Here is a 288,358-nt window from a genome sequence, read left to right on the forward strand (position 1 = left end):
CAATTTCTCTAACCTGGCATGTTTCTAATAAGCTTTATTTGTGGTAAATAATAACTATAAAATAGTTGATAAAACATTCAGAGTTTCTTTTTACAGTATTTTGTTAACTCTGATATAATATATTTATATAAATATTTAAGCATAGTCAGAAAACGAACACTTACCAGTAATTTCAAGAACTATAAAAGTATCATGAATATTGAATCTAGATGTCTGTTCTAGTGTAATTTAATTTCACCTTATTTTGTTTCATACTTTTTTGCTCTTTTAATGTTATGCTTTCAGATATAAGTTTGAACATCTTTTTCAGACTCATTTCAAGACTTTGAAATGCTGCTCTTTAAAGATTAATTTTATCAGAAATAAGTTTTTAGCTGTCAACTTTATTGGCATTTTCAGCATTGCATTTCTTAATGTTTTGTTTTTAACTTTTATTGAGAATTCATTTTCAGCAAGGGGGCTCTTTTTTTTTTTCTCTTTCTCTCTCGCTCTTTCTCTTTTCTTCTGTTTAGCATTTTGAAATTATGTACCTATTGAAAAATTACAGCCTTAAGACATGTTTGAGCAAGTGAGTGCAGAGTCACTCAATTGTGTCCCAACACTTTGTGTCTCCATGGACTGTGCCAACCAGGCTGGCTTGTCCATGGAATTTTCCAGGCAAGAGTACTAGGGCTGGCATTTCCTCTTCCAGGGTATCTTCAAAATCCAGGGAGATATGTTTAGTAGTATTTTTTTTTTCCTTATTTTATTCACTGACAGAAGTAAAATATTGACCTGAAGCATTGAGTTAACCTCAGGTCCCCATAATCGTAACAAGTAGATTTGCATACCAACCAAGAAGGAGCAACACTCATGTGATAGAAAAATTGTCTGTTCTCAGAGATTTATCTCATATACGAACCCAGATGTCTTTTTTAGTTTACTTCATATTTATAGTTGCTCTGACTTTAAATCAAAGGGCAACCCACCAGCCTCCTCTGTCTCAAAATCGTCTGCTCTTTGATATGTGCCTTAATCCTTTTCAGGGAATTAACGTAGTTTGCATCATTTCTCAGTCAGGACTCTTGGTGTCTCTTTCACACATCTGGATGGGTGTGAGTCCTAACATTTTATATAGTCTGTATAGGCACAGCAATCTTACAGAAAAAATATACCCTAGCTATCTCTGCAGAGAAGCACAAGTGATCTTCTGTTCTTCTTGGTCACATTTCTGTCTTATATCAGAATGTTTTGGTCCATATTCTGATCAATGGAAGTGATATTTATTGCACCTTATCAGCTATTTCATTTTTCAGCATAAAATGCAACTAATTATACTTACAAAGTTACTTGCTCACATATTTTCTGTATTGAAATCTAATTCTGTATTATTTCTCTTTTATATTTTATTCTGTGTATGGGAATAATAATACATTTATAGCTGTTAGATGTACCGCTATTTTAAACACTCACACATAATTTATTCTTCACAACAACTCTATAAAATAGATGATATCATGTCTCAGATTAGAACGAGAAGGTAGGAAAAGCATAGTTAACCGTTCTTAGGACACAGACCAAGTAAATGGTAAACTAAAGAATCATACTCAAGCAACCTAATTTCAGAGTTCATATTTTAAAATTTATTGTATATCATAGCATCTTTACTACTTTCTTCATTAAAATCAGATACAACATAAAACAAAGTAAATTTTTTCAAACAACTGATGGTGTGCTTGCTTGTTGACAGTATCAAAATTAAGTGATTTTCACAATATAAAGCAAGTTCAGTAAAAGTGATAAATATGGAATTTTTGTTGTTCAGTTGCTCAGTCATGTCTGATTTTTTGTGAACCTATGGACTACAGCATGGGAGAATTCCCTGTCCTTCACCATCTCCTGGAGGATGCTCAGACTCATGTCAATTGAGTCTGTAATGCCATCCAAAAATCTCTTTCTCTGTCGTCCCCTTCTCCTCATGCCTTCAGTCCCTCCAACCATCAGAGTCTTTTCTAATGAACCAGGTCTTTGCATCAGGTGGCCAAATTATTTGAGCTTAAACTTCAACATCAGTCCTTCCAATAAATATTCAGGATTATATGATGTCCTTACAGTCCCAGGGACTCGCAAGAGTCTTCTCCAAATCCACAGTTCAAAAGCATGAATTCTTTGCTGTTCAGCTTTCTTTATGGTCCATCTCTCACATCTGTACATGACTACTGGAAAAACTATAGCTTTGACTAGATGAAACTTTGTTGGCAAGTAATGTCTCTGCTTTTTAAAATGCTGTCTAGGTTTATCATAGCTTTTCTTCCATGGAGGAAGCATCTTTTAATTTCATGATTGTAGTCACCATTTGCAGTGATCTTGGAGCCCAAGAATATAAAGTCTGTCATCATTTCCTATTGTTTCCCCACGTATTTGCCATGCAGTAATGGGACTGAGTGCCATGATCTTCATTTTTGAATGTTGAGTTTTCAGCTGGCTTTTTCACTCTCATCTTTCACCTTCGTCAATAGACTCTTTAGTTCCTCTTCTATTTCTGCCATAAGAGTGTTGTCATCTGCATATCTGAGGTTATTGATACTTTTCCTGGCAATCTTGATTTCACCTTGTGCTTCATCCACCCCAGCATTTTACATGATCTACTCTACATAGAAATTACATAAGAAGGGTGAAAATATAGCCTTGACACACTCCTTTCCCAATTTGGAACCAGTCTGTGGTTCTATGTTCAGCTCTAACTGTTGCTTCTCATCTTGCATAGAGGTTTCTCAGGAGGCAGGTAAGGTCGTCTGGTAATCCCATCTCTTTGAGAAATTTCCATAGTTTGTAGTGATTCACACAATCAAAGGCTTTTTCATAGTCAATGAAGCAAAAGTAGATGTTTTTCTGGAATGCTCTTGCTTTTTCTATGATCCAACAGATGTTGGCAGTTTGAGCTCCGGTTCCTCTGCCTTTTTGAAATCCAGATTAAACTTCTGGAAGTTATCAGTTCATGTAATATTGAAGGCTCACTCGGAGAAATTTGAAAAATACTTTGCTAGCGCGTGAAATGAGTGCAATTGTGTGGTAGTTTGAACATGGCAGTGCCTTTCTTTGGGATTGGAATGAAAACTGACCTTTCCCAGTCTTGTGCCACTGCTTCAGATTTCCAAATTTCCCAAAGTGGAAAAGTAGTGTGAGAAATAAAATTGCCTAGAGACACAGTGGAGCTTCCCTAATAGCTCGATTGGTAAAGAATCCACCTGCAATGTAGGAGACCCCAGTTTGATTCCTGTATTGGAAAGATCCTCTGGAGAAGGGATAGGCTCTCCACTGCAGTATTCTTGGGCTACCCTTGTGGCTCAGCTTGTATAGAATCTGCCTGCAATGTGGGAGACCTGGGTTCGATCCCTAGGTTGAGAAGATCCCCTGGAGAAGGGAAAGGCTACCCGCACTAGTATTCTGGTCTTGAGAATTCCATGGACTATACAGTCCATGGGTCGCAAAGAGTCGGACACCACTGAGCGACTTTCACTTCATGTCGCTTCACTTCAGAGACACATTACAGACCACAGCACATTGACAGAAATCGCAGGCAGAGGTCAGTGATATCCCTGAGCTAAGCATACAGGTGAAGAATCCGCCTGTGATGCAGGAGATGCAGTTGGTGCGTGTTCAGTCCCTGGGACGGTATGACCTCCTGGAAGAGGGCCTCACAATCCACTCCAGTATTCTTAACTGGAGAATCCCATGGACACAGGAACCTGGCAGGCTATGGCCCATAGGGTCACGAAGAGTCAGACATGACTCAAGTGACTGACCACAGGGATGGAACTTACAGAGGTTAAAGTTTAGGTGCACTGAGGTAGTTGTAAATTGAAAGGCAGAGTTCAACAAAAGAGGAATCTACATAGAAAAAGAGCACCAAAACTCTGCATAGCAATTGCTCTGAGTCTTCCCAGAGTAGTAAACTACATATGTGTAAAATGAAAGTTTATGAGATTAGGAGAAAGAATGATAAGGTGATGATATAAGCTAAATAGTACTCAGATGACATGAAGTGCAGAGATATTAAAGATAACAAACAACAGTACAGGAAACTCAACTGTCGCTAACCTATGGCATTCAGTAAGGGTCCCTGGAGGTTAATATTTTAGTAGTAAAACAATGGCAGTAGTAAGCCTAATTTGTCCAGTCTAGAAGCAAGATAATAATATTGATAATAGTAATAAGCCTAAATTTTCTCCAGAAAAACATGTGTTACACTCAAAATAGCAATCCTTAAAAATAAGTTTAGAGAAAAATCAACCTGATGTGGGAATAATTTAATTGACTTCTAGAACAAAAGTCAGGCTTATTTTCAAGAAAAAAAATAAATTCTAGACTTTCAGCAGTGTAGTAGGTATAATGTCCAACACCCAATGAAGCGTTTCCCTGGTGGTTCAGAAGTAAAAACCTGCCTACAATGCAGGAGAGGCAGGTTTGATCCCGTGTCAGGATGATCCCCTAGAGGAGGACATGGTGACCTACTTCACGGGGTCATAGTAATTGGACATGTCTTACTCACTAAACCACCACACCATCCAATTAAGAAAATTTGTACATATGCCAAGAAACAGGAAAATGTGACTCACTGGCAGAAGAGTAATAGTAGAAAAGATGACCAAAACAGCACTTTGTGTATTTCTGTGATACAGGATTCAAGAAATTCAAGGAAAAATAGAAAGATGAAAATGTAGCTGTAAAGAAGTCACTGTCAAAGAGAGGCTATTTGATGATACTAAAAGCAGACTTGATACTGCAGCAAAGATGAACACAGTGGGAAAATATCAATAAGGATTATCCAAAATCCAGTGCAGAGACAGGGCTTCCCCAATGCAATAGTGCTGTGGTAAATAATTTGCTTGCAGTGCAGGAGACACAAGAGATGCAAGTTTGATTCCTGCATTGGAAAATTCCCTTGGAACAGGAAATGTCCACCCACTCCAGAGTTCTTGCTGGGAAATTCCATGGACAGAGGAGCCTGGTGGGCTACAATCCAAAGGGTCTCAAAGAGTCAGACACAACTGAGCATAGACCAGAGTGCAGACATGAAAAATAGACCAGTGGTTCCTAGTGGGTAAGTGAAGGAACAGTGGGAAGAGACTGCTGGTGGGCACTAAGTGTCTAAAGGTAAGATAATGTGTGATGGACAAAACTTAATAAGGCTTGGGATTATAATGTCCATGAGAAGGGCAAGTTACTAAATTACTAATGAGAATTATACCAAACATGCCAGTGGACTACTAACAATTATTTCTATGTTGAAGAGATACGATCACAATATCAAATTAAAATATTTTTCAGATAAATCATGCATGATTATTTACATTATTTACATAAGTTGTTATGGGAATGTATTTTAGGCTAGGTACAGGTTTAGTTGGAGAAGGCAATGGCACCTCACTCCAGAACTCTTGCCTGGAAAAATCCCATGGGCAGACGAGCCTGGTAGGCTGCAGTCCAAGGGATCGCAAAGAGTTGGACACGACTGAACGACTTCACTTTCACTTTTCACTTTCATGCATTGGAGAAGGAAATGGCAACTCACTCCAGTGTTCTTGCCTGGAGAATCCCAGGGATGGCGGAGCCTGGTGGGCTGCTGTCTATGGGGTCGCACAGAGTCAGACACGACTGCAGCGACTTAGTAGCAACAGGACAGGTTTGGTTAGGTTTAAAGTAACATAGGAATTAATAAAAATCTGTATTACTCACCACCTGGTGAATCAGCTCTGATCATCCACTAGCTCTCACATTATAATTAGCCCACTTTAATAGTTTCTAACTACTGCCTGTGTGTATGCATCAGTGGATTTGGACTCTGTGGGGCTGCAAAGAGTCAGATATGACTGAGCGACTAACACAATGTCAAGGAGACTATAATATAGCTACATTTTTAAAAAAAGATTAAATGGAAATACAACTTTGGTAGATTTACTCTGTGGAATAGAAACAATGCCAGAAGTTACACATATATTAATAATAATATATTATTTTTTATTTCATTCAAAGACATGCAAATAACTTTAAAAGCAACCTTTCTTTATCATGGGTCCTACACATTGAATTGGGCTTCCCAGATGGCTCACTCGCAAAGAAACTGCTGCCAGCACAGGAACATAGGAGCTGCAGGAGACTCAGGTTCAATCCCTGGGTCGGGAATATTTCCCTGGAGGGGGAAATTGCAACCCACTCCATTGGGAAATCCCATAGACAGAGGAGCCTGGTGGACTACAGTCCATGGGGTCACGAAGAATTGGACAACTGAGCAGCTGAGCACGCAGCAGAGCATACATGCTGCTGCTGCTGAGTCGCTTCAGTCGTGTCCGACTTGGTGCAACACCATAGACGGCAGCCCACCAGGCTCCCCGGTCCCTGGGTTTCTCCAGGCAAGAGTACTGGAGAGGGTTACCATTTCCTTCTCCAGTGCATGAAAGTGAAAAGTGAAAGTGAAGTCGCTCAGTGGTGTCCAACTCCTAGCGACCCCATGGACTGCAACCCACCAGGCTCCTCCATCCATGGAATTTTCCAGGCAAGAGTACTGGAGTGGGGTGCCATTGCCTTCTCCAAGAGCATACATAGAATTAGGTAAAAATGAAGATTTGGAGGAAGTCAACAGTATTTGTCAAGGACAAAGGCAGTTTGTTTGTAATTCTCTAGGAAATCACCAGATGACAGAGAACTAAAATTATAGTTTAATTGTGTGCATTTTTATATAGCATTTTTGGATTTCCTAAAATTGCTCACTTATATCACTGAGACAGTCTCAAAGAAGACTTCTTATACCTAGCCTGTCTGCAAATAAAAGGGAAATAGTGATCATTGTCATAAGCATTGCTATATATATATACACACACACATGCACACACACACATCCATATATATATTAAAGGAATCAAGTACTCAGGAGTGATATATACCATTAAAACATGTAATTGTTGAAAGTTTATTGGAAAAGTTTTAGCCTTTTGCCCAGTTCCTTTGCCAAAAGCTTGGGTATTAATTGAACCAAATAAAAAAGATGTGTGGAGAACAGCCAGATAATTTATAAACTCTTTTTTTTTCTTTTTTTTTTAGCTTTTTTAAAAAAAAATTTATTTTACTTTACAATACTGTGTTGGTTAAACTGGGCCATCAGTCTGTTCAAAGGCTAATTAGATCAATCTGTGAATGGATCAATCACATAATGACTCAGAGTATTTATATTAGTCATATATAACATTCATGAGGAAATGCTAATATCTAACCTCGTGGTTTTGCAATGATGTTAGTTCAATGAGGAAATGAAATCTATGTACGATTCACTGAATCAGACAAAAGAGGGCTTCTTAAAGCACATGCACATATAGAGACCTTTTAAAGCACATATAAACCCAAACTTGGTGAGATGAAATGAGTTTTAAAATATTTAATTATAAAGGTCTTGACCCAAATAAATAGTACTAGATATATCTTCATTAGGAGGTAATGAATGACGAGGTTATTCTTGGTGATTTTTTTCTTCAGAACTCTGTGTCTATTGATGTGTGTACGTGTGTATAAGTGTGTGTGTGTGTGTACATGTGCATCTTAGAAGTTACATATGTATGTGGGTAATTATTTTTATCAGCAACATATATTAAATTCAGATGAATTCAATACATTGACTTAAAGAACATTGATTTTTATCAGCAACATATATTAAATTCAGATGAATTCAACACATTGATTTAAAGGGCCTGTGATACATCAGGCATTAATATTGTTGTTGCTTAGTAGCCATCGTGTCTAACTCCTTTGCGACTCCAAGGACGGTAGCCTGCCCGGCTCCTCTGTCCATGGGATTCCCCAAGCAATAATACTGGAGGGAGTTGCCATTTTCCTCCTCTAGGGGACCTTTGCGACTCAGGGATCAAACCACATCTCCTCTCCACAGCAAGTGAATTTTCTAACACTGAGCCCTAGGGAAGCCCAGCATTAATATTAGATGGTAGGAAACTATGGGTGAAAAAGAAGCAGTTGCTTAAGGACAGCAATAGAAAACTACGTAATAATAAGATGCAAAATAATTCAAACGTCCTATGTCTACTCACGTATAAAAGCAATATTCCTTAAGAGTCAGAGAATATTCAACACAGAACTGAAGCTTAATGTCTACAGGCAGCAGTCAGAACGGGAAGACTGCAGCAGACTGGGAGCCCAGGGGCACCAGCTGCAACTGCTCTGCCACTGAAGTCACATGGGTCAGCGGATCTAATGGTGCTTGAAGCATTATTGGCAGATAGAGAGCTTGTTCAGCGCCACTGGCCGGTCCCTATGGGTGAATCACATCTCCCACCCTTAGGGTTTTGGAGCAGAGCCCAGACATCATCTATGGAAAAGGAACATAGCTTTTTTTTGAACATAGCTTTTGGCTTGTTTCTGGGTCTTGGTAAAGACTAAAGCTTAACCGTGGGGCACCAAGTTACCATGCGTCTTGAGTCATCATCATGAGGCAAGATATTCTGACCTACCGAGGCACAAAGTCAGGCCCGTGTGACAGTGCTCCATTATCAAATGGACGTGGGGATGGAGGAGACAGGGCTGAGCAGGGCTGAGGGAAAAGTAGCTTATGTGAGGAGGTGGCTCACGTGTTCATGCTCCAACTCATGTATCACAGTCTTGAGCCCAATAAAGACAGTACTGTGGGATATAGAGGGGCCACCCAAAGCTGACAGCTGGGGCCATCTGGTATCTGTCTGTCTAAAGGACGGGGCTGAATGGAGACTCCTCCAGGAGACTTGTAACCGCGCACGGCCAAGAGCAGACCTCAGCACAGCTGTACCTGTGAGCTAGTCCTCTGCACCCTGTTGCCAGGCAACAAGTCCTGCTCAGCCATTTGCAATGGGCTCCTCCCCCCAAGGAAGCAACTGTCAGTGAGTGACCGTTAGTGGGGACATTCAGGAAAGGTCAGTGGAGCAAGGATCGTCAGGTGGACAGTGAGGTAAGAGTCAATCCTGGCCTTCCCCCCAGGGTGCTCCAGTTCATCCAGCCTCAGACCAACGGTGATCTGGGGGCCCAGGGAACATGTGGGGGGCTGTGTCCTGCTGACCTCCAGAGCCCTCACTCTGTCCCCTACTGGTCCGGCCCAGGCCTTGAGGAGGCAGTGACCCTCTCCCTGCCTCTGCCGCCTCCTGGCAGCACCATCTGTAGGACCTGCTCGCACACCCCCCACCACATGGCTGGCCTGAGGAGCCTGAGGGCCAGTTGGGTTTGGCCTCAGCTCCCTCAGCGATGATGGCTGAGCAGGGTCTGAGGACCAGGCCCTGAGGGTGCTGTCAGCTGAGCTCTGACTCAGCCAGGACTGGACCCTGGAGGGTAAGTCGTGCCTCAGGACCTGCCGTTTCTTGTCAGAACAGAGACTAACACTCATGAGATAGTTATAGGAACAGTTACCTGACCATGACCTGACCCCCAGAACAAGGGCTCTGACACCAGGATGTTTAAACAACTCACCACGCCCCTGCCTCAGCTTTCTAGGAAAGGGCTTCGCTGAGAGTTTTCAGGGAGTTTGGGATTTTTAAGGCATGAGCCACTCCTCTCCTTGCAGGGCCCTCAGTACATCTTTTTGGGCTCCACACCCTGACCTTCTGTTCTTGTTTAGCCTCCCTGTAAGTTGGGCATAGGGACTTGTTTTTCAGTAAAAGGCAGAGCTTCCGTCAGGGTAATTGCCTGATTGTTTTTCCTTATAAGGAGAAATGCCAAATGAGCAGCTCGATACCGATTCATGAAATGTGGCCAGTGGTTTAGTGGAATGATCAGGGCACAATTGTAAGATTCATGAAAAAAGAGTCTTGAAGACGGTGTGTAGATAGATGCCTTTGGAAACAGGATAGAAAGATATTTGTGTTCCATGTGGATTAGTTGAAACAAAAGAAAAGAGGACGTTAGCAATCAAGTGACTAAGCCGGCCTCTACTATGAATGTCTGTCAGCATCCTGTGCAGCCACCTCTCTCCTTGCGCAGTGACTGATGAACAAAGCAGCCCTGGTGACAAGGATGGGATCAGCGTGAGCTTAGCAATGCTGAATTGCACCCCCGAAGCTGGCCTGGCTGTAGACACTGTTGAGTATCCATATGCCAACAGTGGAGACTGACCCTGAGTTCTCTGAGGTGATCAGCCAGCTACATTAAATTCCTTTCTTTATGGAATTGGGTGACATCTCGCTTTTACTGGAAAATACACTTACTCAGAAAGTGAATTTGCTCGCCTTGTCCACAGTGTGTCCCCCCAGACTACCATGACTGCTATATCCACCGCCATGGTTTCCCACACAGCTTTGCTTCTGAACTAAAGCCTGCAGAATTCCCTTTCTAGTGTGTTTCTACATCGGGTAGGCTGCAGAGCTACACTCCTGTGAAACTTCAAGGAGGCTTTGAAATAACTTTTATAGTGCACACAAACACACACCTCCTAATGACCTAGTTACACACCCATCTTTGCACTGCTGTGAAGGAATTTTGAAGCTGCAATGAAATTGATTTAATGAATCAGGCCTAAGCAGTCAATTTTATTAAAAGCTATATCATCTTTGGTGGGCCAAATTTAATTAATCAAAAGGCTTTCAAAAGAGGGTGTGCGCGTGTTGGTCGCTAAGACGTGTCTGAGTCTTTTGTGACCCCATGGATGGAAGCCCGCCAGGTTCATCTATTCATGGGGTTTCCCAGCCAAGAATCCTGAAGCAGATTGCTATTTCCTTTTCCAGGGGATCTTCCTGATGCAGGGATCAAACCCAGGTCTCCTGCATTAGCAGGTGGGTTCCTTAGCATTGAGCCACATGGGAAATTCTGTTCAAAAAGGATAGACCCTTTCTATGTCCAGAGATTCCAGGCTTCAGTTCATATAGTTTCCAGTCATGATTTTTAGCTCCTGATTGTATGCCTTGCCAAATTTTCTTCTTTAATCAGCCACCAGAAATGGGTGAACCAATCCCTTGTAATAAGTATTGCTTCTTTTATTGAATTTCTGTGCACAAAAGTAATTGATGTTATTAGAGATTATTTCTAACACCACAAGAAGCACTTTTATTAATTACATTTCTTTATTTTTGATTATAATTTTTACCACTGATGGACCAGTGTTGTCACATGATTATTAAGTAAGCACCATAATTGATGTTAGGCGTCTCTCTTCCTGTTGTACAGTTTTGTGGGTTTTGACAAATACATCATGCCATGTGTCCACCATTGTAATACTGTATAGATTGTTTTAGGACGCTAAAGATGCCTGGGCTCCACTTATTTATCCCTGTTTCTCCTCCCCTTCCACCAAACTCTTCCACCAAACTTCTGGCAATCCCTGATCTTTTCAACACCTGTAGAGCTTTGCCTTTTCCAGAATGTCATATAGGTGAAAGCATCCCTTTTTTTTCAGGATTTTGAGAATGACTTCTTTCACTTAGTAGTAGCTCTTTAAGCCTTCTCCATTTCTTTGAAGGCTCAGCAACCCATTTCCTTTACTTACCAAATAATAATCTATTGTATGAAGGTATCACAGTTGATTCACTTACTGAAGGACAACTTGATTACTTCCAATTTTTGGCAAATATGAATAAAGTTGCTCTGAACATCTGTGTGAAAGGTTTCATGTTTTCAGTGCATTTGGACAATTAACTAGGAGTGTGATTGCTGTTTTACATGATAGGTAGCCTATATTTAGCTTTATAAGAAGCCCATAAAGTGCTTATACCATTTTACATTCCAATAACAGTTACTTGAGTTCCTGTTGCTCTGTATCTTCACCAATATTTGGGATTTTCTGTTTATTGGAGTTTAGCCTCTTTGATAATTGCGTAGTGGTATCTCCTTTTAAGAGAAATGAATTTTTCATTCTTTCTTACTTAACTTTAGACCTTATTTTTGCATTTATTTATTTAGTAGTGTAGCTATGGTGTAGTACCTGAAAACTTTAATCCTAGAACCAGGTTCCTTAGATTCAAATTCTAACTCTACCTTTTACTCCTTGGTGACATAGGTTAGCTACTTAACATGTGCTTCAGTAACCTAATGGGTTTTCACAGTAAAGAGCTCAGATGCCAAAGAATCCACCTGCAGTGCATGAGACCTGGGTTTGTACCCTGCATCCGGAAGACCCCCTGGAGAGGAGAATGGCAACCCACTCCAGTATTCTTTGGTGAATCCAGTGTACAGAGGTTTTAGTCCATGGGGTCACAAAGAGTTGGACAGGAATAAGCGGCTTTCACTTTTTTCAGTAGCCTTAATGATAAGATATACCTCACAGAGTAGTTAGTTATTAGGCTTCAATTATTATGGAACATATAAATAGCAATGAGTATCTGGCCTGTACTGAACTCTTTTATTATTTAATTGTATAAAATAACTTCACTTTTTGTCAAGAGGAAACCATTTAGAATGTAAATAATTCCAAATATAGATAGAATAATGGTAATTATTTTAATTTTAAATCAATTTTAAGGAAAACTTTCACATAATAATATTCCTCCATTGCTGCAGCATTACTATATTTGGCTATCACTACACTATTTAAATTGTAATTCAGTAACTTCACAGTTGTAGATCTTTTCACAAATCTTCAATATTGAGAAGGCCAGCCTAAAGAGTTCTTATTTATTTATTTATTTAATGAAAGGGAGAAGGATATATTTTAACCACCACTATTTTGTAATTTTTTTTGATCAGTGAGTTAAGTATAATAAACGAAATTGCAAGTTCAAGATTTTGATCCTATAGTTATTGTTAACAATTCAATAAATTGAATTCTTAAAATTTCAGTTCTCTCTAGAAGATGCCATAGCTAAGCATCTTAATTTCAATATATAAGCAGATTGTTACTGGTACTCTGATTCATCTACCACAACTGAATAGCCTGTGGCCTGAGCCTAAAATGGCACAAAGTTCAGAGACTTAATTATTACAAACAGTATGTCTTCTGTTTTAATTTCTAATGGAGAGTATCTTTAAGACACTTATGCAAGGAGCTGACTCCTGTTTCATGGCCTTGAAAAATGTTGCCACCTCAGTTAAACTAACGGCCTAACAGCTTTGGCCATTTTGGGAGAACTGTCAGTAGTTATATTTGGCTGATTTCGTATGAGCATTGTTAAGACATTACAGCACTTCCTCAGTGGTCCAATGGTTAGGACTCTGAGCTTTCACTGCCCAGGCCCAGGATTCGATCCTTGGTCAGAAAACTAAGATCCTGCAAGCCAGAAGGTGTGGCAAGAAAAGAAAAGGAAACAACCCCACCTCCCTTCCGAAACATTTTTAAACCTCAGCACTAAAAGTTGTGCTTGTCACGGACATCATATTTAGGAGTTTTTCTTTGACACTACCAAATTTTAGAGCTAATGGATTTTTTTACTATATATATATTTACTACACATATAGTTTTACTGTATATATATATATATATACATACCATAAATGGCTTAACTTTTTCATAAAATTTGTCCTGTGAATTTTCAGTGTTATCGTGACACTGAGTAATGCTGTGTGTCTTCAATAATGTTATTTTTGGTTGTGGAATGTAGGGCATAATTTTTCTCCTGCATTCAAGAGATAATCCCTTATAAACTCTCCATTCCTAAAGTTTCAATGAACAGAGGATATTTTTCAATTCTTATGCAATTAGATTTTATAGAATAATAATTATACTTTTAATATTGATATTTTATAAATCTGGGTAATTTCCAACTATGCTGAGGAATACCACTGGAAAAAAACAAAAGAAAAAAAATCAAATAATAATTCCCTATACTACTCTGGGCTCTTATCTTGGCAGTAAAAAGCACATTTCTAAGAAAAGTTAATTTCAACAACAGTAATATCTTTAAGGTAAATATTTCCCTTAAACTTGCCTATCATACAACCATACAAAAAGTAGATAGATTAAAAAAGAAAAAGTCAGAATTTTTTATCTGAGTGGTCAGAGCCAAAGGGCCAGTGATTCTTTTCTTAATATTAAACTGATACATAAAATAGAGTGAAACATACTTTTGTAGTTATTTAAGTCAAAGCCATCTCTTAAATGATATTATCTTTATCATATTACATTTTATTTTTATGATATACTTTCCAGTTTATTTTTTTAATTTATCTTTATTGGAGGCTAATTTCTTTACAATATTGTAGTGGTTTTGTCATACATTGACATGAATCAGCCATGGGTTACATGTGTTCCCCATCCTGAATCCCCCCTCCCACATCCCTCCCCATCCCATTCCTCTGGGTCATCCCAGAGCACCAGCCTCAGCCTGGACTGGCGGTCTGTTTCACATATGGTAATATACATGTTTCAACGCTATTCTCTCAGATCATCCCACCCTTGCCTTCTCCCACAGAGTCCAAAAGACTGTTCTATACATCTGTGTGTCTTTTGCTGCCTCGCATATAGGGTTATCATTACCATCTTTCTAAATTCCATATATATGCATTAGTATACTGTATTGATGTTTTTCTTTCTGGCTGACTTCACTCTGTGTAATCAGCTCCAGTTTCATCCAGCTCATTAGAACTGATTCAAATGTATTCTTTTTAATGGCTGAGTAATACTCCATTGTGTATATGTACCACAGCTTTCTTATCCAGTCGTCTGCTGATGGACATCTAGGTTGCTTCCATGTCCTGGCTATTATAAACAGTGCTGTGATGAACATTGGGGTACACGTGTCTCTTTCAATTCTCATTTCCTCCCTGTGTATGCCCAGCAGTGGGATTGCTGGGTCATAAGACAGTTCTATTTCAAGTTTTTTAAGGAATCTCCAGATTGTTCTGCATAGTGGCTGTACTAGTTTGCATTCCCACCAACAGTGTAAGAGGGTTCCTTTTTCTTCACACCCTCTCCAGCATTTATTGCTCATAGACTTTTGGATCACAGCCATTCTGACTGGTGTGAAATGGTACTTCATTATGGTTTTGATTTGCATTTCTCTGATAATGAGTGATGTTGAGCATCTTTTCATGTGTTTGTTAGCCATCTGTATGTCTTTGGAGAAATGTCTGTTTAGTTCTTTGGCCCATTTTTGGATTGGGTCATTCATTTTTCTGGAATTGAGCTGCAGGAGTTGCTTGTATATTTTTGAGATTAGTTGTTTGTCAGTTGCTTCAGTTGCTATGATTTTCTCCCATTCTGAAGGCTGTCTTTTCACCTTCTTATAGTTTTCTTTGTTGTGCAGAAGCTTGTAAGTTTAATTAGGTCCCATTTGTCTGTTTTTGCTTTTATTTCCATTACTCTGGGAGGTGGGTTATAGAGGATCCTGCTATGATTTATGTCAGAGAGTGTTTTGCCTATGTTTTCCTCTAGGAGTTTTATAGTTTCTGGTCTTACGTTCAGATCTTTAATCCATTTTGAGTTTATTTTTGTGTATGGTGTCAGAAAGTGTTCTAGTTTCATCCTTTTACAAGTGGTTGACCAGTTTTCCCAGTACCACTTGTTAAAGAGATTGTCTTTTCTCCATTGTATATTCTTGCTCTTTTGTCAAAGATAAGGTTTCCATATGTGTGTGGATTTATCTCTGGACTTTCTGTTTTGTTCCATTGGTCTATATTTCTGTTAAATTTTCAAACCCTCGTTTTTAAACAATATTGAAAACAGAGAGATTTAAGAAAAATTACCAACACCTTTTTGGATATTTTCTTTATTTAAAAGGTAGCAAATGTTAATTTATTTTTTTAAATAAATTGTGTACAATTTAAAAATACTTTCCGTATACACTATTCTTGGACATTTTCTTACAGTTGTAAATATTCAGAGCACTTTACGATATTCCATAATGACATTTTAAAGTTTATTTTCCATTCTGTTCTGATCTATTGTGTACATCTGTTTTTGTGCACATTAAGGAAAATGTCAAAGTGGTTTAGTATTACATTTTCATTACAAAAGGTAAGCTTCCATAAAGGAACAACTGTGAAAACGATCAAACAGTATCAATTTTCTGTTTGATTGCCCTCCAAAGCAACCTGTGGAATTAAATAATTGCAATTTTGACCTCTATTGCAAATGATCAATCAGCTGAGACATATTAAAAACTCTTAATGTGACCAACAAAAGAAGATACAATTGGCCAACAAAATGGCCAGAGATGTATTGATCTTAGTTTTTAAATCTTTATTTGCTCAATGACAGATATAAATATTCAACTCTTTCATTAAATTTATGTAATAAATACTTATGGTCTTCCCAGTGATTGTGTACAGTTGTGAGAGCTGGACTGTAAAGAAGGAAGAATGCCAAGGAATGGATACCTTCTAACTGAGGTGCTGGAGAAGACTCGTGAAAGCCCCTTGGACAGCAAGGAGGTCAAACCAGTGAATCTTAAAGGAGATCAACCCTGAATTTTCACTGAAAGGACTGATACTGAAGCTAAAGCTCAAGCTCCAATATTTTGGTCATCTGATGAGAACAGACAACTCATTGGAAAAGTCCCTGATGCTGGGAAAGATTGAGGGCAGCAGGAGAAGAGGACATGAGAGGATGAGATGGCAAGACAGCATCACCGATGCAATGGACGTGGGCAACTTGGGCAAACTCTGGGAGATAGTGAGGGACAGGGAAGCCTGGGCTGCTGCAGTCCATGGGGGTCACAAAGAGATGGATGACTGGGCGACTGAACAACAACAGCAGCAAATATTTATTTAGCAGCTAAGAGGTGTTAGGCACTAGTCATTTGGGATCTAGAGTGAGACATTTTAATAGCATAATGAAGGGTGGCTTACCTAATAAAGTTACCTTGAGCAGGACTCAGAAGAAAGTAAATGAATAAGCCAAGCCTTGGGGGTGAACTCGGTAGGCAGAGAAGATGCCTAAAGCAAAGGCCCCCCTCTGTGGACTGTGCCTGCCAGGAACAGTGATGAAGTCAAGGAAGTGGACATAAAGTGAGGTGTTAGGTGGTGAATTTGCAGGAGTCAACAAGAGCACGCATGGCCTGACCTAACTTACTGTGTGTGTGTTTAGATGTTTAATCAGAAAGGGGTAGGAAAAGTAGCAAGGTGTACATCTGTGTGTGTTCTTATTCTTGCCTACTAACAGTGCTAAATTCTTCATGTGATTCTTGGACTTCTCTGATAGCTCAGTTGGTAAAGAATCCACCAGCAATGCAGGAGACCCCAGTTGGATTCCTGGGTTGGGAAGATCTGCTAGAGAAGGGATAGGCTACCCACCCCTGTATTCTTGGACTTCTCTTGTGGCTCATGTGGTAAAGAATCCGCCTGCAATGTGGGATACCTGCGTTCAATCCCTGGGTTGGGAACATCCCATGGAGAAGGGCAAGGCTACCCACTCCTTTATTCTGGCCTAAAGAATTCCATGGTCTGTATAGTCCATGGGGTGACAAAGAGTCTGACATGACTGAGCGACTTTCACTTTCACTTTTGATTTAATTAAAGAACTCTCTGTGTTAGACATTTTATTTATATTTTACATGGGAAGATATGGTCTTCAGATTCTGTTTTTTTCTGCTTCCTAAACACATCCTCTTACTTACTAGCTCCTAAAACAGTCTTTCTAGGATCCCAGGGAGGCCAATGAGAAGAGCTAAAGAATGCCTTCAAGGCAGTGTGGTATAGACAGGGTGTGGAAATTGGCCCCAGATTTATCTGGGTTTGAATCCCAGTGTCGCTACTAGTTACCTAAATTGACACTTATTCACAGAGCTCTACAAATATTTCAGATGATCATTGGTTTCATTGTCTATGAAATGAGTGTAGTAATTTCATGCATGGAAAGATGGGCTTCCCAGATGGTACAGAGGTAAAGAGGCGGCCTTTCAATGTAGAAGAGGCAAGAGACTCAAGTTAGTCCCTGGGCTAGGAAGATCCCCTGGAGAAGGAAATAACTGCCCACTCCAGTATTCTTGCTGGAGAAATCCATGGACAGAGGAGCCTTTTGGGCTACACTCCATGGGACTGCAAAGAGGTGGACCCTATGTGCACACACACAATTAAAAAGGGAGCTAGCCTAAAATTGCCAGATATGGATAATATCAATTCCTTTCTTCTCCCTACCTTTAACTAGAGATAATGGGGATCAGGCGATTTGATCAGCCTGTTTTGGGAAATTGATGGAGGAAAAAAGGCATGTGTGGGACTGCTCTGTGAGGTAAAGCCCCCTTGCTGGAGGAGAGTTGAGGTGTATGGTCTGATCCTTTATAGAGTTTGTGATTCAAGGACTGAAAAGAACTAATGTAAGGGGAGATTTGATTCAGAATTGGTGGAGGTGGAGGTGGGGTGGGTGGTCACATTCTGAAGGTTGAACTAGCAGATGTGAAATGGGAAGTGAAAGAAAGTGAGGGGTTAATCATGATTATCAGCTTTTTGTCAAGAAAAACTGTAAGGAGTCTATGGAGCTATGAAGTGAGGCAGATTGCAGCAGAGAAAGGTCTCTTCTCTTGAGTTGATGGCACACTTGACTATGACTCACACGTTCCAGGCAGAAGATTTGGGAGCCTCAACAAATTGGCATCTAAATAGGAAAGCAAAATGCATGAATTGCTTATAGAACAAGATGAAGTCATTTTCATTTTCTATTTACTTACATTGTAATACTGTAAGAATTTCTAAGGGTGTTATTCATTTCAAAATTTTTCATTTCAAGAAAAACAATAATATTCTAACAGGCCTATTCATGAAGAATAGTATTACCAGAATGAGAGGAAAGTAAAACTAAAACAAGATACTATTTGAATAATATTTTGTAAATTTTATTCAAACAAAGTTTCTCTAGATGCCTTGGACTATTAACTTTTTCTCTTCTCATTTTCTTTGCCCATATATTTATAACATGAACCACTGACAGGATTGAGTTTGTTGTTGTTTAGTTGCTAAGTCGTGTCCGACTCTTTGCGAGCCCATGGACTGTAGCCCATCAGGCCTCTCTGTTCATGGGATATCCCAGGCAAGAATACTGGGGTGGGTTGTCTTTTTCTTCTCCAGGGGATCCTCCCAACCCAGGGATCAAACCCTCATCTCCTGAATTGGCAGGTGGTTTCTTTTCCTCTGAGTCACCAGGGAAGCCCTGAGGATGAGTTCAATGAGTAGTTAATTGGAATTGGAAGTCACAGGAAAAAATACCTAGAGAAAATAAGATTTATAGGTATGTACACCATTGTCTCTAGATTATTTCACTTGTTAGTCAATACATTGTAATTACAAACTATACAAATAACTAAAGTAATTTAGATTCAAAGATGTTTTAGAGTCTCGTCTTGGTTTACTAGGACTGCCCTCACAAAATACCACAGACCAGGTTGTTTAAAAGACCGAACACTGTTCTCTCATATTCTGGAGGCTGGGATTTAAGGTTGAGTTGGATTTTCTTGAGCAGTCCATCCTTGGCTTTGAGATGACTACCTTCTCCTTGGGTTCTCTCTTGGCTTTCTCTCTGTGTGGATACAGAATTAAGACTGCAACAGAAAAGTGTAGGATGGTAATATTAAGTTCAGAACACTCACAGGGCTATTAAACAATGAAACTGGGATTTTCCTTTTCCCAGACTCCACAGTGCAAGCTGTGCTTGTGTAGTGTTTGACATCAGACTGAGGCCTGAGACTAGAGATAGAAGTAGGAGCATACAGTGGGAAGGGAGCAGGGGTCACTTGAAGAGTCTTATGTAATGGAGATACATAAATGCTGATATTGAAATTATTGCTTACTTTGCTTTGAGTCAAATTACCTGTAGGCCATGTAAAAGTGTGTTTATTTTTTTAATTAATATGTAACTTTCATTGAAGTATAGTTGATTTGCAGTGCTGTGTTAATTTCAGGTATACAGCAAAGTGATTCAGTTTTACATACACATATATGTATATCTTCATGCGTATCTGTGGGCTTCCCTGGGCTTTCCTTCTGAAGTAAAGAATCTGCCTGCCAATGCAGAAGATGAGGCTTCAAGTCCTGGGTGGGGAAGGTGCCCTGGAGAAAGAAATGGTAATCACTGATAACCACTAGTTTGGTCTCTCTATCTATGAGTCTGCTTCCGTTTTGTTATATTCACTAGTTTGTTGTGTTACTGATATTCCACATATAAGGGATATCATTCAGTATCTGTCTTTCTCTGATTTATTTCACTGAGCATAATACCTTCCAAATCTATCCATGTTGTTACAAATGGCATATTTTAATTTTTATAGATGAGTAGTATTCTATTGTATGTCTGTGTATGCACACACACACACACATAACACCACCTTTATCCATTCATTGGCTGCTGGATACTTAGGTTATTTTCATATCTTGACAACTATAAATAATACTGCTTTGAGCAGTGGGCTTCATGTACTTTTTTGAAATAGTGGTTTTGGTTTTCTTTAAATATATACTCAGGAGTAGAACTGCTAGATTATATGGTAGCTCTATTTTTATTTTGTTGAGGAACCTTTATACTGTTTTCTGTAGTGTTTGTTGCAATTTACATACCCACCAACAGTGTGGGAGGGTTCACTTTTCTCAGTATCCTCACCAACATTTGTTTTTTGTATACCTCATTGTTTGTTTTTTTAATCTGCATTTCCCTGATGATTAATGATGCTGAGCATCTTTTCATGTGTTGCTATTGAGTATTTTTAAACTGATATGTACAGGTATAAATCTTAACACCTATGCAGTTTCTTTTAGATGTGGGTCTAGGCCCTTTCCTTTAACAAGAGTTGATACAGAGTGATGAGGGCTTACGTACCACTGACAGATGTCCTGGAAATAACACTGTGTAATGTCCACAGTTAAGCCTGCAAACGCCATGAGCTATTCAGGCCAATCTCCTGTTGGGGCCCTCCACCACCCACAATGAGCTCTGCGGTTCTGCCTTCTAGGAGGAAGCCCAGGCCTCGTGGGGAGGCTTCCTGAAGCTCCGCCAGCAAACCCAGCTTCAGCTGCAGACATGGCAGTGACGTCACCTCCAGAGGAGTCCAGCTTCTAGTGTTAGTATCAACCCCAACTGGTGAGTCTCCTCTCCTGAGACCCCAACATCCTAGAGCAGAAACAGCCATCCCCACTGCACCCTGTGTGAATTCCTCACCTTGGGACCAAAGTGGGTGTGACATGCCATGACATGGGGGTTAGTTTATAAAAATATTTTATATTAGAAGCAACGAGAAAAACACACTTGTGGAAAATTCACAAGTTACAACAGAACGTATGTTAAAATCTGTTTCCTAACTTCCCTATTCTGTAGCCTTCTAGATGCTGTCACTGGAAGTAATGTTATTTTTTCCAGACTTATTAATGGAACTATCAGATAGTGCTGACACTCTGGCATGCATGTTTCTAACAGCTTTACTTATATTTAGTTATTTGCTCTTCATTCACCATGAGTTCTCAGGTGGTAGCTGGAAGGGAGATCGTCTGCTTCATTCTGATTTCCTTCCAAAACTGGGTGTCTGAACTGCTGTACTTTACTTCTTTTTGAATTATATTCCTCCAATACATTTGAAAATACAGTCCCTAGGGATTTGCCTGGCAGTCAGTTCAGTTCAGTTCAGTTCAGTTCAGTTGCTCAGTGGTGTCCTTCTCTTTCCAACCCCATGAATCGCAGCACACCAGGCCTCCCTATCCATCACCATCTCCCAGAGTTCACTCAAACTCACATCCATCGAGTCGGTGATGCCATCCAGCCATCTCATCTTCTGTCATCCCCTTCTCCTCCTGCCCCCAATCCCTCCCAGCATCAGAGTCTTTTCCAGTGAATCAACACTTCATATGAGGTGGCCAGACTACTGGAGTTTCAGCTTCAACATCAGTCCTTCCAAAGAATACCCAGGGCTGATCTCCTTCAGAATGGACTGGTTGGATCTCCTTGCAGTCCAAGGGACTCTCAAGAGTCTTCTCCAACACGACAGTTCCAGAAAAACATCTATTTCTGCTTTATTGACTGTGCCAAAGCTTTTGACTGTGTGGATGACAATAAACTGTGGAAAATTCTGAAAGAGATGGGAATACCAGACCACCTGACCTGCCTCTTGAGAAACCTGTATGCAGGTCAGGAAGCTGGTGGTGGTGCTTTAGCATCAGTCCTTCCAAATAACACCAAGGACTGATCTCCTTTAGAATGGACTTGTTGGATCTCCTTGTAGTCCAAGGGACTCCTAAGAATTTTCTCCAACACCACAGTTCAAACGCATCAATTGTTCAGCACTCAGGTTTCTTCACAGTCCAACTTTCACATTCATACATGATCACTGGAAAAACCGTAGCCTTGACTAGATGGACCTTTGTTGGCAAAGTAATGTCTCTGCTTTTGAATGTGCTATCTAGGTTGGTCATAACTTTCCTTCCAGGGAATAAGCATCTTTTAACTTTATGGCTGCAATCACCATCTGCAGTGATTTTGGAGCCCCCAAAAATAAAGTCTGACACTTTTCCCACTGTTTCCCCATCTATTTCCCATGAATGATGGGACCAGATGCCATGATCTTCGTTTTCTGTTTGTGGAGCTTTAAGCCGACTTTTTCACTGTTCTCTTTCACTCTCATCAAGAGGCTTTTTAATTCCTCTTCACTTTCTGTCATAAGGGTGGTGTCATCTACATATCTGAGGTTATTAATATTTCTCCTGGCAATCTTGATTCCAGCTCGTGCTTCTTCCAGCCCAGTGTTTCTCATGATGTTGTCTGAATAGAAATTAAATAAGCAGGGTGACAATATACAGCATTGCTGTACTCCTTTTCCTATTTGGAACCAGTCTGTTGTTCCATGCCCAGTTCTGCCTGTTGCTTCCTGACCTGCATACAGATTTCTCAAGAGGCAGGTCAAGTGGTCTGGCATTCCCATCTTTTTCAGAATTTTCCACAGTTTATTGTGACATACAGTCAAAGACTTTGGCATAAAAGTTTTTAAAGACAATAAAGCAGAAATAGATGTTTTTCTGGAACTCTCTTGCTTTTTCCATGATCAAGTGGATGTTGGCATTTTGATCTCTGGTTCCTCTGCGTTTTCTAAAAGCAGCTTGAACATCTGGAAATTCACAGTTCATATATTGCTGAAGCCTGGCTTGGAGAATTTTGAGCATTACTTTACTAGCATGTGAGATGAGGGCAATTGTGCAGTAGTTTGAGCATTCTTTGGTATTACCTTTCTTTGGGATTGGAATGAAAACTGACCTTTTCCAGTCCTGTGGCCACTGCTGAGTTTTCCAAGTTTGGTGGCATATTGAACACAGCACTTTCACAGCATCGTCTTTCAGGATTTGAAATTGCTCCACTGGAATTCCATCACCTCCACTAGCTTTGTTCGTAGTGATGCTTTCGAAGGCCCACTTGACTTCACATTCCAGGATATCTGGCTCTAGATGAGTGATCACACCATCGTGATTATCTGGGTCGTGAAGATCTTTTTTGTACAGTTCTTCTGTGTATTCTTGCCACCTCTTCTTAATATCTTCTGCTTCTGTTAGGTCCATACCATTTCTGTCCTTTATCGAGCCCATCTTTGCATGAAATGTTCTCTTGGTATCTCTAATTTTCTTGAAGAAATCTCTAGTCTTTCCCATTCTCTTCTTTTCCTCTATTGCTTTGCATTGATCGCTGAGGAAGGCTTTCTTATCTCTTCTTGCTATTCTTTGGAACTCTGCATTCAGATGCTTATATCTTTCCGTTTCTCTTTTGCTTTTTGCTTCTCTTCTTTTCACAGCTATTTGTAAGGCTTCCTCAGACAGCCATTTTGCTTTTTTGCATTTTTTTTCCGTGAAGATGGTCTTGATCCCTGTCTCCTGTACAGTGTCACAAACCTCAGTCCATAGTTCATCAGGCACTCTTATCTATCTGATCTAGTCCATTAAATCTATCCCTCACTTCCACTGCATACTCATAAGGGAGTTGATTTAGGTTATACCTGAATGGTCTTGTGGTTTTCCCTACTTTCTTCAATTTAAACCTGAATTTGGCAATAAGGAGTTCATGATCTGAGCCACAGTTAGCTCCCGGTCTTGTTTTTGTTGACTGTATAGAGCTTCTCCATCTTTGGCTGCAAAGAATATAATCAATCTGAGTTCAGTGTTGATCATCTGGTGATGTCCATGTGTAGAGTCTTCTCTTGTGTTGTTGGAAGGGGGTGTTTGCTATGACCAGTGCATTTTCTTGGCAAAACTCTTATTAGCCTCTGCCCTGCTTCATTCTGTATTCCAAGGGCAAATTTTCCTTTTACTCCAGATGTTTCTTGACTTCCTACTTTTGCATTCCAGTCCCCTATAATGAAAAGGACATCTTTTTGGGGTGTTACTTCTAAAAGGTCTTGTAGGTCTTCATAGAACTGTTCAGCTTCTTCAGCGTTACTGGTTGGGTCATAGGCTTGGATTACCGTGATATTGAATGGTTTGCCTTGGAAACAAACAGATCATTCTGTCGTTTTTGAGATTGCATCCAAGTATTGCATTTCAGACTCTTTAGTTGATCATGATGGCTACTCATTTCTTCTGAGGGATTTCTGCCCACAGTAGTAGATATAATGGTCATCTGAGTTAAATTCACCCATTCCGGTCCATTTTAGTTCGCTGATTCCTAGAATGTCGATGTTCACTCTTGCCATCTCTTGTTTGACCACTTCCAATTTGCCTTGATTCATGGACCTGACATTCCAGGTTCCTATGCAATATTTCTCTTTACAGTATCAGACCTTGCTTCTATCACCAGTCACATCCTCCACGAGGTATTGTTTTTGCTTTGGCTCCATCCCTTCATTCTTTCTGGAGTTATATCTCCACTGATCTCCAGTAACATATTGGGCACCTACTGACCTAGGGAGTTCCTCTTTCAGTATCCTATCATTTTGCCTTTTCATACTGTTTATGGGGTTCTCAAGGCAAGAATACTGAAGTGGTTTGCCATATTCCCTTCTCCAGTGGACCACATTCTGTCAGACCTCTCCACCATGACCCGCCTGTCTTGGGTTGCCCGGCTGGCATGGCTTAGTTTCACTGAGTTAGACAAGGCTGTGGTCCTAGTATGATTAGATTGAATAGTTTGAATAGTGTAGTGATAGCTGAATATGGTAATACTGCAGCAATGGAGGAATGTTACCATGTGAAAGTTTTCCTGTGAAAGTTTTCCTAAAAATTAATTTAAAGTTAAAATAATAACCATCATTCCATCAATATTTGGAATTATTTACATTCTAAATGGTTTCCTCTTGATAAAAAACAAAGTTATTTTATACAATTAAATAATAAAAATATTTACTACAGGGCAGATACTCATTGTTATTCATATATCCCATAATAATCTGAGCTTAATTATTGTAACGATTCTGTGAGGTATATCTTATCATTAAGGCTGCTGAGAAAAGTGAAAGTCGGTCATTCCTGTCCGACTCTTTGTGACCCCATGGATTAAAATCTCTGTACATTGGATTCACCAAAGAATACTGGAGTGGATTGTCATTCCCTTCTCCAGGGGATCTTCTGGATGCAGGGTACAAGCCCAGGTCTCCTGCACTGCAGGTGGATTCTTTAGCAACTGATCTCTTTACTGTGGAAACCCATAAGGTTACTGAAGCACATGTTAAGTAGCTAACCTATGTCACCCAAGGAGTAAAAGGTAGTGTTAGAATTTGAATCTAAGGAACCTGGTTCTAGGATTAAAGTTTTCAGGTACTACACTATAGCTACACTACTAAATAAATAAATGCAAAAATAAGGTCTAAAGTAAGAAAGAATGAAAAATTTACTTCTTTTAAAAGGAGATAAACAACTACGCAATTATCAGAGTGGCTAAACTCCAATAAACAGAAAACCCCAAATATTGGTGAAGATACAGAGCAGCAGGAACTCAATTTCTTAACTGCTGTTGGAATGTAAAGTGGTACAAGCACTTTGTGAGTTTCTTATGAAGCTAAATATAGGTTACCTATCATGTAATACAGCAATCATACTTCTAGTTAATTATCCAAAGGCATTGAAAACATGAAAGCCTCCACACAGATGTTCAGAGAAACTTTATTCATTACTGCCAAAAATGGAAACTAATCAAGTTGTCCTTCAATAAGTGAATAAACTGTGATGCATTCATACAATAGATTATTATTTGGCAAGTAAAAGAAATGGTTTACTCAGCCATGAAAGAAATGGAGAGAGTTTAAAGAGAGATTACTAGGTGAAAGAAGTAATTCTCAAAAGCCTATAAAAATGGATGCTTTCACCTATATGACATTCTGGAAAAGGCAAAGCTCTACAGGTGTTGAAAAGATCAGGGACTGCCAGGAGTTTGGTGAAAGAGTTTGGTGGAAGGGGAAGAGAAAGAGAGATGAATAAGCGGAGCCGAGGGGTCTTTAGGATCTTAAAACTATCCATACAATATTACAATGGCGGACACATGGCATGATGCAATTGTCAAAACCCATAGAACTGTACAACAGGAAGAGTGATGCCTAACATAAATTATGGTGCTTACTTAATAATCATGTGACAACATTGGTCCATCAGTTATAAAAATTATAATCAAAAACACAGAAATGTAATTAAAAATATGCTTTTTGTGGTGTTAAAAATAATCTCTAATAACATGGATTACATTTGTGCAGAGAAATTCAATAAAAGAAGCAATACTTATGAGAAAGGATTGGTTCACACATTGGTTTTCTGGACATCAAAAGGCACTATCCTTTTTTAACAGGGTTTCCCAGGTGGCTCAATGGTAAGGAACCAGCCTGCTAATTCAGGAGACGTGGGTTTGATCCCCTGGGTCAGGAAGATCCTCCCTGTAGGAATGATAAACATGGAGCCACAGCAGAACAGTCAGCACCGTGGGTACACACTGCAGTGGGTGAGACAGTGCGGATGGCATGGTATGAGAGCCTGGCCCCAGCCAGTCCCCTGCCCAGCCTGGCAGATACCTCCCCAGGCAAGTGTTGGACAGTATGGCAGATCAGAGGAAATGCAGGGACTACGTTTGAAGCACCAGGTAGCCAGACATAAAAGAATTTGAGGAAACATGCGTGTAACCAGCACGCTGAGCACGGATGACTCTGGAATGTAATAAAAATGAAACTTTCCTGTCATCTACTATTTTTTAACTTCCACTGAGATGCGAAACTTTTTCCCTGCCAGTGCATGGAGACTAGTGCTCGGACGAGCAGAAGGTATAGCCTACCAGATGAGTCCACACTGCCATCTTTGGTCAAGAACAGGACCCCAGCAGCCTGCCTGTCCCCTCAAGGCCTGAGATTCCTGGAGCCTCCCAGTGGAGATGAAGCCAGGCTGGCTCATGTGCTCATCTCCTTACAGCCAGGGGTGGGGCAGGGGACGGTGTGTGGACAGAGAGGAGGTCGCATGGCTAGAGCCTGTGCCGTCATGAGTTGGCTCCATGGCCTGCAAGCCCAACAGATTCCGCACATGGCTACCTTGTGGGCTTGTCTGGGCCTCTTGAGGCCCCCACTGGCTCCTGCTGCTGCCGGGCCCCTTCTTCAGCGGGCTGCCCACCCCCTCAAGTCCTGGTTCTCTGCCAGACCTCTTCACCACCTACCTTGACGAGTGAGACCCTTCTTTCCCAGGCAGTCCCAGATGAGAAGGACTCCACATGGGTCCAGATCAGCCTCTTTCCCGTGTCCTTACCCCACCATCCATAAGAGTGGAGTTACACCCCCACCCACCTCCCTCCTCTGTTCTGACTGCTGCCCCAGGACCCTGGAACTTGCATGCTTTCTGCAGCAAATGTATGTCACCCTATCTGAATTTCTGCATTGCACCCGACTCTGTAAGTTTGAGGTCAAGGAGATAGTTCTCCCATTCTCCAGGGGACTGGGACTCACAGGCTGCAGTTAACTCCACAAAGAAACCCCATCACGTCCCTCCCACCTCCACCTCTACTTTCTCAACTTTTATGCTCTGAAAAGGGGGAGGAGCCTCGATAATCAGGAAACTAGTTCTTGACTAATTACCTTGAAAACTTCAGGGAGCCTCACACTCACTTTTGATGTCTGATATCTACTGACTTAGATCAGTTTCAATTTTGACATCCTGGTACATAAGAAAGAAGGAGTATAGTGCAAAATAGATGACCCCTTCCCGGGACTTCCCTGGTGGACCAGTGGTTAAGACTCCAAGCTCCCAATGCAGGAGGCCTGGGTTCGATCCCTGCTTGGGGAACTAGATCCCACGTGCTGCAACTAAAGATCCTGCCTGTGGCAAAGAAGGTTCCATGTGCTAAGACCCAGTGCAGCCAGATAAAGCTTTTAGAAAATAAAAAAGCCTGAGTCAAAATATTTGCATAGCGAGAATTCAGTTCAACACAAAGTTATCAAACCCCTACTGAGTGGCAGGCAATGAGTGCTGAGCAGTCAGGAGGAGCTCACAGCCTCCAAAGAAGGAAAGTGATCAGCCTGGCTGAAGAAAGAGATCTGAGTAGGGAATGGTGACAGATGCAGCTTGGACAGGTAGGAAGGACACTTCTGGATATGAGGCTCAGGGGTGTGGAGAGCGTTGTCATCAGCATTTTAGAATAAGGAGTGGTAAAGCTTGTGTGTGTGAGCTTGTGGGTTTCTCTGCATGTGTGTAATGGGGTGTTAGTGAGTGTGGATATGGGGGGTGTGGCTAGTGGAGTGAAAGTGTGTGTGTAGAGGTGGGTATATGTAAAGAGAGTTGCGTATGCAGTGTGTGTGTGCATGTGCGTGGAAGGGGTGTATATATGTGCACACTGAAGTTTTGTGTGGTGGTGTGTGTGTGTGAATAGTGGGGAGTGAATACAGTGTTGTGTGGGTGCGTGTGCATGGGTGTGTGAGGAATATGAGTGAGTGGACTGTGTTCATGTGCATATGTGAGTTGTGAGGTGAATATGGAGGGTTGTTTATGTACTTAGTGGGATTGTGTGTAAGCATGTAGTTTTTGTAGGAGTGTGTATGTGTGAATATTATGTGTGTTGGGTACTGCAGTATATGTGTGTGAAATTGTGCATGTAGTGGAGTGCTCATTAGTGGGGCGTGTGTGAGGGGTGGGGTGCATGCAGTGGAATCGTGTGAGTGGTGGGGTGTGTGTTGTGGAGTTTGTGAGGAGAGGGACTGTGCATGTCGATGTGAGCAGTGAGTATGCATGTGCTTGGTGGGATGTCTGTTTAGTGGGATTGTGTGCAGTGGGGTGTTTTGATGGTGTGGGGTATGACTAACGCGGGGGGTGTGTGTGTGTGCGCGCGCGGCACACACAACACTACTGTTAAGTGTGTGTGTGTGGTGACTGAATAAAACCGACGTGAGAAAGAGGTGATCCTTTGACCAGGTTAAAACAGGCTTGGGTGAGAGATGGAGACAGAGGCTGGGAATCTCCTTTAAGATGTGGGCCAGGGTGCAGTTGTCCATCTGTCAGGCATTGTCTCTGAACTCCCACATCTTCTTCAAGGGGCTCCTGCCCTTGACTTCTCTGAACTTCTCTGCCTGGTGGGACCAAGGAAGCCTCAATGTGCAGTTCTTACAGTTTGGGACTGAGTGGGTCTAGTTTGGGGGTTCCACTCATGAATTCCCGGGGGGGGGGCCAGACCCCCTAAGGAGGAGCCAAGGGGGCTGGGTCATGGGGGCACAGAGAGGGTGAGGACTGTAACAAGCCCAGTGTGGGAGGGAGTCACCAACAGGAAGGGTCCTGGTCATTGAGCCAAGCAAAACAGGCCTGAGGTGAAACCATGGGTCCAAGGACTGTGAACTCAGCACATCCCACTCTCCTGAGTGAACACTTAAAAGGGCAAATGAGTTAAAACCACAGAAAAAGAGCAAGTAGATCTGTAGTGAGAGAAGAGAAGGAGGTAGGTATGTAAGGAGGAGGGTGAGGGACCCATAGATGAGGAGAGGTGTCTGCACTGAACTGTGTCCCCCCTCCTTGGCCCAGATTTCATACGGTGAAGTCCTGACCCCTAATGTGACTATTAGGAGACAGGGTCTTTAAAGAGATGATTCAGGTTAAATGAGGCCATAAGGGTGGACCCTTAATCCGCTAGGACTGGTATCTTTATAAGAAGACACACCAAGCATGCATGCCCTCAGAAGGAAGGGCACATGAGGACACCAGTGGGGGGCAGGCGGTGGAAGGGAGCACATCCTTCTGCAAGCCAAGGAGAGAGGCCACAGGTCCCACCAACCCCACCAACACCTTGATCTTGGACTTCCAGCCTCCTAGAATTGTGAGACAATCAGTTCAGTTCAGTTCAGTTCAGTCACTCAGTCATGTCTGACTCTTTAGGACACCATGGACCACAGCACACCAGGCTTCCCTGTCCATCACCAACTTCCACAGCTTGCTCAGACTTCTGTCCATCAAGTCAGTGATGCCATCCAGCCATCTCCTCCTCTGTCATCCCCTTCTCCTCCTGCCCTCAATCTTTCTCAGTATCAGGGTCTTTTCAGATGAGTCAGTTCTTTGAATCAGGTGGCTAAAGTATTGAAGTTTTAGCTTCAGCATGAGTCCTTCCAATGAATATTCAGGACTGATTTCCTTTATGATGGACTGGTTGGATCTCCTTGCAGTCCAAGGGATTCTCAAGAGTCTTCTCCAACACCACAGTTCAAAAGCATCAATTCTTCAGCGCTAAGCTTTTTTTATAGTCCAACCCTCACATCCATACAGGACTACTGGAAAAACCACAGCTTTGACTAGACGGACCTTTGTTGACTAAGTAATGTCTCTGCTTTTGAATATCCTATCTGGGTTGGTCATAACTTTCAAGGAGCAAGCATCTTTTAATTTCATGGCTTTAGTCACCATCTGCAGTGATTTTGGAGCCCCCCAAAATAAAGTCTGCCACTGTTTCCACTGCCTATCTATTTGCCATGAAGTGATGGGACTGGATGCCATGATCTTAGTTTTCTGAATGTTGAGTTTCAACCCAACTTTTTCACTCTCCTCTTTCACTTTCATCAAGAGGCTCTTTAGTTCTTCTTTACTTTCTGCCATAAGGGTGGTGTCATCTGGATATCGAGGTTATTGATTTTTCTCCTGGCAGTCTTGATTCCAGCTTGTGCTTCATCCAGTCTGGCATTTTGCATGATGTACTCTGCATATAAGTTAAATAAGCAGGATGACAATGTACAGCCTTGACATACTCCTTTCTAATTTTGAACCTGTCCATTGTTCCATGTCCAGTTCTAACTGTTGCTGCTTGACCTGCATACAGATTTCTCAGGAGGCAGGTCAGGTGGTCTGGTATTTCTTTCTCTGAGAATTTCCCACAGTTTGTCGTGGTCCACACAGTCAAAGGCTTTAGCATAGTCAATGAAGCAGAAGTAGATGTTTTTCTGGAATTCTCTAGCTTTTTGGATGATCCAGTGGATGTTGGCAATTTGATCTCTGGTTCTCTGCCTTTTCTATGTATAGCTTGAACATCTGAGTTTTCAGTTCAGGTACTGTTGAAACCTAGCTTGGAGAACTTTGAGCATCACTTTGCTAGTATGTGAGATGAGTGCAATTGTGTGGTAGTTCAAGCATTCTTTGGCATTGTCCTTCTTTGGGATTGGAATGAAAACTGACCTTTTCCAGTCCTGTGGCCACTGCTGACTTTTCTAAATTTGCTGGCATATTGAGTTTAGCACTTAAACAGCATCATCTTTTAGGGTTTGAAACAGCTCAGCTGGAATTTCATCACCTCCACTACCTTTGCTCATAGTGATGCCTCCAAAGGCCCACTTGACTTCACATTCCAGGATGTCTGGCTCTAGGTGAATGATCACACCATTGTGGTTATCTGGGTCATGAAGATCTTTTTTGTATAGTTCTGTGTATTCTTGCCACCTCTTCTTAATATCTTCTGCTTCTGTTAGGTCCATACCATTTCTGTCCTGTATGTGCCCATCTTTGCGTGAAATGTTCCCTTGGTATCTCTAATTTTCTTGAAGAGATTTCTAGTCTTTCCCATTGTATTGTTTTCCTCTATTTCTTTGCAATGATTATTTTGGAAGGCTTTCTTATCCCTCCTTGATATTCGTTGCAACTCTGCATTCAGATGAATATATCTTTCCCTTTATCCTGTGCCTTTTGCTACTCTTCGTTTCACAGCTATTTGTAAGGCCTCCTCAGAGAACCATTTTGCCTTTTTTCTTTTCTTTTTTTGGGGGGATGGTTTGTACAATGTCCCGAACCTCCGTCCATAGTTCTTCAGACACTCTGTCCATCAGATCTCATCTCTTGAATCTATTTGTCACTTCCACAGTAAAGTCAAGCTGAGTTAATGAGCTTCTTTAGTTCTCAGGTTTGCGACATTGTTACGTACGTTATTCAGGCTCATTAAAGTGTAATGAAGCAACAATATCCACAAATGAATATGTTTTCCAAACGTGCTAAAGTCAGCACTTAGCCATAACTTCCAGTGAAAAAGAAGCTGAATATGGCAACTATTTCCTTTAAAAGGATAAATCCTTTAAAAGGATTAAAGGATAAAGTACTCTGTTAAGTCATCTGATGGCTGTTGTTTTAAGTTGAAAACTGACTATGAAAAATCTGTGAGTTAACACTATAAAGACAAATGCAGTATTTTGTGGCTGTTTGCCAAAGCACAGCCATTTGAAGGTTTGCTGGCCATTCTCAACTCTCTGAAAGACTGGAATTCATAGATAACAATTTCATGATAGGTTATCAGAGAAAAACTAGGATATCTCTTAACAGAGAAAAACTACGCTTTTCTCCACTAAGTACTGAGACAATCGCCAGAAACATAGCATCAACATGAGAATCCAATAAAATAAGGAATCCCCGTCCCTCACTTACCAGGCTTTCTACTAATGTGTCTTGGGGGTTGTAAAGGCAAAAATTAGTATGTCTGACTGGAGGAGTTTATAATCGAGGTGGGATTCAGAATTCCCTGGAGATCCCTGGTTAGGACTCTCTGCTTCCACTGCAAGGGGCATGGGTTCTATCCTTGATTGTGGAACTAAGATCCTGTTAGCTGCTTGGAGCGGCCAACGTATATATACATAGGGCTGCGTTGATGGCTCAGAGGTTAAAGTGTCTGCCTCTAATACAGGAGACCTGGGTTCGATCCCTGGGTCGGGAAGATCCCCTGGAGAAGGACATGGCAACCCACTCCAGTATTCTTGCCTGGAGAATCCCATGGACGGAGGGCCTGGTGGGCTACAGTCCATGGGGTCACAACGAGTTGGACATGACTGAGCGACTTAATTTACTTAACTTATATATATATATATCTCATATTATATATATAGCTATAGCTATAATCTTGGTGGGACTCAAACAACAAGGACTTACCAGTGGAACTTCAGATGGTGACCTAATTAACAGATCAGGATACCAGAATGATTGGCACAAAGCAAAAGAGGACTATTACTGGATGACTTGGACAGACAGTCCTAAGGGTGTCTTCTCCAAAGTGATCAGGCTGGAGTGCAACCTTGACGAATGGATCGACTCAAGCAGATAGAAGCCCTGCATGTCAGAAACACGAAGGCAGGAGTGCCAAGGGCACTCTCAAGAGACAGCCAGTACATGGCTTTGCTGGAGCCAGGGTTTCATGAGACAAAAGATAGAAGTTGGAAAGGTGCGCTGGGATGTCTGAACAACCCTGGACTAGGGTTTGTGAATTGAGATTCCCCTGCCTAGTAAATGCGGAGCCATCAAAGCTTTGAGTAAAGGAATCCATGGTTATGGGATGTTTGTCATTTGTCACAACGCATAGATTGGAGGAGAAACACTGGGAGGTGCGGGCTTTGAGTGTAACCTGATAAGGTGCATCTTATGTTGTGCGTGGTCTTCAGAACTCTAGAGCCCTAGTTTCTCCCTCTCATACCTTAAGGTTATGCTGATCCCCACCCAACATGTCCTGAATGTTCTTTCTCTTGCATCATTGTGCATGCATGCTCGGTCACTTCAGTGGTGTCCAAATGTGTGATCCTATGGACTGTAGCCCGCCAGGCTCCTCTGTCCATGGGCTTTTCCAGGGGAGAATACTGGAGTGGGTTGCCATGCCCTTCAGGGGATCTTTCCGACCCAAGGATTGAACCCCTCATCTCTTACGTCTCCTGCATTGACAGGTGGGTTCTTTACCACTAGCACCACCTGGGAAGCCCTTTGCATCATTAGTCTCTCCAGACATTAAGCATGCTCTAGAGACAGAGAGCAAAGAAGGCGATGGCACCCCACTCCAGTACTCTTGCCTCGAAAATTCCATGGACAGAGGAGCCTGTTGGGCTGCCGTCCATGGGGTCGCACAGAGTCGAACATGACTGAAGCGACTTAGTAGCAGCAGCAGCAGCAGCAGAGACAGGGAGACTGAAAGTATTTCTCATAGGACAAGATTACAAACTAACCAATAGAATTTGGGGTTAGTTTTTCTTCTAAATCCAGACTGTGGGTAAGATAATATCTTTCTAAAAGAAATCGCTGGAATCTACCACTGAGCCCAGTTCCTGGTTAAGTTTAAACAGTACTCAGTTTGTAAAACATTTACAGTCGATATTCCACTAGTAGTAATGGTGAGAACAGAACACCCCATTTCTCCCTAAAGTGTTGGGTAATGTTTCAACTTCATCTTCCACCTAAGCAAGATAAGCTGGAAATGTTCCTGATTTTTTGAATATGGCCTTTAGTTAATAGTAATGTACTGATGTTAAATTCCTGGTTCTGTTAACCATGATTGTATTAGATGTTAATTTTAGGGGAACCTGGGTGAGAAGCATATGGAAACTGTACTATTTTTGCAAGTTTTCTGTAAATATAATGCTAATTCAAAATAAAAAGAATTAAAATAGGAGAGTCACATGGATGTGGAGAGTCAGCTTTTGGACAGAAATCTGCTCTCCACTCCCCATCATGGGTTGCCAGCATCTGAAATAAAGCCAACTTTCCTTTCCACTAACCTTGCCTCTTTATTGGTTTTCGAGCAGCAAGACTCCCACTTTGAGTTACAGTAAGACATACCCATTGGCATTTATTTACTTGCATATGTAAGACGTCTAGTTCTTTTATTTGTTTAAGCTGTGTTTTGTCTTAGTTGCGGCATCTTCGTTGCAGTGCTCAGGCTGTTCGAGGGCTTCTCTGCAGTTGCAGTGTGTAGGCTCAGTAGTTGCAGGCTCCATGGCCTGTGGGATCTTAATTCCCTAGCCAGGGATGGAGCCAGTGCCCCCCTGCTTTGTAAGATAGATTCTTAACGACTGGACCCCCAGGGAAGGCCTCCGACTAGCATTTAATTTTTAAATATCCAAGGTGGACGATTCCTGGTCTCCCTGCCTCCTTCAGATAAGTAGCCACTGATTAGCTCATTTAAACGTGATACATGCTTGTTGGGCTTCCTAGGTGGTGCAGTGGTAAAGAATCTGCCCACGAATTTGGAGACAAAAGAGATTCAGGTTCAATCCCTGGGTCAGGAAAATCCCCTGTAGGAGGAAATGACAATCCACTCCAGTATTCTTGCCTGGAAAATTCCATGGACACAGGAGTCTGGCGGGATACAGCCCATGGGGTTCCAAAGAGTCAGATATGACTTAGCACACATGCTTGTCCAGTGATTATTTTTAAAATTTCTAATTTACAGATGAGGAAACTGAGGAAACCAAAGGTTAAACGACTGGGTGGTTCACATACAGCCAGTATATGGCACTATGATTCCCATGTTGTTATTGTTGTTATTCAGTCACTAAGTCGTGTCGAACTCTTTGTGACCCCATGGACTGCAGCATGCCAGACTCCTCTGTCCTCCCAGAGTTTGCTCAAATTATATCCATTATATATACAGCTTTGACATACTGCTTTCCCAATTTTGAACCAGTGCACTGTTCCATGTCCAGTTCCTACTGTTGCTGCATACAGGTTTTGCAGGAAGCAGGTAAGATGGTCTGGTATTCCCATCTCTTTAAGAATTTTCCACAGTTTGTTGTGGTCTACACAGTCAAGGGCTTTAGCATAGTCAATGAAGCAGAAGTAGATGTTTTTCCGGAATTCTCTAGGTTTTTCCATGATCCAGCAGATGTTGGCAATTTGATTTCTGGTTCCTTTGCCTTTTCTAAATCCAGCTTGAACAGTTGAAAGTTTTCGGTTCACACACTTTTGAAGCCCAACTTGAAGGATTTTGAACATTACTTTAGCATGTGAAATGAGTGCAATTGTGCAGTAGTTTGAACATTCTTTGGTACTGTCCTTCTTTGGGATTGGGGCAAAGGAAAATACAATCTGTCACTGCTTCCACTTTTTTCCGTTTACCATTCAGTGATGGGACTGGATGCCATGATCTTAGTTTTGAAGCCAGTTTTTTCACTCCGCTTTCACACTCATCAAGGGGCTCTTTAGTTCCTCTTTGCTTTCTGCCATTAGAGTGGTATCATCTGCATATCTGAGGTTGTTGATAATATCCTCCTATAAGCAGGGTGACCTTAAACACCTTGGACCTACTCCTTTCCTGCTTTTGAACAAGTCCATTGTTCCATGTCCAGTTCTGTTGCTTCTTGACCCATATACAAGTTTCCCAGGAGACAAGAAAGGTGGTCTAGTATTCCCATCTCTTGAAGAGTTTTCCACAGTTTGTTGTGATCCACACAGTCAAAGGCTTTAACATAGTAAGGCAGAGGTAGATTTTGGGGGGAATTATCTTGCTTTTCCCACGATCCAGCAAATGTTGGCAATTTGATCTCTGGTTCCTTTGTCTTTTCTAAACCGAGCTTGTAGATTTTGAAAGTTCTCAGTTCATATACTGCTGAAACTTGAAGGATTTTGAGCCTAACCTCACTAGCACATGAAATGAACGCAATTGTACATTAGTTTGAACATTCTTTAGCATTGCCCTTTTTGGAAGTGGACTGAAAACTGGCCTTTTCCAGTCCTGCGGCCAGTGCTGACGTTTTCAAATTTGCTGACATATGGAGTGCAGCACTTTAACAGGATCATCTTTTAAGATTTTAAATACCTCAGCTGGGATTCTGTCACCTCCACTAGCATCATTTGACACCAAATTTATTCTCCAACCCGTGAGTGAGAGAGAACCCAAGCAAGCAGAGAGCAAGGAACAGGAGAGGAAAGACAGTCTTCACTCTGGCAGCACGCACCCTTGGGAATTTAGGGGAATTTCCATCAACTGGAATCGACCAGGGTCTTGGCAGCATGACCGCCTTGGCATGGCCTGACTTTCTGCTGGTCCCTCCCTGACTGGGAAAGGTCACAGGCACAGACAGGGTAAAGGCTCTGGCATCACTCAGAGTAGCAGAGCACGGTGCTCAACTTGGGTTTGTGGTGTGTTGCCTGGCTTGCTTCCAAAAGAGGATGCTACACCGAGACCTGAGAACAGGGATGCATTGCTCACAGAGATCAGCAAGGTCAGCCCCTGGGTTCATCCCTTGAGGCTCTAAAGTTTCCCTAGATGCTCCCGGGGCAGCGCATAGCCCTCTCGTCGGTTAGGATCCCCACCCAGCCAACTCCAGACGGGGCCCCACCCACTGCGGGCCCGCCCACTGACCCTACCGACCCCACCCACTCGGCTCGGGCCACGCCCCCCAGCCCCCTTGAGGGGGCCCCGCCCCTGGCTTTGCCCGGCCGCGGAGGGTCCCGCGGTCTCTGGCCCCGCCTCTCCGCCCCGCCGCGCCCCTCCGGCTCCGCCTCTAAGTTGGGGCCCGCCCCCGGCTCAGGCTCCGCCTCCCCTGGTCCCGCCCAAGGCTCGGCCCTCGGTGCCCCGCGCCTGGAGCAGCCTCAGCGCCTGGAGCAGCCTCAGCGCCTGCCGGCGGGGAGGAGGGCGGCTCGGGGGCCTCCAGACACACACAGCGACGGCGAGACGCGGGTAGGAGCGGAGCGCACGCCCGCGCCCTTGGCCTGTCCCCGCGCGGGCGGGACCCGAGACGCCACAGACCAGGTGAGCCGAGCGCGGGAGGTAATCACGCACCTGGGGGGGTACAGTGGCGGGCGCTGGGACCGCGGGCCGGGGCCCCGCGCCTCGCTCTGCCCCCGGGCCTAGGGGCCCCTGGGTCAGTACGGAGGGAGCTCGCTTCCCTCGAGACCCTGGGGCGGGGCGGCTTCGGTAGAGCCAGGCCCTCTCGCGGGTCGCGTCTGGGTTGGCGCTCCGGGACCTTGGGTCAGGCGGCCGGCGGGCGGTCTGCTGGGGTCCCGAGGCGGCCGGGCCGGTCCTCTAGGCGGCGGCTGGCGTCCAGTTACTGCTCGGGATGAGCTCTAAGATCACCTCACTGTGCAGAAGCTCTGCTTCCTACCTGCTTCCGTTTGCTGTATTACGAGTTTGCACTTGGAAAAATTGTTAGAAATAAGGACTCACGCTCTGGGGCGGAGAAGTCTGTTATGAGTTTTGTATGCTATGAGTAGTTTTTGCAGAAGCGCGGCTTTCCTCCCGCCGGTGCGCTCAGTCGCGGATCCCATAAATCGTACTGATAACTGGAAACTCCCTGTTGAGCTGTGTATTTGCACAAGATGGAAGTGAGGAATATCGCTCCGTCCCTTTCTGCTCCTGGAGACAGGCCGAGCTGTGGAACGGCCGCGGGGGTGGTGGTGCAAGGGAGGGTGGGGGTGGGGGCAAGAACTGGGAGCCGGTGGTCTTGTGATAGTCCAGGCTGGAGGGTCGAGTGATGCTCGCGGTCCCACCGCCAGCACTGTCAATAGGACGGAGCGACGGTAAGCTGCTCTTGAGGGGCTGCTGCTGAGATTATAGTTCAGGTTCAATTAAAAAAAAGATAATCGTTTTTGCAGAATGGAAAAATAACAAGCCATCTTCAAAGCACCTGAATCTCAGATAACATTTACCTCAATCAAACTGGGAGAACAGTTTATCGAAAAGTTAAGGTTTTAACATTTTTTAATTGAGGAATTTATCTTCTTTACCTTTTCTTTTTGGCCACACCGCTTGTGGGATTTAAGGTCCCGTGACCAAGGATCCAACCTATGCCACCTTCCTGGAGTCCTAACCACAGGACCACCAGAGAATTCTGTTCAGTTGAGGAGTTTATATAAACTTTGATGGATAGCTGTTTTTCTCTAGCTCATGTTTACCCCAGACATTGTGGTTTGCAGGGCTTCTCGCAGGTGGATGGGCTGTGTCATTGTGCATAACTTGCTGGGGATTCATCCTTTAGTGTTACAGTAGTACCCTTACATATGAACCTTCAAGTTGTGAACTTTGAAAGATGCAAATATGCATCCCATCCCCATCAGGCAGGAGTGAAATTGCAGGTTGTCCTCCATCTGTTGCTGATGATCCTTCAGCTCTACCATCTCCCTCCTCCTCTAGTCAGTAACTCTTCTTGCCTGTTGTAACTCTTCTTGCCTGTTTAGTCAGTAACTCTTCTTGCCCCGGTGTGCTAGCTGTTGTACTGTAGTTTTTTACTGTAGTTTTTAAAAAAATGTTTTCTTTATTTTTTTGTGTTTGTTTCATTTGTGTGAAAAGTGTTATAAACCGACTATAGTACAGTACTATATAGCCGATTTTGTTAGTTGGGTACCAGTGCTAAGTTTGTTGGACTTATAAACAAATTGGCTTTAGGGACATGTTCTTGGAATGAAGCTCGTTCACATGTAGGGGACTTACTGCAGTTTGATTCTGTGTCTTGAGTTCTTACAAACATCTGGTGGTGGGAAATAAAGTAACAGAAGAGTTGCAGAGTTCTACCTGTGAGTATTCAGGGTGTTCTGTAGGGAACAAGGTATAAAGAAGGTTGAGAAGTGCTTGCAAACGAGACTCTCAACCAGGGCTGAACATTCTTGCAAACTAGATGTTCTGCAGAGCTGAACATTCTTGCAAGCGAGATGTTCAGCTAAGAATCCTGTTTGTTCCCGTGGGAAAAGAACATTTCTTGCACACAGGGATGTTTCTCTGATTCCTCAAAAGGAACAGACCCTGGGACAAAACGGATTCTAAGTTGATAAGGAAGTTCCCCAAAACAAAGTCTTAGCTGCAGTAAATAAGTCAAGGTAAAGGTTATCTCGCCCTGCGCCTGCGCAGTGTATAGTCTCTGAATCATAGTGCTTGGCAGCTTGCCCTGTAGGTTGTTGTGCAAGGGATATAAAATAAAGCACCTGTAAGAAGCAAGTGTTAAAATATAAAGATTCAAACCACTCTGCAGTGTTGGTGTTTCATTCCGTCGCCAGCATGTTCAGATGCTGCTCTTTTATGGTGAGTGGCTTTAGGTGCTGGTTACTGGATGGTTTGTTTCTTTTTTTTTTTTTTGAAGATGACGCATGTGGTGTTTGGGGCATGTGATAGATCCCTCTGTCCATGTTCTTTCTATGTTGGACACTTAGCTTTGGATCTTGCCACAAACATGCAGTTGCTGAACATCTCTCTTCTCTGACTCAAGATAGGTCTAGAAGGAGGAGGCAAAAACAGTGTCTGGCGTGCCTTGAAGTAGAAGTTTCAGAGGTGGAGTCAGGTGCGTGGCATTCCTTCTGACTGAAGGAATAGTGCCCTCCAACTTGGAAGAGTGTTTCCAGTGCCCAGGCCTCTTTCCCGTCTGATTCCGTGGTCAGTCCCTAAAAAGTTGAGTGGCAGTAGCTGTGACTGGACTTTAGGTTTGAACTTAGCTTAGTCCTTGGCTTCAAGTGAAGTGAAGTGAAATGAAGTCGCTCAGTCATGTCCGACTGTTTGTGACCCCATGGACTGCAGCCTACCAGGCTCTTCTGTCCATGGGATTACTGGAGTGGGTTGCCATTTCCTTCTCCAAGTGTGAATTAGGAATTCAGGCTCAAGGCCAGCAATTTGGTTCATCACAAGCAGGAGGCCAGACTCTACTTGGAGCTATTTGGCGGGTGGTGGTAGCAGAAGGTTTTCCTTTACCTATCCCCGAGGTGACCTTGAGCCCCCTGGTGAGACCTCTCCACCAAGGGATTCTGCCTGTCAGCATTGTTTGGTTTGTGAACCATGGGGCCAAGGAGTTCTTTTGGGCATTCTGTATTTTTAGTTTCTTGGTGGAAGTTGGAATTTGCATCTGCTCTGATAGTTGCACTTTTCTTTCTCAACTCTGGATGTCCCTTCCTTAGACTTGGGGGCTGAGGTGCAGGCTTTGGGCGGGCTTGTGTGGCTCACTGCACAGGTGGTGTGTCCCTGGTACCTGGGCCCCATGCCGCGCTGAGCTCCTGTCAGAAATGGAGCCGATTCTCTTGGTGATTTCTGTTTAAACTGTGGCTAAGCACTCACTGTGGGCCAGGCTCTCTTCTCAGTGCTTCGGGTAAATTCCTTTGGCTGGTGTTCACAACAGACTGCTGAGCTGGCTGTACTGTGGTTCCCACCTTGAAGACCTGTACTTCATTGCCTCAGTGACAACGTTGTTTCTTTACGTTAGAAAATGAGGGTTTTTCAGTGTTGGTGACTGAAAACCAAAAAGAACCCCATGAAGCTGTGACTAACGTCATCTGTCTAGTCATCCTAAGTGCGGGACAAGAGAGGAACTGTCAACCAAATTCCATCTGTGAACAGCAGTGTAGATGGCTCAATAAACTGGCCTTGCATTCTGTGGGCCTCCTAGATGTGCCTGTCCTTGGAAGTAACAATAATAACTAAGGATAGTAACAGAAGAGCTGGAGTGTAGGAGTGTGGTTCACACCGGGAGGTGGGGTTGCTCTCAGGGTCACAGACGGCGTGAATTTAAGACCTGGATGGTCACTGAAGAGGAACGGGGAGCTCAAAGGAGTTTCTTGTTTTATGTGAAGAGGGGAGCTTGTAGAGTGTGTATGCAGTTGGGAATGAGCCAGCGGAGGAAGTGTTTATTGAGTCTAATCTTATCTGCATTTCCAAATTAGAAAGCTTATTGATTGTATGACATTATCTTTAAACGATTACAGTAAATTAATTGTACATTATTATTATTGTCCATATGTACTTCTGTTCCTATGCAGTTTTTGGTAAGGGCTTGTTCATTGGCTCTGAAGCATAATATTCTTATGTAAATGAACATGTAGATGATTACTTAAGTTAATTCTGTCATACATAGATTTTTAAAAAGTATATAATCACGAATTTACAAATACTTAGGTTATACTGAATAGGATTGAATCATTCCTTGATGATTCTAGTTGATAGTATCATCATGGGTAGCTATGATTTTTCTGAAACATCACAGCATGTTGACTTCATAGTTGTTTATAGCTTCCAGGGAAAAGGGGAGGATTTTGTTTATTTTCAATAGAAACAGTTAACAATCTTTTACAGTTTATTAGTTTGCATGATAAAGACCTAAATGACAAAAACCATGCTTCCTGTACTAAAAGTGTCGTTAACACATATTATGTGCTCAATAAGTGTATGTCAGATGCATGAAGAAACAGCAGAATGGTTGAATGAATGTGTATTGATGAATTTCTTTACTGAAAACAAATCTTTATTGAAAGTAGATTTCCAATATTGCCTACATCTAAAGTCTTTTTGTTTTGTTAGAAATATGTTTTAAGATTCAGAATTATCATTTGTAGTTATAGCTAGACATGAGATAACAATATAGATTCATTTGGTACCATATGACTTAAAAAAAGACTCTTCAGTATCACTTTCTCAGCATATTTTGGAACAGCAGCGTTCAGGCCAGATTTCCTGGGTTTGAATTCTGGGCTGTTGGTGAACTGCTGTGTGGTCTTGGGCAAGCTCCTCAGCCTTTCTTTGCTCCATTTCTTCCTAACTAAAGGATCTGACATATTACCTATCTCCCAGAATGACTGTGAGGATTAAAATGCCTTTAAGACATGTCAAATGCTTGTAATAATGCATAGCCATTGCATAATAAGCCCTCAAAAAGCTAATGTCATGGTGATTAAAAAAAAAAGGATTTCTTTCTTATAAGGACTTAGGGAATACTTCCGAAATAGGTTTTATTGCCATAAAAGTTAGTTCTTATTAAAAATGACAACTGCAAAAATCCCTGATATACTGCTTCTATCACATAATGCAGGTAATGTTAGGTTTTTCCTTTTCCTTTGATCTAAATTTAATGTTTTATTAATATTACAGATATATTTTCTTTGCCCTTTAATGCTACTCTTTTTTGTTGTTTCATCCCTTTATAGAAATTACTTATGAATGCAAAGATGTTATATAAAAAACAAATGTTTAGGTATTGTTTATATTTTTGAGTTATTAAATTTTAGCCTGAAAAGAATCATTTGTTTTTTTTAGGACTGCAAGGAAAACAGCATATGAAAAGAAGAAGGTATGGTAAAAAAAAAAAACCCATTAACTTTAAAATATATTATCCTCTAAAACATACTTTGTAAAAGGAATAGTGGCAAAATAGAAAATCTTCCTTTGTTGAAGGGACATTTACTTTGAAAACATAATTTAGAAACTCTGTTAATAAAGTTATCCTGTTGATAAAAACCTGTTCTTTTAAGAAGGCTCTGCTTTTGCTTTGATAAAGATATTGATCACCTTTGTACACTTGGTATATTTTATACATATTTTAAGGACATTGTGAACCAATATTATTTATGTGTAGGTCAAAGAAGAAATTAATTACATGAATGACCTTGATGACTTAACTCAGTCATCTGAAACTGCTTCCAAGGATGGTGATATGCTTTACTCTAAAAATTCCCCGTTGCCATCTGGCAGGTGGCTGAGGGTCATGGACCCCCTCCCCCGTGCCTGTCAGCCCTCGTCCACCTGCTCCATGAACAGCTCAGAGCTGGCCCCAGCTTTCCCAGCTGGGTTCTCCCTCACAGTAGAGTCCTCAAGGACAGGTGTGTTTAACTGGCATCCTCAAGAGGTGCAGGAACGCTCCCCGTGGATTTTTTCCAGCAGTTGGTAGAAACCAAACACTCTTGAAGTTGATTCTCTTTCATTCTGCAGAGCTCCCAAGTGGCATCTCAGAGCAGAGGAATTCACTCCTCCACCCAATGTCCCTCTCAAACACGGACTGGGTCCCATGCCCGAGGTCCTAGCAGCAGATCTCCCACAACAAAAAGCTCTCAGGAAGAGCTTGGGAAAGTAGTATTTGTAATTCGAATCCATTTGTCTACAGCAGTCAGGTAGGGACACACCATGGCCTCTTCCAAGGAGAGGCCTTTAATATTTTCCATAGGAATTGATCTCAAAATTTTTGCGACTGTCTCTCAGAGCCGGGACCCTGATTGTGGTTTAGGCCAGGACCGTGTGTGCTCCACTGATGACGGCATGTCCCAAGCAAAAGTCCCTCTGCTCTGGAGTGAGCGTGTCGGTCACACCTGGCATGTCATCATCTTCAGCGTCTAAATCAGAGTCTGTTCTTGGCTCCACTGTCATTTTTTTAACCAGTACCCTATCAATGGCCTTTTCATATCATTTACAGTTTTTCAATTAGTAGAAACTGCGACATCAGTTGTAAAAATACTTTTGTACCCTTTAAAAAGTTGTTTCTTTAGAATAAACTTATAAAAGTCCCCCTCCCACCAAGGAAAAACAAGTTAAAAAACTCTTGCTACTAACAGTAGGTATTCTGGCATTTGGTAGATATTTCCCTTCCTTGATTGATGACTAGGTTAGTTTATCACTTCCACTGAAGGTAAGGAGGAAACTGTAGGCAGTTCAGAGACCACACTTCAGAAGTCATTCTTGTACTTGTAGAAAATGAACCCTCTGCCCTGTGTAGTGTCCTGTGTCAGTACAAGGAACTTCTGAAAACAGTGATACCTATGCCATAGTATACATTTAGTGATAATTATGTTTCTCATTGTATTTCCCTCATCTTACTATTTTAAACAGTATGAAGAGAGAATGAAAGTTATTGCAGCCGAAAATAATCTCATGATTCTCTAAGAAGACCTCTCTAAATTTTGCCTTATTTACCATTAGTGTATACACCATGAATGAAATAGGAGGATTATTTTGTATTGATATGTTTGTACTAGAGAAGTAACCGTGGTTTGATGTAAGAGGACTGATAGAGTCGGAAGACCTGGTGGAAAGCCTGCAGCTTACTTATATAGTTTTAACTTCTTCCTTTCCAGAATCATTATAGCTAATGAGTTAATTGATGTTTGTAGAAGTGCTTAGTACAGTTGTCAATAGGTATAAGCCTTGCAATTGCCTATTAAAATGTGAGAGGTAGCATATTCTCAAGAAAACAATTTTTGTATGAAATTTCATTTATTTAAATATATACAGAGCTAAGGCTCTTACTTGAAGTAGCTGTATAGGAGGTATTAGATGCAGTGTTTTTAAAGGTAGCAAGTGGCGTTGTTATGGAATTATAATTGATTTACGATATTGTGTTAGTTTCAGGTATACAGCAGTGATTCAGACATATATGCGTATGTGTGTGTATATTATATAAACGGGGCTTCCCTGCTGGCTCAGACAGTAAAGAATCCACGTACAATGCAAGAGACCTGGGTTTGATCCTTGGGTCGGAAAGATCCCCTGGAGGAGGAAATGGCAACCCACTCCAGTGTTCTTGCCTGGAGAATCCCATGGACAGAGGAGCCTGGTGGGCTACAGTCCATGGGGTCACAAAGAGCTGGACATGACTGACTAACACACACACACACACACACACACACACACATTCCTCTTCAGATTCTGCTTGTAGAATATTAAATGTAGTTCCTTATGTTGTATAGTAGATCCTTACTGGTTATTTCATATACACTTGTCTGTATAAAAATGGTACATGGTAGACCCAACCTCCCGAGTTATCCCTTCCCCTACCCCCTTTCCTGTATGGTGAGTAAGTTTGTCGCCTATGTCTGTGGGTCTCTTTCTGTTTCGTAATAAGCTCCTTTTAGATTCCACATATACGCAGTATGACTTGGCTTTTGTCTGACTTACTTCGCTTAGTGTGATCATGTCTAGGTCCATCCCTGTTGCTGCAAATAGCATTATTTCATTCTTTTTTTATGGCTTCGTAGTTTTCCATTATATAAATATACCACATCAGATACAATTTTTAAGTGTAGTCAGATCTATAAATCGTTTAAGCTTTCTGTGTTTGTTGTAATTCAGAGAAAAGCCTTTCTAGTTCTGAGCTTCTTGAAAAGTCCCTTGGGCTTTCTTTCTCCTTTCATGGATTCATTGTCTTCCATTAAATTTTTGAACCTTTGGGAATTTCTGCTTGTATAAGGTCTGAGGTTTGTATGGAACCTTATTTTTCCCATTTGGAGATCCACCTGGTGCAGTCTTTTCATTGTACAAACATACAGATTAGTCTTTCATTTCAGAGGAAATGATGAAATGTCATTTTATTGAGTACTAACTAAAAGTCTTTGTCTCACTTAGGTTTCTGACAGTGGTAGAGAAGCAAAACATCAGCTTCGCAAAAACCACATGCAGGATGCAATTGCCAGCCTAAGACTGGAAATAGACACAGTGAAAAATCAGAACCAGGAACAAGAAAAGAAATGTTTTGAGGATATTGAAACTGCAAAAGGAGAGAATGAGTATCCTCAAAAGGCAAACAAATTGAACAAGGAAACGTTGACAAAGGCCATATTCCAGCATGCTGGTCAGCTTAACGTTCCGATAGCTGAAAACACAATGCTAAACCCTGAGCTGGAAAATGCCAAACAAAGCAAACAAAGACTGGAAACAGAAGTGGAATCCTACCGTTCTAGACTGGCTGCTGCCACACACGATCATGATCAAGGTCAGACATCACAAAGAGACCTGGAACTTGCCTCCCAGAAAGCAGAAGAGAAGAGGTTACGCTTGCAGGACCAAATGAAGTTCGATATGGCTAAGCTGAAAAGTAACAATGAGATGCTTTCCCAGCAACTTTCTAAAGAGAAAAATAAAGTCAGTCAGCTAAACATCAAGCTGCATCAGACGAGAGATGATCTCGGAGAAAAGACTTTGATGTTAGACTGTGTCCAGAGAGACTTAACGCCAAGCAGAGTGTCAAAGGCAGGAAATTGAGCGCATGTATCAGAACGAACAAGGCAACGTGAATGAATACCTTGGAAAGCAGGAATCCTTAGAGGAGAGATTATCTCAGCTCCAGAGTGAAAACATGTTGCTCCGAGAGCAACTGGACGATGCACGAAACAGAGCCGGCAGTCAAGAGAAGATGGTCATTAGCATCCAAGACCAGTGTCAGCAGATCGTGAGAAAACTTCATTCTGAACGTGAGAAACTAAGTCTGATGCTGGAGGAAAGAAACAAGGAGTTGGTCAACAGATGGAATCATGCTGAGAGAATGCCTCAGTATAAAAATGAGAAAGCAGAAAGAGAAGTAAGTATTCAGAAAGAGAAATAATTCTCCGCCTTCTTGAAAGAAAATTCAAAGTGATTCTTAATTCTGGCTAAATGTTGAATCTGCTGCTGCTGCTGCTAAGTCGCTTCAGTCGTGTCCGACTCTGTGCGACCCCATAGACGGCAGCCCAAGAGGCTCCTCTGTCCACGGGATTTTCCCGGCAAGAGTACTGGAGTGGGTCGGCAGTGCCTTCTCCAGAAACTCTCTCTAGATTCTATCAAATTTCCACTGTCCTTCATCCTTTTGTATCTTCTGTTTCTTCTGTACCCACCTAAAATTGTCAGTCACTTACGCCCTTATCTGTAATTCTGGTTAAATTCAACTCTTCACCTGCACACAGGTGGCAAGAGAAAAAACAAAGCCATGCTGACTAGTATCATCTCAAGTGAACCTTTATGCCCATTAGCCATCACACTATACGTATTTCCATAGCTAAGTCCCTTTGCAAACTAAAAGATATCCATCCACCAAGGAGAAGGTTACAACAACTTTTTCCTGTCTTTAACATCATTCAGTCTTTCCACCAGCTTATTCCCAGCATTCAAACACTTCATTATCTGACCCCACCCTCCCCCACTGCTTCATTTCTCCACCAAGACTGCCAGGAGAAATATCACTAACCTCAGACGTAAACGAGTTGCCTACACTCAGATGTAAAAGAGTTCACATTTCTCTAGGTATTTTGTGCGGAATCCATTGCAGACATTAGTGTCCATCATTCCATGAAAACAGCCTGTCAGGTCATCACTGTATTTTACATGAGTAAAGCAAATGGTTGCCGATATTTGCTTCAAGGTCTTAGCATTTTCTGCTTCCTTTATGGGTAATGCTACTCCCACTAGTGGCTCACTCCTTCAAGTCTTTAATGTTTATTCTCCGTGAGTCTTCTCTAGCTATGAAACTGCCTTGTTTTATTCTTCTTAGCTCTTTCTACTATATTACGTAGTATATATTTCATATACATGTACGTATATGGTATATATAGGGTTTCCCTCATAGCTCAGTTGGTAAAGAAACTGCCTGCATTGCAGGAGACCTCGGTTTGATTCCTGGATTGGGAAGATTTGCTGGAGAAGGGATAGGCTACCCTCTCCAGTATTCCTGGGTTTCCCTTGTGGCTCGGCTGGTGAAGAATCCCTCCAATGAGGAAGACCTGGGTTAGATCCTTGGGTTGGGAAGATCCCCTGGAAAAGGGAAAGGCTACCCCACCCCCGCCCCCGCCCGCGCCCCACCCCTACCCCCGCCCACGCCCCAACCCCACCCCCACCCCCGCCCACGCCCCACCCCTACCCGCCCCAGCATTCTGGCCTAGAGAATTCCCCTTGTACAGTCCATGGGGTCGCAGTCTGACATGACAGTTTACTGTGCGTTTATATGTATTTATGTCTTCTCTCTCTACACGCAAACAATATTCTTCCCTCGCCAACTACAGAGTACTCCATCACGAGTGCAGGAATTTCTGTTTGTTCATTTCAGTGGCTGGACCAGTGTCTACATAGTAGGAAAGCAAATATTTCTATTGAATGAAATGAGAAAGGTGAATTTAAATATAGTAAATAAATTTCTGACAGGTTGTGAATCTGTGGTCTCTAAACCAGCCTAAAAGCACATCTTGTATCCAGCAAATAAAAATTAGACCCGAGAGATGATTCACTTTGAGTGGAGACATCATGTCGCTTATGAAATGTTAAGAGATTCAGTTCTAAATTTTTAATATAGATGGGTATTAGTAATTCGGAGAAGGCAATGGCGCCCCACTCCAGTACTCTTGCCTGGAAAATCCTATGGATGGAGGAGCCTGGAAGGCTGTGGTCCATGGGGTCGCTGAGGGTTGGACACAACTGAGCGACTTCCCTTTCACTTTTCACTTTCATGCACTGGAGAAGGAAATGGCAACCCACTCCAGTGTTCTTGCCTGGAGAATCCCAGGGACGGGGGAGCCTGGTGGGCTGCCGTCTATGGGGTCGCGCAGAGTCGGACACGACTGAAGTGACTTAGCAGCAGTATTAGTAATTTACTCTTTTACTATTCAGATAATAATTTTAATCTCTATGTAACCACATGTCAGTATCATGATGACGCAGATAAAAGAAACTCTCAAACTGAATATTTTGAAATTAAGCTTCAGTTACATGGATTGCCTTGACAGTCAATTCCAGGTTTCCCAGATGCTATTACTTATATATCATACTTTGGCTTCAGTAGCTTGTCATACTTTTTTGTCATATTTGTTGGTATAATGTTAGTTTTATTCATGTAAATTCGAATTAAATTGGAAAGCATTTCAGGCTTGAGTCATTTATTCTTATGGTCTCTCAACTCTTTAAAGAGTTGTAATTAAGAATTCATTGAGAAGTCATTTAAATATACTTGTCATTAAATCATAATTTGGGACTCAAGTGGTGAGCTTTAACCAAGCTCTTCTTGATTTAATCTTCCCACTGCTATTTATGCTATTTACTTAGAACATTTTTACAAACAGTTTGCTCCTAATTCTCATTTTACGGGTCAATTACTGTCATTTGAATACCAGTTTACCCAATAAAAATGGAGGGTGGCAGGATTCGTGAGCAGCAGGAATGGAGTGAGTCAGGGAGAGGGTTGTAGGGGCTGCGGTCTGGAGGCAGGTGGAGGCCAGGTTATCGAGGCTCCTTGAAGGCATGGGAGCAACCTCATTTTTAAAATTTCATTATTCTTTTATATTGGAATATAGTTGATTTACAATTTTGCGTTAGTTTCAGATGTACAGCAAGTTGATTCAGGTATAGGTATACATATATCCATTCTTTTTCAGATCCTTTCCCATGTAGATGCCTGCAGAATAGTATGGTTAGCCAAGGGTAAAGGAGGGGAGGAGGGATAAATTAGGAGTTGGGGATTAACATAGACACATGACTAGATATAAAATATATAAGCAGCAAGGGAATGGCCTCATTTTTCTGCTGAGGAAGGAATCTATTGGAAAGATCTGAGCACTGGATTGAATATGTGAAGATGTCTGATGTTAATTGAAGCCTCTAATAAAGAGGAAAAATGGTTTCACAGTGTGGAATTTTCCACCGCTTGTCCCACCTACACACCTGTTTCTTTCTGGAGGTGAGGTGGTGAAGCTCTGCAGATTTATCAGGAGGGGCAGGGTGTGAAGAGTGGGGCTGCCTCCTCCGTCTTAGGAACTTAATATCAGGAAAGCCGGTGGGGAGCACTTCTGGGTCTAACCACATTCAGGGAGGAGGAAAAGGTGAGTTGGTATCCATGGGGATAGTTTTCAAAGTACATGTGTTGGAGTCATCTATTACTAACATAATAGTAAGAGTAAAGTGATTTGATAAACTCAGTGACAAGGCATCTTATTAGGCAGTTGTGAAACACCTTCAACAAGAACTGTCTGACACCTTCAAAAAGCAGTCTGCGTTGGAGGCATCCCTGAACGTCGTGTCATGTCACTGTGCCAAGTTAGAAGTTGAGACATGGGATTTAAAGAGCAACTTACATCAACTCACAAGTCAGGTATGTGTGAAATTGAATGTGTTGACAGTTAACGCGTAGGATAAAGTGTTTTAGGATGCTCAATTTCATGGACAGCTTTCTTTTTATTTTCATTATTAGTAATTTACTATAATTTTATTAATCTTTAAGTGCACTCATTTCTTAAACTCTGACTTGCATTCTGCCATTTGCATTATAGTATATGATGTACCCTTAGGAAAGTGGAGAATCATGCGTCATTCTTCACACAGGTTGAGAGACTTCTTTTCCTATTGAACAATATTTTATTTTGTGATCCCTGCATTACCATGATAAGGCAAGCCAGATAAAATCAGCAGATAATGTTTAATGGAATGTTCCAGAAAATTATCATTTCTCATCTTCACTGTTGTGAATGGCTGTGGAGTTCTGTATATATTTATTTCTTACATTTCAGAATAACTTGTGCGGAAATTGTATTATACAAACCAGCTGAAGTTAGGCACTGCCTTCTTTTCTTTTCATTTAGGATACATTGTAAAAGCATGGAGGCACTCAGATGGAGTATAACACGTCCATCGAAAATAGAGAAGAACATTATCTAGATAGTGCCTTTGGATTTTTAGAAAGCTATTAAGATGTAATTCATGTATCATATACTTCACCCATTCCAAGTGTGTAGATCAGTATCTCTTAGTCTAGAGAGGTGTCACCTGTGACCACAGTCAATTTTAGAGCATTTCTATCACCCCCCCAAAGAAACCCTGCATCCCTTAGCTACCTCCTAAGGCCCCCCCATCTCCCTCAGCCCCAGGCAACCCCCAGTCTAATATCCATCTCTGGAGACATGCCTGTTCTGGGTAATTTATATAAATGAAATCATGCAGTATGCTCCTTTGGGATTAGCTTTTCTCATTTGACGTCATGTTTTTGCGGTTCATCCATGTTATAGCACGTATCAGTTCTTCCGTTCCTGTTAACTGTCAAACAATAAACAGTACGTGGCTATATTTATCCATCCGTAAGTTGATGGAGATTTGGGTTGTTTCCACTTTGCTACTATCAATAATGCTGCTGTGAACATTGGTTTATACATTTCTGGATGGACCTGTTTTTATTTCCCTGTGGTGGGATTTTATCCTCAGAGTTAGCTGGCTGATTTCACCTTTTCTTGGCCTTTGCTCAGACTGTCCTTTCTGTCCTCACAGTTTCTTTTCCTCTTGGGTAGTCCTCCGTTTGTTCAGACCTGCTGCCCAGTCTCGTCTCCTCCAGAGCTTTCCTGACTGTCCAGCTCTCATGGAGCCTTTTCTCTTCAGCCCTGTTATGTAGTCTGTGAAGAACAATTAAGCCCTTAATTTTGCACTGGTGTCACTTTTTTCATGAGGGAGAATCTTATCTAGGTATACCTTGTTCTAACGGAATATTTATGGATATGCACAGCACTTGTCTTGCATAAATGGAAAACAGTTTAGTTTAACAATTGTTAGGACACGACTAAGTACTTCATCCCACGAGAGTTATTTCTTCTTGAACATGTTTATATAGTAAAACTTTTATTAAAATGTATTTTAAGCAACTAAATGTAAAATTGAAAGCGCTTAGTCTAATAGAGGAGAATCGTTCAATCAAATGCTCGTTTCTCTCCCTGACTCTGAGAGAAAAGTGTAAATTTGCCTTCATTATGTAGGCAGAAGTGGGATTTACAGATTTCTAGCCTTTCACCAACTGTAAAGTTCTGGGAATAGCTTCTCTGATATCCGTACTTCGTAACCTTAATTTTCTCACTGGAGAACTGGCTAGACATTAACAGTTGTGGGAATGAATTGATTCAGAACTTTCATTTAGCAGTAGAGTTATATGTCCATGGCATGACTTCACCCTTCCTCTGACGGTCGTGTGATGTTCTGTACCACTCTGTCCAGGAGGTGCTATTTGCATATTAACCGGTGGTCACTGTCCACTGAGTAGTACAGAGAGGAAGGAAGTTACAAATTCCTGTAAGTGGAGAAAAGTACTAGAGTACTAGTTGGTTAGTGGAGTCAGTGAACGTTTTTGAAGTCTGAACACGTGTGTTCTGGGCCTCTTGCTCCCCCTTACTGCCCCTTGCAATGGTATGGAGAGTGAGCTCACTATGACTTGTGTAGAAGACCACTTCCGTTGGCATGGCGTCTGCCTGAAGTATCAAATTGTTTTGCAGATAAAATACAGCAACCGTAATAATGCCAATTACAAACAGCTCTTAGTATTTACCACATCCTCTTCTAAATACATTATGTATAGTCCCCAATTTAATCTTCCCAGCATCCCACTGAGGTTGATGCTACCATTATCCCCATTTTATGGATGGAGAAACTGAGATACAGTAAGGTTAAGTAATTTGCCCCAGGACTCACAGCTCAGAACTGATGGAATTGGAACACAGGCCCACAGATTCTGGCTCCCATGTAGCTACTGCCTCTCACACTAGTCTCTGAAGCATCTGGTTGTCACCAACAGCAGTGCTAGCTCTCATAATCACTGGGAGAGCCATGGTCATTCACATATGTGGATATTTAAAGTGATGGCTGATGTGGAGCTTGGAGTGTGTGTGTATATATATATATATACACACATATATATATATATATCTGTCTGTTTATCATCAGGTAATTTCCTGCCTTTCCCCATTTGGCCAGTTTATAAATTTGTGTATTTATTTGAGAAAATCTAATTTAAAGCATGAATGATTTTGTGTTTGAGTGCTAAAGGGGAGGTCAGTAATGTACAAAGGGCAGACAGTAAATATTTTCACTTTTTGGACTGTGAGGTGTCTATTGTAACAACTCAACTCTGCTGGATGGCAGGAAAGCAGCCATAAAGCATATGCAGATTAAAGAGACAGAAACTGACATTGGCAGATTCACTAGGTTAGTAATTAAAACAGTTTGGTTTTTTCCTTCTTTTTTCTTTGTTTTTAGTTGCAAGAAACACAGAATCAACATACAGAGGCCGTGAGATGTGCTGAAAAAACACAGGATCACATCCAAAAGTACGATTTAAAGCAGCACAGAAAACAGCTTAAATATAAAGCAGATAAACAGTATAATAGGAGAATTAGATCAGTAATGATAATAAACACATCATTGTGAAGCTGTGTAATATTTCTGCTTTGAGCTGTTTTCAGATGCATAATATTCCCCCATTATTTCCATATTTTGCACATTATCCAGAAGTGAAAAGTGAAAGTGTTAGTCACTGAGTCATGTCCAACTCTTTACAACTCCATGGACTATAGCCCTCCAGGCTCCTCTGTCCATGGAATTCTCCAGGCAAGAATCCTGGAGTGGGTTGCCATTTCCTTGTCCAGAGGATCTTCCTGACTCAGGGATCGAACTGGGGTCTCCTACACTGCCGGCAGTTTCTTTACATTCGGAGCCACCAGGGAAGCCGATTGTCCACAAAACACAACTAGAAAAACAGTACAGTTGCCAAATCACTTACTTTTCTAAATTCTAAGATCCTCTATAGTTGAACTGCAGATGTTTGTTCAGAAACAGTGTGGTATTTTAAAAATCTACGTGTGAAGGACTGCCGTGATAGTCCAGTGGTTAAAACTCTGCCTTCCAAGGCAGAGCGTGTGGGTTTGATCCCTGGTCGGGGAACTAAGATCCCACGTGCCTCACAGCCAAAAATCCAAAACATAAAACAGAAGCAATGTGGCAGTAAATCAATAAAGACTTTAAAAATGGTCCGCATCCCAAAAAATCTTTAAACAAAAAACTCTATGTGTGAGAATAATTGTTTTAAAATCTGCATTTTAGGCTTGAAATTGAAAATGCCGAGTTACAAACTACAGTCAAAAAGCAAGCGGGCAAAATCGAGCAGCTTCAGAAAAACCTGTTAAGTATAAGATCGGTAGGTCAACCTCTTAATTTCTGTCATACTGAGGAAGAATTTTAACTTTTTTAATAGTAATATATAAGAATATTTTGGACAATGTGAAAAGTCTCATTGATTAGAAAGTTTATGGTATTTTTACTGATACTGCTTACTACTAATAGCATAATTACTTCTTATAGAAGGAATGGACTGAATTCATAAAATTAATGATTTTTGTAGTAAGATTTTAATTTAAAAGATTGTGACAATCTAGTCTAAAAGTAATATTTTATATAGAAAATATTTTGTGTGTTCATTCCTTTGTCAATGAAATCAGGGTTTTTCCACTTTCTGGCTATTGTTAATAATGCTGCCTTGAACGTTGGTACACAAACATCTGTTAGAGTCTAGAAATTTGAGTAATGATTTGATTGAGAATTCTGAATTTCTCTTGTAATCCTAACCCTACTGTGAGATTTTTGAGAATAAGTTATTTTTAATATTGTAGCTTATTCTCTTCACCAGGAATGAATACTATGTCTGTATAGAATAGTGTTTCTGAAAGAATGTATTTTTCCTTTGTTGGATTTTTTTTTTTTTAAAGAGCTGAGGTATGCATGGGGATTTTTCGAAGATTACTTTAGTAAGATGATATTTATCCTGGAATATCTTGAACCACTGATGAAAATTATTTTAGAGCATCTTTAGAAAGTAAAATGTAAATATGGCCACACTTAAAAAAAAATTCATTAGCATTTAGTATTTTATGTGTCAGTTCAGTTGCTCAGTCGTGTTTGACTCTGCGACCCCATGGGCTGCAGCACACCAGGCTTCCCTGTCCATCACCAACTCCCAGAGCTTGCTCAGACCCATGAACATCGAGTTGGTGATGCCATCCAACCATCTCACCCTCTGTCATCCCCTTCTCTTCCTGCCTTCAATCATTCTCAGCATCAGGGTCTTTCCCAGTGAGTCAGTTCTTCGCATTGGAGCTACAGCTTCAGCATCAGTCCTTCCAGTGAATATTCAGCACTGATTTCCTTTATGATTGACTGGTTTGATCTCCTTGCAGTCCAAGGGCCTCTCAAGAGTCTTCTCCAACACCACAATTCAAAAGAATGAATTCTTTGGTGCTCAGCTTTCTTGATGGCCCAAGTTTCACGTGCATCCATGACTACTCGAAAAACCATAGCTTTGATTAGATAGACCTTTGTCGGCAAAGTAATGTCTCTGTTTTTTAGTATGCTGTCTAGGTTGATCATAGTTTTCTTCCAAGGAGTGAGGGTCTTTTAGTTTCATGACTGCAGTCACCATCTGCAGTGATTTTGGAGCCCAAGAAAATAAAATCTGTCACTGTTTCCATTGTTTCCCCATCTATATGCCATGAAGTGATGAGACTGGATGCCATGATCTTCGTTTTTTGAATGCTGAGTTTTAAGCCAGATTTTTCACTTTCCTCTTTGCCTTTCATCAAGAAGCTCTTTAGTTCCTCTTCGCTTTCTGCCACAAGGGTGGTGTCATCTGCATATGTGAGGTTATTTATATTACTCCCAGATATCTTGATTCCAGCTTGTACTTCCTCCAGCCTGGCATTTCACATGATGTATTCTGCATAGAAGTTAAATAAGCAGGTGACAATATATAGCCTCAGTGCACTCTTTCCCCAATTTGGAACCAGTCCATTGTTCCACGTTTGATTCTAACTGTTGCTTCTTGAGCTACATACAGGTTTCTGAGGAAGCAGGTAAGGTGGTCTGGCATTCCCATCTCTTGAAGAATTTCCACAGTTTGTTATGATTCACACAGTCAAAGGCTTTGGCTTAGTCAATAAATCAGAAGTAGATGTTTTTCTGTAATTCTCTTGCTTTTTCTATGATTCAATAGATGGATGTTGGCAATTTGATCTCTAGTTCCTCTGCCTTTTCTAAATCCAACTTGTGCATCTGGAACTTCTCATTTCACATACTGTTGAAGCCTCACTGGGAGAATTTTGAGCATTACTTTGCTAGCATGTGAGATAAGTGCAGTTGTACAGTGGGTTGAACACTCTTTGGCAATGCTTTTCTTTGAGATTGGAATGAAAACTGACCTTTTCCAGTCCTGTGTCCATGGGTGAATTTTCCAGAGTTGCTGGCATATTGAGTGCACCACTTTCAAAGCACCATCTATAGGATTTGAAATAACTCAAATGGGATTCCACTAGCTTTATTTGTAGTGACGCTTCCTAAGGCCCACTTGACTGCAATCTAGGATGTCTGGCTCTAGGTGAGTGATCACACCATTCTGTTTATCTGGGTCGTGAAGATCTTTTCTGTATAGTCCTTCTGTGTATTCTTGCCACCTCTTCTTAATATCTTCTGCTTGCGTTAGGTCCAACCATTTCTGTCCTTTAATGTGCCCATCTTTGCATGAAATGTTCCCTTGGTATCTCTAATTTTCTTGAATAGATCTCTAGAGTTTCCCATTCTATTGTTTCTCTTTATTTCTTTGCATTGATCCCTGAGGAAGGCTTTCATATCTCTCCTTGCTATTCTTTGAAACTCTGCATTCAGATGATTGTATCTTTTCTTTTCTCCTTTGCCTTTAGCTTCTCTTCTTTTCTTAGCTATTTGTAAGGCCTCCTCAGATAGCCATCTTGCCTTTTTGCATTTCTTTTTCTTGGGGATGCTCTTGATCACTGCCTCCTGTACAATGTCATGAACATCTGTCCACAGTTCTTCAGGCACTGTCTATCAGATCTAATCCCTTGAATCTGTTTGTCATTTCCACTATATAATCATAAGGGATTTGATTTAGGTCATACCTGAATGGTCTAGTGATTTTCTGTACTTTGTTCAATTTAAGTCTGAATTTGGCAATAAGGAGTTCATGATCTGAGCTACAGTCAGCTCCCGGTCTTTTTTTTTTTTTTTTTTGGCTGATAGTATAGAGCTTCTCCATCTTTGGCTGCAAAGAATATAATCAGTCAGATTTCGGTATTGACCACTTGGTGTTGTCCATGTGTAGAGTCATCTCTTGTGTTGTTGGAAGAGGGTGTTTTGGTATGACCAGTGCAGACTCTTGGAGGGCACAAACCAGGAGCCAGGAGAAAGGAGCAGTGTCCCCACAAGAGACTGAGCCAGACTTGCCTGTGAGTGTCCAGGTGTCTCCTGCAGAGGGGTGGGTCGACAGTGGCTTGCTGGGGGTCAGGGGCAGTGAATACAGCAGTGCACGAACAAGTCCTTTGAAAGAGGTGGCCATCACCGTCATTACCCCTACCATAGTTTGACCTCAGGCCAAACCACAGGGAGAGAACACAGGCCCACTCATCAACAAAAACTTGGATGAAAGATTTACTGAGCATGGCCCTGCCCATCAGAATAAGACCCCACAGTCAGTCTCTCCCATCAGGAAGCTTCCATAAGCCTCTATCCTTATCCCTCAGAGGGCAGACAGAATGAAAACCACAGTCACAGAAAGCTAACCAAACTGGTCACATGGATCACAGCCTTGTCTAACTACGAGCCATGCTATGTCAGGCCACCCAAGAGGGAAGGGTCGTCCTGGAGCACTCTGACACAACGTGGTCTGCTGGAGAAGGGAATGGCAAACCACTTGTGTAATCTTGCCTTGAGAACCCCAGGAACAGTGTGAAAAGGCCAAAAAATAGGACACTGAAAGATGAACTCCCTGGGTTGATAGGTGCTCAATATGCTACTGGAGATCAGTGGAGAAATAACTCCAGAAAGAATGAAGAGATGGAGCCAAAACAAAAACAACACCCAGTTGTGGATGTGACTGGTGATGGAAGTAGAGTCTGAAACTGTAAACAGTACTGCTTAGGAACCTGGAATGTTACGTCTATGAATCAGGGTAAATTGGAAGTGGTCAAACAGGAAATGGCAAGAGTGAACATTGACATTTTAGGAATTGGTGAACTAAAATGGACTGGAATGGGTGAATTTAACTCAGATGACCATTATATCTACTACTGTGGGCAAGAATCCCTTAGAAGAAAGGGAGTAGCCATCACAGTCAACAGAAAAATCTATGGATCATCTCACTAAAATTTTAGAACAGGATATCTTTAGCCTTGCGAATCATTTCTCTTTGGAATGCAATTCAAATTAGGAAAAACTATTTCTAGTTCAGAAAAAGGCTTATTGGATTAGAATCCGTATTCACAAGAGTTAGTCATTAGAGTCTTATTTTCACAATCTTCTTTTGGGAGGCATTTATTAACTCAAGCAGAGTTGAAAATATATAGGAAACTCTACCTAGAAGAACTAAAAGTTAGATAGTCATTGGAAAATAAGCTAGACACGTAAGTCAAAACACAGAATCACAAAATAAATTTAGTTCATTACTTTGTCTCTAAAGCCTAATTTTTATAGAGCCAGGTTCCTGAAATTAGTAGGGAGTGAAAGCTAACTAGATAGCCACTGCTAGAGGGCACCCTAAGACAAATTAGTAATACTATATCCTTGTAAGTTTTCCTACACTGTAAAATCGTGATTGTAAAGTTGGGGGAAATGAACATAGAGGTGAATGGCAGGATAATTCACAAAGTGCCTAAAAATAACATGGTGACCCGACTGAGGGGGGTGTGGAAGATGCAAAGGGCAGATCGCAGCACCTCCAGTGCCGAGTCCAGGCTTCCCTACTATCTGAAAGCAGAGCACTCCTAGGAAGCCTTTCATAAGCCAAAACAGCATAAACCAAAGCAGCAGGGACCCGAGGACACATTCTGCTAGTAGATGCATAAAATGAACGTGCACGAGTAAAGCACAGGTGCTCCCAGACAGGGTTCAGGGCGGTGGCAACTTGATGCTGAGACGTGGGGTGTGGCTTCCGGGGAAGGAGCTCGGTGGGGCTGGTCTCCCTGTTTGTGGAACACGAAGCCTCTTGCTGTAAAAACACGCCCTGAACACCGTTTCAGCTTTTTGCCTTTTTAAATGAAACTAAAAATCCTCTTCAGATTTTTTTTTTATTATTATGAAAAACAGGTGCCTATGTATGCCCTTCGTAGAAGTGAAGTAACATAAAATGAACTTTGGAAAAGCAGGGGATGCTTGTAATTGTTCCTGGGGCTGTTTTAGCCCTTTTCAGTCTCACCCAATGACTTTCTCATCCTACCCTCGAGATTGTGGCTCTAGGTGATTCCTCAGAGCAAATGCTTAATTTTTCTGAGGTCATGAGTGAAACATTTATACAAGGGTGGCGAAAGCACATACTTGAAAGTGGCTTTGTGGGATGGTGTGTTTCTTCATCCCTGAACTGTTTCCTGGAGGCAGGTGTGTCCCAGAGGCAGCAGGTGTCACTGTAAGGCCACCTCCCTTTCTCTCTAACGCCCTTTCTCTCCTCTCCCAACTGTGACTTGTTGGTTGAGGAGACCCAGACACATGTGTACTACTTTAGAGCAAGGTTACAACTATCATTGTTCACAGGAGGTCTGCTCTGTGTTTTCAGTGTTCAAACAGTTTATTGGGAATTCCATTTACTATATGGCAACTTAAAAAATGGAAATCATTTAGGGAATCATGCTGTAAAGAGCAATATTGCATAGGAACCTGGAATCTTAGGTCCATGAATCAAGGCGAATTGGAAGTGGTCAAACAGGAGATGGCAAGAGTGAACGTCGACATTCTAGGAATCAGCAAACTAAAATGGACTGGAATGGGTGAATTTAACTCAGATGACCACTATATCTGCTACTGTGGGCAGGAGTCCCTGAGAAGAAATGGAGTAGCCATCGTGGTCAACTAGAGAGTCCAAAATGCAGTACTTGGATGCAATCTCAAAAACGACAGAATGATCTCTGTTCGTTTCCAAGGCAAACCATTCAATGTTCACAGTAATCCAAGTCTATGCCCCCCCAACCAGTAATGCTGAAGAAGCTGAATGGTTCTATGAAGACCTACAAGACCTTATAGAACTAACACCCAAAAAAGATGTCCTTTTCATTATAGGGGACTGGAATGCAAAAGTAGGAAGTCAAGAAGCCCCTGGAGTAACAGGCAAATTTGGCCTTGGAATACAGAATGAAGCAGGGCAAATGCTAATAGAGTTTTGCCAAGAGAACGCACTGGTCATAGCAAACACCCTCTTCCAACAACACAAGAGAAGACACTACACATGGACATCACCAGATGGTCAACACCGAAATCAGATTGATTATATTCTTTGTAGCCAAAGATACAGAAGCTGTATACAGTCAACAAAAACAGGACTGGGAGCTGACTGTGGCTCAGATCATCAACTCCTTATTGCCAAATTCAGACTTAAATTGAAGAAAGTAGGGAAAACCACCAGACCATTCAGGTATGATCTAAATGAAATCCCTTATGATTATACAGTGGAAGTGAGAAATAGATTTAAGGGCCTAGATCTGATAGATAGAGCGCCTGATGAACTATGGACTGAGGTTCGTGACACTGTACAGGAGACAGGGATGAAGACCATCCTCATGGAAAAGAAATGCAAAAAAGCAAAATGGCTGTCTGTGGAGGGCTTACAAATAGCTGTGAAAAGAAGAGAAGCGAAAAGCAAAGGAGAAAAGGAAAGATATAAGCATATGAATGCAGCATTCCAAAGAATAGCAAGGAGAGATAAGAAAGCCTTCCTCAGCGATCAATGCAAAGAAATAGAGGAAAACAACACAATGGGAAATACTAGAGATCTCTTCAAGAAAATTAGAGATACCAAGGGAACATTTCACACAAAGATGAGCTTGATAAAGGACAGAAATGGTATGGACATAACAGAAGCAGAAGATATTAAGAAGAGGTGGCAAGAATACACAGAACTGTACAAAAAAGATCTTCACAACCCACATAATCACGATGGTGTGATCACCACCTAGAGCCAGACATCCTGGGATGTGAAGTCAAGTGGGCCTTAGGAAGCATCACTATGAACAAAGCTAGTGGAGGTGATGGAATTCCACTTGAGCTCTTTCAAATCCTGAAAGATGATGCTGTGAAAGTGCTGCACTCAATATGCTAGCAAATTTGGAAAACTCAGCAGTGGCCACAGGACTGGAAAAGGTCAGTTTTCATTCCAATCCCAAAAAAAGGCAATGCCAACAATGCTCAAACTACCACACAATTGCACTCAACTCACATTCTAGCAAAATAATGCTCAAAATTCTCCAAGCCAGGCTTCAGCAATACGTCAATCGTGAACTTCCAGATGTTCAAACTGGTTTTAGAAAAGGCAGAAGAACCAGAGATCAAATTGCCAACATCCGCTGGATCATGGAAAAAGCAAGAGCGTTCCAGAAAAACATCTATTTCTGCTTTATTGACTATGCCAAAGCCTTTGACTGTGTGGGTCACAATAAACTGTGGAAAATTCTTCAAGAGATGGGAATACCAGACCACCTGGACCTGCATCTTGAGAAACCTGTATGCAGGTCAGGAAGCAACAGTTAGAACTGGACATGAAACAACAGACTGGTTCCAAATAGGAAAAGGAGTATGTCAAGGCTGTATATTGTCACCCTGCTTATTTTACTTCTGTGCAGAGTACATCATGAGAAATGCTGGGCTGGAAGAAGCACAAGCTGGAATCAAGATTGCCGAGAGAAATATCAATATCCTCAGATATGCAGATGACACCACCCTTATGGCATAAAGTGAAGAGGAACTAAAAAGCCTCTTGATGAAAGTGAAAGATGAGAGTGAAAAAGTTTGCTTAGAGCTCAACATTCAGAAAATGAAGATCATGGCATCTGGTTCCGTCACTTCATGGGAAACAGACGGGGAAACAGTGAAAACAGTGTCAGACTTTATTTTTTGGGGGCTCCAAAATCACTGCAGATGGTGACTGCAGCCATGAAATTAAAAGACGCTTACTCCTTGGAAGAAAGTTATTACCAACCTAGATAGCATATTCAAAAGCAGAGACATTACTTTGCCGACTAAGGTCCGTCTAGTTAAGGCTATGGTTTTTCCTGTGGTCATGTATGGATGTGAGAGTTAGATTGTGAAGAAAGCTGAGCACAGAAGTATTGATGCTTTTGAACTGTGGTAGGCCCCTGCAGGCTAACAATAAGGACATAAAGAGATTTTCCCAGGGCTTGAATTCCACAGATTGAATTCCACTGATTGGAAAGTCAAGTGATGTAAGATTGAGAAGATCGTTTCCTAGAATATGGCCCTTCCCCTCTATTTTCTGTTGGATTGATAGTATCTTTAGGATAGATTGTTTTAAACTATAGCTACTAAGGAACCTTATGGAACTTGCAGTTTATAACTTTTCTGACACTAACATAGTTTAATTTCTCTCTCTCTGTCTCTCTCGTTGAGTGATCTCAACAGACCAAAACAATTAAATGACTTGCCTAAAGTCTTACCACAGGGTAGAACTTGATGGAATAATTCGTGTTTTCTGACTTACAGACCATTGATGCTCTGCTGCCTCTTCAGCTAGAGCAGCAACACAGAGACTCTCAGAAGCACAGAGAGTTTTGCGTTTGTTTTATATTCTGGTGCCTGATAGAATGCCTAGCTGTGACCCGATACTGATATGCATTTAATATTGGCTTGTGTTCCTTGAGTCCAATGACTAGTTGGAACAAGAGGCGATGCCCCAGTGGCTGAGAGCTGGTTACATTTGAGACGACATGGAGGTGCTCAGCCCCCACAGCACTCATCAGTGAGCAGACAAGGGTCAGCAGAGAGGCAGAGGTGATTGTGTTGGTTGGGTAAGCGGTTGCATTGTGTGTGTGTGTGTGTTCAGTCGTGTCTGACTCCCATGGACTGTAGCGCACCAGGCTCCTCTGTCTGTGGAATTTTTCAGGCAAGAATACTGGAGTGAGTTGCCATTTCCTCCTCCAGAGAATCTTCCCGACCCAGGGATCAAACGCACACCTGCAGGCAGATTCTTCACTGCCAAACCGTCGGGGAAGCCCTAAGAGGTTGTGTTGCCTGAGGTTTATCAGTAAGAAAAACCTGAGCGTTTTGCACTGATAGGATCTTTTCAGTTTGCTCCTTTGCTCATTCCAGTTTTTCTCTCTCTTTTCACTGCCGCTTGCTTCCCGATTCCATCCCCACCCCCAGATTTTTCCAGTCCTCAAAGAGCCGGATAATACCCACTGGAAGGTAGCCTTTTATCTTCTGATTAATTTTCCATGCTATTTCCTGGCTTCCAAGAGCAAGAAACACCTGTGTGAACGTGAACTGAGAAAGCTGAGTGCCGAAGAATTGATGCTTTTGAACTGTAGAGTTGGAGAAGACTTTTGAGAATCCCTTGGACTACAAGGAGATCCAAACAGTCCATTCTAAAGGAGATAGGTCCCGGGTGTTCATTGGAAGGAATGTTGCTAAAGCTGAAACTCCAGTACTTTGGCCACCTCATGCCAAGAGTTGACTCATTGGAAAAGACTCTAATTCTGGGAGGGATTGGGGGCAGGAGGAGAAGGGGATGACAGAGGATGAGATGGCTGGATGGCATCACTGATTCAATGGACATGAGTCTGAGTGAACTCCGGGAGTTGGTGATGGACAGGGAGGCCTGGCGTGCTGCGATTCATGGGGTCACACAGAGTGGGACACGACTGAGCGACTGAACTGAGGGAAAGAAAGAAGTCTTTTCCTTAGTCTGCCTTGGTGTGCAGGAAGAAGAGAAAGTCTGGATGAGAGATTCTTTGGTGCAGATAGAAAGTTGTATGAATTCTCCTTCCCCACAGAACCTTTCCACGTGGGTCCTCAGCTGCATTACCCTTCTTCAGAGAAAGCATGCTGTTTTCTGAGGAGGCGCTATGCCGACAGTTAGGGGGGTTGGGGGACCTGGGCCCAGACCAGAAAGGGCAGAGAAGGGGAGCCTTGACTAAACATTGAATACTTGCCTTCCTTCAGAAAGTTAAAGGCTATTTATATTGAATTTGGATCACAAAGAACATTGGTGGGAATTTCTGTTTCATCTTTCCTCTACATCCTGCTGTTCCTTTTCTCCTCTGCAGAGCTGAGGTCTAGCCGTAGGACACAGGGATTCTAATTTCTTTTCAATGACAGTGAACAAATAGTGTCCAGCAGGTAGTGGGGACACAGTGGTGAACACAACAGGGACAGGTCTTCCTTCCATAGGGCTTGACAGGCACTAAGAGAATACACAAAAATTAAGTCGATTTCAACAATAGTGTCATAGTGCTATGATGGTGTTATGGGGACCTGGAGGGGAGGACAGGTGGGCCTAGGAGTTGGAGATAGGACTCCTCAGTCATGTGACTGTCTAGGGAAGGTCTGGCCTGGCTGTGCTCTAGGGTAATTGCTACCACTTACTAAACGTTCCTGGCATAAGAGGCAAGCATCTCTGCCTTGCATAATTGTTGAGCAGCTACTAGGTTTTGGGAGCTGGGGTTCTTTGGGGAGTAAATGTCAGGAAGGGGAAAGAAACTGCTTTGAGACAGCCCAGATTTTGACTTTGGGTTCATTACCTGTAGGGTTTGGGTTACTATCTCCTGCCTCCCTACGGCTTCCGGGGCTCAGCGGCGTCTCCGCTGTGCTTCTGTTGCCGCGCCTTTTGAGGCCAGCGGTATGTCCCACCACGAACTGTTTCTCCAAAAGCTGGGACGTGCTGGGGTTGGGCTCTTCCTCAGTGCGGCAGATTGAAATTTCTAGTAGCACTGTCAGTCTGGGAGAAAACTGCACACGTAGCCCCAGGAAACGTTCAACTACATGCTACTGTGTTACTCTTAGTACTTCTAACACTAATGTCATTTATATAATAGACTCTGCAAGAAATAGGAATGGATGAAGTAATCCAAAAAGTTCTAGTACCTTTCCCACGCTGCAACAGATGAACGCATGCCTCCTGTTTAGAGACCACTGCCTCGGAGAACGTTAATATTGCCAGGGGGTGTATAAAGAAATTGGCAAGTGGAGATGGGATAGAATGGATGTGAGAGGAAAATGGGTAACTGGCTTCTCTGAGATTTTCCTCCCTATCTCTAGTCTGTTTATTAGTCTGTTATAGAAAATTAGTCTGTTTCAGAAAATCCACTTTTCAGTTAGTTCAGTTCAGTCGCTCAGTCGTGTCCGACTCTGCAACCCCATGGATTGCAGCCCACCAGGCCTCCCTGTCCATCACCAGCTCCCAGAGCTTGCTCAGACTCATGAGCAGTCCGCTTTTAGGAGTCCATCCAGCTCAGCTTAGAAGCACGGCTAAGCTGCCTGTCTCCTTATGCCCTCTGCCCTGTAGCCATCACCTTGAAGATGTCAAGTAAATTACCCTAGAAACCAGTCACATGGGCATGCCTGCCAAGATGAACAGTCTGTGGTCCTCTCTGCCCATCACACTTTGGGTGGATATATTAAGTTTAAGGTATGAGAGAGACTCATAGCAGAAGACTCTCTGTTTTTCTTTTTGTTTCTTTATTTTAATTGGAGGTTAATTACTTTATAATAGTCTTGGTTTTGCCATACATCAACATGAATCCGCCACGGGTGTGCACGTGTTCCCCATCCTGAACCCCCCTCCCTCCTCCCTCCCTGTACCATCCCTCTGGGTCATCCCAGTGCACCAGCCCCAAGCATCCAGTATCATGCATCAAACCTGGACTGGCGATTCGTTTCATATATGATGTTATACATGTTTCAATGCCATTCTCCCAAATCATCCCATCCTCTCCCTCTCCCAGAGTCCAAAAGACTGTTCTATATATCTGTGTCTCTTTTGCTGTCTCACATACAGGGTTATCGTTACCATCTTTCTAAATTCCATATATATGCGTTAGTACACTGTACTGGTGTTTTTCTTTCTGGCTTACTTCACTCTGTATAATAGGCTCCAGTTTCATCCACCTCATTATCTTTGAGGGAGGAGAAGGGAGCAAACCAGCTCAAACAGCCCGAGAGCAGCTACACTGCTATGAGGATAGCTGAGGCGAGTCCAGGAGCTTCAAAAAAGAAATACTTAGTACGTGGTAGAGGGGTGGAGGTTTTCACAAAACCTATAGGAAGCAGCACCAACAGCGGGGTGCTAGATGGTTGAGAAAGACAGGAGAGAAAGAGTGCCCTAGCTGAGCCCCGCCCACCCTGCAGGGGAGTCCATGTTGCTCCTGGGAGTTCCTTGTCTGCTTTGAGTTATGCGCCTAGGGCTGAATTAGGCCAAGGGTGCTAGGCAGCCGCAGGCCTGCGCTTTCCCAGGCCAACTCCAGGCTGTGGGAATTCTTTCCTAGCCAGCTCCTCCTTGCCTGGAGCAGGGATTCTGGCTTAGCTGGCATAATGCTGCCAAGCAGGGTATAGGGAATTCTGGAGGCAGGGAGAGTCGCTGCGTCTTCTGAACCGGAGAACCCTCCCCGCTTCTCCCCTTCCACCAGGCCTAGGACCTTTGGTGCTCCGTTCGTTTGGCAGCTCAGCAGAGTCTCTTGCAAGTTTTGTTTTGCTTTCAATCTTGAGGTTGCCTTGCTCTGAATGTCAGCTGGGGGTGGGAAAAAAGATGGCATTCCTTTTTCAGCCAAGGCAGATGTTGCGTCTGCCCTTGGAAGTGGGGCTTTCACTCTTTTTATTTAGCTCCAAGGTGTGAGCACTGGGGCTGTGATACCAGAGGGGCGGATGAACACACAGCCCGGGAGAGGGTAACCAAGCAGAGGGTAAGGAGGGCACTCTGGGCAGCTCTCTCTTCTCTGTGCCAGAGTCAGAGAGTTCACAAAAGGTGCATAGCGGAGGACCAGACAGAAAGACACACCCCCGGACAAAGCTGTCCACCAAGGGCAGGCTTTGGGATCGAGAGTGAGGAAAGGGCCATTCTCTTCTCAGTCCGTCACCTCTTGCTGTGACTTTAGGGGAGCTGCCTTCCCTCTAGGGGCAGGAAGGCCACAGGCACAGAGCGCGTCTCCAAGCTGCGGGTGTGAGAAGTGGGAGATGCAGAAGCAGGAAATGCTCTGACCCCTGAGAGCAGTGGCAGCGGCTTGGCACAGGAGCTGGCTGAAGCCTTTCAGTCCTCGTGTTGACTTTCAGCTGCGCTTCCCTCTTGGTTTCCCTTGTGGCTCAGACAGTAAAGCATCTGCCTGCCATGGAGGAGACCCGGGTTCAGTCCCTGGGTCGGGAAGATCCCCTGGAGGAGGGCATGGCGACCCACTCCAGTGTCCTTGTCTGGAGAATCCCATGGACAGAGGAGCCTGGTGGGCTACAGTCCATGGGGTCACAAAGGGTCAAACACGACTGGGTGACCAACACTTTCACTTCTCTTTTACCCCCTAATCCAGGGTTTGAAGGTAGGACTTGAAAGATATTCTGATGTCTGTTCTCATGAAGCAAATAGGATTGGCTTCTAAGAAACCCCGAGAAACCTCTCCCTGGTACTGTCTGTGCAGCAGAAGATTCTGTTCTCCCCTTGGCAAGGTGTCATCGGCCACACAGCGGGGAAGTCCCTCCTGATGTCCGACCTGGCCGCACCCTCTCTGCGCTGGCTCTGATAAGGGGTGCCTCTGCCGACAGTCCTCGGCCTCCCTGGGGGAGCCGGCCCGGCCCTTCCCTCCTTCCTGCTGGAGCCAGGCCACGAGGGTCTGGGCTACTGCTCCTCCTCCCAAGCCGCGGCCCGCAGGGCTCAGAGCAGACACAGATTTTCCACCGCCGCCCATTCTGTCTCCTCCAGCCAGGCAGGGACCCTGTGAGTCCCCAGCCTGGGGTGCGGGCGGTGACTTCCCAGGCCGACATTCTTGTCCCCTTTCCCAGCTCATGTGCTAAATCTGGCTGAGGACCAGAGGTACTCCCAATTTGGGCGAGACTTTTTGTCGGACACGGTTTCTGCTCATTTTCTTGATGTATTTTTAGGGGAAACCCCTTCCAGTTTCCCGCATTCTCTTGCTTCCAAATCCTCCTTCCCCACTTTGGGAAGCAGTGTACCTGAGAAGCAGCTGTGAAGATGAGGGAGTAAAACCTTCTTCTGGCCTGGGCAAGAATTTATGTGAAATCACAGCTGCTGAGATCAAGGCCTGAGAGCCTCTCGGGGGCTGGAAGAATTGGAATGGAAAGGCCCACATTGGGGGTTGGTGGAGCTCCCAGTCCCACATGGTTCTCCTGTGCGATCCTGCATGTCAGAGAGGATTCATTCCCAAGGCCACCTGCTAGCAGCCCCACACTGCCCCTCCCTGCCAGAGGATCCTGGGGCCATTTGATTTCTTAGGGGGACTTTTATTTAAGAGCTGACGGTGACTTAAGGTGGAGCAGAGAGGTGAGAGAAAATGCAAAGGGAGTAAATGTGTGACTTTGAGAGCATCTAGGTTAGAGCAAGGCCTGACCTCTTTTGTTTTCCATAATGTGTCTTGTTTTGTTTGCTTGGGTCCAAAATAAGGCCAATAATGAAACTTTTATTAAATATAAAATTCATAGGTTGGACTCTGACAGACCTGGTGTCGCCATCCCTGAGGACAGGAAAAAGACAGGACTAATTTACATCAATTGTAAATAAAGAGTAGGAACAAGGCTGCTTTGTCTAGAGGTGCAGAGAAAAGCAGCGAGAGGGCCCGCCCTGAGGTAACTGAAAAGGCTGACCAACCATTCCTGTTTGCCTGGAGCTGACGGGTTGTCCCATGAGACGGGCGCTTCAGTGATGAAATCTGGAAAGTCCTAGGCCGAGTAGGAAAGGTTAGTCACAGCAAAATGAGCCTCAGCTGAGCACAGCTGCCTCCATGCCGCAGCCCCTCTGTGTGTGAGCTGGAATCCAGCTGCTTCTTGTGGAGCAGCTACAGACTGCCACATACTTACTTGAGTAGGTACCAAACCTGTCTAGGCCTCAGTTGGCTTGTATGTGACACGGGGTTAATAGCCGCTGCCGCACAGGGCCTTGCAGCTTTGGTGAGAAGACTCAAATGTGCCTGGCACAACTGCCATCACTTAAATGTTCACAGTAATACCTATTACTCATGCAGTTCATTCAACGAATTTGTGTACATGTCAGGTACGGCTTTAGACCTAAGGAACAAAGACAAAAACCCTGGCCTTGTAGAGGGAGATAAACAAATGTAGAACAAATGTATCCAATAACCTGTTCCAGGAGAAGACCTGAGGAGGGAAACAGCTGAGCAGGCCAAGGGGATCCCATGTGCTGGGGCAGAGACTCCACGTGAAATACGTTGGTCAGCGTTAGGGCCTTTGTCCACAGACCTGAAGGAAGTGAAAGGACAAGCCCTAACTAGGGAAGGGAAATCTGAGAAAGAGAACAGCATGTGCAGGGACCCTGCAATGGAAACGTGTCTGGTGCACACAGAGAATCGCAGGAAGGCTAGCTTGGCGGGATCTCGGTGAACAGGGCGGAAATGGTAGCACTCCACAGGTGGGGAACTGGGTGCTCACGAAGGGGGCCTACGTAAAAGGGCAGATGAGTGCCATGGGGGGTTGGAACAGACCATTCTGGACCGAGAAGAGACCGAGGGCAGAAAGCTAAGGCTGGAAGCAGCAGGCCTGTGGGACGGTCGCCCTGTCCAGCTGAGAGACGGCCAGGGCTTAAAGCAGCATGCGAGCAGTGGGAGATGAGAAGTGAGGGCGACCTGGATGTATTTTGAAGGTAGAGATGATGAATTTTCTGACTAAATGGGTATTGTAGATGAGAGAGAGAGGAGTCAAGGATGATTGCAAGGCATTAATATGAGAACAGAGTGGGGCAGGGTTACCTCGGTGGAAGTGAAAGTGTTAGTCGCTCAGTCGTGTCCAGCTCTTTGTGACCCCATGGACTGTAGCCCACCAGGCTCCGCTGTCCATGGGATTCTCCAGGCAGGAATACTGGAGTGGGTTGCCATTCTCTTCTCCAGGGGATCTTCCCAACCCAGGGATCGAACCGAGGTCTCCTGCATTGCAGACAGATTCTTTAGCATCTGAGCCACCACGGAAGCTCTTTTCGCTAAACTGCTGTTGAGTCTGTTAGCCTTTTGGCCTCCGTTGAACTATTGGCATGTGATAACCTTCTATATCTGATGTGTTGGTTTGCCCTCATAGTCGTCTGCTCACCCTTCTTATGGAGGGAATAGTATCTCCTCCCTTTATGTCATAAATCCTGCTTTCTTAAGAAACATCGCAGCTAGATTAACAAGCTATCAGAACTCCTGTTTCTCCTGGGCAGGCCTAGCCGTCCAGCAGTTCCAAGTTGGCACACGTGTTATCTCAGGTCCCTGGGAGAAACACCCCGCACGGCCCTGTTCCCTAGCAATTCTGCCTCTGCCTGCCTGCGGATCAAGATGCCCTGCCCAGGAACACTCCTTTCCCAGGCTCTGGCGTTTCTTGCCTGCTGAGAACTGACCACTCAGAGTGGTGGGGGCAGGGAGCCTCTGGCAAGCAACCCATGTTGCTTCTAGTGCTTTGGCCAACCCCCCCGCCCCGCCCACCCAGGCTCTCTGCCTTCCCTCTGTTCCTCTCCATAAATCTGTTACCTGCTCCTGTGGCCCAGGTGCCTCATCCTGAGGACAGTGCAGAGATCTGAGGGTGGTCCCAACTGCCAAACCCAATCTAAGGTGTGACGCAGCACCCTCTGCTGTTAGCTCAAGGGGCCTCCTGTCAAGATTTCTCTCGGGAAGCCTGTGTGGTGATATGCTCTTCCCAGGGTGCTGACCTCCTTGCTTCATTGCCCTTGGCCAGAGTTAAAGAGCAAGGATCCTTAGTCTCTGGGTTGGAAGTGTGCAGGGTCCTTATGGGGGAAGGAGTTGGGATGGGCAGTCCCTGCACCCTCTTCTTCCTCTTTTGGTGCCGTCTTCCCATCTAGATGCCTTCTCAGCTAGTCTTCTCTGGGGTGCAGAGAGCCCTTTCTGTGTAACCTCTGTCCCCACTTCTTTGTTCTCTCCAGTCTGTTTTCTTTTTCCTAATCTGATGTGTGTTTCTTTTTTGGTGGTTGTGTTTACATCCTGTTTCTGTCTTATTTGTGAGTCTGACAGCAGAGACAGTCTCTCAGGAAGGGCACCTAAGCAAAGGAGCAGAGTTCTGCAGGGTGAAGCTGGAGAGGTACTGGGGGCCAGCAGGAACTGCACTCTTGAGACAGCTCCTGGAGCCTTTTTTCCTTTCATAACCCACATCATAGTGGATTTTAGAAATAAAGACATCACGTTGGAAAACCAGGACTCAACAAAAGTAATTCTTAAATTTCAGATCTCTTTAACTCTTCTTTTTAAAGCAAAATGGATTTCTATGTTTGTCTGTATCCCTGCCTTCTCTTGTTCCAGAGAGTCCCTCATACCAACTTCTTCCCTTAGGGAAAGGTACTCTGTACCTCCCTACCTTCATCAGACAGGGGAGAAAGGAGATTTCCTTCCCCTATTGCTCAACTAATATAAGAGGGAACTGGAGAATACCCTGTGTCTGGGGTCTGGGTTTCTTCCATGAAAATCTATATCTATGTAGAGAGAGAGGGGAACCTTTTAAAGAGCCAACTAAGACCCTAATGTGTTTCCCATATGGCTCAGTGGTAAAGAAACTGCCTGCCAATGCGGGAGATGTGGGTTTGATCCCTGGGTCGGGAAGATCTCCTGGAAAGGGAAATGGCAACCCACTCCAGCATTCTTGCCTGGGAAATCCCATGGACAAAGGATCCTGGTGGGCTATAGTCCGTAGGGTCACAAAAGAGTTGGACACGACTTAGCAGCTAAACAACAAGACCGTTATGCTCTAGGAACATTTACCAACCTTCCCCTTCAGCCTCTTTCTGCAGTAAAGATTCACTGTTTTAAGCACTGAATTCCAAGAAGGATGGCTGTTGGTAATAGCACCGAGTGGCAGGACAAATCCTCTTGCGAGAATAAACCTGGCTCAGGGCTCTGAGACAGTGCCAGGAAGCTGCCACTGAAGAGGAGAGTCATCCATTTCACCTCCAGTTGTTAAGATACCCTTCCCAAGGCCCTAAGAGAAGGTCAAGCTCCCTGTCTGGCATGGGGTGAGGGAGGTCAGATCTGATGCCAGAGGTCCAAGGTGTGTTCCAGAAAGAGACAAAGGGGCGTGTTAGTTTCCCCTTGCTACTACTCAGGGCTGCTTCCTTGCCTGCTGACCTGTCCTCTTTGTGTGTGCACCCTAGCAAAGACCCAAGATGGAGTGTCCTTGGAAATGCAGCCACTCGACAGCCAGGAGGGGATCGAAATCCAGCCACTCGACAGCCAGGAGGGGATCGACAGTGAGGAAAAGGAGAAGAAGGCCGCCAAGCTGCCCAAAAAAGAGAAGTCCGTGCTGCAGGGCAAGCTGACCCGCCTGGCCGTCCAGACTGGGAAAGCTGGTGAGTAGGTGGGGCCTTCTCAGTGTGTCCGTCAGTCTTCCTCTGGGTCCTCGCCCCTTTGATTACCTCCTGTCTGTACCAACCAGGTCTGGCAGGAAAGAGCCGAAAATTCCAAGTGGCTGGTGCAGTTCAAGAATCTGTGTCCTTCCCTGTGACTGTTGGACCCTTGGCTTTAGCAGAGAGATATGTCTTCCTATTTAGAGTTAAAGGCCCAAAACAAATGGGAGATTAACATTAGCAAGAAGGAAGACTTTAATAACTACTCACCTGCTCAAGTATTGGCTTGAAAATTCCTGGAGGGTAGAGAAGGCTGCTGTTGGCTGGGAGCAATTCTCTAGCTTAGGAATGGCCAGGCACAGAGCAATGAGTTCAAAATGAGGACTGGAAGGCAAAGGAAGACAATGATTAAAGAGGGGCTTTGCAGAGCAGAGGTCACTAAAGGTACTCCTGTGCATCAGGAGAGGAAACAGCTTCTTCTTGCCTGACTCTGGAGAGGGTGATGGGGGGGAGGGTGCGGGGACGGACGGAGCTGGAAGAGGCAGTGAAAGGAAAATTGCTCCTTCAGCGGGTATCCCTCCAAGCAGTCTGCTCCCGCTGTTTACTTCCCGACAGCCCCCTGTGTTCACTACAGAGTCTAGCCCAATGCATCTCTCCGTGTGCTGTTCACCTGGGACCTTGTTACGCTGCAGATTCTGACTCAAGCAGTCTGGGTGGGACCTGTGTTCCTAACAAGCCCCTGGGTGGGGCCCGCACTGCTCCTCTGCTGAGCACAGTGAGAAGCAGGAACCTGCGGCGATCCACTTGAGCATTCAGCTCCTCGGTCACATCAGCCTGTTTCAAGTGGTTGGTCACCACGTGTGGCCAGTGGCTCCCTATTGGACAGTGCAAACAAACAGAGAACATTGTGAGCATCACAGAGTTGACAGAGCGTCAGCCTGGCCTGGTCATTCAGCTCCAGTACCCAGCTAATTTTGACACCATGACACCCCTTGCAAAGAGACAATAGATGAACAAGAAAAATTGAAGTATGAAATCAAATCATTGAGCCTGGCACACAGGTTTGAAGCATTAAACACTTCCTGCCTAAGGCCTCCTGCTGTGCTCCTAATCCCCACCTTATTCTTTAGGGAGAACAGGCCACTGAGGGCTGTCACTGTGATCAGAATTGAGAATGAAAAGGAAAAGGAACACAGAACTAACATTTTTAGTGCTTACTATGTGAAAGGTGTTTTTCATACACTGAATCATTTAATGAGAGTAACCCTGTGAGATAAGTGGGTATCATCTCTTCAGAATAGGAAATGGAAGCATGGATTGCCCAGGTCTGAACCCTGCCTGGACCACTGTCAGTTGCATCACCTCTAGCAAGTTACTGAACTTCACTACACCTCTGTTTCCTCATCTGTAAAACAGGGATAGTGACAGCATCTGCCTCGAGCTGTGAAGTGTAAGTATAGTATCCAAAGTACATAATTGTACGGCTTGGCCAGAGCCAAGCTCAGAATTTGTCATGATGTTACCACCCAGAAGGAGGGTCCGCTATTATCTGGGTGGCTCAGCATGGGGCCGACACCCAGACCTCCCCGAGGGGGGGACCGTGGGGGAAGAAGCTGGGGGGCTCACTTGCGCAGGATGATCTCGGAGGCGCCCTTGCTGTGCATGCGGTAGCCGCCGCCCCGCTTCGCGATGACTGTGCTCATGGACTTGCGCACCGAGTTGACGGTGTACACCTTGTAGAGCTTCTCCTCGGGCACCTCGCTGCGCACGGCGTGGTAATCCTGCTTCAGGTCCGAGACGAAGCCCATCAGGGCGCACTCGGTCTTGTTGCCCACCTGCCGGGGCAGGCTGCCCACCTTCTCTGGAGGCTGGAAAGAAAGGCACCGGTAGGCTGGCTGGGCAAGGGGCCGGCCAGGGGAGGGCTCCCTCAGGGGCTTTCGCACATGTGCCCGGGCCCAGGGGGCTGCAGGCTGTGGTGATCTGGCCCCGGAGCCACCCAGGGCCTGGGGTCTTTTTAGAAACCGTGGGGCTGGTGCTGGTACCTCTAACACTCTCTCTTAGCTTCCAGAAACTAAGTGATTTACCCGTGATAAGCTCAATTCTGCTATCAGCATGAGGCCTCTTTTTAGAGATACTGCCTTTTCATAGTGATTGCACAGCCACAGATTCCTACCTGCCTCACTCCCCCACCCCATCTCCCAATCTACTTCCACGGATTATTCCCTAGTCTCACCCCAAACACGTTCACTGGGGAGTGGGAAATGGGAACTGGGATGGCAATTCAGGCAGAATAAACGGGAGAAAAATCAATGGTTCCTTCCAACTACCCATTTTAAGTGACCTGGCAAAAGAAGAGCTTACCAGAATCTTAGAGGTGTAGGCACTGTTGATGGAAATGCCACTGACAGTGAGGTCCAGGACCTTGGGCACAAGGTCATCAGGGCTTGGGATCTCTTGGTAATGAGTGTCTCCAATGTAAGCCTGCACCACACTCATGCGGTTCATGGTCAGTGTGCCCGTCTTGACCGAGCAGATGGCTGTGGCGTTGCCCATGGTCTCACAAGCGTCCAAGTGCCACACCAGGTTATTGTCTTTCATCATTTCCTACAAAGGAGAATAGATGAGACTGCAGAGGGCCAGCTGCGCTCTCCAAAACACAGGTCAAAGGCCATTTTCTAGCCAGCAACTCTCCGCATTTCATTTCCTGCTCCCATACAAAAACGCAAGATACCATTTTTGTAAACCCTCTTAAGATGCTACTGGGTTAGGTAAACATTGATGCAGCTGATCCAGGTAGTCCTTCTAAAGTGCCAGCGGCTTGTGCCCCTGGAAGGCATCACCCAGAGTTTATGAAGACAAAGTGGCCGTCCTTTCAGCAGAGCTGCTTGGCGCCCTTCCCTCTGGTCTGTGTTCTCAAAGAGCAGAGCCTCACCCCAGCCTCACCTCTACAGAATAGGCTAGTGAGATAGTGACTGCCAGGGGCAGCCCCTCAGGCATAGCCACCACCAGCACCGTGACGCCGATGATGAGGTAGTTGACAAAGTGTTTGATGTAACTGGAGATAGACTCGGCCAGCCACGGTCTGCGATGGATTGCAAAGTTGTCGATCACAAAGTACAGAATCAGGAGGAAAACTGTGATGATCAGACATGATCGGACCTGTCCAGGAAACAAATCACGTGAACCCAGGCTTGAGGGCATTCCTAGGGCCCTAACTGCAGACGGATATCTATCTGGTCATACCCCAAGGCCCTAGCTAGTCTCTGGTCCTTGTTCATTACGGTGTAGGCGAAAGACATGATTTTGCATTCTAAAGACATGGGTATTAGTTTTGGTGCTATACCAACTTGACTCATGGCTTTGGACTGGTCTTGACCCCTCTCTGAGCCTATTTCCTCATTTATAAATAAGGGGGTTGGTACAGTTTTCCAAAAGCAGCATTTTAAGATTCTATCTCAGAGCTACTATCTTCCGACAAATCATGACGTAGTGACTACTGTTACCTCTTTCCTAGCAGTTTATTGACTTTTCCTCTAGTAGACTGAGAACGCCAGGCAATTCACAATGTGTTCACAGCGACACCCTGTGGTGTTAGCACACACCTACATAACTAACCCTCAGAAGAGCGCCTCCCAGCCTGTCTCCTGACCTGGCACAGAGAGAAGACAACAGCAATGGCAACTGTTCGGGCAGTGCTCACCATGGGCCAGGCAGGCACTTCCAGGGAGTAACTCATGAATCCTCACAACAACCCTGCGAGATAAGTTACTACTATCATCCTCTTTCACGAGGAGACAAAGGCACAGGCAGGTGTTGGTATGGCACACCAGAGGGGGACCAACCACCCTGGCCTGTCTGAGACTGAGCAGTTTCCTGGGCTGTGGGACTTTCAGTGCCAGAACTGAGAAGGTCTGCAGCAAACTGCGACAGCTGCTCACCCTGTACATCCTACAATGGAAGAACAAGCTCTGGGTCAGCAAACAACTGGCCTGGGGGCTCCAGCTGCCGTACCTATTGCCTGGCTACTCTTGAGAGCTGGGGGATCAATACTTGGGCACCTGTGTCTACCTGTGGCACAATATCTGGGAAGAGTTCTGCTTTCTGATTCGTATCTTTGCTTTTCCCGAGGGCCCAGTGAGTCAGGGGAATCAGAGCGAGGCTAGAGGTGATTATTTCAGTGAAGGCATATTCAGGGTCAGGACAAGCAAGGCATCAAGCGAGGGTGCACACTTTAGGTAGGCCTTCACTCTCAGGGTAGTGCATTCCCTTGCTTCCTTCTGGTCCTTGGCCTCGCTTGATGTGGGAAGTACACAGAGACCAGTGACAGCCCTCAGTGGCCTTTTCTCCCTAAAGAATGAGGTGGGGATTAGGAGCACAGCAGGAGGCCTTAGGCAGGAAATGTTTAATGCTTCAAACCTGTGTGCCAGGCTCTGAGGTTACTGATATTTCTCCAAGCAATCTTGATTCCAGCTTGTGCTTGTTCAAGCCCAGTGTTTCACATGATGTACTCTGCTTATAAGCTAAATAAGCAGGGTGACAGTATATAGCCTTGATGTACTCCTTTTCCTATTTGGAACCAGTCTATTGTTCCATGTCCAGTTCTAACTGTTGCTTCCTGGCTTGCATATAGGTTTCTCAACAGGCAGGTCAGATGGTCTGGTATTCCCGTCTCTTTCACAATTTCCCACAGTTTACTGTGATCCACACAGTCAAAGGCTTTGGCATAGTCAATAAAGCAGAAATAAATGTTTTTCTGGAATGCTCTTGCTTTTTCCATGATCCAGCGGATGCTGGCAATTTGATTTCTGGTTCCTCTACCTTTTCTAAAACCAGCTTGAACATCAGGAACTCACAGTTTACGTATTGCTGAAGCCTGGCTTGGAGAATTTTGAGCATTACTTTACTAGCATGTGAGATGAGTGCAACTGTGCGGTAGTTAGAGCATTCTTTGGCATTGTCTGTCTTTGAGATTGGAATGAAAACTGACCTTTTCCAGTCCTGTGGCCACTGCTGAGTTTTCCGAAGTTGCTGGCATATTGAGTGCAGCACTTTCACAGCATCATCTTTCAGGATTTGAAAGAGCTCAAGTGGAATTCCATCACCTCCACTAGCTTTGTTCATAGTGATGCTTCCTAAGGCCCACTTGACTTTACATCCCAGGATGTCTGGCTCTAGGTGAGTGATCATACCATCGTAATTATCTGGGTCGTGAAGATCCTTCTTGTACAGTTCTTCTGTGTATTCTAGCCACCTCTTCTTAATATCTTCTGCTTCTGTTAGGTTCATACCATTTCTGTCCTTTATCGAGCCCATCTTTGCATGAAATGTTCCCTTGGTATGTCTAATTTTCTTGAAGAGATCTCTAGTCTTTCCCATTCTATTGTTTTCCTCTATTTCTTTGCATTGATTGCTGAGGAAGGCTTTCTTATCTCTCCTTGCTATTCTTTGGAACTCTGCATTCAAATGGGCATGTCTTTCCTCTTCTCCTTTGCTTTGCACTTCTCCTTTGTTTTTATTTTCAGGAACAAGTGAATGGCAAAGACAGGGCTAACTTTGAGGCAGACATTCCCTTTCTGTTCCCACCCTTCTGGCTGTATCTTTCTTCCTGCTCACAGTTCCAGCAGGAAACCAGTTTCTTCTCCTGGATAGTTTTCCCTTAGCCTTGATGGTTCGTATAACCCCCCGTGTCTGAGGAAGAAAGTGGCGAGAGCTGGAGTCAGAGCACACTGCCAGCCCATTTGCAAAGGCCTTCCACCTCATTCTCTTACAGTCCACCAGTAAACACAGGAACCAGTGCAACCTGATCGCAGAGCAGAGCCAGATCTGGTTTTCACTAGGGCACTGTGGGCAGTCAGGGATCAAACCGTCAGCTAAAGAAGGGGTTTGGAGATCTGTCCTCGTCATCCTGCAGAGTCTGCCAACCAGGTGTTCCACTGCAGACCCGCTCCCTCTCCTAGTCTGTCTGTGGGGATGGGAGGGAAGAGGCTCTCCTGAAAGCCCCTTACCTTTCTTCTTCTCTTCCTCTTCCCACTCACTGGCTCCCGAGAGGGTATAAATTATTCCAGTCTGAGAGCTGATACCCACAGCAGTCGCCGCCATTTGTCCAGAACCTTCCATTACATGGGTCCCTATATGAGAAAGAAGATGGGAGAAGAGTTTTTCCTTTTTTTTTTTTTTAATACCTGGCCACCCTTTGGTGTGAACACAAACTTGGAAGAGAGCAATCCCTCTTCCTTTCCCTCCTCTGCATGGTGTTATACTTGGCAGATAGTAGGCGAAGATCAAGAGCAAGCGACCCGGGGGGGAAGGAGAACAATGTGTGTAGCGGCTTTGGGGTAAGGCTCCTTTCCCACCACCGGCTCCAGCCAGCAGAGCCCTTCGAAGGCTCCTGTAGCATCTGCTCCATGGACAACCTCTGTTAGGTTGCTCAATATCCTTGTATTCAACCCACTGACACGCTACAGCCCCCGCGGAGCCTTGGGGCAGGAGTCGGGGCACGGTCGGAAGACAGGGCAACGTCTGGACCGGTCTCTGGCTGTGTCTGCGGGGAGGGGGCTGGGAGCTGGTGTCGTCAGGGCTTCACCGGAGAGCAGCATGGGGTCCCTCTCCAAGGACTTCTTGACATGGTCCGATTCCCCCGTCAGAGAGCTCTCGTCAATCTTGAGGTCGTTGCCCTGGATCGGGATCCCGTCTGCAGGCAGCAGGTCACCTAGCACACGGCGGTGAAGGGGCGACAGGGAGAGGGCAGGTGAGGACCGTCTGGCCTCGTCTCAGGGCTGCTCCCGGGCCTCCATCTGTAGGCAACAGCTTGGGAGAGCCTGGAGAACCTCTGAAAGACAGCTTCAGATCTGACAACCTGCGATAAAACTCTGCTCTGGGTATTATAAATTCAAATGGTTCCTGATCCCCAAACACCTTACCATCGCCTGAATATTACCTGCTTGTAGTCTAAGACACACAGGGTACAGTCTGACATCTTTGGCAGTGTCAGTTACTGCTTTCTTTGAATTTTTTTTCCATAACCTCCTTAAACTCTAACCTAGAAGCTAACACAATTTGGGATCTTATCTTTTTGGGTCCTCATCAATCGCCAGCGCCCTTATGCCAAAGGACCTAGCCCTCTGTTAGGGAGGGTGTCAGAGGTGTAAGAAACAGAGCTAAAAGAGAAAAGAACCACAGAGCTCTCACTGTATTTGATTTGGGCAATGTCACCCACCACAATCTCAGCCACAGGGAGCTGAATGATGTGCCCATTCAAGATAACGGAGAATTTCTGCTCCTTCTCGATGCGGTTCTGCAGCCCCCGGAATTGCTTCTCCTTGCTCCAGTCATTGAAGGCAGTCACGAACACGACGATGATCACTGAGAATAAGATGGCTGTGCCCTCAATCCAGCCAGCTTCTGCCTCCCCTTCGTCCTCTGGGCTACTGACGGCTAGACCACACTCTAGCCCAGGGAAAGGAGAGAAAGGGTCACCGAGGGGCCTTTGCTGACATTAAAAATGGGGGTTGTGCTCCCGTAACTCCCCAGAACAGAAAGCCAGGGGAAGAGAAGAACAGAAAACTCGGGTAAAATAGCTATCCTGAGGACAGCAGAGGACGGCAGGATTGGGCATCATCTCGTCACCAATCTAACTACTTATGTTTACCCAAAAAAGGCATATGACTAAACAGCATGGAACATGTCAATGAAAACCACAGGCAAGACGCGTATAGAGGCCTTACGACCCCCAGCATGGCAGCTCCCACTGCTATTTCCCGTGACGCCCAGCGTGGGGACGGGGGAACTTTGGGGTACACGGCCTTGTTGGTTTAGTGAGGCAGAGGATTCATAACATTCTGAATAGGATTTACTGGGAAAGGTGGGGAAGACCCTGGAATCAGGATGCGTTGGAAGAATAGCTTACTCGTTATTTTTCAGTTTCCTTTGGAGAACCCACTCAGATAACGGGGTGGGGGCGGGCACACACACAACACTTAAGCTATGAGGTTGGTGCAAAAGTAATTGCAGCTTTTGCATTGTTGAAATTTGCCATTTGCTACTGGAATATGTTCTTAATAAATGTGGTTATGTTACACATCATTTTAATGTGCATGTCTTGCTGTATTTATTTTTTTGCTAAAGACATTTCTTGCTGTTTATTTTATACTAAGACTACGGGAATGATGTTAGACAAGAAGGAAATGCGAGTGATTTTCTTATTTGAGTTCAAAATGGGTCGTAGAGCAGTGGAGACGACTTGCAGCATCAATAACATCTGGTACAGGAACTGCTAATGAACCTGCAGGGCAGTGGTGGTTCAACAGGGAAACGAGAGCCTTGAGGACGAGGAATGGAGCGGCCGGCCACCGGAAGCTGCCAACGACCGACTGAGAGCCGTCGCTGGAGCCGATCCTCTTAACCTAAACGAGAAGTTGCTGAGGAACTTCCGTTGACCATTATACGGTGGTTTGGCACGTGAAGCAAACTGGAAAGGTGAAAAAGCTCGGTAAGCGGGAGCCTCGTGAGCTGATGGAAAACAAAAGAATCGTCATTCTGAAGTGTCATCTTTTCTCGTCCTACAAAACAACAACGGACCATTTCTCAGTTGGATTGGGATGTGTTGCCTGTACTGCTTGACGGGTTCCCCACAGGCAGGGTGAGGCAACCTTTGTCTTGAGAAAAGATCAGCAGCGAGGAGGGTTAGAATCAGAGGATGGAAAAACAACACAGCTTTACCCAGAGGCACGGGACGAGGAGATGCTTGGAAGCTGCATGGAAAGGATGGGCTACTGATGCCGAGGACCTCACACCTCTTCACACTGAAGGGCTGGTCCGCTGGGGGGAGGGAGACACAGCGGCCGGCAGGCTTCTATCTCCGCTGAATACGACCCAAGGGCCTGACTTTAAACGGCAAAGAAAGAGAGGTGGGTTAGAACTAAGGAAGACATTCAGACAGGGATTTTGAAAATGGGAAAATCTGTACCCAAGGGAATACTGTTTGCAGGGTCCATTCCTCCACCCTGAAGAGAAAAACCATCAGGAGAGGTATCGAAGTCTACCTGGGCACCCTGCCTGGAGATAAAGCAGGGGTGTGAACTGGCACCCACGATCGCAGAGTGGGGATTGGAGACCGCTTCCTTCCACCTGCTAGCACTCAGCAGAGAGAAGCAGGAAGCTGGTTCAGGAAGTAGAGCTTGATGCTCTTAACCAGGGCCTCCTGCCTCCTTGGGGCCAAGAGCAAGAGCTGAGAGGCACAGCAGAGCGCTGCAGGGGAACGGGTGGGCGGGGCGGGGGGTTGGCCAAAGCACTAGAAGCAACACGGGCTGCTTGCCAGAGGCTCCCTGCCCCCACCACTCTGAGTGGTCAGTTCTCAGCAGGCAAGAAACGCCAGAGCCTGGGAAAGGAGTGTTCCTGGGCAGGGCATCTTGATCCCCAGGCGGGCAGAGGCAGAATTGCTAGGGAACAGGGCCGTGCGGGGTGTTTCTCCCAGGGACCTGAGATAACACGTGTGCCAACTTGGAACTGCTGGACGGCTAGGCCTGCCCAGGAGAAACAGGAGTTCTAATAACTTGTTAATCTAGCTGCGATGTTTCTTAAGAAAGCAGGATTTATGACGTAAAGGGAGGAGATGCTATTCCCTCCGTAAGAAGGGTGAGCAGGCAACTATGAGGGCAAATCAACACATCAGAATCAGAAGGTTATCACATGCCAATAGTTCAACGGAGGCCAAAAGGCTAAAAGACTCAACACCAGTCTAGCTAAAATGGCTTCCCTGGTGGCTCAGATGCTAAAGAATCTGTCTGCAATGCAGGAGACCTCGGTTCGATCCCTGGGTTGGGAAGATCCCCTGGAGAAGAGAATGGCAACCCACTCCAGTATTCTTGCCTGGAGAATCCCATGGACAGTGGAGCCTGGCAGGCTACAGTCCGTGGGGTCGCAAAGAGTTGGACATGACTGAGCGACTAAAACTTTCACTTCCACCAAGGTAACCCTGCCCGACTCTGTTCTCATATTAATGCCTTGCAATCATCCTTGACTCTCTCTCTCTCTCTCTCTCTCTCTCTCTCTCTCTCTCTCTCTCTCTCTCTCTCTCTCTCTCTCTCTGTCTCTCTCTCTCTCTCATCTACGATAACCATTTAGTCAGAAAATTCATCATCTCTACCTTCAAAATACATCCAGGTCACTCTCACTTCTCATCTCCCACTGCTCGCGTGCTGCTTTAAGCCCTGGCCGTCTTTCAGCTGGACATGGCGACCGTCCCACAGGCCTGCTGCTTCCAGCTTTACCATTCTGCCCTCGGTCTCTTCTCGGTCCAGAATGGTCTCTTCCAATCCCCCATGGCACTCATCTGCCGTTTTACGTAGGCCCCCTTCGTGAGCACCCAGTTCCCCACCTGTGGAGTGCTACCATTTCCGCCCTGTTCACCGAGATCCCGCCAAGCTAGCCTTCCTGCGATTCTCTGTGTGCACCAGACAGGTTTCCATTGCAGGGTCGCTGCACATGCTGTTTTCTTTCTCAGATTTCCCTTCCCTAGTTAGGGCTTGTCCTTTCACTTCCTTCAGGTCTGTGGACAAAGGCCCTAACCCTGACCAACGTATTTCACGTGGAGTCTCTGCCCCAGCACATGGGATCCCCTTGGCCTGCTCAGCTGTTTCCCTCCTCAGGTCTTCTCCTGGAACAGGTTATTGGATACATTTGTTCTACATTTGTTTATCTCCCTCTACAAGGCCAGGGTTTTTGTCTTTGTTCCTTAGGTCTAACGTGTACACAAATTCGTTGAATGAACTGCATGAGTAATAGGTATTACTGTGAACATTTAAGTGATGGCAGTTGTGCCAGGCACATTTGTGTCTTCTCACCGAAGCTGCAAGGCCCTGTGTGGCAGCAGCTATTAACCCCGTGTCACATATAAGCCAACTGAGGCCTAGACAGGTTTGGTACCTACTCAAGTAAGTATGTGGCAGTCTGTAGCTGCTCCACAAGAAGCAGCTGGATTCCAGCTCACACACAGAGGGGCTGCGGCATGGAGGCAGCTGTGCTCAGCTGAGGCTCATTTTGCTGTGACTAACCTTTCCTACTCGGCCTAGGACTTTCCAGATTTCATCACTGAAGCACCCATCTCCTGGGACAACCCGTCAGCTCCAGGCAAACAGGAATGGTTGGTCAGCCTTTTCAGTTACCTCAGGGCGGGCCCACTCGCCGCTTTTCTCTGCACCTCTAGACAAAGCAGCCTTGTTCCTACTGTTTATTTACAATTGACGTAAATTAGTCCTGTCTTTTTCCTGTCCTCAGGGATGGTGACACCAGGTCTGTCAGAGTCCAACCTATGAATTTTATATTTAATAAAAGTTTCATTATTGGCCTTATTTTGGACCCAAGCAAACAAAACAAGACACATTATGGAAAACAAAAGAGGTCAGGCCTTGCTCTTACTTAGATGCTCTCAAAGTCACACATTTACTCCCTCTTTGCATTTTCTCTCACCTCTCTGCTCCACCTTAAGTCACCATCAGCTCTTAAATAAAAGTCCCCCTAAGAAATCAAATGGCCCCAGGATCCTCTGGCAGGGAGGGGCAGTGTGGGGCTGCTAGCAGGTGGCCTTGGGAATGAATCCTCTCTGACATGCAGGATCGCACAGGAGAACCATGTGGGACTGGGAGCTCCACCAACCCCCAATGTGGGCCTTTCCATTCCAATTCTTCCAGCCCCCCAGAGGCTCTCAGGCCTTGATCTCAGCAGCTGTGATTTCACATAAATTCTTGCCCAGGCCAGAAGGGGGTTTTACTCCCTCATCTTCACAGCTGCTTCTCAAGTACACCGCTTCCCAAAGTGAGGAAGGAGGACTTGGTAGCAAGAGAATGCGGGAAACTGGAAAGGGGTTTCCCCTAGAAATACGTCAAGAAAATGAGCAGAAACCGTGTCCGACAAAAAGTCTCGCCCAAACCGGGAGTACCTCTGGTCCTCAGTCAGATTTAGCACATGAGCTGGGAAAGGGGACAAGAATGTCGGTCTGGGAAGTCACCGCCCGCACCCCAGGCTGGGGACTCACAGGGCCCCTGCCTGGCTGGAGGAGACAGAATGGGCGGCGGTGGAAATTCTGTGTCTGCTCTGAGCCGCACGGGAGGAGGAGGCTTGGGAGGAGGAGCAGTAGCCCAGCCCCTCGTGGCCTGGCTCCAGCAGGAAGGAGGGAAGGGCCGGGCCAGCTTCCCCAGGGAGGCCAAGGACTGTCGGCAGAGGCACCCCTTATCAGAGCCAGCGCAGAGAGGGTGCAGCCAGGTCGGACATCAGGAGGGACTTCCCAGCTGTGTGGGCGATGACACCTTGCCAAGGGGAGAGCAGAATCTTCTGCTGCACAGACAGTACCAGGGAGAGGTTTCTCTGGGTTGCTTAGAAGCCAATCCTATTTGGCTCATGAGAACAGACATCAGAATATCTTTCAAGTCCTACCTTCAAACCCTGGATTAGGGGGTAAAAGAGAAGTGAAAGTGTTGGTCACCCAGTCGTGTTGGACTTGTGACCCAATGGACTGTAGCCCACCAGGCTCCTCTGTCCATGGGATTCTCCAGGCAAGGACACTGGAGTGGGTCGCCATGCCCTCCTCCAGGGGATCTTCCCGACCCAGGGACTGAACCCAGGTCTCCTCCATGGCAGGCAGATGCTCTACTGTCTGAGCCACGAGGGAAACCAAGAGGGAAGAGCAGCTGAAAGTCAACACGAGGACTGAAAGGCTTCAGCCAGCTCCTGTGCCAAGCCGCTGCCACTGCTCTCAGGGGTCAGAGCATTTCCTGCTTCTGCATCTCCCACTTCTCACACCCGCAGCTTGGAGACGCGCTCTGTGCCTGTGGCCTTCCTGCCCCTAGAGGGAAGGCAGCTCCCCTAAAGTCACAGCAAGAGGTGACGGACTGAGAAGAGAATGGCCCTTTCCTCACTCTTGATCCCAAAGCCTGCCCTTGGTGGACAGCTTTGTCCGGGGGTGTGTCTGTCTGTCTGGTCCTCCGCTGTGCACCTTTTGTGAACTCTCTGACTCTGGCACAGAGAAGAGAGAGCTGCCCAGAGTGCCCTCCTTACCCTCTGCTCGGTTGCCCTCTCCCGGGCTGTGTGTTCATCTGCCCCTCTGGTATCACACCCCCAGTGCTCACACCTTGGAGCTAAATAAAAAGAGTGAAAGCCCCACTTCCAAGGGCAGACGCAACATCTGCCTTGGCTGAAGAAGGAATGCCATCTTTTTTCCCACCCCCAGCTGACATTCAGAGCAAGGCAACCGCAAGGTTGAAAGAAAAACAAAACTTGCAAGAGACTCTGCTGAGCTGCCAAACGAACAGAGCACCAAAGGTCCTAGGCCTGGTGGAAGGGGAGAAGCGGGGAGGGTTCTCCGGTTCAGAAGACGCAGCGACTCTCCCTGCCTCCAGGATTCCCTATGCCCTGCTTGGCAGCATTATGCCAGCTAAGCCAGAATCCCTGCTCCAGGCAAGGAGGAGCTGGCTAGGAAAGAATTCCCACAGCCTGGAGTTGGCCTGGGAAAGCGCAGGCCTGCGGCTGCCTAGCACCCTTGGCCTAATTCAGCCCTAGGCGCATAACTCAAAGCAGACAAGGAACTCCCAGGAGCAACATGGACTCCCCTGCAGGGTGGGCGGGGCTCAGCGAGGGCGCTCTTTCTCTCCTGTCTTTCTCAACCATCTAGCACCCCGCTGTTGGTGCTGCTTCCTGTAGGTTTTGGGAAACCTCCACCCCTCTACCACGTACTAAGTGTTTCTTTCTTGAAGCTCCTGGACTCGCCTCGGCTATCCTCATAGCAGTGTAGCTGCTCTCGGGCTGTTTGAGCTGGTTTGCTCCCTTCTCCTCCCTCAAAGATAATGAGGTGGATGAAACTGGAGCCTATTATACAGAGTGAAGTAAGCCAGAAAGAAAAACACCAGTACAGTGTACTAACGCATATATATGGAATTTAGAAAGATGGTAACGATAACCCTGTATGTGAGACAGCAAAAGAGACACAGATATATAGAACAGTCTTTTGGACTCTGGGAGAGGGAGAGGATGGGAGGATTTGGGAGAATGGCATTGAAACATGTATAATATCATATGTGAAACGAATCGCCAGTCCAGGTTTGATGCATGATACTGGATGCTTGGGGCTGGTGCACTGGGATGACCCAGAGGGATGGTACAGGGAGGGAGGAGGGAGGGGGGTTCAGGATGGGGAACACGTGCACACCCGTGGCGGATTCATGTTGATGTATGGCAAAACCAAGACAATATTATAAAGTAATTAACCTCCAATTAAAATAAAGAAACAAAAAGAAAAACAGAGAGTCTTCTGCTATGAGTCTCTCTCATACCTTAAACTTAATATATCCACCCAAAGTGTGATGGGCAGAGAGGACCACAGACTGTTCATCTTGGCAGGCATGCCCATGTGACTGGTTTCTAGGGTAATTTACTTGACATCTTCAAGGTGATGGCTACGGGGCAGAGGGCATAAGGAGACAGGCAGCTTAGCCGTGCTTCTAAGCTGAGCTGGATGGACTCCTAAAAGCGGACTGCTCATGAGTCTGAGCAAGCTCTGGGAGCTGGTGATGGACAGGGAGGCCTGGTGGGCTGCAATCCATGAGGTTGCAGAGTCGGACACGACTGAGCAACTGAACTGAACTAACTGAAAAGTGGATTTTCTGAAACAGACTAATTTTCTGTAACAGACTAATAAACAGACTAGTGATAGGGAGGAAAATCTCAGAGAAGCCAGTTACCCATTTTCCTCTCACATCCATTCTATCCCATCTCCACTTGCCAATTTCTTTATACACCCCGGGGCAACATAAACATTCTCCGAGGCAGTGGTCTCTAAACAGGAGGCATGCGTTCATCTGTTGCAGCGTGGGAAAGGTACTAGAACTTTTTGGATTACTTCATCCATTCCTATTTCTTGCAGAGTCTACTATGTAAATGATATTAGTGTTAGAAGTACTAACAGTAACACAGCAGCATGTAGTTGAACGTTTCCTGGGGCTACGTGTGCAGTTTTCTCCCAGACTGACAGTGCTACTAGAAATTTCAATCTGCCGCACTGAGGAAGAGCCCAACCCCAGCACGTCCCAGCTTTTGGAGAAACAGTTCGTGGTGGGACATACCGCTGGCCTCAAAAGGCGCGGCAACAGAAGCACAGCGGAGACGCCACTGAGCCCCGGAAGCCGTAGGGAGGCAGGAGATAGTAACCCAAACCCTACAGGTAATGAACCCAAAGTCAAAATCTGGGCTGTCTCAAAGCAGTTTCTTTCCCCTTCCTGCCATTTACTCCCCAAAGAACCCCAGCTCCCAAAACCTAGTAGCTGCTCAACAATTATGCAAGGCAGAGATGCTTGACTCTTATGCCAGGAACGTTTAGTAAGTGGTAGCAATTACCCTAGAGCACAGCCAGGCCAGAGCTTCCCTAGACAGACACATGACTGAGGAGTCCTATCTCCAACTCCTAGGCCCACCTGTCCTCCCCTCCAGGTCCCCATAACACCATCATAGCACTATGACACTATTGCTGAAATTGACTTAATTTTTGTGTATTCTCTTAGTGCCTGTCAAGCCCTATGGAAGGAAGAACTGTCCCTGTTGTGTTCACCACTGTGTCCCCACTACCTGCTGGACACTATTTGTTCACGATCATTGAAAAGAAATTAGAATCCCTGTGTCCTACGGCCAGACCTCAGCTCTGCAGAGGAGAAAAGGAACAGCAGGATGTAGAGGAAAGATGAAACAGAAATTCCCACCAATGTTCTTTGTGATCCAAATTCAATATAAATAGCCTTTAACTTTCTGCAGGAAGGCAATTATTCAATGTTTAGTCAAGGCTCCCCTTCTCTGCCCTTTCTGGTCTGGGCCCAGGTCCCCCAAGCCCCCTAACTGTTGGCAAAGCGCATCCTCAGAAAACAGCATGCTTTCTCTGAAGAAGGGTAACGCAGCTGAGGACCCGCGTGGAAAGGTTCTGTGGGGAAGGAGAATTCATACAACTTTCTATCTGCACCAAAGAATCTCTCATCCAGACCTCTTCTTCTTCCTGCACACCAAGGCAGACTAAGGAAAAGACTTCTTTCTTTCCCTCAGTTCAGTTCAGTCGCTCAGTCGTGTCCCACTCTGTGTGACCCCATGAATCGCAGCATGCCAGGCCTCCCTGTCCATCACCAACTCCCGGAGTTCACTCAGACTCATGTCCATCGAGTCAGTGATGCCATCCAGCCCTCTCATCCTCTGTCGTCCCCTTCTCCTCCTGCCCCCAATCCCTCCCAGAATCAGTCTTTTCCAATGAGTCAACTCTTGGCATGAGGTGGCCAAAGTACTGGAGTTTCAGCTTTAGCATCATTCCTTCCAAAGAACCCCCAGGACTGATCTCCTTTAGAATGGACTGTTTGGATCTCCTTGTAGTCCAAGGGACTCTCAAGAGTCTTCTCCTATTCCACAGTTCAAAAGCATCAGTTCTTCAGCTAACCCAGATGTCTAGGTGTCTGCGAACTTGGCTCAGCCCCTGACCCTCCTTCCCCTGCGTAGGGAGCCTGCTGGAGGAGAAGGAATTGCTTTGGTCGAATACACCTGGACACAGCTTTGCTTGTACACACAGCTTAGTGCACAATCCTCACCCAGATCTCACAGACCCACTGCCTGGTTAACCACCTCAGTAGGCGCCTCAAGAACATCCCCAGTGGGTGATACTAGCTGCCTAATTTGAATCTTACTATGTGTGGGCTATGGTGCCAAAAGCTTTGTATACATAATTTATAATGTTCATGACAATCTTTTTTAAAAATTTATTTTTGATTGAAGAATAATTGCTTTACAAGATTGTATTGGTTTCTGCCATAGATCAGCATGAATCAGCCATCAGTGCACATAGGTCCCCTCCCTCTTGAACCTTCCTCCCACCCCCCCAGGTTGTCACAGAGCACCGATGTGAGCTCCCTGAATCACACAACAAGTTTGCACTGGCTCTTTTCCAGTGGTGTGTGTGTCTCCATGCCCTCTCTCCACCGTCCAGCCCTCTCCTTCCCCCGCCCCTCCTGTCCACAGGCCTGTCCCCTGTGCCTGTGTCTCCACCGCTGCCCTGCAAATCAGCTCGTCGGTCCCATCTTTCTGGATTCTATGTGTATGTCAGTAGATGATGCTTGTTTTTTCTCTTTCTGACTTCTTTCACTCTATAATAGACTCTAGGTTCATTCACCTCATTAGAACTGACTCAAATGCATTCCTTTTTATGGCTGAGTAAAATTCCATTGTGTGTGTGCACCACAGACTCTTGATCCATTCATGTGTTGATGGACATCTAGGTTGTTTCCATATCCTAGCTATTGAAATAGCGCTGCGATGAACATTGGGCTACATGTGCCTTTTTGAATTACGGTTTTCTCAGGGTATATGCCCAGTAGTGGGATTGTTGGGTCACATGGTGGTTTTATTCCTAGATTTTTTAAGGAATCTCCACACTGTTCTCCATAATGGCGGTATCAGTTTACATTCTCACCAGTAGTGCAAGCTAGCTAAGTCACTTCAGTTGTGTCCGACTCTTTGTGACCCCATGGACTGTAGCCCACCAGGCTCCTCTGTCTGTGGGATTCCTAGGCAAGCCCCCAGTAGTGCAAGAGGATTCTCTTTTCTCCACACCCTCTCCAGCATTTATTGTTTCTAGATTTTTCGGTGATGGCCATTCTAACTGGTGTGAGGTAATCTCATGGCAAACTTGAGAGGTACTTACTATCTTCATTTAAGTTGAGGAAATTGAGGATCAGTGACTCGTCCAAGGTTGCATATCTGGTTAATAACAGAACGAGGATGTGAGGCTGAGTCAGATTGAGTCCAAAGCCCATGTGCTTCCCTGCACTTGGATCATGTTCCAGCACATATTTCCGTTTTAACTTGCACACAGATATTCATGCACACTTATACACAGACTATAAGCTGTTAACCACACCCAGCAGCCACACACTCACTAGCACTGTGTAACAGTGCCTCCCTCAGATGTTGCCTGAAACCTTCTGGCTTTCAGGTGTAAACATGCACCATCAACGGGTGCACATCTACATGGACTGACATATTCCCATACCTCCCTTAGCAGGCGTGTAAACACAGGCAGACACACACACTCATATACTAATGGGAGGCTCATCAAAACACAGCTCACAGGTTAAAGCCATAAACTATGATGTAGAGAAGGTGACTAGCCACAGCTTCAGGGTTGGGGAGAGGCCTCTTTGATCTTCCCATCTTAACCCAGCTCCTCACACACACACCCCTGTCCTCCTTTGCCATCCACCCTGCAGGCCCAAGCATGAAAAGCCACGTGCACGTGGAGAAGCAGAGTTATGAGTTACAGCCTTGTGGTCTGGTTTTCCTCTGCCTATTTGCACCCTTGCCAGTGCCCTACCATTTGGGCCCTTTCTTTCCTCTATTTTTCTATTCTAATAGTTCTCAATAACTCATTTATGTCTTATTTCTGAGCCAGGGAAAGTTAAACAGACAAAAGTAAAGAAACTGTGTCGAGTGGTTGGCTGGGCGCAGAACTCAGAGTTCCCTAGTGCGGTGCTAGATCGCCTGCCCCCATCTGTCCTGGGAACTGAATCCAAAACAAGGCCCATGCCCACCCTCGTGCCTGTCTTTCCCAGTCCAGTAGGTGGAGGATTCCAGGGGTGTGGAGGGGCGTTTAGGCTCGCACTCTCTGGAAGCCATCGTGGATTGTTTTTCAAGAAGCCCTTTCTTCCTCGGAAGTTAAAGTCTCCCTGCTTGGCATTAGAGGAACCCGAAGGTGAGGTGTGCGCTCGTTCAGCCCCCACCCCTCTTCCAGCTCCTCTGGTCCATCCTACTCCAATCTCCAGAGTGTTTCGGTGGAAGAACTGGTGGCAGGGATAGAGATGTTAGAGTTTCTAAGGTCCCACCAAAATGTCAGCTTCAGGAGCCCAGATCAATTGTTGAAGAAGACAGGGAAATGAAAGGAACGGAGTCAGTGAAACTGAACTTCATATTTAACGGCCGTCAGGCTCCCTGCCTGATTGCAGCAACTTGACATTTTAGTCCCCAGTGAGTGTCAGCTGCATCTTCATCATTCATGAAAAAGCCAGTCTCTGAAATGGTGCTTTATATGGATTAAAGTGTATTTTACGCTTGTCTGCAGTGGCTGTGTGGAGGCCTTGCCTGACTGTTCTTTAAGTTTGCCTTGGAGGAGTAACAATTTAGACGAGACGTGTGGTCCCATTTGAGGAAGGATCTCCTTTGGCAGCCTGGCATGTAGGGGCTGGGAAATGATGCCTGGTTAGTATGTAAAAGGCTAGAGAGTCTCCTCAGACTCCCTGGTTCAAAGGAGGCAGGCTGTGCAGGGGTGGTGCGTTGGGAGGCCCCAGTGGCTGGCTGGGATCCCTAGGCCGTGTCAGGTAGGATCTTCCCCGTGTCCCCGTCACTCGTGGGGCTTGTGGGATGAGGGGAGAGCCCCCGCAGCACAGCGCAGCTCCAGCCCCTTGAAACCAGGAGGGAGTGTGGAGTGGCTGCAGCTTCGTCTCTGTAACTGAACCAGTCCTGAAGCCAGTGTTTGCTGGATGCCCGGAAGCCTCTGTGCCTTCTTTCTTCTAGCAGGGGGCTTGTGGTCTAGAAAGGATAAAAATAAATCTACCATAAGAATAACTGCCCAGCGTGGGAGAGCAGAGGTGTGCCCCTTCTCCCACCATGGAGAGGGGAGGGTGTCGTCTCTCGCACTGGAAGTTCCTGGTCGGGCTGTTGTGGATGGCTGGTTGACTAGCCTCTGACTACACCCTTTTCCTTCTCCCTGCCATGCCCCTGCCTTCACGTGTTCTCCGATCCTTGAGCTGCAGCCTGGCTCTCCTCAGCCACGTGTCACGGCCTCTCCAGAGCCGGCCAGGCCAGTGGGCTTCCGTCACTGTCGAGCCTGTCCCCACGCTGGCTCTTACTTGAAGAAAATGCAGTCAGCCTTGTCTCTCCCTTAGGTGTTTAACAAAGCATATTCCTCTGGCCTCTTGAGCCCCCCGCCTTGAGTTCCCCAAATCACTGTGCCAGTTCTCCGCAGCTTTCCTGAATGCAGACTCTACCCTGCCTCACTGTGCGTGTCTACCGCTCCATCTGTCTAGAACACCAAACCTCCCCGCTGACCCAGGCCCAGTTCTTCTTTAGGACAGTCTTTCTCCTCACTGCTGACATGGGAACTCCTTTTATTAGAGGCCCATCCCTACCTGACCCAAAGTGCGCCAATTATATTCCTTTCTGAGAGTTTTGACTAAAAGGCCAAAGTGAAAATGAGGCTTGATTCCCTCCAGCAAGGACACTCAGAGGAATGAAGCTCTGGAAGTAGGAGGTACTACGTTCCCTGCCACATGAAAGAAGCCTGCCATCGTAAAGAGTAAAGCTTACGCGCAGAGAGAGGCAGAGCAGAAAGCTGAGGAGCGAGTTCTGGCAGCATTAGAATTAACTCGACCTCATATCCTACTATTCCCTTGCTTTTCCCACAAATGAGTTAGTTACATGACTCATTATCAATGCATAATCTAAACTAAATTGGGTTTTTTGATCACTTGTACTAAGTAATATAGTAATATAGAAACCTTTTAAGTCGATACATACCATTTCAGTTCAGTTCGGTTCAGTCGCTCAGTCGTGTCCGACTCTTTGCGACCCCATGAATCGCAGCACACCAGGCCTCCCTGTCCATCACCAGCTCTGGAGTTTACCCAGACTCATGTCCATCGAGTCGGTGATGCCACCCAGCCATCTCCTCCTCTGTCGCCCCCTTCTCCTCCTGCCCCTAATCCCTCCCAGCAGCAGGGTCTTTTCCAGTGAAGATACACTCATTTCAGTGAATTTTATTCATTCATTTTATTCATTACTGAATACCTACTATTCAATTCAGTATACATTTATTGAATGGCTACTGTTTTAACATCCACTGGGCCTAGACGAGGCATACAGAGATAATAAAGCTTATCATTTAGTGGAGGAATAAAGATGTTCACAGCATAAAAACCACAATAGAAGGTGTTACAGTTATTCTTTGTAAGCAGTTATTATTCTTTTAAATGTTTATTCAGGGCTGACTATGCGCTGGATAGTATATGGTGAAATTTGAAGTATGAAAATACTTCTCTGGAAATTCCAGGGAGTGATAACTTTTGACAAAAACATTAGAAAGCTCTAGGAAATAGATGGTATCTGGAGGTTCCTGAAAAATCTTGAAGAGTACGCTTTAGCCTGTTTTAGACTGGGGGAGTGGGGAGGGGCGCGGGACAGGCTGGAGCAGTGAGCAAAAGTCCAGAGGTAGGAAGAGCAGAGAGTGGAGGCTGGGAGGCAGGCTTGGTATGGACTCTCCAGAGCCCTGAGTGGCCTCTTCAAGTTTATGTTTAGCAAGCTGGCTGTGGCAGCAGCGTGTAGATAGCTTGGAAACCTAGGTGGCAGGCAGGGATAACCCACACTCAGTGCAACGCTGGGCAATTTTATGTAGTGTAGTTATATATAATGTAGTCCTGTCTCCTGGAAGCCTCTGATCTAGTTGTAGAGACCCATAAAACAGATCACAAAACAAAGTGTGTGATTAAGTCCAAAGCTTGGATCCAGATGACAAATCCAATGAAGGTCTAGTGAAAGGAAAGCTGCTGATGGGCTGGAGCCTTTGGGGAAGGCTTTTTAGAGTTGGTGGGACTCCTGCTGGACTTCAAAATTCTATCCAAGGTCTCTCTTCTCATTCCCCTGCAGAGCAATTCTGGTGATGGCTGAAGGTAGGATAGACAGAGACACTTACCCAAGCAACATCTGCCCCCATGCCCTTCGTGTGTCCTTATACATAACCCAAGACAAGGCTGCTGATGGAAAGGAAACTGGAAGACAGAGCTTAGGAAAGCAATTTGGTTGCAGGTTGGTCCCCAAAACTGGGGGACAAGAATGCCTGCCAGCAACTGGGAGTCAGTGTGCTAGGCAGAGATATCAAAACAGAAGCCTACAGAATGAGCCTGGGTCAAGATGACAGGTAATAAAAGAAGACCGCAGGTAGATAAGAACACAGATAGCCAAGACAAGCTCATCTGCTCGAACAAGGAACTCTCAACTCTGTGGTGAGCTTTGTTCCAGGAACCAGAAAGGGAGCACTCTATCCAGGAAGGCAATAGTGATTTCAGCTGGGAGGGTGGTAATATGAGAGATACGCAAATCACAGCAGCTGTCTCAGCAGCAATAGCAGCAACAAGCTGGGGCTATTTTTCCACTGCAGGAAACTTGCTGGGCCCTCCATGGGAGGTCAGGCTTCCAGCTCACCCCTTGCTGAGTGTGGGTGGTCATCTACCCTAGACAAGCAACAATTTCATTTTTTCCACTTCCTGGGATTTTTGTGGAGAGGACTGGGTGGGACAACCTTTACTGAGATCATTAGAAAGCATGTCAGCTGTAAAGGGTGTGATGCAGGATTAAATCAAAGGATGCTTTCTCCGCTAACTGGAAGGAGCTGGTCTCAGGATCACCAGTCTCTGGCACCACAGAGGCCTTTGGGACTCAACTTTTATTCGCTGGATTTTGGGTGTTTTGTTGTGTTGCTGGTTTAATGCTCTGATTCTGGCAACAATGAGGCTTAGTAGGGGTGCCGAGAACTCCACCTCCTTCTGTGATCACAGGCAGAAGAGTGTGTATAGTGTGGAAAGAGTTGAGATGGGCAGTGGGAGAGTGTTTGATAGGAAAAACGTGTGTGTTGAGCCCCTCCTGGAGTGAAGGAATTCTCTCTTCCTCATCTCTGCCTCCCTGGTGACTAAGCACACCTGAGGTGTCCGGGGCATCCTGTGAATGGAGTGCAGGGTCTACCGTGGGAAAGCCTGGACCAGCAGAGGCGAGGGCCCGCAGCACTTTCAGGATCCAGCGCTTCTGATGATGTGTAAAATTGGTTTGGTTTACTTGGGAGCATGTTTTACTGTTTCAATTTTACTCTTGTTCAGTTGTTTTGAAAACTTCAGTGGTTTGGTTTTAATTTCACTTTGAACTCATTAACTAGTTTTTGTTTTTTTTTTTAAAACTCAAGTTTGGTTCGTGATTTATTTTTCTAACAAAATATTTGTCTTGCATTTGTCTCAGTCTACATCAAATCAGGGTCATTTAAAAATAATTTTTGGTTAATGTCTGTGTTCAGTAGAGCTGAGAAAGTAAATGTAGAAAGAAGGGAACAAGTGATGACTTTTAAATTTAATTTTTAAACCTAATTAGAGTGTCAGCAGTGCCTTAAGTGCTCATTAAGTTTCAAACGACGGAGAAGAAGGCAATGGCACCCCACTCCAGTACTCATGCCTGGAAAATCCCATGGGCGGAGGAGCCTGGTAGGCTGCAGTCCACGGGGTCGCAAAGAGTCAGACATGACTGAGCAACTTCCCTTTCTTTTCACCTTCATGCATTGGAGAAGGAAATGGCAACCCACTCCAGTGTTCTTGCCTGGAGAATCCCAAGGACGGGGGAGCCTGGTGGGCTGCTGTCTATGGGGTCGCGCAGAGTCGGACACGACTGAAGCGACTTAGCAGCAGCAGCAGCAAGTTTCAAATGAACATCAAAGAAAGGCCAATTGGAAGGATCGTTTCTGGCCTCCATGCCAGACAGGAAGAGTTTATAATCTGTCCCATCTCACAGGCCCTCTGTTCCAGAGTCTTTAGTAGCTCTTCCATGTTTGCCCAGTACTTGCAGTTTACATGCTTTTTCTGCATAGAATAATTGGATCCTTGCAGTAGCTGTATATGGTAGGGAGAAGAGGGTATGAGCTATTATTCCCGTTTTCCAGGTGGGGAACTGTCGCTTGGAACAGGATTGCATGATATCACATAGTTTGTGTGGCAGGTCCTCTGCCTGCTCAGCCAAGGTGCTTGTCCCTTGTCTTGAGTTGACAGGCTTTCTCACCCTGCATACCTTGGGTCAGTTCTTCAGACTTCAGACCCTCTAGGCTCAGGGGGTGCTGTGGAGAGCTGGGGAGAACAGCCCTGGCTGGGAAGGGCTGCAGGAAAGAGGAAACAACAATGGTTCTACCTCCATCCCAGGAACTGAATTCTAGCCCCTCCCATTTGTTCTCAAACTGACACTGGGTCCTAGATTCCAGAAATCCTCCTTCCTTCATGTTTTCGTCTGGAGAAGACCACAGGAGGTGGGCCCTGGCAGAACCCCAGAGTCGAATTTGCTCAGCAGGGAAGGCTTAGGCTGTGTACTCCAGGACCTAGGGCCCTTCAGTCCCTCCTGTTATTTAGGCAGCTCCTTAGCTCCCATCTTCATTTCCTTCCAAACACAGAGTAAGCTGAAGGGTTCCCACAGGGACCTGGGTAAATGCTTAGGCTGAGCACTTACCTTCCAGTCATTTCTCCAACTAATATTTACAATGGGCAAGCCAACTCACTTGCCTTATCTCCTTTCACTCTGGTGGTCCTATGAAGTAAGTGTCATTACACTAATTTCATAGGAAATGAAGCTCAGAGAGGGCTTGTAACCAGTAAGTCATAGAGCTGGTTCCCCCTCTAGACATTCTGACCAAGCCTCTTGTGCTCACGTACTTCTGTTTTACTTGAAACGATGGACATGTGAGTGTGGTGTCCACACTAACTGAAACCACCCACTCTGGACAGGCACCATAGCAACTATTTGTGTGAATTATTTTGTGATAGGAGGTCCTGGTAAGGAACACAGTACTAACAAGCCACCACCAACCGGAAGAGTTCAGGAAAGGTCATAAGGAGATGCAACGTGTCCTGCCACCTCCCAGAATCCTCCTTGCTGGCAGCCATCTTGACTGAGCTATGCGTGCACCACCAGGAAGGACCCTGAGTCAGAATGATTGGCCAGAAACAACCCGGAAACGAATCCCATCGCCATAAAACTGTGAGCCACATGGCTGAGCGGTCCTCCTGGGTTCCCTTACCCTCCTGCTCTCCGCCCAATAAAGTCCTACCAACAAAGTCCCTTGCTTTGTCAGCTGTGTTTCCTTGGGCAATTCATTTCTCAGTGTTAGACAAGAGCCCCCTTTCAGGCCCTGGAAGGGGTCCCCCTTCCTGCAACAAAGCCAGAGTGGCCAGTTCAGGGAGGAAAAAGAGATTTTAAGTGTTTGGCTTGTCTGTGTGTCCATCTCAGTTTAACAGCCTCCAGAAAGCAAGGACTGAGGATGGTGAACATCTCTCTGACCGGTGTACAGGCTTTCGGTCAAGAGAGGAGGAAGAGGGACAAGAACACCCACTCTGTGTATTTAACCTGGGTGTGTGTGTGGGGCTGGGGGGAGTAAGCAGATGCAGGGCAGACCCCAAGGTGAAGGGAGGGTTCTGAGGGTTGGGGTGCTCTCTCTCCCCAGTGACCACCTACTCCAGAGCTCTTGGGGTCTCAGCCTGACCTCTGGATGTGTTGCACCCTGTGCTTCTAAGAAGTCACTCAGTCCACACCCCTGCCTCCAGGCAGTCCTGCTAAGGCTCACCAGGTAGAGAGCCCTCTTTCTGAAAATCGCCCTGAAGAAGGAGATTCTGCTGCCTACTTACATTACACATTCCTTTTTTTATCCATTAGAAATAAGTAAATTCTTCAGAAGGGCTAACTGAATCCTTCTTATTCAGATCCTGGTCAGCACTCACCAGAAAGAGAAAGAGGATGATAAGTGAGATAGAGAACATTTTAAGACTTTTGCTCAGCTGTCTTCCCTGACACCCGACTCCACACTGGTATTTGGAGTCTGGAGCTCTGCCTTAAAGGCACTCTCGTCTGCTGGAGCTGGAAATGAGGGTACCAGAAAGAGTGCATCCACCAGGGTCGAGGACAGACAAAGACGGGCTGCTGCAGCTGGTGGCCCCAGGCTGGCTCCCTTGATCTTAGTTTCTTCTGGGATTCAGTGGTTGTGGAGTGGAGAGAAAGTATGTCGGTAGGAAAAGCTATTTTTCTTTGCATTGTGTGGAGGGGTGTGGCTTATCTGACCAATTCAAGCCGATGCAGACAATGTTCTATTTTTGGTTCGTTGAGTGACCTTTTGCAAAGTGTTCCGCTTCTATAGGCCTCGGTGGGCTCCCCACACCTGTGGCTTGGGAGCCTGGAAGTGGGATGCGTGCATGTCTCTCTTGGTTGTGAAACCTGGTTAACTGGTTTGAAGCAGAGACAATGGCAGCACTCTGAGCCAAGATCCTTGGGATAAGTTAGAAATAAAGAGTCAAATTCTGAAACTCTTCTTATCAGAGGAGCCTCCAGAGGTCATCTGGTTCTTCCCTTCCACATTCCAGGCTGGAAGGTTCTTGTCACCATCCAATCTAGCTGGTTCTATATGAAGAGAAAGTTGTTCCATACCCTTCCCCACCACTCCCAGTCTCTGTGAGGACTGGCCTCTCTTCCTGCACTTTTCGTCGACCATGGTGGATGCAGCAACCTATGGGTGCATTCCAATGGGACTGCCTGCTTCTGGGGCCTTAGGGCTTCACTCACCATAGGAGTCCTTGGTGCCCACGTTGTCATCACCCTAGAATCATAGGCATTGGGGTATAACTTCTGCTTGCTAATTACCCCAGTGCCGTCAGCTTGATATCATCTCCATGAGATAACCAGCCTGGCAATAACCAATTTGTTAGGCTTCTTGTATGATAAAGGCTGAGAAATAGTTCTCAAAATAACTGTTGCTCAGATCTGCTTGCTCAGCCGTCCCTTAAAACTCAGCTCATGTGTCCCCTCCTCTGAGATGCCTTCCCTGAGTCCCCTCTCCCAAACACAAGGTAGGTGCCCCTCAAGGCTTCAAAAGTGTTCAAAGGTGACCCTTATTAAGGCACTTATTGTGTACCCCAATGATGGCCTATTGCTGGGTCTCCTTCGCATTAGACTCCAGGCTCCTTGAGGGCAAAGCATCTTACTCAATTTTGTATTTCCAGTAGTTGATACAGGGCCTGGCACAACAGGTGCCTGACAATTTATTATGGCAAAAATGAATCAACAGCTGACTGAATACATGAATGCGTATAAACTGTGGTTGGTGCTAAAGGTTTGGAGTTAGTCACAAGAGCATCCCATCAGATTCCAGAGGCAGGCAGGCTGAGAAGTCTGCCACCTGGAGGTCTTTAAGAAGGAGCACCATGCTATCTGCCTGTGTGTGTGTGTGTGTGTGTGTGTGTGTGTGTGTGTGTGTAGTCACTCAGTCGTGTCCAACTCTTTGCGATCCTTTGAACTCTAGCCTGCCAGTCTCCTTTGTCCATGGGATTCTCCAGGCAAGAATACTGGAGCGCGTTGCCATGCCCTTCTCCAGGGGATCTTCCCAACCCAGGAATCAAACCCATGTCTCCTGTGTATCCTGCACTGCAGGTGGATTCTTTCCCCCTGAGCCATCAGGGAAGCCCTGCCATCTGCCTGGTCTGGGACAATTTTGGTTTTGCCAGGCCAGGGATGTAAGTCTCTGACCTTGCAAACCACAGATGTGAAACAAGGGAGGTAAAGAGTAGGGTCAAAGTTCTCCCTTTGGGAACTCACCCGCTGCTCCCTCATCTGTTTCTGAGGCTGCTTGTTGCAGGATAAAGTTGAAATGCTGAGAATCCTTTGACATAGGAAGTCCTGGGTGGGGTCTACACCCACCATTGATCATACACTTCTGAGTTCCCGCTGTGATAAAGGTTTTAGTTAGGCTACTGTATTTGAGTCTATGAAACCTTGATGGGCTAGTATCATTATCCTCATTTTATTGAAGAGGAAAGTGAAGGTCAGAGAGGGTTGTTAACTTATCCAGTGGCACATAGCTGGTAAGAAGCAGCACTTGGTTTCAAACCTAGTTTCCTTACTAGAAAGGAAGGCCCATATTTTCTCTTCCAAAGCCTGGGGCCAGTGGCTCTTGGACTTCTGACTGTCCCACCCCCATCCCTCTGCCTCTACGTGCTCTCTCTAAGTATAGAGCTCACAAAACAGTTTATTTCTGGGTCTGGCATCTTGGTGGATAAACTCAACCCCGATGAGGTAACTGATGCAGTCTCTGCCATCCAGGGTGGGCTGGCATGGGCTAGCCATCACACACTCACTGCTACACACTAGCTAGCACAGCCATGTTTCCAGCTCCCTCTCCTGGATTCCCATTCCTTCTATCCCCTGCTCCTGAATAACAACTTTTAACTTTGATAGGGAAATTAGGTAAGACAGCAATGCAGATTTCCCTTAGCAAGCAATAAATAATAGACTGTTTTATTTTGGCTAGGCTATGATATTTCAGAAAACAAGTTTAAAAATATCCCATAAAATGGTTATTTTCTGCATTATATAGATGTTCTGGAATAAAGGTTTTAGTCAGTACTTTTTACACATATCAGAAGATGCAATGTAAAAAAAAAATTCCACTTGACGGTGGAAGATTAACTATATTAATTTAGTTCCACAAAATTTATTTCTTAAGTGTGAATGAGTGTCCTCCAATTTTACATTTCTTTCTATGAAAATGAGATTTCTTGCCTTAAAATCTTCAGCTCTTTGGTAAGTGCCTTACTCCTTTTCAGAGAATTACTGTGGCTTGCATGATTTCTCAGGCAGGATTCTTGGCGTCTCTTTTCTTTCATCTGGACTGGTTGTGAGTCCTGATCTTTTATAATGTCAGTATAGACACAGGAATCTTACAGAAAAAATATAGTCTAGCTAGTTTTGTAAAGAAACACAAGTGTTGTTTTGTTCTTCTTGATCACACTTTTGCCTTATACGAGAACGTTTTGGTTCATATTCTGCTCAACATAAATAATATTTATTATGCCTTATCAGTTATTTTATTTTTTACCATCAAATGCATTAATTATATTTACAAAGTTCGTGTATTTTCTGTATTGAAATCTAATTCTTTATTGCTTCTTTTTTATATTTTCCTTTGTCTACAGGAATAATAATTGCATTTACAGTTGTTAGATGCCAACTGTTTTAAACACACACACATACATAATTTATTCTTCACAAAAATTCTATGAACTAGATGTCATTATATCTCAGATTAGGAAGACAAAGTAGGAAAAGTATAAGTAATCATTTCTAGGATACAGACAAAGTTAATGGTAAATTAGGGATTCATACTCAAGCAGTCTAATTTCAGAGTTCATAGATTTAAATTTATTTTATATATCACATAGCATTTTTACTACTTTCTTCATTAAAATTTTATATAACAAAATAAACAGTAATTTTTCCAAATGATGTTGTACTTAATTTTGATTAAAATAATCAAAATTAAGTGATTTTCACAATATAAGCAAGTTCAATAAAGGACACTAAATATGGAGTTTTTGTTATTCAGCTGCTCAGTCGTGTCTAACTCTTTGTGACCCTATGGACTGCAGCACACCAGGTTTCCCTGTCCATCAACTCCCAGAGTTTGCTCAAACTCATGTCAATTGAATAGATGATGGCATCCAACCATGTCATGCTCTGCCGTCCCTTCTCCTTCTACCGTCAATATCTCTGAGCATCAGAGTCTTTTCTAAAAAGTCAGGTCTTCGCATCAGGTGACAAAATTATTGAACCTTCAGCATCAGCATCAGTCCTTGCAATGAATATATAGGGCTGCTTGATTTCCTTGCAGCCCAAGGGACTCAAGAATCATCTCCAACACCACAGTACAAAAGCATCAATTCTTTGGTACTCAGCTATCTTTATGGTCCAACTATGGTCCATATGGTCCGTATATGACTACTGAGAAAACCATAACTTTGACTAGATGGACTTTGTCAGCAAAGTAATGTCTCTACTTTTTAATATGCTGTCTAGGTTTGTCATAGCTATTCTTCCAAAGAGCAAGTGTCTTCTAATTTCATGGCTTCAGTCACCATCTGCAGTGATTTTGAAGCCCAAGAAAATAAAGTCTGTCCCCGTTTCCCCACCTATTTGCCATGAAGTGATGGGACAGGATACCATGATCTTAGTTTTTAGAATGTTGAGTTTTAAGCCAGCTTTTTCACTCTCCTCTTTCCCATTCATCAAGAGGCTCTTTAGTTCCTCTATCCTTTCTGCTGTAACTGTGGTGTCATCTGCATATCTGAGGTTATTGATATTTCTCCCAGCAACCAGCTTGTGCTTCATCCAGCCTGGCATTTTGCATGGTGTACTCTGCATATAAGTTAAATAAGCAGGGTGACAATATATAGCCTTGATGCACTCTTTTCCCGATTTGGAACCTGTCCATGGTTCCACGTCTGGCTCTAAATGTTGCTTCTTAACCTGCATTCAGGTTTCTCAGGAGGCAGGTAAGGTGGTCTGGAATTCCTATCTCCTGAAGAATTTTCCTCAGTTTGTTGTGATCCACACAGTCAAAGGCTTTAGCGTAGTACACGAAGCTGAAGTAGATATTTTCCTGGAAATTTCTTGCCTTTTCGATGATTCAGCAGATGATGATGATTTGATCTCAAGTTCCTCTGTCTTTTCTCAGTCCAGATTGGACACATGGAAGCTCTCAGTTCATGTACTATTGAAGCCTCGCTTGGAGAATTTTGAGCATTACTTGGCTAACATATGAAATGAGTGCCATTATGTGGTAGTTTGAACATGGCACTGCCTTTCTTTGGGATTAGAATGAAAACTGACGTTTTCCATTCCTGTGGCCACTGCTGAGTTTTCCAAATTTGTTGGTATTTTGAGTGGAGTACTTTAACAGCATCATCTCTTAGGATTTGAAAAAGCTCAGCTGGAATTCCATCACCTCCAGTAGCTTTGTTTATAGTGATGCTTCCTAAAGCCCACTTGACTTTGCACTCCAGGATGTCTAGCTCTAGATGAGTGATCATACCATTGTGGTTATCTGGGTCATTAATATATTTTCTGTATAGTTCTGTGTATTCTTGCCACTCTTCTTAATATCTTCTGCTTGTGTTATTTCCATACCATTTCCGTCCTTTATTGTGCCCATCTTTGCATGAAATGTTCCCTTGATATCTCTGATTTTCTTGAAGAGATCTCCAGTCTTTTCCATTCTATTCTTTTTCTCTATTTCTTTTCATTGTTCAGTTATGAGGGCTTTTAGGAACCCTTTTTCAAAATTTTATTAACTGTATTGTATGTACCTTAGCCTTATGGCAGAAAGTGAAGAAGAACTAAAGAGCCTCTTGATGAAAGTGAAAGAGGAGAATGGAAAAGTTGGCTTAAAACTAAATATTCAGAAAACTATGACCATGGCATTTGGTACTTCACTTCATGGCAAATAGATGGGGAAATAATGGAAAAAGTGACTGCATATTAAGGGGGCTCCAAAATCATTGCAGAAAGTGACTGCCATGAAATTAATAGATATATGCTCCTTGGAAGAAAAGTTATGACCAACTTAGACAGCATAGTAAAAAGCAGGGACATTATTTTTCCAACTAAGGTCCATCTAGTCAAAGCTCTAGTTTTTCCAGTAGTTATGTGTGCATGTGAGAGTTGGACCATAAATAAAGCTGAGCGCTGAAAAATTGATGCTTTTGAACTGTGGTGTTGGAGAAAACTCTTCAGAGTCCCTTGGACTGCAAGGAGTTCCAGCCAGTCAATCTTAAAAGAAATCAATTCTGAATATTCATTGGGAGGACTGATGCTGAAGCTGAAACTCCATTATTTTGGCCACCTGATGCGAAGTACTTACTCATTGGAAAATACCCTGATGCTGGGAAAGATTGAAGGCAGGAGGAGAAGGGGATGACAGAGGATGAGATGGTTGGATGGCATCTCCAATTAGATGGTCATGAGTTTGAGTAAGCTCCAGGAGTTCGTGATGGACAGGGAAGCCTCGCATGCTTCAGTCCATGGTGTTGCAAAGAGTCAGACGCAACTGAGGAACTGAACTGAACTGCATTTTATGTGCATGTAATAACCACTTTTCTACAAATATATTAAACAAATAAAAGACATGCAGTTAAAACCTATCAGCAAATCACATGATTAACAATAAAAAATGTTAATAATAAAGTTCACAGAACTAATTAATTTTAACTACAAGAGAGAAGAATGAGGGAATTGACTTCATTAATATACTAATTAAAATTTATGAACTAGACTTCTGCTTCTGGCAATAATCAAGTAAAATGTTCAGACTTAACCTCAATCATTCTTGGGTTGGGAAGATCCCCCAGAGGAGGAAATGGCAATCCACTCCAGTATTCTTCTCTGGAGAATCCAATGGATAGGGGAACCTGGCAAGCTAAAATCTATGTGGTCGCAAGAGTTGGACATGACTGATCAATTAAGCACACAACCTCAACCATGAACAATTAGAGAACAGGGGAAAACACCCAAACAAAAATAGACTGTAGATTAACTGATAGCATAAGACTGTGATCACCCAAAATGGAAAAATAAGGAATGTGAGAAATAAAATTGCTTAGAGACACATTACAGTGCATAGACAGAGATCCCAGGTAGAGCTCAGCAATATCACTGAGCTAAGCATATAGGTAAAGAATCCGCATGCAATGCAGGAGATGCAAGAAGCGCAGGTTCAGTCCCTGGGTTGGGAAGATCTACTGGAAGAGGGCATCACAACCCACTCTACTATTCTTAACTAGAAAACCACATGTAGAGAGGAGCCTGGCTATCTACGATCCATAGGGTTACAAAGAGTTAGACATGACTGAAGTGACCGAGCACAGGCATGGAGCGAGCATATAGAGATTAAAATTTAGGTGCACTGAGGTAGTTGTAAGTTGTAAGGCATAGTTCAGTATAAGAGGAACCGATGTGGAAAATGAGCATTAAAACTCTGCATGGCAATTTTTCTGAGTCTTTGAAGAATACTTAATTGCATATATGTACAATAAAAATTTATGAGACTAGGAAAAAATGATAGGGTGATGGTATAAGCTAGAAAATTCTCAGATATTACATGAGCTATAGAGATATTCAAGATCCAACAGCATTACTGGAGAGCCAACTGTCAACAACCTTTGACATTCAGTAAGATTCTTAGTTCTTCTTTCAGTATCCTATCATTTTGCCTTTTCATACTCTTCATGGGGTGCTCAAGGCAATAATACTGAAGTGGTTTGCCATTCGCTTCTCCAATGGACCACATTCTGTCAGACCTTTCCACCATGACCTGGGTGGCCCCACATGGCATGGCGTAGTTTCATTGAGTTAGACATGCTGTGGTCCACGTGATCAGATTGGCTAGTTTTCTGAGATTATGGTTTCAGTGTGTCTGCCTTCTGATGCCCTCTCGCAACACCTACCATCTTACTTGGGTTTCTCTTATCTTGGACGTGGGGTATCTCTTCACAGCTGCTCCAACAAAGTGCAGCCACTGCTCCTTACCTTGGACAAGGGGTAACTCTTCATGGCCGCCCCTCCTGACTTTGACCATGGAGTAGCTCCTCTTGGCCCTCTTGCACCCACACAGCCACCGCTCCTTGGACGTGGGGTTGCTCCTCTGCAGGTCAGGAAGGAACAGTTAGAACTGGATATGAAATAACAGACTGGTTTCAAATAGGAAAAGGAGTACGTCAAGTCTGTATATTGTCACCCTGCTTATTTAACTTATACTCAGAGTACATCATGTGAAACGCTGGGCTGGAAGAAGCACAAGCTGGAATCAAGATTGCCGGGAGAAATATCAATAACCTCAGATAGGCAGATGACACCACCCTTATGGCAGAAAGTGAAGAGGAACTAAAAATCCTCTTGATGAAAGTGAAAGAGGAGAGTGAAAAAATTGGCTTAAAGCTCCACATTCAGAAAACGAAGATCATGGCATCTGGTCCCATCACTTCATGGGAAATAGATGGGGAAGCAGTGGAAAGTATCAGACTTTATTTTGGGGGGTTCCAAAATCACTGCAGATGGTGATTGCAGCCATGAAATTTAAAGACGCTTACTCCTTGGAAAGAAAGTTATGACCAGCCTAGATAGCATATTAAAAAGCCAAGAAGTTACTTTGCCAACAAAGGTCCATCTAGTCAAGGGCTATGGTTTTTCCAGTGTATGGATGTGAAAGCTGGACTGAGAAGAAAGCTGAGCACCGAAGAATTGATGCTTTTGAACTGTGGTGTTGGAGAAGATTCTCGAGAGTCACTTGGAATGCAAGGAGATCCAACCAGTCCATCCTAAAAGAGATCAGTCCTGGGTGTTCACTGGAAGGACTGATGAAACTGAAACTCCAATACTTTGGCCACCTGATGTGACGAGATGACTCATTGGAAAGGACCCTGATGCTTGGAGGGATTGGGGGCAGGAGGAGAAGGGGATGACAGAGGATGAGATGGCTGGATGGCATCACTGACTCAATGGACATGAATTTTGGTAGACTCTGGGAATTGGTGATGGACCGGGAGGCCTGGTGTGCTGAGATTCATGGGGTTGCAAAGAGTCGGACATGACTGAACGACCGAACTGAACTGAACTGAACTGACAGAAGATTCTTAGGAGGTTAATATTTTAGTAGTAAGACAATGACAGTAGTAAGCCTAATTTGTCTAGAGTGGAAGTAAGATTATTGGTCATAATAAGCCATAATAAACCATATTAAACTGGTCTACAGCTTTGGTAGATTTACTCTGTGGAATAGAAACAATACCAGAAGTTACACATATATTAATATTATATTATTTTTTTATTTCATTCAAAGACATGCAAATAACTTCAAAAGAAATCTTTATTTATCATGGTCCTTATGCATAGATTTGGGCTTCCCAGGTGGCTCAGTGACAAACAATCTGCCTGCCAATGCAGGAGCTTCAGGAGACACAGGTTCGATTCCCGGGTCAGGAAGATTTCCCTGGAGGAGGAAATGACAATCCACTCTAATGGGAAATCTCACAGTCAGAGAAGCCTGGTGGGCTACAGTCCATGGGGTTGCAAAGAGTTGGACATGACTGAGCGACTGAACATGCAGCAGAGCATACATAAAGTTAGGTAAAAATGAAGATTTGAAGGAAGTCAACATTATTTGTCAAGAGGAAAGGAAGTTTGTAATTCTCTAGGAAATCACCAGGGAAGGCAATGGCAACCCACTCTAGTTCCCTTGCCTGGAAAATCCACTGCAGAGGAGCCTGGTAGTCTGCAGTCCACGGGGTTGCTAATAGTTGGACACAACTGAGTGACTTCACTTTCACTTTTCACTTTTGTGCATTGGTGAAGAAAATGGCAACCCACTCCAGTATTCTTGCCTGGAAAATCCCAGGGATGGGGAAGCCTGGTGGGCAGCCGTCCATGGGGTCTCACAGAGTTGGACACGACTGAAGCGACTTAGCAGCAGCAGCAGCAGCAGGAAATCACCAGATGACACAGAACTAAATTTATAGTTTAATTTCATGTATTTTTATACAGTATTTCTAGATTTCCTAAAATTACTCACTTATATCATTGAGACAGTCTCACAGACGCCTTCTAATACTTAGCCTATATGGAAATAAATTGAAAACAATGGTCATTGTCATAACCATCACAATATATGTGTGTGTGTGTATTATATAAACAAAGGAATCAAGTACTCAGGAGTGATATATACCCATTAAAACAATGAGACTAGTAAAAGTTAATTGTTTAAGTTTTAGCCCTTTGTCCAGTTACTTTGCCGAATGCTTATGTTTTAATCGAACTAAGTATGAAAAGTGTGTGGAGATCAGCCAGACAATTTATTAACTCTTAAGTTGAGCCATCAGTCTGTTGAAAGGCTAATTAGGCCAATCTGAGAAGCTCTCAACCCCATAATCACTCAGACTAACTATATCAGTCATCTAAAACATGTCCATGAGAAACTGATAATGCCTAACCTTGTGGCTCTGCAATGACCTTAGTTCAATGAGAAAGTGAAATCCATGTATGATTCACTGAATCAGACAGAATAGGACTTCTCACAGCACATGTAAAGCTAAAGCACAGGTATAGACTCTTTAAAGCACATGTAGACCCCAAATTGGTGAGATGAAATGAGTTTTAAAATATTTAATCATCAATGTCTTGACCCAAATAAACAGTGGTAGATATATCTACATTACATGGTAATGAATGATGAGGTTATTACTTGGAGATTTTTTCTTCAGAACTCTATGTGTATTGATGTGTGCACGTGTGCATATGTGTGTGTGTGTGTGTACATGTGCATTTTAGAATTGACATATCTATGTGAATAATCATTTTTATCAGCAACATATATTAAATTAAAATGAATTCAATGCATTTATTTAAAGGGCAGACATTAATATTGTTGTTTAATTGCTGTCATGTCCAACTCCTTTGCGACTCCATGGACTGCAGCCTGCCAGGCTCCTCTGTCTGACATTCTGTCTGACTCTTCCGTCTGGGATTCTCCAAGCAATAATACTGGAGTGGGTTGCCATTTTCCTCCTCCAGGGGATCTTTGCGACTCAGGGATCAAGCCACATCTCCTGAATCAGCAAGTGGATTCTTTACCACTGAGCCTCCAGGGAAGCCCAGGATTGATATTAAATGGTGGAAAACTATGGGTGAAAAAGAAGCAGCTGCTTGAGGACAGCAATAGAAAACTACATAATAATGAGATGCAAAATAATTTAAACATACTATTTCTACTCACATATAAAAGCAATATTCATTAAGAGCCAGAGAATATTCACCACCGAGCTGAAGCTTAATGTCTACAGGCAGCAGTCAGGACAGGAAGACTGCAGCAGACTGGGAGCCCAGGGGCACCAGCTGCAACTGCTCTGCCACTTAAGTCACACAGGTCAGCAGATCTAATGGGGCCTGAAGCATTATTGGCAGATAGAGAGGTTGTTCAGCACAACTGGCAGGTCCCTATAGGTGAATCACATCTCCCACCCTTAGGGTTTTGGAGCAAAGCCCAGACATCATCTATGGAAGAGGAGTGTCCTTTTGAACATAGCTTTTGGTTTGTTTCTGGGTCTTAATAAAGACTAAAGCTTACCGTGGGCCACCGAGTTACCATGCGTCTTGAGTCATCATCATGAGGCAAGATATTCTGAGCTACCGAGGCACAAAGTCAGGCCCGTGTGACAGTGCTCCATTAACAAATGGACGTGGGGATGGAGGAGACAGGGCTGAGCAGGGCTGAGGGGAAAGTAGCTTGTGTGAGGGGGTGGCTCACATGCCCATGTGAGCCATGTGTCACAGTCTTGAGCCCAATAAAGACAGTACTGCGGGATATAGAGAGGCCACCAAAAGCTGACAGCTGGGCCACCTAGTTTCTGTCTGGGGGTACCTCTAAAGGACGGGGCTGAATGGAGACTCACCCAGGAGACTAGTAACAGAGCACAGCCAAGTGCAGACCTCAGCACAGCTGTACCTGTGAGCTATTACTCTGCACCCTGTTACCAGGCAACAGGTCCTGTTCAGCCATTTGCAATGGGCTCCTCCCCAAAGGAAGCAACTGTCAGTGAGGGACTGTTAGTGGGGACATTAAGCCAAGGTCAGTGGAGCAGGGATCATAAGGAGGACAGTGAGGTAACAGTTGGATTCCCGGCTTCCCCCCAGGGTGCTCCAGTCCATCCAGCCTTGGGCCAGTGGTGATCTGGGGGTCCAGGGGACATGTGGGAGGCTGTGTCTTGCTGACCTCCAGAGCCCTCACTGTGGCCCCCACTGGCCGGGCCCAGGCCTTGAGGAGGCAGTTACCCTCTCCACGCCTCTGCCACCTCCTGGCATCACCATCTGCCTGGGATGTCATCTGCAGGACCTGCTCCCAGGCTCCCCATCTTATAGTCGGACATGACTAAGCTACTTCACTTTCAGGCATTGGAGAAGAAAATGGCAACCCACTCCAGTGTTCTTGCCTGGAGAATCCTAGGGATGGCAGAGCCTGGTGGACTGCAGTCTATGGGGTCGCACAGAGTGGGACACAACGGAAGCAACTTAGCAGCAGCAGCAGAGGAGCCTGAGGGCGAGCTGGGTTTAGCGCCTGGCTCCATCACTGATGATGGCTGAGCAGGGTCTGAGGACCCAGCACTGAGGGCTCTCCACCTGAGCTCTGACTCAGCCAGGACTGGATCCTGGTGGGTAAGCCGTGCCTCAGGACCTGCCCTTTCTTGTCAGAACAGAGACTGACACTCATGAGATATTAGGGGAACCTGACCATGACCTGACCTCCAGAACAAGGGCTCTGACACTAAGATGTTTAAACAACTCACCACCCCTCTGCCTCACCTTCCTAGCAAAGGGCTTCACTGAGAGCTTTCAAGGAGTTTGGGGGTTTTAAGGCATGAGGCACTCCTTTCCGTGCAGGGCCCTCAGTACAGCTTTCTGGGCTCCACACCCTGACCTTTCGTTCTTTTTTAGCCTCCCTGTGTGTTGGGTACATGGATGTGTTTTTCAGTAAAAGGCAGAGCTTCAGTCAGGGTAATTGCCTGTTTGTTTTTGCCTAGAAGGAGAGGCACCAAATGACCAGCTGTATACCAATTTATGAAATGTGGCCAAAGGTTTGGTGGAATGATCAGCGGCACAATTGTAAGATCCATGAAGAAAACAGTCTTGAAGATAGTATGTAGATAGATGTCTTTGGAAACAGGATAGGAAGATATTTGTGTTCTATATGGATTAGTAAAAAAGAAAAAAAGAGAGAGAGGGACTTAAAGTGACTAAGCCGGCCTCTACTATGAATGTCTGTCAGCATCCTGCGCAGCCACCTCTCTCCTTGCTCAGTGACTCATGAACAAAGCAACCCTGGTGACAAGGATGGGATCAGCATGAGCTTAGCAATGCTGAATTCCACCCTCGAGTCTGGCCTGGCTATAGACACTGTTGAGTGTCCATATCCCAACAATGGAGACTGACCCTGAGTTCTCTGAGGTGATCAGCCAGCTATCTGGTGGCAGGCTGACAACATTAAATCCCTTTCTTTATTGAATTGTGTAACATCTTGCTTTTACTGGAAAATACACTTACTCAGAAAATGAATTTGCTCTCCTTGTCCACAGTGCTTCCCCCCAGACTACCATGACTGCTATATCCACTGTCATGGTTTCTCACACAGCTTTGCTTCTGAATCAAATTCTCCAGAATTCCTTTTCTAGTGTGTTTCTACACTGAATAGGCTACAAGAGCTACACACCTGTGAAATTGCAAGGAGACTTTGAAATAACTAGTTTATAGTGCACCCACACACCTCCCAATGACTCAGTTACACACTCATCTATGCATTGCTGTGTAGAAGTTTCGCAGCTGCAATTAAATTGATTTAATTAATCAGTCTTAAGCAGTCAATTTTATTAAAAGATATATTATCCTGGGTGAGCCTGACTTAATTAATCAAAAGGTCTTTAAAAGAGGGTGTTTGTGTGCTTAGTCACTAAGTTGTGTTTGGCTCTTTTGTGATCTCATGGATTGTAGCTTACCAGGCTCCTCTGTATTTCCCAGGCAAGAATACTGGAGCAGATTACTATTTCCCTCTCTAGGGGATCTTCCCTACCCAGGGATCAAACCCACACCTCCTGCATTGGGAGGCAGGTTCTTTACCATTGAGCCACCATGGGAACCCTGTTAAGAGAGGCTAGAACCTTTCTATGTCCAGAGATTCCAGGCTTCAGTTTATGATTTCATTTCCCATTTCATGAGTTCATTTCCTGTTATGATTTTTAGTTACTGACTGTATGCCTTGCCAGCTTCCTCTTGTTTAATCAGTCACCACAAATGTGTGAACTAATCCTTGTAATAAATATTGCTGCTTTTATTGAATTTCTCTGCACAAAAGTAATACATGATATTAGAGATTATTTCTAACACCATGAAAAGCATTTTTATATTAATTACATTTCTTTATTTTTGATTATAATTTTTACAACTGATGGATCAATGTTGTCACATGATTATTAAGTAAGCACCATAATTTATATTAGGATTCACTTTTTCTGTTGTACAGTCCTATGGGTTTTGACAATTGCATCATGCCATGTGTCCACCATTGTAACATTGTATGGATAGTTTTAGGACCCTAAAGAGCCCTGGGCTCCACTTATTCAGCCCTGTTTCTCCTCACCTTCCACTAAACTCTTCCACCAAACTTCTGGCAAACCCTGATCTTTTTAACACATGTAGAGCTTTGCCTTTTCCAGAATGTCATATGGGTGAAAGCACTTATTTATTCAGGCTTTTGAGAATAACTTCTTTCACTGAATAATATATCTTTAAATCTTCTCCATTTCTTTCAAGGCTCAGTAACTCATTTCTTTTTATTGCCAATAATCTATTGTATGGATGTATCACGATTATTCACTTATTATAGGACAACTTGATTACTCCAAATTTTTGGCAATTATGAATAAAGTTACTCTAAACATTTGTGTGAAGGCTTCCATGTTTTCAATGCATTTGGATAATTAGGAATGCGACTGCTAGATCATATGCTAAGTAACCTATATTTGGCTTCATAAGAAACCCACAAAGTGTTTGTACCATTTTGCATTCCAATAGCAGTTAATTAATTGAGTTCCTGTAGCTCTAAATCTTCACCAATATTTGTTGTTTTCTGTTTTTTGGAGTTTATCCATTCTGATAACTGCATAGTAGTATCTCCTTTTAACAGAAATTAATTTTTCATTCTTTCTTACTTTACTTTAGACCTTATTTTTGTATTTATTTATTTAGTAGTGTAGCTATAGTCTAGTACCTGAAAACGTTAATCCTAGAACCAGGTTTCTTAGATTCAAATTCCAATTTTACCTTTTACTTCTTGGGTGACATAGGCTAAGTACTTAACAGGTGCTTTAGTAACCTTACAGGCTTATCCAGTAAAGAGCTCAGATGCTAAAGAATCCACCCGTAATGCAGGAGACCTTGGTTTGATCCCTGTGTTTGACAGATCCCCTGGAGAAGGGAATAGCAACACACTCCAGTATTTTTCTTTGGAGAATTCCATGAACAGAGGTTTCAGTCCTTGGGGTCACAAAGAGTTGGACAGGACTGAGTGACTTTCACTTTTTTCAGTAGCCTTGCAGATAAGATCTACCTCACATAGTTGTTATGGTAATTAAGCTTAGATTATTATGGAACACATAAATAACAATGAGTATCTGGCCTATACTAAACTCTTTTATTGTTTAATTGTATAAAATAACTTCATTTTTTATCAATAGGAAACAAATTAGAATGTAAATAATTCCAAATACTGATACAATAATGGCAATTATTTTAAGTTTAAATTAACTTTTAGGGAAACTCATTCACATAATAATAGTATTCCTCCCTTTCTGCATCATTACCATACTCAGCTATCAGTACAGTATTTAAATTGTTGATGCAGTGCCTTTACAGTTGTAGGTCTTTCACAAACTTTTAATTTGAGAAAGGCAGTGTAAAGAATTAATTTTATTTATTTATTTTTTTAATGGGAGGGAGAAGGATACATTTTAACTGGTGCTAATTTGTAATTCAGCTTGGTCATGACTTTGACCTGATGAAACTGAGTTTAGTATAATAAATGAAATTGCAAAGTTCAAGATTTTGATCCTACATTTATTGTTAACAATTCAATAAACTGAATTCTTAAAATTTCAATTCTCTGTAGAAGATGCCACAGCTAAGCATCTTAATTTCAATATATAAGCAGATTGTTTTTGGTACTCTGATTAATCTACCACAACTAAATAGCCTGTGGCCTGACTCTAGCAGGGCGCAAAGTTCAGAGGCTTTATTATTACACACAATGTGTCTTCTGCTTTAATTTTCTAATGGACAGTAACTCTAAGTCACTTATGCAAGGAACTGACTTAAGTTTCATGGTCTTGAAAAATGTTGCACCTCAGTGTAAATTAAAGATCTAACAGCTTTAACCATTTTGGGAGCACTGTCAGTAACATATGTCCTAAATTTGGCCATTTTCATATTAACATTGTTAAGACTTATAGGACTTCCTTGGTGGTCCAATGGTAAGGACTCTGAACTTTCACTGCCCAGGCCCAGGGTTCAGTCTCCGGTTAGGATACCAAGATCCCACCAGCCGCAAGGTGTGGGAAAACAAACAAACAAAAAACAAAAAACACCTCCCTCCAAAAATATTATTAAACCTCAAAACAAAGTTGTGCTTGACATGGGCATCATGTTTAAGAGGTTTTCTATCATATCAAAATTTTCATTGACACCACCAAATGATAGAGCTAATTGGATTTTACTATATATAAGAAATGGCTTAATTTTTTCATAGAACTTGTCCTGTGAATTGTCAACCTTATCATGACATTGAGTAATGCTGTTTGTCTTCAAGAATGTTATTTGTGTTTATGGAGTGTGGGGCTTGATTTTTCTCTTGCATTCAAGCATTCAAGAGATAATCCTTATAAACTCTCCATTCCTAAATAGTTTTAATGAAGAGAGTATATTTTTAAATCCTATATAATTAGATTTTATAGCATAACTATTTATATTTTTTAAATTCTGATGTTTTACAAATCTGGGGAATTTCCAACTATCCTAAGAAATACCACTGGAAAAAAAAAATGAAAAAAAAAATAAAGTAAAAATCCCTGTACTACTCTGTGCTCCTATCTTGGCAATGGAAAGAACATTTCTGAAAGAAGAGTCAATTTCAACAACTCAAATATCTTTAAGGTAAATATTGACCTAAAACTTGCCTTATCATACAACCATACAAAAATTAGATAGAGTACAAAAAAGCATTCAGAATTTTTTATCTAATTGATCAGAGCCAAAGGGCCAGTGATTCTTTTTTTTAATATTGAACTAATATAAAAAATAGTGAAACATACTTTTGTGGTTTGTAAGTGAAAGCCATTCCTTAAATGATTATATTTATCAAATTAAATTTTAAAATCCTAGTTTTCAAACAATATTGAAAACAGATTAAGAAAAATTGCTGATAACTTTTTGGATATTTTCTTTTTTAAATGATAACAAATGGTATTTTATTAACTTCTTAATAAGTTATACACAATTTAGAAACACTTGCCATGCACACCATTCTTTTGTTTGTTTGTTTAATTGGAGGCTAATTAATTTACAATATTGTGGTGATTTTTGCCATACATTCACATGAATCAGCCATGGGTGTACATGTGTTCCCCATCCTGAACCTTCCTCCCACCTCTCACCCCCTCCCTTCAGGATTATCTCAGTGCACCAGCCCTGAGCACCCTGTATCATGCATTAAACCTGGACTGGTGATCTGTTTCACATATGGTAATATACATGTTTCAATGCTATTCTCTCAAATCATCCCACCCTCGCCTTCTCCCACAGAGTTCTAAAGTCTCTTCTTTACATCTGTGTCTCTTTTGCTGTCTCACATATAGGGTCAGTGTTGCCATCTTTCTAAATTCCATATATATGCCTTAATATACTGTATTGGTGTTTTTCTTTCTGACTTACTTGTCTCTGTGGAATAGGCTCCAGTTTCATCCACCTCATTAGAACTGATTCAGCTGCATTCTTTTTAATAGCTGAGTAATATTCCATTGTGTACATGTACCAAAGCTTTCATGTCCATTCATCTGCTGATGGACATCTAGGTTGCTTCCATGTCCTAGCTACTGTAAACAGCATGCACACCATTCTTGAACATTTTCTTATAATTGTAAATGTTCAGATAACTTCACTGTATTCCACAATGACATTTTCAAAGTTTATTTTCCATAAAGGAGCAACTGTGAAAAAGATAAAACAGTATCGATATGCTGTTTTATTGCCTTCCAAAGCAATCTGTGGAACTGAATAATTGCAACTTTGACCTCTATGTTAAATGATCAATCAGCTAAACCATATTAAAAGCTCTTGATATGACAGACAAAAGAAGATAAAATTGTTCAACGAAATTGCCAGAGATTTATTGACTTTATTTTTTAAATCTTTATTTGCACAATGACAGATATAAATATTTGAATTTTTCATTAAATTTATCTAGTAAATACTTATGTTCTTTCCCAGTGGCCATGTGCAGTTGTGAGACCTGGACTGTAAAAAAGGCAGAACAGCAAAGAATTGATGCCTTGGAACTGTTGTGCTATAGAAGATTCCTCAAAGTCCCTTGGATAGCAAGGAGATCAAACCAGTCAATCTTAAGCGAGATCAACCCTGAATTTTCACTGGAAGGACTGATGCTGAGGCTGACTCGCCAGCATTTTGGTCATCTGGTGAAAACAGACAAATCACTGGAAAAGTTCCTGATACTGAGAATTACTGAGGGCAGATGGAGAAGAGGGTGTCAGAGGATGATATGGCTGCAGGGCATCACCAATGGAATTAACATGAACTTGGACAAACTCTGGGAGACGGTGAGGGACAAGGAGGCCTGGTATGCTACAGTCAATGGGGTTGCAAAGAGTTGGACATGACTGGATGTTTGAACAACAACAATAAATCTTTATTTAGCAGCTATCATATGTTAAGTACTATTCATTTGGGATCTAGAAAAGTAAAATATAAACACCCTTTAATCTCATGGTACAAAATTATTTTGAGAAGACAGATATTTAAAGGGAAAAAAGTAAACATATCACATTGTATGCTCAGCCCAGGTCAGTCGCTCAGTCATGTACAACTCTTTGTGACCACATGGAATGCAGCACATCAGGCTTCCCTGTACATCACCAAATCCCAGAGCTTGCTCAAACTCATATACATTGAATCAGTGATCCCATCCAATCATCTCATCCTCTGCAATCCCCTTCTCCTTCTGCCTTCAATCTTACCCAGCATCAGGGTATTTTCTAATGAGTCAGTTCTTTGCATCAGGTGGCCAAAGGATTGGTGTTTCAGCTTCAACATCAGTCCTTCCAAAGGACATTCAGAACTGATTTCCTTTAGGATGGACTGGTTGGATCTCCTTGCAGTCCAAGGGACTCTCAAGAGTCTTCTCCAACCCCACAGTTCAAAAGCATCAATTCTTTGACACTCAGCTTTCATTATTATTCAACTCCCACATCCATACATAACTACAGGAAAAATCATAATGTTGACTAGATGGACCTTTGTCAGCAAAGGTCTCTCCTTTTTACCATGCTGTCTAGGTCGGTCATAGCTTTTCTTCCAAGGAGTAAGCCTATTTTAATTTCATGGCTGCAGTCACCATCTGTGGTGATTTTGGAGCCCAGAAAAATAAAGTCAGCCACTGTTTCCCCACATATTTGCCATGAAGTGATAGAACCAGATGCCATGATCTTAGTTTTCCAAATGTTGAGTTTTAAGCGAAAATTTTCATTTTCCTCTTTCATTTTCAGCAAAGGCTCTTTAGTTCTTCTTTGTTTTCTGCCGGAAGGTTGATGTCAGCTACATTCTTGCGGTTATTGATATTTCTCCTGGCAATCTTCATTCCAGCTTGTGTTTCACCCAGCCTAGCATTCGCATGATGTACTCTGTATATAAGTTAAATAAGTAGGGTGACAATATACAGCCTTGACATAATCCTTTTCCTATTCTAACTGTTGCTTTTTGACCTGTATACAGATTTCTCAGGAGGCAGGTCAGGTGGTCTGATATTCCCATCTCTTGAAGAATTTTCCAGTTTGTCATGATCCACACAATCAAAGGCTTTCATATAGGCAATAAAGCAGAAGTAGATATTTTTTCTGGTATTCTCTTGCTTTTTCAATGATCCAGTGGATGTTGGCAATTTGATCTCTGGTTTCTCTGCCTTTTCTAAATCGAGCTTGAACCTCTGGAATTTTAAGTTCATGGTACATATACTGTTGAAGCCTGGCTTGGAGAATTTTGATCATTACTTTGCTAGCGTGTGAAATGAATGCATTTGTGCGGTAGTTTCAGGATTCTTTTGCATTGCCTTTCTTTGTCATTGGAATGAAAACTGACCTTTTCCAGTCCTGTGGCCACTGCTGAGTTTTCCAAATTTGCTGGCATATTGAGTATAACACTTTCACAGTGAGTGGGTAACAGGCAGGAAGGCTAGGGTCTCCAAATGGAGAAAATAGGCTGCAAGTGTCAGATGTTTTTTTTTTAATCTCTCTCTGAAGAAGGAAATGGCAGTCCACTCCAGCACTCTTGCCTGGAAGATCCCAGGGACGGAGGAGCCTGATAAGCTGCAGTCCATGGGGTCACAAAGAGTAGGACATGACTGAGCGACTTCACTTTCACTTTCACTTTAAGTGGCAGGAGGAAACAAACTACAAGCATCAGATTTTTTTTTCCCTTCTCTAAACAAAATTAAAACAGGTTTCTCTTAAAATTCTGTGTTGCCATGATGACACCTATTTCCACTTGAACTTAACTTTTCTCAAACCTTGAGCTAACCAATGTGGTTTTCTTATGGAATTGTTCTTCTTAAGCTATGTTAATAAACTGTATATGTACCCGAGACTCTTTCTTAGAGTCAGTTCTACTTAAGACTCAGAAGCATTAAAGGCTCAACAAACCAGTATGTTTTACTCATACATTGTTCTAATCTACATTAATGAAACTATCTATTTACGTGGAAACCTGCCTTTTGTCAAGATTCCTCTCAATTGTTTTCTGGCCTGGCATGACTCACCTTGTGCCAAAGTTACCTCAAAATACATACTGTGGGTGAGGGGCTTGGTGCCACCCTGAGTATTGAGACATTTCCTTTCTCTAATTAAAAGCTTGCTGATAGCATATAACACACTGCTAAAGTCTAGCACAGGGGCCCTCTTTCTGCTCCCTTCTGATGTTTATATCAGAAGCTTTCTCTATCTCTTTTATATTTTAATAAAACTTTATTAAACAAAAGCTCTGAGTGATCAAGCCTTTTCTCTGGCCCTGATTGAATTCCTCTCCTCTGGAGGCCAAGAATCCAGCATCCTTCACAGCTCAGCAACAGCCATTCAATAGCATTATCTTTTAGGATTTGAAATAGCTCAACTGGAGTTCCATCACTTCCACTAGCTTTGTTCATAGTGATGTTTCATAAGGCCCACTTGACTTCACATTCCAGGATGTCTGGCTCTAGGTGAGTGACCACACCATCATGATTATCTGGGTCATGAAGGTCTTGTTTTGTACAGTTCTTCTGTATATTCTTGCCACCTTTTCTTAATATCCTCTGCTTCTGCTAGGTTAATACCACTTCTGTCCTTTATTGAGCCCATCTTTGCATGAAATGTTCCCTTGGTATCTCTAAATTTTTTGAAGAGATCTCTAATCTTTCCCGTTCTATTGTTTTCCTCTATTCTTTGCATTGATCACTGAGGAAGGCGTTCATATCTCTCCTTGTTATTCTTTGGAACTCTGCATTCAAATGGGTATATCCTTCCTTTTCTCCTTTGCCTTTTGCTTCTCTTCTTTTCACAGCTATTTATAAGGCCTCCTCAGATAGCCATTTTGCTTTTTTGCATTTCTTTTCCTCGGGATGGTCTTGATGACTGCCTCTTGTACAATATCATGAACTTCCGTCCATAATTCTTTGTATCAGATTGAATCCCTTGAATGTATTTGTCATTTACACTGTATAGTCATACGACATTTGATTTAGTTCATACCTGAATGACCTCGTGGTTTTCCCTACTTTCTTCAGTTTAAGTCAATTTTGCAATAATGCGTCCATGATCTGAGCCACCGTCAGGTCCCAGTCTTGTTTTTGCTGCCCGTATAGAGCTTCTCCATCTTTGGCTGAAAATAATATAATCAATTTGACTTCAATATTGACCATCTAGTGATGTCCATGTGTGGAGTCTTCTCTTGTGTTGTTGGAAGATGTATACCCTATGTCCAAGAGCAGAGAAGCTGCAGCAAGAAGGTAGGCATTGGAGTGGGCAGCTGCAGGGTGCTGGAGCAACTTTGAGGAGATATGTCACATCCAAAGGCAAAGGAGAAGTCCCAGCAAGATGGTAGGAGGGGTGAAATCATGTTTAGAATCTAACCCCATACCCGCCATAGATGCTCAGAGGGCTCAAACAAACCTTGTGTGCATCAGGATCCAGAGGCCCCACAGAGACTGATACGTGCCAGGGTCGAGCCCTGGTGGATCCAGGGTAATTCGAAGGTGGGGACGGTATCGGCGTCCTGGAAAATACTTATTTAATTACAGATATATAGAGAGATTAGAAACGGATAGTGTAGTAGGAAAATTAGTGGAGAAAAAGAGGCTGAATAACTGCTTTACATGGAATATCAATCACCACCTACGTAGGCCACAGTCATCTTTCCATTCTCCCGAAGGAGAGGAGGCACTGAGGCCTCCCTGGTCTGATCTCAGAAGCCCAGGCAGAATTAGCAGGCTTGGTGAGTACCCACATTTCAGATGGGAATTCAGCCAGGAAAGCGGGGAGCAAGAAAGAAACGACACGGGGGAATCAGTCTTTCCAGAAACTGATCCGATTTCTTTATTTTTCAGGTTTGTTTATATACCTTTTTGTTATACATAGGGATGAATACAGAGTCACGTGGGGGTCAGCAGACCTGACCCTTGTCACAATCAGGTGCTTCATATAAAATTATACAAAGGTCTTATGGGTTTTTACATCATCTTCTAGCCATGAGGTCTGCTGACATTTTATGGCCCTTTCTGATACCGGTCAGTTAACCAGAAAACTTATTTTCCAGGGGTGATTTTTTCTTAAATCAGGTGCCACCCTCCAAATAAAGTTGCATTCCTATAGGGTGAGGGTGTAGTGAGTTACAATCAAGAAAGGAATTTACTTAACCTAAGGTTTAACATGATTAATCTTAAAGGTTAATACTTATTTCTCCTATATGCTAGTTATATTCATTATAAGGGCAGGAATATGGAGATTTAGCAGCAAATATTGGCTCAACAAATGTAAACCCTTCACCAATGTTCCCCTTAAGATCTATTTTGTCTTAAGATAGTGATAAAGTTACATTTTTACATAGCATAGTGATTTATAACAAAATACAGTGATCTATAACAAAAGAGAAGGTTCATTAACTCAAAAAGTCTAGTATTGCTAACATCAAAAAACTACTGTATTTCCTTTTCTGTATTCCAAATACATTGATTAATATATTCCCAGGTGCCTAAGGATATGGAGGCCTGATGGCAATCATTGACTCATCAATGAAAAAAGCCCTACGCTAATACTCCAAACTCTCTGTGCTGTTTATGGTTGAGAGGTTGTCACACGAGCTAGTCTGTCAGCAGAGAGGTTTGACCTGAGACATCCTTGTCACACCCAGGGCAGGGAATTAGCAGTAATTATTGGCACGACAAATGAAAAAACCCTTCACCAATATAATTCCTAATCAACCCACTAATACTATACTAATGATCTTCTAACTTCTCAAAAGAGTCTGTATTTAGAAAGTGTTAAAACATCCCATGCCTCTCACAGTTGGGAGGCTGTAAACAATCACATGCGGCCAGACGAGCCTGATCAGGCCGGCCAGAGAACCTTCAGAGTTCGTAAGTTGAAACGTTCTTGTCACGCCCAGGAATTTTTATTAACTGGAGCTGCAAGTTAACTCTTTCTCTGAGAGAAATGGTTATGGGGGAAAGCTCCCCGTAAAGTACTCTGGTTTTGTGGGTAGATGCTCGGGAACAGGGGGTTTCCTGAGGCTTGATCACGGCTTTGCATATGCCAAGCTTCCTTCCTCATGACCTTTGCCATGGGCGGAGTTCCTCACGCTGGCTCCCAACAGATACAGAACTGTGTTTGAGTGTCTCCTTGGAGGTATGGGTTAGCAGTAGATTCCTGAAGGGGCAGGGGCTCTGGGTGCAGCAGAACTGGGTATGGCATAAGCCCTCTGGGAGGAGCTCACCAGTAACTGCACCACAGAGCCACTGGAACTTACACAGGGCTGGGAAACAGACTTTGGAGGGCACAAACAAAACCCAGGACCCAGGAGAAAGGGGCAGTGACCTTATAATATGCCCTTTTCATTATGGGGGACTGGAATACAAAAGTAGGAAGTCTAGAGATACCTGGAGTAACAGGAAAATTTGATCTTGGAGTACAGAACGAAGCAGGGCAAAGGCTAATCAAGTTTTGCCAAGAGAATGCACAGGTCATAGCAAACAACCTCTTCCAACAAACGTGTGAAGGTGATGGCAAAATGGCCAAGAAAAGGGACAGGGAGGTACATTTTTAAAAGTTCCTTTCACTGTATTTGAAGAATAAAATTACTTGAAGCTAAACAGTAATAAGTTGAATATATAACTAAAGCAACCACTGAAATAGCAAAACCCAAACTGACACCAAAAAGTGAAAAAAGATAAAGTGGAATTGTAAATAAAAAACAAAACAAAACAAAAACTTTAATTCTAAAGTAGGCAGGGAAGGAGAAATAGTAAAACAAAGAGGAAAACAAATAAATAGAAAAACACAAAAATGCATGCACTGTCTATAATTTCATTCATACAAACTTCTAGAAAATACGAACTAATTGACAGAAGGCAGATCATTGATGTCCTGGGCGGGGCAGGGAGGGTAGGGAAAGGCAAGAAAGAGGATTACCAAGGAGCACAGGAGACTTTGGAGGGTGATGGTATGTTCATATCTTGATTGTGGTATTGGTGTTTTATTTATGTAGATGAACAAACCTGGCAGTTGTTATAATCACCTTTAGACAACATTGTTGTTGTTTAGTTGCTAACTCCTGTCTGGTCTGACTCTTTTGCAACTCCATGGACTGTAGCCCTCCAATCTCCTCTGCCGATGGGATTTCCCAGGCAAGAACACTGGAGTGGATTGCCATTTCCTTCTTGAAGGGATCTTCCTGACACAGGGATCAAACCCACATCTCATATTATGTCTCCTACATTAGCAGGTGGATTCTTTACCCCTAAGCCACTAGTGAAGCCCTTAAGCTTGTATAAAACACTGGAAAAGAAAATATCATGCATCAATCCTGGATGATTATAAATCAGAATTTCCCTCTATAAAATTGTTAATTATGCAGTATATTTTAAATGATATTATTATTATTATTATTACTTATCTTAGTTATTGAACAAATGTCATGGATTAATCAGTTTGTTGTATGATTAATGCATATTTCTTGACCTAATAGCACACTTGCAAATAATGTATTATTTTCCAAATATTAAAAAATGGAATTTGTAACTTATGGAGTGTTTACACTATCTTCATTTCACTATCTTTTTTTAACATAAATTTATTTATTTTAATTGGAGGCTAATTACTTTACAATATTGTATTGGGTTTGCCATATATCAACATGAATTCACCACGGGTGTACACAGGTTCCCCATCCTGAACCCTCCTCCCACCTCCCTCCCCATACCATCCCTCTGGGTCATCCCAGTGCACCAGCCTCAAGCATTCTGTATCATGCATCGAACCTGGACTGGTGATTCATTTCACATATGATATTATACATGTTTCAATGCCATTCTCCCAAATCATCCTACCCTAGCCCTCTCCCACAGAGTCCAAAAGACTGTTCTATACCTCTGTGTCCCTTTTGCTGTCTCACATACAGGATTATCGTTACCATCTTTCTAAATTCCAAATATATGTGTTGCTATACTGTAGTGGTGCTTTTCTTTCTGGTTTACTTCACTCTGTATATTAGGGTCCAGTTTCATCCACCTCATTAGAACTGATTCAAATGTATTCTTTTTAATGGCTGAGTAATACTCCATTGTGTATGTGTGCCACAGCTTTCTTATCCATTCATCTGCTGACTGATGTCTAGGTTGCTTCCATGTCCTGGCTATTATAAACAGTGCTGAGATGAATGTTGGGGTACACATGTCTCTTTCAACTCTGGTTTCCTCGGTGTGTATGCCTAGCAGTGGGATTGTTGGGTCATATGGCAGTTCTATTTCCAGTTTTTTAAGGAATCTCCACACTATTCTCCATAGTGGCTGTACTAGTTTGCATTCCCACCAACAGTGTAAGAGAGTTCCCTTTTCTCCACACCCTCTCCAGCATTTATTGCTTGTAGACTTTTGGATAGCAGCCATTCTGACTGGTGCATTTCACTATCTTGTATTTCATATTTTTTACAGATTTAGTGTTCGAAATGAAATTTTTAATAATTAAATAATCCTTTGATAAAAGAGAAATAAACAGGTTTATTTAGCATTAGATACTTCATGCATATGATTTTAGATTAATTTACCTAACCCATTAAGAAAAAGAATTATAGTCTGAAAGACTTAGAGAACCTTGTTTTGCTTTCAGTGTTAGGTACAGTGTTCCATACACATCAGAGATTCATGACTGCCTATGTTTTTTCTCATTCTCATTATTGTGTGTCTTATATTTCTAGTGATACCAGAATGTCTGCTGGAGCTTTAGCCACCAATTTCACATTCCAAGCAGCAGAAACAAGGAATAGGAAAGATATCTGCTTTTAAGGAGTATAAGCTATCTGTATTTTATTTCTTTGATCAGAATACACCCACAGGGTGAAATGAGAGCCTGGAAAATGTAGTGCTTTATTTGGGCTTTTTATTGCCTCCCATAACATTGAGATCTATTACTAAGAATAGGAAAATTAATGTGTACAACTGCCAGTCTCTATCTCATTACACAGTTAATTATTTTTTTCCAGATAACATCAAAAGCAAGTTGTAATTTTTAAACCTGAGGTTAAGGCTATTAATTTGAGTTTTTAAACTTTTTTATTGTGATAATAACTCAATATGAGATCTGCACTCTTAACACATTTTTAAGCCTATCATGAATTACTGTTGACAATAGGTACAGTGTTGTACAGTAGATCTCTAGAGCTTAAAGATTTTAATAGCAATGATAGAATAGACTTTCAGATAAAAGGTTACCAGATTTTAAATTATAAGACAATAGTCAGAGGCTGAAACATAAGGAAAATGGAAGATAATTTTAACTTTATAATTTTAATGTTATTACTATTAGCCTTAAACATACCTTTAGGTTGCATTATGTTAATTGGTTTACTGGTCAGTAAATATTTATCTTCTTTTTAAAGTAATTTTAAAATCGGTTGATGAAAATTTAATTTTTCTATTGACTTCAAACTTTTCAAAGCCTTAATGTAGGATTAGAAGATAATGGGTTTGTGCAAGGTGGAAATAATTTCTCATTCATCTTGACATATCCAGAATCAATGAGTGCCTGAGTATCTGGTGCCCATTAAATTCAGGTTGAGGAGATGATGTTGAAAAAAGTGGTCCTATCCAATACATGAATGCACACACACACATATTTTTTTTTTTGAGAAAAGTGGATACTGTAAAAGTGACAAGTGTAAGAAGGTTAGAAAGGATAGTTATTAGTCGTGTTAGTGTCTTTTTTTATATAAGTATAAAACTCTGTATGCTTAAGGTATTGAGCTTGATGATTTGATAGATATACACATTGTAAAAAGATCATCATAATCAAGCCAAATCTATCATCTCTACATACTTACTTTTGTAAGTGTGTGTGCATGTGTGGAAAAGATTTAAGATCCTTTTAGAAAATTTCATATTAACAATTAGGTATGAACATTGGTCAGCATGCCGTTAAGTCAGGTCCCCAGAGCTAATTGATCCTGCATAATTGAATCTTTGTACCTGTGACAAGGATCTCATCATTTCCTGCTAACAACCACATTATGCTATCAGCTTCAGTGGGTCTCTTTCTGATCCCATGTGTAAGTCTTTATCCTCTGGGGCTTATTTCACAGCAGGGCAAAGACTAATAGAGTTTTGCCAAGAAAATGCACTGGTCATAGCAAACACCCTTTTCCAACAACACAAGAGAAGACTCTACACATGGACATCACCAGATGGTCAACACCAAAATCAGATTGATTATATTCTATGCAGCCAAAGATGGAGAAGCTATATACAGTCAACAAAAACAAGACCAGGAGCTGACTGTGGCTCAGATCATGAATTCCTTATTACCAAATTCCGACTGAAATTGAAGAAAACAGGAAAAACAGCTAGACCATTCAGGTATGACCTAAATCAAATCCCTTATGATTATACAGTGGAAGTGAGAAATAGATTTAAGGGCTTAGATCTGATAGATAGAGTGCCTGATGAACTATGGAATTAAGTTCATGACATTGTACAGGAGACAGGGATCAAGACCATCCCTATGGAAAAGAAATGCAAAAAAGCAAAATGGCTGTCTGGAGAAGACTTACAAATATCTGTGAAAAGAAAAGAAGCAAAAAGCCAAGGAGAAAAGGAAAGATATAAGCATCTGAATGCAGAGTTCCAAAGACTAGCAAGAAGAGATAAGAAAGCCTTCTTCAGCGATCAATGCAAAGAAATAGAGGAAATGAACAGAATGGGAAAGACCAGAGATCTCTTCAAGAAAATGAGAGATGCCAAGGGAACATTTCATGCAAAGATGGGCTCGATAAAGGAGAGAAATTGTCTGGACCTAACAGAAGCAGAAGATATTAAGAAGAGGTGGCAAGAATACACAGAAGAACTGTACAAAAAGGATCTTCACAACCCAGATAATCACGATGGTGTGATCACTCATCTAGAGCCAGACATCTTGGAATGTGAAGTCAAGGGGCCTTAGAAAGCATCACTACGAACAAAGCTAGTGGAGGTGATGGAATTCCAGTGGAGCAATTTCAAATCCTGAAAGATGATGCTGTGAAAGTGCTGCACTCAATATGCCAGCAAGTTTGGAAAACTCAGCAGTGGCCACAGGACTGGAAAAGGTCAGTTTTCATTCCAATCCCAAAGAAAGGCAATGCCAAAGAATGCTCAAACTATGGCACAATTGCACTCATCTCACACACTAGTAAAGTAATGCTCAAAATTCTCCAAGCTAGGCTTCAGCAATACGTGAACCGTGAACTCCCTGATGTTCAAGCTGGTTTTAGAAAAGGCAGAGGAACCAGAGATCAAATTGCCAACATCCACTGGATCATGGAAAAAGCAAGAGAGTTCCAGAAAAACATCTACTTCTGCTTTATTGACTATGCCAAAGCCTTTGATTGTGTGGATCACAATAAACTGTGGAAAATTCTTCAAGAGATGGGAATACCAGACCACCTAACCTGCCTCTTGAGAAATCTGTATGCAGGCCAGGAAGCAACAGTTAGAACTGGACATGGAACAACAGACTGGTTCCAAATAGGAAAAGGAGTATGTCAAGGCTGTATTTAACTTATACGCAGGGTACATCATGAGAAACGCTGGGCTGGAAGAAACAGAAGCTGGAATCAAGATTGCCGGGAGATATATCAATAACCTCAGATATGCAGATGACACCACCCTTATGGCAGAAAGTGAAGAGGAGCTAAAAAACCTCTTGATGAAAGTGAAAGAGGAGAGTGAAAAAGTTGGCTTAAAGCTCAACATTCAGAAAATGAAGACCATGGCATCCGGTCCCATCACTCCATGGGATATAGATGGAGAAACAGTGGAAACAGTGTCAGACTTAATTTTTGGGGGCTCCAAAATCACTGCAGATGGTGATTGCAGTCATGAAATTAAAAGACGCTTACTCCTTGGAAGAAAAGTTATGAGCAACCTAGACAGCATATTCAAAAGCAGAGACATTACTTTGCCAACTAAGGTCCGTCTAGTCAAGGCTATGGTTTTTCCAGTAGTCATGTATGGATGTGAGAGTTGGACTGTGAAGAAGGCTGAACGCCAAAGAATTGATGCTTTTGAACTGTGGAGTTGGAGAAAACTCTTGAGAGTCCCTTGGACTGCAAGGAGATCCAACCAGTCCATTCTGAAGGAGATCAACTCTGGGATTTCTTTGGAAAGAATGATGCTAAAGCTGAAACTCCAGTACTTTGGCCACCTCATGTGAAGAGTTGACTCATTGCAAAAGACTTTGATGCTAGGAGGAATTGGGGGCAGGAGGAGAAGGGGACGACCAAGGATGAGATGGCTGGATGGCATCACGGACTCGATAAATGTGACTCTGAGTGAACTCTGGGAGTTGTTGATGGACAGGGAGGCCTGGTGTGCTGAGATTCATGGGGTCTCAGAGTCAGACACGAGTGCGTGACTGAACTGAACGGAACTGAATGTGCTCTGGGTTCCTCCATCTTGTTTCTTTTCTTTTTTTAAATTGGAGGCTAATTACTTTACAATATTGTAGTGGGTTTGCCATACATTGACATGAATCAGCCATGGGTATACATGTCTTTGCCATGCTGAACTCCCCTCCCTCCTCCCTCCCATCCTATCCCTCTGGGTCATCCCAGTGCACCACTCTGAGTATATTGTCTCATACATTGAACCTGGACTGGCTATTTATTTCACATATGATAATATAAATGTTTTGATGCTATTCTCTCAAATCATCTCACCTTCGCCTTCTTCCACAGAGTCCTAAAGTCTCTTCTTTACATCTGTGTCTCTTTTCCTGTCTCGTATATAGGGTCATCATTACCATCTTTCTTAATTCAATATATATGCCTTAATATGCTATATTGGTGTTTTCCTTTCTGACTTACTTCACTCTGTATAAGAGGCTACAATTTCACCCACCTCATTAGAAGTGATTAAAATGCATTCTTTTAATAGCTGAGAAACACTCCATTGTGTATATTTACTACAGCTTTCATATCCATTCATCTGCCAATGGACATTTAGGTTGCTTCCATATCCTGGCTATTGTAAACAGTGCTGTGATGAACATTGGGGTACAGGTGTCTCTTTCAATACTGGTTTCCCTGGTATGTATGCCCTGCAGTGGGATTGCTGGATCATATGGCAGTTCTGTTTCCAGTCTTTAAAGGGATTTCCACACTGTTCTCCATAGTGGCTGTACTTGTTTGAATTCCCACCAAGAGTGTAAGAGGGTTCCCTTTCTCCACATCCTCTCCATCACTTATGGTTTGTAGACTTTTTGATAGCAGCCATTCTGCCCAGTGTGAGATGGTACCTCATTATGGTTTTGATTTGCATTTCTCTGATAATGAGTGATGTTGAGAATCTTTTCATGTGTTTGTTAGCCATCTGTATGTCTTCTTAGAAAAACTGTATGTTTAGTCCTTTGGCCCAATTTTTTATTGGTTCCTTTATTGTTCTGGAATTGAGTTTCAGGAGCTGCTTGTATATTTTTGAGATTAATTATTTGTCAGTTGCTTCATTTGCTATCATTTTCTCCCATTCTGAAGGCTGTCTTTTCACCTTGCTTATAGTTTCCTTTGTTGTGCAAAAGCTTTTAAGTTTAATTAGGTTCCATTTGTTTACTTTTGCTTTTATTTCCATTACTCTGGGAGGTGGGTCATAGAAGACCCTGCTGTGATTTATGTCAGAGTGTTTTGCCTATACTTTCCTCTAGGAGTTTTATAGTTTCTGGTCTTACATTTAGATCTTTTCCATTTTGAGTTTATTTTTGTGTATGGTGTTAGAAAATGTTCTAGTTTCATTATTTTACAAGTGGTTGACCAGTTTTCCCAGCACCACTTGTTAAAGACATTTTCGTTAAATAAATCTGTGGTCCTTAACAACAAAGACTGAATTGTATACAAAGGGGAGTGATCGTGGTGGTGGACACTAAGGCAACTGGCTTACAACAATTCATTAAGTTCTACCTCTGTTGAGTGGGCTACTCTATACATGTATGTTTTACAAAAAATATTTTTAAAGTACAGATAAAAAATTTTAGTGAAAAAACTTACATGCAAATATGGAACATATAGATAGAACTATAGATAAAACTAATACTAAATCTATAAAACATAACAAGTGAAACTCTACTAAATGAGGACCCTCAGGAAAGAAGCAGTGAGGCCTCCCTTGATCTGGTCCAGATGAGGCTTCTGGTGCTATGGGGGCTCCATCCCCTCTGGGGTCCAGGATGACATCCAGGTCAGGGTCTTCATGGATTCAGAGCAGAGCCTGCAACACCAACACACGTGATGGAGTCCCTGGGAGGTACAGAGTCAGACAGAAGAGGGCTCCCTGGGGAGGGGGTGCAGGACCCAGAGGACTTCCCAGGATCTAGACTTGGCTTTGGGGCTCAGATCTACAGGGCACAGGGCCTGTTTGCTGCTCTTTGCTAAGGGCATTTTCTGTTAGTGGGAAGTGTTTAGAAGTGTCCTACAGAAGCAAGCACACTTGAGCATGTGGCTGGCAACCCTCAACTGATGGGTCCCCTGGACAGTGATATCCAGGCAGAGGAACAGGGGACTCTGGGATCCAGGACTAAAAGCTTAGGTCCTCCCTTCCCACTAGGCCCTGGGAGGAGCAGGGATCAGATGACACAGGGGGTATGAGAACCTGCCCACCCATCCAACACTCAGTACAACTGTTCCTGAGACCTGAGCATTAGAAATGGACAGACACCTGGAGTCTCTGTTTTCTTGAATAATCATTTCTAACCCCTAGCCAAATTCCTGAGGTTTATGATTTTAAACTGTTATTACTTTTTTTTAATATTATTTAAAAAGTACATTTTATTTATTTAGCATATTGCAACATTAAAATTTGAGAGAAGACACTGCTTTTTTAAACTGTAATAAAACAAGATATCCTATTAATGACAGAATTGGAAAAAAAAAAAAAGGAACATGAGTAACTTGAATCCTGCCACTCGTCCCAAGTGTGCTGCTCATTTGCTTCAGTCATGTCTGACTCTGTGCAATGCTGTGGATTATAGTCCACCAGGCTACTCAGTCCCTGGGATTCTCCAGGGAAAAATACTGAAGTGGGTGGCCATTTACTTCTTCAGGGAATCTTCCTCCCCAGAGATTGAACCTGAGTCTCTTGTGTCTCCTGATTAGCAGGTGGGTTCTTTACCACAAACCCCACCATGCCAAGTGCACATTCCACTGAACTGTATTCTGGTGTTTTTTTAGTTGGAATTGGACACATACATGGAAGAATCTACAGAACCTCCAACTTCAGCTTGAGAAAAGGTGCCTGAGGTGACCCAAGACTCCAGGGTTCCAGATCCTGAAGGGTCCCCTGACTTGGGCACCCCTAAGCTGGTTGGGACCCTTAGGACCAGGAAGCACCCACAGGGATACAGAGCTGCCAGGTGACTCCTGCCTGCCCGAGCTCTGGGTGCCTGTGTCTCCTTCACTCTGTTCCTAGGAGCCCAGGACTGGGGAAGGAGAGGCTGCCCCAACCTCTCTCTGAAGCTGGTGATGGACTAGGGATGCCCCCTGCTGCCTTTAGGGGGTTTGGAGGGCAGAGCTGGGTCCTGCAGAGGGAGATGAGGAAGCCCCCAGTGGGGAATCTTCAAAGAGAACATGTTGGAACAGCAGCTCCTGGATTCCTGCACACGGTGGCCCCACAGTGCCCCCAGCCTCCCTGCACATGTAAGAGCTGCTGGAGGAGCCAGCTCAGCAACCTCAGAGGGGTCTGTGGACAGGACCTGTGTCCTGGGTAGACATGCTCAGGGCATCCTCCACTCGTCTGCACAAATTGTCATGACACTCTTGTCTCCACTTTTGTGGTCACACTCGCAGGAGACCCCAGGGTTTTTGCTCATGTTTCTGAAGCACCAACAAGTGAATTGGGTCATGATGGTGATACAGGCGCTTGTATACCTTGCCTTTTCACCCCAGGTCCCACGTTCACACTTGCTCTTCCAGGTCTTCTTCATCATTACTGATGATATTCCCAAAAGCACTCTTCAAGAAGATGACCAGAGAGCTTTTTGACATCTGGAAGGAAAAGATAGGTCAAGCAGGTCCAAGCCCTCCCAGGGCAGGAAAGCAACCCTATGGGGTAGCCCATGGAAGTGCAGATTTCATGGGACCCCTTCAGCCACGTGGGTCGTGACCTGCTGACTACAGCCTCAACTCCTGCTCAGGCAACCCATGGTGACAAAGCCAGGTTCAAGGGTGCAGACCTGAGTTCAGGAGCCAGAGCAATGCTAAGAAAATGGGGGAAGAGGGCTGCAGACAGATTTCTTAGATTTTATATAAGTTCCCAGATCCCCAAGTGCCTACAAGAGACCAGGTCCTTGATTATCCAGAAGGATAATATAAAAAGATGGAGAAAGGAGATGTGGAAGGGTTGCAAATAAGAATCTATGGATTAGAAAAAGACAGAAAAAATTTAAAAGATATAAAAGAACAAATAAATGACCTCCATATTCTTGTTATCCTGCTCCAATTCTTCAATATTGTCCATGAAGTTTTCCGGTTTCTGAGGGCAACAGTCATGTGGAGAGGCTGTGGGACAGCAAAGAGGAGACTTAGAGTCAGGATGTGACCAGGGGACCCTGTGCTCCTCACAGCCTGGAGTTGCAGCCCCTGGTGTCCTTTTCTCCAGGGACTTCCCAGGGTCTCAGGGTGCAATGAAAAAGTGGGTCTCTGACATCCAACATCCTGTTGCCACCCTCAACTTGTCTACATGTGACCAGGAATGAGGTCATGTCAACCTGTTCCTCATCTAGGTGGTCACTGTCTCCATGCATCTCTGCTCACGACCTTGCTTGCCTCCTCCCACTGTTTCCTCTCTCTTCCTTCCTCATTTCTTTCCTCTAGTACCTGTTCCTTGAACCTCCAACCAGCCCTAGAGTTCTCCAACGTGAGCACTTTGGAAGAAGGACTGTGACTGTATGGTCACCATATTCAATCAGCCCATTATTTAATTAATCAATCCATGCCTCCCAAGGAGGACCTGGCATGGACCTGAGAGTGTGTTGAGCCCTGAGGGAGGGAAGGACAAACATTCCACATAACAGAGACTCTCCCATTGACTGGGATGACCTTAGAAACCTGGGAGATGCTTAATGCTCACAAAAAACACCTTCAGTTTCCCAAATCTTCGAGAGGATAGAGGCAAATACTTCCAATTTCACTTAGCCAGAATAATGTGACAAGGGTTCTCTGTGAACACCTGGTAGCTGCCAGGTTTGCACTAAGACTTCGAAAATTGGAGGGATGAGACCTAGGAAAGGGTAAGGAAAGGAGAGAGGATGGGGCAGGCCTGGGATTGGGGAGAAGGGGCATGTCTGTTTGGATGGAGCAGTGGGTTTTGAGAGCAGCAGTGACACCAGGACCGGCTGTGCTGGGACTGCTCAATCCCAGGACACCAGGTCAGCAGGGCTGTGAAAGCAAGTGTGTGAAGAAGCCCAGTGGCCCCTTCACAGACTCTAGCATCTGCAGCCATGGAGGGTCTCTAGGAGCAGCTGGACATGGACCTCTCACATGGAAGCACCCTCAGTACATCAGCTTTGGCTGGGGTGGAGGCTGAAATGAGCTCCAGGAGACCGAGCCCAGGCAGGGACCCTAGAGCCTGTGTGCTGTGACTCATCTACCCCTGGGGGTGACCTCTACATGAGGTATTAACAGTGAAGGCATACATGAGGGGAAGTTACAAGTCCTGAAAGCTCAGGAGGAGAGAGTTCACATCTCACACACAACCTCACATGCGCTACAAGTATATGGTTTCCAGTGTCAAGTGACAATGAGTGTTTTGTGCCCACTAAGATATGACCATCATAGTTCAACACACAATAAAAAACAGTCTGCAGTGCAAAATACCCTAGATGTGCTGACCAGAGACCAAGCTTCCGTATTAGTCAGTGACAAAAGCAGAAAACAGCATCTCTTATGGGAAAATTAATTTTTGAAGAGCAAAGCAAGAAACGGTGATTATAAAACAGAACTCAATGCAAGCCCTGGAAAAATTTCTCTATCATATCATTAAAATATTAAAAGAATGAGTCAAAACTCTACACACATTTCCTTCTTCCTAATTTCCTATTCACCCTCCTTAGCTTCCAAGCAGAGTGTTTAATCCTAAAATTCCAGGAGCCCTCTCCTATCACATCCCAACTGAATGTTTCCTGCCTGTCACTTCCTTACCATTGCACCAAATGCTCTCTACAATACCATCCATAGAAACACAACCATCAGCAACAGGGTGATTAGAATGAGCGACCCACCCACTTCTGCTCCAGCTGAGGCCCTGCTGGCTCTCACAGCGTCACTTTGATCTTTTTCCCAGGGTCCTGAAAAGACACCCCACTGTGGATAGCAGATAGTTATCTGTGCTCTGTGCAACCAGAGCCCTTCAATAAGACACTGATTTTAGTTGCAAACCTAAAGATAGAGATGCTGAAAGAGTCAGTTCTCAATCTCTCACTTCTACAGGCCCATTAGAGCTCTCACCTTCATGCTGAGCAACCTGAAATTCCAAAAGTTTTTGACACATGTAAAACATGCCTTTAAGCAAATTACAACAGTTACATCTGGAGGTGGCTAGCACACTATAATACACAGCAACCTCTATATATGTTTATCTGTGTGTGCATGCTTCTTCACTCAGTTGTGTTTGACAATTTGTGACCCCATTTATTGTAGCCCACCAGGCTCCTCTATAATGGAATTCTCCAGGCAAGAATATTGGAGTGAATAGTCATTTCCTTCTTCAGGGTATTTTTCTGACTCAGGGTTTGAACCAAGGTCTCTTGCATTGTAGGTGAATTCTTTACCATCTGAGCCACCAGGGAAGATTGAACAAATCTTAAGACAAGCACCACTTGTTCTAACACTTCTGATAGATTTTGGCAGAACAGTTTTTGGAAAGCTAGGGAACTTTGGTACAAGTGAGAGTCTAGGGCTTCCCAGGTGGCTCAGTGGTAAAAATCTTCCTGCCAATATAAAGGACATAGATTAGATTTCTGGGTTGGGAAGATGCTCTGAAGGAGGTAATGGCAATCACTTCAATATTTTTCCCTTGAGAATACCATGGACAGAGGAGCCTGGTGGGATATAGTCCATGGGATCACAAATAGTCAGACACAGAGTGACTAATCACACATGAATATGTACAGGATGTTGCCCCCTGTTCATTTTCTGGCCATTTCAGGATGGCTGTTTGCTGATAGATTAACAAAGAAAAGAATTCTGCCTCATAAAAGTATTTAGCCTGAGGGGCTAAGAAAGGGATGTTGCCGTCTAGTCTACTGGTTTTCCTTGGTAACCAATGTAGTGAATGAGCCAATCTGTTGTTAATTCCCCCTGTATCTGTTATACTCTTCATCTCCCCTAAGGGAAGAAAGCAGTAGCTTCTGTGTTCTGCCTGTCCCCTGCTATCCACAGTGGGTGTCTTTCCAGGACCCTTTTACTTAATATATGTAAGACATCCCATCTATTAAACCCTCTGATATTTCTATAGACTCTGGAATCTTTCTTAGCTCTCAAGTTCATGCAAATACAGGGCTTTCAGGCCTGTGCAGTGTAGTCCAACAGCTTCTGCTGAGTATTTGTCTGGCCTGATTTGATGATTTATTTGTATGTATTTCCTCGGCTCATAGACACATGTACTCATGAGGCTTTGGGACACTGAAACAACAATGTCAACACCCAAATTTTAGAGGAATTCCCAGCAGGTGTTCCACTTGAGGGGACAGGTATGGACATAGGGCACCTGTGCTGATACATCATCAGAGAAGAGATGAGGATGGAGGGAGGGACACTACATCTCCTCATGAGCCCATCCCTCCACCACTGACTCTGAGATCAGGGAGGGAAGGACACAGGGCCTTCAGAGAGACACAGCCAGCACACTGAACACTACACACCCCACTGAGAGGGTGAAACAAGGTACACGTAATTGAAATGACAGATCATGCGCATAGACTGGAGACTTAGTACTATCGACATTTCTACACTACCAAAGCCAAGTAAAGATTCATTGCAACACCAATCAAAATATTAACATCATTTTCAAAGAAATGGAAAAAGCAAATCCAAAAATATATATGGAATCACTAAGGACTCCAAATAGACAAAATAACCTTGAAAGCAAAGATCAAAGTTTCTCACCTCCTGATTTCAAAACACATTACAAAGTTATCAGAATCAAAGCTGTATTATACTGACATAAAAACATATGCATAACCCTAAATAGCAGAATAAAGAGCCCCAAGTAAACTCAAGGATACATGGTCAAATGAAATTCACCAAGTTTCTAAGACAGTGAAATTAGGGAAAGTGTAGTCTCTTCAACATTCACTAGGATCAAAAGATAACCTCCAGAAAATTAAAACCATGAATCAGATAAGCAGCTTATACTCAAAATATATAAGAAAACAGCACAACTCAAATGCAAAACATAAAATAAAAAGTAAATGAGTTGAGGAGTTTGCAAAGATGGTGATCAAAACCACCTGGAGCTTTCTTTGTGGAGGGAATAGTGAGTTCCAAGAGGAGCAGTGACCCAGAGTCCTACTTCTCTGAGTCTCTGACCTAGGTTTGGTCAGTCCCAGGACACAAGGTCATCAGGGCTGTGAGAGAAAATGTGTAAAAAAGTCAGCAGTCACTTCACACTCTCTAGAATCTGAAGCCATGCTGCTCTTTAGGGGGACATGGACTGCTCTCACGTGGAAGCACTTCAGCACTGCATCCTTGCGGAGTTGTTGTGCTGAGATGAGCTCCAGGATTCAGCCCAGGAAGGAATGCCAGAGCATGTGTGCTTTGACTCGTCCAACCCTGAGAGCACCCTTTACATGAGGAATAAACAATGAGGACAAACATGAGGGGAAGCCACACGTCCTGAAAGTGCACAGGGAGAGAGTTCATGTCTCACCCACCACCTGACATTCACTGCAAGAACTTGGTCTCCAGTGTCTAGCGACTGTGAGACTTTTGTCCCACTAGGATGTGGCCATCATAGCAGAATTTAAACACGAAGCCAAAGTCCCTTGCACATAATATCCTGCAGGTACTAACCATAACCCAGGCTTTCACATTTGGCAGCAAAAGAGTAGTCTTTTGAGAAAAGATATTTCTTAATTGTAAAGCAAGAAGAGATAAGCACAGAACGATAAAGCACAGGGACACAGAGCTCTATTATAGCATTAAAACATGAAAAAGGCAAATCACCTTTCTAAACATATTTCCTTCTTTCTTCTCAGTTTATATTCACCTTCCTTCATCTCCAAAGAAGCTGGTGTAATCTGAGTAGTCCTGGGACCCTCTCCCTCTAAATCCCACCTGAGAGTCGTTCCCTACCTGCATTCTCTTCCTCGTCACTGCTGCTAATACTTTCCAGGAAGCAGTCTGTAGAAAGACAACCAAGAGCAATAATATAGTTATACAAGTTGACCCACCCATTTCTCCTCCTCCATGTGGCTCACACAGCATCTCCCTGGTCTCTCCTCCAGGTTCACAGACTTTCCCTGTGCTTTGTGGAGTCAGAGCCTTTCAACAAGGTATTGATCACAGTTGCAAAATTTACATGAGAGAGAGATGTGGAGAGGATTACCATTCAACCTTACACTTCTAAGGCCCAATATAGCTCTTACATTCAAGTTTACAAAGCTGAAATTCCAACACTTATGGAATTTGTGTTCAACACACTTGAAATATGGCTAATGTGACCAAGCAACTGTGTGGTTTTTGTGATTTTCTTAATGTAACAAGTTAATTATTGCTTGAACTATGTTCATTATAAGTAGGCAGATCTATCTAGTGGCTACTACACTGGAAAGTTCAGTTCTAAGAGCTTCAAAGACCAGGAAAAGGCAACTAATTGCCTGTTCTAGTTTGTTTGTTTGTTTACTCCAGATAATTTGATGGCCTGATAAGATCATTCACATGTAGGTGTATACATGGGTCTCTTGAACCCAGGCCAGGCATTGGGAGAGTGCTTGTGGACATTTCAATAGTAGAGTGAACACTCAGATTCAAAGAAAATTCCCAGTAGGGGGCTCATTTGTGGGCAGAGGTGAAGAGCATGGCCTACTGCTCCTGTGCTACAAGTAACCAGAGAGTAGGTACAGGGGGGAGGGAAGAACATTCACTCTCTTCATGAGCCCATCTTTCCAATCCCTGACTCTAGAGGACCCAAGCAAGGCAATGGAAAAGGCTCATTAGGAAGTGAGAGATTTGTGCACTGAAAACCATAGAATACTGTTGAAAGAAAGAAGAGAGAAGTAAGTGGAATGGCATACCATACTCATAGACTGGAATATTTAGTGATGTTGTCCTTCCTATACTCCTAAAAATGATGTATATATGTATTGAAACTACTCACAAAATCCCATGTCATTTTTATATAAATGGAAAAAAAAGTCCCCCAAAACTAAACCTTATGGAATCCAAAGAAACCTAATTTGAGAGCAAAGAACAACAATGGAGATTTCAGGCTCCTGAATGCTAAACAAATAAGAATGCCACAAAAGTCAAAACAGTGTTTTACTGGCAACAAAACAGGCAGAGCGACCAATGAATCATAAGGAGGGAATCTTGAATAAACTGACACATGTGTGTCCAAAATATTTTTGCCAAGGTCCTAAAATTACCAAGAGAAGAAAGGATAGTCTTGGAGGTTGCTAAGATGGAGACAGAACAGGACAGGGAGACCACTTTTTCCCCCACAAATTCATCGAAAGATCATTTGAACGCTGAGCAAATTTCACATAACAACTTCTGAAAGCTTGAGGAGGACATCAGGCACCCAGAAAGGCAGCCCATTCTCTTTGAAAGGAGGTAGGACAAAATATAAAATACAAAAAAGAGAGACAAAATAGTTAGGGATGGAAATCCTTCCCAGGGAGGGAGTCGTGAAGGAGGAGAAGTTTGCTAACACCAGGATACGCTCTCACCGGCAGATCTGTGGGGAGTTTTGGAATCTCAGAGGGCAAAATAACCAGGAGAAAAAAAAAAAAGAACCCAAAGTTTATGCGAGGTAGCCTAGTCCCTCGTGTCCACCAGCAGTGAGCAGGGATTGAAGAGGGAGGCATGGGCTGGATGCACAGAGTGGGGACTGGACCTGAATGCCCTGAGGACAATCTGAGGGAGCTAACCTGAGATAGCAACACAAACTGTGGGATAGCCAAAGAGAAGGAAAAAAAAAAAAAAGAGAGAGAGAGAGAGAGAACTTTCCTACAAAAAGCTTTGAGGCACAGCCTGGCCCACTCACAGAAAAAGGATTGAGTGAATACCAGAGGAGAGCTGGCCAGCTACGGACCTACCCCTCCCCTACTGGAAGCAGAGAGGCAGCCAGGTGACAGCCAGAGCTGGAAGGCAAGGTGCAATCTTGGCCCAAAAGACATCATCTTCCATCAAACTGTGAGAAGTCTCCCAGTTGCTAACGAAGTTTTCCTGGATTCTGGACGGCTGACATCCACAAGGAGGGTTGCATCCAGAGATCAGCTCCCCAGAGGAGAGATACACAGCCCACCTGAGACAGTGCTCACAAGGTGCACCTAAGAAATGGAGGGGCTGGGACCAGGGAGGTGATAATATGCACAGCCCAGCTGGGAAAGTGCGATCACCAAGCACCTGTTCGCCTGAGCTGCTTGGGCCTGAGAAGGGCAATAAACGCAAGCCCAGCTGAGTCTGTGCCTTTGTGGAGTACCCAAGAGCCTGAACCTGAGCAGCTTAGACCTGGGAAGTGCACGCAACCCAGGGTCGGCTTTGGACAGTTCTCCGGCAGGGCAGCCTGGAGTCTGAGCAGTGTAGATTGGAAAAACACACAAGTCGTGAGTGGGGGCAAACCCAGTGTGACCCCTACACTGCGAGCAATCCCCACACACGCCAGTGATATTGTTTGCAGTGTTCCTCCCTTCCCACGGCACAATTGAACAAGTGAGCCTAAATAAGTGACCACCTCCAACCCCTTGTGTCAGGGCAGAAATTAGACACTGAAGAGGCTTGCAAACAGAGGAAACCAAAATAAACAAAGAAGAGGGAACAGCTCTGGAAGTGACAGGTGCAACAGATTAAAGCCCTGGAGTTAGTACTGACTATATTGGAAGGGGCCTATAGACCTTGAGAAGTATAAATGTGAACAAGGAACTATCTGAAACTGAACTGATCCCACACTGACCTCAACAGTTCCAGAAAATTCCTAAATATATTTTACTATTATCAATTTTTAATTTTTCAATTTTTTAAAATTTAAGTTCTTTATTACTCCTTTAATTTCCATTTTTATAACCTACTATTACCTTGCCAAAAAATCCCCCTGTTTCTAAAGCAAATTTCATATATATATATTATAATTTTTGTGATTTTTTAAATATTGTATTTTTGAGAGTCTAACCTCTACTCTAGATTTTCAATCTTTGCTTTTTGATTTTTGTTATCAATTTTGTGCCTCTAAGAAACCAAAATTCAGTACCCATTTTTACTTAGCAGTGTGATTACTGGCTTGATTGCCTTCTCCCTCTTTTGACTATCCTTTTTCTCCCTCAGGTCACCTCTATCTCCTCTCTCCCTCTTCTCTTCTCTACTCAACTCTGTGAATCTTTCTGGGCTGTGGAGAACACTTAGGGAACTGATTACTGGCTAGACTGGTCTCTCTCCTTTTAACACCCCCTCTTCTCTTCCTGGCCACCTCTTTCTCCCTCCTCCCTCTTCTCTTCTCTGTGTAACTCCGTGAACCTCTCTCCACAGTGTTCCAGACTGTGGAGAGCACATAGGTAATTGATTATTGGCTAGATTGTTCTCTCCCCTTTTGATTCCCCCTCTTCTCTTCCTGGTCACCTCTATCTCCCTCCTCCCTCTTCTCTTCTCCAGGTAACTCTGTGAACCTCTCTGGGTGTCCCTCACTGTGGAGAATCTTTTCACCATTAACCTAGATGTTTTGTCATCAGTGCTGTATGGATCAGAAGTATTCAGACAACTATAAGAATAAGACTAAAAGCCAGAAGGCTTAAATCCAAAACTTGAGAACAACAGAAAACTCCTGACTCCAGGGAACATTAATCAACACAGCTCATACAAAGCCTCCATAACTTCACTAAAACCAAAATCCACCCAAGAACCAACAAGTTCAAGAGCAAGACATATCAAGCTAATTCTCCAACAATGAAGGAACATAACCCTGAGCATTAAAATACAGGCTGCCAAAAGTAACCAACCCAAGACACCTCAAAATTCACTACTGGACACTTCATTACACTCCAGAGAGAAGAGATCCAGCTCCACACACCAGAATACCAATGCAAGCTTCCCTAACCAGGAAACCTTGAAAAACCACACATCAAACCCCACCCATGGGAAGGAATCACCACAATAAAGAGGAACCACAAACTTCCAGCATACAGAAAGGCCACCACAAACACAGCAATCTAAATAAGATGAAAAGTGGAGAAATGTTCAGCAGGTAAAGGAACATGATAAATGCCCACCAAATAGAACAAAAGAGGAGAAGATAGGGAGTCTACCTGAAAAAGAATGCAAAATAATGGTAGTAAAAATGATCCAAAATCTTGATAACTAAATGGAGTTACAGATAAATAGTCTGGAGACAAGATTTGAGATGATGCAAGAAATGTTTAACAAGAACCTAGAAGAAATAAAAAAGAGTCAGTTAATAATGAATAATGCAATAACTGAAGTCAAAAACACTTTGGAAGGAACCAACAGTAGAATAAATGAGACAGAAGATAAGATAAGTGAAGTGGAAGATAGAATGGTGGAAATAAATAAAGCGGGGGGGGGGGGGAGAAATAATTAAAAGAAATGAGGACAACATCAGAGACCTCTGGCACAATGCCAAATGCCCCAACATTCAAATCATAGGGGTCTCAATATAAGAAGACAAAGAGAAAGGCCATGAGAAAATACTTGAGGAGAAAATAATTGAAAACTTCCCTAAAATGGGGAAGGAAATAGCCACCCAAATCTAAGAAAACCAGAGAGTCCCCAAAAGGATAAGCCCAGGTGAAACACCCCAAGATACATATTAATCAAATTAATGAAGATCAAACACAAAGAACAAATATTAAAAGCAGCAGGGGAAAAACAACAAATAACACACAAAGGGATTCCCATAAGGATAACAGCTGATCTTTCAATAGAAACTCTTCAGGCCAAAAGGGAATGGCAGAACATACTTAGAGTGATGAAAGAGAAAAGCCTACAACCTAGATTACTGTACCCAGCAAGGATCATTCAAATATGAAGGAAGAATCAAAAGATTTACAGAGAAGTGAAAGCTGAGAGAATTCATCACCACCAAACCAGCTCTTCAACAAATGCTAAAGGATCTTCTCTAGACAGGAAACACAGAAAAGGTTTATGAACTCGAACCCAAAACAGCAAAGAAAATGACAATGGGATCATACTTATCAATAATTACCTTAAATGTAAATCGATTGGATACCCCAACCAAAAGACAAAGATTGGTGGAATGGATTAAAAAAAACAAGGCCCTTATATATGTTGTCTACAAGAGACCCACTTCAAAACAAGGAACACATACAGACTGAAAGTGAAGGGCTGGAAAAAGATATTTCATGCAAATGGAGAATAAAAGAAAGCAAGAGTAGCAATACTCAGATCAGATAAAATAGACTTTGAAATAAAGGCTGTGAAAATAGTCAAAGAAGGACACTACATAATGATAAAAGGATCGATCCAAAAAGAAATATAACAATTATAAATATCTATGCACCCAACAAAGGAGCGCCACAATATATAAGGCAAATGCTCACAAGTGTGAAAGGGGAAACTAACAGTAACACAGTAACAGTGGGAGACTTTAGAACCCCACTCACTCCTGTAGATAGATCAACTAAACAGAAAATTGGCAATGATAAACAAACTTTAAATGATAAAATGGACCAGTGAGACCTAATTAATATCTATAGGATGTTTCACCCCAAAACAATGAACTTCGCCTTTTTCTCAAGTGCACATAGAACATTCTCCAGGGCAGATGACATGCTTGGCCATAAATCTAGCCTTCGTAAATTCAAAAAATTTGAAATGATTCCAAGCATCTTTTCTGATCATAATGCAGTAAGATTAGATGTCAACTACCAGAAAACAAAACAAAACAACAACAACAACAACTATTAAAAATACAAACATATGGAGGCTAAACAACACGCTTCTGAATAACCAAAAAATTACAGAAGAAATCAAAAAAGAAATAAAAATATGCATAGAAACAAATGAAAATGAAAACACAACAACCTGAAACCTATGGGATACAGTAAAAGCAGTGCTAAGGGGAAGGTTCATAGCAATACAAGCTTACCTCAAGAAAGAAGAGAAAAATCAAATAAATAACCTAACTCTACAGCTAATGCAACTAGAAAAAGAAGCACCAAAGAACCCCAGGGTTAGTAGAAGGAAAGAAATAATAAATATTAGGGCAGAAATAAATGAAAAAGAAACAAAGGAGACTGTAGCAAAAATCAACAAAGCTAAAACCTTGTTCTTTGAGAAGATAAATAGACAAACTATTAGCAAGACTCATCAAAAAAAAAAAAAGGAGAAGAATCAAATCAAGAAAATTAGAAATGAAAATGGAGAAATCACAACAGACAACATAGAAATACAAAGGATCATAAAAGAGTACTATCAGCAAATTTATGCCAATAAAATGGACAACCTGGAAGAAATGGACACATTCTAAGAAAAGTATAACTTTCCAAACTGAACCATGAAGAAATAGAAAATCTTATCAGATCCATCACAAGCACAGAAATAGAAACTGTAATCAGAAATCTTCCAACAAACAAAAGCTGAGGACCAGATGGCTTCACAGGTCAATTCTACCAAAAATTTAGAGAAGAGCTAACATCTATCCTGCTCAAACTCTTCTAGGAAACTGCAGATGAAGGTAAACTTACAAACTTGTTTTATGAGGCCACCATCACCCTAATACAAAAACCAGACAAAGATGCCACAAAAAAAAAAGAAAGAAAGAAAGAAAGAAATCTACAGGCCAATATCACTGATGAACATAGATGCAAAAATCCTTAGCAAAATTCTAGCAAATAGAATCCAACAGCATATTAAAAAGATCACACACCATGACCAAGTGGGCTTTAGCCCAGGGATGCAAGGATTCTTCAACATTCTCAAATCAATCAATGTGATACACTACATTAACAAATTGAAAGAAAAAAAAAACATGTGATTATCTCAATAGATGCAGCATCTATTTATGATAAAAACCCTACAGAAAGCAGGCATAGAAGGAGCATACCTCAACATAAAAAAAGCTATATATGATAAACCCACAGCAAACATTATCCTCAATGGTGAAATATTGAAATCATTTCCCCTAAAGTCAGGAACAAGACAAGGGTGCCCACTCTCACCACTACTACAATTCAATATAGTTTTGGAAGGTTTAGCCACAGCAATCAGAGAAGAAAAAGAAATAAAAGGAACCAGGTTAGAAAAGAAGTAAAACTCTCACTGTTTACAGATGATGTGATCCGCTACAGAGAAAACCCTAAAGACTCCACCAGGAAATTACTAGAGCTAATCAATGAATATACTAAAGTTACAGGATATAAAATTAACACACAGAAATCCCTTGCATTCCTATACACTAACAATGAGAGAACAGAAAGAGAAATTAAGGAAACAATTCCATTCACCATCGCAATGAAAAGTATAAAATACTTAAGAATAAATCTACCTAAAGAAACAAAAGACTTATATATAGAAAACTATAAAACACTAATGAAATAAATCAAAGATGACACAAATAGATGGAGAAATATACCATGTTCATGGACTGGAAGAATAAATATAGTGAAAATAAGTATAATATCCAGAGCAATCTATAGATTCAATGCAATCCCTATTAAGCTACCAATGGTATTTTTCAGAGAACTAGAATAAATAATTTTACAATTTGTATGGAAATACAGAAAACCTCAAATCGCCAAAGAAATCTTAAGAAGAATGGAACTGGGGGAATCAACCTGCCTGACTTCAGAATATACCACAAAGCTACAGTCATCAGGACAATATGGTACTGGCACAAAGACAAAAATATAGATCAATGGAACAAAATAGAAAGCCCAGAGAGAAATCCAAACACCTATGAACACTTTATCTTTGAAAAAGGCAGCAAGAATATACAATAGAAAAAAGACAATCTCTTTAGCAAGTGGATCTGGAAAACCACTTATAAAAGAATGAAAATAGAACACTTTCTAACACCATACACAAAAGTAAACTCAAAATGGATTAAAGATCTAAACATAAGACCAGAAACTATAAAACTCCTGGAGGAAAACATAGGCAGAAAACTCTTTGACATAAAATCACAGCAGGATCCTCTATGACCCACCTCCCAGAATACTGGAAATAAAAGTAAAAATAAACAAATGGTACCTAATTAAACTTAAAAGCTTTTGCACAATGAAGGAAACTCTAAGCAAGGTGAAAAGACTGGAATCAGAATGGGAGAAAATAATAGCAAATGAAGCAATTTACAAAGAGTTAATCTCAAAAATGTACAAGCAACACCTCCTGCTCAATTCCAGAAAAATAAAAGAGCCAATCAAAAAATGGGCCAAAGAACTAAACAGACATTTCTCCAAAGAAGACATACAGATGGCTAACAAACACATGAAAAGATGCTCAATATCACTCATTATCAGAGAAATGCAAATCAAAACTACAATGAGGTACCATCTCACGCTAGACGGAATGGCTGATATCAAACAGTCAACAAGCAATAAACGCTGGAGAGGGTGTGGAGAAAGGGGAAACCTCTTACGCTGTTGGTGGGAATGCAAACTAGTACAACCACTATGCAGAACAATGTGTACATTCCTTAAAAAAACTGGAAATAGAACTGCCATACAACACAGCATTCCCACTGCTGTGCATACACACTGAGGAAACCAGAATTGAAAGAGACACGTGTAATCAAAGTTCATCTCAGCACTGTTTACAATAGCTAGGACATGGAAGCAACCTAGATGTCCAACGACAGATGAATGGCTCAGAAAGCTGTGGTACATATACACAATCGAGTATTATTCATCTATTAAAAAAGAATGCATTTGAATCAGTTCTAATGAGGTGGATGATACTGGAGCCTATTATACAGAGTGAAGTAAGTCAGAAAGAAAAACACCGATAGAGTATATTCACACATACATACGGAATTTAGACAGGTGGTAATGATGACCTTATATACAAGATAGCAAAAGAGACACAGATGTAAAGAACAGACTTTTGGACTCTGTGGGAGAAGGCGAGGGTGGGATGATTTGACAGAATAGCATTGAAATATGTATATTATCATATGTGAAATAGATCACCAGTCCAGGTTCTATGCATGAGACAGGGTGCTAAGGGCTGTTGCACTGGGATGACCCAGAGGGATGGGATAGGGAGGGATGTTGAAGGAGGTTCAAGATGTGGTACACATGTACAACCATGGCTGATTCATGTCAATGTATGGCAAAACCCACTACAATACTGTAAAGTAATTAGCCTAAAATTAAAATAAGTTAAAAAAAAGAATAGTCTCCTCAACATCCACAGAAAGGCAATCTATAGAATGAGAGGAAGTATCTGCAAGCATTGTATCTGAATGAGGAATCAATATCCAGAATATATAAGCAACTACTATAACATAACTTGAAAAAACAACAAGCAAATAACTGACTAAAAAATGTGCAAAAAGTGTCAATAGACATTTTCTCATAGAAGACAGAGAAGTGATCAATATATATATGAAATGTTCTCAGCATCACTAAGTTTCAGTGAAAGAAAACCAAGCCAAAAAGAAATATCACATTTCAGGACTCAGTATCAGAGAAATGCATATCAAAACCAAAATGAGGTACCATCTCACACTAGATGGAATGGCTGCAATCCAAAAGTCTGCAAGCAATAAATGCTGGAGAGGGTGTGGAGAAAAGGGAACCCTCCTACACTGTTGGTGGAAATGCAAGCTAGTACAGCCACTATGGAGAACAGTGTGGAGATTCCTTAAAAAACTGGAAATAGAATTGCCATATGACCCAGCAATCCCACTGCTGGGCATACACACCGAGGAAACCAGAATTGAAAGAGACACATGTACCACAATGTTTATCACAACACTGTTTATAAAAGCCAGGACATGGAAGCAACCTAGATGTCCATCAGCAGAGGAATGGATAAGAAAGCCGTGGTACATATGCACAATGGAGTATTACTCAGCCATTAAAAAGAATACATTTGAATCAGTTCTAATCAGGTGGATGAAACTGGAGCCTATTATACAGAGTGAAGTAAGCCAGAAAGTAAAACACCAATACAGTATACTAACACATATATATGGAAATTAGAAAGATGGTAATGGTAACCCTATATGTGAGACAGCAAAAGAGACAGATGTTTAGAACGGACTTTTGGACTCTGTGGGAGAGGAAGAGGGTGGGATGATTTGGGAGAATGGCATTGAAATATGTATACTATCATGTAAGAAACGAATCACCAGTCTATATTCGATATAGGATACAGGATGCTTGGGGCTGGTGCACAGGGATGATCCAGAGAGATGATATGGGGTGGGAGGTGGGAAGGGGGTTCAGGATTGGGAACTCATGTACACCCGTGGCTGATTCATGTCAATGTATGGCAAAATCAATACGGTATTGTAAAGCAAAATAAAGTAAAAATAAGAATTAAAAAAAAGAATATATTTGAATCAGTTCTAATGAGGTGGATGAAACTGCAGCCTATTATACAGTGAAGTAAGTCAGAAAAACATCAAATACAGTATACTAACTTTTCCTTTTCATTCTAGGGGACTGGAATGCAAAAGTAGGAAGTTAAGAAACACCTGGAGTAACAGGTAAATTTGGCCTTGGAATGTGGAATGAAGCAGGGCAAAGACTAATAGAGTTTTGCCAAGAAAATGCACTGGTCATAGCAAACACCCTCTTCCAACAACACAAGAGAAGACTCTACACATGGACATCACCAGATGGTCAACACCGAAATCAGACTGATTATATTCTTTGCAGCCAAAGATGGAGAAGCTCTATACAGTCAACAAAAATAAGACCAGGAGCTGACTGTGGCTCAGATTATGAATTCCTTATTACCAAATTCAGACTGAAATTGAAGAAAGCAGGGAAAACTGCTAGACCATTCAGATATGGCCTAAATCAAATCCCTTATGATTATACAGTGGAAGTGAGAAATAGATTTAAGGGCCTAGATCTGATAGATAGAGTGTCTGATGAACTATGGAATGAGGTTCGTGACATTGTACAGGAGACAGGGATCAAGACCATCCCCATGGAAAAGAAATGCAAAAAAGCAAAATGTCTGTCTGGGGAGGCCTTACAAATAGCTGTGAAAAGAAGAGAGGTGAAAAGCCAAGGAGAAAAGGAAAGATATAAGCATCTGAATGCAGAGTTCCAAAGAATAGCAAGAAGAGATAATAAAGCCTTCTTCAGGGATCAATGCAAAGAAATAGAGGAAAAAGAACAGAATGGGAAAGACTAGAGATCTCTTCAAAAAAATCAGAGATACCAAGGGAACATATCATGCAAAGATGGGCTCGATAAAGGACAGAAATGGTATGGACCTAAGAGAAGCAGAAGATATTAAGAAGAGGTGGCAAGAATACACAGAAGAACAGTACAGAAAAGATCTTCACGACCAAGATAATCACGATGGTGTGATCACTCACCTAGAGCCAGACATCCTGGAATGTGAAGTCAAGTGGGCCTTAGAAAGCATCACTATGAACAAAGCTAGCGGAGGTGATGGAATTCCAGTGGAGCAATTTCGAATCCTGAAAGATGATGCTGTGAAAGTGCTGCACTCAATATGCCAGCAAATTTGGAAAACTTAGCAGTGGCGACAGGACTGGACAATGTCAGTTTTCATTCCAATTCCAAAGAAAGGCAATGCCAAAGAATGCTCAAACTACCGCACAGTTGCACTCATCTCACACGCTAGTAAAGTAATGCTCAAAATTCTCCAAGCCAGGCTTCAGCAATACATGAACCGTGAACTTCCTGATGTTCAAGCTGGTTTTAGAAAAGGCGGACGAACCAGAGATCAAATTGCCAACATCTGCTGGATCATGGAAAAAGCAAGAGAGTTCCAGGAAAACTTCTATTTCTGCCTTATTGACTATGCCAAAGCCTTTGACTGTGTGGATCACAATAAACTGTGTAAAATTCAGAGAGATGGGCATACCAGACCACCTGACCTGCCTCTTGAGAAATCTGTATGCAGGTCAGGAAGCAACAGTTAGAACTGGACATGGAACAACAGACTGGTTTCAAATAGGAAAAGGAGTACATCAAGGCTGTATATTGCCACCCTGCTTATTTAACTTAAATGCATAGTACATCATGAGAAACGGTGGACTGGACAAAACACAAGCTGGAATCAAGACTGCCGGGAGAAACATCAATAACCTCAGATATGCAAATGACACCACCGTTATGGCAGAAAGTGAAGAGAAACTAAAAAGCCTCTTGATGAAAGTGAAAGTGGAGAGTGAAAAAGTTGGCCTAAAGGTCAACATTCAGAAAACGAAGATCATGGCATCCGGTCCCATCACTTCATGGGAAATAGATGGGGAAACAGTGTCAGACTTTATTTTTTGGGGCTCCAAAATCACTGCAGATGGTGACTGCAGCCTTGAAATTAAAAGATGCTTACTCCTTGAAAGAAAAGTGATGACCAACTAGATAGCATATTCAAAAGCAGAGACATTACTTTGCCGACTAAGGTCCGTCTAGTTAAGGCTATGGTTTTTCCAGTGGTCATGTATGGATGTGAGAGTTGGACTGTGAAGAAGGCTGAGCGCCGAAGAATTGATGCTTTTGAATTGTGGTGTTGAAGACTCTTGAGAGTCTCTTGGACTGCAAGGAGATCCAACCAGTCCATTCTGAAGGAGATCAGCCCTGGGATTTCTTTGGAAGGAATGATGCTAAAGCTGAAACTCCAGTACTTTGGCCACTTCATGCAAAGAGTTGACTCACTGGAAAAGACTTTGATGCTGGGAGGGACTGGGGGCAGGAGGAGAAGGGGACGACAGAGGATGAGATGGTTGGATGGCATCACGGACTTGATGGACTTGAGTCTGAGTGAACTCTGGGAGTTGGTGATGGACACGGAGGCCTGGTGTGCTGCGATTCATGGGGTTGCAAAGAGTCAGACACTACTGAGCGACTGAAATGAACTGAACACATATACATGGAATTAGAAAGATGGTAATGATACCCTATATGCAAGGCAGCAAAACAGACACTGATGTACAGAACAGTCTTTTGGACTCTGTGGGAGAGGAAGAGTGTGGGATGATTTGGGAGAACGGCATTGAAACTTGTATAATATCATATAAGAAACGAATTGCCAGTCCAGGATGCTTTGGGCTTGTGCACTGGGATAGCCCAGATGGATGGGACGGGGAGGGAGGTGGGAGAGGGGTTCAGGATGAGGAACACTTGTATACCTGTGGCGAATTCATGTTGATGTATGGCAAAACCACTACAACATTGTAAAGTAATTAGCCTCCAATAAAAATAAATAAATTTAAATTAAAAAAAAATCACAGATGCTAGCAAGGGTGTGTAGAAGTGCAAATTTTGTACCCTCTTGTTAGGAATGGAAAATGCCATGCCCATTATGCAACAGTTTGGAAGTCCCTCCAAAAATTATTAAGATTCAAAAATTATCATAAGATCCAGCAATCACTTATTTCAGTTTATGTCCAAAGGAGATAAAACTAGAATGTCCAGGAGATATCTACAATTTCATATCCATTGCCACATTGTACACAACAAACAAAATAGAAAAACTGCCCAGTGTCCATGGGCACATAAATCAAGAAAGAAAATGTGGTGTATACATACACTGGAATGTGATTCAGCTTTTTTAAAATGAATGTTATCTTGTCATTTGCAGCAATGAATGAAGCTGGAGGATATTGGTAAGAGTGAAATAAGCTAGTCACAGGAGGACAAATACTGAAAAATTTCATTTTCTTGTGGCATCTAAAGGAAAATTCAGAGAAGTAGAGAATAGAATGATGGTTCCAAGAGCTGGGAAGAGGTTGATACAGGGGATGTCTGTTCAATGGTTATAAAATTTTAGTTGCAGAATGGAAAATTTCTAGAGTTGTGCTGGACAACAAGTTACATTGAGTTAACAGGACTGACTGGACACTTCAAAGCTTAAGAGGCAAAGCTGGACTGAACTTCCTCCATCTATGCCTGGAGGCTCTTTCTTTCTCAGACTCCTCTAGAACTGGATGTGGCATGTGTGTACCAACAGGGGATCCTGTACTGGGGGACTTGGGTGAGGGGGAAGGACTCATTCTGAGGCTCTAATATGAAAGAGTTTGAATGAGGGAAGTGGCAGAGTGATGAATCATGACCAAAAGAAATGTTATAAGACCTACTAAGAGATCAGATTTACTATTAAATGAAGGTGTGATTGATACAGTAAAGGGGCTTCTGAAACACAGTTTTGCACATTAAGAATCCTGTAGGGCTTCCCTGGTGGCTCAGTGATTATGAATCTACCTGCCAATGCAGGAGATATGAGCTCAGTCCCTGGCCTGGAAAGATTGCACATGCAATGGAGGAACTAATCCTGATTGCCACCAACTACCTGAGCCCATGCTCTAGAGCCCAGAAGCCACAACTACTGAACCCACGTGCCAAGTCTATGGAAGCCCAAGAGCCCTAGAACCCATGCTCTGCAACAAAAGAAGCCACAAAAGTAAGAAGCCTGTGCACCACAATTAGAGAGTTGCCCTGGCTCTTCACAAGTGGAGAAAAGCTTGCACAGCAATGAAGACCCAGCAGAGCCAATGAAACATTTAATAAAAATTAAAAAGAATCCTGCAAATATTTTCCTGAGTAGTGATGGGATGTGTCTTCCTGGGAAAAGGGTACTCACTTGGTATAAAATCAATGCATACAGTGAATATATATACTCTCTTTAATTTTTAACACATACACATTTATGGTGCATTGTGTTGGGAAATTTGAGGGGGGAGTTAATACCAGGAACGGTGATGTTGAGGGTGACAGATATCCAGGAAAACACAACACAAAAAATTCACACACACAAAAAAATTCACACATGGACACATACCCAGTTCCATGCACACAAACCTACACTATTAACCATAATACAGTTTCTTCCTGTACAGTAATCAGCCACAGTGCTCTACTTGTAAATTACTTTCTATCACCAGTGCTCCTAAACTCATTCCCAACAGGAATTTGGAATCAGTTTAGCCTCTATACTAAAACCAGTGAGAAAGGCCCAACTATCTCAACTACAAAGTCTTTTCTCCCAAAGTGAATGATTCTAGAATACATACCACTTTCACATCCTGAAAGGGCCACCTGCAAGTACAGAAGAGAAGACACTATGAGGGTAAGATCACATAGATGCACAGTCTTTGGTTCATTTGGTGATAGTAGAAAACTTGATGAGGAGCAGTTTGGAGTCCAGGGAACCCAGCAAGATCAGAGCACACATACTCAGGATGAAAGGCAAGACCTTTGCCTGGAGGATGAAATTCCAAATCCATTTGGTTTGAAAATTGAAGACTTCTTTTCCTAGAGGAAATGTTGCTGCAGGAGAGAGAACTCTGTACTCTACAGAGTGTAGTGGATGCTAATAATTTTAATATCCTGGGGACAGAGACATCATGAGTTGACAATAAGACTCTCACTCAACATTATCCCAATTAAGAGAATCATCTCTATCTGAAACTAACAGATTCTATTCTATTAAGAATCATAGCTTAATTCTACTGAAAGAGAAATGAAAAAGTATTTCTATCTCAGACCAGAAAACAAAACAGCTTGCCTTGGAGACACACGGAGTCTCTTCGGTCCTGTCACAAGCTGAATTGACTGGCAGGTCCTCAGTGAAACCTAGAGGGACATAGAGTAGCTGTTAGAACAGTGGTGAGGCTGTTCAGGAATCATGCAGGGGGTTTTCACTTTGTGTGGACACAGGGTGGTGTGTATGGATGCAGGAGGTTAATAAGCATGAGCTGAACTTGATCCATCCTCTTTGGAGGAGGAAGGAAAGTAAAGAGGAGGAGGAAGGAAATGAAAGCAGAGCTTTGGCTTTCTAGCTAGGAAGAACCTAATCAAGAAGAAATATTCATTCTAAAAAAAGGAAAACTCTAAAATGTGTGTATTGTTCAATGAAAGATACCCATGGCTCCTTCTGCTTATTTTGAGCTCTTGCTAAGTTGACATGGTGTTTTGAGTTTTTGCAGATCACTCTTACTCCAGGATCCACAGTTGCTGCTACTCCACTCATCATGTTTCCTATGAGACTTTGTACTTGATTAAAAGTAAACTCTGTAGAGGACTGAATTCAATCCTGGGCAAAGTGTGCTATTCTATTAATTCACTAATCAAGTGTTTTAAATAAAATAAAATGTACAAGATTTGATAATACTGAATTCCTATCATTTAAAAACAACCCCTATGAATAATATCATATTTTTATATCAGTATTTGTTTTATACACAGTGTGTGCATGTCCACTGAATCAGACCCTGTCCACACTAACAGGGGTGATATGTATAGTGGGACAGTTGATTAGAGAAAGCACAGTTCCTCCACCAGGTCTTCCTGGGGAGCTAGCTACATGGAGTAGCTGAGCTGTCAGGACACTTGGAGAGGATACTAACCAATCACTCAGTGATTCTCTCTCTCTCTTTTTTTTTTTTTTTTAATGGGACGTAGGGTGGTAGAGTGTATGCATGAGGGAGGTTAGCAACTATGGATTGAGCTGCTGTTGAATCATCCTCTTTGCTGGATGAAGGAGAGGAGCAGGAAAGAAATTAAACAGAGCTTCTGCATTAAACTAGTGATAACCTAAATGACGGGGAAAAAAGAAACACTAAAATGCATGTCAGCTTTCAATGACACAGACCCATGACCCTACTCCTGCTTTTTTAGAGCATCTTTTAAATGGCCCCTGTCTTCTGTTTTTTTTCCCATATCACTGCCTCTCCAAGATCCACATTTGTAGCTCTTGAGCTTAACAAGTTTTCTATGAGATTTTTTTTTCTTGATTAAAAGAAAACAATGTTTGCATGTCCACTGAGTCAGTGGCTATTTGCACTCACAGAAGTCATGCATTTAGTGGGACAGTTCATTATGGAGAGGACACATAGGGTGAACACTGACTGTCTCTGATTCTGCTGTTCAGGAGATTGTAAAAAGAGTAATGGTTGTTAGACTAACTACTAAGTTCCACTGTGAGATATATTTGATATCTTCCCTTGAGTGTATGCTACATGGTTTAATCAATGCAAGTCTTGTGGTAATGTCACCCAGTACAATGAAATATTTCCCTGATTATAATCTGCTTTTCTCCTTGTTTAAGCAATCACACTAGCACCAACAGATACGACCTACATTGTCTACATAAGGCCACAGAGTTGACCAGGAGGATGTTAGTCCTGAGGCTCCATTCTTACTACTGACTGAGCCAAAGGTGGCTGTTAATTCACCTTTGGTTTTCCTGGATTTCATGACCACTGAGCTCACTTTATAATGAACATAAGGGTCTGGACCCCTGGACCTGCTAATACTTCCAGGGATGGACACAGATGCAGGGATCCCCTTGCTCCATGACTAGGATTTCAAGGCTGAGTGATAAGTGCAGGTCAGGGGTCCAGAGCAGTCACACTGGGACCACCCACAGGTTCTCAGTTTGGCTTTTCCACTTAGAAGATCAAGAGCTTGCATCAGTTTTCTCAGCACCATCTCCATCTGTAGAAAATGAATATTAAGCAAACTTGAACGGTTGAGTTGAGAAAAGAATCAGGTAATGTATAGCCAGTGTGCAGTGGTGATGAGAAGTGTTTAGAAACTTCACATTTGACTTATTCTGTGTAAGAGGTAAATATCTTCTGAAGAAAGACACACACACACACACACACACACACAGAACTTCAAAATCTCAGCACACGGGCCCACACATTGGCCCCCAAGCCTGATTCACACAAATCCACAGCATCTAAATGATGGAGTCGTTTTGGAGACCATAGAACACAGACATTGTTCTTTCCTGGGGCATCAGTCTCTTCTCTGCACTCCCAGCCCTTACCCTCAGTAGGATTCGAGCATCACGGTGCCTCTCTAACCAGAGCAAGACAGAGAGCCCCACCTGAATCAACTAGATTGTTCCTCAGCAGAGGGATGGTCCCTGAATATTTACCATGTTCATAGACTGCTCCGGATTCCTGTATTGGAGAGAAGCAAACAGTGTGGGGTGTCAGCATCATGTGTGCTCTGCAGTAAGTCTTCTGTTATCTGATTTTGGTCCTCAGATAACTAAAACTCTTCAAATCAATGCCCACTCTCACAATTAAACAGAGGGGACCCCTGTTGAAAACTCTGGAGTATCTTACATAATATCTGAAGTTTCGATTTTAGCAACAATTACAAAATTGTTTTTGAAGCAGGAAAAATTTCTACTGAGCAAAGTACCTACAGTACTACAGGTACCAAAAATGCTATCTTCTTAAAAAGTACTTTTGAATCAAGCCTATGTTGATAATATATTTATCCAGAATATTTCACCAGCCAAGAAACTGCATACATCAGTGATAACGTATATGTCAGATTACTGTAACTGTATTTGGCTGAATGAAAACAAAGAAGTGAAGCAACACCATTATCCCAGATAAAGCCAGGTGAGCTTACCTTCGGAGTCCTCATAGGCTGTTTCTCAGCCCAGGCCTCACGCCGTTTCACCACCAGGTCCTCCTGGGGAGTTAGAGGGACACAGAATAGCCGTTGGGACACAGGTGAGGCTGCTCACCAATCACTCCGTATTATTGTTTGTTTGTTTGTTTGATGGAGACATTGGGTGCAGTGTGTGCATGAGGGAGTTTAGTAACTATGGACTGAAAGGCTGTTGAATCATCCACTTTCTGGATGGAGAGCAAAGGAGAGGAGCAGGAAAGAAATGTAACAGAGCTTCTGCATTTTAACTAGTGGTACCCTAAACAATGTGGAAGATAGAAACACCAGAATGCATGCCAGCTTTCAATGAAATCGACCCATGACCCTCCTGCCTGTTTAGAGCTACTGGTAAATCACCCCCTCTTGCAGATTTCTCTCTAGATCACTCCCGCCACAGAATTCAGTTATAGCTATTATATTTACCTAGTCTTCTATGAGACTTTGTTCTTAACTAAAAGAAAACTCTGTTAAGAGGGCTGAATTCAATCATATCTTTCCAAATAGCTTCTATCAATCATGTAATATTTTTTCCCAGTCTTCATTTTCCAAAGAATGTTTGCATGTCCACTGAGTCAGTGGCTGTCCACAATCACAGAAGTCATGCATTTAGTGGGAAAGTTCATTATGGAGAGGAAGCATGGGGTGAACGCTGACACTGTCTGACCCAGGTGTACAGGAGATTGACAACAAGAGGCATTGTTAGTAGGCTAACTATCAAGTTCTACTATGAGATCTATTTGAAACTTTCCCTTGAGTGTGTTCTACAGGGTTTAATCCCTATAAGGCTTATGGTAATGTCACCCAGTGCAATGAAATCTCTCCTTGATGATAATCTTCTTTTTTCCTTGTTTCAGCAATGAAAGTAGCACCAACAGAATGACCTACATTGTCTATACAAAGCCATACAACTTTCAGAATATGTGACTTCACCAGGTGGATGAAAGTCCCAAGGTGCTTTCAGACTAATGGCTGTGCCAAAGTTCGCTGTTAATTCACCTATGCTTGCCCTGGGTTCCATGACCTCTGATCCCACCTTATAATGATGGGCATGGTCTGGATTTCTAGCTGCTAGTACCTCCAGGCATGGACATAGATGCAAGGAGCCCCTTGCTCCGTGACTAGGATTTCAAGGCTGAGTGATCAGTACAGGTCAGGGGTCCAGAGCAGACACACTGGGACCACCCCTTGGTTCTCTGTTTGGCTTGTCCACTTAGGAGGTCAAGAGCTTGGGCCATTTTTCTCAGCACCATGTCCAGCTGAGGAAAATGAATATTAACCAAACTTGAGGAATGGCTGAGCTGAGGAAAGAATCAGGTAATGTATAGCCAGTGTGCAGTGGTGATAAGAAGTGTTTAGAAAGTTCACAGTTGACTTGTGCTGTATGAAGGCAATATTTACTGAGGAAACACACACAGGCAGAGCTTCAAAATCTCACCACATGTGCCAATTTATGGGCTCCCAAGCCTGATTCACACAAACTCACAGCATCTAAATGACAGAGTTTTTTCCAGAAACTATAGATACAGACATGTTCTTTCCATGAGATCAATCTCTTCTCTGAATCCCATAGCCTCCCACCCCTTGCAGGAAGCCCGCCTTAGGGCGACTCTCCAAACGTAGTCTGCAAGAGAGCCCCACCTTGAACAGCTAGATTGTTCCTCAGCAAAGGGATAATCCCCCTGAACATTTACCGTGTTCATATGCTGCTCCGTAAGTCTGTGATTAAAGAGAAGGAAACAATATGAAGATGTCAGCATCATGTGTTCTCTGCCGGTAAGTCATCTGTTATCTAATTTTTGTCCTTAGATTACTATAACTCTTTAAGTCAATGGCTCCAAAAGAAAACAGAAAGGACCCTTATTGAAAAGGCTGGACTCTTTCACGTAAGAGCTTTCACTTTCAATTTGACTAACAATTACAAAATTATTTTTGATGCAGGAAAAATTTATACTGAGGAAAGTACCTACAGAGTAATGGATACTGTTTTTTTTTTTTTAATGTCCTTTTGAATCAAGTCTGTGTTGATAATAGACTCATCCTCAATTTTTCCCCAGTCAAGGAATTGCATACATCAGTGATAATATACATTGTCAGATTACTATAACTGTTTTCCACTCAAAAAAATTAAAGAAGTGAAGCAACAGCCTTATCCCAATAAAGACAGATAACCTTACCTTCAGGGTCCACAGAGGCTGTTCCTCAGCCGAGGCCTGGTGCACTTCCACCACCAGGACCTTCTGGGGACCTAGATGGACACAGAATAGCCATAAAAACAATGGTAAGGCTGCTCACCAATCACTCAGCAGTTTTTTTTTTTTTTTTTTGATGGGGACATGTGATAGAGTGTATGTGTAAAGAGGTCAGTAACTATGAACTGAGCTGCCTTCGAATCATCCTTTTTGCAAAAGGAGGAGGAGAGCAAAAGGCAGGGAACAGGAAAGAAATGAAACAGATTATGCCTTTTATCTAGTGAAACCCTAACGGCTGGGGAAAAAAGAAACACTGAAGTGCACGCCAGCTTTCAGTGACGGAGACTCATGACCCTCCTGCCTGTTTAGAGTTTCTGCTACATCATCCCTGTCTTCTAGATTCCTTCGTAGATCACGGCCTCCCCAGGATCCACCATTATAGCTAATGCACTTACTGAGTCTTCTGTGAGACTTTGTTCTGGATTAAAAGCAAACTCTGTTAGATGACTGAATTCAATCCTACCTTTCCAAATAGCTATTATCAATCTTGTGATTTTATTTTTCAGTCTTCATTTTCCAAGTAATGTTTGCATGTCCACTGAGTCAGAGGCTGTCCACACTCACAGAAGTCTTACATTTTTGGATCAGTTCATTATGGTGACTTTCACACTAATAACCTTGCCAAAGCTGGCTATTAATACACCTGTGTTTGCCCTGGTTTCATGACCACTGAGCCCAACTTAAAATGATGGGCACAGTCTGGACCTCTGGAGCTGCCAGTACCTCCAGGCATAAACATAGATTCAGGGACCCCCTTGCTGCATGACTAGGATTTCAAGGCTGAATAATAAGGGCAGGTAAGGTCTTGTTGTGTGTAAGAAGGAAACATCTACTGAGGAATCATACACACACACACAGAGCTTCACAATTACACCACATGGGCCCACACATGGGCCCCCAACCCTGATTCACACAAACCCTCATCTTCTAAATGATGGAGTTGTTTTCAGGGATCACTGAACATAGACACTGTTCTTTCTTTGAGATCAGTCTCTTCTCTGCACCCCCAGCCCTCACCCCCTGTAGGAATTCAGCATCAGGGTGACTCTCCAAACAGAGCCAGTCAGAGAGCCCCAACTTCATCAACTAGATTGTTCCTCAGCAGAGGAATGATCTATGAATATTTACCATGTGCGTAGGCTGCTCTGCATGCCTGTGAGTAGAGAAAAGAAAACAGTGTCAGGATGCCAGCATCTTCAATATTATGCATTCAGGTTTTTCATTCTCATTTTTCTCTCATAAAACCAAATGGTTTAAGTTTGTTTCTTTGTTTAACTCAAAATGTTGTTTAGTCATAGCCCAAAAGAAAACAGAGGATGCCTGTGGGAAAGGCTGGAGTCTTCCCTGGAAAATCTCTCCAGCCCACCTTAACCAGCAATTAAAAATTTTATTTCAAGAAGGAACATTTTCTATGGAGGAAAGTTCTCCCAACTACAGTTTTGAATTTACACTGTCATTTGTTCAAAATGTTATTTTGAATAAGTTATCTGCCAAGAAAGACTCAAGATTAATCCATCAAATTAAAAACCATATCAGCTGTCTTGAATATTTTGAAACTTTATCCGAATTCAGCAAAAAAGTAAAGTCATAAAGCAACACTTTTATCTCAGATAAATAAGGAGCACTTACCACAGAGGTGGGCAAAGCCTCTTCCTCCAACTTTGAATTGGATAGCTCCTCCAGCTGGTCCTCAGGGAGCTCTAGGAGGACATAGAGGGATTGTCACGACACCTGTGATTCTGACGGGAAGACCTTATTAATGCAGACATTTGGGGGAAGTGTACGGATGTGGGTGCTTAATAAGTGTGGTCTGAAATCTGTTGGACAACCTTCCTGGTGGGTGAGGGAAGGCTAAGGAGATGGATATTTCAGAAATGATTCAGAAAGCCTTTAACTTTCTAACTAAGGGGAACCTGATCGACTTGAAATTGTCAGTCTGACAAAGATAAACAGTAAAAAACACACTATGTTTCAGTAGCCATGTACAGTTGTAAGACGTGGACCATAAAGAAGACTGAGTGCCAAAGAACTGATGCTTTAGAATGGTGGTGCTGAAGAGATTCTTGAGAGTTCTTGGACAGCAAGGAAATCACACCAGTTAATCCTAAAGGAAATCAACTCTAAATAATATTCATTGGAAAGACTGACGCTGAAGCTTCAATACTTTGACCTCCTGATGTGAAGAGCAAACTCTCTGGAAAATCCCCTGATACTGGGAAAGATTGAGGGCAGGAGGAAAAGGAGGGGCCACAGAGGATGAGATGGCTGGATGGCATCACCGATTTAATGGACATGAATTTGAGCAAACTCCAGGAGATAGTGAAGAACAGGGAAGCCTGGTGTGCTGCTGTCCATGGGCTCACAAACAGTCAGACACAACTTAGCAATTGAGCATTGTGATAAAAGATACATTGTATTTATTATTTTCATAACTTTTAAGAATGAAAAAGTTATATAGCATTTTCTATACTCACAATGTGGTGTACCTACCAACACCGTCTACATCTAAATATTTTTCATTAGATCCGATACAACTTCCGTACCCATTAAGTCATAATCCACCTTCCTTCTTGCCTCTTGGCTTTGGCATAATTTCTATTTCCAGTTTCCATGAGTTAGCCTATCCTATGTACCTTAAACCAGTGGAATCATACAACATTTGTTTTTCTGTGTCTGCCTTATTTCACTAACCATTATACATTTTGTATTATTTGGTCCATTCATGTTGCAGCATATTTTAATCCTTAATTCATTTTCATATTCCATTTGAATATATATCATATTTCTTATATTCATTCATCACATGATGGTCTTTGGGTTGTTTCTATCATTTGAGTGCTATTAATACACTGTGAACATTAGTGCACAGATTTCTATATGGTACCATAATGGTGATAAATAATATTGTGCATATTTAAAATACCACTGAATGTAACAATATAAAGTGTGAATCTAAGGTGAACTATGGACTTTTAATTACTAAAAACTTATTATCTCACTAATTATAATAAATGGAAGAAATATATGTTATCTGTGAGTATCATATGATAGCAGAAATTGAAGTGATAGGATAGAGCAATTTACTGTATTATCTGTATAACCTTTATGTCAATGTAATCCTGTTCTAAGTAAAGTTTAATAATTTAAAGAAATCTTGAATCATGGCTTCAGGGAGGAAGATATCACAGCTTATGTTAAAACAGTTAGCTAGTGTCCAAACCATAGCTAGAGACCATCTCCAATCTTGAGCATGAACCAAATGTTGAATTTAAAATGCATCTTTCCTCCCATAGTTAAAACAGTGCCAACAGAGATAGTAAGTTTCAGTTTAAACACATGAGATAAAAGAAGAACATAGCTTAATATTTCATAATTTTTTCTTAAATATGAGACACTAAACATACTACAACAATTATTCTTGAGTGAACTTAATGAGAAAATTTCCACAGTACCTTCAACTGTGTCAGTTATAGGGTGCAGCCTGTTTCGTGGCCAACTACGAAACCTCCTGACCCAGCTGGTAGTGGAAGTTCTTGATCTCTGAGGGATGTTTCTTCTGGTCTTCTGGGCAAAACATCCTGGGAAATGCATTATAATGGAGAGAGCTGTTGACATTTTGCTGGCAGAAGACCACCCAGAAACTAATAACAGTTGACCCAGAGTTCAATCCTCTGGGCCCCTTCCTTACCAGACACCTAGCAGAAGGCCCGAGCAGAAGGTCCTACTTGGCATCTTGCACCCAACAGACTGGTTGTGCAGGCAAACATCTCTGTTTAACTGAGACCTAGAAGCTCAGCAGAGCATGGAGACCATGCCTGATGGGCTGGATTCAAATCCTGTTTAGGAGAAGCAGGTATTTGGGAAAGACATATGGTTCCCTCTTTGCCTCAGTTCCTTGTCCTGAGTTGGAGAAATGTTAATATGGCTTATTTTTAGTGTTATGAGACCAAGAATGATTAAATGTAGGTAAAATTTTGGAAAAATAAAGGAGGGATTCCCTGGCAGTCCAGTGGCTAAGAATCTGCCTCACAATGCAAGAGATGGGGGTTTGATTTCTGGTCAGCACACTAGGGTCCCACATGCCTCAGAGCAACTAAGCCCATATGTTGCAACTACTGAACCCAAGCACCTCAACTAGAGAGTCAGTGCCCTGCAATGAAAGATCTGCATGATGCAGCGAAGATCCCATGTGCCACAACCAAGACCCAATGCAGTCAAATAAATGAATTCAGTTCAGTTCAGTTCAGTTCAGTTCAGTCACTCAGTCGTGTATGACTCTTTGCGACCCCATGAGTTGCAGCACACCAGGCCTCCCAGTCCATCACCAACTCCCGGAGTTCACTCAGACTCACGTCCATCGAGTCAGTGATGCCATCCAGCCATCTTATCCTCTGTTGTCCCCTTCTCCTCCTGCCCCCAATCCCTCCCCGCATCAAAGTTTTTTCCAATGAGTCAACTCTTTGCATGAGGTGGCCAAAGCACTGGAGTTTCAGCTTTAGCATCATTCCTTCCAAAGAAATTCCAGGGCTGATCTCCTTCAGAATGTATTGGTTGGATCTCCTTGCAGGCCAAGGGACTCTCAAGAGTCTTCTCCAACACCACAGTTCAAAAGCATCAATTCTTCGGTGCTCAGACTTCTTCACAGTCCAAATCTCACATCCATACATGACCACAGGAAAAACCATAGCCTTGACTAGATAGACCTTAGTTGGCAGAGCAATGTCTCTGCTTTTGAAAATACTATCTAGGTTGGTCATAACTTTTCTTCCAAGGAGTAAGCATCTTTTAATTACATGGCTGCAATCACCATCTGCAGTGATTTTGGAGCCCCCCAAAATAAAGTCTGACACTGTTTCCCCATCTATTTCCCATGAAGCAATGGAACTGGATGCCATGATCTTTGTTTTCTGAATGTTGAGTTTTAAGCCAAATTTTTCACTTTCCTCTTTCACTTTCATCAAGAGGCTGTTTAGTTTCTCTTCACTTTCTGCCATAAGGGTGGTGTCATCTGCATATCTGAGGTTATTGATATTTCTCCCAGCAATCTTGATTCCAGCTTGTGTTTCTTCCATTCCAGCGTTTCTCATGAAGTACTCTGCATATAAGTTAAATAAGCAGGGTGACAATATACAGCCTTGACGTACTCCTTTTCCTGTTTGGAACCAGTCTGTTGTTCCATGTCCAGTTCTAACTGTTGCTTCCTGACCTGCATACAGATTTCTCAAGAGGCAGGTCAGGTGGTCTGGTATGCCCATCTCTTTCAGAATTTTCCACAGTTTATTGTGATTCACACAATCAAAGGCTTTGGCATAGTCAATAAAGCAGAAACAGAAGTTTTCCTGGAACTCTCTTGCTTTTTCCATGATCCAGCAGATGTTGGCAATTTGATCTCTGGTTCCTCTGCCTTTTCTAAAACCAGCTTGAACATCAGGGAGTTCACGGTTCACGTATTGCTGAAGCCTGGCTTGGAGAATTTTGAGTGTTACTTTACTAGCGTGTGAGATGAGAGCAATTGTGCCATAGTTTGAGCATTCTTTGGCATTGCCTTTCTTTGGAATTGGAATGAAAACTGACCTTTTCCAGTCCTGTGGCCACTGCTGAGTTTTCCAAACTTGCTGGCATATTGAGTGCAGCACTTTCACAGCATCATCTTTCAGGATTTGAAACAGTTCAACTGGAATTCCATCACCTCCATCCACTAGCTTTGTTCGTAGCGATGCTTTCCAAGGCCCACTTGTCTTCACATTCCAAGATTTCTGGCTCTAGATGAGTGATCACACCATCATGATTATCTGGGTCGTGAAGATCTTTTTTTGTACAGTTCTTCTATGTATTCTTGCCACCTCTTCTTAATATCTTCTGCTTCTGTTAGGTCCAGACCATTTCTGTCCTTTATCAAGCCCATCTTTGCATGAAATGTTCCCTTGGTATCTCTAATTTTCTTGAAGAGATCTCTTGTCTTTCCCATTCTGTTCTTTTCCTCTATTTCTTTGCATTGAATGCTGAAGAAGTCTTTCTTATCTTTTCTTGCTATTCCCTGGAACTCTGCATTCAGATGCTTATATCTTTCCTTTCTCCTTTGCTTTTCCCCTCTCTTCTTTTCACAGCTATAAATAAATAGAAAAGTAAAGGACTGGTGTTTCATAATAGCTCTGTAAGTGTTCAGTCTTGAATGATGGCAAGAATAAGGTGGATGTTTAGTAGTAGTTGAAGGCAAAAAGGGCATTTGGCTTGCTCCAATAAGTAAGAATGGAAGCTTATTCTTCATCTTTTTCACAGAAACAAGGTTTCACATGGAGAGTATCTATTATCACCTCTTCTGACACCCAGCATTCTTTGGGAGGAAAGGAGGACAAAGTAGGGGCTGTAATCCATATGTTACTTTGGCGGTTGTTGAAATTTAGAGAGATGAAGTGACTTTCCAAGAGCCACACAATGATAAAGAGTGAATCTGGGACAGGACTGTAGTTGCTTCCCTGAGGACACAGATGCCTGCACCTCTGACACCTGTGCTGAATCCCTGAACCAGGAGCTCAGCCCTCCAACACTCAAATTCTCCTCCCCCTAGTTTTCTGTTGATGAGAGCTGATGCCTGAGCCCAAAAAGAGTTCAAATCCTCCTTCCTCCATTTGTCTCTGTATTTCAGTTCCTGATCCAAAATACATGTTTCTTCTGAGAAAAGCCCCTCAGAAAGACCACAGGATTCCAACTCTTCCATCCTCCCAAGCCTCTTCACACATTCAACCATCCCCTTGATAAGTGGCCTGTGGTCTCTTTGGCCACCAATTTGCTCAGAGCTCAGAACGTTCTAAACCAAAGGCCACATGATAGCTCTACCAAGAATTAGCTTCCCTTACACTGACCAAGTCTGGATGAGCAGTTAATGTGAGGTGAGTTAGCCCTCTGTGCTAGGCTTTAATGGCTTAAATAAGTCTGTGATGCTCAAAGTCTCACAGTTGATCTGAGCGCTGATTTGAACAGCATGGATCAAGCGCTAGCTAAGAATGGGCAGGAGTTCAGGTCTGTCCTCACTAAAATTCTGACCTCATCAACTCCTCATCATGCTCTAGACCTTGTAGTGGAAGACAACAGAGCCCCATATTCTTTTTGAAAGTCATGTCTATACTCACAACCTGGAGACTACAACCCAAGAATCTCCTTGAGGATCAACAGAAAGACCCTCTTTCCCTCAGTGACCAAATGTTTATCCTACTAACCTGACTTGGGGCTTCCTGGGTGGCTCAGATGGTAAAGTGTCTGCTAACAATGCAGGAGACCCAGGTTCGATCCCTGGGTCAGGAAGACCCTTGGGAGAAGGAAATGACAACCCACTCCAGTACTCTTGACTGGAAAATCCCATGGATGGAGGAGTCTGGTAGGCTACAGTCCATGGCCTCACAAAGAGTCGGACACAACTGAGCGACTTCATTTTCACTAACCCAACAGCACTGCCCCATCTCACCAAATTCCCTGGCAACAGCTAAACAGTGATCCTGTCCATAACAACCCATGGAAATCCCACCAGTAAACCCCAGTGTCTTTCCTTTTTTTTTTTTTTTACTTTATTTTACTTTACAATACTGTATTGGTTTTGCCATATATTGACATGAATCCACCACGGGTGTACATGCGATCCGAAACATGAACCCCCTCCCACCTCCCTCCCCACAACATCCCTCTGGGTCATCCCTGTGCACCAGCCCCAAGCATGTCTTTCCTTTTTTAAAGTCTCTGGATTTATACTTCTAGGGCTTGTAGATTTGGGCAGCTACACTTAGAAGAGTTGAGCTGTAATTCCCTTTTCCTGTAATATCCATTGCTGGGGAGACCTCACGGTTCTCCTACTTCAGGTCTTTCCATCTATTCTCTGGTAGGATGGGCGCAAAACTGGCACTGGAAAATTGTATATTTTTCTAAATTTAGGAATATATTTAAGGCAGCCAGCTGACCGAAGAATCAAAATGTAATTTAAGGAATGAGGAAAAACTATAAAACACATTTATAACTCTGTAGATAAATTAGAGTGATGGAAAAGAGGAAAAAAAAAAGATGAGGAATATTCATCAAAGTTAACCAGCCCATTTGCCGGAACAGCCTTCAGAGGATCAGCAGAAACCTACCTCCAGAACAGCAGTTCAGGTTTCCCATTTTCAAACTCTCAAATTTGAAGGTGAGCCCTTCTACTTGTACCTTATGTGAACCTCTCAGCTCACTAACTGGCACTTGGTGCAGAATGCAGAATGTGCATTACCACATTACCATGGCGACGATACATCACAGAGCTTTCAGAGTCAACTGGACTCTGCACAGGATGAGTCCAAGTGCTGCTGCCCAGAAAGTGTGTTTCTATTGGCAAAATAGGATTTTCAGAATAAGGATTTCATTTCAAAAATTGAATCTCAGGGTCACATATTCTTCTCCGATCAAGAAAATGATTTATATGAGAGAAAATGTCTTGCCCCCAAAGATAGTTGATAGTGAACATGTCAGGGTGAGGAGGGACAAAGCTAACACATTGAGAATAAAAAGAGATTCTGTCCTTGATTAGAATATCCTCTTGATACTGATCACGTGTTTATGTTCCTAACACACAGTGAGGCCAAACAATACCAAGAATCAGGAGCCTGGAGCAGAGAGCCTAACTGCAGGGCCACACAAGGAGAAAAGACAAAAAAATAACTGAGCTCCCCAAAAGCTCTCAGCAAAACCCTTTTCTAGGGAAGCTGAGGGAGTGGTCTGGCTACTTCTTGTGTCAGAGTCTTTGTTCTTGAGGTTCCAACCACAGATGTGAGCCTGAAGTAATGATATATAAGATCCTTGTACACCAACCCAACATCCTGCCACTTCCTAGGGGTAGACAATGGGTCAACACTGGACCAAGTGTGGAAACATGAATGGAGAGACAGAAGCTGGTGAACTCTTAACTTTATAGCCAGAGTCATATCCTCCAGCTACCCAGGGCTCTGGGGACCATGCCCATATTGACCTCTGCCGCTTATAGTTCATGGAGGCAGGGACCAGGGAGAGGTTCACTGCTTTGTGACCTGGATCTGGCATGTGGGCACCCGTGGTGAGGGCTCTGGGACTCTGTGGGACACAGGCCCCAAATTGTCCTGGGCCCCCATCCCACTCGCCTGCCCTGAGGCCTGAGGGCTTGGACAGTACATGAAGAAGGCCTCTGTTCCACACTCAGCACACTCTGGCAAGGACTGCTGACTGGTTTCCTGTTAGTGGAGCATGATCTCTAATCCCTAGTCTAAGGGTCTCGCTAAAGGTCTTACAATATTGACTGGGTGCCCACCCTACCCTAGTACAGTCTCCATACATTTCTAATCTTCCCGAGTCCCCAGACTTCCCTAGAGGAAACAAAGTGTAAGATTTAACCTTATAAACAAAGTTAAGTTTTTCATGTCTAAAGTATCCAGTTGCATTCTTTATTTGGAGCCCTGTAAATTCTTCTCACAAAAATGAATGTTTTGTCATATGTTGCAAATATGTTTTCAATTTATCACTATCTTTTTAAAAAATTTACATTTTATTTATTTTTGTCTGGGTCTTCATTGCTGTGCTCGATTCTCTCTAGCTGTCCTAAGTGGGGACTGTTCTCTTGTTGTGGAGCACAGGCTCTCGGCGCACAGGCTTCAGTAGCTGTAACTTGCAGGCTTTAGAGCCCTGGGCCAGTAGTTGTAGTGCACAGGCTTAGTTGCTCAGCGGCATGTGGGATCTTCCCAGACCAGGGATCAGACCCATGTCCCCTGCACTGGCAGGCAGATTCTTAACCACTGGGCCACAAAGGAATTCCATCACTGTCTTTTTATTATAGTTACTTTTACTTATATCATGAAGACATTTATTTTCAAAGACATCAGTAATTTAAATATTTTTGTTATTTTGGTTGTGAGAAGGAAAGCGGGAAGGATGTTATGACTAATATTCTTATTAAGGGCCAAAGTATTACTTTAAAAATATTTTAATAAATAGGAAAATAACAGCAAGTGTTTAAAGACAAATTTTCTATTAAACAATTCTAAATATTTGTAAAGATGTTTGTCAAAATTGACTAATTAATTTTTTAGGATAATGATAGAAATTTTCCCCCAGAAGTGATATAAAGTAGAAATATCCTGATAAATGGAACTGAGTATTTTGTAAAACACATGCGATAATTTATGTCTCAAAGCCTTAGAACATTTTGGAAGTGATAATGGTGGTACATCAATGATTAAGTCATTTTTAAAAAATTCATTCACAATGTGTCTATTCATCAGATAATGAACTTCCAGTTGTTTTCTGAGTAAAGAGGGGCACATTCAATTAACGTTAGTGAAAGAACTTTAAAATAATTTGTAACTAAATTTGTTATGTCCTATTAATGATTTCAGTGGTAGATAATTCACTGAGTTTTAATATAGCTTCAATTTGCCAGGTAGATTTGTATTTGTTTGACCAAACAACATATTGGACTTTTTGAAAGTCTTCCTATAGTTGATTCAAGAAGTATTTATAAAAGTTCTTGAATATTTATAATAATTAAACAGGATACATTATGTAAAACAAAGAAACAGGATCAACTTACAGAATATCACTCTGTTAAGTGCATAGTACCTCGAACATCCTAAATAAATTCTGCTGACTATAAGTAGTGTGAGCTATTATTGTTATGGTTATGGACTAAATCTCTGTGTCCCCACATAAATTCATACGTTGAAACCCTAACCTCAAGTGGGATGGTCCCAGGAGCTGGGGCCTTTGGGAGATAATTGGGTCATGAGGGTGGAGTCCCCATGACATTACCATCTTTCTAAAAAGAGGAATAGAGCTAGTCCTTTCTCTCTTTCTGCCACATGAAGATAGATGAGAAGGTGGCAAAATCTAAGTAAGAACACATTCACCAGAACCTGACCTTGCTGCCTCCTGACCTTGACTCTCAACCTTTAGACTATGAGAAACAAATAATTATTGTATAAGCACCTTCACTCAAGGTATTCTGTTACTGCACCCCTAACTGACTGAAGCACCTATCATTATGGATTTTGAGAGTAAGATTTTTCTTTAGTTGTTTAGTTAATAGAAAGGAGCCACAGATCCTTCCAAAAACATTGCACTGGACAGAGTTAAATAGGCAAGGAAAACTTTATTCAAGACATTGTGATAAAAAAAAAAAGACATTGTGATAAAGGTCAAGTCTGTTGCAAGGAGAAAGATTGAACTCAACTGCCCTGAAACAAGTGACTGGGGATAGGGGGATTTGTAAACACTGAGTGCGCTAATGAGAAGATAACACAGGCCCTCAGCCTCAAGGTTCCCATCTGTGCTTAGTCATTGGCACTTGTGGAAATGAAGCTTCCGCCTTTCCACACAGACTGGGATAAAGGGATCCATTTTTTAGATTATTACTTTTAGGAAAGTGGGCTTGCAGGTTCTCGAGAATGATATTCCTGGGTTGTAAAACGTTCACATATCATCATGGTAGAGAAGGAATTGATACACCTTCTAAAGTAGATGATCAAAGAATAAGGAGATCAAGAAAAAGTGCCTGGAATAAATCGGGAGATTGGGATTTATATTTACATAGTTATATACAAATTAGACAACTAATAAGGCTCTAGTATATACCACATGGTACTCTATTCAGTACTCTGTGCTGTGCTTAGTCAATCAGTTGCGCAAAATCTTTGTGACCCCATTGACTGTAATCTATCAGGCTCCTCTGTCAATACTCTATAGTTGATATATATTAAAAGAGTCTAAAATGAGTGCATATGTGATTCACTTTGCTGTGCAGCAGAAACTAACACAACATTGTAAAGCAACTATACTCCAGGACAAATTAGTTTTTTAAAATGTCTGAAGTTTATAAAAACTGTGGGGACTGTTAAGGCCCTTTTGGTAAAGCCCTAGTTCTTGCTTATTAACTCTTGATAGAAAGGCAAAAATAAACAAAAGAAAATCTGTTGATCTGGTAGACATGCACTGCTAATCATTTTACATTGTGGTTTATTCATGAAGACTATCTGAATAAACGAAGCAGTAAAAATAATCCCTCAGCACTCTTGATAATACCTTTTTATTAATACATACTTTACAATTCTACATTTTAATGAAGAACAAATATGATAATGACAGCAAATCAAAGCTTTTGGATGTTTTGCTCAATGATATTAGAGTAGATATTATAATGACTAATCTTGTAATGGTAACAGTGTGAGGGGCCAGTTATAACATTGAGTCATGCCAGACTTCTATCAGCTTGGGATCCCCTGAGACACCCAGACCCCTGAACACATACAGATATGTTCTTATTTCTATTTGCAAGCATATTAGCCAGCAAATTGAAGACAACTTATTAAAATACAGTTTATTGTTGTTTTTCAGTCACTAAGTCAAGTCTGACTCTTTGTGACTCCATGGACTGTAGCACTCAAGGTTTCCTAGTCCTTCACTGATTATGGTGTTTGTATCATAATTAAATCCATTAGTGAGCATCTGGCATCACTTATTTCTCATTGAAAATATTTCCTATATAATACAATCTGCTAGATGCAAGAGTGTAATGAAATAAGTCTTGGTCTTACTTTTAAATCTAAAACAGTCACTGTGTGACACTGCTGTTGTTGTTCAGTGTTAAGTCGTGTCCAGTTCTTTGCAATCCCAAGGACTGCAGTATGCCCAACTTCCCTGTCCTTCACTATTTCCTGGAGTTTGCTCAAATCCATGTCCATTCAGTCAGTGATGCTAACTAACTATCTCATCCTTTGCTGCTCTCTTCTCTTTTTGTCTTCAATATTTACCAGCATCAGGGACTTTTCCAATGACTCTGATCTTCAAAACAGGGGCTAAAATATTGGAACTTCAGCTTCGGTCATTCCAATGAGTATTTGATGTTGGTTTCCTATAAGAATGACTGGCTCGATCCCCTTGCAGTCAAACGGACTCTCGAGTCTTCTCCAACACCACAGTTTAAAAGCATCAGCTCTTTGGCTTTTAGCCTTCTTTATAGTCCAACTCTTACATTTGTACAACTACTGGAACAACCATATGACCTAGGACTTTATCAGCAAAGTGATGTCTCTGCTTTTTAATATGCGGTCTAGGTGGGTCATAAGTTTCCTTCCAAGGAGTAAGCATCTTTTAATTTCATGACTGCAATCACCATCTGCAGTGATTTTGGAGCCCCCCAAAATAAAGTCAGCCACTGTTTCCACTGTTTCCCCATCTATTTGCTATGAAGTTGAAAGGCTGTTGCTGAGTGATGCAAAGACGCCAGGATTCTTGGCCCCCAGAGGAGAAGAACTCAATCCGGGGCCAGAGACGAGGCTTGATCACTCAGAGCTGTTGTGTAATAAAGTTTTATTAAAGTATAAAGGAGATAGAGAAAGCGTCTGACATAGCCATTAGAAGGGAGCAAAAAGAGTACCTCCTTGCTAGTGTTAGCCATGAAGTTATATACTCTCTAATTATCTATTACAGTGGATCAAAAGAATGTCTGGAGGTTGCAAAGACCTCACTAGACCTATTCCCATTATTTACACCTTAAAATAACAGGATTAGCAAGAAGTTTTTTGTTTTTGTTTTTGTTTTTTTTTTTTTTTCCCAGAGACTGTCCTCAAGCAGGATACATAATTGCTATAATATCCTAAGGAATGTAGAGAGACACAAAAGTTTGTCCTTTCTTCCTCCTTGAGAATTCCAGAGCCCTCTCTCCTTGGGGACCCCTGGACTTCTTATCAACCTGCCTAGGAAATGACTCTCTCAAAGTGATGGGACCAGATGCCATGATCTTAGTTTTCTGAATGTTGAGCTTTAAGTTAACTTTTTCACTCTCCTCTTTCACTTTCATCAAGAGATTCTTTAGTTCTTCTTCACTTTCTGGCATAAGGGTGGTGTCATCTGCATATCTGCAGTTTATGATATTTCTCCTGACAATCTTGATTCCAGCTTGTGCTTCCTCCAGTCCTGCATTTTTCATGATGTACCCTGCATATAAGTTAAATAAGCAGGGTGATAATATACAACCTTAATGTACTCCTTTTCGTATTTGGAACCAGTCTGTTGTTCCATGTCCAGTTCTCACTACTGCTTCCTGACGTGCATACAGGTTTCTCAAGAGGCAGAGCAGGTGATCTGGTATTCCCATCTCTTTCAGAATTTCCCAGTTTATTGTGATCCACACAGTCAAAGGCTTTGGCATAGTCAATAAAGCAGACATAAATGCTTTTTTAGAACTCTCTTGCTTTTTGGATGATCCAGCGGATGTTGGCAGTTTGATCTCTGATTCCTCTGCCTTTTCTAAAACCAGCTTGAACATCTGGAAGTTAACAGTTCATGTATTGCTGAAGCCTCACTTGGAGAGTTTTGAGCATTGCAGAGTGAAGTAAGTCAGAAAGAGAAAAACAAGTGTTGCATATATAAGGAATATAGAAAATGGTACTAATGTATGTATTTACAAGACAGGAAGAGAGATTCAAGCATAGAGAAGAGACTTCTGGACACGGCGGGCACAGGAGAAGATAGGGTGAAGTAAGAGAATAGCATTGAAATACATACATTGCCTTATGTAAAACAGATTGCTAATGTGAAATTTATGTATAACACAAGGAGCACAAATTAGTGCTCTGTGACAACCTCGATGGGTGGCATGGGATGGGAGGTGGGAAGGGGGTTAAGGAAAGAGGGGACATATGTATACTTAAGGCTGATTCATGTTGATGCATGGCAGAAACCAACACAACATTGTAAAGCAATTATCCTCCAAATAAAAATGAATATTTTTTCAAAAATCCCTTTTAAAATTGTCTGAAAAAATATACTTAGGAATAAACCTGACTAAGGAGGCAAAATTGGGGGGGCTCCAAAATCACTGCAGATGGTGACTGCAGCCATGAAATTAAAAGACGCTTACTCCTTGGAATAAAAATTATGACCAACCTAGATAGCATATTCAAAAGCAGACATTACTTTGCCAACTAAGGTCCGTCTAGTCAAGGCTATGGTTTTTCCTGTAGTCATGTATGGATGTGAGAGTTGGACTGTGAAGAAGGCTGAGCACCGAAGAATTGATGCTTTTGAATTGTGGTGTTGGAGAAGACTCTTGAGAGTCCCTTGGACTGCAAGGAGATCCAGCCAGTCCATTCTGAAGGAGATCAGCCCTGGGATTTCTTTGGAAGGAATGATGCTAAAGCTGAAACTCCAGTACTTTGGCCACCTCATGCAAAGAGTTGACTCACTGGAAAAGACTTTGATGCTGGGAGGGATTGGGGGCAGGAGGAGAAGGGGACAACAGAGGATGAGATGGCTGGATGGCATCACTGACTCAATGGACATGAGTCTGAGTGAACTCTGGGAGTTGGTGATGGACAGGGAGGCCTGGCGTGCTGTGACTCATGGGGTCGCAAAGAGTCAGACACGACTGAGAGACTGAACTGAACTGAACTGAAGGAGGCAAAAGAACTATATGCTGACAAATATTAAACATGGATAAAGGAAATTGAAGATGATTCAAAGAAATGGAATGATACCCATGATATTGGATTGGAAGAATTAATATTGTTAAAATGCCCACACTACAGAAAGCAATCCACAGATTTAATGCAATCTCTGTCAAGTCATCTATGACATTTTTCACAGGACTAGAACAAATATCCCAAAATTTATTTGGAAACATAAACAAACAAACAAACAAACTGCAAAGCAATCCTAAGTAAATGATCAAAGCAGGAGCCATAACCTTCACAGACTTCAGACCATGCTACTAAACTATGGTAATTAAAACAGAATGGTACTGGCACAAAAACAGACATGTGGATCAATGGAACAGAAATAACCCCACATATCTATGGTCTATTAATCTTCAACAAACAAAGCAAGAATGCGCAATGTAGAAAAGATAATCTCATCCACAAATGATGTTGGGAAAGCTGGAAAGTCCCATGTAAATTGAAGTTAGAGTATACCCTCACACCATACACAAAAGTAAATTGAAAATGGCTTAAAATCTTAAATATAAGACATGACATGATAGAACAAGAAGAGAATATAGTAAAACATTCTCTGACATAAATCACAGCAATATGTTCATAGATCAGTCTCCCAACTCAATAGATATAAAAGCAAAAATAAAAAAGGAACATAATCAAACTCATAAGCTTTTCCACAGCAAAGGAAACCATAAACAAAATGAAAAACAATCTACAGAATGGGAGAAAACATTTGCAAATGGTGTGAATAACAAAGGATTAATCTCCAAAATATACAAACAGCTCATACAACTCAATAACAAAAAAACAAAGAACCCAATCAAAAACTGAGCAGAAGACCTAAATAAACCTCTTTCCAAAGAAAACATAGAGATGGCTCATAAGCATATAAAATGATGTTCAACATCACTAATAATGAGAAATGCAAGTCAAAACTACAACAATGTACCACCTCACAATAGTTAGAATGGTCATCATTAAAATGTCAAATAACAAATGCTGCAGAGGGCATGAAGAAAATGGAACACCCCCCACCCCATACTGTTAATGAGACTATAAATTGGTGAAACCATTATGGAAAAAAGAGTAGTTACTTTAAAAGCGGAAAATAGAATTACTCTGTTGTTATTGTTCATTTACTTAGTCATGTCCAACTCTTTGTGACCCCATGGACTGTAGCACTCCAGAGTTCCTTGTTCTTCACTATCTCCCAGAGTTTGCTCAAACTCATGTTCATTGAGTCGATGATGCCATCCAGCCATCTTATCCTCTGTTATCCCCTTCTCCTCCTGCCTTCAACTGTTGCCAGAATCAAGGTCTTTTCAAATGAGTCAGTTCTTCGAATCAGGTGGCCAAATTATTGAAACTTCAGCTTCAGCATCAGTCCTTCCAATGAATATTCATAGTTGATTGAATGGTTTGATCTCTTCACTGTTCAAGGGACTCTCAAGCATCTTCTCTAACACCACAGTTCAAAAGCATCAACTGTTTGGTGTTTAGCCTTCTTTATGGTTGAACTCTCACATCCACACATGACTACTGGGAAATCATAGCCTTTACTATATGGAGCTTGGCTGGTAAAGTGATGTCTCTGCTTTTCAATACACTGTCTATGTTTGTCATAGCTTTTCTTTCAAGGAGCAAGTATCTTAATTTCATGGCCACAGTCACTGTCTGCTGTCATTTTGGAGCCCTCCAAAATAAAGTATTATTGTTTTCATTGTTTCCCCATCTATTTGTTATGGAGTGATGGGGCCAGATGCCATTCAGTTCAGTTCAGTTTAGTCATTCAGTAGTGTTCGACTCTTTGCTACCCCCATGGACTGCAGCATACCAGGCCTCCCCGTCCATCACCAACTCCCAGAGTTTACTCAAAGTCATGCCCATTGAGTCAGTGATGACATCCAACTATCTCATCCTCAGTCGACCCCTTCTCCTCCCTCCCACCCTCAGTCTTTCCCAGCATCAGGGTCTTTTCAAATGAGTCAGCTGTTCGCATCAGGTGGTAAAAGTACTAGAGTTTCAGTTTCAACATCAGTCCTTCCAATGAATATTCAGGACTGATTTCCTTTAGGATGGACTGATTGGATCTCCTTGCAGTCCAAGGGACTCTCAAGAGTCTTCTCCAACACCACAGTTCAAAAGCATCCATTCTTCAGTGTTCAGCTTTCCTTATAGTCCAACTCTCATACCCATACATGACTACTAGAAAAACCATTCCTTTGACTAGACGGACTTTTGTTGGCAAAGTAATGTCTCTGCTTTTTAATATTCTGTCTAGGTTGGTCATGATCTTAATGATATTGGATGCCATTATCTTAATTTTTTCAATGATGAGTTTTAAGCTAGCTTTTTTTTTTTTTACTCTCCTCTTTCACCTTTATTTCCTTTTTGTTTTCTGCTATGACAGTGGTGTTGCAGTAAAAATTACTAGGCAGTCAGTGTAAAACTCTGAAACCTGTCTTGTTTTCAGTAAACATCCTGCTCCATTGTCCTGAATTCCTGGAATGTGTCTTTGGTCTGATAAATTATCAACACTCAGATCCAAGGAAGAGCAGCAATTAAATTCTGTTCCATATGCTTCAGGGAGAAACAATGGTGATCATTAATCTTAAGCTCATACATCTGGCCCATGGTAAAATGGACAGAGGGCATGAAAAAGGGCAGTGACTTACTCCAAGGATCAAAAGAAGTCATAAGGATGATGTTAAGTATCTTAACCTTTAAATAGAATGTTTAGAAATAATGTGATTTATAGGAAGGGTATAAAAACCACCTTGGGGTGACTCTTTACCCCCTCTCTAGGCTGAGTGTCTATGTTGAGAGCTTTGCACTTTCCTCCTCTTTAATAAATCTTATTCAATTACTACCGTGAGTGTTTTCATGTTCATGGAGTCCATTCTTTGGCTGCATGGACAAGAACTAGGATTCCTGTCTCATCTTTTGGGGGCTCATTTGGAAATCCTGAATTGCCTACTCAAGGTAAGCACAGGCACTCACTCTCAAATCTGTCATTCACTTCTCGTTACCTAATCTAGCTGCATGGTCTCTTGAGCCACTCTATTTCACAAGCCTGCACGAGTTCCAAAGGCAGACAGAGTTAGTAGACAGTGGTCTCGGGTCTCGGTATTAGCCAGCAGATTGACCTGGGGGTGCTGAGCAAAATCTCTGCTAGGCTGCTGCCTCAGTGAGAACCATAGGACATCAATCATTTCTCTTTCCTAACATTTAGAGTTTATGAGATTTTTCACTTAAGGTAGGATCATTTCGGAGTGTGTGTAAATACTACTAACCTTGTGCACTACATAACTTGTTTTAGGGGAACTCCAGTTCAGGCACACCCAATGTTCAAGAGCACAGCAAGTCCACCAACTTAGGCTCTCACTCTATATCTATCTCTAGGTGGAAAGGAAGGTAGAGACAGGAAGAAGACAACAGTCCAGGGTAACCGGATAATGATGCTCAAGACCAGGTGCACTCAAAAGTTGAGGGAAGCATACTTTATTGGTGTTTCTTTGCTCCCACTGTGCAAGGTGGGGACACCGTCTATCAGAAGAACCAGAGAAAAGACGAAGAGCACTGGACGCTGGGCTTCTGTCTTTCAGATGGGAGCCACCTCTTTGTGCCCTACACCCAGTTCAAAGCGGATGCCTTTGGCAAGTATACTGAAGAATTAGAAGTTTAACCCTTAGGCCTTGTTAAAGAAGAGTATGATGTTTTTCTGCACCAAGGCATAGCCTCAATAGTATCTATCTGATGGTGAAAAATGGCCCCCTGAGGGCTCATTTGATTATAATACCATCCTCCAACTAGACCTCTTTTGTAGACAAGAAGGAAAATGGTCAGAAGTGCCATATATACAGGTTTTGTCTTGAGAGAGAAAACCCGTTATCCAGGAGTTGTCGGCTTGCTACTTCCATGCTGCCTATAACTTCCTCCAAGTCCTCAGGTCCAAACTGTTGCCCTTAACCAGAGCTGCCCAAACCTAGCCCACAGGAGCCTCCACAATCTCTGGTAATGCCTTGGGCACCAGCAGCAGCTCCTACCCCAGTGGCTCCTAACCCAACACTGGTCATCTCTAGGCTATATCCTCCCCTCCTTCCATTACAAGAAGGTCCTATTGGGGTCTTGGGAGCCACAGGAATCCATGTTCCTTTCCCCCTCCAAGATTTAAGGCAAACTAAATTAGACCTAGGAAGCTTTACTGAAGATTGACAATTATATAAGTGCTTTCCAGGGTCTAAACCAATCTTTGAAATGGCATGGAAAGATACTATGCTAATCATGACTAGCACCCATACTGACATGAAAGAAGTAGTAATTAAAAATGGTCAGGGACGTGGAGATGAATGGTATGCTACTAGCATGCAGGGGAGACCTGAAAGTGAATCAGCCTATTTACCTACAGGGCTCCAGGCTGTGCCCATAGCCGATCCAAATTGGGCACATGACAAAGACAGTGATGACTGGAAGAGAATTCACTTTATCGCTTGCATTAAGAAAGGCTTAAAAATATCACGAGCTAAGCCCTTAGACTACTCTAAATTATCTGGAGTGATTCAGGAAAAGGAGGAAATTCACACAGCTTTTATGGAAAGGCTCAGGGAGGCACTGAGAAAGCACATTAATTTGGACCCAGATGCCCCAAACTTATTCTTAAAGACAATTTTATTACTCAGTTGGTGCTCCTCCTGGTCCTGGAATTTCAGAGGAAATTAAAAAAACTGGCCTTTGGCCCCCATATAGATTTAGAGGGCCTCCTTGAAGGAAAGTAATGTCCAAAATAGCCTGGAGTTAAAACTCCCCTCCAGGTCCTCCCCACCATTCTATGCAAAACAAAGAACTCTGACCCAAAGGAAAAAAAAAAAATGGACATTAAGGTTGACCATGCCCAGCTCCCAGCTGGTTCCAGTTGGTCTCCAGAATTCTTTGCCCCAGCCGTTTAAGAGATAACTACTCTGAACATTTCCCTGGCTTCCCTGTGGCTCAGATGGTAAAGCATCTGCCTATAATGCAGGAGACCAGGGTTCAATCCCTGGGTCGAGAAGATCTCCTGGAGAAGGAAATGGAAACCCACTCCAGTATTCTTGCCTGGAAAATCCCATGGATAGAGGAGCCTGGTAGGGCTATAGTCCATGGGGTCACAGAGTTGGACATGAGTGAGTGACTTCACTCACTCCAAACAACCTTGGAGAAGAACAGGCCCTCTTAAAAGTAGATGTCCACATATATGCCTATATATACTTACTATTTTCTTGGGTTAGTTCAGCAGCTCACTAATCTGATTGTTGCCCCTTTTTGCCTCATTAAAGGTGAATCTGTTCCGTAAAGTGGCGGTCTCCTTCTTTTTCCGAACTTCACCTCCTCTAACTCCCTTAACTTACACTGGTAAGAGCTGCCACATCAGTATTCTTAAACATAAATCAGGATGAACCTAATGAAAAAGAGAATAGAGATAAGAGAAAGCCAGAAGCTCTCATTATGGCCCTACAGGGAGTGAACTTTAGGGCTACAAAGGTGGGAGGACACAAGCAAACACCTGGAGTCTGTTTCTGTTGTGGCCAGGATGGACGCTTCAAGGGACAATGCCCCCAAGGCAAGCAGAGGCTACCACCAAGGCCTTGCCCCACTTACAAGGGAGATCACTGGAAGAGTAGTATCCCCAGGGACATAGGTTTCAGGGGTCAGAAACTCAGACTGAAGATTAAAGTTGATGGGGCCCAGGGCTTCCCATTTTGGCTCCTATCCTCATTACCACACAGGAGCCTCAGGTGACTCTAACTGGAGGAGGCCATCCTGTTAAATTCCTACTGGATACAGGAGCCACTTTCTCAACCCTCCTGTGTAATGCGGGTCCTCCTGCTAAGTCAGCTACTAAACGTGGCACTTCTGGAAAGCCAATTACAAAATTCTTTACATAATATTTGAGTTGTAACTGAGAGTCTATTCTTTTTACTTATGTGTATATGTGGATGTGCTCAGTCGTGTCTGCCTCTCTGACTCTACGACCCCATGGACTGCAGCCCATCAGACTACTCTGTTCAAGGGATTTTCCAGGCAAGAGTACTGGAGGGTGTTGCCATTTCCTCCTCCAGGGGATCGCCCCCACTCAGGGATCGAACTTGCATCTTTTGCAATGGCCTGCATTAGCAGGCTGATTCTTTGCTACTGCACCACCTGGGAATCCCAAGAAAACACAGGGCACCTGGCGTGCGGGGTGTGGGGTAAAGGTCGGTGGCAGCGAAACCCCACGAGGTGAGAAAGGGGGAGGGATCACCCCAGGCCGTCGGACCCACTCCGCCCATAGTGAGGCCTAACGATCCCTCACGCTCTGCCCCGAGGTTCTGATGGGGAGACCCTCCTCGAGGGCCTGGTGGGCCAGAAGTGGGGCCAAGGATATCAGCCAGGCACATCTGGGACGGCCATGGCACACTCACTTCCACCCTCCCTGTCCACCGGGGGGTGGGCAGTACAGGCATGGCAGCCCCCAGTGACGCGCTCGCACTCTGGTGAGCGCGCAGCAGCGGGGGTCTGCGGGGTGGTGGGGGGGAGCATGGGCCCTCCTCCTGGTCCAGCATGCGACAACATCGGCAGACAGAAGGCAGCAAAAGGCAATGGAGCGGGTCCAAGACCGGCCAGGGAAGCGAGACGCACCAGGGCACAGCCCCAGGGATCAGCAGACGGGACGGACAAGGCACTGACGGAGTGCAGCCACGTTGGTCCCTGTTGCAAAGACGCGGCAGATGCACAGAACCAGCGGTGGAGGTGGGGTGGCTGCAAGCGACAGTGAAGGCCCCAGAAGGCATTCAAAACGACCCGGAAGCGAGTCAGCTTCCCAGTCATGCCACGAAATCTCACCTCCAGAAGCCTCCAGCACAGGGGTGGTCCCCTGGCACCCAGGACGTCTACTGCCCTTCCTGACCCCCATGGGGCCACCCTCTCGGGTCTCGCACCCACCACCACCACCACCCAGAGCCACAACAACTGACCCAGGAGAACACTCTCCCGCAGCATACTGGCGCCTCCACAGCCCTCATGTGCAACTTGCTGTGCTCAGCTTATCCCCCTTGGGGACTGAGGGCACTTCTCTGCCTGGGGACGCCACCTGCCACGGAGGCCAGGGAACGACACCCACGAGGTGAGGCCGGTTAGGTCCTAAACAGAGGAAGGGGGTGCTGGGCGGTCACCTGTGTGGGGCGGGCGGCATTGCGGGGGCGGGGGGGGGGGACGGCGTGTGGAAAGGGTGGAGGAAGCCGGAAGTGACAGGGAAGGGCAACAAACACGCACAGGAATGGCGGGGGGAACGGGAGCACATGTGCTATCTGGTGATCAGAAAGACCGAGTCATGGCCGGCCACCAGGAAAATGAATGCAAGGTCCCACCACCACACCCACGAGGATGGTCCCATGATGCCTGGGATGCCGGGCAGCCCCCGCCATCCCGAGTCTCCCACGACCCAGCTCCGCTGCCAGGCCAGTGCCACAGCCCCACTTCGAGTAGCAGAGGGGCCACGTCCACCCATCTCGTCCATCCATCTGCCACGAAACCCCCATCCTAGGAAGAGATGTTCTATCTAAAATGAAGGCTTCAATTCATATGCAAAAAACTTGTGCTTACCTCTAACAGAAGTAGAAGCTAACCCTGAAGTCTGCGCAACCAGAGGAAAGATAGGAGGAGCCGTCTCAGCTCAACCAGTACAGATAACTTTAAAAATCCTAATAACTTTCTTAATTGAATGTAACAGCCCTTCTAATACACCTATTCAGAGAGTGGAGAAGAACTAAAGAGCTTCCTGATGAAAGTGAAAGAGGAGAGTGAAAAAGTTTGCCTAAAACTCAACATTCAGAAAGCTAAGGTCATAGAATCTGCTCCCATCACTTCATGGCAAACAGATGGGGAAACAGTGGAAGCAATGGCAGCCTTTATTTTTGGGGGCTCCAAAATCACTGCAGATGGTGACTGCAGCCATGAAATTAAAAGATGCTTGGTCTGTGGAAGAAAAGTTATGACCAACCTAGACAGCATATTAAAAAGCAGAGACTTTACTTTGCCAACAAAGGTCCGTCTAGTCAAGGCTATGGTTTTTCCAGTAGTCATGTACGGATGTGAGAGTAGGATTGTGAAGAAAGCTGAGTGCCGAAGAATTGATGCCTTTGTACTGTAGTGCTGGGGTCCAGCCCTGGTGGATCCAGGGAATTCAAAGGGTGGACGGAGTAGGCGAGGAAAAACTTACTTATTTAGAAATATAAAGAGAGACCATGGGATTTTCCAGGCAAGAGTGCTGGAGTGGATTGCCATTTCCTTCTCCAGGGTATCTTCCCAACCCGGGAATTGAACCCGGGTCTCCTGCATTGCAGGCAGACGCTTTACCATCTGAGCCACCAGGGAAGCCCACTAGGAAAGAATAGTGTAGTAGGAAAATTTAGTGGAGAAAAGAGGCTGAATAGCTTGGTTTACGTGGAAAACCAATAAAGTTCCAACACAAGGAACTTGCACTGTCTACGTTAGGCCACTGGAGCCGACTTGAATAGCGGAGGGTGCCCCGCCTTGGGCTCCCTCTCACGTGGGTCTTAGAAGCCAGGGCAGGTAAGTAGACTCAGAGAGCTTCCAAGCCCCAGATGGGAATTCAGCCTGAAAAGGAGAGGGAGGGAGAGGGAGAAAGAGAGAGAGAGAGAAAGAGAGATTTGACATGGGGGAAACCAGTCTTTCCAGTGACTGGCCCATCCTTTATTGTCTTGAAAAGCTTTTTATACTTTTGGTTGTACATAGAGATCAATGGATAATACAAAATTATGCAGCGTCAGCAGCTCTGACTCTTATCTAGACCAGGCTTTCTCTCTGCATACCTAGCTGTATACACATGTCTTAGGTGATTTACATCATCTTCTGGCCAGAAGGCGAATTAGCATTTTATGGCCCTTTTCTAATAAGGGTCTGTCAATCAGAGAACTTATTTGCCTTAATAGTGTTGTTTTTCCCAAAGTCTGGTGCCAGTCTCAGAAAGCACTAAATAAAGTTACATTCTTACATAGCAAGGACACCACAATTTATAACAAAGAAAGAGGAGTACAGTGGTTTATAACAAAGAGAAAATTCATTAACTCAAAAAGTCTAGTGTTGTTAACATCAAAAACTACTATATTCCTATTTCTGCATACCGTTTACATTGATTAATATCATTCCAGGTGCCTAAAAGATAAAGGATATGGAGGCCTGGTGGCATACATTAATTCAACAATGAAATCCTTCACCAAACTAATTATTAGCTCTAAAAGTCTCTATATCTTTAACACGTTTTAAGCTTCATGCCTCTCATGGTTGGGGGCTGTAAACAATCACAAGTTGTAAAAGTCTCCAATTGTCAGGCAGGTTAGAGAGCCATCAGAGGGATTTGAGCTGAAACATTCCTTTCATATGCAGGAGACCAGTTGGAGCTCTAAGTTAACTTTTTCCAGAGAAAGGTGGTCGGGGATATCCCCCTGTAATGTCAGAAGAGTATAGGATAGCAGACAGTAAACAGACAGATTTTGGTTTGGGGTAGACGCTCAGGCAGAGGACCCCTTGAGACCTGACTCGCCTTGCCCCTCAGGTCTCTCCGCATGACCTTGTCATGGGTGGGATCTCCTGTGCTGGCTCCCGGCACTGTAGTGTTGGAGAAGACTATTGAGGGTCCCATGGCCTGCAAGGAGATCCAACCAGTCCATTCTAAAGAGATCAGTCCTGGGTGTTTTTTGGAAGGAATGATGCTAAAGCTGAACCTCCAGTACTTTGGTCACCTCATGCGAAGAGTTGACTCATTGGGAAAGACTCTGATGCTGGGAGGGTTTGGGGGCAGGAGAAAAAGGGGACTACAGAGGATGAGATGGCTGGATGGCATCACTGACTCGATGGACGTGGGTTTGGGTAAACTCCGGGAGTTGGTGATAGACAGGGAGGCCTGGCGTGCTGCAACTCATGGGGTTGCAAAGAGTTGGACATGACTGAGTGACTGAACTGAACTGAAAAATCTTCTGAAGATTGAAAAAATAGACATAGGACCAATGAAAGTCAATACTTGATAGAGAAAGAATGGGTCTTTCACCTCAAGACTGAAAGTCTCACTAAGTTAAAAAGTTTTTTTTTATATTTTAAAAGATGTTCTACTCCGGGAGTTGGTGATGGACAGGGAGGCCTGGCATGCTGCAATTCATGGGGTCACAAAGAGTCAGACACGACTGAGTGACTGAACTGAACTGAAAGAGACTCAAGAATCAGGACAAAAGGTATTACAATGGGAACCTGGAGAACTAAATGTGTGTAAGACTTTACCACAGGCTCTTCTTCAGGCTCCTGCTCTCAGCCTGCCTACAGGAGACCAATTTAATCTTTTTGTAATGGAGATGATGATAGTCATGTTATCTGAAACTTTAGAAAGTAATCCCTTATCTCCTGGAACTAGCACTCAATTAGCTGAATTGATGGCTTTAACCAGAGCCTTAGAGCTGGGGACTGACAAGAGAGTGAACATCTATACTGACTCTAAATATGCTTACTTAGTCCTTCATGCTCCCCCTACTATCTGGAAGGAAAGAAATTTAAAACCTCAAATGGCAGTCTCATTAAATACTACCAAGAAATTATCTGTCTCTTAGATGCAGTTAAACTACCCAAAGAAGTGGCAATAATACACTGCCGGGACCATCAAAAGGGTGATTCTGACATCACAGATAGAAATAGGAGATCCTACCGATAAGTGAAAAAGGCAGTCATCCAGTCTTTTAATGCTCAGGCTCACTTTCTCTGGGATAAGATCCCCACTGACATAAAACCCCAGTATTCTCCAGAGGAACTTCAACATTCTCTCGTGGAGGTGCTCTACTCCCCTCTGGATGGCTTCAAACAGCAGATGAAAAACTTGTATTGCCCTCTAGTACCAAATGGAAAATTCTTAAAACTCTACATTTGGAAATTGAAAATACCACTTGCTAAGAGTATTTTCAAGGGAAAATGATTAATGAAAACTATAAGCAGGATTGTTAAAAGATGTGAAGTCTGTCAAAAGAATAATCACCATAAAAACCAGTCAGTTCTTCCAGGTTTACACCATACAGGAAGATATGCTAGAGAGGATGGTAGATAGGCTTCACTCATATGTCAAAAGCCAAGGGACATCAATACCTACTGGTTTGGTTGAAACCTTCAATGGGTGGATAGAGGCTTTTCTTTGTAGAACAGAACAAGCAAAGGAAGTTATTAAAACTTTAGTAATGAGATCATTCTTTGCTTTGGCCTGATGCATGGAATTCAAAGTGACAATGGCCCTGGCTTTAATGTTAAAGTAACGCAGGGCATCTCCCAGGCCCTAGGAATTAAGTTTCATTTACATTGTGCCTGAAGACCTCAGTCCTCTGGGAAGGTAGGAAAAGCTAATGATATAATTAAGAGACATTTACAAAAACTCTTCCAAGATACTCACCTTTCCTGGACTTCATTACTTCCTTTAGCTCTAGTGAGAATAATACTCCACAGTCACTGGGACTTAGCCCTTTTGAAATGTTATATGGGAGGCCACTTCTCATAAATGATTTACTTCTAGACCAAAAAACTGTGAACTATCAAAATATGTCACTAACTTAGCTTCTTTTCAAAAACAGTTACAATCCCTAGGAAATTGAATCTCACAACCAAAAGAAAATAAAAAGTCCTTAAATAATCCTGGGGACCTGGTATTAGTAAAGGCTATTCCTGACAGTAGTCCCACCTTAACTCCCACATGAGAGTGACCATATCCTGTTATTCTCTCTTCACCACTGCTGTTACTTTTGCATGTATTGATGCCTGGATTCATCACACATTCAAGATAAAAGCTTGACATTCTCCTGGAGAAAATCATGAGGAGGAACCAACACTCCCAGAGGAAAGTTCAGAGGAAAATTCTTGGTGTTCAGACTATCAATACACCACCTTCAGTTCAGTTCAGTTCAATTCAGTCGCTCAGTCGTGTCCGACTCTTTGCGACCCCATGAATCGCAGCACGCCAGGCCTCCCTGTCCATCACCAACTCCTGGAGTTCACCCAGACTCGCGTCCATCGAGTCCGTGATGCCATCCAGCCATCTCATCCTCTGTCATCCCCTTTTTCTCCTGCCCCTAATCCCTCCCAGCATCAAAGTCTTTTCCAATGAGTCAACTCTTCGCATGAGGTGGCCAAAGTACTGGAGTTTCAGCTTTAGCATCATTCCTTCCAAAGAAATCTCAGGGCTGATCTCCTTCAGAATGGACTGGTTGGATCTCCTTGCAGTCCTTAGAAGGACTTAAAGAACTATTCAAGAAGTGGTCAGGATATGAAAAGTTGAGTCCAGATGATGACTGATTCCACAGCTTTTGGAATTGCCCTATGAAACTGGATATCAACTTCCACCTGGTGGGAACCCATGGTCCTGATTGGAAGTCTAGTTTTGCTCTTACTGCTTTTTGGCACTTTTGTTCTAACTCTCTAACTTTGTAATGTCTCCCATTGAAGCTATTAAACTTCAAATGGTTGTGGAAATGGAGCCTAAGATGACATACCGAGGTCCACTAGATCATCCCACTGGTGGAGACCTAAAAGGCATTACCTATTAATGCACCTAAACAGCTCAAAGAAGCCAGATCAGTCATCACCCCTTTTCCCATAATGGTAGTTAGAGTCTCTATCTCTAGAGGGGAATATTGAGGTAGAAATTACTATGCAGTCAGTGTAGAATTCTGAGAACTCTCTCTTGTATTCAATAAAGATCCCATTTCATTGTCATGAATTCCTGGAATGTGTCTTTAGTCTAATTTAGTCTAATAAATTATCACCACTCAGATCCAGGGAAGGGCAGTAATTAAATTCTGTTCTATATGCTTGAGGGAAAAACAACTGGTGATCATTAATTTTAAGCCCTTTCATCTGGTCCATGGTAAAATGGGCAGTTCAGTTCAGTTCAGTTCAGTCACTGAGTTGTGTCTGACTCTTTGCAACCCCATGGACCATAGCACATCAGGCCTCCCTGTCCATCACCAACTTCTGGAGTTTACTCAAACTCATGTCCATTGAGTTGGTGATGCCATCCAACCATCTCATCCTCTGTCATCCCCTTCTCCTCCTGCCTTCAATCTTTACCAACATCAAGGACTTTTCAAATGAGTTAGCTCTTCCCATCAGATGGCCAAAGAATTGGAGTTTCAGCTTCAACATCAGCCCTTGCAATGAACATCAAGGACTCCTTTAAGATGGACTGGTTTGATCTCATTGTAGCCCAAGGTACTCTCAAGAGTCTTCTCCAACACCACAGTTCAAAAGCATCAATTCTTCAGTGCTCAGCTATCTTTATAATCCAACTCTCACATCCATACATGACTACTGGAAAAACCATAGCCTTTACTAGATGAACCCTTGTTGGCAAAGTAATGCCTCTGCTTTTTACTATGTTATTTAGGTTGGTCATAACCTTCCTTCCAAGGAGTAAGCATCTTTTAATTTCATGGCTGAAGTCACCATCTGCAGTGATTTTGCAGCCCCCCAAAATAAAAAGTCTGTCACTGTTTCCACTGTTATCCTATCTATTTGCCATGAAGTGATGGGACCAGATGCCATGATCTTAGTTTTCAGAATGTTGAGCTTTAAGCCAACTGTTTCCATCTCCTCTTTCACTTTCATCAAGAGACTCTTTCGTTCTTCTTCACTTTCTCCCATAAGGGTGGTGCCATCTGAATATCTGAGTTTAGTGATATTTCACCCAGCAACCTTGATTCCAGCTTGAGCTTCATCCAGTCCAGTGTTTCTCATGATGTACTGTGCATATAAGTTAAATAAGCGGGGTGACAATATACAGCCTTGACGTATACCTATTCCTATTTGGAACCAATCTGTTGTGCCAGGTCCCGTTCTAACTGTTGCTTCCTGACATGCATATAAGTTTTTCAAGAGGCAGGTCAGGTGGTCTGGTATGCCCATCTCTTTAAGAATTTTCCACAGATTATTGTGATCCACATAGTCAAGTGTTTTGGCATAGTCAATAAGGCAGAAATAAATGTTTTCCTGGATATCTCTTGCTTTTTCCATGATCCAGCGGATGTTGGCAATTTGATCTCTGGCCTTTTCTAAAACAAGCTTAAACATCTGGAAGTTCATGGTTCACGTATTGCTGAAGCCTGGCTTGGAGAATTTTAAGCATTTCTTTGCTAGCGTGTGAGATGAGTGCAATTGTGCTCTAGTTTGACCATTCTTTGGCATTGCTTTTCTTTGGGATTTGAATGAAAACTGACATTTTCCAGTCCTATGGCCACTGCTGAGTTTTCCAAATTTGCTGGCATATTAAGTGCAGAACTTTCACACCATTGTCTTTTAGGATTTGAAATAGCTCAACTGGAATTCCATCACCTCCATTACCTTTGTTCGTAATGATGCTTTCTAAGGCCCACTTGACTTCACATTCCAGGATGTCTGGCTCTAGATGAGTGATCACACTATTGTGATTGTCTGGGTCATGAAGATCTTTTTTGTACAGCTCTTGCCACCTCTTTTTAATATCTTCTGCTTTTGTTAATTCCATACTTTTTCTGTCCTTTATTCTCCCATCTTTGCATGAAATGTTCCCTTGGGGTCTCTAATTTTCTTGAAGAGATCTCTAGTCTTTCCTATTCTATTCTTTTCCTCTATTTCTTTGGACTAATCACTGAGGAAGGCTTTCTTATATCTCCTTACTTCTCGTTGGAAATCTGCATTCAAATGGGTATATCTTTCCTTTTCTCCTTTGCCTTTTGCTTCTCTTCTTTTCACAGCTATCTATAAGGCCTCCTCAGACAGTCATTTTGCTTTTTTGCACTTCTTTTTCTTGGGGATGTTCTTGATCCCTGTTTCATGTATGATGTCGTGAACCTCTGTCCATAGTTCATCAGGCACTCAGTTAGACCTGGTCCCTTAAATCTGTTTCTCAATTCCAGTGTATAATGGTAAGGGATTTGATTTATGTCATACCTGAATGGTTTAGTGGTTTTCCCTACTTTCTTCAATTTCAGTCTGAATTTGGCAATAAGGAGTTCATGATCTGAGCCACAGTCAGCTGCTGGTCTTGTTTTTGCTGACTGTATAGAGCTTCTCCATCTTTGGCTGCAAAGGATATAATCAGTCTGATTTCAGTGTTGGCCATCTGGTGATGTCCATGTGTAGAGTCTTCTCTTGTGGTGTTTGAAGATTATCTTTGCTATGACTAATTTGTTCTCTTGGCAAAACTCTATTAGCCTTTGCTCTGCTGCATTATGTACTCTAAGGCTAAATTTGCCTATTGCTCCAGATGTTCCTTAACTTATTACCTTTGCATTCCAGTCCCCTATAATGAAAAAGGCATCGTTTTGGGGTATCAGTTCTAAAAGATCTTGTAGGTCTTCATAGAACTGTTCAACTTCAGCTTCTTCAGCTTTGCTGGTCCGGGCATAGACTTGGATTACTGTGATATTGAATGGTTTGCCTTGGAAATGAACAGAGATCATTCTTTCATTTTTGAGATTGCATCCACATACTGCACTTCAGACTCTCTTGTTGACTGTGATGGCTACTCCATTTCGCTGAAGGGATTCTTAGCCACAGTAGTAGATACAGTGGTCATCTGAGTTAAATTCATCCATTCCAATCCATTTTAATTCGCTGATTCCTAAAACATCGATTTCACCCTTGCCATCTCCTGTTTGACAACTTCCAATTTGCCTTGATTCATGGACCTAACATTCCAGGTTTCTATGAAGCATTGCTCTTTATAGCATTTGACCTTGCTTCTATCACCTGTCACATCCACAGTTGTGTGTTGTTTTTGTTTCGGCTCCATCTCTTCATTCTTTCTGGATTTATTTCCCTGGTGGCTCAGACGGTAAAGCATCTGTCTACGATGTGAGAGACCTGGGTTTGAGCCCTGGGTTGGGAAGATCCCCTGGAGAAGGAAATGGCAATCCGCTCAAGTACTATTGCCTGGAGAATCCCATGGACAGAGAAGCCCGGTAGTCTACAGTCTGTGGGGTTGCAAAGATTCAGACACAACTGAGCAACTACACACACCAACCTGGGGAGTTCATCTTTTAGTGTCCTATCTTTTTGCCTTTTCAACCTGTTCATGGGGTTCTCAAGAATACTGAAGTGATTTGCCATTCCCTTCTCCAGTGGAACACATTTTGTCAGAACTTTCTACCATGCCCCGTCTGTCTTGGGTGGCCCTACACAGCATGGCTTAGTTTCATTGAATTAGACAAGGCTGTGGTCAATGTGATTAGATTGGTTAGTTTTCTGTGACTGTGGTTCCAGTTTGTCTGCCCTCTGATGCCCTTTCTCAGTGCCTATTGTCTTACTGGGGTTTCTCTTACCTTGTGCGGCTGTGCAGCACTGGAGTGGCGAGCACCCAAGAGGAGATACCCTACATCCAAGGTCAGTAACAGTGGCTGGGTGGAGATACCCCACGTACAACATCAGAAGCAGCGGCTGTGCTTTACTGGGGCAGCCGTGAAGAGATACCCCACGTCCAAGATAAGAGAAAGTAGCCAAGGGCATGAAAGAGGTGGTGACTTAATCTCAGGATCAAGGTAAGTTCAGTCCTCAGTCCTGTCTTATTCTGTGACCCCATGGACCGCAGCATGCCAGCCTTCCCTGTCCACCACCAACTCCTGGAGCCTGCTCAAACTCATGGCCATAGAGTTGGTGATGGCCATCCAACCATCTCATCCTCTGTCATACCCTTCTCCTCCTGCCTTCAATCTTTCCCAGCATCAGGGTCTTTTCCAATGAGTCCGTTCTTCACATCAGGTTTCCAAAGTGTTGGAGTTTCAGCCTCAGCATTAATCCTCCCAATGAATATACAGAACTGATTTCCTTTAGGATAGATTGGTTTGATCTCCTTGCAGTCCAAGGGCCTCTCAAGAGTCTTCGCCAACACCACAGTTCAAAAGCATCAATTCTTTGTCACTCATATCCAACTCTCATATCCTGCATGACTATTCAAAAAGCCATAACTTTGACTAAGACCTTTGTTGGCAAAGTAACATCTGCTTTTTAATATGCTGTTTAGGTTGGTCATAGCTTTTCTTCAAAGGAGCAAGCGTCTTTTAATGGCATGGCTGTAGTAATAATCTGCAATGATTTTGGAGCCCAGGAAAATAAACTCTGTCACTATTTCCATTTTTTTCCCCATCTACTTGCAATGAAGTGACGGGACTGGATACCATGATCTTCGTTTTTTGAATGTTGAGTTTTAAGCCAACTTTTTCACTCTCCTCTTTCACTTTCATCAAGAGACTCTTCAGTTCTTTTTTTGCTTTCTGCCAGTAGGGTAGTTTCTTCTGCATATCTGAGGTTATTGATATTTCTCCCAGCAATCTTTATTCCAGCTTGTGCGTCATCCAGTCTGGCATTTCACATTATATACTCTGCATATAAGTTAAATAAGCAGAGTGACAATATATAGCTTTTACATACTCCTTTCCCAATTTGCAACCAGTCCAAAGGATCAAGACAAGCCATAAAGATGGCTTGTCTTAAGTATCTTGACTTTTAAATTGATTGGTTAGAAATAATCTGACTTAAGGAAGGCTATAAAAATTGCTGTAAGTCCCACTAGGGAGACTCTTTACACTCTCTCAGTTTCTATGCTGACAGCTTTGTACTTTCTTTCTCTTTAATAAATCCTATTTGCTTGTTAGGATCTACCCTGGTGGCTCAGAGGTTAAAGCGTCTGCCTGCAATGCGAGAGACCTGGGTTTGATCCCTGTGTCCGGAAGACCCCCTGGAGAAGGAAATGGCAACCCACTCCAGTATTATTTGCTTGCTATTGTGAGTGTTCCCCTGTTAGTGGATTCCATTCTTTGTGTCCACAGAACTGAACTCAAACTTCCCATTTCAGTGTCATCTGCATATCTGAGGTTATTGACATTTCTCTCATCAGTCTTTATTCCAGATTGTGCTTCATCCAGCCTAGCATTTCTCATGATGTACTCTGCATAGAAATTACATAAGCAGGGTGACAATGTACAGCCTTGACATAATCCTTTCCCAATTTGGAACCAGTGTGTTGTTCCATGCACACTTCTAATCTGTATGCTTCTTGACCTGCATACAGATTTCTCAGGAGGCAGATAAGGTGATCTAGTATTCACATCTCTCACAATTTTCAACAGTTTGTTGTTATTCACACGGTCAAAGTCTTTAGCATAGTCAATGAAGCAGAAGTAGACAGTTTATTTCTGGAATTCCCTTGCTTTTTCTGTGATACAGCATATGTTGACATTTTGATCTCTGGTTTCTCTGACTTTTCTAAATCCAGCTTGTACATCTGAAAGTTGTCAGATCACGTATTGTTGAAGCCTAGCTTAAAGGATTTTGAGCATTACCTTGCTAACATGTGGAATGAGTATAATTGTGTGGTAGTTTTAACGTTCTTTGGTTTTGCCATTCTTTTTTTGTTGTTATTGTTGTTGAAGTATAATTGCTGGAATTGTTGAAGGATAACTGAAGGAATTTTGCTGTTTTCTGTCAGACCGCAACATGAATCAGCCATAGGTATACATGTATTCCCTCTCTTTTGACGCTCCCTCCCATCTCTCTCCCCATCCCACTCCTCTAGGTTGATACAGAGCCCCTGTTTGAGTTTCCTGAGCCATAGAGCAAATTTCTTTTGGCTATCTATTTTACATATGGTAATGTAAGTTTCCTTGTTACCCTTTCCATACATCTCACCCTCTCCTACCCTCTTCTCATGTCCATAATTTTATTCTCTATGTCTGTTTTTCCTTAGCTTCCCTGTAAATAAATTCTTCAGTACCATTTTCCTAGATTCCATATATATGCATTAGAATATGGTATTTATCTTTCTCTTTCTGACTCACTTCACTCCATATAATAGGTTCTTGGTTCATCCACCTCATTAGAATTGACTCAAATATGTTCCTTTTTATGGCTGAGCAATATTCCCTTGTGTGTATGTACCACAACTTCTTTATCCATTCATTTGTCAGTGGGCATCTAGGTTGCTTCCATGTTCTAGCTATTGCAAATAGTGTTGCAGTGAACAGTGGGATACACGTGTCTCTTTCAGTTTTGGTTTCCTCAGGGTATATGCCTAAGCGTGGAATTGCTGGGTCAATGTGGTCGTTTTATTCCTAGTTTTTTTTTTTTTTTTTTAAGGCATCTCGATACTGTCTTCCATACTGGCTGTATCAATTTACATTCTCACCATCAGTGCAAGAGAGTTCCCTTTTTTCCACACCCTTCCCAGCATTTATTGTTTGTAGACTTTTTTATGAGGGCCATTCTGACTGGTGTGAGGTGATATGTTATTGTAGTTTTGATTTGCAGTTCTTTAATAATGAGCAGTTTTGAACATCTTTTCATATGCTTCTTAGGCATCTGTATATATTCTTTGGAGAAATGTCTCTTTAGGTCCTTTTCCCACTTTTTAATTGGTTTGTTTGTTTTTCTGCTATTGAGTTGTATGAGCTGCTTGTATATTTTGGAAATTAATCCTTTGTCAGTTGTTTCAGTTGCTATTATTTTCTCCCATTCTGAGGGTTGTCTTTTCACCTTGCTTATAGTTTCCTTTGCTGTGTAAATACTTTTAAGTTTAATCAGGTCCCGCTTGTTTACTTTTGTTTTTATTTCCATTACTCCAGGAGGTGTTTCATAGAGGATCTTGCTTTGACTTATGTCATCAAGTGTTCTGCCTATGTTTTCCTCTAAGAGTTTTATAGTTTCTGGTCTTACATTTATGTCTTTAATCCATTTTGAGTTTTATCTTTGTGTATGGTGTTAGGGAGTGTTCTAATTTCATTCTTTTACATGTAGCTGTCCAGTTTTCTCAGCACTATTTATTGAAGAGGCTGCCTTTGCCCCATTGTATATTCTTGCCTATTTTGTCACAAATAAGTTACCCATAGGTGTCTGTGTTTATTTCTGGGCTCTCTATCTTATTCCATTGGTTTATATTTCTGTTTTTGTGCCACTGCCATACTGTCTTGATGACTGTAGCTTTGTAGTATAATTTGAAGTCAGGAAGGTTGATTCCTCCAGCTCCATTCTTCTTCAAGACTGCTTTGGTTATTCTGGTTCTTCTGGTTTCCATATGAATTGTGACAATTTTTGTTCTAGTTCTGTGAAAAATGCCATTGAGAATTTGATAGGGGTCACATTGAATCTGTAGGTTGTGTTTGGTAGTATTGTCATTTTTGAAATATTGATTCCTCTTACCCAGGAACATGGAATATCTCTCCATTTATTTATGTCATCTTTAATTTCTTTCACTAGTGCCTTATATTTTTCTGTGTACAATTCCTTTGTCTTATTAGGTAAGTTTATTCCTGGATGTTTAATGCTTTTTGTTGCAATGGTGAACAGGATTGATTCCTTAATTTCTCTTCTGAATTTTCACTGTTAGTATATAAAAATGCAAGTGATTTCTGTGTATTGATTTTGTATCCTGCAGCTTTGCAAAATTCAGTGATTACCTCTAGTAATTTTCTGATAATATCTTTAGGGTTTTATATGTACCATATCATGTCATCTGCAGACAGTGAGAGCTTTACTTCTTTTCTGATCTGGATGCCTTTTATTTCTTTTTCTTCTCTGATTGCTGTAGCTAGCACTTCCAAAATGATGTTGAATAATAGTTGTGAAAGTGAACACCCATGTCTTGTTCCTGATCTTGGAGGGAATGCTTTCACCATTTTCACCACTGAGAGTAATATTTACTGCAGGCTTATCATGTATGGCCCTTACTATGTTGAGGAAGGTTAATTCTATGCCTATTTTTTGAAGAGTTTTAATCATAAATTTGTGCTGAATTTTGTCAAACGCTTTTCTTCATCTATTGAGATAATCATATGGTTTTTATCTCTCAGTTTGTTAATATGGTGTATCACATTGATTGATTTCTGCATATTGAAGAATCCTTGCATCCCTGGAATAAACCCAACTTGTTCATGGTGAGCTTGTTGGTGTGTTGCTAAATTCTGTTTGCTAAAATTTTGTTGAGGATTTCTGCATCTATGTTCATCAGTGATATTGGCCTATAGTTTTCTTTTTGTGTGTTGTCTTTGTCTGGTTTTCATTTCAGGTTGATGATGGCCTCATAGAATGAATTTGAAAATGTTCCTTCCTCTGCATTTTTTTGAAAGAGTTTTAGAAATATAGGCATTAGCTCTTCTCTACATGTTTGATAGAATTCTGCTGTGAGCCTGTCTGGTCCTGGATGGTTGTTTCTTGGGAGATTATTGATCACAGCTTCAATTTCAGTGCTTGAAATTGTGTTGTTCATAATTTCTATCTCTTCCAGGTTCAATTTCTATCTCTTCAGGTTCTTGAAAGATTGAACTCTTCCAAGAATCTGTCCATTTCTTCCAGATTATCTATTTTATTGCTACATAGTTGTTCATAACAATCTCTTATAATCCTTTGTATTTCTGCATTGTCTGTTGTAATCTCTCCTTTTCCATTTCTAATTTTGTTGAATTGATTCTCCTCTCTTTTTTTCTAGATGAGTCTGGCTAAAGGTTTGCCAATTTTGTTTATCTTTTCAAAGAGCCAACTTTTAGTTTTATTAAGCTTTACTATTATTTCTTTCATTTCTTTTTCCTTTATTTCTGTTCAGATCTTTATGATTTCTTTCCTTCTACTAATTTTGAGGGTTTTTTCTTCTTCTTTTTCCAGTTGTTTCAGGTGTAGAGTTAGGTTATGTTTTTCTTGTTTCTTGAGGTAGGATTGTATTGTTATAAACTCCCATGTCAGAACTGCTTTCTCTGCATCCCATAGGTTTTGTGTTGTCATATTTTCATTGTCATTTATTTCTAGAATTCGTTTTTTATTTCTTTAGTTACATGTTGGTTATTTAGAAATGTGTTGTTTAGTCTCCATGTGTTTGTGTTTCTTACACTTTGTTTTCTCGTAATTGATGTATCATAGCATTGTTGTCAGAGAAGATGCTTCATATGATTTAAATTTTCTTAACTTAGCCGAGGTTTGATTTGTGATCCAAGATGTGGCCTATCCTGAAGAATGGTCCATGTGCACTTTAGAAGAAGATGTATTCTTCTGCATTTGAATGGAATGTCCTGAAGATATCAATGAAATCCATCTCATCTAATCTATAATTTGAGACATGTGTTTCCTTATTAATTTTCTGTTTTGATGATCTGTCCATGGGTGTAAGTGGGATGTTAAAATCTCCTGCTATTATTGTGTTACTGTAAGTTTTTCATTTTATGTCTCTTAGTGTTCATCTTATATACTGAGATGCTCTAATGTTGGGTGCATCAGTTCAGTGCACTTCAGTTGCTCAGTCATGTCTGACTCTTTGCAACCCCATGAATTACAGCACACCAGGCCTCCCTGTCCATCACCAACTCCCGGAGTTCACTCAAACTCATGTCCATTGAGTCGGTGGTGCCATCCAGCCATCTCATTCTCTGTCATCCCTTTCTCCTCCTGCCCCCAATCCCTCCCAGCGTCTTTTCCAATGAGTCAACTCTTCACATGAGGTGGCCAAAGTACTGGAATTTCAGCTTTAGCATCAGGACTGATCTCCTTTAAAATGGACTAGTTGTATCTCCTTGCAGTCCAAGGGACTCTCAAGAGTCTTCTCCAACACCACAGTTCAAAAGCATCAATTCTTCACTGCTCAGCCTTCTTCACAGTCCAACTCTCACATCCATACATGACCACTGGAAAAATCACAGCTTGACTAGACAGACATTTGTTGGCAAAGTAATGTCTCTGCTTTTGAATATGCTATCTAGGTTGGTCATAACTTTCCTTCCAAGGATTAAGCGTCTTTTAATTTCATGGCTGCAGTCACCATCTGCATTGATTTTGGAGCCCCCAAAAAATAAGGTCTGATGCTGTTTCCACTGTTTCCCCATCTATTTCCCATGAAGTGATGGGACCAGATGTCATGATCTTCGTTTTCTGAATGTTGAGCTTTAAGCCAACTTAGATATTTGCAATTCTTGTGTGTGCCTCTTGGATTGATCCCTTGATCATTATGTAGTGTTCTTCCTTATCTCTTGTAATCTTCCTTATTTTAAGATCTATTTTGTCTGATATGAGGACTGCTACTCAAGCTTTCTTTTGCTTCCCATTTGCATGGAATGTATTTTGCCATCCTCTTACATTCAGTCTCTATGTGTCTTGAAGTCTGAAGTGGGTTTCTTGTAGACAGTGTATAAATGGGTCTTGTTTTTTTTTTTAATTTTAATTTTTACTTTACAATACTGTATTGGTTTTACCATACATTGACATGAATCTGCCATGGGTGTATATGAGTTCCCAATCATGAACCCCCCTCCCACCTCCCACCCCATATCTCTCTGGATCATCCCGGTGCACCAGCCCCAAGCATCCTGTATCCTGTATCAAACATAGACTGGCGATTCGTTTCTTACATGATAGTATACATGTTTCAATGCCATTCTGCCAAATCATCCCACCCTCTCCCTCTCCCTCAGAGTCCAAAAGTCCATTCTACACATCTGTGTCTCTTTTGCTGTCTTGTTTTTGTATCTGTTCAGCCAATCTGTGCCTTTTGGTTGGAGCATTTAATTCATTTACATTTAAAGTAATTATTGATATATATGTTCCTGTTGCCATTTCCTAACTTTTGGGGGTTGATTTTGGGGATCTTTTTTCTTATCTTGTATTTCTTGACTATATAATTCCCTTTAACATTTGTTGTAAAGCTAGTTTGATGGTACTGAATTATCTTAAATTTTTTTGTCTGAAAAGGTTTTTATTTCTGTCAATTTTAAATGAGATCATTGCTGGGTACATTAGTCGTGGTTGTAGATTTTCCTCTTTAAGTACTTTAATTATATCCTGCCATGCAACCTAGATAGCATATTAAAAAGCAGAAACATTACTTTGCCAACAAAAGTCTGTCTAATCAAGGCTATGGTTTTTCCAATGGTTATGTATGGATGTGAGAGTTGGACTGTGAAGAAGGCTGAGTGCCAAAGAATTGATGCTTTTGAACTGTGGTGTTGAAGAAGACTCTTGAGAGTCCCTTGGACTGCAGGGAGATCCAACCAGTCCATTCTAGAGATTGGTCTTGGGTGTTCATTGGAAGGACTGATGCTGAAGCTGGAAATCCAATACTTTGGCCACCTCATGTGAAGAGTTGACTCATTGGAAAGGACTCTGATGATGGGAGGGATTGGGGGCAGGAGGAGAAGGGGATGACAGAGGATGAGATGGCTGTATGGCATCACCGACTTGATGGACATGAGTTTGAGTAAACTCCGGGAGTTGGTGATGGACTGGGAGGCGTGCTGCTACTCATGGGTCGCAAAGAGTCAGACACGACTGAGAGAGTGAACTGAACTTTCTCCTTTTCCCTCCTTTTCTATTTCCTTCTCCCTTTTTACTCTTCCTTCACTTATAGCCCCTGGGTGCATGTGTGGTATAGTAGTATTTATTGCTGCATAACAAATATCCGCACACTTGGTAATTTACAGCAACTTCCAGGTCATGTTTCACCACTGTGCAGATCAAAAGTTGAGAGAGGCCATTGCTGGATTCTCAGCTTGGTGTCTCTGAAGTCCAAAATCAAACTGTCAGCCCAGCAACATTCTGCTTTTGAACTTGAAGTCCTCTTCCAAGCACATGTGTTTATGTCAGAATTCAACTCATTGCAGATTTTTTAAGACATTATCTTATCAAGTCACACTAAAATGTTAGGCAAGTAGAAACATTTTTGAAACAAATTTCTGCATTCCTTCCCATTAGCCTTATTTTCTTGATGAAGCTCAACATTCTTTCACCTGTTTATACATGTCAAATATAAATAGTTACTTAATGATTTGTAAAAGTCAAAGACAGTGTTGGATGTTTGAAGGCTGGAGGGAATAGTAGGGGAGGGGATAAGTCTCAAAGCTAAAAGAAGCTACAGCACCTTATAGGAATGTAAAGACACAATGAGGTAGCCACACATAGATGAAGTTGGAGTTCTGATATGAAATTGGGGTTCAATATTTTTGATAAATTTTTAACAATCACAGAGGAATAAAGGAAAGAAGAGATCTTGTCTAAGGTGAACATAAGGGATACAAACCATAATTCATGACAGTGGGAGATGAGTTTTATCTTAAAAGGGAAAGGGAAGAGTTGAAATTTTGAAAAGTAGAGCATCCCTGGAAGAGGATGGATCCAGGCAAGTGTCATAGCAGTTAAGCCACAGAGTATACACTGATGTAGACCAAGCCACCATCAATGAAACTAGAACAGTGACCTGAGTCATTGACAAAACAAAGAGACAACATAATCCTGATTTTCTGTTCTTATGAAAATCAGGCAGTAGAATCAGGCATCCTGAAGAGATAGAGCAGAAAGGTTAAAGTTATCACTTCTCTGGAATACCTTGGTGGTCCATTGACTAAACTCCATGCTCCAGTGCAGGGGGCCTGGGCTTTGATCTCTTATTAGGGAACTAGATCCCATATGCTGCAACTGAGATCCAGCACAGCCAAATGACTAAATACATTTTAACACACACACACATCTAAAGCTGTCACAAATCAAATGTATTTTTTCTAGATTTTTTTTTTCATTGAAGGATAACTGCTTTACTGTATTGTGTTGGTTTCTGTCATCCATCAACATGAATCAGCCACAGGTATACATATGTCCTCTCCCTCTTGAGCCCCCCTCCCATTTCCCTCCCCACCCCACCCCCCTAGGTTGTCACAGAGAAATGGGGTGAGCTCCCATTGTCTCACAACAAATTTCCTCTTGCTCTCTATTTTACATATGGTAATGTAAATGTTCCCATGCTATTTTGTGAATTATTCCCACCCTCTCCTTCCCCATCTGTGTCCACAAGTCTGTTCTCTATGTCTGTGTCTCCACTGCTGCTCTGCAAGTAGGTTCATCAGTACTATCTTTCCTGATTCCATGTTGTTCAGTCACCTAGTCATGTCTGACTCTTTGCGACCTCATGGACTGCAGCATGCCACGCCTTTCTGTCCTTCACCAACTCTCGAAGTCTGCCAAAGTTCATGTTCATTGCATCAGTGATACGATTCAGCCATCTCATCCTCCGATGAGAGGCTCTTTTCCTTCTACCCTCGATCTTTCCAAGCATCAGGGACTTTTCCAATGAGTCATCTGTTCACATCCGATGACTAAAATACTGGAGCTTCAGCTTCAGTATCAGTTCTTACAATGAGTATTTGGGGTTGATTTCCTTAAGATTGATTGGTTTGATCTCCTTTCTGTCCAAAAGACTTCCAGGAGTTCGAAGACATTATTCTTTGGTGTTATGCCTTCTTTACAGTCCAGTTCTCACAGCCATACACGACTACTGGGAAGACCATAGCCTTGACTATAATGGACTTTTGTCAGCAGAGTAATGTCTCTGCTTTTCAACACACTGTCTAGGTTTGTCACAGCTTTCCTGCCAAGAAGCAGTTGTCTTCTGATTTCATGGCTTGCTGTTTCCATCCACAGTGACTTTAGAGCCCAAGAAAAAGAAATCTGCTACTTACTTCACATTTTCCTCTCCTATTTGCCATGAAGTAATATGGTCAGGTGACGTGATCTTAGTTTTCTTTTTTTTAACATTTAGTTTTATGCTGGCTCTTCCACTCTCCTCCTTCACCCTCATCAAGAGGCTCTTTAGTTCCTCTTCCCTTTCTGCCATTAGAGTGGCATCATCTGCATATCTGAGGTTGTTGGGTGTTTCTCTCACCTCTCTTTTTTTGTTTTGTTTTTAATATAAATTTATTTATTTTAATTAGAGGCTAATTACTTTACAATATTGTGTTGGTTTTGCCATATATCAACATGAATCCGCCACGGGTGTACACGTGATTCCAGCTTGTAACTCATCCAGGCTGGCATTTCTCATGATGTGCTCAGCGTATGGGTTAAACAAACAGGGTGACAGCACACAGCTCTGTCATGCTCCTTTCTCAGTCTTGAACCAATCAGTTGTTCAATACAGGGTTCTAATTGTTGCTTCTAGATTCCATTCACATGTGTTAATATACAGTATTTATCTTTCTCTTTCTGACTTACCTCACTCTGTATAATAGGCTCTAGATTATTCCACCTTGTTAGAACTGACTCAAATGTATTCTTTTTTTATAGCTGAGTAATAATTCCCTTGTTTGCTTTGTGAATGTCAGAAATCTTGTGAATGCATTTGGAAATTGAAGCCAGAGAGTTAATACTTGCAAAAATAATATCACACTCTTCATTAAAACTTGGAAATTCCAACCATTATTCATGTATGTATTATGAAGTACACTCTCCATATCTGTTGGTATATTCTCCTAAAATGGGTATGAATATACCCCACCCCATGGCATACATGTCTGAGGCAACACAGCATTCAAATGCAGGTCAAATGCTTCTCCTGAGACTGTGGACTGCTACATTTTTTTTCTATGTAATGTGGTTTATTTCAACCAATTCAATATTCTTTAATGACAATAGTTCACCTAAAGATGTTAACTATGACAAAGTTCCACATAAGGTGCTAGAATATTTCAAAAATACCCTGGTATCATTATGAAGGAGGACATTATTTTTCAGCATACTTAAAGCTTTTTCAATGTATTAATGCAAAAACACATAAAAGAAGAGTCAGAGTAGATTCCTGTTTTATACTCTTGAAAAAAACATTATCAGTTCATTAAGAAATGGCAACCCACTCCAATGTTCTTGCCTGGAGAATCCCAGGGATGGTGGAGCCTGGTGGGCTGCCGTCTATGGGGTCACACAGAGTCAGACACAACTGAAGCGACTTAGCAGCAGCAGCAGCAGCAAAAACATTACAACTGATTCTGATTAAAGTAGTTAAGGACTACAATCTGTTAAAATTGTGCAATGGAATATTATTGCAGCAAAACTTATAAAAAGTGTGTTATTAATCTCAAACTCTATAAAAACTGAAAGCAATTCAGTTTAGCTGTAACATATTTCACTGTATTGGGTTTTATAGTTGAAACCTACAGCATGCCTTTTTTCCCTTAGCAGAGTATTTCCCTGATGACTTAATTTGCAGTAATTATGAAAGGAAGTTAAGCATATTTTGTTGGAATATTTAATAAGATAATATTTTAACTTGAAAATAAGAAGATATGTCATTTTAAAAATGAACTATTGTTTAAATCAAATTAAACTTGGCAATGCTATTGGAATTATATATTAAAAAAACATTAAAAATCTTGGAATATTGGAGCACATAATCCTGAGAAACTCTTAAAATGTTGAGGAATCAGAAATGTGGAGACCACCATTCATTATAAGCATTTTAACATACTTTACTATAAAAGTGGATGCTAGTTAAATGCCCTATTCAAAATGAGTAAAACTCACGATATTAGGGACAATTGATATTCAGAGTATTAAAAGTCACAATATTCATGATGAGTGATGAATTTTTTACTCTAAGAAAGTATTTTTTACAAGAAACAGTAAGAATCAGATGATTGTCAAGGCATAGAACTCAGTAGCTAGTGGAGGTGACGGAATTCCAGTTGAGCTATTTCAAATCCTGCAAGATGATGCTGTGAAAGTGCTGCACTCAATATGCCAGCAAATATGGAAAACTCAGCAGTGGCCACCAGACTGGAAAAGGTCAGTTTTTATTCTAGTCCCAAAGAAAGGAAATGCCAAAGAATGCTCAAACTACCACACAGTTCCACTCAGCTCACATGCTAGTAAAGTAATGCTCAAAATTCTCCAAGCAAGGCTTCAGCAATACATGAACCATGAACTTCCAGATGTTCAAGCTGGTTTTAGAAAAGGCAGGAGGAACCAGAGATCAAATTGTCAACATCCGCTGTATCATGGAAAAAGCAAGAGAGTTCCAGAAAAACACCTATTTCTGCTTTATTGGCTATGCCAAAGCCTTTGACTGTGTGGATCACAATAAACTGTGTAAAATTCTGAAAGAGATGGGCATATCAAACCACCTGATCTGCCTCTTGAGAAACCTATATGCAGGTCAGGAAGCAACAGTTAGAACTGGACATGGAACAACAGACTGGTTCCAAATAGGAAAAGGAGTATGTCAAGGCTGTATATTGTCACCCTGCTTATTTAACTTGTATGCAGAGTACATCATGAGAAACACTGGGCTGGAGGAAGCACAAGCTGGAATGAAGATTGCTGGGAAAGATATCAATAACCTCATATATGCATATGACACCACCTTTATGTCAGAAAGTGAAGAAGAACTAAAGAGCCTCTTGATGAAAGTGAAAGAGGAGAATGAAAATGTTGGTTTAAAACTCAACATTCAGAAAACTAAGATCATGGCATCTGGTCCCATCACTTCATGGCAAACAGATGGGGAAACAGTGGAAATAATGGCTGACTTTATTTGGGGGCACTCCAAAATTACTGCAGATGGTGATTGTAGTCATGAAATTAAAAGACCCTTACTCCTTGGAAGGAAAGTTATGACCAACCTAGACAGCATATTAAAAAGCACAGACATTACTTTGCCAACAAATGTCTGTCTAGTCAAGGCAATGATTTTTCCAGTGGTCATGTATGGATGTGAGATTTGGACTATAAAGAAAGAATTGATGCTTTTGAACTGTGGGGTTGGAGAAGACTCTTGAGACTCCCTTGGACTGCAAGGAGATCCAATCGGTCCATCCTAAGAGAAATCAGTCTTGAATATTCATTGGAAGCATTGATGCTGAAGCTGTAAGTAATTAAAGTCGCTCAGTCATGTCCGACTCTTTGCGACCCCATGGACTGTAGCCTACCAGGCTCCTCCCTCCATGGGACTCTCCAGGCAAGAGTACCGGAGTGGGTTGCCATTTGCTGAAGTTCCAATAATTTGGCCACCTGATGTGAACAGCTGACTCACTGGAAAAGAGCCTGATGCTGGGAAAGATTGAGGGAAGGAGGAGAAGTGGACGACAGAGGATGAGATGGGTGGATGGCATCATCGACTCAATGGACATGGGTTTGGGTGGACTCCGGAAGTTGGTGATTGATAGGGAGGTGTGCTGCGATTCATGGGGTCATAAAGAGTTGGACACGACTGAGCGACTGAGAAATGACTGAACTGAGAAACTCATAAAACAAGTTCTGATTATAAACAATTATTGATGCAAGAGAAGAAACAGACAGCTTCCTTGAAGAACACAAAAATATCAATTATTTATTTAATAAAGAGTCTCAAAAATACTCTGAAAACTCATAGTTTGATATGACTTTACTTGGCTTCTAATACTTCCAGTCAAACCGTGAATGCACATTGTTCTGAAACAGCAGTGTTTGGGATTGAAATAAAGGCCCATAATAACAATCCTGAAGGTTAGAAAGGAAGAAGGAGCTTAGTATGGAAGGCAGGTACACTTGACTACTAAGGGAGGCATTTCTGAAAAAGTGCTGATCTTAGAAAAGCTTTTCAAAAGGAATTTTCCATATGAAATAATGGTAAAAGATGTCATTATCTAGTTTTCAAGATGCCGAACACTGCAGGTGATTAGTTGCCAGTCTGGGCTGCAGTGAAGGGCTGCTGGTTGTCCCACCTCTTCCTCCTGCCCAGGGAAGAACTGGTGCTCTGAGCATTGTGCCCTTATCTCCTGCCAAGATGGCATCATTTTGATTCACTGGAAACTCTGGTGACAAAAGTGCATGAAAGCCATTCACTGAACTTAAAACAAACAAACAAACAAACAAAAACTAGTGGCTTTCACTCATCCAAGACTTCTAGTGGCTTTGTAACCAACCCTTCTCTATATTTAATTTATTTTTGCTTGAAATACCTAAAATAATTTTTTGGTTTCTTTAAAAAATATATGAATGAAACAAAATTGAGTGCTGCATGTCTCTAAGAACTGGAAAATGAGAATTGTTTATTGTAGATTGATATATTCTTACTGAACAATGTATACTGACTTTCCAGGGAATGGTATTCCAAGTAAGTCCTTAAATTATCATGTGTGCTCAAATAAAGTGTCCTTTGAAGACATGGGTTAGGAAGGCTGACTGAATTGTGCTCAGATATTCAGTCATGTTCCACTCTTTGCAACACTATGGACTGAAGCCTGCCAGGCTCCTCTGTCCATGGTATTTCCTATGAGACTCAGGGCAGGAATAATGGAGTGAGTAGCCATTTCCTTCTCCAGTGGATATTCCCCACCCAGGGATCGAACGAGCGTCTCCTTCATTACAGGTGGATTCTTTACTGCTGAGCCACCTAGTAAGTCCAGAAGGCTAAGTAACTTTTGCCAAAACCAAAACAAAACAAAATAACAACAACAAATGTAAAAGTTTGGCCACACAAGACTTGGTGTGGTAGTTACTTTTGTCAGTATAGAATTGCCTATAGATAGAAATTACTAGTTTGGGGTTTCAGCTCTTCAGCCCAAGCATGATAGAAAGGGTTTGATGCATTTTAAAGGGGTTCCTAGGTGGCACAGTGGTAAATAATCTCCCTGCCAATACAGGAGATACAAGAGTTTTGAGTTTGATCCCTGGGTCAGCGAGATATCCTGGAGTAATAAATGACAACCCGTTCCAGCATTCTTGCCTAGAAAATTCCGTGGACAGAGGAGCCTGGCAGGCTACAGTCCATGGGGTCACAAAAAGTCAGATACAACTGAGCAAGGCCTTTTAAAAATCACTCTTTAAGTAATCGTTAACATTTTATAGTTGTAGAATATAGCAATCTACAAACACAAGATCCACCTAATCCTGTGGTTTTAAATTAAACAGTAACTGAATTAAAAACATAAATTTCTTACATGAAATTTAGAGCATTAATTAGGAAAAATTATCACCCTTAAATTTCAGCTGAGTATATATGTGGAAGGATTTAGACAGATCTGGGCATTGAGCTACAAGATAGATAGTTTACATGCTATGTGTTTCATGGTTCTGACAGTGGCGTGCGTTATTATTCTGGGTGGAGTGATGGATCCTGCCACATAATGATTGTAAGACATGGATCTGGAGTTCAGAAGATTTCTGGGGGAGCTACTTTGTCCTTCCAAGTCCAATTAGTAAAACCAGTGACTCCAACACAGTCAAGGCTAACAAGAAACTTCCACAAAGTTAATAATCATGAAAAATTAAAATGATGGCTGAGAGTAAGAAAGAAAAGGTAGTAGAAAAAGGAAATTAAAAAATTAAAACACCAATACCTCAAGTGTAGTTTCAGGCCTTTAGTAATAGTGAGGTAGCCTTCATCCATTACATTTTAGTTGGCACATATTTAAATGATTAATATTACTAGTTAATGTCATATATTTAATTCATATATTTAATTGCCAGCATTTCCTTATTCATAAATATTATGTATAAGATGTGTTGGTGTTCCATGTCCTGGCTGTTGTAAATAGTGCTGCAGTGAATATTGGAGTCCCTGTATCTTTTCAACCCTAAGTCTTAACTGAAAAATAACTGCAAATTAGAACTTACTACTTGTCCTTAGGCCAGTGCCTTCCTAAGTATTTTATTTTCTGAAGACTTTGTATGTCTTTGGATGTGGATCAGTGCATTTAACTTTTCCTGAGTATGAAAACTCTTAGCTCACTGCTCTTTTTATATATGTAATACTCCATTTTTTTCTTATACAAATTATTACAAAAAGGTTGATGAAATTCTAATTTTTGTGTAGTATATGTAACTTGAATTTTTTGTTCTAGACTACCAAAAAACTTCTTTCTTTGAAACCCAGCAGTTTCAGCAGCATATGCTCTGCCCTTACTACATCCAAGTTCTGTGCTCAGTGTACTCATTTAATATGCAGTTTCAAAGCACTTTTGGAGATTTTCCCCCCAGAACTTAGTCTGTTCATTTAGAAAGACATGTTGGACCACTTCTCCATCCTTCTCTCCAGGGAATCCTGATATGTTCATGGATTTCCACTTGGAGATCCTTATTGAGAGATATTCAGGATCTTTTCCAACATTTGCCTTTCAGAAAATGGTGCAAAGAAATTAGATTTTAGATCTCCTGGGCCAAGGTAACTACAGGAACACTCCTAGAAGTGAAGTCATGGAGCCCATAGGAGTGGGAAAATTCAGTGTTGACACGTGGGGCCAATGGCACCTCAGAGAGGCTAGCCACTGCCTTGTTCACTCAGCAGGGTGTTTGTCACTGCAGGGGCTGGGACCTGCCTGTGCGCTCTGTAGTGAGGAAGGGCCTTGACCTCTGACCCCCTCCTGCCACAAGGGCTTGCCTTTCATCATTTTATTTCCACACCTTCCTACCCAGTCTGCACCCTTGTCCCTCTTTTTCTTCTCCAGCTTCCTTCACATTCATAATGCCTCTCTCTACCTTCCTACCCGCACTTCAAGACTGTCAGGCTCCTCCCTCACCACTGCGACCAGCTCCTGATCCATGTGGCAGCCAACCTGTGGTCTCCTTTAAACCTTCAATGACCCCGTGTTAAAACTGGACTCTATCTGTATCAATTCACTAATTTCTGTTTTAGGAGAAATCAACAGTTTCAGTGATATTTCCAAGTTCACTGGAAATGTTACTTACATTACTCTCATACAATAAAAGCAAACCCATCCCTCACTATAGCCCTCTTTTTTCCCAATGTTTTTATACCAGGTTTTACTGACTGTCTTGTGTGAGATTTGTCTATATCATTAGTTTGTTCACTAGCCATTAGTTTTGTTGAGATCCTTCACTTTATTTTTCTGGGCAACTGCTAATCTGATGAGGGCTTGCCAGGTGGTGCAGTGGTAAAGAATTCTCTTACCAGTGCATGAGATGTGGGTTCGATCCCTGGGTGAGGAAGATCCCCTGGTGTAGGAAATGGCAACCCACTCCAGTATTCTTGCCTGGAGAATCCCATGGACAGAGAGGAGTCTGTTGGGCTATCATCCATGGGGTCACAAAGAGTTGAACATGACTGAGTGAGCACGTGCACACGTGCACACACACACACACTTACACACTGATCTGATTGTGATTGCTTATTATCAGTTGCACTGATGTATAATTTATATATTATGTATTCACCCAATATAAATATACACTTCAATAATTTTAGTGTATTAATCAACATAATCCAGTTTTTAAATATTTCTATCATAGTGTCTGTTGAAATAAAAAACTAATTTTATTGTCCAATTTACTAAATTTTGTTTCATTACTCATGCTTTGTGTGTGTGTTATATCTAAGAACTTTGTATATAGTTCAAACTCACAAAGACTTTATCCTATGTTTTATCCTATTAAAAATAATTTTAGCCCTTACATTTGGTGTCTAGGGTACTTAAAAAAAAAAAAAAGACAAGCCCACTGACAGGGAGACATATTTGCAAATCTTTTATCCAATAGCAGACTGACATCCAGAATTTATAGTCAAATCTTAGAAATCAGAAATAAGACACACTTACACATGGCAAAATATTTGAATAGACATTTCTCCAAAGAATGTATGTAAACATGCAGAAATGTATCATCACAGTCCATTGTTAGGAAATATGAATTAAATCTACAATGAGACACCACTACACACATTCCAGTGTGTTTCTACATTCTAGTAGAAACAAATGTCAGAGGAGGGTAGGAAAAAAAAAAGTAAAAATGTATTTTATTCAGCCAGGTCAGGTTTTCCATTTCAGTTTTGGTGCCAAACTTGAGGAGAATGCCAGTTTAAAGAGAGCTTTATGGATGCAGAATTGTGGGGAAGATCCATAAATGGATTATTGCCTAAAGAAGTGTATTTGAATTTTCAGCATGACCCAATCACCCTTCAGGTGAGCAGAGCTCGAAAGAACAAAACATCCTTGACCTCCTTTATCACAGGTCTTCTAAGGCTAAAAGGGAAAGTGATCACCATGAAATTGTACATGGATCCATGAATCCTTACAAGCATGTGCACTGCATTGGGAGGGAAGTGCAGGAAGCTGTAGGGGCACATAAATCATGCATCCTGTTGTGGGAATGAAGGAAGTGTTTCTTTGGTTATCTCACAACTGTTGTATACATTTTCCTACCTGTTTGTGTTTACTTGTGAAAAGGCTTATAGTGGTGGAGGCAGGAGTTCAAACTGCAATTACCTCACCCTTGACTTTATGCCAGGAGGCCACTGTTCCTGTCTCACATGTGTTGAAGCATTACTTCTGCTACTGAGGTCTTTTTTTTTGAAGTACAGCTGATGTACAATATTTTATAATTTGCTGTTGCTGTTTTATTCTCTCAGCAATGCCAAATCTTTTGTGACCCACCAAGCTCCTCTGTTCATGGGATTTCCCAGGCAAGAATACTGGAATGTGCTGCCATTTACTTTTCTATGGGATCTTCCTGACCCTGGGATGGAAACGTCTCCTGAGCCTCCTGCACTGCAGGCAGATTCGTTACTGCTGAGCCACCACCAGAGAAGCCCCATTATTCAAGTTACAGATGTGCAACATAGTGACTCATAGTTTTTAACTGTTCTGCTCCATTTACAGCGTTATACAACAATGCTCGTTATCAGAGAGATGCACATCAAAACCTCAGTGAGGCACTATTTAATACCAGTCAGAATGGCTGCGATCCAAAAGTCTACAAGCAGTAAATGCTGGAGAGGATGTGGAGAAAAGGGAACCCTTTTACACTGTTGGTGGGAATGGAAACTAGTGCAGCCACTATGGAGAATAGTGTGGAAATTCCTTAAAAAACTGGAAATAGAACTGCCTTATGACCCAGCAAACCCACTGCTGGGCATACACACCGAGGAAACCAGAATTGAAAGAGACATGTGTACCCCAATGTTCATCGCAGCACTGTTTTTAATAGCCAGGCCATGGAAGCAACCTAGATGTCCATCAGCAGATGAATGGACAAGAAAGCTGTGGTACATATACACAATGGACTATTACTCAGCAATTAAAAAGAATACATTTGAATCAATTCTAATGAGGTGGATGAAACTGGAGCCTATTATAACAGAGTGAAGTAAGCCAGAAAGAAAAACACCAGTACAGTATACTAAAGCATACATATGGAATTTAGAAAATGGTAACGATAACCCTGTATGGGAAAAAGCAAAAGAGACACAGATGTATAGAACAGTCTTTATTTTTTATTTTATTTTATTTTATTTTTAAATTTTAAAATCTTTAATTCTTACATGTGTAAAACTCTATGGGAGAGGGCGAGGGCGGGATGATATGGAAGAATGGCATTGAAGCATGTAAATTATCATAGGTGAGACGAATTGCCAGTCCAGGTTCGATGCATGATACAGGGTGCTCGGGGCTGGTGCACTGGGAGGACCCAGAGGGATGGGATGGGGAAGGAGGTGGGAGGGGGGTTCTGGATGGGGAACACATGTGCAACCATGGCAGATTCATGTCAATGTGTGGCAAAACCAATACAATATTGTAAAGTAAAAAAAAAAATAATCTATTATTTCCCCCATGTACTACAATATATCCCTGTAGCTTGTTTATTTACACATAGTAGTTTTATCTCTTAATCGCCCATCATTATTCTGCCCCCCTCTCCCCACAGGGAACCACTACTTTGTTCTTGATATCATGAGTCTGCTCCTTTTTTGTTACATTCACTAGTTTGTTGTGTTACTGAGATTCTACATATGAGTGATATCATTCAGTATCTGTCTTTCTCTGATTTATTTCACTGAGCATAATACTTTTCAAATCCACCCTCCACACACCCACCCGCACACACACACACACACCCACACACACACATATGTTATGTATATGCACACATATACCATATGTTCTTTGTTCATTCATCTGATGATGGACACTTAGGTTACTTCCATATCTTCAGTTGAGTTCAGTTCAGTTCAGAGGAGAGAAATGAGGAAGGAAGTGGAGGAGAGGCAGCAGGAGGAGGAGGCAAGCAAGGTCTTGGGCAGATATGCATGGAGACATTGACTGCCTGGAGGAAGAGCACGTCGACATGACCTCACTCCCGTTCACATGTTGACAAGCTGAGGGCAGCAACGGGATGTTGGAGGTCAGAGATCCACCTTTCATTGAAGAGGTGAACCACCGAGGCCCTGGGTGGTCCCTGAAGATAAGGACACCAGGTATCCCAAGGCCAGGCTCTGAGGAGCACCAGGATTCCCTGGTCACATCCTGACTCTAAGTCTCCCATTTGCTTTCCCACAGCCACTGCAGATGGCTGCTGCGCTAGGACACCAGAAGGCTACGTGGCAGATAATGAAGATTCAGAGCAGGAGAGCAAGAATATGGAGGTCGTTTTTTTTATTCTTTCATATCTTTAAAATTTTTTCTCTTTTCCTGGTCCATAGACTCTTCTTTGTAACCCTTCCCTTTCTCCTCTTACCATCTTTTTCTGATTAAGGCTTGGTCTCTTGTAGGCACTTGGGGACCTGGGAGCTTATATAAAATCTATGAAATCTCTCTGCAGCCATTTTTCCTCATTTTCTTAGCATTGCCCTGTCTCCTGAACTCATGTCTGCACCCTTGAATCTGGCTTTGTTGCCATGAGTGGCCTGAGCAGGAGTTGAGGCTGGAGTCAGCATGTCTGGACCCACATGGCTGAAGGGGTCCCATGAAGTCTGCACTGCCCTGAACTACCACATATGGTTGCTTTCCTGCCCTGGGAGGGCTAGAATCTGCCTGACTGATCTCTTCTTTCCAGATGTCAGATAACTCTCTGGTCATCTTTTTGAAGAATGTAAAAAATGTCATCAGTGATGATGAAGAAGACCATGAAGAGCAAGTGTGAACACTGGACCTGGGCTGAAAAGGTGAAGCAGATGAGGGCATGTGTCTCCATTATGACCCCACTCACTTGTTGGTGCTTCAGAAACATGAGCAAAATCCCTGGGGTCTGCTGATGAGTGTGACCACAAACGTGGGGACAAGAGGGTGGTAATAATCTGTGCAGTTGAGTGGAGGATGACTTGAGCACGTCTTCCCAGGGCACAGGTCTTATCCCCAGACACCCCCAAGGTTGCTGGGCTGGCTCCTCCAGCAGCTCTTACACTTGTTGAGAGGCTGGGGGTACTGTGGGGCCAACTGTGTGCAGGAGTCCAGGAGCTGCTGTTCCAGTGTGTTCTCTTTGAAGATCACCCCTGGGGGCTTCCTCATCTCCCTCTGTAGGGCCCAGCTCTGCCTTCCAACCCCCCTAAAGGCAGCAGAGGGAACCCCTAGTTCATCAGCAGCTGCAGTGAGAGGTTGGAGCAGCCCTGCCCCCCCCAGTCCTAGGCTCTGGAAACAGTGTGAAGGAGACACAGGCGCCCAGAGCTCGTGCAGACAGGGGGTTACCTGGCAGTTCTGCCTCCCTGTGGGTGCTCCCTGGTCCTGAGAGTCGCAGATAGCCTGTGTAGTGCCCGAGTCTGGGGTCCCTCAGGTTCTGGAACCCTGGAGTCCTGGATCAGCTCAGGGCACCATTTCTCAACCTGAAGTTAGAGGTTATGTAGATTCTTCTGTGTATGTGTCCAACTCCAACTGAAGACACACCAGAAAGCAATTCATTCCTTGTGCACTTGAGATGGTGGTGCTAGTGGTAAAGAACCCACCTGCCAATGCAGGAGACACAGGAGACTCTGGTTCAATTTCTGTGTAAGGAAGATCCCCTGGAGAAGTTAATGGCAACACACTCCAGTATTCTTGCCTGGAGAATTCCAGTGACTGAGGAGCTTGGTGGACTATCATCCATAGTGTTTTACGGAGTCAGACAACTGAAGCGACTGAACAGCGCACTTGGGATGAGTGGCAGGACTCAAGTTACTCATTTTCCTTTTATCTTTTTCCAGTTTTGTCATTAATAACATACCTTATTTCAGTTTAAAAATGAGTGTCTTCTCTCAGATTTTAATGTTGCAATATGCTAAACAGATAATATGTACTTTTTTATCACAACGACAAAATAACAGTTTCAAATCATAAAACTCGGGAGAGTTTGGTTGGGGGATAGAAATGACTATTTGGAAAACAGAGACTCCAGGTGTCTGTCCATTTCCAACGCTCAGGTCTCAAGAGTAGCTGTACTGAGTGTGGGATGGGTGGGTAGATTCTCCTACCCACCTGTGTCATCTGAATACTGCTCCTCCCAGGGCCTAGAGGGGGTGAGGGAAGCCTGTTTCCCCACAAAAGTATTGCTGTCCATGGGACCCATCATTTGAACATTGCTGGCCAAATGCCCAGGTGTAGTTGCTCCTGTGGGACATTTCTAAACATTTCCCACTCACAAACAATGCCATCAGCAAAGAGCAGCAAACAGGCCCAGTGCCCTACAGATCTGAGCCCCAAACCCAACTCTAGATCCTGGGAAGTTCTCTGGCTCCTGCACACCCTCCCCAAGGAGCCCTCCTCTGTCTGACTCTGCACCTCCCAGGGACTCCATCACCTGTGTTGGTGTTGCAGGCTCTGCTCTCAATCCCTGAAGACCTGGACCCCAGAGGGGATGGAGCCCCCACAGCACCAGGAGCCTCATCTGGACCAGATCAAGGGAGGCCTCACTGCTTCTCTCCTGAGGGTCCTCATTTAGTACAGCTTCAGATGTTTTGTTGTATAGATTTAGTATTAGTTTTATCTACAGTTTTATCTATATGTTCTCTATATATTTTTTTCATTAAATTTTAAAATCTATTTGTTACTTTTAAAATCATTTTTTATAAAAACACACATGTATAGAATAGCATCCTCAGGAGAACTGAGGTGGCCAGTCCGTGCCCACCTAGATGAACATGCAAAAGCCCTTTCTTGAAAGCCCTTCTGACCTCATCATTCCAGCAGCAGTGCCTCTCTTGGACCGGCCCGTCTCTCCCTTGAGGTGTCCTTTCTGTTCTTTCTTTAATAAACTTGTTTTTGCCACGAGTAAGACCTCAGATTCTTTGTTTCCTTATCAAGAACCGAGGCCCACAAAGGAGGATGCCCTTCAACTCTTCTCAAATCTGGTAATGATACCAATAAGTGATAGACTTCAACCTGAGGGTAAGAGAGTCATTTGCAAAAATTTTATTGAAAATAGGGTGCCATGGGTAACAATATGAAACAAGGTCATTTTTAGGAGGGGTGAAGGATTATCCCAGATCTGTCTGCTTACATCTGACATATTATGTTGCTATCTTCAGAACATTTCCTATGGGACTTTTGCAATATCTAGTATCTGTAAAAGAAGAACAGTTGCTACTGTTGTATTGCTTTGTAAAAAACGCATTATCTCTTTTGAGTCCCCTCTTTAACTATTTGACTCCCATCTCCCCACTCTGTTCTTGGAAAGAAAGGTAAAAGAAGGCTCTGAGTTGTTTTTTTTTTTTTTTTTCTTATAGCTGTCAAGTATATTGGATGTCTGGGTTTCCATCAGGAGCTCTTTAAATATATGCTGAAAACCTGCTCAACATGTCATTATTGGTAATATGCATATTATATTGGACTTAAAATATCAGCATTACTTAAGTCAAGGAGAAATCATGTTAAGGTTAAATGGGACACTGTTTCTATATCACTTTTATAGGTAGATAAATTGACAATAAAAATATACAACAATAATTCTAAGAGTCTCATTTTTCTCATATTAGTCACAAAGTTCTGTGAATTTTGCTTATGAATACACATCTTCCATTCATATAACTTAACTCCCTGTAACATTTCATCCTCACTTTCATCATGTCTTTGTACATATTGTGAACAGAAGTCACTTGTACCATATAGCAAACAAGTACATTTCAAACACATCATATTTATCTAAGACCCGCATATGATTTGCTTCTTGGTTTGCAATGTCTTTCTCACATTTTCACGTGGAATTCTCAGTGACACTTCAAGAATCGACTTGTGCTTCACTCTTCTTGTTCTCACATGTACCCTCCACCTTGTCCTCCATGGCACAAAAATTACTTTCAACATAAACCGAGTGTCCCTTTCCATTGAATTTTGGATTCTGTTGTCAGATTGTGGAATTTCGCTTAGTCCTTATGATCTATTATTACTAATGGGGATGATAAATGTATCATGATGGTTACATTACCTATTATGAGTATAATAGTTTTAGGAACAGAACAAGGTCCTATGTCTATTATATATCTATTTATTTTATTGTAATATGATTGTTGATTTTTCTCATCTTGCATTTCTGAGATATTACGAGCTCAGTAAGGAAGACTCTGACTTTTACATAATCTGTTATTGACAGGTCAGTTTTCATGTACTCTAAACTTAAGGCCATGCCTAGAGCTAAATTGTGTTTGCTGCTGCTGCTAAGTCGCTTCAGTTGTGTCCGACTCTGTGTGACCCCATAGACGGCCTCCTACCAGGCTCCTATGTCCCTGGGATTCTCCAGGCAAGAACACTGGAGTGGGTTGCCATTTCCTTCTCTAATGCATGAAAGTGAAAAGTGAAAGTGAAATCGCTCAGTTGTGCCTGACTCTTAGCGACCTCATGGACTGCAGCCTACCAGGCTCCTCTGTCCATGAGATTTTCCAGGTAAGAGTCCTGGAGTGGGGTGCCATTGCCTTCTCTGAAAATTGTGTTTACTAATCTTTATAATAAACAAACTACTTAATCAGATGGTTGTATTGACAGCTATGATGATGTATGTTAATATTTTTGCAAAATACAATATTCTCTGAAAATGTATGTGTGCATATGTACTCTTGAGAGTCCCTTGAACTCTCAAGGAGATCTTGGGAGCTCAAGGAGATCCAACCAGTCCATCCTAAAGGAAATCAGTCCTGAATACTCATTGGAAGGACTGAGCTGAGGCTGAAGCTCTAATACTTTGGCCACCTGATGCGGAGCACTGACTAATTGGAAAGGGCCCTGATATTGGGAAGGATTGAAGGCAGGAGGAGAAGGGGACAACAGAGGATGAGATGGGTGGATGGCATCACTGACTCGATGGACATGAGTTTGAGCAAGCTCCAGGAGTTGGTGATGGACAGGGAAGCCTGATGTGCTGTACTCCGTGGGATTGCAAGGAGTTAGACATGACAGAACACCTGAAATGAACTGATACATCAGTTCAGTTCAGTTCAGTGGCTCAGTCATGTCTGACTCTTTGCAACCCCACAAACTGCAGCACACTAGGCCTCCCTGTCCATCACCAACTGCCGGAGTTTACCCAAACTCATGTCCATTACACAGGCCTTTAGGGCTTCCCAGGTGGTTCAGTGGTAAAGAATCAGCCTGCCAAGCAGGCTGACCCGCTTCAGTCCCTGGGTTGGGAAGATCCCTGGAGAAGGAATGGCAACCCTCCTCAGTCTTCTTGCCTGGGAAATTCTATAGACAGAGAAACTTGGGGGCTATAGTCCATGGGATCACCTATGAGTTGGACATGACTTAGTGACAAAACAGGAATGGAAAGGTCCTCTAATCTCCCCAGAGGAGGGAGAAGGGGTGGAAGAGAGATGGGAGGTAGGCAGGTTGACAGGAGTCTATCAAAGTTACAACTCATTCTCAAGGCCTTCTTTCCCAATCCAAACTAGAAATTTCAAGTCAAAGAACATTTGAAATTACATTATAATATTGCTACTCTCATGATTAAACTGGAGAACTTAAATTCAGGTAGATGTGTTTTCTGCATTTCCAAGAAATTAGAGACTCTGAGCATGCCTACAGAAGAAGTTCTTTGGCCCAAAACCTGTAGCATGATTCCAGAAGAGTACAGGGGGTAAGTTTTGGGGTTGTTGCTGTTTGCCACTGAATTATATTGACTTCCACTCTCCCAGTTCCATGAAGAATAAACCATTGCCATCCTCTAACCTGACCAAAGTAGACAATCTATTCTTGATTTCAGCTTTAAGGGTCTCTTTCCTGGAATCACTTCTGTAGCATATGGTTTCTATTTTGTCTCATTTTACCTTTGATTAATTTTTCAAGAAAACAAATTATTATATACTTGGTCATATTAATTCTCATATAACTTAACATCCATGTAGTTGTATAATTTTTTTTCTCATTACTCCTTCAAATATAAATTTAAATGTAAATATTTACGGGTTAACTCTTCTGAAGAGGAAAGTGTATTAGAAACATATATATATATATACACACACACACACGCACACACACACACACACACACACACACACACACATATATATATACACAGATGTGTAAACTGAAAGAAAAAAAGTGAAGTCACTCAGTTGTGTCCAACTCTTTGTGACCCTACCAGGTTCCACCATCCATGGGATTTTCCATGCAAGAATACTGGAGTGGGTTGCCATTTCCTTCTCTGGGAGATTTTCCTGACCCAGGGTTTGAACCCAGGTCTCCTGCACTGCAGGCAGAAGCTTTATCATCTGAGCCACCAGGGATAGACAGATGGGTATACATATGTATATATTCACACACACAAATATATGAGTTATCCCCTCATATTTGAAGGTGATCTAGTTGATAAAATTTTGATCCTAGCATTCATTTTTTTGTGATTTTTTTAAAAGTTAAGTTTTATTGGAATGTGGTTGCTTTTCAATGCTGTGTTAGTTTCTGATGTATTGCAACAGGAATCAGCATACTTATACAAACATCCCCTCCCTTTTGTACTTCCTTGTTATTCAGCTCATCACAGAGCATTAAGTAGAGTTCCCTGTGCTGTACATAACAGTCTCACTAGTGATATTTTTAAATACATAAAATATTGCATTATATTACTACTGAGCAGTCTGATGGCTAGCCCAATCCTTGTCAGAGTCTCAGATGCAGTCCTTGGGAATATCAGCCTGTTGTGTATATTTGTGGGTTGGGAAACAGTTGAAGGAAGACCCTAACTTGTACATATCTTTTCTAGTTTATGTACAGATGAGTGCCCAATTTAAAAGACAGCTACATTATGTCATGAAACTCATAAAGATCATTTTTAATTATTTCCATGTCCAGCTTCCCCAAAGGACAATTCCATTTATGGGACTGGAGATATACTGAATTCATGGTGACTTAGAAGGAAAGGAAAAAGAAAGTTGAATGTCCACAGATGTGTGGTTAGTTTAAACCAATATTCATCTCTTCTGATAATGACCTGTGAATACATAGACTACCTGTCAAATATTGTGAAAGAAAAAGAAGGTCATAATTATCCTGGGGAACCAGAGAGAAATAAGAAGTCAGAAATAAGAAGCATTCCACTCTATTCTATTTAGTGCATATTCAGTATTCATTGCAACACTGATACATATTTTTCCAACCTAAGAGATTCTTTTGTGAACATTTGTGTACTGAAGGCTTTACATAAAAGCAATTCTAGGATATATACCTGGAAGTGGAGTTTTGGGATCATGTACAAGGGCATCTTAAACTTTCTCAGATATTAGCCAAATGTAATCTAAAGTGCCATAAAATATTTCTATTTATATCCCAGCAGTGTGTTAGACTTTCCTTTACATTTTTATAAAAAAATAATATTTTAGACTATTTAAAACCAAAATGAAGTAGGTGTATAGTAGTATCATTGTTGTTGTTGTTCAGTTGCTCAGTTGTGTCTGACTTTTGCAACCCCATGGACTTCAGCACGCCAGGCTTCCCTGTCCTTCACCATCTCCCATAGCTTACTAAAAGTCATGTCTATTGAGTTGATGATACCATTCAACCATCTCGTCCTCTGTCATCCCCTTCTCCTGCCTACAGTCTTTCCCAGCATCAGGGTCTTTTCTAAAGAGTCAGCTCTTCACATCATGTGGCCAAAGTATTGGAGCTTCAGCTTCAGCATCAGTCCTTCCAATGAATACTCAGGACTGATTTCCTTTAGGATTGACTGACTTGATCTTCTTGAGGTCTTCTCCAATGCCACAGTTGAAAAACATCAATTCTTCAGCACTCAGCCTTAAAAATTAGTATTTTAGACTATTTTAAATCCATATTATAGGTGGAAAAAGGTATCATATAATCCTTTGATTTGAATATTCCTGATCATCAATGCGATTGATTATTCTTTTATTTGTTTTCTGACTATTCTGATTATTCTTCTGAAGATTACCTGCCAATCTAAATTTTTCATCAATTATGCTATTGGTCTTTTCCCTTTTTGTGTGTGCACATTTAATGTGTATCTTTGAGACTAACATTGGTGGTTTAGTTACATTGCATATTTGTCATAGTATTTAAAGTCAATTTTTTAAAAATAAATTCTTTGCTTCTGTGTGTGTGCTTAGTCAATCAGTCCTGTCTGGCTCTTTGTGACTCCATGGACTGTAGCCTGCCGGGGTCCTCTGTCTATGGGGATTCTCCAGGCAAGACTACTGGAGTGGGTTGCCATGCCCTGCTCCAGGGGTCTTCCCAAACCAGGGATTGAACCCAGGTCTCCCGCACTGCAAGCAGATTCTTTACTATCTGAGCCACCAGGGAAGCCAGTGTTATTTTAAATTTTAAATATATAGTATGTTGATTCCCCCTTTGTACTTCTCTCTTTTTGATTGTAATTATGTTTATTTTGGAGATTATTTAGGAAAAAATAATCTCTATCAGTGATATTGTTACTGTACCACTTATCACCTTTATTTGTGCATGAGCACACTTTTGTTTTAAACTTCAATGTTGCTTCTGAGCATTTTAAAAGTGTTATCTTAATGTTTTATGTGTTATATTATTATTATGATTTTTCATTTTCTTATCTCTTTTTTCCAGTTTTGATATTCAGAATTTATAGAGAATTAAATTAGCATTTTTATTTAATTAATTTATTTAATAAATCTTTTTATTCCTTAACACTATATAGTGTAACCTTTTGGCCATACCAAGTGGCATGTGGGATTTTAGATACCCAACAAGAGATCGAACCTGCGCTGCTTCAGTGGAAGCTGAGAGACCTAACCACTGGATCTCCAGGGAAATCCCTAACACCTGGCATGTTCTTAGTTTGCTTGTTTATTTAATTTATTTTTTAATGAAGGATATTTGCTTTACAGAATTGGTTGGTTTCTGCCAAACATTAACATGAAGCAGCCATAGGTATACATATGTCCTTTCCCTCCTGTACCTCCCTCTCATCTCCCTCCCCAACCCACCCCTCTGGTTGATACAGAGCCCCTTTGTGAGTTCCCTGAGCCATACAGCAAATTCCCACTGGCTATCTATTTTGCATATGGTAATGTAAGTTTCCAAGTTACTCTCTCAATACATCCCACTGTATACCTCCTCCCTTCTCCCCATGTCCATAAATCTGTTCTCTATGTTTGTATCTCCATTGCTGCCTTGCAAGTAATTTCATCAGTACCATCTTAGATTCCATATGTATATGTTCAGTTCAATTCAGTTCAGTCACTCAGTCGTGTCTGACTCTTTGCGACCCCATGAACTGCAGCACACCAGGCCTCCCTGTCCATCACCAACTCCTGGAGTTCACTCAAACTCTCACGCCCATTGAGTCGGTGATGCCATGCAGCCATCTCATTCTCTGTCATCCCCTTCTCCTCCTGCCCCCAATCCCTCCCAGCATCAGAGTCTTTTCCAATGAGTCAACTCTTCGCATAAAGTGGCCAAAGGACTGGAGTTTCAGCTTTGGCATCATTCCTTCCAAAGAAATCCCAGGGCTGATCTCCTTCAGAATGGACTGGTTGGATCTCCTTGCAGTCCAAGGGACTCTCAAGAGTCTTCTCCAACACCGCAGTTCAAAAGCATCAGTTGTTCAGCACTCAGCTTTCTTCACAGTCCAACTCTCACATCCATACATGACCACTGGAAAAACCATAGCCTTGACTAGAAGGACCTTTGTTGGCAAAGTAATGTCTCTGCTTTTCAATATGCTATCTAGGTTGGTCATAACTTTCCTTCCAAGGAGTAAGAATCTTTTAAATTCATGGCTGCAATCACCATCTGCAGTGATTTTGGAGCCTCCAAAAATAAAGTCTGACACTGTTACCACTGTTTCCCCATCTATTTCCCATGAAGTGATGGGACCAGATGCCATGATATTCATTTTCTGAATGTTGAGCTTTAAGCCAACTTTTTCACTCTCCTCTTAGTTCCTCTTCACTTTCTGCCATAAGGGTGGTATCATCTGCATATCTGAGGTTATTGACATTTCTCCCAGCAATCTTGATTTCAGCTTGTGCTTCTTCCAGCCCAGCGTTTCTCATGATGTACTCTGCACATAAGTGAAATAAGCAGGCTTAGAATATACAGCCTTGACGTACTCCTTTTCCTATTTGGAACCCATCGGTTGTTCCATGTCCAGTTCTAACTGTTGTTTCCTGACCTGCCTATAGGTTTCTCAAGAGGCAGGTCAGGTGGTCTGGTATTCCTATCTCTTTCAGAATTTTCCACTGTTTATTGTGATCCACACAGTGTTAGTATACCATATTTATCTTTCTCTTTCTGTCTTGCTTCACTCTGTAATAGGCTCTAGGTTTATTCACCTCATTAGAAAGGACTCAAATGTTCCTTTTATGACAGAATAATCTTCCATTGTATATATGTACCACAGCTTCCTTATCTATTCATCTGTCGTTAGACATCTAGATTCCTTCCATGTTCTAGCTATTGTAAGCAGTACTGTAATGAACAATGGGGTACAGGTGTCTTTTTCAATTTCTCTAACCTGGCATGTTTTTAATAAGCTTTATTTGTGGTAACTAATAACTGTAAAATAATTAATAAAACTTATTCAGAGTTGTTTCTTTTTACAGTATATTTTTAACTCTGATGCTATATATATATGCATATGCATAGTTAGAAAATGAACATTTACCAGTACTTTCAAGAACTACAGAAGTATTATTAGTATTGAATCTAGATGTCTGATCTAGTGTAGTTTAATTTCACTTTATTTTATTCCATAGTTTATTACTCTTTTAAATGTAAGTTATCCTTTCAGATATAATTTTGAACATCTTTTTCAGACTTGTTTCAAGACTTTGAAATATTGCTCTTTACAGATTAATTTTATCAGAAATCAATTTTTATCTGTCAACTTTATTGGGATTTTCAGGATGGCATTTCTTATTGTTTTGTTTTATCTTTTGTTGAGAGTTCATTTTCAGCAAGAGCTTTTGGATTTCTTTTTTTTCCTCTTTTCTTCTATTTGGCATTTTGAAGTTATGTAGCTCATAAGCCTGGTGCGCTGCCATCTATGGGGTCGCACAGAGTCGGACAGGACTGAAGCGACTTAGCAGCAGCAGCAGCAAGCAATTACAGGCTTAAGACATGGTTGAGCAAATGAGTGCTGAGTCACTCATTCATGTCCCCATGAACTGTGCCCAACAGGCTGCTCTGTCCATGGAATTTTCCAGGCAAGAGTACTGGAGTGGGCTGACATTTCCTCCTCCAGGGGATCTTCCCAATTCAGGGAGATATGTTTTGTAGTATTTAATTATTTCCCCTTCTTGTATTCACTGATAAAAGTGGAAATACTGACTTTGAGTATTAAGTTAACCTGAGATCCCCATAATCCTAACAAGTAAATTAGCATACCAACCAAGAAGGAGCAATACTCATGTGATAAACAAATTCCCTGTTCTCAGGGATTTATTTCATATATGAACTCAACTGTCTTTTTTTAGCTTTCTTCATGTTTATAGTTGCTCTGATTTTAAATAAAGGGCAACATCAAAGCTAGAAATAACTTGCTGTACTGTGCAGTTATTTGGGCTGAGTTTCTAAACTGCTTCAGAATCAGATAGAAAAAGCAAATTTCAATTATTGGAAATAAGTACAATATACCTTGACAATATAATAGGTAACCTAAACTGTATACAAAGGGTAATTCTATGTCATATTGCCTTCTACTTTATGATTTTGAGAAACCATCGAGAATTTTTATGCAGCATTAATGACATTTTAATCTATGCTGATTTATTTATTTAGATTAGTTTTCTAGTTTTGTGGATAACTTCTCCATAACATTGCTTGTGTAATCATATGTACTAGTACATAGAGTATATCAGCAACTTCATTTTTTGGTTTGAACTATTTCTGCTACACGTATTTTATTTTTTCTTTTGAGAAAGTTACATTGAGTAAAAATTAATTTAGTTAAATTTACAAAATGCTTTATAGGAGCCAGAAAACTGGTGCCTCTCACTTTGGCCTATACAGACACGACTGGAAATTGAAATGCTATGAGGAACTGATATTCTTCGGGAAGACTCAGCTTATGCTTTTATCTATCATTAGTGTTTATGTGATAAGTGCATTCAGCTATTCATGAATTCTGATGTTTGTTCCACAGTGAGAACTACCTCGTCAAATACCTTCCCTTTATGACTAAGAAAAACAAGGATCAGATTTGTGACATTTGTTGTAAAATGTCACAAGTTGGAATGTATTCTTAAGATGATAAAAATTTATAAGTAAATGGATACAATTATTTGACATTAAGCATTGTAAAACTATACACTTAAGCTTAAAGTGTAAAACTCCTACATTAACAGTTTAAAAGTATATTCAAGTTTAAGAACTGTGGTATAATTTTTAACCTAATTATTTCTTACATAATACAGTAGCCTATAATTGGATTACTCCCATCAGATCATTCAGTTTTAAGAAAACATAGTTTAGCAATGGACTGGAATATATAATGGCTGCTTCTATGTACTCTTCTGCTTGAGTGCATGCTGTCATGTTTGATTGTGACACCAAGTACTGCAGCCCTCCAGGCTCCTCTGTCCATGAAAGTTTCCAGCAAGAATACTGAAGTGAGTTGCCACTTCCTCCTCCAGGGGTCTTCCTGACTTAGGGATCAAACCCAATTCTCCTGTGTCTCTTGCATTGGAAGGCAGATTCTTTACCACTGACCCACCTGAGAACTTCAATGTACTATTTTACTAAGGCATTTAAATGTTTCTGGGAGGAAAACCTACTTTATCAAAATGATAGCTTGATAGTACATACATTTCTTTACTCTTTGTCTGCAATGTCAGTTATACTGACTTTGCTATTAACATAATTTGTCATTACTTCCAACAGCACTGATCTATGCAAAACAAATTACACACCCTCATTATTCTAAACTAATGTCAGCCATGAAGTCTCCTGAATAACAATGTTTAATTTTGTTAGGGAAATTAGGTGTGACAGCAATGCAGATTTCTCTTACCAAGCAATAAATAATAGCTTGTTTTATTTTGGTTAGACTGTGTGACTTCAAAAAACAAAAGTTTAAAAATATTCCATAAAATGGTTATTTTTCTACATTGTATAGATGTTCTGAAATAAAGGTTTTAGTCAGTACTTTTTATACATATTAGAAGATGGAATGTAAACAAAAGTTCCACTTGAAGGTCGAAAATTAACTATATTAATTTAAATCCACAAAATTTGTTTTCTAAGTGTGAATGAGTGTTATCCAATTTTTATGTTTCTTTCTATAAAAATGAGGTTTCTTGTTTTAAAATCTGCTCTTGGATACGTGCCTTACTCCTATTCAGAGAATTAATGTGGTTTGCATAATTTCTCAGACAGGACTCGGTGTCTCTTTCTTTCATATGAACTGGTGTGAGTCCTGATCTTTTGTAAGGTCTGTATAGACACAGGACTCTTAAAGAAAAGTACACTCTAGCTAGCTATGTAGAGAAACACAAGTGATGTTCTGTTCTTCTTGGTCACATTTCTGTCTTATATCAGAAAGTTTTAGTTCATATTCTGATCAAAACAAGTGATATTTATTATGTCTTATAATCAGTTATTTTATTTTTTACTATAAAAGTACATTTAATTATACTTACAAAGATACTTGCTCACCTATTTTCTGTATTGAAATCTAATTCTGTAATTTATTTTTTATACTTCCCTTGTGTCCTGGAGTAATAATAATTACATTTACACTTGTTAAATGTAGCAACTAGTTTAAACACACACACAATTTATTCTTCACAACAGTTTTATGAAATAGATGTTATTATGTCTCAGATTAGGAAGACAAGATAGGAAAAGGATGACTAACCACTCTAAGAATACAGACCGAGTAAATGGTAAACTAAGGCTTCATATAAAAGTCTGTCTAGTCAAGGCTATGGTTTTCCCAGTAGTCATGTATGGATTTGAGTGTTGGACTATAAAGAAAGCTGGGTACTTAAGAATTGATGCTTTTGAACTGTGGTATTGGAGAAGACTCTTGAGACTCCCTTGCGTGGCAAGGAGATCCAACCTGTCCTTCCTAAAGGCAATCAATACTAAATATTCACTGGAAGGATAGATACTGAAGCTGAATCTCCAATACTTTGGCCACCTCATGTGAAGAGCTGACTCATTTGAAAAGACCCTGATGCTGGGGAAGATTGAGGGCAGGAGAAGAAGGGGACAACAGAGGATGAGATTGTTGGAAGGCATTACCGACTCTATGGACACGGGTTTGGGTAGACTCTTTCAGTTGGTGATGGACAGGGAGGCCTGGCATGCTGCAGTTCATGGGGTTGCAAAGAGTTGGACACGACTGAGCAACGGAACTGAACTGAACTGAACTGAAATTATTCTCTTTACAAAAATTAACGTTTTCATCATGTTGCATGTATGCTTTCAATTTATCAGTGTCTTTAATTTTTTTTTAATTTTTTATTTATTTATCTTTGGTTGTGCTGGGCCTGCATTGCTGTGCACAGTTCTCTCTAGTTGTGGTCAGTGGAGGCTACTCTCTTGTTGTGGAGCACAGGCCCTAACACATAGGCTTGAGTAGTTGCAACATGCAGGCTCTAGAGCCCTGGGCCAGTAGTTGTGGTGCACAGGCTTAGTTGCTCAGTGGCATGTGGGATCTCCCTAGACCAGGGATCAAATTCATGTCTGCTGCTATGGCAGGCAGATTCTTAACCACTGGGCCACAGTGGAAGTCCTTATGACTCTGTTTCTATTACAGTTCCTTTCACTTATATCACAAAGCAATGTCTTTACTTTTTATTATGCTGTCTAGGTTGGTCATAATTGTCCATCCAAGGAGTAAGCATCTTTTAATTTCATGGCTGCAATCACCATCTTCAATGATTTTAGAGGCCCCCAAAATAGTCAGCCACTGTTTCCCCATCTATTTGCCATGAAGTGATGAGACCAGGCACCATGAGCTTTGTTTTCTGAATGTTGAGCTTTAAGCCAACTTTTTCACTCTCTTCTTTCACTTTCATCAAAAGGCTCTTTAGTTCTTTTTCACTTTCTGCCATAAGGGTGGTGTTATCTGCATATCTGAGATTATTGATATTTATCCTGGAAATCTTGATTCCAGCTTGTGCTTCTTCCAGTCCACGGTTTCTCATGATGTACTCTACATATAAGTGAAGTAAGCAGGGTGACAATATACAGCCTTGACGTACTCCTTTTCCTATTTGGAACCAGTCTGTTGTTCCATGTTCAGTTCTAACTGTTGCTTCCTGACCTGCATACAGGTTTCTCAAGAGGCAGGTCAAGTGGTCTGGTATTCCCATCTCTTTCAGAATTTTCCATAGTTTATTGTGATCCACACAAAGGCTTTGGCATAGCCAATAAAGCAGAAATATATGTTTTTCTGGAACTCTCTTGCATTTTGGATGATCCAGCAGATGTTGGCAGTTTGATCTCTGGTTCCTCTGGCTTTTCTAAATCCATCTTGAACATCTGGAAGTTCACAGTTCACATATTTCTGAAACCTGGATGGGATAATTTTGAGCACTACTTCACTAGTGTGTGAGATGAGTGCAATTGTGCGGTAGTTTGAGCATTCTTTGGCATTACTTTTGTTTGGGATTGGAAAGAAAACTGACTTTTTCCAGTCCTGTGGCCACTGCTTAATTTTCCAAATTTGCTGGCATATTGAGTGTAGCACTTTCACAGCATCATCTTTTAGGATTTGAAATAGCTCACCTGGAATTCCATCACCTCCACTAGCTTTGTTTGTAGTGATGCTTCCTAAGGCCCACTTGACTTCACATTCCAGGATGGATGGCTCTAGGTGAGTGTGAGTGATCACACCATCATGATTATTTGGGTCATGAAGATCTTTTTTGTACAGTTTTTCTGTGCATTTTTGCCACCTCTTTTTAATACCTTCTGCTTCTGTTAGGTCCCTACCATTTCTGTCCTTTATCAAGCCCATCTTTGCATGAAATGTTCCCTTGGTATCTCTAATTTTCTTGAAGAGATCTGTAGTCTTTCCCATTTTATTATTTTCCTCTATTTCTTTGCATGGATCTCTGAGGAAGGCTTTCTTATCTCTCCTTGATAATCTTTAGAACTCTGCATTCAAATGTGTATATCTTTCCTTTTCTACTTTGCTTTTCGCTTCTTTCCTTTTCACAGCTATTTGTAAGGCCTCTTCAGACAGCCATTTTGATTTCTTGAGAAGAATTTACAGGGCACTAAATAAAGAATACAAGTTTATAAGGAGATAAATAATACTTTGTTTGTAAGGAGATTAAGTCTTATACTTAGTATCATTTAAGGAAGTCTGATAACTCAGGAATAGTAGAATTGCATGGAGATTATAATGTGGTGGGGATGGCATACAGTCAGTACTGCAAGACCTTCAGTGAGAAAGTCAGCCCAGGGGTTAGAGGTCATGTTCCTCCAAAGGGAAGCCATCCCCTGGAGACTGCAGTGAGTGTCGCACAGAGGCCTCCACCATGCGCTATCCAGGCCTTCAGGGTTCAGGGCAGTTGGGTGAAATGGGGGCCCAGGAAAGTTTGAGGACTGTGTACCACAGAGCCCCAGAGCCTGCTCATGGGCACCCACAGTCCAGGTCCAGACCTCAAGCCTCTCTCCAATCCCCACCTCTGTGACCTATAAACTACAGAGGTTGATATGGGCATGGTCCCCAGAGCCCTGGGCAGCTAGAGGATATGACCTTGGCTATTAAGTTAAGAGTTCACCAGCTCATGTCTCTCCATTCACGTTTCCACACTTGGTCCAGCATTGATCTGTTTTCCACCCCAGAAGGTACCAGGAGGTTAGGTTGGTATGCAAGGATCTTATACATCATTACTTCAGGCTCGCCTCAGGGTTGGGACCTCTCAAAGAGGGTGATTTTTGTGAACTGGGGATTAACCCAATTGGTATTTGCTACAAGTGCATCTCTCCAGTTTAAATGAAAAGCCTGAGGCCTGGCTGGGTCCTGGGCGCCAGGCTCCCTCAGGGATGAAGGTTGGGTGGGGTCTGGGACCTGTCTCTGAGGCTGCTGCCAGCTAAGACCTGCCCCCTCAGCCAGGGCCAGGCACTGGCGGGAGGACCCAGACTGGGTGCTGGGTGGATGTCCTCCTGAACCCCAGCAGGATAATCTGCTCGCCCAGGAGCCCCTCCTCCTGGCCTAGGCCTGGACCCCAGAGGTAGAGGGTGGTGCCTGGGACCTGACCCTTTCTTGTCAGAACTGAGAGTAGCATTTGTTTTGGTGGAGGTTTACAGGAACATTATTACCTGATCATGACCTGACCTGAAGAACAAAGACTCTGACCCCAGAAGTAACCAGGCCACTCCCTCAGCTTTCCCAGAGAAGGGCTTTGCTGAAAGCTTTCTGGGGGCTTAGAATTTTTTGTTTGTTTGTTTGTCTTTTTTCCTTCTGTGGCCCTGCAGTAAGGCTTTCTCTGCTCCTGTTCTGGTGTTGTCTGGCCTCACTGTGTGTTAGGAACACAAACTTGTGATCAGTACCAAGATGATATTCTAATCAAGAATAAAATCTCTTTTTATTCTCAATGTGTTAGCTTTGTCCCTCCTCACCCTGAAATGTTCACTATCAACTATATTTTGGGGGGCAGGCCATTTTCTCTCATATAAATTATTTTCATAATCAGAGAGGAATGTGTGAGCATGAGATTCAATTTTTGAAATAAAATGTTTACTCTGAAAAAGCAGACTTGTCCATGGAGTCACACTTTCTGGACAGTAGGAGTCGGACTTGTCCTGTGCAGAGTCCAATTCACTCTAAGAGTCCTGTGACGAATTGTCGCCACCTAAAAGACTGATGCTGGGAGGGATTGGGGGCAGGAGGAGAAGGGGATGACAGAGGATGAGATGGCTGGATGGCATCACTGACTCAATGGACGTGAGTCTGAGTAAACTCCGGGAGTTGGTGATGGACAAGGAGGCCTGGCGTGCTGCGATTCATGGGGTCACAAAGAATCGGACACGACTGAGCGACTGAACTGAACTGAACTGAACTGAATGTGATAACATACATTCTGCACTCTGTACCAACTGCCACTTTGTGAGCTGAGAGGTTCACATATGGTGTCAAGTGAGAAGAGCTCACCTGCAACCTTGACAGTCTGACATGGGCAGCCTAAACTGTTGTTCTGGATTTAGGTTCCTACTGATCCTCTGAAGGCTGGTCCTTCAAATGGGCTGGTTAACTTTTACTGATGTATCTTCCTCATTTTTTTTTTTCTTTTCCATCACTCTGATTTATATACAGAGTAACAACTCTATTTTATATTTTGTTTTATTCCTTAAGTTTTATTTTTAATTCTTCCAACAGCTGGCTGCCTTAAATATCTTCCTAAATTTAGAAAAATGTACAATTTCCTAGTGCCAGTTTTGTACATATTCTACCAGAGAATGGGCTTCCTTTGTAGTTCAGTCGGTAGAGTCTGACTGCAATGCAGGAGACCTGGGTTCTATTCCTGGGTAGGGAAGATCCCCTGGAGAAGGAGATCGCAACCCACTCCAGTATTCTTGCCTGGAGAATCCCATGAAGAGAAGAGCCTGAAAGGTTATAGTCTTTTGGGTTGCAAAACTCGGACACAACTGTGAGACTAAGCATACCAGAGAATGGATGGAAATCACTCTAGTTTACCTACAGAGTTATAAATGTATTTTATAGTGTTGTTTGATTCCTTAAATTATGTTTTTTTAATTCTTCTGTTGACTGGGTGCCTTACATATCTTCCTACATTTAGAAATATGTACAATTTCCCAATGTCAATTTTGTGCACACCCTACGAGAGAACAGATGGAAAGACCTGAAGCAAGAGAACCATGAGGTCTCCCCAGCAATAGGCATTACAAAAAAAGGAAATTACAGCTCAACTCTTCTAAATGTAGCTGCCAAAATCTACAAGTACTAGCAGTGTAAATCCAGAGACTTTTAAAAAAGAAAGACACTGGGATTTCCTGATGGGATTTCCATCAGTAGATGTGGACAGGATCACTGTTGGGCTGTTGCCAGGGCTTCCCTGGTGACTCAAAGAGTAAAGAATCTGCCTGCAATGAGGAGGCCAGGGTTCAACCCCTGAGCTGGGAAGATACCTTGGAGGAGGGCATGGCAACCCACCCCAGTACTCTTGCCTGAAGAGTCCCCATGGACAGAGGAGCCTGGTGGACTAGAGTCCATGGGGTCGCAAAGAGTCTGACATGACTGAGCAACTAAGCACAAACTTACATGTTCACATGTCTAGGAAGTTTGGTAAGGTGGGTCAGTGCTGTCAGGTTTGCAGGATGAACATTTGGTCACTGAGGGAAAGAGGGTTTGTCTGTTGATCCTCAAGGAGAATCTTGGGGTGCTGTCTCCAGGCTGTGAGTATAGGGATGATTTTCAAATGAATAAGGGGCTCTGCTGTCTTCCACTACAAGGCCTACATTATGATGACTAGTTGATAGAGTCAGAATTTTAGTGAGGAAAGACTTGAGCTCCTGCCCATTTTTAGATAGTGTGTGGTCAAAGCTGCTTAAATCAGTGCTCAGATCAATTGTGAGACTTTGAGCATCATAGACTTAAGTCATCAAAGCCCAGCACAGATGGCCAGCTCCCCAGTTAATGCATATTAACTGCTCATCCGGACTTGGTCAGTGGAAGGGAAACTAATTCTTTGTAGAGCCATCACGTGGCCTTTGGTTAGAAGGTTCTGAGCTCTGAGCAAACTTGGTGGCCAAACAGACCACTGGTCACTTAGCAAGGTGACCTGGACTTTGAGAAGGCTGCTTGTGAGATGATTGAGCATACAAAGAGGCTGGGGAGAATGGACAGAGTTGGAATCTTGTGGTCTTTATGAGGGGCTTTGCTCAGAAGGAATGTGTGTTTTGGATCAGGAATTGAAATATAGAGACAAATGGTAGGAGAGGGATTGGAGCTCTTTTTAGACTCAGACCTCTTCCCCAGGGCATCACTCACCCACAGAAAACTAGGGGCAAGAGAATTTGAAGGGGGAAGCTCCTGGCTCAGGGGTTCAGCACAGGTCTCAGGGGTGCAGGCATCTGTGTCTTCAAGGAACTATCTACAATCCTGTACCATAGCCATCATATCATTGCACACTCTTGGAAAGTCACTTGATCTCTCTAAATTTGAACACCCTCTATTGTAACATATAGGTTACAGCCCCAACTGTGTCACCGCTTCCTTCACAGCAGGGCTGGGTGTCAGAGGACGTGATGATAGATACTGTCCATGAGCTGTAAAGCCTTGTTTCTGTGAAAAAGCTGAAGAGTATGTTTCCATCCCTACTTATTGGTGCCATCCAAATGCCCCCTCTGCTTTCAACCACCAGATGCACCTTATTCTTGCCATCATTCAAGACTGAACACTTATGAAGCACAGTCTTTTACTTTTGTGTTTATTTATTTGTCTATCTATATTTATTTATTTGTCTGCATCAGGTCTTAGTTGTGGCACATGGGATCTTCATTGCGTCATGCAGATCTTTCATTTCAGTGCATTGACTCTCTAGATGTGGCATTTGGGCTCAGTAGTTGCAACATGTGGGCTTGGTTGCTCCGAGGCATGTGGGACCTTAGTTTCCTGACCTGAAATCCAACCCCTGTCCCCTGTGTTGTGAGGCAGATTCTTACCCACTGGACTGCCAGGGAGGTCCCTCCTTTATTTTTCTAGTATTTTACCCATATTTACTCATTCTGGGCCTCATAATACTAAAATTAGGCCATATTAACATTTCTCCAACTCACCATAGGGACCTGAAGCAAAGAGGGATCCATATGTCATTCCCAAGTACCTACTTCTCCTGAACAGGATCTGAATCTGGCCCATCAGGCATGGTTACCATGGCTTGCTGAGCTTCTAGGTCTCAGTTAAATAGAGATATCACACACAGCCAGTCTGTTGGGTGTTTTCAGTGCACATCAAACTGCTGATCTTCCTAAGTCCACCTTGGATTCAGGAGGCCCTGCTAGGCATCTGGTGAGGAAGGGGACCAAAGGATTGAACTGTGGATCAATGATTACTTTTTCCCCATGTGGTCCTCTGCCAGCAAGATGTCAACAGCTCTCTCCACTTTAATGCATTTCACAGGATGCTTTGCCCAGAAGGCAAGAAGAATCATTCCTCAGAGGTCAAGAACATCAACTACCAGCTGAGTCAAGAGGGTTCATAGTTGGCCACAAAAATGGGTGACCCAGTTGAAGGTACTGTGGAAATTTTCTCATTAAATTCACTCAAGAATAATTATTATATGTTCAGTGCCTCATATTTAAGAAAAAGTTGAAATATTAAGCAATGTTCTTCTTTTATTTCATATTTTCAAACTGAAACAACATCAGTCGGTACTGTTTTAACTATGGAAGGAAAGATGCCTTTAAAGTTCAATATTTGCTTTGTGTATAAGAGTGAATATGGTCTCTAGCTATGGTTTTGACATTAGCTAATTTTTTAAACATTAGATGTGATATGTTTCTCCATGAAGCCATGTTTCAAGAATGCTTTAAATAATTAGGCTTTATTTAGAACAGGATTACATTGACATAAAAAGTGTAGACAATATAGACAATTCCTATATCTTATCACTCCAGTTTCAGCTAACATATGTTACTAACAGGTAACATATGTAAGGTACATTTATTGTGATTAGGGAGAGAATGTATTTTTAATAATTAAATACATACTTCACCTAAGATTCTCACTCTGTGTTGTTACACTCAATGATACTGAAACGGAGCAGGACGGTTTGCTCATTGCCCTCCCCCCACCCCATTGCCACTTTTCTCTGCCTGCCTTTTGCCTGTGGAAAACTTTAACCAGAGAAAAGCTTAATCAGAAAAGCCAAAAATACTGAAACAAAGGAAAACAATGAAAGGAGACTAAGTAATAATAATGTAGTCATTAAACACAGTCAAGGATCTCTATTTCTTTCTCAAGGTCTGTAGATAATATTTTGAGCCATATCCTGAGAGCTGTCTTACAGATACCAAAACACCAGATGAGGAGGTTAACTACATGAAGACCAGACTATATCCAGGATTTGAGCTGCCACAATTCTGAGGATTGACCACAAGGAAATGGGAACCAGCACACCCCAGAACTGAAGATTAATTGCCTGAAACAACCAAGACGATGCTAGTCAGATTGATGATGACCAATTTTAAGATAACTGTGCTGTTTCTACATGTAACCTCCCCTCCTACTCTGTCTATAAAAGCCCTCACCCCCTTGTCGGGAGTCGGGGGTAGGGGAGTCGGCCTGTGGACAGATGTCTGCCACCATCCCCAACCCCCTCAGTTGCCAGTATCTGAAATAAATCAAACTTTCCTTTCTACCAACCTGGCCTGCTTATTGGCTTTTGAGTGGCAAACAGCCAGACCCCTCACACATACCTTTCAATAATAATATTTTAAATATGAAAAAATGTTATTTATCACCATTATGGTACAATACAGAAATCTGTACACTAACGTTCATAGTGTATTCTGAATAGCCAAGAGACAGAAATGACACAAAGACCATTGAGTGATGAATGGATAAATGAAATATATACACAGAGTAGAATACTATTCAATCACAAAAATGAATTAAAGATTGAAATATGCTACAAAATGAATGGCCCAAATAATGCAAAGCTATATTATGGTTAGTGAAATAAGGCAGGCACAGGATGGCAAGTGTTGTATGATTCCATTGCTTTAACATACATAGAACAGGAAAACTCATGGAAAGTGAAAGTAGAGATTAGAAATTATCAAAACAGAAATAGAAATTACCAAAGCCATGAAGCAAGAGGGAAGGTGGATTAAGACTTCATGGGTACAGAGTTTACATTGGATCTGATGACTAAGATTTAGGTGTTGATAATGTTGATAGGTACACATCATGAAAGTAGAAAATGCTATGGAACTTTTTTTAATTCTTACAAATTATGGAAAGAATAAATACAATGTATCTTTGATCAGAGTGCTTAATTGCTAATTGTGCCTGATTCATGCGAGCTCATGAACATCAGCACACCAGGCTGCCCTGTCCTTCACTATCTCCCGGAGTTTGCTCAAAGTCATGTCCATTGAATCAATGATGCCATCCAACCATTTCATTCTCTGTGGCCACCCCCCACCCCTTTCCTCTGCCCTCAATCTTTCCCAGCATCAGGGGCTTTTCCAGTGAGTCTGCTCCTCACATCAGGTGGCCAAAGTATTGAAGCTTCAGCATCAGTCTTTCCAGTGAATATTCAGGGTTGACTTCCTTTAGGATTGACTGGTTTGATCTTGCTGCCCAAGGGACTCTGCAGAGTCTCTTCAGCACCACTGTTCTAAGCATCAGTTCTTTGGCACTCAGCCTTCTTCATGGTCCAAGTCTCACAACTGTACCTGACTACTGAAACATAATGTGATTTTTAGTGCTTCCCTTTGTCATACTGACAATTTCAAGTTGATCAGGTTCTCCTTAGCTAGAAAACTAAAGACTTTCTGTCTCATTCCTAAAATGTACATTTCCTTCACTTTCCTCCACCCACCAGGAAGGTTGTCCAATAGATCTCAACCCACATTTCTTAACCACCCACATCCATACACTCCCCCCATGTGTCCACATTAGCAAGGTCTTTGCAATCAGCATCACAGGTGTCCTGACAATTCCTCTATGTCCTCCTAGAGCTCCCTAAGGACCAGCTGGAGGAGTTATCCAGTTGAAAGTTGGAGGAAGAGGCTCTGCCCACCTCCGTGGTAAGTGTCCCTTATTTATCTGAGATAAAAGTGTTGCCTCATGTCTTTATTTTTCAGTTGAATTCAGGTAAAGTTTCTCTATTCAAGATAGCTGATGCATACAGTTTTTAATTCTGTGGATGAATGTGTAGCCTCCCAACAGATAACTTATTCAAAAGGACATTTTTAAAAAATGACATCAATTAGAAACTGTGGTCGGGAGCACATTCCTCAGAAGAAAAAATTCCTTGTTGAACTAAAATGTTCTAATTGCTGGTCAAAATGGGCTTGAGAGATATTTCAGGAAAAGCTCGTGCCTTTCCTACAGGCATCCTCTCTGCTTTCTTTTGGGGCAGTGGACTCAACAACAAATTCCCATTTGATTTTCTGAGAGCAAAAATGAGAATGAAAGACTTGTATGCACAGTATACTAGAGGCTGACACCCTCATACTGTTGTCTTCTCTCTGACCTCAGGTGCATGGTAGAGCAAACAAAAGCAACTTGCATGCAGGGACACCCCTCTGCTGAGGAATAATCTAGCTGATGAAGGTGGGGTTCTCTTGCCTGCTCTGGTTGGAGCGGAACCCTGATTCTGTGTGCCTACAGGGGGTGAGGGCTGGGAGCACAGAGCAAGAGACTGATCCGCCCATATATTATATAAGATATATACTTATATATAATATAATATATATATATATATATATGGTGGTCTCTGTGTTCACAGAATCCAGGGAAGCTATGGGCAGATTAACAGTTGACTTTTGGCCCAGGCATTAGTATGAAAGTGACCTCAAGATCTACATCCTTCTGTCAAATTACAGAGAATTGTGTAGCTTCATGTAGACAATACAGGTGTCATTCATCAGTGCAGGTATCATTGCATAAACAGATAAGAATGGGGAAAATGTGTTATTGTATTGGGTAACATTACCTTTCAAGTGATCAATTCCTTCAGCATACACCCAAGGGATAGTGGCAACAAAGAACTCAAAATAAAACTTGTTAGCCTGGTGAACATGACTCTTACTGCAAATCTCCTATCTGGATTACAGACAGTCAGTGCTTACTCTGTGCTTTCTGTAAGTAACTGTCCCACTAAACGTATGATCCTTGTGAATATGGAGAGACACTGACTCTATGGACATGCACAGCCTGTATAGACAAATTAACATTGATAGAAAAATAAGATATTATTGATAGGGGCTGTATTTAAATAGTAAGAATTCAGTATTATCAGATCTTATATATTTTATTTTCTTTAAGACAAATGATTAGTGAATAAATATAATAGCATACTTTACCTAGGATTGAATTCCATCCTCTAACAGAGTTTACTTTTAATCAAGAACAAAATCTCACAGAAAGCATGATAAGTAGAGTAGCAGCAACAGTGGATTCTGGAGGGAGAGTGATCTGGGAAAAATCAAGGAGACCATGGCAATTTAGTAGGAGCTCAAAATAAGCAGGAGGACTCGTGGGACTCTTTTATTGAACAGTATCATGTGTTTTAGAGTTTTTCTTTTTTTTTTTTTTGATTGAATATTTTCTTTTGATTAGGTTCCTCTTAGCTAGAAAGCCAAAGCTCTGTTTTCATCTCCTTCCTCCTCTACTTTCCTTCCTCCTCTAAAGAGGATGGATGAACACAAATTCAGCCCATGCTTATGAAACTTCCACATCCAAACACACTACCCCATGTCCACACAAAGAGGAAGACCCCTGAATGGTTCCCAAGTAGCCTCACCAGTGTTCAAACAGCCACTCTGTGTCCCTCTAGGTTTCACTGAGGACCTGCCAGTCAATCCAACTAGTGACAGGACAGAAGAGAGAGTCTTTCTCCAAGGCAAGCTGTTGTTTTCAAAAAGTAGATTTAATTTATGAGTATATGAGGGTGTTCATTCCGGATATAATGATTCTCTTGGTTGGTATAATGTAGAGTGAGAATCTTATTACCAATTCATGACGCCTCAGTTCATAGTATATTAAAATTGTTAGCATCTACTACACTCTGTCGAGTACAGAGTTCTCTCTCCTGCAGCAATTTGTCCTCTAGGAAAGGAGTTCTGCAATTTCCAACCCAAATGGACTTGGGAGTTCCATCCTCCAGGCAAAGGTCTTGCCTTTCATCCTGAGTGTGTGTGCTCTGATCTTGCTGGGTTCCTTGGACTCCACACTGCTCCTCATCAGGTTTCCTACTGTCCCCAAATGAACCAAAGACTATGCCTCCATGTGATTTTATCCTCATAGTGTCTTCTCTTCTGTATTTGTATTTGGCCCTTTCTGCACGTGAAAGCAATATGTATTCTAAAATCTTTAACTTGGTTAGGAAAAGCTTTGTAGATGAGAAAGTTGAGGCTTTCTTGCTGATTTTAATGTGGAGGGCAAATTGATTTCAAATTCCTGCTGGGAATGAGTGTAGGGGCCCTGATCATAGAAAGTAATTTATAAATACAGTAATATGGCTGATTACTGCGGTTCCAGGAAGAAGCTGCACTGTGGTTAATAGTGTACGTTTGTGTCCATGGGAATGGGTGTGTCTGTATGTGTAATGAATAGTGTGATTTTTGTGTGTGTGTGTGAATATTTTTGTGTTGTGGTTTCCTTGATGTTTGTCACCCTAAACATCACTATTACTGGTGTCAACTTCCCCACATAAATTCCCGTCACCACTGAATGAGTATGTATATAAAATGAAAGTATACACATTCACTGTTTGCACTGATTTTATATGAAGTGAACATCCTTTAACCTGGAAGACAAAGCTCATCACTACCCAAGAAAATGTTTACGGGAATCTTTTTAATTTTATTTATTTATTTTACTGACTGTGCTGGGTCTTCTTTGCTGTGCAAGCTTTTCTCAACTTGTGGAGAGCGAGGCTCATTCTCTAGTCATGGTATGCGGCCTTCTTACGGTGGAGGCTTCTTTGTTGCAGACCATGGGTTCTAGGGCTTTTGGATTGCAGTAGTTTTGGCATGTGGGCTCAGTAGTTGCTGCTTCTGGGTTCTAGAGCACAGGCTCAGTAGTTGTGGTGCACGGGTTTAGTTGCTCTGCGGCATGTGGAATCTTTGTAGATCAGGGATTGAGCCTGTATCTCTTGCATTGGCAGGTAGATTCTTCCCACTGAGTCACCAGGGAAGCCCTACAGGATTCTTAATGAGCAAAACTGCATTTCAAAATCCCCCTTACTGGGTCAATCACACCTTCATTTAATAGTAAATTTCATCTCTTAGTGGTCTTATGGCATTTTGATTGGTCATGATTCATCACTCTGTTATGTGTCTGATTCACAATCTTTCCTGTTAGAGTCTCTGAATGAATCCTCCCCCCTCATCTGAGGTACTTAGTACTGGAGAGGCTCCTTCCTTCTGCAGGGAACCCCTGGTGGTATCCACATGCCACACCCTTTTCTTGAGGAATCTGAGAAAAGAGGAGACTTCACAAATAGATGGAGGAACTTCAGCCCAGTTTTGCCTCTTAAGCTTTCAAGCGTCCAGGCAGCCCTATTAACTCCATGCACTGTGTTGTTCAGCAGGTCCTTAGAACTTTTCCATCTTGAAACTAAAATTTTATAAACATTGAACAGACACTCCCTGTGTTACCTCCTCCCAGCTCTTTGAACCACCCTTCTACTCTCTGCTTCTCTGAATTTTCCTTTAGATACCTCAGGTAAATGGAATCATGTGACTGGCTTATTTCACTCTTACCAGTGTACTCCAGTTTTGTTCATATTGCTACAAATGACAGGATTTCCTTCCTTGCAAAATACAGAGTCACATTTCAGTGTATGTGTACACCACATTTTCTTCATTGATTCATCTGTTTTTGGGGGCACAGGGCAGTTTTTCTCTCTTGGTTGTTGTGTATAAAGCAGCAATGGACATGAGATTATATATATCTCTTGGACATTGTAGTTTAATCTCCTTTGGACATGAACTGAAAAGAGTGATTCCTTGATCTTATAATTCTCTTAATAATATTTTGAGGGACTTCCAAATTGTTCCATAATGGCTATGCCATTTCTACGAACCAGGTACAGAAGTTCCACTTCTCCAAATCCTTGCCAATATCTGGGAGTTTTTCCTTCCTCTCCCTCTCTCTTTTTTTTTTTTTTAATAATACACACCCTGAAAGGTGATATTTCCTTCTGACTTGGTTTCTATTTCACTGATACTTAGTGATGTTGAGCACTTTTCCTATATATATTGATCACTTCTCTGTCTTCTGTGAAGAAATGTCTGTTGAAGCTTTATATACATTTTTTAAACTCAGTTATTTGCCTGCTGTTGTTTTGAAGTTGAGTTGTACTCATTTCTTATATGTTCTGGATATTGGTCCCTTATTCAGATACAAAGTTTGCAGATATCTCATTCTATAAGTTACATTTTTTATTTTTCTGATGATTGTTGAGAAGACTGTTCTTTCTTCACTTGATAAATTTAGGACCTTGGCAAAGACCATTTGGCCACACATGTGTCAATTTATTCTTAGGGTTCATTGGTCTCACTGCCTATTTTGTTGCCGGTAGAACGCTGTTTTGACTACTATGGCATTCTGATGTGTTTTGAATTCAGGAAGTCTTAAGGCCAATTGTTCTCTGCTCTCAAGACTGTTTTGTCTCTTTAGGTTACTTCTAGTTTCCATACGTATTAGTATTTTGGAATGACTTTTCCATTACATGAAAATGACATGAGGTGGTGTGAGAGGGTTCAATATATATGTACATCAATTTTAATAGTATAGAAAGTTCAACAACACTAAATATTCCAGTCTATGAATATGCTATGTCATTCCAATTACTTGTCTCTTCCTTCTTTCAACAGTGACTTATCATTTTCAGTGCACAAATGTTTCACTTACTAAGGAGACTATTCCACTGCCTTGCTTGGGTCCCCTAGAGTCAGGGAGGGAAAAATGGTCTCATGAAGAGAGTGAAATTTCCTCCCTCCCTCTATACCTGCCCTCTGGTTACTTGTAGTACAGTGCCAGGTGGCAGCGTGAGGAATCCCGCCCGTGACAAGGTCATGTGGAAGGAAGCCTGACAAAATGCAAGGACCTGATCAGGCTTCAGGGGTTCCCCCTGGAATTTCCTGAGCATCCACCCCCCAAGACCAGAGTCTGCCTGCTTTACTGTGTTATGCTTTCCACCTACTCTTCTGTCATTAACAGGAGGCTGTCCCCCCACCACCTTTTGCTGGAAAAATTTAGAACTTTTAGATAGTAAATCTGAGTGTTTCAATCCAAAACCCCCTCTGATGGCTTTCTAGCCTGCCTGCAGGACTCGTACAGCTGCACATGTGATTGTTTGAGGCCTCCTGACCGCGGGAGGCACAAGAAGCTTAAAACATCCTAGGAATGTAGGGGCTTCTGAGGAGTCAAAATCATTAGAATAGGACTGATTAAAGGTTTCATTTGTTGAGCCAATACTTGCTACTAAATTTTCATATCTTTATTTGTAGATATAGTTGGTATATAGAAAGACAGGTAGTAGACCTGGTATTAGCAACATAGGATCTTTGAGTTAAGTACTTTTTGTTATAACCCACTGCACCTTTGTTCTACAGGAATGTAATTTTATTTAGTACTTTGAGGGTGATGCAGAGTAAAGAAAAAACACTTCTAGGGAAAAGGAGTTTTCTGGTTGATAGACAATTATCCAGGAAGAGAGCCATAAAAATGTTAACAGGCCTCTTGGCCAGAAGATAATGTAAACCACCTGAGACCTTTTGTATACGGGAGGGTATGCAAAAAGAAAGCCTAGTCTCAGTGAGGGTCAGGACTGCTGCCCCTGCATAACTGCATATTCCATTATTTCTTTATGTACAACCTGGGGTATATAAGCTGATTTTGAAAAATAGTTTTTGGAGTCTTGCACCGATGCTGGGCTACCCCATGCCATTCTTTTCTCCCCTTTTTCGGCTGAATTCCCATCTGGAGTGGGGAGGCTCACCACATCTACTTACTTGCCCTGGCTGCTAAGGTCCACGTGAAAGGGAGCCTAAGGCGGGGCACCCTTCGATATTCAAGTGGGCACCGGTAGCCTAACAGAGATGGTGCAAACCTCTTGTCTCGAGGTTTTATTGGTTTTCCCCATAAACCAAGTTATTCAGCATCTTTTTCTCCACCTAAATTTCCTACTATACTATTTCTTCCTAATCTAATCTTATATCTCTAAATACGTAAGTTTTCCTTGCCTATCCGTCTCCCCTTCAAATCGCCCTAGATCCACTGGGGCTGGACCCTGGCAGTACAGGAGTGCTGGGCCATGCCCTTCATGTCTGCCTACAAGTGAGCCCCCTATTGGGAATTTTCTTTGGATCTGAGTGGTCACCTTACTATAGGAATGTCCACAAGGGCTCTCCCAATGCCTGGTCTGGGTCCAAGAGCCCCAGATACCTACAAATGATCATCTCAGGCCATCCAACTTTCTGTAATAAAGAACAACCACAACAAGCAGTTCAATGCCTTTTCCTTGTCTTTGGAGCTCTTAGAGCTGAACTTTCCAGTGTAGTGGTCACTAGTCAGATCTGCCTATATATAATGAACATATTTCAAACAATAATTAACTTTAAATAAACAACAAAAATCATGCAACTGCTTGGTCACACTATCCATATTTCAAGTGTGTCCATAAGAGTTGGAATTTCAGGTTGGTAAGCTTGAAGGTAAGAGCAAAACTGGGCCTGTAAAAGTGTAAGGTTAAAAGGTGATTCTCTCAGCATTTCTCTCTCAGGTGAAATTTTGCAGCCATGATTGCAAAGCACAGGAGAGGCCTGAAAACCCAGAGGGAAGACCAGGGAGATGCTGTGTGAGCCAAGTGGAGGAGGAGAGATGGATGGGTCAGCTTGTATAATAACTGCATTACTGCTCATGGCTGTCTTTCTGCAGAATGGAACTTGGAGCATATTTGTGGCGGTGATGTGGAAGAGAATGCAACTCTAAGGTGAGACTTAGAAAGACAGGGTTCCTGGACCACTCAGGTTGCACCTGCTTATTTTGAGACGATGGAAGGTGAATATAAACTCAGGAAGAAAAGAAAAAGTGTAGAATTGTGAATTGATTTTTTCATATTTTAATGATGAAATAAAGCTATGTGTCCATGTGCTTTATTGTACTGTTCTTAGAGTCATCCCTTCTTGCTTTTCCATTTAGAAATGTCCTTTCTCACAAGACTCCTCTTTTGTTGCCTTTTCACTGCCAAATATGAAAGCTTGGCATCTGGTTAGTACCTGTAGGGTATTATGTACAAGGGACTTTGTTTTCATCTTTAAATGTTCCTATAATAATCATATCCTAGTGTGCACAAGTCTCATAGTTACTGAAGACCAAGTTCTTGCAGTGAGTGTCAGGTGGTGGGTGAGATGAGAACCCTCTTCCTCTGCATTTTCAGGACGTGTGTCTTGCCCTCATGTTTGTCCTCACTGTTTATTCCTCATATGAAGGGTGCTCTCAGGGTTGGATGGGTCAAAGCACACATGCTCTGGCGTCCCTGCCTGGGTCCTGGATCTCATCTCAGCACCATACCTCCCCAAGGATGCTGCTCTGAAGGTGCTTCCATGTGAGAGCAGTCCATGTCCCCCTAGAGACCAGCATGGCTGCAGACTCTAGAGACTGTGAGGATGCCGCTGGCTTTCTTTACACATTTGCTCCTGCAGTCCTACTGACCTGGTCTCCTGGGACTGACTAGACCTAGGTCAGAGACTCAGAGCAGCAGGACCTGGGGTGAGTGTTCCCTTTAGAACCCACTACTCCCTCTAGACAGCTCTGCCCCTGCTCCCAAAACCCCAGTCCTGCCCCCCTGTGACTATTCCTCAAATTGTTCCCAGGTGTCATCTTCCCAGTCTTTGCAAGATTGAGGTAAATCCTGGCAGGTGCTGAATGTAGATCAAGCTTCACTATCTGTAGAACTTTTGGGGCACCATTTCATACTAAGATAATTTACACACTTTAATTTTAATATTCTTTTCATCCTCTCTAAGAGGCCAAGAGTCTTATGCAGTTGTTTTGAGAATTAAGTTTCTCCCAGTTATCTAAAGTTATCCCAGGCATAGAACACTTATTTGTTACCTGAAGTTGGTTGGGTGTCTAGTCTGTTGTGAAAAATGTTGCAGTAAATTTAGGAATGCATATATTGCTTTGTGATGCTGATTTAATTTCCTTTGTATATATATCCAGAACTGTGTTTGCTGAATCCTATGTTATTGTTTATACGTTTTTTTGTACATTATATCCCTGTGATTTACTTTATTTATTTATTTTTTGGTTTGGTTTCTCTTTGGGCTACTTTATTTATTTTTAATATAAATTTATTTATTTTAATTGGAGGCTAATTACTTTACAATATTGTATTGGTTTTGCCATACATCAACATGAATCTGCCATGTTGTACACGTGTTCCCCATCCTGAACCCCCCTCCCACCTCCCTCCCTGTACGATGCCTCTGGATCATCCCAGTACACCAGCCCCAAGCATCTTGTATCATGGACTGGCGATTCATTTCATACATGATAAGGAACCTCTGTAGTGTTCTTTGTGGCTCAGCTGGTAAATAAACCACCTGCAATGCGGGAGACCTAGGTTCAGTCCCTGGGTTGGGAAGATACCCTGGAGAAGGGAAAGGCTACCCACTCCAGTATTCTCGCCTAGAGAATTCCATGGATGGAATAGCCCATGTGACACAAAAAGTCGAACATAACTGAGTGACTTTCACTTTCTACAAAATAGCTGCACAGTTTACATTCCTACCAGAAGTGTACAAAGGTTTCAGCTCCCCACATCATGGCCTTAACCTCTTAATTTTTTGCCTTTATCATAAACAACCTAACAGGGCATGAGGTGTTGATTTGCATTGCTCTGATGATTAGTGAGGTTGAAAACCTTTTCCTGTGTATGTAATCCATTTGCATATGTTGTTATGGAAATGCCTATTTACATCTTTGCAGTCTTCAACTTGTTTATTTACCATTTTAACTTTTTGTTTGTTTTGCATTTTAGTTGTGGAATTTTCTTACATATTTTAAGTATGAGGTCTTTATCTGATATTTGGTTTGTAATTTTTCTGTAGGTTGTCTTTGTGTCCAACTGATTTTTGAAGATACTACCTTTTCCCTATTTTGTTGTCTTAGAATCTTGGTGAATTTCATTTGACCATGGATTCATGAGTTTACTTGGGGCTTTTTATTTTGGTCTTTAGGGCTATGCATCTGTTTCTGCCAGCATAATACAGCTTTAAATCCTATATCTTTGTAATGTATTTTGAAATCAAAGGTGAGAAATTTGATCTTTGTTCTCAAGATTATTTTGTTTATTTGGGGTCCTTAGTGGTTCCACATATATTTTTCGACTTGTTTTTTCCATTTCTGTGAAAATGACATTAACAATTTGATCGGTGTTGCAGTGAATTTATACTTAGCTTTCAGTAGTGTACAAATGTCAACAGTAGTAACTCTCAAGTCTATGAGCAAGATATGTTATTTCAGTTCCTTGTGCCTTGTTTCACTCTCTCAGTGTGGTGTTCATTGTGTTGGTCGTGTCTCTCTGAAGGCCTTGTGTCCCTTCCCTCCCTGATCTCAGAGTCAGTGGTGGAGGGATGGGTTCATGAGGAAACACAGTGTCCCTCTCTCCCTCACTTCTTCTCTGATGATGTTCAGCACAGGTGCCCTGGGCCCTGTGTCCATACCTGTCCCCTCAAGAGGAGCACCTGCTGGGAATTCCTCTAAGATCTGTGTGTTGACATTGCTGTTTCAGTGTCCCAAAGGCTCATAAGTACCTGGGATGTGTGCACGAGGCCAGGAAATACCTATAAATGAATCATCAAATCAGACCAGACAAATACTCTGCAGAAGCTGTTAGACTACACTTCACAGGCTTGCAAGCCCTGTACTTGCCTGGACTTGAGGCCAAAGAAAGATGCCGGAGTCAATGACAGAAATACCAAAGGAAAATAGATGGGATGTCCTGCATGTCTGAAGTGAAAGGGTCCTGAGAGACACCCGCTACGGTAGCAGGTAACAGGCAGAACACAGCAGCAGCATTCTTCACCCTGGGGGGAATAGGGAGTCTACCAGTTAGTTACAGGGGGAATTAAAGCAGATTGGCTCATTGGTTAGCAGGGAAACCAGCAGAGGGCCATGTCCCTCTGACCCTTTCAAGCTAAAAACTTTCATCAGGCACAAGTTTTTCCTTTGTTAATCAATCAGCAAACAGCCATCTTGAAATGGCCAGACAATGCATGTGAAATAGCAAGGAACAGGATGGTAGCATCCTATATATATCATACTGGCTGTGCTGGGTCTTGGTTGCTGCACAGGCTTTAATCTGCTTGTGGAGAGAGAGGCCTACTCTCTAGTTGTGGTGCACAGATTTCTCAGTGTGGTAGCTTCTTTGTTCCAGAGCATGGGTTCTAGGGCTCTTGGGCTTCAGTTTTGGCATATGAGCTCAATGGTTGCTGCTCCTGGGATCTAGAGCACTGGATCAGTAGTCATGGCCCACAGACTTAATTGCTCTGCAGCATGGGAATCTTCCCAATCAGGGATCAAGCCTGAATCTCTTGCATTGGCTTGCAGATTCTTAACCACTGAGCCACCAGGGAAGCCTACAGAATTATTAATGAACAAACTCCATTTCAGGATCCCCCTTACTGGGTCAATCGCAGCTTCATTTAATAGTAAATCTCACCTCTTAGTAGGTCATATGACATTTTGATTGGTTGTGATTCATCACTCTGCCACTTCCCTCATTCAAACTCATATTAGAGCCTCAGAATGAATCCTCCCCTCTAACCCGAGACACCTAGTCCTGGGGTGGGGGCTCCTTCCTTCTGGAGGGAGCCCCTGTTGGTACCCACATGCCACACCCAGTTCTAGAGGAATCTGGTAATGGAGGAGCCTTCAGGCATAGAGGAAGTTCAATTCAGTTTTGCCTTGTAAGTTTTGATGTGTCCAGTCAATCCTATTGACTCCATGCACCCTGTTGTAGAGCAGGTCTCTAGAACTTTTCCATTGCAACTAAAACTTTGTAACTATTAAACAGACACTTCCCATAACAGACACCCCATATCAACCTCCTCCCAGCTCTTGGAACCACCCTTCTACTCTCTGCTTCTCTGAGTTTTCCTTTAGATACCTCAGTTAAATGGACTCACGCAGAATTTGTCCTCCTTTGACTGGCTTATTTCACTCTTACTAATGTCCTCCAGCTTCATGCATACTGCTGCAAATGACAGGATTTCCTTCTTTTTTAGACTGACTCACATTCCACTGTACATATACACCACATTTTCTTTATTGATTCATCAGATTTGGGCACTGGGAAGTGTTTCTGTCTTGGCTGTTTTACACAGGGCAGCAATGGACATGAGGCTGTAGATCTCTCCTGGACATTCTAGTTTTATCTCCTTTGGACATAAACTCTAGTGAGTGATTGCTGCATCTTATGATATAGTTTTCATAGTAATTTTTTCAGGGACCTCCACTGTTTTCCATAATGGCTATGCCAATTTAAATTCCTACCAACAAGGTACAAAGTTCCACTTCTCCACATCCTTGCCAACATCTGTTTTATATATATATATATAAATATATATATATAATATATATAAACTTTGTAACTGAATAAGGGATATATATATAATGTGCATCCTGAAAGGTAACCTCTCCTTTTGATTTGGTTTCCGTTTCTCTGATACTGACTGATATTGAGCACTTTTCCTATATATACTGATCACTTCAATGTCTTCTATGAAGAAATGTCTATTGAAGCTCTTTACACATTTTTTAAACTCAATTATTTGCCTGCTGTTGTTTTCAAGCTGAGTTGTACTTGTTTCTTATATATTCTGTATATTGGACCCTTATTCAGTTACAAAGTTTGCAGATACTTCCTCTCATTATATAGGTTGCCTTTTTATTCTGTTGACTATTAAGGAGATTATTCTTTCTTCACTTGGTAAGTTTAGAATCCTGACGAAGATCATTTGTCCACAAATGGCAATGATCCAGTGGCAAAAACCAACCAAACAGACAAAAACTCACCACCTACAGTCTTCTGAAATGAAGTATCTATTGATGCTCCAGATTTTGAAGAACATATTGCAAAATATTTTGGTGAAACTAGATAGTCAGGATAGCTAGATCAGATGTCCACTCCTTACTAACTTGAAGATCTCATAGTGAAGAAAATGAGAAATTCAGTACAGGCCAAGAACCCACAGTTCTTCTGTGGTTATTCTGAGTCTCTTATTTCTTAGAAATGCATAAAATACATCTACCTGAAATTAAATTCCCCAAGTTGGTCATTAGAGTAGCAATATTATAATGTAACTTAAAATGTTTGTTTGAAATTTCTGGTTTTGACTGGGAAATAAGAAGGCCCTGAGAATTAAGAGTTTAACTTTGATAGTTTCTTATTTACCTGATTATATCCCATCTCTCTTCCACCACTTTCCCCTCCTTTGGAGAGATCAGAGGACTCCTCTCTTTGTTGTTTAGTCACTAAGTCATGTCTGACTCATTTGCGACCCCATGGACTGCATGCTTCCAGGTTTCTCTGTTCACGGGATTTATCAGGCAAGAATTCTGGGGAGTGTTGCCATTTCGTTCTTCGGAGGATCTTCCCAACACAGCGATTGAATCTAGTCTCTTCCATTGCAGGTTGATTCTTTACTACTGAGCCACCTGGGGGACTCTTATTTCAGTCTCTATAATGCCTTGGCCTGAGGCAGAACTTTGCAAAAGTATGGTGATTGCTTCAGAAATCACCACCTCTCACTTGCTGCAGACTCATGGCTAGAAGATGATTTCAGCAGAACACATAGCATTGAATATAAATCTTGTCCTAGGAAGAGCTGTTATACATCCTGAAAATTTTTTTTGATATTTTAGCAACTGAGTTTATACATTGGATGTGCTACATGGAATCCCTGTGTGCAAGTGTCCTCATGCCAATGGTAGGACAGCTCTAGATAGTCAATGTTCTAAATTTGAAGATCAGGGTGGAAATAGAAGAAATTGAGACTTGTGCAAAAAAGACAGGATTTCAGGCTCTGCAAAAGTATTCTGCCATGATAGAGTGGTTTTTTACTCTAATTTTCAGGCTCCTTGAGCATTTTGGAAACCAGTATGGCATCTCCAGTGCAGTGAGAATTATGCTTCTTATTGTTTTGGAGAACATATGTATGTGTGTTTAGTCTAAGATCACAACTATTTCAGGGAAATAGATAAAGATCTAAGTGCCCTGTTCATTTCCCTATACACCCCACACCTAGATCACAGGAAGATTTCCTTTCTTATCTCTACTCAGCTATTCATTTATCTTGGTCACAGAATAAAAAGAGGGGAGATGGGTGTGTCTGAATGTGTGTGTAGAAATTAAAAAAACACATCATGATTTTAGTGGCATGTGTTTCCTATTCATGCCAATGTCTTTATTTATTTTATTTTATTTTATTTTATTTTTTTAAATTTTAAAATCTTTAATTCTTACATGCATTCCCAAACATGAACCCCCCTCCCATCTCCCTCCCCATAACATCTTTCTGGGTCATCCCCATGCACCAGCCCCAAGCATGCTGCATCCTGCGTCAGACATAGACTGGCGATTCAATTCACATGATAGTATACATGTTAGAATGGCATTCTCCCAAATCATCCCACCCTCTCCCTCTCCCTCTGAGTCCAAAAGTCCGTTATACACATCTGTGTCTCTTTCCCTGTCTTGCATACAGGGTCGTCATTGCCATCTTCCTAAATTCCATATATATGTGTTAGTATACTGTATTGGTGTTTTTCTTTCTGGCTTACTTCACTCTGTATAATCGGCTCCAGTTTCATCCATCTCAACAGAACTGATTCAAATGAATTCTTTTTAACGGCTGAGTAATACTCCATTGTGTATATGTACCACAGCTTTCTTATCCATTCATCTGCTGATGGACATCTAGGTTGTTTCCATGCCAATGTCTTTAAATGGTAAGAGATTCTTCAACTTCTAGGACTGCCCCTTCCCAGAATCCCCTCACAAATCACTACCTTCTGTAACTTATAATGAAAATTTTTCTCAAATTTCAAGATAAAGTTTCAAGATAAAAACTGTTCTTATTTAATATGGGATATTTTACTTTATTCCTTTAGTTTAGGTAACATTTTTATTTAGGACTCAGTAACACTCAGACATAATATTTATCATCATTCTATTCAAATTTTACATACAAAATCCCGATCTCCATTTATGTCTGCTCCATCATCCACTGTGACCAAGGAATGCCTGTTTATTTCTGAATAGTTTTGAGATCTAATGCAATTGGCAACCATCCACTCACTATATGCCTTTATATTTGGCTTTCTAATTTCTAATTATATGGATTTAAAAAGTATGTATAAAATAAAGGCTAAGTTATCTACATTTAATATAAATAGAAAATAAACCCTGTTAAGGATGGTGACTTCTTAAAGAAGATTTTTTTTTATCAATCTTCCAATATTTGAGACAAAGAGTAATTTATGATTTTGTCATAAAACTAATTCCAAAAGAGAATAAAAGTACTAAGTTTATGCATTTTAGAACTGTATTATGCACAGACACTGAGAACATTTTAATATTGAAAATATATTCCCTGTAACATCAGAGGGCTGATATACAGGCTGATATAAGGCAGATACCATCAGAAGGCTGATACAATATAAATGTATTATAAAATACAGGTATAACTGTATTTTATTGACAATTAGAAATATATAACTAAGAAATACATTGTAACCAAAATTTTAAAGTGGTTTTCTGGTCCCCAGTATTTTAATTTTAAAAATAATACCCAATGTCACTTCAGTTCAGTCGCTCAGTCATGTCTGACTCTTTGTGACCCCTTGAATCGCAGCACACCAGGCCTCATGTCCATCACCAACTCCTGGAGTCTACTCAAACTCATGTCCATAGAGTCGGTGATGCCATCCAGCATCTCATCCTCTGTTGTCCCCTTCTCCTCCTGCCCCCAGTCCCTCCCAGCATCAGGGTCTTTTCCAATGAGTCAGTTCTCGCATCAGGTGGCCAAAGTACTGGAGTTTCAGCTTCAACATCAGTCCTTCCAGTGTATATTCAGAACTGGATTTCCTATAATATTGACTGGTTTTATCTGCTTGCTATCTAAGGAACTCTCAAGAGTCTTCTCCAACCACAGTTCAAAAAATGTCAGTTCTTTGGTGCTCAGCTCCTTTATGGTCCAATTCTCATATCCATATTTGACTATTGAGAAAACCACAGCTTTGACTAGTCAAACCATTGTTGGCAAAGTAATGTCTCTGGTTTTTAATATGCTGTCTAGATTTGTCATGACTTTTCTTCCAAAGAGCAAGCATCTTTTAATTTCATGGCTGCAGTAACAACCATCAGCAGTGATTTTGGAGCACAAGAAAATAAAATCTGTCACTGTTACCATTGTTTTCCCATCTATTGGCCATGAAATGATGGAACCAGATGCCCATCTTAGTTTTAACTTTAGTTTTTTGATATTGAGATTTAAGCTAGCTTTTTCACTCTCCTCTTTCCCTTTCAGCAAGAGGTTCTTTAGTTCCTCCTTGATTTCGGCCATAAGGGTGGTGTCATCTGCATATTTGAGGTTATTGATACTTTTCCCGGCGATCTTGACTGTAACTTGTGCTTCATCCATCCTGGCATTTCGCATGATGTACTCTGAATATAAGTTAAATAAGCAGAGTGACGATATACATCCTTGTTGTACTCCTTTCCTTATCTGAAACCAGTCTGTTGTTCCATGTCTGGTTCTAAGTGTTGCTTCTTCACCTACACACAGATTTCTCAGGAAACAGGTAAATTGGTTTGGTATTCTCATCTCTTGAAGAATTTGCCACAGTTTGTTGTGATCCACACAGTCAAAGTTTTTTGCATATTCAATAAAGCAGAAATATATATATATATATATATTTTGAGCTCTCGCTTTTTTAACGATCCAACAGATGTTGGCAATTTGATCTCTGGTTCCACTGCCTTTTCTAAATCCAGCTTGAACATCTGAAAGTTCACAGTTGATGCACTGTTGAAGCCTGGCTTGGAGAATTTTGAATATTACTTTGTTAGCGTGTGAGATGAGTGCAATTGTGCAGTAGTTGGAACATTCTTTGGCATTGCCTTTCTTTGGAATTGGAATGAAAACTTCACAGAAATGCTTAGCAACTTCTCCATGGATATAAACATTCTCATTTCATGCATGATGCTGTGCTTAACAATAAGAAGTAAACACTATTAAAAAACAAAAAAAATAGAAAAAAAAATCAAGTTTTGAAAAGACATCATACATCAGAATTGAGAAAACTCAGAAATCAATGTGGGGAATTCAGAAAATTATAAGAAAAAATTTAAAAATCACTTTGTAAATGAAAGTGAAAGTAGGGGTAACACATTGAGAAATAATGCCTTATAAGAAAACAGTAGATGAAGAGTCTCTTAAAAATATATATAATTTTAAAAACTCTTGGCAAATAAATCAAGGAAAAAGCTGTAAAATATTTGATGAATATGTTAAAAGTGGAAGATCATCATAAGAGATCTGATAAATGAATGATTGTTGTTGTTCAGTTGCTCAGTTGCGCCCAACTCTGCAACCCCATGGACTGCAGCACAGTAGGCTACCCTGTCCTTGTACGAATGATTGGAGTCTCTGAAAGTAAAGTCACAGCAAAGATACGCAGCAAATATTAAACACTGTGATGCAAAATTTTCTGAATAAAAGACTTTGAAACTGTTTATTAAAAAGAATAATATAATGAGTATGTTCTTGCAAATGAAACTGTAGTAAAGCTACTAGGATTTAAAAATAAAAGTCCTTTGGGTAGCTGGAATAAAATAGAGGGAGAAATATAAGGGAATAAAAACTAGATTTTTAAGAGCCTTTTTGGAGAGAAAGTCTCTGTGTTAGAAGAAAAGAGACAAACACATTTAAGTAACACAAGAAGAGAAATGATAAATCATGAACTTTTTACCAGCCAAGCAGAATGAATTTCAAAAGTCATTACACACAAATAATGAAAGATCTAGGGTATATTGATCTCCTATGACGAGTGGAATAAGCAGACGTGAGAAAACAGAATCCTTAATGACAATAACATGCGGACAGATATAAGGACTAAAGTTGCAGTTCCTTACTCAACAAAGACTGAGTTGTGTGAAGGCGGTGATCTTGGTAGTGGACACAAGGGTGATTGCCTTGCAACAATTCATTAAGTTCTACCTCTGTTGAGGGTGCTTTTCTACACACGTGTGTATTTTTTTTTTTTAATTAAAAGTAACAAGATAGATTAAAAACTTTAATGAAACATCTTACCTATAAATATTGAACATACAGATACATACAGATCTTGTAGATAAAACTAATACTACCTCATGAGAAGAGTTGACTCATTGGAAAAAACTCTGATGCTGGGAGGGATTGGGGGCAGGAGGAGAAGGGGACGACAGAGGATGAGATGGCTGGATGGCATCACGGACTCGATGGATGTGAGTCTGAGTGAACTCCGGGAGATGGTGATGAACAGGGAGGCCTGGCGTGCTGTGATTCATAGGGTCACAAAGAATAGGACACGACTGAGCGGCTGAACTGAACTGAAATCTATACAACAAAACAACTTAAGTTATACTAAATAAGGGCCCCCAGGAAAGAAGCAGTGAGGCCTCCCCTGGTCTGGTTCAGATGAGGCTCCTGGTGCTGGGGGGGCTACATCCCCTCTGGGGTCCAGAATGGGGTCCAGGTCTTCAGGGATTCAGCGTAGAGCCTGTAACATGAACACAGGTGATAGAGTCCCTGGGGAGGTGCACTGTCAGACAGAAGAGGCTTCCCTGGGAGAGGGCATCCAGGACCCAGAGGACTTTCCAGGATCTAGACTTGGCTTTGGAGCTCAGATCTGCAGGGCACTGTTTCTGTTTGCTGCTCTTTGCTGAGGGTGTTGTCTGTGAGTGGGAAAGGTTTAGAAATGTCCCACAGGAGCAACTACACCTGGGCATCTGGCCGGCAACCCTCAACTGATGGGTCCCCTGGACAGTGAGACTCAGGCAGAGGAACAGGGGACTCTGGGATCCAGGATTGAAGGCCTGGGTCCCCCCTTCCTTTTAGGCTCTTGCAGGAGCATGAGGTGAGGTGACACAGGGGGTAGGAGAACCTCCCCAACCCTCCTACACTCAGTTCCTCCTCCAGGTGGTCACTGTCTCCATGCATCTCTGCCCATGACCTTCCTTGCTTCCTCCTCCTGCTGCTGCTTCTCCACTTCCTTCCTCATTTCTCCCCTCTAGTCACTGTTCCTTTCCTTCCTCCTTGAACCTCCATCAACCCTAGAGGTTACAATGTGGGCACATTGGAAGAAGGACCATGAGTGTATGGCCACTATCTCCAGTCAGTCTGACATTTAATTAAACAATCCATCCTTCCCAAGGAGGACCTGGGATGGACTTGAGAGTGTTTTGGGCCCTGGGGGAGGAAAGGACAAAAATTTCACATAACAAACACTCTCCTATTGCCAGGAGTGACCTTAGTTACCTGGGAGATACTTAACGCTCACAGCAAAGCCTTAAGTTTTGCAGGCCCAGGGGATAGAGACAAACACTTCCAATTTCATTTAGCCAGAATGATGTGACAAGGGTCACCCATAAACATACGGTAGCACCAGGTTTGCCCTGAAACTTGGAAAATTGGGAGAGATGAGACATGGGAAGGTGTACGGAAAGGACAGAGAATGGGGCAGGACTGTATGGATGGAGCAGTGCATTCTGAGAGCAGCAGTGATCCCAGGACCTGTTGCCCTGGGACTGCTCAATCCCAGGAGACCAGGTCAGCAGGGCTGTGAAAGCAAGTGTGTGAAGAAGCCCAGTGGCCCCTTCACTGACTCTAGAATCTATAGCCATGGAGGGTCTCTAGGAGCAGCTGGACATGTACCTCTCACACGGAAGCACTTTCAGCACATCAGCCTTCAGTGGTGCTGAGGTTCCAGGAGTCCGAGCCCAGGCAGGGACCCAGATCCAGTGTGCTGTGACTCATCCACCCATGGCAGTGCCCTCTGCATGAGGGATTAGCAGTGAGGACACACATGAGGGGAAGTCACAAGTCCTGAAAATGCAGAAGGGAATTGACTGCACTACAGGGCATAGTATCCAGTGTCAAGTGACAATGAGAGTTTTGTGCCCACTAGGATGTGGCCATCACAGTTCAACATGCAATAGAAAACAGAGTCTGCAGTGCACAATACCCTAGATGTGCTGACCAGAGACCAGGCTTCCATACTAGTCAGTGAGTAAAGCAGGAAAAGGAAGCTCTTATGGGAAAAATAATCTTTAAAGAGCAAAGCAAGAAAAGGTTATTATAAACAGAGCACAATGCAAGTCCAGGACACAATTTCTCTATCATATCATTAAAATATGAAAATAATAAGTCCACACACATTGCTTTCTAATTTCATGTTCTCCTTCCTTAGCCTCCAAGCAGGGTGTTTAACCCTAAATTTCCAGGAAGCCTCTCCCATCAGATCCCAACTGAATGCTGTTTCCTACTTGTGTCCCTTCCTCATCACTCCACCAACTGATCTCCACAATGCATTCCATAGAAACACAACCATGAGCAACAAGGTGACTAGAATGAGCGACCCAACCACTTCTGCTCCAGTTGAGGCCCTGCTGGCTCTCACAGCATCACCCTGAACTTTTCCTAGGATTCTGGAAAGACTGTGGATAGCAGATGGCAGTCATCTATGCTCTGTGCAGTCAGAGCCCTTCAATAAGACTCATCTCAGTTGCAAACCTAAAGATAGAGATGCTGAAAGAGTCAATTCTCAACCTCTCACTTCTACAGGCCCAATAGAGCTCTCACCTTCATGCTGAGCAACCTGAAATTTGAAGTGTTTTTGACACATGTAAAACATGCCTTTAAACAAATTATAACAGTCACATCTGGTTAGTGGCTACCACACTATAAAACACAACAACCACTATATAAGTTTATACATGTGCATGTGCCTAGCCACTCAGTTGTGTTGAACAATTTGTGACCCCATGGACTGTACCCCTCTAGGCCCCTCTGTAATGGAATTCTCCAGGCAAGAACACTGGAGTGGGTAGTCATTTCCTTCTTCAGGGGATCTTCCTGACCCAAGTTTCAAACCCAGATCTCCTGCATTGCAGGTGAATTCCTTACCGTCTGAGTCTCCAGGGAAGATTGAATGAATCTGGAGGTCAGTATCTCTTGTTTTAACACTTCTCATAGATTGTGGTAGAACAGTTTTTGGAATGCCAGGGGACCTTGGTAAAGGGAGGCTGTAGGGCTTCCCAGGTGGCTCAGTGGTAAAGAATCTGCCTGCCAATGGAGGAAACATGGATTGGATCCCTTGGTTGGGAATAGGCTTTGGAGGATGATATAGCAAACCACTTTAATATTCTTCCCTGGAGAATACATGAACAAAGAAGCCTGGTGGCATATGGGTCCATGGGATTTCAAAGGGTTGGACAAAACTGAGGGACTGAGCATGCAAGGATATATATGGGATGTTACCACCCCTCTGTTATCTTCCCTTTCCTGGTTATTTCCTCTGCATTTTCTGGCCATTTCAAGATGGCTGTTTGCTGATAGATTAACAAAGACAAGACTTCTGCCCCATGAAACTATTTAGCCTGAGGGGCTAAGAGAGGGATGGGATGCTTTACTGGTTTCCATGGTAACCAGTTTAACCATGGAGCCAACCTACTGTTCATTCCCACTGTAACTGGTAGACTCCCTATCCCTCCGAGTGAAGAGTGCTGCAGCTGCTGTCTTCTGCCTGTCCCCTGCTATCCACAGTGGGTGTCTCTCCAGGATCCTTTTACTTCAGATATGTAAGACATCCCATCTATTAAACCTTTGATATCTCTGTCAGCTCTGGGATCTTTCTTTGGTCTCAAGTCTAGGTAAGCACAGGGCTTGCAGGCCTGTGAATTGTACCCCAAGAGTCTGCAGAGCATCTGGCTGGCTTGATTTGATGATTCATTTGTAGGCATTTCCTGGGCTCCTGCACACATCCCAGGTTCTCATGAGCCTTTGGGACACTGAGACAGCAATGTCAATATCCAGATCTTAGAGGAATTCCCAGCAGGTGTTCCTCTTGAGGGGACATGTACGGACACAGGGCCCAGGGCGCCTGTGCTGAACATCATCAGAGAAGTGGTGAGGAGGGAGGGAGAGACACTGTGTTTCCTCATAAGCCCATCCCTCCCCTGTGTCCCACAGGGCCTTCAGAGGGAAACGACCAGCACACTAAACACTACTTACCACACTGAGGGAATGAAACAAGCCACGAGAATTGACATGACATTCCATGCTCATAGACTGGAGACTTAGTACTGTTGACATTTCTACAGTACCTAAACCTAAGTAAAGATTCATTGCAACAGCAATCAAAATATTAATGTCATTTTCATAGAAATAGAAAAAACAATTCCAAAAATATGTATGGAACCACTAAGAACTTCAAATAGATAAAACGATCTTGAGGACAAAGATCAAAATTTTTCACCTCTTGATTTCAAAACACATTACAAAGTTATTGGAATCAAAGCTGTATGATACTGACATAGAAACAGAGGCATAGCCCTAAATACCAGAATTAAAAAACAAACAAACAAACAAGTAAACTCATGGATACAAGGTGAAATGAAATTCACCAAGGTTCTAAGACAACAAAACAGAAAACAGTAGTCTCTTCAACAATCAGTAGCACGAAATGTTAACGTACAGAAAAATTGCAAACCATATATCATATTAGAAGCTCATACTCAAAATATATCAGAAAATTCCACAGCTCAAATGCAAAACAAATAAAAAAAATTAAAGGTAAACAAATGAGTTGAGGAGTGTGCAAAGATGGTGATTAAAACTACCTGGAGCTTTGGTCTGGAGGGAGTAGTAGGTTTTAAGGGGAGCAGTCACCCCAGATCCTGCTGCTCTGAGTCTCTGACCTAGGTCTGGTCAGTCCCAGGATAACAGGTCATCAAGCCTGCTAGAGCGAATGTGTAAAGAAAGCTGGTGGACCCTTCACAGTCTCTAGAATCGTGGCCATGTTGGTCTCTAGGGGTAGCTGGACATGGACTGCTCTCCTGCAACACAGCATCCTTGAGGAGGTGTGGTACTGAGTTGAGCTCCAGGAGACTCAGCCCAGGCAGTGATGCCGAAGCACATGAGCTTTGACCCATCCAACCCTGAGAGCACCTTTCATACAAGGAACCAACAGTGAGGATAAACATGAGGGGAACCACAAGTCCTGAAAATGCAGAGGGAGAGAGTTCACGTCTCACCCGCCACCTGACACTCACTGCCGGAACTTGGTCCCCAGTGTCAAGTGGCCATGAGAATTTTGTGCCCACAGGATGCGGCCATCATAGGAGAATTTAAACATAAAGCCAAAGTTCCTCGTACATAAAACCCTGCAGGTACTGCCCAGAAGCCAAGCTTTCACATTTAGCAGTGAAATGACAAGGAAAGAGTAGTCTTGTAGGAAAGGACATTTTTAAATGGACAAGCAAAAAGAGATGTCTTTAACCACAACATAATATAGCACATGATCACATGGGTCTATGAAATCATTAAAATATGAAAAGAACAAATAAAAACTCTACACACATTTCCTTCTATTTCCTCAGTTTATATTTGCCTTCCTTCATCTCCAAAGAGTTAAGTGTAACCCAAGCGGTCCTGGAACCCTCTCCCTGTTAATCCCATCTGAGAGCTGTTCCCTAACTGCATTCTCTTCTGCATCACTGCTGCTAATACTTTCCAGGAAGCAGTCTGCAGAAAGACAACCATGAGCAATAATACAGTTATTATATAAGTTGACCCACCCATTTCTCCTCCTCTGCTTGGCTCACACAGCATCTCCCTGGTCTTTCCTCCAGGTTCACAGACCTCCCCTGTGTTTGTGGAGTCAGAGTCCTTCAACAGGATGTCGATCCCAGTGCAAAATTTCATATGAGAGAGAGAGATGCTGAGAGAATCACATTTTAACCTTACACTTCTACAGGCCCAATATAGCTCTTACATTCAAGCTTACAAAGCTGAAATTCCAACACTTATGGACACACTGGAAATATGGCTACTGTGATCAACAAATGTGTGTTTTTTGCGATTTTAAAAAATTATGTTAAATATTGTTTGAAATATGTTAATTATAGATAGGGAGATCTGACTACTGGCTACTACATTGGAAAGTTCAGCTCTCATAGCTCCAACGACAAGGAAAAGGCAACTAATTGCCTCTTCAGGTTTTTCTCTGTTGTAGACAATTGGATGCCCTGATGACACCATTCATATGTAGGTGGACCTGGGGCTCCTAAACCCAGGCCAGGCATTGGGAGAGTGCTTGTGAACATTCCAATAGTAAGGTGAACACTCAGATTCAAAGCAAATTCCCAGCAGGAGGTCACTTGTAGGCAGCGGTGAAGGGCATGGCCCAGAACTCCTATCTGACAAGTAACTACAGAGTAGGTACAGAGGGGAGGGAAGGGACATTCTCAGTCTTCAAGAGCCCATCTTTCCCATCCCTGACTCTAGAGGTCCCAAGCAAGGCAACACAAAAGGCCCCTTAGGAAGGGAAAGATTTCTGCACTGAAAGCCATAGAATACTTTTGAAAGAAAGACGAGACAAGTAATCAGAATACCATACCATATTCATAGACTGGAACATTTAGTGTTGTTGACCTTCTTATACTGCTAATAGTGATGTACATATATATTGAAACCACTCACAAAGTCTCTTGTCATTTTTATAGAAATGGAAATAAAAAATCCCCCAATACTGAAACTTATGCAACCTAAGAGAAACCCAAAGAGCAAAAACAATCTTGAGCACAAAGAACAACAATGGGACCTTCAGGCTTCCTGAATTCAAAACAGGTAAGAATGCCACAGCAGTCAAAACTGTCTTCTACCTGCAGCAAAATAGGCAGAGAGACCAATAAATCATAAGGAGGGAATCTTGAATAAATTCACACATGTGAGGCCAAATGATCTTTGCCGGGGTTCTAAAATGACCAGATGAAGAAAAGATGGTCTCCTCAACAATCAACAGAAAGGTTACTGATGGAATGAGAGGAAGTATCTGCAAACTTTGCATCTGAATAAGGGGCCAGCATTCAGAATATATAGCAACTACTACAATTCAGCTTCAAAACAACAAAAGGCAAATAACTGACTTTAATAAATGTGTAAAGGCTTCAATAGACATTTCTCCACAGAAGACAGAGAAGTGATCAATATAACATAGGAATAGTGCTCAACGTCACTAAGTTTCAGTGAAATGGAAACCAAGTCAAAAGGAGATATCACATTTCAGGCTGTGTTTTCTAAAAAGAAAATAAAAAAATTTGGCAACAAAGTAGAGAAATGGAACTTTTGTACCTGTTGGTAGGAATGTAAAATTACATAGCCGTTACGGAACAGTTTGGAAGTCTCTCAAAACATTATTAAGAGAATGATCGCAAGATCCAGGAATCACTCTTTTGAGTTTATGTTCAAAGAAGATAAAATGAGAATGTCCAGGAGATATCTACAATCAAATATCCATTGCCATATTGTACACAAAATCCAAGAAAACTGCCCAGTGTTCACGGGCAGTTAAATCAAAAAGAAAATGGGGGTGCATACATACACTTGAAGCCTTGCAGCATTTAAAAATGAAGGATACCTTGTCATTCGCAGCACTGTGAATGAAGCTCGAGGATATTGGTAAGAGTGAAATAAAGTAGTCAATGGAGGGCAAATACTGCACAATTCCATTTACCTGAGGTTTCTATAGGAAAATTCAGAGAAGCAGAGGGAAGAAGGGTGGTTCCAAGAACTGAGAGGAGGTTGACAGAGGGACATTAAACAGTGTCTGTTTAATGGTTATAAAATTTTTGTTGCAGGATGGAAAAGTTCTAGAGACAAGCTGAACAACACAGTGCACTGAATTAACAGGACTGACTGGACATTTCAAAGCTTAAGAGGCAAAGCTGGCCTGAACTTCGTCTATGCTTTCAGGTTCCTCCTTTCTCAGATTCTTCTAGACCTGGGAGTGGCACGTAGGTACCACCAGGGCTCCCTGCAGAAGAAAGGAGTCTCCCCAGTACTGGGGGACTTGATTGAGGGGGAAAGATTCATTCTGAGTCTCTAATAGGAAAGAGTTTGAATGAGGGAAATGGCAGATGAATCATGATCAATCAAAATGCTAAAAGACCTAGTAAGAAATGGGATTTATGACTAAATGAAGGTGTGATTGACCCAGGATGGGGATACTGAAACATCTTAAAAAACATGATTTTTTAAGAATCATGTAGGGCTTCACTGGTGCCTCAGTGCTTAAGAATCTACATGCCAACGCAGGAGATACGAGCTCAGTCCCTGGTCTGGAAACATTCTACACGCCTTGGAGAAAGTAAACCCACCAGTGCACCACAAGGACTGAGCCATGTTCTATATATAGGCCAGGAGCCACAAGTGCTGAGCCCACCTTCCAAAACTACTGAAGCCCAAGAGCCCTAGGGGCTTCCCTGGTGGCTCAGATGGTAAAGTGTCTGCCTGCAATGCGGGAGACCTGGGCTCAATTCCTGGGTTGGGAAGATCCCTTGGAGAAGGAAATGGCAATCCACTCCAGAACTCTTGCCTGGAAAATCCCATGGTCAGAGGAGCCTGATAGGCTACAGTCCATGGAGTCGCAAAGAGTCGGACATGACTGAGCGACTTCACTCACTCAAGAGCCCTAGAAGACATGCTCTGCAACATAAGAAGCTGCTAAAGTGATACACCTATGTACCACAACTAGAGAGATGCCCTCACTCTCCACAAGCAGAGAAAACCCTGCACAGCAATGAAGACCTAGCAGAGCCAAGAAGAAATTCAAGAAAAATTAGAAAGACTCCAGGGTAAACATTTTCCTGGGTAGTGATGGGATTTGTTTTTCAGGGTAATGTAAGTTCATTTGGTATAAAATCAATGTATACAGTGAATGTGTACACTTGATTTAATTTTTATATACGTATTCATTAATGGTACATGGTGATGGGAAATTTTGAGGGGCTGTTGACACCAGTAACAGTGATGTTTAGGGTGACAAATATAGAGGAAAACACAAGACAAAAAATTCACAGACACATGGAGAATCACACTATTTATTACACATAGAGACACATCCAGTCCCATGGATACAAACCTACACTATTAACCATAGTACAGCTTCTTCCTGGAACTACAGTAATCAACCACATTGCTCTACTTATAAATTACTATCACTAGGGCCCCTATACTCATTGTCAGCAGGAATTTGGAATCAGTTTGGCCTCTACATGAAAACCAGAGAGAAAGCCCCAACTTTCTCATCTACAAAGTTTTTCTCCCAAAGTGAATGATTCTAGAATGCATACTGCTTTCACATTCTGAAAGGGCCACCTGCAAGTACAGAAGAGAAGACACTATGAGGATAAGATCACGTAGATAAACACTCTTTGGTTCATTTGGTGACAGTTCCTGATGAGGAACAGCGGCGGAGTTCAGCAATATCAGAACACACATACTCAGGATGAAAGGCAAGACATTTGCCTGGAGGATGGAACTTCCAAGATTGTTTGGGTTGGAAATTGCAGAATTCTTTTCTTAGAGGAAATCTTGCTGCAGGAGAGAGAAATATGTACTCAATAGGGTGTAATGGATGCTAACAATTTTAATATTCTGTGGACTGAGGTGTCATGATTTGGTAATAAGTATCTCACTCCACATTATCCCAATCAAGGGAATCATCTCTACCTGATATGAACACCTTCAAAGACTCATAACTTAATTCTACTGAAAAAGAAAGGAAACAATATTTCTATCTCAGACCAGGAAAAGAAAAAAAAATTGCCTTGGAGACACATGGAGTCTCTTCGGTTCTGTCACAAGTTGGGTTGACTGGCAGGTCCTCAGTGAAACCTAGGGGACAGAGTAGCTGTTAGAACACTAGAGAGGCAGCTCAGGAATCACGCAGGATGTTTTCTCTTTGTGTGGACATGTGGTGGTGTGTACAGATGTGGGAGGTTAATAAGCATGGACTGAACTTATGTTCATCTATCCTCTTTGGAGGAGGAAGGAAAGTAAAGGAGAGGAGGAAGGAAGTGAAAACAGATCTTTGGCTTTCTAGCTAGAGAAACCTAGTCAACATGAAATATTCAATCTAAAAAATGGAAAACTTTAAAATGTGTGTACTGTTCAGTGAAAGAAACCTATGACTCCTGCTCATTTTGAACTCCTGCTAAATCACCACTGTCTCTTAGTTTTTCCCAGATCACTCTTCCTCCGAGATCCACAGTTGCTGCTACTCTATTCATCATGTTTTCTATGAGACTTTGTACTTGATTTAAAGTAAACTGTAAACTCTGTTAGAGGACTGAAATCAATCCTGGGCAAAGTATGCTATCCTATTAATTCACTAATTACCTGTCTTAAAGAAAAGCAAGTACACAAGATTTTATATTACTGAATTCCTACCATTTAAAAATAGCCATTACGAATAATATAGTATTTTTCTATCAATATTCATTTTCTATACAGTGTGTACATGTCCACTGAGCCAATAGCTGTTCATACTCACAGGGACCATCTACTTAGTGGGACAGTTGATTACAGAAAGCACATTTCCTCCACCAGGTCTTCCTGGGGAGCTAGACAGATAGAGTAGCTCTTAGGATGCTGGTGAGGCTACTCACTAGTCACTCAGTTTTTTCTTTTCTTTTTTCTTTCTTTCTTTTTTTTTTTTTTGATAGGGACAAGGGGTGAAGTGTATGCATGAGGGAGGTAAGTAACTATGGACTAAGCTGCTGTTGAATCATCCTCTTTGCTGGATGAAGGAGAGCAAAGGAGAAGAGCAGGAAAGAAATGCAAGAGAGCCTCTGCATTTTAACAAGTGATCTAATGATAACCTAACCATTGGGGAAAAAAGAAACAGTAAAATGCATTCCAGCTTTAAATGACAGAAATGAATGTCCCTCCTGCTTGTTTAGAGCATCTGCTGAATCAGCCCTGGATTTCTTCCTGGATCACTCCCTCCCCAGGATGCAAAGTTGCAGCTATTGAAATTACCAAGTTTTCTATGAGATTTTGTTCTTGATTAAAAGCAAGCTCTATTAGAGGACTGAATTCAATCCTGCCTTTACAAATATCTGTTATCAATCATGTAATATTTTTTTCCCAGTCTTCACTTTCCAAACAATATTTGCATGTCCACCAAGACAGTGGCTGTCTACAATGACAGAAGTGATACATTTAATGGGACAGTTCATTATGGAGAGGAAGCATGGAGTGAACCTGACTGTCTCTGACCCAGCTGTGCATGACATTTACAAGAGTCATGTTCAACAGACTATCATGTCCAACAGACTATCATGTCCCACTGTGAGCTTTATTTGACAACTTCCCTTAAGTGTGTACTACAGGTTTTAATCAATGTGAGGTTATGGTAATGTTACCCAGTACAATGAAATACGTCTCTGATGATAATACACTTTTGTCCTTGTGTAAACAAAGACAGGAACACCAACACGTATGACTGTCACTCTACAAAAGGGCACGCAACATTCAGAATCTGTGAGTTTACCAGGAGGATGTGAGTCCTGAGGTACTTTTCACAGTAATGACTGTGCCAAATTTGGCGTTAATCCACCTATGGTTGCCCTGGGTTCCTTGATGACTGTGCCCACCTCATAATGATGTGCAGGATCTGGACCCCTGAACCTGCTAATACCTCCAGGGAAGGACATAGATGAAGGGACTCCCTTGCCCCATGATGGAGGGTCACGTGGCTGACTGGTAGGAGCAGGTCACTCATCCAGAGGAGCCAAATTGGGATGAACTCTAGGTACTCAGTTTGGCTTTTCAATTAGGAGGTCAAGAATTGGGGGCATTTGTCTCACTGCCATCTTCACCTGAGGAAAATGAATTTTAAGCTAGTTTCAGGAATGGATTCCCTGATAGCTTAGTTGTTAAAGAGTCTGCCTGCAATGCTGGAGACCCATGTTTGATCCCTGGGTTGGGAAGATCCCCTGGAGAAGGGAAAGTCTACCCACTCCAGTATTCTGGCCTGGAGAATTCCATGGACCATAGTGCATAGGGCTGCAAAGAGTTGGACACAATCTGAGTGACTTTCACTTTTGCTTTGAGGAAAGACTGAGTTGAGGAAAGAATCAGGTAATGTATAGTCAGTGTGCAGTGGTGATGAGAAGTGTTTAGAGAGTTCACAATTGACTTGTGCTGTGTAAGAGGGAAACGTCTCCTGAGGAAACACACACAGACACAGAGCTCCAGAATCACACCACTTGGGCTCACACGTGGACCCCCAAACCTGATTCACACACACCCACAACATCTAAATGAGGTAGTTGCTTCCAGGTTCCATAGAATAAAGACATTGTTCTTTCCTGCGAGATCAGTCTCTTCTCTGAACATCCAGCCCGCACCCCAAGTAGGAATCCAGCATCAGGGCCACTCTCCAATCAGAGCCAGAGAACCCCACCTTTATCAGCTGGATTGTCCCTAAGCAGAGTGATGATCCCTGAATATTTACCATGTTCATAGGCTTCCCCAGATTCCTGTGATTGCAGAGAAGAAAACAGAGTGAGTGTGTCAGCATCTTGAATTTTCTGCACTAAGTCTTCTGTTATCTGGTTTTTGTCCTCAGGTAACTAGCACTCTTTATGTCAGTGGCTCCAAAATAAAACAGACAATCTTCTGTTGGAAAGACTGGTCTGTTTCACATAAGATCTCCAGTTTTAGTTTGACCAACATTTACAAATTGTTTTTCAAGAAAGAAAACTTTCTGCTGAGCAAAGTACCTATAGTAATCAATGATGCTGTCTTATTTAAATGTCCTTTTGAATCAGGACTATGTTGATAATAGATTTATCCTCTCTACTTTTCCAGCCAAGGATTTGCATGCCTCAGCGGTAATGTAAATTGTCAGAGTACTATAACTGTTTTCAACTGAAAAGAAAATAAAGAAGTGAAGCCACAGTCTTATCCCCGATTAACAAAGGTGCACTTACGGCCACAGTCCTCAGAGACTCTTCCTCAGCCCGGCCCTGGGACAGTTCCACCACTATGTCCTCCTTAGGAGCTAGAGGGACATAGAATAGTCATTGGGACACAGGTGAAGCTGCTCACTAATCTCTCAGGAACCTTTTTCATTTTGGGGGGCATGGGGTGGAGTGTATGCATAAGGCACTAGTAACTATGGACTGAGTTGCTGTTGAATCATCCTCTTTGCTATATGAAGAAGAGCAAATCAGAGGAGCAGTAAACAATGAAGCAGAACTAAATTTTAACTACTGATAACATAACTGCTTGGGGAAAAAGTAACACTAAAATGCATGCCGCCTTTCAATTACAGAGACTCATGAAACTCCTGCCTGTTTATATCTTCTGCAAAACCACCCCTATCCAGAAGATTTCTTCCTAGATCACTGCCTCCCCAGGATTCAGTTACAGCTGTTGCACCTACTAAGTTTTCCGTGAGATTTTGTTCTTGATTAAAAGCAATCTCTTTTAGAAGACTGAACTCAACCCTACCTTGCCAAATAACTATTATCAATCATGTGATGTTTCTTCCTTGTCTTCATTTTCCAAACAATATTTGCATGTCCACTGAGTCAGTGTCTGTTCACACTCATTGAAGCCATACATTTAGTGGGACAGTTCATTATGGAGAGAGAGCATGGGGTAAATATTGACCTTCTTGGACCCAGGTGTGCAGGAGGCTTACAGCAAGAGTCAAGGTCACCATGCAGAGTGTCAAGTTCCATCTTACAACGATGGGCACAGTCTAGACCTCTGGAGCTCTAGTACCTCCAGGCATAAACGAAGATGCAGGGACCCCCTTGCTGCATGACTGAGAATACCATGGTTGAGTGATAAGTGCAGGTCAGGGGTCCAGGGCAGACACACTGGGACCACCCCGAGGTTCTCAGTTTATCCTTTTCCACTTAGGAGGTCAATAGCTTGGTCCATTTTTCTCACCACCATCTCCATTCTAGCAAAATGAATATTAACCAAACTTGAGGAATGACTGAGTTGGGGAAAGAATTAGGTAATCTATAGACAGTGCAATTTGGCATACTCAATAAAGCAGAAATAGATGTTTTTCTGGAACTCTCTTGCTTTTTCCATGACCCAGCGCATGTTGGCAATTTGATCTCTGGTTCCTCTGCCTTTTCTAAGACCAGCTTGAACATCAGGAAGTTCATGGTTCACGTATTGCTGAAGCCTGGCTTGGAGAATTTTGAGTATTACTTTACTAGCATGTGAGATGGGTGCAATTGTGCCATAGTTTGAGCATTTTTGGCATTGCCTTTCTTTGGGATTGGAATGAAAACTGCTTTTCCAGTCCTGTGGCCACTGCTGAGTTTTCCAAGTTTGCTGGCATATTGAGTGCAGCACTTTCACAGCATCATCTTTCAGGATTTGAAATACCTCAACTGGAATTCCATCACCTCCACTAGCTTTGTTCATAGTGATGCTTTCTAAGGCCCATTGGACTTCACATTCTACGATGTCTGGCTCTAGGTGAGTGATCACACCATCGTGATTATCTGGGTCATGAAGATCCTTCTTGTACAGTTCTTCTGTGTATTCTTGCCACCTCCTCTTAATATCTTCTGCTTCTGTTAGGTCCCTACCATTTCTGTCCTTCATTGAGCCCATCTTTGCATGAAATGTTCCCTTGGTATCTCTAACTTTCTTGAAGAGATCTCTAGTCATTCCCATTTTGTTCTTTTCCTCTATTTCTTTGCATTGATCGCTGAAGAAGGCTTTCTTATCTCTTCTTGCTATTCTTTGGAACTGTGCATTCAGATGCTTATATCTTTCCTTTTCTCCTTTGCTTTTCACAGCTATTTGTAAGGCCTCCTCAGAGAGCCATTTTGCTTTTTTACATTTTTTTCCATGGGGATGGCCTTCCTGTCTCATGTGCAATGTCACGAACCTCATTCCATAGTTCATCAGGCACTCTATCTATCAGATCTAGGCCCTTAAATCTATTTCTCACTTCCATTGTATAATCATAAGGGATTTGATTTAGGTCATACTCTTGAGAAATCTGTATGTAGGTGAGGAAGCAACAGTTAAAACTGGACATGGAAAAACAAACTGGTTTCAAATAGGAAAAGGAGTATGTCAAGGCTGTATATTGTCACCCTGCTTATTTAACTTCTATGCAGAGTACATCATGAGAAACACTGGACTGGAAGAAACACAAGCTGGAATCAAGATTACCGGGAGAAATATCAATAACCTCAGATATCCAGATGACACTACCCTTATGGCAGAAAGTGAAGAAGAACTAAAAAGCCTGTTGATGAAAGTGAAAAAGGAGAGTGAAAAAGTTGGCTTAAAGCTCAAAATTCAGAAAGCGAAGATCATGGCATCCAGTCCCATCACTTCATGGGAAATAGATGGGGAAACAGTGGAAACAGTGTCAGATTTCATTTTGGGGGGGCTTCAAAATCACTGCAGGTGGTGACTGTAGCCATGAAATTAAAAGACGCTTACTCCTTGGAAGAAAAGATATGACCAACCCAGATAGCATATTCAAAAGCAGAGACATTACTTGCCGACTAAGGTCTGTCTAGTCAAGGCTATGGTTTTTCCTGTGGTCATGTATGCATGTGAGAGTTGGACTGTGAAGAAGGCTGAGCACTGAAGAATTGATGCTTTTAAACTGCGGTGTTGGAGAAGACTCTTGAGAGTCCCTTGGACCGCAAGGAGATCCAACCAGTCCATTCTGAAGGAGATCAACCCTGGGATTTCTTTGGAAGGTGGATGCTAAAGCTGAGACTCCAGTACTGTGGCCACCTCATGAGAAGAGTTGACTCATTAGAATAGACCCTGATGCTGGGAGGGATTGGGGGCAGGAGGAGAAGGGGACGACAGAGGATGAGATGGCTGGGTGGCATCACTGACTCGATGGACGTGAGTCTGGGTGAACTCTGGGAGTTGGTGATGGACAGGGAGGCCTGGTGTGCTGTGATTCATGAGGTCACAAAGAGTCAGACATGACTGAGCAACTGAACTGAACTGAAGTGATAGCCAGTGCGCAGTATGATAAGTGTTTAGAAAATTCACTGTTGACTTGTGCTGTATAAGAGGGAAACATCTCATGAGGAAACACAGGCAGACAAATAGCTTTAGAAACACACTGCATGGCCTCACACATGGGACCCAAACCCGTGCATCTGAATGATATAGTTGTTTCCAGGTACCATAGAGCACAGACATTTTTCTTTGCTGGGAGATCAGTCTCTTATCTGCACCCCCTTCCTCTTTAGGAATCCAGCATCAGGGCAACTTTCCAAATAGAGCTGGCAAGAAATTGCCACCTTCATCAACTGGATTATTTTCATCAGAGGGATGTTCCTTGAATAATTACCATGTTCACTGGCTTGTTCACGAGCCTGCAATTAGAAAGAAGAAAACGGTGTGAGGGTGTCAGCATCTTGAGTACTGTTCATTCAGGTCTTTTGTTCTCTTTTTCTTTTCAGAAAACCAAATGGGAACGTGCTGTTGAGTCCGTAGCCCCCAAATAACACATGAGGACACCTGTGGGAAAGGCTGGAACTCCTCCCAGAAGATATCTCCAGCTCATTTTCACCAGTAATTAAAACTTTCATTCCAGGAAGGAACAGTTTCTGCTTACTCCCTGGATGGAAAGTATGACTAACCTAGATAGCATGTTCAAAAGCAGAGACATTACTTTGCCAACGAAGGTCCATCTAGTCAAGGTTATGGTTTTTCCAGTGGTCAACTATGGATGTGAGAGTTGGACTGTGAAGAAAGTTGAGCGCTGAAGAATTTTTGCTTTTGAACTGTGGTGTTGGAGAAGACTCTTGAGAGTCCCTTGGACTGCAAGGAGATCCAATCAGTCCATTCTAAAGGAGATCAGTCCTGGGATTTCTTTGGAAGGAATGATGCTAAAGCTGAAACTCCAGTACTTTGGCCACCTTATGTGAAGAGTTGACTCACTGGAAAAGACTCTGATGCTGGGAGGGATTGGGGGCAGGAGGAGAAGGGGATGACAGAGGATGAGATGGCTAGATGGCATTACCTACTTGATGGACATAAGTTTAAGTGAACTCCAGGAGTTGGTGATGGACAAGGATGCCTGGTGTGCCACAATTCATGGGATTCCAAAGAGTTGAAACAGACTGAGCGACTGAACTGATTTATGGTGGGCAAGAATCACTTAGGAGAAATGGAGTAGCCCTCATAGTCAATAGAAGAGTTTGAGATGCAGTACTTGGGTGCAGTCTCAGAAATGACAGAATGATCTTTGTTCATTTCGAAGGAAAATTGTACAATATCACAGAAATCCAAGTCTATGTGCCAGCCACTAATGCTGAAGAAGCTGAAGCTGAGTGGTTCTATGAAGACCTACAAGACCTTCCAGAACTAACACCCCCAAAAGTTGTCCTTTTCATCATAATGGACTGGAATGCAAAAGCAGGAAGTCAAAGAGATACCTGGAGTAACAGTCAAGTTTGGCGTTGGGTACAAAATGAAGCAGGGCAAAGGCGAACAGAGTATTGCCAAGGGAATGCACTGTTCATAGCAAACAACATTTTCCCGCAACACAAGAGAAGACTTTATACGTGGACATCACCAGATTGTCAATACTGAAATGAGATTGATTAAATTCTTTACATCCAAAGATAAAAAAGCTCTACACAGTCAGCAAAAACAACTGGGAGCTGACTGTGGCTCAGATTATGAATTTCTTATTGCCAAATTCAGGCTTAAATTGAAGAAAGAAGGGAAAACCACTAGACCATTCACGTATGATCTAAAATAAATCCTTTGTGATTGTTCAGTGGAAGTGAGAAATAGATTTACGGGATTAGATCTGATAGACAGAGTGCTTGAAGAACCATGGACAGAAGTTCATACTATTGCACAGGAAGTGGTGATCAAACCATCACTAAGAAAAAAAATTCAAAAGGGCAAAGTGGTTGTCTAAGGAAGCCTTACAAATAGCTGAGAAAAGAAGAGAGCTAAAGGCAAAGGAGAAAAAGAAAGATATACTTTGGAACTTGAAAGTTCTAAAAAATATCAAGGAGAGATAAGAAAGCTTCCTAAGTGAACAACTCAAAGAAGTAGAGGAAGACAATAGAATGGAAGAGACTAGAGATCTTTCCATGAAAATTAGAGATACCAAGGGAAGATTTCATGCAAAGATGGGCACAATAAAGGACAGAAATGGTACGGACCTAACAGAAGCAGAAGATATTAAGAACAGGTGGCAAGAATACACAGAAGAACTGTACAAAAAAGGTCTTAATGACCCAGATAACCATGATGGTGTGATCATTCACCTAGAGCCAGACATCCTGGAGTGTGAAGTCAAGTGGGCCTTAAGAAACATCACTATAAACAAAGCTAGTGGAGGTGATGGAATTCCAGCTGAGCTATTTCACTTTCTAAATGATGATTCTGTGAAAGTGCTTCACTCAATATGCCAGCAAATTTGAAAAACTCAGCAGTGGCCATAGAACTGGAAAAAGTCAGTTTTCATTACAATCCCAAAGAAGGGCAATACCAAAGAATGTTCAAATTACTGCACAATTGCACTCCTTTCACATACTAGCAAAATAATGCTCAAAATTCTCCAAGCCAGGTTTCAACTGAGAACTTTGAGATATTCAAGCAGGATTTAGAAAAGGTAGAAGAACCAGAGGTCAAATTCCCTGCATTCATTGGATCATAGTAAAAGCAAAGGAATTCTAGAAAAACAACTATTTCTGATTCATTGACTGTGCTAAAGCCTTTTACTGTGTGGATCAAAATAAACTGTGGAAAATTCTTAAAGAGATGGAAATACTAGACCACCTTACCTGCCTCCTGCACAACATGTATGCGTGTCAAGAAGCAACAGTTAGAACTAGCCACAGAGCAATGGACTGGCTCCTTATTGGGAAAGGAGTAAGTCAAGATTGTACATTGTGACCCTGCTTACTTAACATATGCAGAGTATGTCATGTGAAATGCCAGGCTGGATGATACACAACCTAGAATCAAAATAGCTGGGAGAAATATCAATAACCTCAGATATGCAGAAGACACCACCCTTATGGCAGAAAGTGAAGAGGAACTAAAAAGCCTCTTGATGAAAGTGAAAGAGGAGAGTGAAAAGGCTGGCTAAAATTTAGCATTCAGAAAACTAAGATCATTGCAACTGGTTCCATTACTTCATGGGAAATAGATGGGGAAACAGTGGAAACAGTGACAGACTTTACTTTCTTGGGCTCTAAAATCACTTCAGTTGGTGACTGTAGCCATGACATTAAAAACAATGCTTGCCCCTTGGAGGCAAAGCTATGACAAACATAGACAGTGTATTAAAAAACAGAGACATTACTTTGCTGAGAAAAGTTCATCTAGTCAAACTATGCTTTCTCCAGTAGTCATGTATGGATGTGAGATTTGGACCATTAAGAAGACTGAACGCTGAAGAATTGATGCTTTTGCACTGTGATGTTGGAGAAGACTCTGGAGAGTCCCTTGAACTGCAAGGACATCAAACCAGTCAATCCTAAAGAAATCAATCCTGAATATTCACTGGAAGGACTGATGCTGAAGCTCCAATAATTTGGCCACCAGATGCAAAGAGCTGTTTTATTGGAAAAGACGCTGATGCTGGGAAAGATTGAAGGCAGGAGGAGAAGTGGAGGACAGAGGATGAGAAGGTTGGGTGGCTTCAGTGACTCCATGGACATGAGTTTGAGCAAGCTCTGGGAGATGGTGAAGGACAAGACAGCCTGATGGACTGCAGTCCATGAGGTCCCAAAGAGTCACACATGACTAAGCACACACACAAAGCAACTACCATATATACAATAGATAAAAAACTTATAAAGAAAAAGAGCTTGAAAAAAAAATATGCATGCATAACTGAATCACTCTGCTGAATACCTGAAATTAATGGAACATTGTAAATTAAATAAAATTTTTAAAAATATGGTAATACTTAAACATTTAAGAACTCTGGGAATTCTGAGTAATTCTTCAGTTAATTAGGCATGCTAAACTAGCCTCAGTTCAGTTCAGTTCAGTCACTCAGTTGTGTCCGACTCTTTGTGACCCCATAAATCACAGCACGCCAGGCCTCCCTGTCCATCACCAACTCCCAGAGTTCACACAGACTCACGTCCATCGAGTCAGTGGTGCCATCCAGTCATCTGATCCTCTGTTGTCCCCTTCTCCTCCTGCCCCCAATCCCTCCCAGCATCAGAGTCTTTTCCAATGAGTCAACTCTTTGCATGAGGTGGCCGAAGTACTGGAGTTTAAGCTTTAGCATCATTCCTTCCAAAGAAATTCCAGGGCTAATCTCCTTCAGAATGGACTGATTGGATCTCCTTGCAGTCCAAGGGACTCTCAAGAGTCTTCTCCAACACCACAGTTCAAAACCATCAATTCTTCGGCACTCAACTTTCTTCATAGTCCAACTCTCACATCCATACATGACTACTGGAAAAACCATAGCCTCGACTAGATGGACCTTAGTCGGCAAAGTAATGTCTCTGCCTTTTTTTTTTTTAATTTTTATTTTTACTTTATTTTACTTTACAATACTGTATTGGTTTTGAATATGCTATGTAGGTTGGTCATAACCTTTCTTCCAAGGAGTAAGTGTCTTTTAATTTCATGGCTGCAGTCACCATCTGCAGTGACTTTGGAGCCCAAGAAAATAAAGTCTGACACTGTTTCCACTGTTTTCCCATCTATTTCCCATGAAGTGATGGGACTGGATGCCATGATCTTCGTTTTCTGAATGTTGAGCTTTAAGCCAACTTTTTCACTCTCCTCTTTCACTTTCATCAAGAGGCTTTTTAGCTCCTCTTCACTTTCTGCCATAAGGGTGGTGTCTTCTGCATATCTGAGGTTATTGATATTTCTCCTGGCAATCTTGATTCCAGCTTGTGTTTCTTCCAGTCCAGTGTTTCTCATGATGTACTCTGCATATAAGTTAAATAAGCAGGGTGACAATATACAGCCTTGTCTTACATAATAAAAGAATCAGATATCAGTTTGTCCTTATGGTACATATAATACCATTTATGTAAATAAATGACCAGAATTGTAAACTTGTTTTTCTTTCAGTTTATTGGTCAGTCAGTCATCACCCTTGAGGTCACTCTTCCACACTTCTTGAAGGTTCAGTTCCTGATTCACTGTGACTTTTGCCAGCCCTGCTTCTACCATAATTCTTGATGATTTCAAAAATCCTAGACAAGTGGTCCTTTCAATATCTGACCTCAGTCCCTGATTCTCATGGTCTTTGGAGAATCACTAGTTTCCACTCCATATTCTGAGTTGCATTCAACTCTCTGAGCACTACTACTTATTTTCTATGCCATTTCTTCTCACATCACCAACTCTGAACCATCCTTTTTTACTGGAATCTACTGTCCATTGATCCTACTGTCCTTAGTCACCTGAGGGCTCTTCTTCCTTCCTTACTCAGATTCAGTTCCAAGATCAATCATGATGAACAGCCCTGTGCTGATCCTCTAAACAATCACTGATGATCTACTGCAAGCTAACACCAGTCTCAACTCTGCTCCCCTTTTCTCTCTTCCTCCTACTTCCAGTTTTCTGAGCTTTCTTGTTTTCTATCCACCACTTTGCATGAAATTTCCTAGAGGCAGATGACAAATTGCAGAGGGAGGATCTGAGTTACTCTTATAGTAAGAATCAAGCTCCCAAAAGTCCAGTTAGTGTGTGGGTAGAAGACTATTAGGATAGCATTAGCAGATATTAGGATAAAAGCCTAAGGCGCCATCTTCAAGGGAATTAGATTCTTACACACTGAGTTTGCAGGAATGAATAATGTTAAAAACAATTTTGCTGTTGTTGTTCAGTCATTAAGTCATGTCCTGCTCTTTGTGACCCCATGGTCTGCAGCATGCCAGACTCATCTGTCCTTCCCTATCTCCTGAGTTTGCTCAAATTCATGTCCATTGAGTCAGTGATAGTATCTAACCATCTCGTCCTCTGCTGCCCCCTTTTCCTCTTAGCCTCAATCTTTCCCAGCATCAGAGTCTTTTCCAGTGAGTCAGTTGTTGGCATCAGGTGGCCAAAGCATTGGAGCTTCAGCTTCAGTATCAGTCCTTCCAATGAATATTCATGGTTGATTTCCTTCAGGATGTACTGGTATGATCTCCTGGCTGTCCAAGGGACTCATAAGGGTCTCCTCCAGCACCACAAGTCTAAAGCATCAATTCTTTGGCGTTCAGTCTTTTTGATGGTCCAAATTTCACATCCTTATGTGACTACTGGAAAAACCATAAAAGTTCTTAAAGAAAACAATTTAGGTGATACAAACCAATGTTAACACTTCATGAAGTGGACAATCTCGATTCCCAAGGGTCCAGAGAATTACAAAATGGGATACTGCACTGTGCTTAGTCATCAGTTGTGTCTGACTCTTTGTGACCCCATGGACTGTAGCCCACCAGGCTCCTCTGTCCATGGGATTCTTCAGGCAAGAATCCTAGAGTGGGTCACTATTTCTTACTCCAGGGGATCTTCCTGACTCAGGGAATGAAATAACATCTCCTATATCTCCTCCACTGCAGCTCAGATTCTGCTGAGCCATGGGGTGGGAAGAAGGAAGGTTTTATAGCTTAAAGAATAAGAAACAGGAAATAAATACAGCATGCTTGGGGCCGGTGCACGGTGATGACCCAGAGAGATGTTATGGGGAGGGACATGGGAGGGGGGTTCATGTTTGGGAACGCATGTACACCCGTGGTGGATTCATGTCAACGTATGGCAAAACCAATACAGTATTGTAAAGTAAAATAAAGTAAAAATAAAAATTAAAAAAAAATAGAGGATGAATAAGGAAACAACTACAGAGCCCAGAGTTGTTGGCTTGGCATTTGGGGACTAGGTGATTGGATGTAATCTATTTCTGGTTGAGAGGGACATTTATAGGGACAGGAACCAGATCTAAATTTTGGTTTGCAGACCTGGAACCAGGGCAGGAGCCATTCCATCTTGTACATAGAGTTTATTGCAACAATAGCATCTCTAAAATATCTCATCTACTCCTTGCATTTTAATGCCCATCATCCATTTCCTCAAAGGAGAACCAATTCTTATTAGTTAATTAGTAAGTTATACAGAGTTGGTAGAAGTATTGCTAATAGAAGCCATTTCAATTCTGGGATGTACATTCTCTGATTAAAACAAACAAAACAAAACAAAACAAAACTGAGTAACCCTGGGTGGTGAAATTAAATGCTAGCTGCACCTGAAATTTATCTTAAAACTAATTCTGAACCTATCACCCTGTTTATGCTGAGCTATTTTAACATGAGAGATAGCCCAAGAGTCATCCAACTGATATTGATGGAGTTTGGGATTTAAATCAGAGGAGTTCCAAAGTCTAACATCAACTTCACTTGAATCTAGGCAGTTTCAATGTACCCAGACTTTTGCATCATCCTGCCACACAAAGCTGTTGAAAGTACTGAGAGAAACCATATGAGAAGGACACGATAGGCAGACAGTAATTGGCAATTGCTGCTTGTTAAAATGAATGTGTCCTCAAGTTGCTGTTTCTAAAATACTGTGGCCACCAAAATGTGTAAGCAGACATCATGGTTAGTTTATTAATTACAAAATTGGGACAAGAATTTAGATGCATTATTTCTTTGGCATATACAACATTTAAATAATATTTATATAATAATATAAATAATATTTTGAGAAGACAATAAAATCTTGTGATCTCCTTAGTATCTGGATGTTTTGGACAAACAAAAATTACTTACTGTATGCTGTTACTTTATATAGGATGATGCTACATTTTATGTTAGAATTTCTGACTGTGTAGTGGTTTGAGCCATGCCATTTTAACTTGATTATTTTGGCATTCTGGATGTGAGGCCTTTTTAATTTTATATTTTCACCCTTAAAACTATGAAGGAATATGTTAGAAAAGTCTTCAACTTGTGCTTGTATGTGTCAGAACAGTATGAAATGAAAGTAAGAATGCTCTAGTTTACAACTTACTAATATAACTGATATGGCCCTTCTGGAATAAGGTTGACTTTGTTATCCAGAAGCTCAGATTGATCACTTGAGCTCCTACCCGCCCAGCTTACTAGGACACTTAGCTTCATTTATCAGGGTGGTGAAGACAATTCTCTGCTCTCTGAATTCTCTGAGGAGAATTTAGGGGTTTGGGGGGTTTGTGGAGAATTCCTTTCCACCAGGAGTTGCTTCTGCAACATGGCTTTGTGATAGAACACTGGACAACACAGTTTAATGTACCTTCACCAAGTGTTACAGTTACCTGTTTGCTGTCTCTGCCCCAAAATACCCAAGCAGGAAGTGATTCATCTTTAGCATACAAAATCTAGAGCCAGGTACCCAGAGTGTTAACACTCAAACCTTTAGGGAGAACCCCTGAGGCATGTGCTGGGATGGCTGAACCAAGAGGAACTTCCAGACTCAGCCATGATTTGTGCCAGCATGCTCTGTCTGCAGAAGGACCTGAGCAGAGACTTGCCCAGATGTGTTCTTCCTTTCCTAGGGAGTGTTCCTTTGTGGGCTCTTAGTAGCTCCATAGAGCAGCAAACTTCCTCTGGGATAACTTTTAGCCCAGAGGTTCCCAGATTCCCTCCCCTGCTTTGCTCAGAAGAGACTATTGGAATCCCTAGCAGCTGGCCTGCCTGCTCTCCTAAGGGCAATTTCAGAGCACAGAAGACAGTACCGGATAAGGTCTTTGTTAAGGTGTTATTATTTAGTTGCTTGGTCAATTTCCAACTCTTTTGCAACTCTTGGACTGCAGCCTGCCAGGCTCCTCTGTCCATGGGATTTCCCAGGCGACAATTCTGGAGTGAGTTCCCATTTCCTTCTCAAGGGGATCTTCCCAACCTGGAAATTGAACCCCTGTCTCCTATGTCTCTTGCATTGACCTGAGTCACCAGGGAAGCCCCCTTTGTCAACTTCGATCCTGTTAAAATTTCTCTTCCACATGCCTAAGCATCTTTCTTTACACATCCCAGAGAAGCGCTCAGGTGAGTCTTCCAGGTACAAAGACCCCTTAAAATTTTTTCAGATTGAAAGAGAAGCTGGCCCTCACTTTCAAATTTAAATTTCTCTTGCTGAGGTTTTACCTAAGAAGACACTCTGTACATTTGGGAAATGCTGAACGTTTTCACACTTTTATGAACAAGCGTTAGTACCTAAATTCAACTTAAATAGGTGCATCAAAATGTGCCTTGAATAAAAACAACCATTTCCAATATCAAAGACAGTTCGAAGTGGCAAGTTTTGCTCCACTTTACAAGGAAAATATTAAGCAAGTCATTTAAAGATTTAGCTAGAAGGATTGTAAGTTTGGCAACTAATGAAAGAAAACCAAAGAATCTATGTGATCTAGTCTAGTGGGTGAAGGAATGCCTCCCTGAGGAATTGGTATTCAGTCTTTAACTAGAAGAGTATTCCAGGAGGCACAGTGGAAAAGAATCCACCTTCATTGCAGGAGATGCAGGTCCGATTACTGTACCAGGAAGATCCCCTCGAGGAGGGAATGGCAACCCACTCCAGTATTCTTGTCTGAGAAGAGAACTCCCATGGACAGAGGAGCCTGGTGAGCTACAATCCATAGGGTCACAAAGAGTCAGACACAGCTGAGTAACTGAGCACACATACACTTTTACTAGACTGTGTACGGGTAGAGATGAGCAGAGAATTCCACAAGGGGGCAGCAAATACCAAGGCTCTGGGAACTGAACAGCCCTTGGAGCAGAGCCAGGCGAAAGTCCAACCTAGGCTAAAATGGAAATCAGAAGCCAGACTAAACGTGGCTTTGAACAGTAGTTTAATGAGCTGCGCTTTATTTTAGGAATAGCAGGAAATAATTGAAAGATACAGGATTTTAATTTTTTTGCCAATTAATTTTGCTGTACAGTAGAAACTAACACAAAGTTGTAAAGCAATGTTAAAATTAATTAAAAATAAATAAAATACTTTAGCTACAAGGTGAAGAATGGTTTGAGGAAAAGTGAGAGCGAGTGAACAGCCAACCAGTTGGAAGGCGTTTGAATTGACAGGACTATAGGAGGAAAAACGTCATGTTAAAAGTAAAAGTAAAAAAGGAATATTATTTCTAGCTTGGCACTTGTAATATAGTCTTACTGAAGAAATGACACCCCATAGACACTTGAGAAATGATGTAATTCAAGAATACTGATATTGAATATGTGTCAATGCAAGAGTAATTCCTTTATATAGTGCAAGAAAATTTTAATATTTTCTTTGGTTTACATGGATTAAAATTTTCTATATAGGAGATATCTGATGTTTACTATATGGTCATTTAACAACTACCTCAAACTCAGGTCTAAAATGTTTTAAAAGTGTTTGTGAAAAATTGAAATATTTTCATATTTGTTTTTGTGGCAATATTCAGTTAGAGTCTAAAACTGGTGTCTCATCCATTTAAGTATGTCTATATATCTTACATAGTTATATATACCCCTTGTGATTTAGAAACATCAATCCCAGCCACCAAAGATCAAATTGAATACAGTGACACACTAGCTTAGTAATATTTTATTAAATATTATAAATATTTTCCAGATTTTTATGTTCTTATGTTTGATTGTTTTGATCTAATATATAATGCAGCTAGTCTCAGAGTTCTCCCAGTTTGTGAAATAGAGCGTATGGTATGGTCTTCATCTTTGTATTGGTTAGCATACCTAAGCATTTCAGAATTATTTATTAAATGAAGAATTAATTCAGGCAGGTAACTAGTCCATAGATATTTTACACGATTATATTTACATCACTGAGTAAATTTAAGTAGCCACATCAAAATATGCTTTGAATAAAAGATAACTTCAAATGCCAAAGGCATTTTGGGGCAGCAAGTTTTGCTCCACTATACAAAGAAAGTATTAAACAAGTCATTTTAAAATGTAACTAGAGAATTAACTAGAGAAGTAATTGTAGAACATTTTTAGATAAAACAAAGTGCATTATTTTCTGTTATCATGTTGCTTTATGGTGATCCTGCCACTGCTGCTAAGTCGCTTCAGTCGTGTCTGACTCTGTGCAACCCCATAGACAGCAGCCCGCCAGGCTCCCCCATCCCTGGGATTCTCCAGGCAAGAACACTGGAGTGGGTTGCCATTTCCTTCTCCAATGCAGAAAAGTGAAAAGTGAAAGTCAAGTCACCCAGTCGTGTCCGACTTTAGCGACCCCATGGACTGCAGCCCACCAGGCTCCTCTGCCCATGGGATTTTCCAGGCAAGAATATTGGTGATCCTAGTACCTAGGAAAAAGAAAACTGTTGTTGTTCAGTTGCTAAGCCATATCCAACTCTTTGCGGCCCCATGAACTCAGCACACCAGGCTTCCCTGTCCTTCACTATCTCACAGAGTCTATTCAAACTCATGTCCATTGAGTTGGTGACGCTATCCAACAGTCTCAACCTGTCACTCCGTTCTCTTCCTGCCCCTAATCTTTCCCAGCATCATGGTCTTTTCCAGTGAATTGGCTGTTTTTCACATCAAGTAGCCAAAGTATTGGAGCTTCAGTTTCAGTATCAGTCCTTCCAGTGGATATTCAGGGTGGATTTCTTTTAGAATTAACTGGTTTGATTTCCTTGTAGTCCAAGGGACTCTCAAGAGTCTTCCCCAGCACCATAATTCAAAAGCATCAAGTCTTTGGCACTCAGCTTTCTTGATGGTCCACCTCTCAAATCTTTACACGACTACTGGAAAAAACATAGCTTTGATTATACACAGCTTTGTCTGCAAACTGATGTCTCTGTTTTTTAATATGCTAACCGAGTTTATCATAGTTTTTCTTCCAAGGAGCAAGTGGTTTTTAATTTCCTGGCTGCAGTCAGAATCCACAGTGATTTTGGAAACCAACATGGTAAAGTCTGCCACTTTTTCTATTTTTTCCCCATCTATTGCCTTGATGTGATAGGACTAGATGCCATGATCTTAGCTTTCTGAATGTTGAGTTTAAAGGCAGCTTTTTCACTCTCCTCTTTCACTTTCATCAAAAGTTCCTCTTCACTTTTTGCCATTAGAGTGGTATCATCTACATATCGGAAACTGGTGATATTTCTCCTGGCAATCTTGATTCCATCTTGTGATTCATCCAGCTTGCCATTTCCCATGATGTACCCTGTATCAGTTCAGTTCAGTTCAGTTACTCGGTTGTGTCTGACTGTTTGTGACTCCATGGACTGCAGCACGCCAGGCCTCCTGTCCATCACCAACTCCAGGAGTTTACTCAAACTCATGTCCATTGAATCAGTGATGTCATCCATCTTATCCTCTATCATCCCCTTCTCTTCCCACCTTCAATCTTTCCCAGCATTGGGGTCTTTTCAAATGAGTCAGTTCTTTCCATCAGGTGGCCAAAGTATTGGAGTTTCAGCTTCAACATCAGTCCTTCCAATGAATATTCAGGACTGATTTCAGGTTGGATCTCTGTGCTGCTCAAGGGGCTCTCAAGAGCCTTCTCCAACGGCACAGTTCAAAAGCATTAATTCTTCAGTGCTCAGCTTTCTTTATATTCCAACTCTCACATCCATACATGACCACTGGAAAAAACCACAGCTTTGACTAGATGGACCTTTGTTGGCAAAGTAATGTCTTTGCTTTTTAATAAGCTGTTTAGGTGGGTCATAACTTTTCTTCCAAGGAGCAAGTGTCTTAGTTTCATGGCTGCAGTCACCATATGCAGTAATTTTGGAGCCCCCCAAAATGAAATCTGTCACTGTTTCCATTGTTTCCCCATCTATTTGCCATGAAATAATGGGACCAGATGCCATGATCTTAGTTTTCTGAATGTTGAGTTTTAAGCCAAATTTCTCACTCTCCTCTTTCTCTGGATAGAAGTTAAATAAGAAAGGTGACAATATACAACTGTGATATATACCCCTTTCCCAGTTTGAAGCAGTCTTTTGTTCCATGTCCACTTCAAACTGTTGCTTGTTGACCTGCTTACGTGTTTCTCAGAGGCAGGTAAGGTGGTCTGTTATTTCCATCTCTTGAAGAATTTTCCACTGTTTGTTGTGATACACACAGTGGCTCAGATGTTAAAGAATCTGCCAGCAATGTGGGAGACCTGGGTTTGATCCAAGGGTTGGGAAAATCACTTGGAGAAGGGAAGAGCTAACAATTGCACTAATCTCACATGCTAGTAAAGTAATGCTCAAAAATATCCAAGCTAGGCTTCAGCAATACGTGAATGGTGAACTTCCTGATGTTCACGCTGGTTTTAGAAAAGGCAGAGGAACCAGAGATCAAATTGCCAACATCTGCTGGATCATGGAAGAAGCAAGAGAGTTCCAGGAAAAACATCCATTTCTGCTTTATTGAGTATGCCAAAGCCTTTGACTGTGTGGATCACAGTAAACTGTGGAAAATTCTGAAAGAGATGGGAATATCAAACCACCTGACCTGCCTCTTGAGAAATCTGTATGCAGGTCAGGAAGCAACAGTTAGAACTGGACATGGAACAACAGACTGGTTCCAAATAGGAAAAGGAGTATGTCAAGACTGTATATTGTCACACAGCTTATTTAACTTCTATGCAGAGTACATCTTGAGAAACACTGGACTGGAAGAAACACAAGCAGGAATCAAGATTGCTGGGAAAGATATGAATAACCTCAGATATGCAGATGACCCCACCCTTATGGCAGAAAGTGAAGAGGAACTACAAAGCCTCTTGATGAAAGTGAAAGGGGAGAGTGAAAAAGTTGGCTTAAAGCTCAACATTCAGAAAACGAAGATCATGGCATCCAGTCCCATCACTTCATGGGAAATTATTTTTTGGGGCTCCAAAATCACTGCAGATGGTGACTGCAGCCATGAAATTAAAAGACGCTTACTCCTTTGAAGAAAAGTTATGACCAACCTAGATAGCATATTCAAAAGGAGAGACATTACTTTGCTGACTAAGGTCCATCTAGTCAAGGCTATGGTTTTTCCTGTGGTCATATATGGATATGAGAGTTGGACTGTGAAGAAAGCTGAGTGCTGAAGAATTGATGCTTTTGAACTGTGGTGTTGAAGAAGACTCTTGAGAGTCCCTTGGACTGCAAGGAGATCCAATCAGTCCATTCTGAAGGAGATTAGCCCTGGGATTTCTTTGAAAGGAATGATGCTAAAGCTGAAACTCCAATACTTTGGCCACCTCATGTGAAGAGTTGACTCATTGGAAAAGACTCTGATGCTGGGAGGGATTGGGGCAGGAGGAGAAGGGGACGACAGAGGATGAGATGGCTGGATGGCATCACTGACTCGATGAACGTGAATCTGAGTGAACTCCGGGAGTTGGTGATGGACAGGGAGGCCTGGTGTGCTGCGATTCATGGGATCGTGAAGAATTAGACACGACTGAGTGACTGAACTGAACAGAACCACTCAGTATTCTTGCCTGGAAAATTCCATGGGCAGAGGAGCCTGGTGGGCTGCAGTTTATGTGGTCGAAAAGAGGCAGACAGGGCTGAGTGACTTTTACTCTCTATCTCACCCTTCTAATTTTTCAGAAGTGTCTGAAAAAATGAACTTTTTGTTAAATGTATGCACATTCGTGACTTTTGAGGGAGAAGAATGAAACTTCTAAAAGAAAGTCATGTGGAACACAGATTATATAGTGTTTCTCCATAGACTGTGTGTGCATGCATGCTCAGTAGTGTCCAATTCTTTATGATCCCATGGATTGTGGCCTACCAGGTTCATCTATCCGTGGGATTCTCCAGGCAAGAATACTGGAGCAGGTTGCCATCTCCTACTCCAGGGGATATCCTTGACCGAGGGATTGAACCCATGTCTCTTGCATTCCTTGCATTGGCAAGTGGATTCTTTACTGCTGCAGCACCTGGGAAACCCTATACTTAATGTATTTATGGGAAAATCTGAACAAACTTTTTCCAACTCAGTTTAATAATATTTGCTCTCAAAATGGAGGTGAGGTCATGCAATTCTGTTTATATTGCTTCCCCCAAAGTGTAGATCTCATCAAACACCTAATGATATCATAATTTTCAAATGTTTTGATTAAGTAAGCATCAGCACTGTTACAGCAATGTAACCAAGATGGCATATAGTTTTCACAGATAACTCTGAAATTAAGGATTTTTAAGAGTTGTTTAGATCTTAAATGAAAGGATGATTAAGCTTATTGGAAACTGACTTCAGGACCTCTTAGGAAAATCCCAGCAAGCCTGCAGGGAGCCCCCTCTCACTCCCTGAAAGAGGGAGACTTTCATTCTGGCAAAGCATCCATCAGTTTTATGGAGTTAGAGCTGAGGAGAGGGGTGATCTCATGGGTCCTACTGAAGGTCTTTGGGTCCTATGAAAGTCAGTTCCTCTCTAAGACCTCAGATCAAGTGCTCAGGTGCATGTGAGTAACAGCACCCTCCCTTCTGGACCCAGCAGATAATGAAAGTAAGATCAACTTCCCTGGTGATCCAGTGGTTGAGACTTCAACTTCTAATGCAGGGGATATACGTTCCATCCCTAGTCAGGGAGGTAGGATTCCAGAAGCCTCATCGCCAAAAAGCCAAAACGTAAATATTGCTACAAATTCAATAACAACTTTAAAAATGGACCACATAAAAAAGAATCTTTAAAAAATAAAAGGTCAGCTGGAGACGACTTGTTTCTGAGCTACTAACCAGATGTTTCTGTCCTGCGTATTTCAGTCAGCTCTGGTGCCTGAGGTCTCAGCAAGGGCGCAGCTACCAGCAGGAATTTTTTTAGTGGCCTTAAAAAGTGAAGTCACTCAGTCGTGTCTGACTCGTTGCTACCCCCACGGTCTGTGGCCTGCCAGGCTCCTCCATCCATTGAATTTTCCAGGCAAAAGTACTTGAGTGGGTTTCCATTTCCTTCTCCAGGGGATCTTCCCTACCCAGGGCTCAAACTCAGGTCTCCTACATTGTAGGCAGACTCTTTACCATCTGAGCCACCAGGGAAGCCCCATAGTTAAGTGGCCTTAACTAAGTTTAAATACATATTGTATGGAGAACAAAGCTGATTATCACTTGAAGTGGCTGCTAAAGGGAATCTCAAAATATGTGAACCAGGAGAGCTAACAATGATGTAGAGACATCAACTAAAGATCAGATCACCAACCACAGCAACAATAGGCATTTGTTGTGGTTTTACCTTGCCCCATTTTTCTTGGGGGAAAAATCAAATGTGTGTGTATGTGTGCGTGCTTGCATGCACATGTGCACGTGCATGTGTGGGATTGTGCAGGAGGATGTAAATAGTAAGAAATCTTATGTAAAACTCTAGGATGAGTGTAAATTCTCAGGATTCTTCTGGAACAACACTATCCATTGATCCTTGTCCTTAATTCATTACAATGAGTTGTTATTTCAATGACAATATTTGCTTTATTGTAGTAAGATTTGACAATTAAAAGCACATACTGTGAGAACAGAGAGCCATAAGAAATCTTAGAACTCACATTATGAACAATAAGTTCTTTGTGGGAAATTTTTGCCAATCCACATATTCATCCTATAAATTTATATTTCATTATTTTTAATGCATCATATCAGATAAAACAGACTTTAAAACAAAGGCTGTGAAAAGAGACAAAGAAGGACACAACATAATGATCAAAGGATCAATCCAAGAGCAAGATATAACAATTATAAATATATATGCACCCATCATAGGAGCACTGCAATATGTAAGACAAATGCTAAGAAGTATGAAAGGGGAATTTAACAATAACACAATAATAGTGGGAAATTTTAATACCTCACTCACACATATGGATAGATCAACTAAACAGAAAATTAACAAGAAGACACAAACTTTACATGATACGATAGACCAGTTAGACCTAATTGATATCTATAGGACATTTCACCCCAAAACAATGAATTTCACCTTTTTCTCAAGAGCACACGGAACCTTCTCCAGGATAGATTACATCCTGGGCCATAAATCTAGCCTTGGTAAACTTAAAAAAGAAATGAAATCATCCAAGATTTTTTCTGACCACAATGCATTTAGATTAGATCTCAATTACAAGAGAAAAACTATTAAAAATTCCAACATATGGAGGCTGAACAACACACTGCTGAATAACCAACAAATCACAGAAGAAATCAAAAAAGAAATCAAAATATGCATAGAAATGAATGAAAATGAAAACACAACAACCCAAAACCTGTGGGACACTGTAAAAGCAATGCTAAGGGGAAGGTTCATAGCAATATAGGCATACCTCAAGAAACAAGAAAACAGTCAAATAAATAACCTAGCTCAAGGCCTGGCGTGCTGCAATTCATGGGGTCACAGAGAGTCGGACATGACTGAGTGACTGAACTGAACTGAACACCTAGAGCAACTAGAAAAGGAAGAAATGAAGAACCCCAGGGTTAGTAGAAGGAAATAAATCTTAAAAATTAGGGCAGAAATAAATGCAAAAGTAACAAAAGAGACTCTAGCAAAAATCAACAAAGCCAAAAGCTGGTTCTTTGAGACGATAAACAAAATTTACAAACATTAGGTAGACTAATCAAGAAAAAAAGAGAGAAAAATCAAATCAATATAATTAGAAATGAAAATGGAGAGATCACAACAGACAACACAGAAATACAAAGGATCATAAGAGACTACTACCAGCAACTATATGCCAATAAAATGGACAACTTGGAAGAAATGAACAAATTCTTAGAAAATTACAACTTTCCAAAACTGAACCAGGAAGAAATAGAAAATCGTAATAGATGCATCACAAGCAAGGAAATTGAAACTGTAATCAGAAATCTTCCAGCAAACAAAAGCCCAGGTCCAGACAGCTTCACATCTGAATTCTACCAAAAACTTAAAGAAGAGCTAACATCTATTCTACTCAAAATTCTCCAGAAAATTGCAGAGGAAGGTAAACTTCCAAACTCATTCTATGAGGCCACCATCACCCTAATACCAAAACCTGACAAAGATGCCACAAAAAAAGAAAACTACAGGCCAATATCACTGATGAACATAGATGTAAAAATCCTTAACAAAATTCTAGCAATCAGAATCCAACAACACATTAAAAAGATCATACATCTTGACCAAGTGGACTTTATCCCAGGGATGCAAGGATTCTTCAATATCTGCAGATCAATCAGTGTAATACACCACATTAACAAATTGAAAAATAAAAGCCATATTATTATCTCAATAGATGAAGAGAAAGCCTTTGATAAAATTCAACATCCATTTATGATAAAATCCCTCCAGAAAGCAGGAATAGAAGGAACATATGTCAACATAACAAAAGCTATATGGCAAACGCACAGCAAACTTTATTCTCAATGGTGAAAAATTGAAAGCATTTCCCCTAAAGTCAGGAACAAGACAAGGGTGCCCACTTTCACCACTACTATTCAACATAGTTTTGGAAGTTTGGGCCACAGCAATCAGAGCAGAAAAAGAAATAAAAGGAATCCAAATTGGAAAAGAAGAAGTAAAACTCTCACTGTTTGCAGATGACATGATCCTCTACATAGAAAACTCTAAAGACTCTACCAGAAAATTACTAGAGCTAATCAATGAATTTAGTAAACTTTCAGGATATAAAACCATCACACAGAAATCCCTGCATTCCTATACACTAATAATGAGAAAATAGAAAGAGAAATTAAGGAAACAATTCCATTCACCATTGGAACGAAAAGAATAAAATACTTAGGAATATATTTACTTAAAGAAACTAAAGACCTATATATTGAGAACTAAAAAACACTGGTGAAAGAAATTAAAGAGGACACTAATAGATGGAGAAATATACCACCATGTTTATGGATCGGAAGAAATGTCTGTTTAGTTCTTTGGCCCATTTTCTGATTGGGTCATTTATTTTTCTGGAATTGAGCTGCAGGAGTTGCTTGTATATTTCTGAGATTAATTCTTTGTCAGTTGCTTCATTTGCTATTATTTTCTCCCATTCTGAAGGCTGAATCAATGTAGTGAAAATGAGTATACTACCCAAAGCAATGTATAGATTCAATGCAATCCCTATCAAGCTACCAGCGGTATTTTTCACAGAGCTAGAACGAATAATTTCACAATTTGTATGGAATTCAAAAAACCTTGAATAGGCAAAGCAATCTTGAGAAAGAAGAATGGAACTGGAGGAATCAACCTGCCCAATTTCAGGCTTTACTACAAAGCCACAGTCATCAAGATAGTGTGGTACTGGCACAAAGACAGAAATATAGATCAATGGAACAAAATAGAAAGCCCAGAGATAAATCCATGCACCTATGGACACCTTATCTTTGACAAAGGAGGCAAGAATACACAATGGAGAAAGGACAATCTCTTTAACAAGTGGTGCTGGGGAAACTGGTCAACCACTTGTAAAAGAATGAAACTAGAACACTTTCTAACACCATACACTAAAATAAACTCAAAATGGATTAAAGAGCTAAATATAAGACCAGAAACTATAAAACTCCTAGAGGAGAACATAGGCAAAACAGTCTCTGACATAAATCACAGCAGAATCCTCTATGACCCACCTCCCAGAATATTGGAAATAAAAGCAAAAATAAACAAATGGAATCTAATTAAAATCTTATACACAACAAAGGAAACTATAAGCAAGGTGAAAAGACAGCCTTCAGAATGGGAGAAAATAATAAGCAAATGAAGCAACTGACAAAGAATTAATCTCAGAAATATACAAGCAACTCCTGCAGCTCAATTCCAGAAAAATAAACGACCCAATCAGAAAATGGGCCAAAGAACTAAACAGACATTTCTTCTGATCCATAAACATGGTGGTATATTTCTCCATCTATCAGTGTCCTCTTTGATTTCTTTCACCAGTGTTTTATAGTTTTCAATATATAGGTCTTTAGTTTCTTTAAGTAAATATATTCCTAAGTATTTTATTTTTTTCGTTCCAATGGTGAATGGAAATGTTTCCTTAAGAAGACATACAGATGGCTAACAAACACATGAAAAGATGCTCAACATCACTCACTATCAGAGAAATGCAAATCAAAACCACAGTGAGGTACCATTTCACACCAGTCAGAATGGCTGTTATCCAAAAGTCTACAAGCAATAAATAAATGCTGGAGAGGGTGTGGAGAAAAGGGAAGCTTCTTACACTGTTGGTGGGAATGCAAACTAGTACAGCCACTATGGAGAACAGTGTGGAGATTCCTTAAAAAACTGGAAATAGAACTGCCATATGACCCAGCAATCCCACTGCTGGGCATACACACCGAGGAAACCAGAATTGAAAGAGACACGTGTACCCCAATGTTCATCACAGCACTGTTTATAATAGCCAGGCCATGGAAGCAACCTAGATGTCCATCAGCAGAGGAATGGATAAGAAAGCTGGGGTACATATACACAATGGAGTATTACTCAGCCATTAAGAAGAATTCATTTGAATCAGTTCTAATGAGGTGGATGAAACTGGAGCCTATTATACAGGGTGAAATAAGCCAGAAAGAAAAACACCAATACAGTACACTAACACATATAGATGAAATTTAGAAAGATGGTAATGATAACCCTGTACGTGAGACAGTAAAAGAGACACAGATGTCTAGAACAGTCTTTTGAACTCTGTGGGAGAGGGCAAAGGTGGGATGATTTGGGAGAATGGCATTGAAACATGTATAATATCATATGAGAAATGGATTGCCAGTCCAGGTTCAATGCATGATACAGGATGCTCGGGGCTGGTGCACTGGAATGTCCCAGAGGGATAGTATAGGGAGGGAGGTGGGAGAGTGGTTTAGGATGGGGAACCCATGTGCACCTGTGGCAGATTCATGTTGATGTATGGCAAAACCAATACAATATTTTAAATTAATTAGCCTCCAATTAAAATAAATAAATTTACATTAAAATTTTTCATGTGCATTTCCTAAAAACTAGGAATTCTCTTATATCACTTCAGTTCAAAATCGGAAAAGTCTGTTCCAGTTTTGTACCTATAGAGTACAGATTGGCACAATATTGTAAATCAACTATGCTGCAGTTAAAATATAAAATTTTAAAAAATCACAAAAGTAATAGTAATATTTTGTTTAGTCTTTTTTCTTAAATAGTCTATTGTTGTTTTGTAACTAAGTCATGTCTTAACTCTTTTATGACCCCATGGACTATAGCCCACCAGGACCCTAAGTCCGTGGGATTTCCCAGGCAAGAATATCGGAGGGGGTTGCCATTTCCTTCTCCAGGGAATCTTCCTGACCTAGTGATCAAACCCATATCTAGTACATTGCAAGCAGATTTTCTACCACTGAGCTACCAGGGAAGCCCTATTATCTAGTCTATAGACATTCAAATGTTGAAACTGTGTCATTAATTTCTTTAGAAA

General features: G+C 42.1%; 2 protein-coding genes and 1 non-coding gene across 3 annotated transcripts; 2 read left to right on the plus strand and 1 right to left on the minus strand.

Annotated features, from left to right (window-relative positions):
- Window positions 1-37,252: 37,252 nt before the first annotated feature.
- LOC138416286 (ankyrin repeat domain-containing protein 26-like) lies at window positions 37,253-148,305 on the plus strand. The gene is made up of 6 exons (XM_069545106.1): window positions 37,253-37,738; window positions 46,064-47,015; window positions 50,391-50,543; window positions 54,302-54,395; window positions 72,336-72,530; window positions 147,631-148,305. Exons 1-2 carry the CDS (start codon window positions 37,253-37,255, stop codon window positions 46,697-46,699), a joined length of 1,122 nt encoding a protein of 373 aa, XP_069401207.1. The 3' UTR covers window positions 46,700-47,015; window positions 50,391-50,543; window positions 54,302-54,395; window positions 72,336-72,530; window positions 147,631-148,305.
- LOC138416287 (ankyrin repeat domain-containing protein 26-like) lies at window positions 46,704-64,866 on the plus strand. The gene is made up of 5 exons (XM_069545107.1): window positions 46,704-47,015; window positions 50,391-50,543; window positions 53,459-53,529; window positions 54,302-54,395; window positions 64,783-64,866. Exons 1-5 carry the CDS (start codon window positions 46,704-46,706, stop codon window positions 64,864-64,866), a joined length of 714 nt encoding a protein of 237 aa, XP_069401208.1.
- A 33,326-nt stretch (window positions 148,306-181,631) lies between the features above and the next one.
- On the minus strand, window positions 181,632-181,703 carry TRNAC-GCA (transfer RNA cysteine (anticodon GCA)). Its single transcript has one exon. It is a non-coding gene; the product is annotated as a tRNA-Cys (tRNA).
- Window positions 181,704-288,358: the final 106,655 nt, after the last annotated feature.

The sequence above is a fragment of the Ovis canadensis genome, chromosome 12 (genome assembly GCF_042477335.2).
Source record: "Ovis canadensis isolate MfBH-ARS-UI-01 breed Bighorn chromosome 12, ARS-UI_OviCan_v2, whole genome shotgun sequence".
Taxonomy (NCBI): Eukaryota; Metazoa; Chordata; class Mammalia; order Artiodactyla; family Bovidae; genus Ovis; species Ovis canadensis.

Bases quoted from the DNA above. Each gene is read 5' to 3' on its own strand.
- LOC138416286 (XM_069545106.1), top strand. From the start codon at position 37,253: ATGCTCCCGGGGCAGCGCATAGCCCTCTCGTCGGTTAGGATCCCCACC. The intron at 37,739-46,063 runs GTGAGCCGAGCG...TGTCTCACTTAG, and splicing joins CCCGAGACGCCACAGACCAG to GTTTCTGACAGTGGTAGAGA.
- LOC138416287 (XM_069545107.1), top strand. From the start codon at position 46,704: ATGTATCAGAACGAACAAGGCAACGTGAATGAATACCTTGGAAAGCAG. The intron at 47,016-50,390 runs GTAAGTATTCAG...GCATCTTATTAG, and splicing joins ATGAGAAAGCAGAAAGAGAA to GCAGTTGTGAAACACCTTCA. The intron at 50,544-53,458 runs GTATGTGTGAAA...CTTTGTTTTTAG, and splicing joins TACATCAACTCACAAGTCAG to TTGCAAGAAACACAGAATCA.